Source organism: Pongo abelii, chromosome 7 (genome assembly GCF_028885655.2).
Source record: "Pongo abelii isolate AG06213 chromosome 7, NHGRI_mPonAbe1-v2.0_pri, whole genome shotgun sequence".
NCBI classification, from domain to species: domain Eukaryota; kingdom Metazoa; phylum Chordata; class Mammalia; order Primates; family Hominidae; genus Pongo; species Pongo abelii.
In genome coordinates, this window is record NC_071992.2 from 41,072,760 (window position 1) to 41,300,007 (window position 227,248).

Genomic DNA, 227,248 nt, shown 5'->3' on the forward strand with positions numbered 1-227,248 from the left:
AAGAATCTTCTCTATCTCTTTCACTACATGAAATGAGTATTTATTGCCCTGAGAAGTTTCTGAACAATAGAATGACATCACATGAGTTTTAGCCAATGGCCTGCGGAGAACCAGATTGGAGGAAAAAGCCTGGTTGTGAAGTCCATTTGGGCAGCGTCAGTGGGGAAAAAAATGCAGCTGGCGCTCTTCAAAAATATGAAGAGCTGGCGTTTCATATTGAAAAGCGGCTCACTCTTCCCTTCTTTGGAATATTCACACATCTGGCTAAATAGTTTTGAAAAAATATTAGAAACAGGTTTGGCAAATATGAATATATTTTTAGGTGTGTATATAGATTTTAATTTAGAAAGTATTACATATTCGCTTTTGAAAGGACCTAGGAAGCCCCGAACGGTGGCGGATGCCCGTAATCCCAGCTACTCAGGAAGTTGAGGAGGGAGGATCGCTTGAACCCAGGAGTTCGAGACCAGCCTGGGCAGAATAGTGAGCACCCCCGTCCCAAAAACAAAGCAACTGGGAAGTGTCTGGTGCAGGAGAGCACACGCTGACTGTGAATAAGTGTGTCAGTTCTTAAGGTCCAGCAACGCAAAGCGAAAAGTTAGAGGAGGACTACAAGCGTGATCTCGACAGGGGGCGCTGGGTGGTCAGTGGCTCCAGCAACCACGCGGCTGGGGTGCGCCGGGAAGGGAGCTGGATGTTTTAGCCTCGGGGCGCACGCTGCGGGCCCTTCGTGTTCCGGACGCTAAACACCGAGAGCACCCCGGGCTCCGGGGCCTCCGGAGAACGCTGTCCCATGAACGTGCGGGAAGCGGCCCCCGGCGTCCGCGCGTCCCCGGCAACTCCCGGCGTCCCAACGGCTTCCCGCTGGCAGCCCCGAAGCCGCACTATGTTCCGCCTCTGGTTGCTGCTGGCCTGGCTCTGCGGCCTCCTGGCGTCAAGACCCGGTGAGCCAGCTCAGACCCGGACGCTAGTCCGGGCGCTCGTCACACTGCGGCCCGACTCCCTGCAAAGCCCGGGGCCCTCCCTGCCTGGGTCCCTTTGGTCCTGTCACCCTGGCAATGGGGCCTTTTCCGGGGGATTAGGCGCCCGGTCCGGATGGAGAAGCGACTCAGGGCCCAGCACCAGGGCTCACGCCTGTAATCCCAGGGCTTTGGGAGGCTGAGGCGAGCTGATTGCTTGACCTCGGAGTTGGAGACCAGCCTGGGCAACACAGCAAGACCCCATCTCCACAAACAAATTTTAAAAAATGTTCCGAGGTGGTGGTGCGCACCTGTGGTCCCAGCTACCCGGGAAGCTGAGGGAGGAGGACCACGTGAGTCCAGGAGGTGGAGGCTGCAGTGAGCCAAGATTGCCCCCACTGGACTCCGGCCTGGGCGACAGAGATCCTGTCTTTTTTATAAATTAAAAAAATTGTTTTTGTGTGTGACCGAGTCCCTTCTGTCGCCCAGGCTGGAGTGCAGTGGGCAACAGAGGGAGACTCCAGCTCATAGTTCTCTAGAACTATGAGGAAAATAAATTTCTGTTGTTTAAGCCATGCAGTCTACACTATTTTGTTATGGCAGTGGGAGCTGACTAATATAGTACTTAACAGCAAAATGATTGAAAAACTGTAAAAGTTCATTAGTAAGAGAACTGCTAAATAAACTGTGGTTACCTCCAAACAATGCAAATGGACCACTGTGGAGAGGGAGGAAGTAAGACATGCTATGTACTGACTCTGGCTGACAAGATTCAGAATAGTATGTTATAAGAGAAGGAAAATACGGGCATATCCAAACATTTTACTTGCATGTAAGCATCCCTGGTGATACTGTAAATTTTTGAGAACTCTTCCTACTCTTCTTCCTATCCTGCCATAATTACCTCTGCAGCATAGCAGAGGTGTGGTCAAGGCCAGGGTGTCAGCCTAGTTAGATTGGAGTGAGTGTTCTCTTCCTGGCTTGTAAACAGCTACCTTCTCCCTGCGTACTCACAGGACCTTTTCTTTGTGTATAGGGAAAGACAGGAGGAGCAAATTCTCTGATGTCTCATCTTATAAGGGCATGAATCTCATCATGAGGGTCCCACTCTATGCCTAAAACCCTGCTTACCTCCCAAAGGCCATAACCAAATACTGTCATATTGTGGGTAGGGATCAACATAGAATTTTGTGGGATACATTCAGTTCATAACACGTACAAAATTTTAATGCAGTGGTTGTCAAAGTTTTTGGGTTCAGAACTCCCTTATACATGAACAATTATTGAGATTCTTAAAGAGCTTTTGTTTATGTGGATTTATATCAATGTTTAACATATTAGAAATTAAAATAGAAATGTAAGAATGTGTATTTCATTCATTAAAAATAAAAGTAATGGCCAGGCGCGGTGGCTCACGCCTGTAATCCCAGCACTTTGGGAGGCTGAGGCGGGTGGATCACTTGAGTGAGGTCAGGAGTTCGAGATCAGCCTGGCCAACATGGTGAAACCCCATCGCTACTAAAATACAAAAAAATTAGCTGGGTGTGGTGGTGCGTGCCTGTAATCCCAGCTACTTGGGAAGCTGAGGCAGGACAATTGATTGAACCCAGGAGGCAGGAGTTGCAGTGAGCTGAGATGGCACCATCGCACTCCAGCCTGGGTGACGAGCAAAACTCTGTCCCAAAAAATAAAATAAAATAAAAAATATTAATAAACTTTATTTTTTAGAGCAGGTTTAGGTTCATAGCAAAATTGAGCTGAAAGAGTTCCCATATAGCCCCTGTTCCCAAATATGCACAACTTCTCCCACTATCAACATCTGGCACCATGGGATCCTGACACATTGTTATCATCCAAAGTCCACAGTTTGTTTGCATTAGGGTTCATTCTCCACGTTGCCCATTCTATGGTTTTGACAAATGTACAACGACATGTATCCACCATTGTAGTATTATACAGAATAGTTTCACTGCCCTACAAATCCCGTGTGTTCTGCTTATTTATCCCTCCCTCCCTACTGCGGCTGTCAACAGCTCATCTCCTTAGTCTTCATAGTTTTGCCTTTTCCAGAATGTCATGTATTTGAAATCATATAATATGTAGCCATTTTGGATGGACTTTTTTTTACTTAATAATATGCATTTAAGGTTCTCCCATGCCTTTTCATGGCTTGATAGCTTATTTACTTATTTAATTGTTTTTTTGAGATGGTGTCTTACTCTGTCGCCCAGGCTGGAGTGCAGTGGCAGGATCGTGGCTCACTGCAACCTCCGCCTTCCGGGTTCAAGCAATTTTCCTGCCTCAGCCTCCCAAATAGCTGGGATTACAGGTGCCTGCCACCATGCCCAACTAATTTTTTTGTATTTTTAGTAGAGACGGGGTTTCACTATGTTGACCAGGCTGGTTTCGAACTCCTGACTTCAAGTGATCCACCCACCTTGGCCTCCCAAAGTGCTAGGATTACAGGCATGAGCCACTGCACCCGGCCGCTTATTTATTTTTAGTGCTGAATAACATTCAATTGTCTGGATCTACCACAGTTTATGTATCCATTTACCTACCAAATGACATCTTGGTTGCTTCTAAGCTTTGGCAGTTATGAATAAAGCTGCTATAAACATCTATGTGCAGGTTTTTGTGTGGACATAAGTTTTCAACTCATTTGGGTAAATACCAAGAAATGCTATTGCTGGATCATATGATAAGAGTATATTTAGTTTTTAAAGAAACTGCCAAGCTGTCTTCCAAAGTGGCTGTACCATTTGCATTCACCCCAGCAATGAATGAGAACTTCTGTTATTAATGCTGTCATATTATAAATTATATGCATAACTACAAGTGTAAGAAATCCTGGCTGTCTTTTTTATTATAACTCAGAAGAGAGAATTTAAACTTTCAAATGAAAATGCCAGCTCCAAACTGCTGATGGTCCCATCAGCTGAGGGATCTTGCTCAGCAATTTGGGGATGGCATTTTCACATTAAGCTGTCACTCCTCATGTCCTCCTCCATCCAGCCCCTGGCAGCCACTGATCTGCTTTGGATTTATCTGGCAGCCACTGTCCCTTTGGATTTACCTATTCTGGGTATTTCATATAAATGGAATCATGCAAAATATGACCTTTTTTGTCTGGCTTATTTCACTTGCATAATGTTTTCAAGGTTCATCTCTGTTGTAGAATGCATTAGAACTTCATTCCTTTTTGTGACTGAATAATATTTCATTGTATATATTCACCCGTTTGTTTACCGATTCATCAGTTGATGGACATTTGATTATTTCCAATTTTTGGCTGTTAGGAATAATGCTGCTAGGAACCTTCATGTACCAGTTTTTGTGTGGACATATGTTTTCATTTCTCTTGGATATGTACTTACAAAGGAAACTGTTAGGCCCAATGGTATAGGTATGTCCATTTCCTCTTCTGGACTTTGTTATCCCCCAATAATGAGTTGGCTATTCTGGGTCTTTTACCTCCTCATGTAAACTGTAGAATATGTTGGTTGATATCCACAAAATAGCTTGCTGGGATTTTGATTGGGGTAGTCTTGACATAGAACAAATTGGGAAGAGGCTGGGAATGGTGGCTTACGCTTGTAATCCCAGCACTTTGGGAGGCCAAGGCGGGTGGATCACTTGAGGCCAGGAGTTCCGGACCAGCCTGGCCATGGTGAAACCCCATCTCTACTAAAGAAATACAAAAATTAGCTGGTTGTGGTGGGACATGCCTGTAATCCCAGCTGAAGCAGAATTGCTTGAACCTGGGAGGCGGAGGTTGCAGTGAGCCAGTATCGCACCTCTGCACTCCAGCCTGGGCGACAGAGCAAGACTCTTTCTCAAAAAAAAAAAAAAAAAAAAAGAAAAAAAGAAAGAACCAGTTGGGAAAAGCTGACATCCGATGGAGTAGCAGTGACTACCTACAATGTTTTGTTGAAAATGATTCTGAGGCTTTGCCTAAATTTAATGTAAAAGCTATGATACCTGCTAGATTTTTGAAGTGACATACGCATTTATGTATCAGTCTTTTCCTAAGGTGGGATAGTTGAGGCCAAATTTGGCTTTACATCAGAATAATCTCTGGATATTTCTAAACATATATATTTCTGGATCAAAATCCTGGAACTTTAAAAATAATTATAAACTTGTTAATAATTTTTATTTAGTAATATGTGATTACATTCAAAATGAAGTAAAAGAGGCTACCCTATATGTTACCATCTTTCCTGATTCTCAATTTTACTATACTTTTAAAGAAAACGACTATGTTTATCAGTTTGATGGTACTCTTCTGGACTTTTCTCTAGACACTTAGATATAAATATGTGTAAATATAGACATATATGATCCTTTTTGAAGTAAATTATAAATGATGAAACCATATTGTATAAATTTATGTATGTCATCTATTTTTATATATTTTGGATATTAATCATTTTTTTATATCTTGCACAAGTTTTCTTCAATGTGTTATTGATCTTTTCATTTGTGATATCCTGATTTTTGTACTAAGTTTATCAACACTTTCTTATGGCTTCTGCATTTTGTTTTCCGTATTAAGGCTTCCCTTGGTACAATGATTAAAACAAATAGTTTCCCATACTTTCTTAAAGTTATTTTACAACTTTAGAAAATTTAGCCTTTCAGTCTTTCTAACAGTTTTGTAACTTTGTACATGAAGTCTTGTAATCCACACTGTGGTGCTAGATACGAAACTATATTTGTATTTTTCCAAACGGATAATGAATACTGATATTACATCATTCCCCCATTCATTTGAAATGCCACATTTAGTAGACGTTAAACTATCACCGCCCCCTTGCCCCCGAAGTACACAGGTAGGTCTCAGTTAGAGACCTGTCATGAGACTGAGGATACACTGAAAGGGTTTAAATAAAGAGAGTTTAGCTATGGGACTATTTATAGAGATGTGGGCACCAATAATTAACGATGAAACGCACAGACTAGTAACAGTAGAAAGCCATATCACATGTGTTGAATTGATTGTTTGCAAAGATGGCGATGGCCTTAACACTTCCTCCATCCCTGTGTGTGCTTCCGTTTTGCAACATTTCTTTGTCATTCCTCCCATTGAGAGGTAGAATGTATTTCTTCATTCTCTGAATCTGGTTGGCCTCATTACTTGCTCTGGCCATTTGAATGTGGTAGAAATGAGTTGTGAGACTTCCACGTCTATGCCTCAAGAGGCTTTGCAGCTTCCTCTCTGCTCTCTTGAAGCACTGTCTTGACTGCTACATGAAGAATCCTAGACTAGGACGATAAGAGGATGTGTGAAACGGAGATGACTCAACCTAGGCCATTCAGTCAAAAAACATGAATGGGGTCGTCTTAGTCTCTCCAGGCCTAGGAGAGCTGCCAGATGACTGCAGCAACATGAGTAACACTATGAGTGTCAGTACAGTGGGTACTTCAGGGTGTCCTGTGTCATCACACTGAAGCAGGGCAGTGCCATCTATATCTTGAACTTGCTGCAGATTCTTCTCTTGCGCTGGGTCCAAGTCAATTTTGACAGTTTTACCAGTCACCCGATAAATGATTCAGGCTCTCACACCCCAAAACTGTATGTAGTATCTCTGAATTCAAAAACTCAAAAAGGCCTGCCACTCATTGTGACTCTTTTTTTTTGTGGTGGGCTATGCAAGATGTAGCCACTAGCATCTCACTTGGTACAGGATATCTCAGCATGCTGCAACCACTGGACCCCAAGAAACTTTGGGGTTGTAACTATCCCTGAAACCTCCGTAGGTTCTTCTACCACATTCTGGCATGCATATATCTTACTGAAACATCTAGGGCACTTGCTACTTCTTGCTCACTAAATATATTAGCATGATGTCTTTCACATCATGCAACTTGACCAGCATGATGTTCTAATGGGAAATCAAAACGGTCAGTGTCCCTCTGTGCTACAACAGGACAGTTGACAGCTTGAAGGGAAGGTGGTGAAAAACGTATTATTGTTCTTGTCAGATGAAGGCATTTGTTACCATTGCTGATTGGAATTGAAAATAACATTTGCCAGGTCAATAACTGCATATTAGGTATTAGGAGCCGTGTTGATTTGTTTCAACAAATCAACACATTGGAATCTATATTTTTTTTACTAATCAACTGTAATTTCACATGAACTAACTAATGAGACTTTAATTTCAACGAGCTAGTTCATTTCACAAAAACTATAATTTCATTCACCATTGATGGATCCAGGTCACAATTTATCCCTTGATCTATATAAGTCCCTGTTCTGATCAATGGACCATGCTGGTATTTTGAGTCCTCAGGATTAGTGTCAGTTCAGAGTCAGTAAATAATACTCCCTGAAAGTCTGGCTATTTCCCCTCCCCTGGGCATAGTCATCATGGTAAAAGGACACAGGACACTATGGAAGAGTCTGCAGGGGACGATTCGCAGCACATTCCTGTGGTTGCATGGCAAGGTTCTTCCTAAAGAGGACTCTCACTCCTTAATGAAAAGGCTGTAAGCCTCTGAACTGTGTCAGGTGTAGGAACAAGGGAAGAGGCTGTGAGTCCTCGTGGTGATTGCATCAGTTTCTGCACATCACAAGCTAGAATTTTCTTGACGAGAGTGCTCATCTAGTTCATTCCTAGGGACTCTGTGATCAGTTAGATACTACCAAGGATCTCTGTAGGTGAAAGCATTTTGTTTTTCACTCTGTCCTTGTGGCTTCTTCTGGTAATTGTGCTCACCTGTCTCTGAGAGTCAAATGTTACCATCCATTGTCTGCCACTTCAGAATTCCCTGATTCCCAGTCAAAGCAAGGAATCATGTTTAAAAATTTTTTTCATAAGTTTTATTTCATTTTTTCTTCCAACTTTAATTTTAGGTTTGGAGGTGCATATGCAGGTTTGTTACATGGGTAAATTGTGTGTCACTGGGGTTCTATGTACAAATGATTTCATTACCCAGGTAGTGAGCATAGTATCTGATAAGTAGTTTTTCAGTCCTCTCCCTCCTCCCATCCTCCACCTTCAAGTAAGTTTTGGTTCTATTGTGCCCCTCTTTGCATCCATGTGTACTCAGTGTTTAGCCTCTGCTCATAAGTGAGAATATGTTGTATTTGGTTTTCTGTTCCTGTGTTAATTTGTTTAGGATAGTGGCCTCCAGCGGCAACCATGTGGCTGCAAAGGACGTGATTTCATTTTTTATGGCTGTATAGTATTCCATGGTGTATATATACAACATTTTCTTTATCCAGTCCACCACTGATGGATATCTAGGTTGATTCCATGTCTTTGCTATTGTGAAAAGTGCTGCAATGAATATACGTGTGCATGTGTCTTTATGGTAGAATGATTTATATTCCTTTGGGTATATACTCAGTAATGGGACTGCTGGGTCAAATGGGAGTTCTGTTTTAGGTTCCTTGAGAAATCACACTGCTTTCCACAGTGGTTGAACTAACTTACATTCTTGCCAGCAGTGTATAAGCATTCTCTTTCCTCTGCCACCTTGCCAACACCTATTATTTTTTGACTTTTTAATAAGTCATTCTGATTGGTGTGAGATGATATGTCACTGTTGTTTTGACTTTCATTTTTCTAATGATAAGTTTTTCATATGCTTGTTGGCCACATGTATGTTTTATTTTGAGAAGAGTCTGTTCATGTCATTGGCCCATTTTTTAATGGGGTTGTTTTTTGCTTGTTGAATTGTTTAAGCTCCTTATAGAGTCCAGATATTAGACCTTTGTTGGCATAGTTTGTTGATATTTTCTGCATTCTGCAGGTTGCCTGTTTACCTGGTTGGTAATTTCTTTTGCTGCGCAGAAGCTCTTTAGTTTAATGAAGTCCCACTTCTCAATTTTTGTTTTTGTTGCAATTGCTTTTGGAGTCTTCATCATGAAACCTTTGCCAAGGCAAAGATGTCTAGAATGGCATGTCCTGGGTTTTCTTCTAAGGTATTTATAGTTTTAAGTTTTACATTTAGGTCTTTAATCCATCTTGCATTAATTATTGAATATGGCAAAAGGTTCATTTGCAGTCTTCTGCATACAAGTAGCCAGTTATCCTGGCACCATTTATTGGATAGAGAGTCCTTTCTCCATTGCTTGTTGTTGACTGTCAAAGATCAGATGGTTATAGGTGTGTGGCTTTATTTCTGAGTTTTCTAACCTGTTCCATTGGTCTATGTGTTTGTTTTTGTACCAGTACCATGCTGTTTTGGTTACTGTAGCCTTGTGGTATAGTTTGAAGACAGGTAGTGTGAGGCCTCTTGCTTTCTTCTTTTTGCTTAGGATTGCTTTGGCTCTTTGGGCTCTTTTATGGTTCCATATGAATTTTAGAATAGTTTTTTCTAATTCTGTGAAAAACTGACATTGGTGGTTTGATAGAAATAGCACTGAATCTGTAAATTGCTTTGAGCAGTATGGGCCTTTTAACAATGTTGATTCTTCCTATCCATGAGTATGGAATGTTTTTTCATTTGTTTGTGTCATCTCTGATTTCTTTGAGCAGTGTTTTGCAGTTCTCCTTGTAGGGTCACCTCCATGGTTAGCTGTATTCCTAGGTATTTTGTTCTTTTTGTGGCTATTTTGGATGGGATCCTGTTCTTCATTTGGCTCTCGGCTTGGCTGTTGCTGGTGTATAGAAATGCTAGTGATTTTTGTACATTGATTTTGTATCCTGAAACTTTACTGAAGTTGCTTATCAGATCTAGGAGCCTTTGGGCAGAAACTATAGGGTTTTCTAGGTGTAGAATCATATCGTCTGTGAAGAGAGAGAGTTTGACTTCCTCTCTTCCTATTTGGATGCCTTTTATTTCTTTCTCTTGCCTGATTGCTCTGGCTAGGACTCCTAGTGCTATGTTGAATGGGGGTGGTGAGAGTGGGCATCCTTGTCTTGTTCCAGTTCTTAGAGAAAAGGCTTTCAACTTTTCCCCATTTAGTATGATGTTAGTTGTGGCATTTAATGATTATGGTTACTTTTTTTTTGAGACAGAGTCTTTCTCTGTTGCCCAGGCTGGAGTGCAGTGGTGTGATCTTGGCTCACTATAATCTCTGCCTCCTGGGTTCAAGTGATTCTCCTGCCTCAGCCTTCCGAGTAGCTGGGATTACAAGCATGCGCCACCACGTCCTGCTAATTTTTGTATTTTTAGTAGAGAAGCGGTTTCACCATGTTGGCCAGGCTGAACTCTTGACCTCAGATGATCCGCCTGCCTTGGCCTCGTTAAGTGCTGGAATTACAGGCGCGAGCCACCTTGTCTGGCTGACTATGGTTACTTTTAATCTGAATTTTTCGGTACCTTTATGTCATTGAACAGTTTCTACTTATACTGCTTGTTTTTAGGTTTAAGTCACATTTTTTGGATCACACTGTTAAGCAGATTTTGTTTTTCTTTTTTCTTTTCTTTTTTTTTTTTTTGAGACGGAGTATCGCTTTGGCACCCAGGCTGGAGTGCAGTAGCGTGATCTTGGCTCACTGAAACTTCCACCTCCCAGGTTCAAGCAACTCTCCTGCCTCAGCCTCCGGAGTAGCTGGGACTACAGGCACATGCCACCATGCCCGGCCAATTTTTGTATTTTCAGTAGAGACGGGGTTTCACCATGTTGGCCAGGCTGATCTGGAACTCCTGAACTCGTGAGCCACCTGCCTTGGCCTCCCAAAGTGCTGGGATTACAGGCGTGAGCCACCGTGCCCGGCCCTGTTAAGCAGATTTAAGGAAATCAGTATGCTTATATGATCTTCCTCTTCTTCTGCTACAGTTGCTAAAGTTGTATATATTATGTTTATGTAACCAGAGCTTTTAACATTTGCATCTGTTATATAACTGTGATTCCCACAGTTGTTTTAGTCTTTAGTCTATATTTAAGATTTTTTTTTTTCTCACTGTTAGGCATTTTACCACAACTCTGCTGATATTTTTATTGGGAGAAATGTCTCTGACTTTTGTGGTAGACACATGTGAACTTTTTTTTTTTGAGTTTTGCTTGTAAATATCTATCTTCTGCCTTTATATTTAATGGCCTTTTTGCTGGGTACACATTTATAGGGTCTTCACTGTCTTTTCTTAAAGTTCCTTTTTAGACATTGTTCTTTAGTCTTTTAATATTAAATACTGTGGTAAAAATTCTCAAGCCAGCCTGCTTATCTCCCCTTATACATAACATGATTTTCTTTTTTTTCTTTCTATCATATTTTCAAGGAATTCTTTATCTTGGAAACCCAACAATTGCAGTAGAATATGTTTTAGTTTAAAGTAATGATCAGTTATTCCTGAAATACAGTATACTTGCTAGTCTGTTGTTTTTAATCTTTTATTTCAGGAAAAAGTTTTTGAAGTATGTCTTTGATTTTTTTGATGTGTATTTTCTATTTTCTTCAGGAACCACACATTTTGTGCGAGCTGCATACCTCTTCTCTTCTCCTTTTTTGTTCTTTTATAAGTATCTTGTCTGTTTTTCAAATTAAGTGTTTTCAAGCTTTTTATAGAAGTACACAGTGATGAGCCACCCATACCTGCACAAGTAAACTTTATGAGAGAAACTGAACAGATATTTAGTCAAATTTAAGGCAAGGTTACTAACTTTTTTTTTTTTTTATCTCTTCAGGTTTTCAAAATTCACTGCTACAAATCGTAATTCCAGAGAAAATCCAAACAAATACAAATGACAGTTCAGAAATAGAATATGTAAGAGATATTTTTTCACAACCTAAATGTTTATATGAAATTTCTTATTTTTATTATATAGCTATGAAATATGTCAAGCCCATTTTAATATGAATATAATGTCTCTCGTATTTCTACTGATAGGAATTAAAAGCTTTGATGGTAAAAGCAAATAGGTAAATTAGAATGGTTTGTATTTTTTTTAATGTTTGTCATTTTCTTATGGTAAATTATTTTTAAAAGTTTACATATAGAAGAGAATGTAGAATTAAGTGTTTTATCTGAGTGATATCTAGGACATCAGCACAAAGAGAATAATTTTCTCCAAAATGTCTAAGACAATTTCTTTTAACTAAAGCCTGTTTCTCAATCTCCACCCCTACACCTAGCAATTCTCAGACAAGAAGAAACATTTCATTCTACTATTTTTATTAGAAAGGGAAATACTTTATTTTGTTCATTGATTTATTTAGCAATTATTTCTCTAGACTTGCCATGTGCATACCTATATGTTAGGTGTCTTAGGAGATTTAAAAAAAAGAAATATAATTAAGCAAGCTTTGCTTATAAGTGACCAATCTTTTGATAATATTCTATTTTTAACAGTTTTCTTGAGGTGCAATTTACAACATCACAGAATTCACACATTTTAAGTGTACAACTCAACAATTATTACAGCAGTACATAAATAGAATTGTGCAAACATTACCACAGTCCAGTTGTAGAATGTTGCTATGAATCCTAAAAAGATCCCTCATGCACATTTGTAGTTCTTCTCCAGCCCATGGCAACTGCTGATCTGTTGTCTATCTCTATGTATTTGCCTCTTTAAGGGCATTTTATATAAATGGCAACATGCAATATGTAAGCTTTTGTATTAGACTTTTTTCACTTAGGATTATCCATTTTGTAGCATTTTATCAGGTTATTAATTTTTATATCTTAAATGTGGCTATACCACATTTTGCTTTTCCATTCTCCTTCTCCAGTTGATGGACTTTGGATTGTTTTCTGATATTGAGTATTATGAATAATTCTTTTATGAACATTCATGTATGGACATATATTTTCCCTTGGGTAGATTCTTAGGAGTGAAATTGCTGGGCACATGATAAGTTTGTGTTTAACATTTTTGGAAACTGCTACACTGTTTTCCATAGTGACTGTACCAATTTACATGTCACATCAGCAATTTTTGAGTGTTCCAGTTTTTTCACATACTTGTGAACATTTGACGTTTTCTGTCTTTCAGATTAAAGCTATTGTAGTGGGAGTGTAGTGGTATGTAATTGTGGCTTCAATTTGCATTTCTTTAATGAATAATTATGTTGAGTATTTTTCATGAGCCTAATAGCCATTTATATGCCTTTTTTGTGGAATGCCTACTCAAATTATTCTATTTTAAAATTTAGTTGTTTATTTATTTTTGAGTTCTATGAATTCATCATATATTCTGGACACAAGTTCTCTATTTGGAATTATTTTCTTCCAATTTCTGGCTTGCTTTTTCATTTTTCTCAGTGGTGTTTTTTGAAACACAAACATTTTCAATTTTGATGACATTCAGTTTATCAAATTTTCTTTTTATGGATCTTGTTTTTGGTTTTGTATTTAAGAACTCTGTTATGGACTGAATTGTGGCCCCTCAAAATTCATATGTTGAATCCCTAACTCCTAATGTGACTATATTTGGAGATAGGGCCTTATGGAGGTAATTAAGGTTACATGAGGTCAAGGGCCTTATGGAGGTAATTAAGATTATATGAGGTCATAAGGGTAGGGCTTTAATTAATCTAATAGGACTGATGTACTTATAAGAAGAGGAAATATACTAGGGGTTCATGCATACAAAGTGAAGGTCATGAAAGGATACAACAAGAAGGCAGCTGTCTGCAAGCCAAGAGGAGAGGCCTCACCAGAAATCAGCCCTGTTGGCACCTCGATCTTGGACTTCCAGCCTCCAGAACTGTGAAAAAATACATTTTTGTTGGTTAAGCCATCTTGTCTGTGGCATTTTGTTTGGGTAGCCTGAGCAGAGTAATCCGATTTTGGTATTGTGAAGTGGGGTGCTGCTGTAACAAATACCTAAAAATGTTGAAGTGGATTTGGAACTGAGTGAAGGGTAGAGGCTAGAAGACTGGTGAAGTACATGCTAAGAAGAAGCCTAGATCGCCTTGAAGGGACTGTTGGTATAAATACGGATGCTAAAGTTAATTCTAACGAAGGATCAGAAAGAAAAGACTTGTAGAAAAAGCTTTTATAGTCTTAGGGAATATACATATCATTATAAACAGAATAGAACTGGTAGAAATGTGAACATTAAAGGTGTTTCTGGGCCGGGCATGGTGGCTCACACCTGTAATCCCAGGACTTTGGGAGGCTGAGGTGGGCAGATTACCTGAGGTCAGGAGTTCAAGACCAACCTGGCTAACATGGTGAAACCCTGTCTCTACTAAAAATACAAAAATTAGCTGGACGTGGTGGCAGGCACCTGTAGTCCCAGCTACTCGGGAGGCTGAGGCAGGAGAATTGCTTGAACCCAGGAGGCAGAGGTTGCAGTGAGCCGAGATTGGGCCACTGCACTTTAGCCTGGGTGACAGAGCGAGACTGTGTCTCAAAAAAAAAAAAAGAGTGTTTCTAGTGAGGTCACAGATGGAAATGAGAAATGTTATTGGAGACTGGAGGAAAGGAGATCCTTGTTAAAAAGTGGCAAAGAACTTGGCTGAATTGTGTTCTAGTCTTTGGTAGAAGGTAGAAATTGTGGGGGACAACCTTGGGTATTTAGCTGGGGAGATTTCTAAACCAAATGCTGAAGATGTGGCTTGTTTTGTCATCACTGCTTATAGAAAATACAAAATGCAAGAGAAGAGAGGTAAATGGAAGGAATTATTTAGCAAAAAGGAACAAGAACTTGAAGATTTGAGAAATTTTCAGCCTACTTTGTATTTTTTAAAATGAGAAATGATGTTTTAGAAAGAACACCAAAGGTGTAGCTGGACAATCAGACAATAAAAAGATTCCTCATTATTTAATCTGCCATGTCAACTGAAGCCAGGATCAGAGATGGGATTATATCAGCAGAAACACTGCCAACTGGAACTAAAGGGAACAGAGAAAATTGGATAGAATGAAGGAATGCTGTTTAACTTCTGGGATTCTACAGGATAGGACAATAGAGTTGTCTGGCTTCAAACATGCATCATTCTTCACAAACACCGCATGTTCTCACTCATAAGTAGGAGTTGAACAATGAGAACACATGGACACAGGGAGGGGAACATCACACACCGGGGCCGGTCGGGGGGTGGGGGGCTAGGGGAGGGAGAGCATTAGGAGAAATACCTAATGTAGATGACGGGTTGATGGGTGCAGCAAACCACCATGGCACATGTATACCTGTGTAACAAACCTGCATGTTCTGCACATGTACCCCAGAACTTAAAGTATAATAAAAAAAGAAAAAGAGAAGAATGACCCTGAAAGCAATTCAGAGATCATCAGGGCTGCCACTCCTGCTACAGGCCCAGGAGGCAAGGCTGCATTCTCTGGTTTCAGAGAGTGGGGCCACCTCCTTGGTTTCAGTAGTCTAGAATGTCACTGTTTATTACCCCAGGAACAAGGCTGTCACCCAGAGCTGTGAGGGCAGAGCCGCTTTACAGAGCTGAGGGGATGGGGCCAGTCCCTAGGGCCATGGGAGAGTTGCTCTCCAAGTGGGCCCAGCAGGGTAGAGCATCCTGTCAAAGAAGAGTATTCTTGAACCTTAAGATCTAATGGAATTTGTCTTGCTAGGTTTTGGACTTTGTTGGGATTGTCACCCCTTTTTTTTTTCTGGTTTCTCCTTGTTGGCATGGGAATAGCTATTCTATGCCTGTTCTACTATTGTATTTTGGAAGCACATAACTTGTCTGGTTTCAGAGGTTCACAACTGTAGAGGAATTTTGCCTCAGGATGAATCATAACTTGAATCTCAACCATACCTGATTTAAGTGATATTTAGATGGAATTTTGAACTTGGAATTGATGCTAGAATGAGTTAAGGCTTTGGGGCTTTTCCATGCAAGAAGGAAATGAATTTGGGGGGCACCATAGGGAAGAATGTTATGAATTGAATTGTGTTCCCCGCCAAATCCATATGTTGAAAACCAAACTCCCAGTATGGAGATAGGACCTTTAAGGAGATAGAGTTAAATGTGATCATAGAGGTGTAACCTTAATCTGATTGGACTGGTGTCCTTATAAGAAGAGGAAGAGATACGAGAAGTCCTTGTCTGTCTCCATGCATACACAGACAAAAAGCCATATGAGAACATAGTGAGAAAAGAGCTACCTACATGCCGTAAAGAGAGGCCTCACCAGAAACCAACCTGCTGGCATATTTATCTTGGACTTCTAACATCCAGAACTGTGAGAAAATAACATTTCTGTTTTTGTTTTTGTTTTGAGACAGAGTCTTCCTCTGTTGTCTATGCTGGAGTGCAATGGCGCTATCTTGGCTCACTGCAACCTCTGACTCCCAGGTTCAAGCAATTCTCATGCATCAGCCTCCCAAGTAGCTGGAATTACAGGCATGTGCCACCACGCTTGGCTATTTTTAGGTAGAGATGGGGTTTTGCCATGTTGGCCAGGCTAGTCGTGAACTCCTGACCTCAAGTGGTCTGCCTACCTTGGCTTCCCAAAGTGTTGGGATTACAGGCATGAGCCACCACACCTGGTCCTAAAATTTCTGTTGTTAATGTCACCATGCCTGTAGTATTTTATTATGGCAGCCTAAGCAGACTAATATAAAGTCTTTACCTAACCCAAGCTCACAAAGATTTTCTTCTGTGTTTTCTACTAGCTCATAAGTCTGTGAGCCAATTTGAGTAAACTTTTGTATATGGTGTGAGGTCAGGATGTAAGTTCAGGTTTTTTTGCCTGTGGATCCAACTTTCCCAGCACCGTTTGTAGAAAAGACTATACTTTCCCCACTGAATTGTTTTGATACCTTTGTAGATCAAGTAAATAAAAATGTAAAGGTTTATTTGTGGACTTTTATGTCTTTGCCATTTATCTAGCTGGCTTTCTTTGCACCAAGATCTCATTGCTTTGATTATTGTGCATTTTAGGCCAAGATTTGAAATTGGGTATTGTAAATCCTTCATTCTTTATTCATCTTTTCCAAAATTGCTTTGACTATTCTAAGTCCTTTTTATTTCCATATATATTTTTAGAACAACTAAAAATACCTCTATGATCACATTTAACTCTATCTCCTTAAAGGTCCTGTCTCCACACTGGGGGTTTGGTTTTCAACATATGGATTTGGTGGGGGGGCACAATTCAATCCATAACATTCTTCCCTATGGTTCCCTCCAAATTCATTTCCCATATTGCATGACCATTTTTACAAGAAAGGTTGCTTGGATTTTGATAGAGATTACATTTAATATGTATAGATTAATTTGGGAGAATTGCTCTTTTTACAATATTGAGTGCTCTGATCTATGAACATGTATGATACCTTCATTTATTTAGATCTTTAATTTCTGTCATTAAAGTTTGGTAATTTTCTTTCCTTTTTTTTTTTTTGTTTGAGATGGAGTCTCACTCTGTCTCCCAGGCTAGAGTACAGTGGCGCGATCTTGGCTCACTGCAACCTCTGCCTCCTGCGTTCAAGTGATTCTCCTACCTCAGCCTTCTGGGTAGCTGGGATTATAGGCACATGCCATGACACCCAGCTAATTTTTGTATTTTTAGTAGAGACAGGGTTTTGCCATGTTGGCCAGGCTGGTCTTGATCTCCTGACCTCAGGTGATCCACCTCCGTCAGCCTCCCAGAGTGCTGGGATTATAGGCATGAGTCACTGTGCCTGGCCTTCTTTTTTTTTTCTTTAACATTTATTTTAAGTTCAGGGGTGCATGTGCAGGTTGTGCAGGTTTGTTATATAGGTAAATGTGTGCCATGGTGGGTTGCTGCATGTATCATCCCATCACCTAGGTATAAGCTCAGCATCCATTAGCTATACTTCCTAATGCTCTCCCTCCCCCAGCTCTCTGACAGGGCCCATTGTGTGTTGTTCCCCACTATGTGTCCATATGTGCTCATCATTCAGCTCCCCCTTATAAGTGAGAACAGGCAGTGTTTGGTTTTCTGTTCCTGCATTAGTTTGCTGAGGATAATGGATTCCAACTCTATCCATGTCTCCGCAAAGGACATGATCTTGTTCCTTTTTATGGCTGCATAGTATTCCATGGTATAGATGTACCACATTTTCTTTTTTTTTTTTTTTTTATTTTTGAGACGGAGTCTTGCTCTGTAGACCAGGCTGGAGTGCAGTGATGTGATCGCTGCTCACTGCAAGCTCTGCCTCCCGGGTTCATGCCATTCTCCTGCCTCAGCCTCCCAAGTAGCTGGGACTACAGGTGCCTGCCACCATGCCCAGCTAATTTTTGTATTTTTAGTAGAGGCGGGGTTTCACTGTGTTAGCCAGGATGGTCTTGATCTCCTGACCTCATGATCCACCCGCCTCGGCCTCGCAAAGTGCTGGGATTACAGGCGTGAGCCACTGCGCCCAGCCAATGTAACCACATTTTCTTTATCCAGTCTATTGTTGATGGGCATTTGGGTTGCTTCTATGTCTTTGCTATTATGAATAGTGCTGCAATAAACATACATGTGTATGTATCTTTATAATAGAATAATTTATATTCCTTTGGTTATATACCCAGTAAAGGGATTGCTAGGTCAAATGGTATTTCTGCCTCTAGGTCTTTGAGGAATTGCCACACTGTCTTCCACAATGGTTGAACTAATTTACATTCCCTCCTACAGTGTAAAAGTGTTCTTTTTTCTCTGCAACATCGCCAGTATCTGTTGTTTTATGACTTTTTAATAATCACCATTCTAACTGGTGTAAGATGGTATCTGATTGTGGTTTTGATTTGCATATCTCAAATGAGCAATGATGTTGAGTTTTTTTCATATGTTTGTTGGCCACATGTATGTCTTCTCTTTACAAGAGTCTGTTCACATCCTTTGCCCACTTTTTAATGGAGTTTTTTGTTTTTTTCTTATAAATTTGCTTAAGTTCCTTGTAAACTCTGGATATTCGATGTTTGTCAGATCTTAAGATCTAATGGAATTTGTCTTGCTAGGTTTTGGACTTTGTTGGGATTGTCACTCCTTCCTTTTTTTCTGGTTTCTCCTTGTTGGCATGGGAATAGCTATTCTATGCCTGTCCTACTATTGTATTTTGGAAGCACATAACTTGTCTGGTTTCACAGGTTCACAACTGGAGAGGAATTTTGCCTCAGGATGAATCATAACTTGAATCTCAACCATACCTGATTTAAGTGATATTTAGATGGAATTTCAAACTTGGAATTGATGCAAGAATGAATTCTTCATCCTAGGGGTACTTGATTCTTCATCTGGTAATTTTTAGTGTACAGTGAGTAGATTGCAAAAATTTCTCCCATTTTGTAGGCTGTCTGTTCACTCTGATCATACTTTCTTTTGCCCCGCAGAAGCTTTTTAGTTTAATTAGATCCCATTTGTTAATTTTTGTTGCAATTGCTTTTGGTGTTTTCATCATGAAATCTTTATCCCTAACTTTGTCCTGAATGGTATTGCCTAGATTTTCTTACAGAGTTTTTATTACTTTGGGTTTTACATTTAAGTCTTTAATCCATCTTGAATTACTTTTTGTATAGGATGTAAGGAAAGAGTCCAGTTTAAATTTTTTGCATATGGTTTGCCAGTTCTCTCAGCACCACTTATTAAATAGGAAATCCTTTCCCCATTGCTTGTTTTTGTCAGGTTTGTCAGAGATCAGATGGTTGTAGGCATGCGGTCTTATTTCTGAGTTCTCTATTCTGTTCCATTGGTCAATGTGTCTCTTCTTGTACCAGTAACATGCTGTTTTGGTTACTGTAGCCTTGTAGTAGTTTGAGGTCAGGTAGCATGATGCCTCCAGCTTCGTTCTTCTTGCTCGAGTTCGGGTCTTGGCTATTTGGGCTCTTTGGGCTCTTTTTTGGTTCCATATGAATCTTAAAATAGTTTTTCTAATTCTGTGAAGAATGTCAATGGTAGTTTAATGGAAAGAACATGGAATCTGTAAATTACTTTTGGTAGGCCATAAATTAGTATGACCATTTTCATGATATTGATTCTTCCTATCCATGGGCATGGAATGTTTTTCCAGTTCTTTGTGTCCTCTCTGATTTCTTTGAGGAGTGGTTTGTAGTTCTCCTTGAAGAGGTCCTTCACTTCCCTTGTTAGCTGTATTCCTAGGTATTTTATTCTTTTTGGAGCAGTTGTGAATGGGAGTTAATTGATGACTTGGTTCTCTGCTTGCCTGTTGGTGGTGTATAGGAATGCTAGTGATTTTTGCACATTGATTTTGTATCCTGATACTTTGCTGAAGTTGCTTATTAGCTTAAGAAGCTTTTGGGCTGAGAGGATGGGGTTTTCTAGATATAGGATCATGTCATCTTAAGGACAATTTGACTTCCTCTCTTCCTATTTGAACATCCTTTATTTGTTTCTCTTGCCTGATTGCCCTGGCCGGAACTTCCAGTACTATATTGAATAGGATTGAGATAGCGCATCCTTGTCTTGTGTCAGTTTGCAAGGGAAAAGCTTTCAGCTTTTGCCCATTTAGTATGATACTGACTGTGGGTTTGTCATATATGGCTCTTATTATTTTGAGGTATGTTCTTTCAATACCTAGTTTACTGAGGGTTTTTAACATGAAGCAATATTGAATTTTATCAAAGGCCTTTTCTGCATCTATTGAGATAATCATGTGGTTTTTGTCTTTAGTTCTGTTTATGTGATGAATCACACTCATCAATTTGCATATGTTGAACCAACCTTGCATCCTGGGGATGAAGCCTACTTGATCATGGTGGATAAGCTTTTGGATATGCAGGTGGATTCAGTTTGCCAGTATTTTATTCAGGATTTTTGCACTGATGTTCATCAGGGATATTGGCCTGAAGTTTTCCTTTTTTGTTGTATCTCTGTCAGGTTTTGGTATCAGGATGATACTGGCCTCATAAAATGAGTTAGGGAGGAGTCCCTTTCTTTTCAACTGTTTAGATAGTTTCAGTAGAAATGGTACCAGCTTTTCTTTCTCTTCTTTTTACCTCTGGTAGAATTCAGCTGTGATTCCATCTGATCCTGGGCTTTTTTTGGTTGGCAGGCTATTTATTTCTGCCTCAATTTCAGAACTTGTTATTGGTCTATTCGGGGATTCAGTTTCTTCCTCGTTCAGTCTTGGGAGGGTGTATGTGTCCAGGAGTTTTTCCATTTCTTCTAGATTTTCTAGTTTATGTGCATAGAGGTGTTTATAGTATTCTCTGATGATTGTTTGTATTTCTGTGGGGTCAGTGGTGATATCCCCTGTATTATTTCTGATTGTGTTTGAATCTTCTCTCTTTTTCTTCTTTATTAGTCAGGCTAGTGGTCTATCTATATTATTTTTTTTTTTTTCCAAAAACCAGCTCCTGGATTTATTGATTTTTTGAAGGATTTTTCATATCTCTATCTCCTTCAGTTCTGCTCTGATTTTGGTTATTTCTTGTCTTCTTCTAGCTTTGGGGTTTGTTTGCTCTTAGTTCTCTAGTTCTTTTTGTTGTGATGTTAGGTTGTTAACTTGAGATCTTTCTAGCTTTTTGATGTGGGCATTTAGTGCTATAAATTTCCCTCTTAACATTGTTTTAGCTGCATCCGAGAGATTCTGGTATGCTGCCTCTTTGTTCTCATTAGTTTCAAATAACTTCTTGATTTCTGCTTTAATTTGATTATTTTCACAACAGTTATTCAGGAACAGGTTGTTCAATGTCCATGTACTTGTGTGGTTTTGACTGAATTTCTTAATCTTGAGATTTCTGTAGATATCTATCAGGTCTGCTTGATCCAGAGCTGAGTTCAGGTCCCATATATCTTTGTTAATTTTCTGTTTCGATGATCTGTCTAATATTGACAGTGTGGTGTTAAAGTCTCCCACTGTTATTTTGTGGGAGTCTAAGTCCCTTTGTAGGTCTCTAAGATCTTGCTTTATGAATCTGGTTGTGCGTGTATTGGGTGCATATATGTTTAGGATAGTTAGCTCTTCTTATTGAATTGAACCCTTTACCATTATGTAATGCCCTTCTTTGTCATTTTTTATCTTTGTTGGTTTATAGTCTGTTTTGTCAGAAACTAGGTTTGTAACCTCTGCTCTTTTCTGTTTTCTATTTGCTTGGTAAATTTTCCTCCATCCTTTCATTTTGGGCCTATGTGTCTTTGCACTTGAGATAGTCTCTTAAAGACAGCATACTGATGGGTCTTGGCTCTTTATCCAGCTTGCCAGTCTTTGTCTTTTAATTGGGACATTTAGCCCATTAACATTTAATGTTAGTATTGTTATGTGTGAATTTGATTCTGTCATCATGATGCTAGCTGGTTATTTTACAGACTTGTTTGTGCAGTTGCTGCATAGTGTCACTGGTCTGTGTACTTCAGTGTTTTTGTAGTGGCTGGTAACAGTTTTTCGTTTCCATATTTAGTGCTTCCTTCAGGCATTATTCCAAGATAGGCCTGGTGGTGATGATTTCCCTCAGCATTTGCTTGTCTGGAAAGAATCGTATTTCTCCTTCACTTATGAAGCTTAGTTTGGCCGGATATGAAATTCTAGGTTGGAAATTCTTTTCTATAAGAATGTTGAATATTGGCCTCCAATATCCGTTGACTGGGAATGCCCAGTTCTTCATCCTGGGGGTACTTGGTTCTTCATCTGGTAATTTTTAGAGTACAGGAGGACCTTCACTTCTTTTGGTAAATTTATCATCAAGTATTTTATTATTTTTCATGCTATTGTGAACTGAAATGCTCCTTTAATTTGATTTTTCAGATTGTTTGTTTCTAATATATGGAAATACACATACAAATTGATTTTTGTTTATTAATCATGTGTCTTGCCACCTTGCCTAATTTGTTCATTGGTTCTCGTTTTTTTTTTTTGTCTCTTTTTTTTTCTTGGTGGATTCTTTGGGAGTTTCTACAAACAGGATCATGCCACTGCAAATACAGCATTATCCTGTTTTATGCCTTATTTTCCTTTTCTTTCTAGATGTCTTTAGTTTGTTGAACGGAAATGGTGAGAGGGGACATTTCTGCTTTGTTTCTATCTTGGGAGAAAGTACTCAGTCTTTTAACGTTGAATTTGTTAACTAGTGAGGTTTTTGTAAAGGCCTTTTTCATGTTCAAGAGGTTCCCTTCTATTCCAAATTTGTCAAATTTTATTGTGAACGTTTATTGGGGTTTTTCAAATGTTTTTTCTACATTTATTGTAATGATCATGTGTTTTTCTTCCTTTAGTTTATTGATGTGGTGTACTATATGAATTAATTTTTGGATGTTAAACCATTCTTGCATTTCTGTGATAAATGGTGTATAATTCTTTTTATATGTCACTGGAATTTGTCTGCTAATATTTCAAGAGGGCTATTGGTCTATAGTTTGTTTTTTTGTAATGTCTAGATTTAATTGTTGTATAATTGTATAACCACCATAATTCTGACCTCATAGAATATATTTAGAAATGTTTCTTCTCTATATTTTGAAAGAATTGTGAAGGATTAATATTATTTCTTTAAACATTTGATAGCATTCATCATTGAATTCATCTGCACCTTGGCCTTTCTTTTTGGGAAGATTTATAACTATGAGTGTAATCTTTGTTATAGGTCTATTTGGATTTTATTCAGTTTTGGTAACTTGTTTCTTTTTAGAAATTTATTAATTTTATCTAAGTTATCCAATATGTTGGCATAAAATTGTACATCACATTTCCTTTTTTTTTTTTTCAAGACAGTGTCTCACTCTGTCACCCAGGTTGGAGTGCAGTGGCGCAATCTTGGCTCACTGCAACCTCTGCCTCCCAGTGATTCTCCTGCCTCATCCTCCCGAGTAGCTGGGATTACAGGTGCCTGCCACCATGCTCAGCTAATTTTTGTATTTTTAGTAGAGATGGGGTTTCATCATGTTGACCCAGCTGGTCTTGAACTCCTGACGTCAAGTGATCTGCCTGCCTACATTTTTTTATAATACTTTGAATTTCTAAGGGACAGTAGAGAAGTACCTTTTTATTTCTTATTTTGGTAATTTGTGTCTTTTATATTATTTTTCTTGGTCAGTCTAGTTAAGGGTTTGTCCATTTTGTTGATCTTTTCAAAGAATAATCTTGTTTCATTGATTTTCTTTGTTTTTCTGTTTTCATTTCATTTATTTATGGTTTAATTTTTTTGTTATTTCTGCTTGCTTTTGGTTAGTTTGTTATCATTGTTTAAATGTCTTAAGGTAGAAATTTAAGTTATTGATTTGATACCTTCCTCTTCTCTTCTTTTCTTTTCTTTCTACATAGGTACCTAAAGCCACACATTCCTCTACAAGCATTGCTTTAGCTGGATTCCATAACTTATGCTATGGTATGTTTTTGTTTTCATTCAGTGAAAATATTTTCTAGTTGTCTTTGCAATTTTTTTGATTCATGGGTTATTTAGAAGTGTGTTTTTAAATTTTCAAATTTTTGAGGATTTCCTAGATTTTGTCTCTTATTGATTCTAATTTAATTCAATTGAAGCAAAAAATGTAATTTTGTGACTCCAGTTTTATTTTCTGAGACTTTTTTGTGGCCTAGAATATGGTCAATCATGAAGAATATTAATTATGCACTTGAAAAGAATATGAATTCTGCAGTTGTTGGGTTAGTAGTCAGTTAGCTTGTGTTGGCTAATGGTTTCATTTATCATGCCTATAATCCCGGCACTTTGGGAGACTGTGGCAGGAGGATGTCTTTTTTTTTTTTTTTTGAGATAGAGTCTTGCTCTGTCACCCAGGCTGAAGTGCAGTGGTGTGATCTCGGCTCACTGCAAGCTCCACCTCCTGGGTTCACACCATTCTCCTGCCTCAGCCTCCCGAGTAGCTGGGACTACAGGCGCCTGCCACCATGCCCAGCTAATTTTTTGTATTTTTAGTAGAGAGGGGGTTTCACCGTGTTAGCCAGGATGGTCTTGATCTCCTGACCTCGTGATCTGCCTGCCTCAGCCTCCTAAAGTGCTGGGATTACAGGCGTGAACCACTGTGCCTGGCCAGGAGGATCTCTTGAGGCCAGGAGTTTGAGACCAGCCTGGGCAACATAGTGAGATCTCATCTGGACAAAAAATAAAAAATAAAAAAATAGCCAGCCATGGTGGCACATGCCTGTAGTCCCAGCTACCTGGGAGGCTGAGGTGGGAGTATCACTTGAGTCCAGAAGGTAGAGCCTACAGTGAGCTGAGATTGTGCCACAGCACTCCAGTCTGGGTGACAGAATGAGACTGTCAGTAGTTTCATTCAAAGATTTTTTTGTGCTTGTTGATTTTTTGTCTAGTTGTTTTCTCCAATATTGTGAGTGGAGTATTTAAGTTTCCAAATATTATTATTGAATTGTCTATTTCTCCTTTCAGTTCTGTCAGTTGTTCTTTCATGTATTTTGAGGCTTGGTATTTAATGTGTATGCACTTATAATTTTTATGTCTTTGGGATGCAGTGATGATTTTACTGTTGTGAAACGTCCTTCCTTCTTTCTGATAATATTTCCTGTCTTTAAGCCTATATTGTCTGATATTAGTATAACTTCTTTCTTTGGTTACTATTTATAATATATATATTTCCATTATTTTATTTTCAACCTATTTGTGTATTGAATCTAAGGTGTTTCCCTTGTAGACATCATGTAATTGGAGGGTTTTTGTTTTTTATTTTTTGAGATGGAGTTTCGCTCTTGTTGCCCAGGCTGGAGTGTAGTGGCACGATCTCGGCTCACCTCAACCTCCATCTCCCGGGTTCAAATGATTCTCCTGCCTCAACCTCCTGAGTAGCTGGGATTACAGGCATGCAACACCACGCCTGGCTAATTTTGTATTTTTAGTAGAGACAGGGTTTCTGCATGTTGGTCAGGCTGATCTTGAAATCCCGACCTCAGGTGATCCGCCCGCTTTGGCCTCCCAAAGTGCTGGGATTACAGGCATGAGCCACTGTGCCTGGCCCAGTTGGAGGTTATTTTTGAGATAGATAGATTGTATCAATCTATTTCTGCTTTTTGGTTTGGATTTCTAGATCATTTGCATCAAATATAGGTATTTATATGGTTGAATTTATACTCAATATTTTGCTATTTTTACTACTTATTTTCTTTGTGGTGATCCAGGTATTATAATATATCTTAACTATCATGATTTGCTTTAGATTAATACTTATTTCTGGTAAAATGTAGAAACTTTGCTCCAATATAATGGAATTCTTTCTTCTCTGTACTGTTCTTGTCATATTATTACACCCATATTTTTTAAACCCAACTATATATCATCATAATTATTGCTTATTCACAATGCTATATCTTTTAAAGACATTGAAAGGAGAAATTAGAAAAACTATTAAAGTCTTTTTATGTTAACTCACACATTTACTATTTCTGCTTTTTGAGTTACCATCTGGTGTTATTTCCTATTAGCCTAAATAAATTTCTTCAGTATTTCTTGTAAGACAGGACTTTATTTCACCATTTTAAAAGCAGATTTTACTGGATATAAAATTGTTAGTTGATAGTTTTTTTTTTCTTTCAGCACTTTTTATGTCTTCACTGCCTTCTGGCCTAGATTATTTCAAATGAACAACCTGCCACTAATTGTATTAATGCAGCTTCCTTGTACGTGATGAGTTTTTTTCTTGATATTTTCAAGATTTTCTCTTTTATGTTTGACTTTCAACATATTAAATATGATGTATCTTGGTGTGTATCTTCTTGTATTTTTTTCTACTTGAGGTTGGCTGAAATTTTAGATGTGTAGACTAATGTTTTCCCTCAAATTTTGAATGATTTTGGCCATTATTTGTTCAATTTTTTTTCAGACTATGCTATTGTTTGGATGTTTGTTCTCCCAAACCTCATGTTGAAATTTGACCCCAGTGTTGGAGGTGGGGCCTCATGGGAGGTGTTTGGGTCATGATGTCCCTCATGAATGGCTTGGTGCCATTCTCATGGTAATTAGTGAATTCTTGATCTGTTAGTTTGAGACCTGACGCCTCTCCCTCTCTCTTTCTTCCTCTCTCACCATGTGATCTGCTCCCCTTTGCCTTCCACCATGGATGGAAGCTTCTTGAGACTCACATCAGAAGCAGATATTGTTGTCATGTGCAGAGATGTAATATCTATATGATTTCTTCAAGTATAATCAACATCAGTGATGTCTGTGAGTTTCCCAGTAGATTAGGCTATGTTTGTGACGGGGACTGTAGTGAGGCTTTACTGGGGATGGGGAAACTAGGCAAGCCAGTCCACAGTGGTGGCAGTGGCAGGTCAGGTGGATGGGGCCTTGGGCCCTGGGCCCTGGGCAGTGTGTGACACCAGCAGTGGCAGTAGCAGTAGTGGGCCAGTCCTCAGGCTGTCTGGTGGTGCATGTGAACACCATTAGGGGTGGCAGTAGGCTGGGTCAGCCAGTTCCCAGGCTCCTGCTGGTGCATGTGGGTGGGCACTGGTCCGGGTTGTGGCAGACTAGGCGGGCCATTTTCCAGGCTCCTGGGAGGCATGCATGGGCACTGGTGCTGTTAGCAGGTGGGGCTGGCCAGATATCAGATCCCCGGATAGTGCATGTAGGCACCAGTGGTGTTGGGTAGCCTGAGCTTGCCCTCAGGCCCAAGGACTGCGTTTGGGCGGGCCGGTCCTCAGGCTTACTGAAGGCCCATGCAACTGTGCTGTGTCCATGCTGCTGGGAGTGCGTGAGGTTGCTGTCAGTGCTGGCAGCCCCAGGCAGGTGGCTCTCAGGCTCTGGGGAGTGCATGCTTCATCTCCCTTTGTCTAGGGGGCAGCTTTCCCAATGTGCTACATCGCCCCTTCTCTGGGGTGTAGGACATTGTGTGGGCTAGAGTGCTGGGGACCCAGCTGCCCCACTTGTTACAGCTGGCGTTGCGCTGCTGCTGCCCTCTGGGTGGACATGGGGGGATGTCAGCAGGGCTCCAGGGCTGTGGAAATGGGGCTGTTGGGTCCCAGGGCAGGATGTGATCTTTTGGGGCTGGGCTTTCAACATGGTGCTGTGCTGCCTCTGCTTGGGTATCAAAGGGTGAGTGGGACTCAGTGTGAATTCCCACTCTGAAACAATTCAGTCACCAGGAGTGCAGGTAGGCAGGGCCCGTGAAGGCTCAGGGGCTCTCCTGTGGCTTGTATTGCAGAACATTCATGGTGGGACCCTGGACTGTGGAAGATCTCTCGCTTGCTTCTTCCCTACAATGGGGACTTCCTCCTGGCTCTCAGCCAATACTGGCCAGGCCAGCTGCTTATTTGCTTCTCTTTCCTGCCAGGCCTCAGAGTTTCCCTGTTACTTCCCTGCTGAATTCTAGTTTTCTCTCCTAGATTCTCTGTTTGACATGTGCTTATCTGCTCACTGTTATGGTACCTCTTTGTTGAGGAGGCAAACACAAATTTACCATTATTGTTTAGTAAATTATCTTATGGCCTCCATTAATCAACTCCTCTACACTCTTTAAAGATCTACCTAAACTTCTCTATATAGTCTGCAAATAAAAGGTATTTCGTGATAACTCCCATAGTGAAAGTGCAGGTAAATGAAGTGTTATCTGGGACACTAATAATAATTACTAAGTTTTGGGTTTGAGAAAAATATTCATCCAAGAACTGCTTGCACATCATATCAACCTTAAAAAAAGATAAAGATGGGGCCTGGAGTGGTGGCTCAAGCCTGTAATCCCAGCACTTTGGGAGGCCGAGGTAGGCAGATCACCTGAGGTTGGGAGTTCGAGACCAGCCTGATCAGCATGGAGGAACACCGTCTCTTCTTTTTTATTTTATTTTATTTTATTATTATTATACTTTAAGATTTAGGGTACATGTGCACAATGTGCACGTTAGTTACATATGTATACATGTGCCATGCTGGTGTGCTGCACCCATTAACTCGTCATTTACATTAGGTATATCTCCTAATGCTATCCCTCCCCCCTCCCCCCACCCCACAACAGTCCCCAGAGTGTGATGTTCCCATTCCTGTATCCATGTGTTCTCATTGTTCAATTCCCACTTATGAGAGAATATGCGGTGTTTGGTTTTTTGTTCTTGCGATAGTTTACTGAGAATGATGATTTCCAATTTCATCCATGTCCTTACAAAGGACATGAACTCATCATTTTTTATGGCTGCATAGTATTCCATGGTGTATATGTGCCACATTTTCTTAATCCAGTCTATCATTGTTGGACATTTGGGTTGGTTCCAAGTCTTTGCTATTGTGAATAGTGCCGCAATAAACATACGTGTGCATGTGTCTTTATAGCAGCATGATTTATAGTCCTTTGGGTATATACCCAGTAATGGGATGGCTGGGTCAAATGGTATTTCTAGTTCTAGATCCCTGAGGAATCGCCACACTGACTTCCACAAGGGTTGAACTAGTTTACAGTCCCACCAACAGTGTAAAAGTATTCCTATTTCTCCACATCCTCTCCAGCACCTGTTGTTTCCTGACTTTATTTATTTATTTATTATTATTATTATTAATATTATTATTATACTTTAGGTTTTATGGTACATGTGCGCAATGTGCAGTTAAGTTACATATGTATACATGTGCCATGCTGGTGCGCTGCACCCACTAACTCGTCATCTAGCATTAGGTATATCTCTCAATGCTATCCCTCCCCCCTCCCCCCACCCCACAACAGTCCCCGAAGTGTGATGTTCCCCTTCCTGTGTCCATGTGTTCTCATTGTTCAATTCCCACCTATGAGTGAGAATATGCGGTGTTTGGTTTTTTGTTCTTGCGATAGTTTACTGAGAATGATGATTTCCAATTTCATCCATGTCCCTACAAAGGACATGAACTCATCATTTTTTATGGCTGCATAGTATTCCATGGTGTATGTGTGCCACATTTTCTTAATCCAGTCTATCATTGTTGGACATTTGGGTTGGTTCCAAGTCTTTGCTATTGTGAATAATGCCGCAATAAACATACGTGTGCATGTGTTTTTATAGCAGCATGATTTATAGTCCTTTGGGTATATACCCAGTAATGGGATGGCTGGGTCAAATGGTATTTCTAGTTCTAGATCCCTGAGGAATCACCACACTGACTTCCACAATGGTTGAACTAGTTTACAGTCCCACCAACAGTGAAAAGTGTTCCTATTTCTCCACATCCTCTCCAGCACCTGTTGTTTCCTGACTTTTTAATGATTGCCATTCTAACTGGTGTGAGATGGTATCTCATTGTGGTTTTGATTTGCATTTCTCTGATGGCCAGTGATGGTGAGCATTTTTTCATGTGTTTTTTGGCTGCATAAATGTCTTCTTTTGAGAAGTGTCTCTTCAAGTCCTTTGCCCACTTTTTGATGGAGTTCTTTGTTTTTTTCTTGTAAATTCGTTGGAGTTCATTGTAGATTCTGGATATTAGCCCTTTGTCAGATGAGTAGGTTGCGAAAATTTTCTCCCATTTTGTAGGTTGCCTGTTCACTCTGATGGTAGTTTCCTTTGCTGTGCAGAAGCTGTTTAGTTTAATTAGATCCCATTTGTCAATTTTGGCTTTTGTTGCCATTGCTTTTGGTGTTTTAGACATGAAGTCCTTGCCCATACCTATGTCCCGAATGGTAATGCCTAGGTTTTCTTCTAGGGTTTTTATGGTTTTAGGTCTAACGTTTAAGTCTTTAATCCACCTTGAATTGATTTTTGTATAAGGTGTAAGGAAGGGATCCAGTTTCAGCTTTCTACATATGGCTAGCCAGTTTTCCCAGCACCATTGATTAAATAGGGAATCCTTTCCCCATTTCTTGTTTTTGTCAGGTTTGTCAAAGATCAGATAGTTGTAGATATGTGGCATTATTTCTGAGGGCTCTGTTCTGTTCCATTGATCTATATCTCTGTTTTGGTACCAGTACCATGCTGTTTTGGTTAGTGTAGCCTTGTAGTATAGTTTGAAGTCAGGTAGTGTGATGCCTCCAGCTTTGTTCTTTTGGCTTAGGATTGACTTGGCGATGCAGGCTCTTTTTTGGTTCCATATGAACTTTAAAGTAGTTTTGTCCAATTCTGTGAAGAAAGTCATTGGTAGCTTGATGGGGATGGCATTGAATCTGTAAATTACCTTGGGAAGGATGGCCATTTTCATGATATTAATTCTTCCTACCCATGAGCATGGAATGTTCTTCCATTTGTTTGTATCCTCTTTTATTTCCTTGAGCAGTGGTTTGTAGTTCTCCTTGAAGAGGTCCTTCACATCCCTTGTAAGTTGGATTCCTAGGTATTTTATTCTCTTTGAAGCAGTTGTGAATGGGAGTTCACTCAGGATTTGGCTCTCTGTTTGTCTGTTATTGATGTATAAGAATGCTTGTGATATTTGAACATTGATTTTGTATCCTGAGACTTTGCTGAAGTTACTTATCAGCTTAAGGAGATTTTGGGCTGAGACAATGGGGTTTTCTAGATATACAATCATGTCATCTGCAAACAGGGACAATTTGACTTCCTCTTTTCCTAATTGAACACCCCTGATTTCCTTCTCCTGCCTAATTGCCCTGGCCAGAACTTCCAACACTGTGTTGAATAGGAGTGGTGAGAGAGGGCATCCCTGTCTTGTGGCAGTTTTCAAAGGGAATGCTTCCAGTTTTTGCCCATTCAGTATGATATTGGCTGTGGGTTTGTCATAGATAGCTCTTATTATTTTGAGATACGTCCCATCAATACCTAATTTATTGAGAGTTTTTAGCATGAAGGGTTGTTGAATTTTGTCAAAGGCCTTTTCTGCATCTATTGAGATAATCATGTGGTTTTTGTCTTTGGTTCTGTTTATATGCTGGATTACATTTATTGATTTGCGTGTATTGAACCAGCCTTGCATCCCAGGGATGAAGCCTACTTGATCATGGTGGATAAGCTTTTTGATATGCTGCTGGATTCGGTTTGCCAGTATTTTATTGAGGATTTTTGCATCAATGTTCATCAAGGATATTGGTCTAAAATTCTCTTTTTTTGTTGTGTCTCTGCCAGGCTTTGGTATCAGGATGATGCTGGCCTCATAAAATGAGTTAGGGAGGATTCCCTCTTTTTCTGTTGATTGGAATAGTTTCAGAAGGAATGGTACCAGCTCCTCCTTGTACCTCTGGTAGAATTCGGCTGTGAACCCATCTGGTCCTGGACTTTTTTTGGTTGGTAAGCTATTGAGTATTGCCACAATTTCAGCTCCTGTTATTGGTCTATTCAGAGATTCAACTTCTTCCTGGTTTAGTCTTGGGAGGGTGTATGTGTCAAGGAATTTATCCATTTCTTCTAGATTTTCTAGTTTATTTGCGTAGAGGTGTTTGTAATATTCTCTGATGGTGGTTTGTATTTCTGTGGGATCAGTGGTGATATCCCCTTTATCATTTTTTATTGCATCTATTTGATTCTTCTCTCTCTTTTTCTTTATTAATCTTGCTAGCAGTCTATCAATTTTGTTGATCCTTTCAAAAAACCAGCTCCTGGATTCATTTATTTTTTGAAGGGTTTTTTGTGTCTCTATTTCCTTCAGTTCTGCTCTGATTTTAGTTATTTCTTGCCTTCTGCTAGCTTTTGAATATGTTTGCTCTTGCTTTTCTAGTTCTTTTAATTGTGATGTTAGGTTGTCAATTTTGGATCTTTCCTGCTTTCTCTTGTGGGCATTTAGTGCTATAAATTTCCCTCTACACACTGCTTTGAATGCATCCCAGAGATTCTGGTATGTTGTGTCTTGGTTCTCGTTGGTTTCAAAGAACATCTTTATTTCTGCCTTCATTTCGTGATGTACCCAGTAGTCATTCAGGAGCGGGTTGTTCAGTTTCCATGTAGTTGAGTGGTTTTGAGTGAGATTCTTAATCCTGAGTTCTAGCTTGATTGCACTGTGATCTGAGAGATGGTTTGTTATAATTTCTGTTCTTTTACATTTATTGAGGAGAGCTTTACTTCCAAGTATGTGGTCAATTTTGGAATAGGTGTGGTGTGGTGCTGAAAAAAATGTATATTCTGTTGATTTGGGGTGGAGAGTTCTGTAGATGTCTATTAGGTCCGCTTGGTGCAGAGCTGAGTTCAATTCCTGGGTATCCTTGTTGACTTTCTGTCTCGTTGATCTGTCTAATGTTGACAGTGGGGTGTTAAAGTCTCCCATTATTAATGTGTGGGAGTCTACGTCTCCTTGTAGGTCACTCAGGACTTGCTTTATGAATCTGGGTGCTCCTGTATTGGGTGCATATATATTTAGGATAGTTAGCTCTTCTTGTTGAATTAATCCCTTTACCATTATGTAATGGCCTTCTTTGTCTCTTTTGATCTTTGTTGATTTAAAGTCTGTTGTATCAGAGAGTAGGATTGCAACCCCTGCCTTTTTTTGTTTTCCATTTGCTTGGTAGATCTTCCTCCATCCTTTTATTTTGAGCCTATGTGTGTCTCTGCACGTGAGATGGGTTTCCTGAATACAGCACACTGATGGGTCTTGAGTCTTTATCCAATTTGCCAGTCTGTGTCTTTTGAGTGGAGCATTTAGTCCATTTACATTTAAAGTTAATATTGTTATGTGTGAATTTGATCCTGTCATTATGATGTTAGCTGGTTATTTTGCTCATTAGTTGATGCAGTTTCTTCCTAGTCTCGATGGTCTTTACATTTTGGCATGATTTTGCAGTGGCTGGTACCGGTTGTGCCTTTCCATGTTTAGTGCTTCCCTCAGGAGTTCTTTTAGGGCAGGCCTGGTGGTGACAAAACCTCTCAGCATTTGCTTGTCTGTAAAGTATTTTATTTCTCCTTCACTTATGAAGCTTAGTTTGGCTGGATATGAAATTCTGGGTTGAAAATTCTTTTCTTTAAGAATGTTGAATATTGGCCCCCACTCTCTTCTGGCTTGTAGGGTTTCTGCTGAGAGATCCGCTGTTAGTCTGATGGGCTTCCCTTTGATGGTAACCCGACCTTTCTCTCTGGCTGCCCTTAACATTTTTTCCTTCATTTCAACTTTGGTGAATCTGACAATTATGTGTCTTGGAGTTGCTCTTCTCGAGGAGTATCTTTGTGGTGTTCTCTGTATTTCCTGAATCTGAATGTTGGCCTGCCTTGCTAGATTGGTGAAGTTGTCCTGGATAATATCCTGCAGAATGTTTTCCAACTTGTTTCCATTCTCCCCATGACTTTCAGGTACACCAATCAGACGTAGATTTGGTCTTTTCACATAGTCCCACATTTCTTGGAGGCTTTGCTCATTTCTTTTTATTCTTTTTTCTCTAAACTTCCCTTCTCGCTTCATTTCATCTTTCAGGGCTGATACCCTTTCTTCCATTTGATCACATCGGCTCCTGAGGCTTCTGCATTCTTCACGTAGTTCTCGAGCCTTGGTTTTCAGCTCCATCAGCTCCTTTAAGCACTTGTCTGTATTGGTTATTCTAGTTATACATTCTTCTGAAATTTTTTCAAAGTTTTCAACTTCTTTGCCTTTGGTTTGAATATCCTCCCGTAGCTTGGAGTAATTTGATCGTCTGAAGCCTTCTTCTCTGAGCTCGTCAAAGTCATTCTCCATCCAGCTTTGTTCCGTTGCTGGTGAGGAACTGCATTCCTTTGGAGGAGGAGAGGTACTCTGCTTTTTAGAGTTTCCAGTTTTTCTGCTCTGTTTTTTCCCCATCTTTGTGGTTTTATCTACTTTTGGTCTTTGATGATGGTGATGTACAGATGGGTTTTTGGTGTGGATGTCCTTTCTGTTAGTTTTCCTTCTAACAGACAGGACCCTCAGCTGCAGGTCTGTTAGAGTACCCGGCCAGCCGTGTGAGGTGTCAGTCTGCCCCTGCTGAGGGGTGCCTCCCAGTTAGGCTGCTTGGGGGTCAGGGGTCAGGGACCCACTTGAGGAGGCAGTCTGCCCTTTCTCAGATCTCCAGCTGCGTGCTGGGAGAAGCACTGCTCTCCTCAAAGCTGTCAGACAGGGATATTTATGTCTGCAGAGGTTACTGCGGTCTTTCTGTTTGTCTGTGCCCTGCCCCCAGAGGTGGAGCCTACAGAGGCAGGCAGGCCTCCTTGAGCTGTGGTGGGCTCCACCCAGTTCAAGCTTCCAGGCTGCTTTGTTTACCTAAGCGAGCCTGGGCAATGGCGGGCGCCCTTCCCCCAGCCTCGCTGCCGACTTGCTGTTTGATATCAGACTGCTGTGCTAGCAATCAGCGAGACTCCATGGGCGTAGGAGCCTCTGAGCCAGGTGCGGGCTATACTCTCCTGGGGCACCGTTTCCTAAGCCTGTCGGAAAAGCACAGTATTCGGGTGGGAGTGGCCCGATTTTCCAGGTGCTGTCTGTCACCCCTGGAAAGGGAACTCCCTGACCCCTTGTGCTTCCCGAGTGAGGCAATGCCTCACCCCTGCTTCGGCTGGCGGACGGTGCACTCACCCACTGACCTGTGCCCACTGTCTGGTACTCCCTAGTGAGATGAACACGGTACCTCAGATGGAAATGCAGAAATCACCCGTCTTCTGTGTTGCTCACGCTGGGAGCTGTAGACCTGAGCTGTTCCTATTCGGCCATCTTGGCTCCTCCCCCCCTGAGCCTTTCCTGACTTTTTAATGATTGCCATTCTAACTGGTGTGAGATGGTATCTCATTGTGGTTTTGATTTGCATTTCTCTGATGGCCAGTGTTGGTGAGCATTTTTTCATGTGTTTTTTGGCTGCATAAATGTCTTCTTTTGAGAAGTGTCTGTTCATGTCCTTTGCCCACTTTTTGATGGGGTTGTTTTTTTTTTCTTGTAAATTTGTTTGAGTTCATTGTAGATTCTGGATATTAGCCCTTTGTCAGATGAGTAGGTTGTGAAAATTTTCTCCCATTTCGTAGGTTGCCTATTCACTCTGATGGTAGTTTCTTTTGCTGTGCAGAAGCTGTTTAGTTTAATTAGATCCCATTTGTCAATTTTGGCTTTTGTTGCCATTGCTTTTGGTGTTTTAGACATGGAGTCCTTGCCCATGCCTATGTCCCAAATGATAATGCCTAGGTTTTCTTCTAGGGTTTGTATGGTTTTAGGTCTAATGTTTAAGTCTTTAGTCCATCTTGAATTAATTTTTGTATAAGGTGTAAGGAAGGGATCCAGTTTAAGCTTTCTACATATGGCTAGCCAGTTTTCCCAGCACCATTGATTAAATAGGGAATCCTTTCCCTATTACTTATTTTTCTCGGGTTTGTCAAAGATCAGATAGTTGTAGATATGTGGCATTATTTCTGAGGGCTCTGTTCTGGTCCATTGATCTATATCTCTGTTTTGGTATCAGTACCATGCTGTTTCGGTTACTGTAGCCTTGTAGTATAGTTTGAAGTCAGGTAGCGTGATGCCTCCAACTTTTTTCTTTTTGCTTAGGATTGAGTTGGCGATGCGGGCTCTTTTTTGGTTCCATATGAACTTTAAAGTAGTTTTGTCCAATTCTGTGAAGAAAGTCATTGGTAGCTTGATGGGGATGGCATTGAATCTATAAATTACCTTGGGCAGTATGGCCATTTTCACGATATTGATTCTTCCTACCCATGAGCATGGAATGTTCTTCCATTTGTTTGTATCCTCTTTTATTTCCTTGAGCAGTGGTTTGTAGTTCTCCTTGAAGAGGTCCTTCACGTCCCTTGTAAGTTGGATTCCTAGGTATTTTATTCTCTTTGAAGCAATTGTGAATGGGAGTTCACTCATGATTTGGCTCTCTGGTTGTCTGTTATTAGTGTATAAGAATGCTTGTGATTTTTGTACATTGATTTTGTATCCTGAGACTTTGCTGAAGTTGCTTATCAGCTTAAGGAGATTTTGGGCTGAGACAATGGTGTTTTCTAGATATACAATCATGTCATCTGCAAAGAGGGACAATTTGACTTCCTCTTTTCCTAATTGAATACCCTTTATTTCCTTCTCCTGCCTAAATGCCCTGTCCAGAACTGCCAACACTATGTTGAATAGGAGTGGTGAGAGAGGGCATCCCTGTGTTGTGGCAGTTTTCAAAGGGAATGCTTCCAGTTTTTGCCCATTCAGAATGATATTGGATGTGGGTTTGTCATAGATAACTCTTATTATTTTGAGATATGTCCCATCAATACCTAATTTATTGAGAGTTTTTAGCATGAAGGGTTGTTGAATTTTGTCAAAGGCCTTTCTGCATCTATTGAGGTAATCATGTGGTTTTTGTCTTTGGTTCTGTTTATATGCTGGATTACATTTATTGATTTGCATATATTGAACCAGCCTTGCATCCCAGGGATGAAGCCCACTTAATCATGGTGGATAAGCTTTTTGATGTGCTGCTGGATTCGGTTTGCCAGTATTTTATTGAGGATTTTTGCATCAATGTTCATCAAGGATATTGGTCTAAAATTCTCTTTTTTTGTTGTGTCTCTGCCAGGCTTTGGTATCAGGATGATGCTGGCCTTGTAAAATCAATTAGGGAGGATTCCCTCTGTTTCTATTGATTGGAATAGTTTCAGAAGGCATGGTAACAATTCCTCCTTGTACCTCTGGTAGAATTTGGCTGTGAATCCATCTGGTCCTGTACTCTTTGTGGTTGGTAAGCTATTGATTATTGCCACAATTTCAGCTCCTGTTATTGGTCTATTCAGAGATTCAACTTCTTCCTGGTTTAGTCTTGGGAGGGTGTATGTGTTGAAGAATTTATCCATTTCTTCTAGATCTTCTAGTTTATTTGCATAGAGGGGTTTGTAGTATTCTCTGATGGTAGTTTGTATTTCTGTGGGATCGGTGGTGATATCCCCTTTATCATTTTTTATTGTGTCTATTTGATTCTTCTCTCTTTTCTTCTTTATTAGTCTTGCTATAGGTCTATCAATTTTGTTGATCATTTTAAAAAACCAGCTCCTGGATTCATTAATTTTTTGAAGGGTTTTTGTGTCTCTATTTCCTTCAGTTTTGCTCTGATTTTAGTTATTTCTTGTTTCTGCTAGGTTTTGAATGTGTTTGCTCTTGCTTTTCTAGTTCTTTTAATTGAGATGTTAGGGTGTGAATTTTGGATCTTTCCTGCTTTGTCTTTTGGGCCTTTAGTGCTTTAAATTTTCCTCTACACACTGCTTTGAATGCATCCTAGAGATTCTGGTATGTTGTGTCTTGGTTCTCATTGGTTTCAAAGAACATCTTTATTTTGCCTTCATTTCGTTATGTACCCAGTAGTCATTCAGGTGCAGGTTGTTCAGTTTCCATGTAGTTGAGTGGTTTTGTGTGAGATTCTCAATCCAGAGTTCTAGTTTGATTGCACTGTGGTCTGAGAGACAGTTTGTTATAATTTCTGTTCTTTTACATTTGCTGAGGAGAGCTTTACTTCCAACTATGTGGTCAATTTTGGAATAGGTGTGGTGCAGTGCTGAAAAAAATGTATATTCTGTTGATTTCGGGTGGAGAGTTCTGTAGATGTCTATTAGGTCCGCTTGGTGCAGAGCTGAGTTCAATTCCTGGGTATCCTTGTTAACTTTCTGTCTCGTTGATCTGTCTAATGTTGACAGTGGGGTGTTAAAGTCTCCCATTATTATTGTGTGGGAGTCTATGTGTCTTTGTAGGTCACTCAGGACTTGCTTTATGAATCTGGGTGCTCCTGTATTGGGTGCATATATATTTAGGATAGTTAGCTTTTCTTGTTGAATTGATCCCTTTATCATTATGTAATGGCCTTCTTTGTCTCTTTTGATCTTTGTTGGTTTAGAGTCTGTTTTATCAGAGACTAGGATTGCAACCCCTGCCTTTTTTTGTTTTCCATTTGCTTGGTAGATCTTCCTCCATCCTTTTATTTTGAGCCTATGTGTGTCTCTGCACGTGAGATGGGTTTCCTGAATACGGCACACTGATTGGTCTTGACTCTATCCAATTTGCCAGCCTGTGTCTTTTAATTGGAGCATTTAGTCCATTCACATTTAAAGTTAATATTGTTATGTGTGAATTTGATCCTGTCATTTTGATGTTAGCTGGTTATTTTGCTCATTAGTTGATGTTGTTTCTTCCTAGCCTCGATGGTCTTTACAATTTGGCATGATTTTGCCGTGGCTGGTACCGGTTGTTCGTTTCCATGTTTAGCGCTTCCTTCAGGAGCTGTTTTAGGGCAGGCCTGGTGGTGACAAAATCTCTCAGCATTTGCTTGTCTGTAAAGTATTTTATTTCTCCTTCACTTATGAAGCTTAGTTTGGCTGGATATGAAATTCTGGGTTGAAAATTCTTTTCTTTAAGAATGTTGAATATTGGCCCCCACTCTCTTCTGGCTTGTAGAGTTTCTGCCGAGGGATCCGCTGTTAGTCTGATGGGCTTCCCTTTGATGGTAACCCGACCTTTCTCTCTGGCTGCCCTTAACATTTTTTCCTTCATTTCAACTTTGGTGAATCTGACAATTATGTGTCTTGGAGTTGCTCTTCTCGAGGAGTATCTTTGTGGTGTTCTCTGTATTTCCTGAATCAGAATGTTGGCCTGCCTTGCTAGATTGGGGAAGTTGTCCTGGATAATATCCTGCAGAGTGTTTTCCAACTTGCTTCCATTCTCCCCATTACTTTCAGGTACAGCAATCAGACGTAGATTTGGTCTTTTCACATAGTCCCATACTTCTTGGAGGTTTTGTTCATTTCTTTTTATTCTTTTTTCTGTAGACTTCCCTTCTTGCTTCATTTTATTCATTTCATCTTCCATCACTGATACCCTTTCTTCCAGTTAATTGCATTAGCTCCTGAGGCTTCTGCATTCTTCACGTAGTTCTCGAGCCTTGGCTTTCAGCTCCATCAGCTCATTTAAGCACTTCTCTTTATTGGTTATTCTAGTTATACATTCGTCGAAATGTTTTTCAAATTTTTTAACTTCATTGCCTTTGGTTTGAATTTCCTCCTGTAGTTCGGAGTAGTTTGATCGTCTGAAGCCTTCTTCTCTCAACTCGTCAAAGTCATTCTCAGTCCAGCTTTGTTCCATTGCTGGTGAGGAACTGCGTTCCTTTGGAGGAGTAGAGGCACTCTGCTTTTTAGAGTTTCCAGTTTTTCTGATCTGTTTTTTCCTCATCTTTGTGGTTTTATCTGCTTTTGGTATTTGATGATGGTGATGTACAGATGGGTTTTTGGTGTGGATGTCCTTCTGTTTGTTAGTTTTCCGTCTAACAGTCAGGACCCTCAGCTGCAGGTCTGTTGGAGTTTGCTAGAGGTCCACTCCAGACCCTGTTTGCCTGGGTACCAGCAGCGGTGTCTGCAGAACAGTGGATTTTTGTGAACCTCGAATGCTGCTGTCTGATCGTTCCTCTGGAAGTTTTGTCTCAGAGGAGTACCCGGCCGTGTGAGGTGTCAGTCTGCCCCTACTGGGGGGTTCCTCCCATTTAGGCTGCTCGGGGGTCAGGGGTCAGGGGCCCACTTGAGGAGGCAGTCTGCCCGTTCTCAGATCTCCAGCTGCGTGCTGGGAGAACCACTGCTCTCCTCAAAGTTGTCAGACAGGGACGTTTAAGTCTGCAGAGGTTACTGCTGTCTTTTTGTTTGTCTGTGCTCTGTCCCTAGAGGTGGAGCCTACAGAGGCAGGCAGGCCTCCTTGAGCTGTGGTGGGCTCCACCCAGTGTGAGCTTCCTGGCTGCTTTGTTTACCTAAGCAAGCCTGGGTAATGTGGGGCTCCCCTCCTCCAGCCTTGCTGCTGCCTTGCAGTTTGATCTCAGGCTGCTGTGCTAGCTATCAGGGAGACTCTGTGGGCGTAGGACCCTCCGAGCCAGGTGCGGGATATCATCTGGTATGCCGTTTTTTTAGCCCGTGGGAAAAGCACAGTATTAGAGTGGGAGTGACCCGATTTTCCAGGTGCCGTCTGTCACCCCTTTCTTTGACTAGGAAAGGGAACTCCCTGACCCCTTGCGCTTCCCGAGTGAGGGAATGCCTTGCCCTGCTTTGGTTCGCGCACGGTGTGCTGTACCCACTGTCCTGCGCCCACTGTCTGGCACTCCCTAGTGAGTTGAACCCGGTACCTCAGATGGAAATGCAGAAATCACCCATCTTCTGCATTGCTCACGCTGGGAGCTGTAGACCGGAGCTGTTCCTATTCGGCCATCTTGGCTGCTACCTGAGTCTCTTCTGAAAATACAAGATTAGCCAGGTGTGGTGGCCCATGCCTGTAATCCCAGCTCCTCGGGAGGCTGAGGCAGGAGAATCACTTGAACCCAGGAGGCAGAAGTTGCGGTGAGCTGAGATGACGCCATTGCACTCCAGCCTGAGCGACAAGAGTGAAACTCCATTGCAAAAACAAAAAAAAAAGATAAAGATGCTCAAGCATCTGTGTTCCATTATCAGATTCAGATCAGGCTCACTAAGGAGCTAGTGTCGCCAATGCAAATTTAAAAAGTAGGATGCCCTGCTGTTTCAGGATTAGGGTTGTCTCTTTGGTCCTTCTGCCTTATATTTGCCATACGCCTGTTATGCTTCTTTTCTTTTCTCGATTTAGGTCTGGTTTTTCTTTTTTAAAAGTAAACTTCTGAAAATTTGGAATAATTTTAGATATACAGAAAAATTGCTAAAAGACTACAGAGTTCCCATATATACTGTTCACTCAGTTTCCTGTAATGTTAGCTCTTATATAGCCACATGGATACATTATATTTATTAAATACAGGAAATTAATATTGATACATTATTAGTAAGGAAACTACTTTATTTGGATTTCTGGATTTCAACTAGTTTGTCTTCTACTGTCCAGTTTGTTCCGGCATCCAATCCAGGATACTACCCAGCATGCCCCCTCCCAGGCTCCTTTGCTCTGTTTTTCAGTCTTTCCTTGAATTTCATGACCTCAATAGTTCTGAGGAGGTCAGGTACTTTGTAGAACACCCCTCGATTTGGATTTGTCTGATATTTTCTCATGTTCAGTGAATTTTAGGGAAGATTAACATAGAGATGAGGTGCTCTCCTCATGACATCATATCGTGGGGTACATGATATCAAGTTGAGTTATCACCAATCATGTTGACGATCTGGTTTCATTTCTGACCTGGAAACAACCTGCCTCATTCTTCTTTGATCTGTATGGTACCCTGGTTGCTTCTTATTTTCAGAGATCCTGGAATGCTTATCCTTTTTCTGTGTTTTGATATTTGTGTCCTTTTCATTTCTATATGTTTTAACTAATTTTTTCTCTGTTTCTCTGACTCTTGCTTTTCACGTGTTCCCTTTTGCTGTATAAAATCTCATCACTGAGGTTCACTGACCTACAGATATTCCAACCTATTGTCATTCATGTTCTAACTTGAAAATAGTAGAGATAAAGTCAAAGACAATATTAAATTTTGTTCAGTAATCTTCTGTTTAAAATATAGGGAACAGGCAATACATATTAGGAGGGTTTTTAAGAAAATGGTTAAATAATTTTATGATGGACAGAGTAAGCTTCACTGATGTAGAATATCCCCTTATCCCAATGATGACACCTAAATAGGTATTTTAGTGTAGCACGTGACCTATTCATTCATAAGAGGTAACAGGTTAGTTACAGGTAGATTTTTTTAATCCTATGTAAATCCTTAGACTGGGTTTATTTGTGTGGAAATAGTAAAAATCCATTATAAAATAAGTAAATATTAAATTTTTTGATGTTTTGTTGCAGATTTTAAATCACATGTAGCCTGAGAAATGTAATGAGGATGTTTTAAGCATTGTTTGGAGAGATTAATTGATATAAAACTGTTGTTTTGCTTCTTGTATTAAATTTGTCTTCACTCTCAGTTGTTTTGAATTCTCTAGGAACAAATATCCTATATTATTCCAATAGATGAGAAACTGTACACTGTGCACCTTAAACAAAGGTAAATTTTTATTCTTTAGTTTTGGATTTTATTTTATTTCTATGAAGCTGTTTACTTGCAATAGAAAATGGAGTATGAGAAAAATTCATGGAGTTATTAATTTTTTAATTGTCTTAAGTAAACAGATGCTCTCCTGTGACTTAATTCAACTTTTGGTTTTAATGTCTCAAGTATTCTTTGGTAAATGGGAGTTAGGACAAAAAACAGGGACTTATCTCCTGAAGATTGATTTATGATATTAAGTTGGCAGGACCAGCAGGACCTATATCATCAGGGCAGATGTCACAAAAATAAGTAAATCTGTAGCTGGTTTATATCTGTTAGGGTTTTATCAGAGAAGTGGGATGACCATGAGGAATATGGGATAGGGGTATAGTGTTGCAGAGCTGGCGAATAGTTTATAGAAAATAGTCCTAGCTATATGCCACTCTTCAGAGAATTACTAAATAATTGAAATAATTTTCTATAGGGTTTAATTCTCTGATGCAAACCCAGTTGGGAAAGGCTGGCTTGGAAGTAATTTGTGACATTCAAGAGGACAGCTTCAGCTAAACTAGTAAAACTAGACTACATGGCATTGGAGAGAGGTGGATTATGAGAAACTAGAGGTAGCAATTATAGACTTTTTCAAAAACATCCCTCAGAGAAAAAAGAGGCTTACATGAATATTTTTGAAGAAAGAGAAAAAGTATTTTGGTTGATGGAAAATTTCTTAAGGAGAAGAAAAGAGAGATGAAAGATGTAAACAAGCTGGGTGCGGTGGCTCTCATCTGTAATCCCAGCACTTAGGGATGCTGAGGCAGGTGGATCAAACTCTTGAGGTCAGGAGTTTGAGATCAGCCTGCCCAACATGGTGAAACCCCGTCTCTACTAAAAAATACAAAAATTAGCCAGGCATGGTGGCATGCGCCTGTAATCCCAGCTACTCAGGAGGCTGAGGCAGGAGAATTGCTTGGACCTGGGAGGCAGAGGTTGCAGTGAGCCGAGATGCTGCCACTGCACACCAGCCTGGGTGACAGAGTGAGACACTGTCTCAAAAAAAAAAAAAAGGTGTAAACAAGTTGTTTATTGTGTGTAAGATACTAAATAATTCTCCCAAAGACAAGGTTAACTTACTCTTTTAGGCAGAAGAGAAAAAGAATATGGTGGACGATAATGCAAAGATCTTTGTGAAGAGTATGAAGGAAAGTTAGAGAGCTCATATTGCATTTGAACGTCTTACTAAGACTATAAGCAGTGTTGAGAAACTGAGGGACCAGAGCTTGGGAGAGGGATAGGGCATGTGTATATCGTTTTGAGAAATTAACTGCTTAATGATTATGATAGCCTAATGACCATTAGGAAGCTACTGCAAATAGTTTATATGAAAAATAATGAGAAGCAGAACTATGACTACATAGAGATAGGGAGTTTCCTTTTTTTTTGTGTGAGTGTTTTTTAGTTCTTTTTTTTTTAAATTATACTTTAAGTTCTAGAGTACATGTGCACAACGTGCAGGTTTGTTACCTAGGTATACATGTGCCATGTTGGTTTGCTGCACCCATCAACTTGTCATTTACATTAGGTATTTCTCCTAAAGCTATCCCTCCCCCAGTCCCCCACCCCCCAACAGGCCCTGGTGTGTGATGTCCCCCGCCCTATGTCCATGTGTTCTTATTGTTCAACTCCGACCTATGAGTGAGAACATGCGGTGTTTGGTTTTCTGTCCTTGGGATAGTTTGCTTAGAATGATGGTTTCCAGTTTCATCCATGTCACTGCAAAGGACATAAACTCATCCTTTTTTATGGCTGCATAGTATTCCATGGTGTATATATGCCATATTTTCTTTATTCATTCTAGCATTGATGGACTTTTGGGTTGGTTCCAAGTCTTTACTATTGTGAATAGTGCCACAATAAACATATGTGTGCATGTGTCTTTATAGTAGCATGATTTATAATCCTTTGGGTATATACCAAGTAATGGGATCGCTGGGTCAAATGGTATTTCTACTTCTAGATCCTTGAGGAATCACCACACTGTCTTCCACAATGATTGAACTAATTTACACTCCCACCAACCGTGTAAAAGGGGTTGCTGTTTCTCCATATCCCCTCCAGCATCTGTTGTTTCCTGACTGTTTAAAGATTGCCATTCTAAGTGGCGTGAGATGGTATCTCATTGTGGTTTTGATTTGCATTTCTCTGATGACCAGTGATGATGAGCATTTTTTCATATGTCTGCTGGCTCCATAAATGTCTTATTTTGAGAATTGTCTGTTCACATCCTTTGCCCACTTTTTCATGGGGTTGTTTGCTTTTTTTCTTGTAAATTTGTTTAAGTTATTTGTAGATTCTGGATATTAGCCCTTTGTCAGATGGGTAGATTGCAAAGATTTTCTCCCATTCTGTAGGTTGCCTGTTCACTCTGATAATAGTTTCTTTTGCTGTGCAGAAGCTCTTTAGTTTAGTTAGATTCCATTTGTCTATTTTGACTTTTGTTGCCATTGCTTTTGGTGTTGTAGTTGTGAAGTCTTTGGCCATGCCTCTGTCCTGAATGGTATTGCCTAGGTTTTCTTCTAGGGTTTTTATGGTGTTAGGTCTCACATTTAAGTCTTTAATCCATCTTGAGTTAATTTTTTGTATGGTGTAAGGAAGGGATCGAGTTTCAACTTTCTACATATGGCTAGCCAGCTTTCCCAGCACCATTTATTAAATAGGAATCCTTTCCCCATTTCTTGTTTTTGTCAGGTTTGTCAAAGATCAGATGGTTGTAGATGTCTGGTGTTATTTCTGAGGCCTCTGTTCTGTTCCATTGGTCTATATCTCTGTTTTTGGTACCAGTACCATGCCGTTTTGGTTACTGTGGCCTTGTAGTATAGTTTGAAGTCAGGTAGCGTGACGCCTCCAGCTTTGTTCTTTTCGCTTAGGATTGACTTGGCTATGCGGGCTTGTTTTTGGTTCCATATGAACTTTAAAGTAGTTTTTTCCAATTCTGTGAAGAAAGTCATTGTAGCTTGATGGGGATGGCATTGAATCTATAAATTACCTTGGGCAGTATGGCCATTTTCATGATATTGATTCTTCCTATCTATGAGCGTGGAATGGTCTTCCATTTGTTTGTGTCCTCTTTTATTGCATTGAGCAGTGGTTTGTAGTTCTCCTTGAAGAGGTCCTTCACATCCCTTGTAAGTTGGATTCCTAGGTGTTTTATTCTCTTTGTAGTAGTTGTGAATGGGAGTTCACTCATGATTTGGCTCTCTGTTTGTCTATCATTGGTGTATAGGAATGCTTGTGATTTTTGCACATTGATTTTGTATCCTGAGACTTTGCTGAAGTTACTTATCAGCTTAAGGAGATTTTGGGCTGAGATGATAGGGTTTTCTAAATATACAATCATGTCATCTGCAAACAGGGACAATTTGACTTCCTCATTTCCTAATTGAATATCCTTTATTTCTTTCTCTTGCCTGATTGCCCTGGCCAGAACTTCCAACAGTACGTTGAATAGGAGTGGTGAGAGAGGGCATCCCTGTCTTGTGCGGGTTTTCAAAGGGAATGCTTCTCATTTTTTCCTATTCACTATGATATTGGCTGTGGGTTTGTCATGAACAGCTCTTATTATTTTGAGATACGTTCCATCAATACCTAGTTTATTGAGAGTTTTTAGCATGAAGGGTTGTTGAATTTTGTCAAAGGCCTTTTTTGCATCTATTGAGATCATCATGTCATTTTTATCATTGGTTCTGTTTATGTGATGGATTACGTTTATTGATTTGCATATGTCGAACCAGCCTTGCATCCCAGGGATGAAGCTGAGTTGATCGTGGTGAATAAGCTTTTTGATGTGCTGCTGGATTTGGTTTGCTAGTATTTTATTGAGGATTTTTGCATCGATGTTCATCAGGGATATTGGCCTAAAATTCTCTTTTTTGTTGTGTCTCTACCAGGCTTTGGTATCAGGATGATGCTGGCCTCATAAAATGAGTCAGGGAGGATTCCCTCTTTTTCTATTGATTGAAATAGTTTCAGAAGGAATGGTAACAGCTACTCTTTGTACCTGTGGTAGAATTTGGCTGTGAATCCGCCTGGTCCTGGGCTTTTTTTGGTTGGTAGGCTATTAATTATTGCCTCAATTTCAGAACCTGTTATTGGTCTATTCAGAGATTCAACTTCTTCCTGGTTTAGTCTTGGGAGGGTGCACGTGTCCAGGAATTTATCTATTTCTTCTAGATTTTCTAGTTTATTTGCATAGAATTTATCCATTTCTTCTAGATTTTCTAGTTTATTTGCATAGAGGTGTTTATAGTATTCTCTGATGTTAGTTTGTATTTCTGTGGGATTGGTGGTGATATGCCCTTTATCATTTTTTATTGCATCTATTTGATTCTTCTCTCTTTTCTTCTTTATTACTCTTGCTAGCAGCCTATCAATTTTGTTGATCTTTTCAAAAAACCAGCTCATGGATTCATTAATTTTTTGAAGGGATTTTGTGTCTCCATCTTCATCAGTTCTGCTCTGATCTTAGTTATTTCTTGCCTTCTGCTAGCTTTTGAGTTTCTCTGCTCTTGCTTCTCTAGTTCTTTTAATTGTGATGTTAGGGTGTTGATTTTAGATCTTTCCTGCTTTCTCTTGTGGGTATTTAGTGCTATAAATTTCCCTCTACACACTGCTTTAAATGTGTGCCAGAGATTCTGGTACGTTGTGTCTTTGTTCTCATTGGTTTCAAAGAACATCTTTATTTCTCCCTTCATTTCATTATGAACCCAGTAGTCATTCAGAAGCAGATTGTTCAGTTTTCATGTAGTTATGTGGTTTTGAGTGAGTTTCTTAATCCTGAGTTCTAATTTGATTGCACTGTGGTCTGAGAGACAGTTTGTTGTGATTTCTGTTCTTTTACATTGCTGAGGAGTGTTTTACTACCAATGATGTGGTCAATTTTAGAATAAGTGTGATGTGGTGCTGAGAAGAATGTATATACTGTTGATTTGGGGTGGAGAGTTCTGTAGATGTCTGTTAGGTCCGCTTGGTACAGAGCTGAGTTCAAGTCCTGGATATACTTGTTAACCTTCTGTCTTGTTGATCTGTCTAATATTGACAGTGGGGTGTTAAAGTCTCCCATTATTATTATGTGGGAGTCTAAGTCTCTTGTAGGTCTCTAAGGATTTGCTTTATGAATCTGGGTGCTCCTGTATTGGGTGCATATATATTTAGGATAGTTAGCTCTTCTTGTTGAATTGATCCCTGTACCATTATGTAATGGCCTTCTTTGTCTCTTTTGATCTTTGTTGGTTTAAAGTCTGTTTTATCAGAGACTAGGATTACAACCCCTGCTTTTTCTTTTTTTGTTTTCCATTTGCTTGGTAGATCTTCCTCCATCTCTTTATTTTGAGCCTATGTGCATTTTTAAGTGGCACATGAGATGGATTTCCTGAATACAGCAGACCGATGGGTCTTGACTCTTTAAATCCAATTTGCCAGTCTGTGTCTTTTAATTGGGGCATTTAGTCCATTTACATTTATGGTTAATACTGTTATGTGTGAATTTGATCCTGTCATTATGATGTTAGCTGGTTATTTTTCCCATTAATTGATGCAGTTTCTTCATAGCATTGATGGTGTTTACCATTTGGCATGTTTTTGCAGTGGTTGGTACCAGCTGTTCCTTTCCATGTTTAGTGTTTCCTTCAGGAGCTCTTGTAAGGCAGGCCTGGTGGTGACAAAATCTCTCCGCATTTGCTTGTCTGTAAAGTATTTTATTTCTCCTTCACTTATGAAGCTAAATTTGGCTGGATATGAGATTCTGGGTTGAAAATTCTTTTCTTTACGAATGTTGAATGTTGGCCCCCACTCTCTTCTGGCTTGTAGGGTTTCTGCCGAGAGATCTGCTGTTAGTCTGATGGGCCTCCCTTTGTTGGTAAGCCGACCTTTCTCTCTGGCTGCCCTTAACATTTTTTCCTTCATTTCAACCTTGGTGAATCTGACAATTATGTGTCTTGGGGTGCTCTTCTCAAGGAATATCTTTGTGGTGTTCTCTGTATTTTCTGAATTTGAATGTTGTCCTGCCTTGCTAGGTTAGGGAAGTTCTCCTGGATAATATCCTGAAGAGTGTTTTCTGTCTTGGTTGCATTTTCCCTGTCACTTTCTGGTACACCAATCAAACATATATTTGGTCTTTTCACATAGTCCCTATATTTCTTGGAGGCTTTGTTAGTTTCTTTTCATTCTTTTTTTCTCTAATCTTGTCTTCTCGCTTTATTTCATTAATTTGATCTTTAATCACTGATATCGTTTCTTCCACTTGATTGAATCGGCTATTGAAGCTTGTGCATGCATCTTGAAGCTCTCGTGCCACGGTTTTCAGCTCCATCAGGTCATTTAAGGTCTTCTCTACACTGTTTATTCTAGTTAGCCATTCATCTAACCTTTTTTCAAGATTTTTAGCTTCCTTGTGATGGGTTACAACATGCTCCTTTAGCTTGGAGAAGTTTGTTATTACCGACCTTCTGAAGCCTACTTCTGTCAACTCGTCAAACTCATTCTCTGTCCAATTTTGTTCCCTTGCTGGCGAGGAGCTGTGATTCTTTGGAGGAGAAGAGGCACTCTGTTTTTTTGGAATTTTCAGCTTTTCTGCTCTGGTTTCTCCCCATCTTTGTGGTTTTACCTACCTTTAGTCTTTGATGTTGGTGTCCTACAGATGGGGTTTTGGTGTGGTTGTCCTTTTTGTTGATGTTGATGGTATTCCTTTCTGTTTGTTAGTTCCTTTTAATAGTCAGACCCCTCAGCTGCAGGTCTGTTGTAGTTTGCTGTAGGTCCACTCCAGACCCTGTTTGCCTGGGTATCACCAGTGGAGGCTGCAGAACAGCAAATATTGCTGCCTGATCCTTCCTCTGGAAGCTTCATCCCAGAGGGGCACCTGCTTGTTTGAGGTGTCTGTCGGCCGGCCCCTACTGGGAGGTGTTTCCCAGTCAGGCTACATGGGGGTCAGGGACCCATTTGAGGAGGCAGTCTGTCTACCCTTGGAGCTCAAACGCTGTGCTGAGAGAACTCCTGCTCTCTTCAGAGCTGTCAGACAGGATATTTAAGTCTGCAGAAGGTGTCTGCTGCCTTTTGTTCTACTATGCCATGCCCCCAGAGGTGGAATCTATAAAGGTATTAGGCCTTGCTGAGCTGTGGTGGGGTCTGCCCAGTTCGTGCTTCCTGGCCACTTTGTTTACACTGTAGGCTATTCAAGCCTCAGTAATGGCAGATGACCCTCCCCCCATTAAGCTGCAGTGTTGCAGGTCAATCTCATACTGCTGCACTAGCAGTGAGAAAGGCTCCATGGGCATGGGACCTGCTGAGCCAGGCACGGGAGGGTATCTCCTGGTCTGCTGGTTGCTAAGATTGTGGGAAAAGTGCAGTATTTGGTCAGGAGTGTACTGTTTCTCCAGGTACAGTCTGTCACAGCTTCCCTTGGCTAGGAAAGGTAAATCCCCTGACACCTTGTGCTTCCCGGGTGAGATGACATCCCACCCTGGTTCAGCTTGCCCTCCATGGGCTGCACCCACTGTCCATCCAGTCCCAGTGAGATGAACCAGGTACCTCAGTTGGAAATGCAGAAATCACCGCTCTTCTGTGTTGATCTTGCTAGGAGCTGCAGACCAGAGCTGTTCCTATTTGGCCATCTTGGAAGAAAGCCTCCCTTTTTTTGTTTTTGAGAAATGCTGATGTGGCAGAAAAAAGATGTAGTAACAGATTGACTATAGTGGTGGCAGGGATTTGGTAGGGTAGAGGGAGGATGAGAACAGACCTGAGTCAGGTATTATGGCTCCCTGTTGGAGATGCTGGATATGAAGTGCTCGTGGGATATCCCATGGGGGGAAATGTCCTGATGGCAGTTAATTTAGTTTAGAATGGGGGAGAGAAGTGTCAGTATCCACATTCTTTCATGATGTAAACTCTCTGCAAATTAGGCCTAGAAGAGATATACCTTAACACAATAAAGGTCATATATGACAAAGCCATAGCTAACATCATACTCAGTGGTAAAAAGTTGAAAGTTTTTCATCTAATATCAGGAACAAGATTAAGATGCCTATTTTCTTTCACCTCTTCTATTCAACATAGTATTGGAAGTCCTAGCCAGAGCAATTAGGCAAGAACAATGAATAAAAGGCATCCTAATGGGAAAGAGAGATGTTAAATTGTTCCTGTTGCAGGTGACATGATCTTATATGTAGATTATTTATAGAAGACCCTAAAGACTCCACCAAAATTTGTTAGAACCAATAGACAAGTTCAGTGAAGTTGTGGGATATAAAATCAACATACAAAAATCATAGCATTTCTATAGATTAATAACAAATTTTCCAAAAATGAAATCAAGAAAACAACCCCATGTACAATAGCTACAAAAAATAAAATACTTAGGAGTGAGTTAACCAAGGAGGTGAAAGATCTGTATACCAAGAGCTAGAAAACATGATGAAAGGAATTGAGGAAGACACAAATAAATGGAAAGAACATGAATTGGAAGAGTTAATATTGTTAAAATGTCCATACTGTCCAAAATGATCCACAAATCCAATGCAATCCCTACCAAAATTCCAATGACATTTTTCAGAGAAGTAGTAAAATTCCTATGGCACCCCAAAAGGCCCTGAATAGCCAAAGCACTACTGAACAAAAAGAACAAAGCTGGAGGCATCACACTACCTGACTTCAAATATATTGCAAAACTATAATACTCAAAGCAACCTTTTTATATAAGTAGTAAATTAAACCACAGAAATGAACAAGATAAATCTATACAGGTGGGGGTGAATGTTAAAGGTAAGAAAGAGAAACAGCCTAGAATTGAATGCCATAGAAGCATTTAAGGGATGAAGGAAGGATCCAAATAAAGGGACTTAGAAACGTAGAAAGACAGGAGAACCAGGAGGAAGTGGTATCTATCATTATCGCTGAAGAAGAGATGGTTTCAAGAAGGGGAATGTGGTCCACAGTATGAAGTACTTGAGAATATTTTATTTATTTACTTTTTTGTTTTATTTATTTTAAAATTATTTTTATTCTTTATTTATTTATTTTTGAGACAGGGTCTCTCTCTGTCACCCAGGTTGGAAAGCAGTGGTGCGATCTCAGCTCACTGCAGCCTTGAACTCCTGGCTCAAGTGATCCTGTTGCCTCAGCCTCCCAAGTAGCTGGGACCACGTGAGCATACCACCACACCTGGCTAATTTTGGCATTTTTGGTAGAGATGAGGTTTTGCCTTGTTACCCAGGCTGGTCTCGAACTCCTGAGCCCAAAGCAATCCCTCCACCTTGGCCTCCGTAAGTTTTGGGATTATAGGAGTGAGCCACCCCGCCTGGCTGCTTCAGAGTGTTTTTACTTGATGTAATACTGTCTTTTGGGTTGGACAGTCAGGAGGTCATTAGTAATTTTTGTGAGATCAGTTTGAGTGGAGGCTTTCCAACAGAAGCTAGTGTGGGTGGCCTAATTAAGTGACGGTGGGTTGAAGAGTGAACATGAAGTGAGGAAGCATAACTAAAATAGCATCATGAGTACAGGGATTAATACCAAAGTTGAACTTAGATTGGACATTTCAGTACATATGCTCAGATGAATATGACCTTTATGCAATACTCTTCCACGTCATTATAAAAGTAATACATGTGCATAGTAATAAGGCTTTAGAAAGAATGTAAGAACAGAAAACCCTTGCAATCCAACATCCAGTTTATGTCTATTAAATTTTTTTTTTTTTTTTTTTTGAGACAGAGTCTTGCTATGTCACCCAGGCTGGAGTGCAGTGGTGTGATCTCGGCTCACTGCAACTTCTGCCTCTTGGGTTCAAGGAAGTCTCCCACCTCAGCCTCCTGAGTAGCTAGGATTATAGGCACCTGCCACCACACCCGATTAATTTTTGTATTTTTAGTAGAGACGGGGTTTCACCATGTTGGCCAGGCTGGTCTCAAACTCCTGACCTCAGGTGATCTGCCCACCTTGGCCTCCCAAAGTGTTGGGATTACAGGTGTGAGCCACGACGTCCAGCTGTCTTTTACATTTTAGAATGCTCTTCTTTCAGTCTCTTCTTTTTTTCTTAAAAGGAGTCCATTAAGGTAGGAAAACTATTTTGAGTAAATGTATATTGCTTTAAGTAAACATTAAATATATGTCAAAAGAAAATACTTACTTTACATCAGGTTGACAGACGTTTTCTCTAAAGATTCAGATAGTAAATGTTTTAGACTTTGAAGACTATATGTTCTTTGTCAAAACTAGTTAACCTCTCATCTTATAGCGTGAAAAGAGCCATGACAATATGTGGGTGAATGGGTATGGCTGTGTTTCAATAAACCTTTATTTACAAAACAGAGGGTGGGTCAGATTTTGGCTGAGAGTGTTAAGTTTACTGTGTTTTTACATGTTTCAAAAAGAATAATTAAAAAAATTTCCTCTTTTTTTATATTCAGATATTTTTTAGCAGATAATTTTATGATTTATTTGTACAATCAAGGATCCATGAATGCTCATTCTTCAGATATTCAGGTAAGATTTAAATTCTGTGTTTTACAGTTTTTAAATTTTTTTTACATTAAATAAATGCTTTATTATACAGAAGTCTCTCAGGATTCACAGGGGATATATTTAAGACATTTATTGATTAATGATCAGGGTTTCCTGAAGTTTTGGTAAAGACAAATTAGATTGACTTAGCACCTTACCCACTGCTGAGAACATAGTCACTATTTTTTTTATTTAAGTGATATTTTGTTAAATAAAATATTTATTATTTACTTATATTTTGTTTGTAAGAATATAAATTAACAAGAAAAGTGGACACGAATGTTATGAGACACAAATCACAGATCAAAAACTCTTTGTTTTTTTCTTAACTCTTCCTCATCTCATCCATCATTTATACATCCATAAATCCTATTGACCCTGCCCTTCAAACTAAGTGTCCAGCATCCACCTTCTTCCTCTGCCTTCATCCACTGAGACCACCCATTTCCAAGTAAACATCATCTCTAGTTTGGATCATTGCCATAACTTCCTGAATAATCTCCCTGCTTCCTCACTTTGTCCATCCCTTCATTTTATTTATTTATCCCTTTATTTTATTCATTTATTTTTGTTTTTATTTATTTATTTTGCCCCGGCTAGAGTGCAATGGTGCGATCTCGGCTCACTGAAACCTCCACCTCCTGGGTTCAAGCGATTCTCCTGCCTCAGCCTCCCGAGTATTTGGGATTACAGGCATGCACCACCATGCCCAGCTAATTTTCTGTCTAAACCCTATCAAGAGATAGGGTTTCACCATGTTGGCCAGGCTTGTCTCGATCCCCTGACCTCAGGTGATCCGCCTGCCTTGGCTTCCCACAGTGCTAGGATTACAGGTGTGAGCCACCGCGCCCAGCCTCAGTCAGTTCTCAACATGGTGACCATATTGATCCTGTTAAGACATAGTCAGATTACCCTGCTTCTCTGCTCAGAACCCTCCATGGATGGCCTCCCACCACTTACAGAGTGAAGGCCAGAGTCACCTGGTACCCTTTCACCTCTCTGACCTCATTTCCTGTTATTCTCTACCTCATTCACTTTGATCCAGCATTGTTGTTCTTCAAATATAACAGCTATGTTCTCCTTTCAAAGACCTCATACTTTCTATTTCCTGGTATCCAAATGCTTGTTCTTTCCCAACAGACCCATATGTTTTTCATCCTCATTTCCTTCAGGTCTTTACTCAAAATCACCCTATTAGTCCTTGACTAACCCCTACTTTAAATTGGTCTCCTACTCTTAATACTCTATTTCCTTTATCTTTTTTTTGCCTTTTTCCCATGGCAGTTATCAATACATGATGTATCATATATATTCTATTTATTTACTTTATTTTCTGTCTCCCCAGTGCAATATAATCAACCCGAGGGCAGGGCTTTTGGTCTGTTTTATTTACTGATGTAACACCAGTGCCTAGAAAAGTGCCTAGCACATACTTGGAATATAATAAAAATTTGCTGAAATATTAAATTAGATATGTTGCTTCACTTACATTGGATGGGATCATCATTTTGCTTTATTGCTCCCTTTTCCTTCCCTTAGTTCCATCATAAAGCAGTGTGTTAATAAGAAATCTTAACTTTATTTATAATAAAATTTATAGCACCATCAAATATTGAAAATTATATAATTTTCACATCTGTGACAATGTTTGTGACTCTGTGTGTCTCTAGCTTGATTGTACTGTGCTCAGAGACCAACTCTATACAATTTAATTCCTTTGTAATCTGTTGAGTCCTGCTTTATGGCCTGGAGTATGGTTTCTATTTTGTAGATGTTCCATGAGTGTTTAGAAAGCTTATATTCTAAAGTTTTTAGGTATAGTATTTTGCATATGTTAACTAGGTCATACTAACCACGTTGTCTAAACCTCCTGTAGATTCTGAACTCTTGATCTATCAGTTACTATGAGAAATTAACTTTAAAAAACTTTTTTATAACTGTAGATTTTTAAATTTTTACTATTCTTTCAATTGTGACTTTATATATTTTGAAGCTGTGTTATTAAGTGAATGCCAATTTGGAATACTTGTGTCTTCCCGGCAAATTGAAATGCTTATCATTACCAAATGTCCCTGTTTATCTCTAGAATGTTTCTGGCGTTAAAGTCCACATTTCCTCTCTTAGTGCAAATTCAGAATCATCTTTTGGTTTGTGTTGGCATCTAGCCCTTCAATCTTCCTGTGTCATTGCATTTTTATGACTCTTTTTTAGCATCATATTAATTGAGTTTTTAAAGAAATCCAGATTCATCATCTTTGTCTTTTAATTGAGGATCTAAATTTATGTACTGGAAGATATTTTTACCTAAAACATGAGACAACATTTTGGAAGCAGGGTGTAAAATAGTAATCTCAAGTCATAATCTATTATAAAGTGTAGTTAACATAGTGTAAGTGGCAATTATGGGGAGAATTTTTTTCTGAATTTCACTTTACTTGTACTGATATAAATCACGGAGCCTGTGAAAAATATTCAGAAGATTCTATCAAGTATAGAAGTAGGAAATCACTAGAAAGTTTTATTACTTCCTAAGTAACTACTTTACTTTTTTTCTTTCCTAGACTCAATGCTACTATCAAGGAAATATTGAAGGATATCCAGATTCCATGGTCACACTCAGCATGTGCTCTGGACTAAGGTTGTTTTCTATTGTTGATTACAGAACATCTTAGTTATGATATTTGGCTGCAGTGAATTTGTTCTCTTTGTATTAAGTGTGGGGCTGAAGGAGGATTCCTATGTGGAGATTATTTAATGATATCCCCCTCTGAACATATTTCCAATTCTCTTATTTCTCTTCACTTTCCTCAGTGACCAGAGACATTTCTAACCTTTCCAAAGGTTTAGATTTCCTAGTCTCCTTGCTCTATGTCTTATGTTTCCTTAACCACAGAAAAGACAATTGAACATGTTTGACTACAAGTGTTGTAGGAGCTAAGTTTAGGACAGCTCAGTCACTGTCTTGGAAAACAGGGAAATTAATCACTGTAATGCTGTATACTTGCACACTTAGCAATTGATTAGGTCATTTCTGTTGCTTTTATAACTATAAAAAAGTGAAATGGAGAGCTGGTTTTGTAGATTAGGGTAATCTTTTGTCTTCTCAGAGTCATCTCTAAGACAGGTTTGAGTCAAAATACTGGACTGAAAATGTATTTATGCTACCCACCATATGTTTTAATGTTGGAGATATGAAGATAAAGAAGAGATGCTTTTTCTCAAGGAAATCATCTTCAGACTGAGGAGGCAAATTATATATAAACAAATAATTTTTAATACTCACAAAAATGCTCATTTTTCTAATGATATTATTGTCTTGAGCTCTTCAAGAATTATTGGGTTTCCTCCTTAGGGCTTAGGGAGTTTTCCATTCTGTCAGGAAATTTTCCACCTTCATTTTGTAGTGTAGGGTGCTTGTTTTCACAAACAAATGTTCTTCTTCAGTGCTTCCTACGTAGAACCCTGAAATTTGGATCTGAAATTTGTTTTTTAGGGAGTAGTGACTTGGGCTGTTACCTGTATTCGCAGAAAAATAGTGATACAAGTCATTTACTCTTTAAAATCTTGCTTTTAATTTCTTATTCAGACTATATAAGCAAAAGTAACAAATATTTCATAATTCTGCCAAATTTTATTTTTAAAAGTAAAGTTTCTTATTATATACATTTGTCATATATGCAGTATAATCATTTTTCAGAAGCATAGCAAGCCAGAGAGAAAGTCATCGTGATTTCTGTTTACAATTGCTTTAATTGAGACACTGACTTGGAAAACAATAGAATTACTCAATTACTGTTATGCTGTATACTTGTGTACCTAGCAATTGATTAAGTAACTTCTGCTGCTTTTACAACTATACAAAAACGAAATAGAAAATGGGTTTTGTGGATTTGGGAAATCTTTTGTCTCTTCAGTGTCATCTCTAAGACAGAATTCAGATCAAAATACTGGAATACTGGACTCAAAATATTTTATTTTTTTTCTTTTGGATTTTGTCAGAAATTCATTATATAGATTTGATTAAAAGCACTTAAAATTGTATTCATAATTTCACAGAGGAATACTGCAATTTGAAAACGTTTCTTATGGAATTGAGCCTCTGGAATCTGCAGTTGAATTTCAGCATGTTCTTTACAAATTAAAGAATGAAGACAATGATATTGCAATTTTTATTGACAGAAGGCTGGAAGAACAACCAATGGATGACAACATTTTTAAAAGTGAAAAAGTGAGTTGTATATGTTTTATTACTACTTTTAAAGCAGTTATTACTTCCATTTAATTTATTTAAAAAATAAATTTATGAGCCCACTGTAGAATTGTAGCAAATATCCTTTCCTTGTGAACATCTTATCTTTTTTTTTTTTTTTTTTCTCACTCTCTCACTCAGGTTGGAGTGCAGTGGACTGATCATGGCTTGCTGCAGCCTCTGTCTTCTGGGCACAAGCAATCCTCCCACCTCAATCTCCTGAGTAGCTGGGACCACAGACATGCACCACCACACCAGACTAATTTTTTGTAGAGATAGAGTCTCACCATGTTACCATGCTGGTCTCAAACTCCTAGGTTCAAATGAGCCACCCTCCTCAATCTCCCAAAATGTTGAGATTACAGGCATGAGCCACTGTGCCTGGCTGTTCATCTTTCTGTTACCTAACAATTTCCTTGAAACCGTACTTTTTATGATCCACTTTATTTTTGTTCTTATTTTGCTTGTTACATTCTTATTACTTTCCAAAAATTCCCTCTTGTATATGCAATATAAACTTTAAAAACTCAGTCCCTGCTTTTGTTCCTACATTCCTGGAAGTTACTCAATAAAGTCAATAGTTTTAAAGGTTATATTCATGACAAACGAGTCAGCATTAATTAAATCATAGATATAATTAAAATGTCATAAGCAGAATTGCCAGTTATGGTCATGTAAATTGTTCAGTGAACACACTATGTAACTGCATGTGTTGGTGTTTACACAAGCAATTGTGAAAGAGAAAATTTTTATGCCAAGTAACATTGGCGTAAGTATGCATAGTTTATACAAGAGTATGTGGTAGTATTCATTGTTTCCAGTATATGCTCTCCCTGTTTTCTGTCAGTAAAGAAAAAAACACCAGGCCAGGCATGGTGGCTCACGCCTGTAATCCCAGCACTTTGGGAGCCCAAGGTGGGTGGATCACCTGAGGTCAGGAGTTCAAGACCAGCCTTGCCAACATGGTGAAACCCCGTCTCCACTAAAAATACAAAAATGAGTCAGGCGTGATGGCAGACGCCTGTAATCCCAGCTACTCGGGAGGCTGAGGCTGAAGAATTGCTTGAACTTGGGAGGTGGAGGTTGCAGTGAGCCCAGATCATACCACTGCACTCCAGCCTGGGCGACAGAGCAAGACTCCAGCTCAAAAAAAAAAGAAGAAAAGAAAAAAGAAAAAAACACCAAACCTCAGAATTTAGCTGGGCATATAAACAAAGATTATATTTCTCAACCTCCCTTACCTCTAGGTAGGGCCATGTGACAAAATTATGGCCAGTGACATGCGAGCAAGCGTAATAAGTGTTACTTCTGGCTTGAATATTAAAAGGAGGGGTTTTATCTTCTTTCCCTTTTCTGCTGGATGGAGTGTGGACATACTGACATATCATGGTCCACAAGGATGAGGCTGATGCCATACAGGTAGCAGAGAAACAAGGTAAAATGAGCCTTGCTTTTGAAGAATTTTCAGAATGGAACTACCATACCTCTTCACAAATTTATGTGAGAGAGAAATAGACTCTAAGTTTGCTTAATTCACTATTATTTTCTGTCTCTGTGTAGACGGCAATCCTATATTTTAAATAATACAGGATCCAAATGAGAGTGCAGCACCAGAGTGTTCAATACTAGCAAATATATGTGTATAATTTCAAATAATGTTTGTGAACTAGATGCTGAATTTTTTTTTCTTGCCTTGTAAAATTTCTAATTTACAATGACTGAGATGACCCAGTGTAGCGAACAATGTCAGTGCCCTGCCCAGATCCCCTCAGATTCCTTTCCAGTATATTTTTGTGGGGGTGGTACAAGAGGGTGGGACACCATGTCTTTGTTTATGCCTTTGCTTTGAACATGTGCCACTTGTAACTCTTTTTTTTATGTGGGCTGCCCTTCAGCCAATTGAAACTGCTTTGCCCAGATGGCAAGGTAAACATAAGTACTGGAGATTTACATTTCCCCAGGGTGGTCCTTAGCCAGCACCTCACCAGTGTGGGAAAGGGTGAGCTCGGTTTCTTGTTACAGGTCAGGACAACTCTGTAGCACAACTTACACACCAGATTTTCTCTGTGGGACTGTGTCTGAGAGCACACTCTTGTGTGGATTCCTCCTGATCCTAATCCTGCTTCTCCCACTCGTTAGCTGGTCTCTCCTGGGAGAACTTTCTTAGTAAATTATCTACATATAAATCCTGTTTCAGATTTGTCTTTGGGTTTCCTTTGAAAATCAGGAAGTTTTCACATACTTTTTTTACAATGAAGTGATAATTACTACAATAAAGTTATTTGAGGACATATGTCAGTCAAATTGCATTTGTATGTATCATTTGGAAAGTGGCATGATCTGGAAAGCTGGGAAGCTCTGGATCCCCACAGATATCATCGTTTGTCTGGACAAGTGTTGGAGGAAAGAAAAACAGCCAAGTAAAAGACAAACAGAAAATTCCTCATATATATATATAATTATACTTTAAGTTTTGGGGTACATGTGCAGAACGTGCAGGTTTGTTACATAGGTATACACGTGCCATGGTGGTTTGCTGCACCTATCAACCCGTCATCTACATTAGGTATTTCTCCTAGTGCTATCCCTCCCCTACCCCCCATCTCCCCGACAGGCTCCAGTGTGTGATGTTCCCCTCCCTGTGTCCCTGTGTTCTCATTGTTCATCTCCCACTTATGAATGAGAACATGCGGTGTGTGGTTTTCTGTTCTTGTGTTAGTTTGCTGAGAATGATGGTTTCCAGCTTTATCCGTGTCCCTGCAAAGGATGAACTCATCCTTTTTTATGGCTGCATAGTATTCCATGGTGTATATGTGCCATATTTCTTTATCCAGTCTATCATTGATGGGCATTTGGGTTGGTTCCAAGTCTTTGCTATTGTGAACAGTGCCACAATAAACATATGTGTTCATGTGTCTTTACAGTAGAATGATTTATAATCCTTTGGGTATACACCCAGTAATGGGATTGCTGGGTCAAATGGTATTTTTGGTTCTAGATCCTTGAGGAATTGCCACACTGTCTTTCACAATGGTTGAACTAATTTACGCTCCCACCAACAGTGTAAAAGCGTTCCTATTTCTCCACATCCTTTCTAGCATCTGTTGTTTCCTGACTTTTTAATGATTGCCATTCTAACTGGCATGAGATGGTATCTCACTGTGGTTTTGATTTACATTTCTCTTAATGACCAGGGATGATGAATTTTTTTTTCATATGTTTGTTGGTTGCATAAATGTCTTCTTTTGAGAAGTGTCTGTTCAAACCCTTCACCCACTTTTTGATGGGGTTGTTTTTTTTTCTTGTAAATTTATTTAAGTTCTTTGTAGATTCTGGATATTAGCCCTTTGTCAGATGGGTAGATTGCAAAAATTTTCTCCCATTCTGATTATCTCAATAGATGCAGAAAAGGCCTGTGATAAAATTCAACACTCCTTCATGCTAAAAGCGCTCAATAAACTAGGTATTGATTGAACGTATCTCAAAATAATAAGAGCTATTTATGACAAACCCACAGCCAATATCATACAGAATGGGCAAAAACTGGAAGCATTCTCTCTGAAAACTGGTGCAAGACAAAGATGCCCTCTGGCATCACTCCTATTCAACATAGTATTGGAAATTCCAGCCAGGACAATCAGACAAGAGAAAGAAATAAAGGATATTCAAAGTGGAAGAGAGGAAATCAAATTTTCCTCATATGCTTTCTTAGTTACTGCATGTCATTGTAATTTATGGTAATCTGTGTCAAGAATTTCAATAGCCTGGATGGATGCATAGAGCAAAGTGGCAATAATGGTAGTAACAGAGGCAGTAGAGCTCTACCTTTATGTGACAATAGCATGACATTGAGAGAGGCCAAACATGTGAGGCTTCCTGAACTGAGAGACTCAAGATATAGTTGCTTATACCAGTAAAAGAGTCAATGGATGGATTAATTTCTGAAGTAGTAGGGTTTTCCTTGATGTGCAGAAGCAAGATGACATGATAAATATAAAGAGCAGTGTGGTAGTAGATTCAGGAAAAGAGATGTCTAAGCCATACAGAGCACCAGTTGTGGATCTTGACTCACTGCAACCTCTGCCTCCTGGGCTCAATAAAGACTTAATTTGACATTTGCTAATTGTTTTCTATATGTCTTATATCTTTTTTTGTCTCAATTTCTCTATTACTGCCTTCTTTTGTTTAGTTGATTTTTTTTTCTAGTATGTCATTTTGATTCCCTTCTCCTTTATTTTTCTTTATGTAATTTTGGTTATTTTCTTAGTGGTTACTCTGGATATTACAATAACATCTTAAATTTATAACAATCATAGTTTGAATTAATACCAACTTAGCCTCTATAGTATACAAAACGCTGCTTCTATACAGCTTTGTCTTCTTTTCTATTATCACAAATTATCTAATAACATTAAGCTATGTTAATGATAATACAATGTACAAGCTATTGTATAGTAATACAATAGCTTAATAATTATTGTTTGATACATTTTCTCTTAAGTAATTTGGGGAAAAGTGAGGAATAACAAAACAAAAATATAATAATAGTATCTTTTTTTTTGGAGACAGGGTCTTACTCTGTCATCCAGGCTGGAGTGTGGTGCTGGTGCTGTGATCACAGCTTACTGCATCCTTTACCTCCTAAGCACAGGTGATCCTCCTGCCTCTGCCTTCCAATTAGCTGGGACCACAGGCATGTGCCACCATGCCCAGCTAATTTGTTTATTTGTAGAGACTGGGTCTTCCTTGGTTGCCCAGGCTAGTCTCAAACTCCTGGACTCAAGCAGTCCTCCCATATTTGCCTTCCAGAGTGCCAGGAGTGTAAGTGTGAGCCACTGCACCCAGCTATAATAATATCTTCTATAGTTACCAATGTATTTACCTTTACTGTGTTTTTAATTTCTTTTATTGCTTCTTGTTACTGTTTTGTGTGCTTTCATTTTAAACTGAAGGACTACCTTTGGCATTTCTTGTAGGGCAGTGTATTAGTTTACTACAGCTGCCATAACAATTTACCATGGACTGGGTAGCTTAAACAAGAATATGTATTTTTTCACAATTCTGGAGCCTGGAAGTTTGAGATCAAGGTGTTAACTAAGTTGTGGTTTCTTCTGAGGCCCCTCTGCTTGGCATATAAGTAACCACCCTCTCCCTGTATCTGCACAAGGTCTTCCTTCTGTGTTTGTGTTCTAATTTTCTCTTATAAGGATACCAGTTACATTGCATCAGAGCCCATCCTAATGACCTAATTTTCAATCTAATTACCTCTTTAAAGTCCCTGTCTCCAAATACAGCCTCATTCTGTGACATACTGGGGTTAGATCTTTAACATATGAATTTTACTGGGATACCATTTGGCCTATAATAAGCAGGCAGGTCTACTAGCAATGAGCTTTTTCAGTTTTTATTTATCTGGGAATGTCTTAATTTCTCCTTCATTTTTGAAGGATAGTGTTGTCAGATATAGAATTTTTGTTTGACAGTTTTTTTTTTCCCTCCAGCACTTTAAATGTCATCCCACTGCCTCTGGCCTCCCTGGTTTCTAATGAGAAATTAGATATTACTATTGTTGAAGATCTCTCATTTGTGAGGAATTGCTTTTCTCTTGCTGTTTTCAAGGTTCTCTTTTTATCATTAACTTTGGACACTTTGATTATAATATGTTTTGGTGTGAATTCTTTTGAGTTTATTCTACTTGGAGTTTGTTAAGCTTCTTGGATGTGTAGATTCATATCTTTCATCAAATTGGGGAGGTTTTCACCCATTATTTTTCAAATTTTCTTTCTGCCCCTTTCTTCTCTTCTGCTAGGAACTCTTCTTATATATGTGCTTGATGGTGTCCCCCAGGTCTCTTAGGCTCTGTTCATTTTTCTTCACTCTTTTTTTTTCAGCGTCAGATAACTTTTATTGAGATCCGATCAACTGCACAATCTGTTCCTGGCATTAAGCTCCTTCTTCCTTTGCAATCTGGTCTTTCTTGAGTGGTCCCATGAATGCTTCTTCTCCATGGTTTGGAAGTGGCCATGGCCAAATTTAAAGGTAGTATCAATGAACTTAAGGTCAGTCTTCTCCAGAGCCTGCTGCTTGGTCTGCATCAAGACTTGTGGAGGATGAGCACTTGCTTCTTAGTTCCCACCACACAGCCCTTCGGCATGACAAAGTCATTGGTCACTTCACCATAGTGGACAAAGCCACCCAGAGGGTTGATGCTCTTGTCAGGTCATAGTCAGTGGAGGCATTGATCAATTTGCCATCCTTGATGAAGTAGCCCTGACTGATATTATAGATCTTCTTGTTGATCTCAGTGCAGTGATGGTTTTTGTCCAGTATGTGCCACAGAGAAGGTCATATGGGCAGGATGCCATGCCCCAATATAGGCAACCTTGTACAGCCCTCAATGGGTCTTGTAGGACAGCTTCTTGGTATGCCAATGACTGGTGACCTCTTTGTAGCCTTTGCCCTTGGTCACCCGTTTGATGTCAATCATCTTGTCCTGCCCAAACACTTGTTTCACAGGTACCTGGTCCTCTAGCCTCTCCAGGGACCAGTCCGGTTTCTCAGTCACAGTGCCTCTGTTCACCTGGATCTCCATCAGGTGGGTCTTCTTCAGACATAGAGGAAGCAGGTGCATCTGGGTGTAGATATTGATGTGGATGACTTGGCAGTACTTTTTCATGCTGTTGAAGTTCTTCTTCAGCTGCTTCTTATCATCCTCACCCTGCCATTTCTTGCAGTACTTGGTAAAGGCCTTCTACTTAGCTTTATGCCAGTTCCTATAGAAGTGCCTTTTGCACTCATTGCTAATGTGCTCAACAAAGATGGTCTTGGAAATTCAGAGGCCTTGAGGGGTTTCCATATAGCCCAGGATGCCTACAGCCACCATGGGCAGTGTCTCCACAATGGTCATAGCCTCTACCACTTCCTTCTTTTTCACCTTGGGTCCTAGCCGGCCAGCTTCCCACACGATGTGTCATGCCAGCCTTGTATCCCAGGAAAGCTGTGAGGTGGACCAGTTTAGAAGGGTCATCACTGGGGAAGCTCTTCACCTTGCCATGATGCCTACTGCTGTGTTTCCAAGGCAGCAAGCCCAGGGACCCATGTCTTGGAGCAAAGGATTTCCTGCAAGACATCATGCCATCAAATCCTGCTTTATTCTTTTATTGTACTCCTCAGATTGAATAATCTTGATTGATTTGTTTTGAAGTTTGCTGATTCCTTTTTTCTGTTTGCTGAACTATGTTATTGAATCCTAGTGAATTTTCATGTGTTTTACTTTTTAGCTCCACAATTTCCTTTTTATAATTTCTACATTTTTATGGATACTCTCTATTTGGTGAAGTATCATTCTTCTGGTTTCCCTAGTTTTTTTACATAGTTTTTCATAGCTTTTTGAACATATTTTAAAACAATTAATTTACATTATTTGTCTAGTAAGTACAATGTCTGGGCTTCCAGAGGTACCATTTCTGTTTCTTTATTTTCTGAGAATGGGCCATACTACTTCTTGTTGTTGTTGAAATTTGAACATTTTGAATATTTTGATGTGGTAATACTGGAAATCAGATTCTTCCTTACTCCCCAGCAAGGTGTGTTGTTACTGCTTGTTGTAGGTTGTAGTTGTTGGCTTGTTTACTGACTTTTCTAAAGTAAAGAAATATTTTGTGAACAATATTGTTTAGTAGTCACTTAGTGATTTGATAGAGATTTCTTTAAATTACTGGAGCCAAAAAAGAGAAAAGACTTCCTTGGTTTTTACAGATTGACTCTGGGTTTGGATATACATGCAACACTTATTCCAGATGTTGACAACTCACCCTTGGCCTTGACTCTTGCTTGTACAATGTCTGAAAGCCAGGCAGAGGAGAAAGCTTAGTGTCTTTTCAAGTCTATTCTGAGCACGTGTCCAGCCCTGGACATGTGGATGGCCCTCTAGATTTCCCAGTATATGTCTGAGGTTTTCAAAGCCTTCATTTGTCCACCCATTTCCTTCCCCAGCCTCTTTATTCCTAGACTTTTTAGTGTGCTTGCTGCTTTTCTTGTCCATTTTTCCTTGCTCCAGGTGGCTCCAGCCAGTGTATTTGCCTTGAAATGCTTTTTATAAACACTGCCTTGGAGTCCACTCTAACCCTGTGAAATTTCAGGGTGGAGAAAACAAAGGAAAGCTCTTGAGCAAAACCTTTAGGGAGCCACTGGACAGCTCAAAACATATAACCATAATTATTTGAGAACAAATTTGGTATTTCTTCCTCTGGCATGGGAAAGCCACACCAGGAATATGGGCCTCTATCTTAATGGATGCCAATGAGCTGGATGTGTGAGATGGGATGGTAGGTGGGTCAGTTCAAGGACTGCAATACTCCCTTATAGAAACCCAGCAGCTTTTTCCCCCCTCAAGTATTGTCCTATTTTTTATTTTTATGTTTTTTTTTTCTGGGGCAATTGCATGAATAGGCCATTTGCTCTTATCATCTGGCAGTCTGGCCAGATGTGTACAGGCAGGGATTCCAAGATCAGAAATGGCAGTATGAAAGGCGACTTAGGCTCAAGATTGGCAAAGCAACACTTCTATTGCCTTTATTGGCTCAAGCAAGTTACAAAGCCCAGCCCAGATTGAGAGAGAGGAAAAATGAACTCACCTCTTGATGGGAGGCACTGAAAAGTCGTATTGCAAAGGACACAAATACAGAAAGGAGCGCGGTGGCTCACGCCTGTAATCCCAGCACTTTGGGAGGCCAAGGCAGGCGGATCGCGAGGTCAGGAGATGGAGACCATCCTGGCTAACACAGTGAAACCCCGCCTCTACTAAAAATACAAAAAATTAGCCCGGCGTGGTGGCAGGCGCCTGTAGTCCCAGCTACTCCGGAGGCTGAATCAGGAGAATGGCGTGAACCCAGGAGGCGGAGCTTGCAGTGAACTGAGATCGCGCCATTGCACTCCAGCCTGGGCGACAGAGCGAGACTCCCTCTCAAAAAAAAAAAAAAAAAAAAAAAAAAAAATCCTCAACACACATATAGTTTTTAAAGCAAAAGTTTATTTCTGATATGCAGATGAAGTAGATGGAAATGCTAGGTGTTTTTTCTTAGTTTATAAATTGGAAGTTGTAGATATATTGAGATAGATGTTACAACTTCACGGGCGATCTTCTAACTACTTGAGTACATTGCCATAAAACTTAAAACTTTATTTATTGATTTTAACCAATTTGATAAAGCAGACACCTCTGCATATCTTGTAAGTGCTGTGGTATTAGCTTTAAAGAAGAGTTCAAGTAAAAAAAATTATGAAATTTTTCATGTATTATATGCTGTTTTCCTTTTTTCTAGTCAGAACCAGCTGTTCCAGATTTATTTCCTCTTTATCTAGAAATGCATATTGTGGTGGACAAAACTTTGGTATGTGTTTTTTTTTTGTTTCTTTGCTTTGAAATATTTGATCCAAATGTATGATTATGCCTAGCTAGCTAGACAGAAACCAAAAGATTCCAATGTTCTTACACATGTCATAGAGACAATAGTGGAAAAATGTGCAAACTGAGAAACTCAATAGTCAAAATGATACTAGTTTTATCAGAAATGTTTTATCTGAAATACTTACACAACAGTGCTGCAGAACAAAATGTATTTTTTTCCCTGGCACTTCACATTTCTAGAGTCCCTCTCAATCCGTACTACCATTTAATGGTGATTTTGGTAGAAGTGAAATTCTATTTTAGGGAAGTTTGAAGAGCAGAATGTAGTCTGGAGAACATTCCACCCTAGAATATTTATTGGACAAAAGTGATGATGGTATAACTATCTATTAGAATGACTTTCACCAATGTGTCAAGATGTTTTTTAGCAGTTTTTGGTGGGGCATCCATTCTAGTCCATTGTTTACCTGATGAAAAGAGTACCTCGAGATTCCTAATTTCCATAAACAGTCTGAGGCCTCTGAATTTCAGAACCTTGGGGTGACAACTTAGTTTGCAGTCAACTAGGTATGTTTTTCTTTTAATAGTTGAAAGATTTCAGAAAATAGAGATTAAAAATTACTTTCTAGGTTTTATTCGGATGATATGCCTTTGTTTGTGTATACCTATGGAACACCACAGTGGGTATGACTAATACTCATTACCAATTCTATTCCTAGGGTTTAGAGCTTGTCAGGAAGCCAGAGTTAAGGTCAGGGACCAGGAGGTATTTGGAGAAAGAGATGAAAATAACTTGATTTATTAGAGTACAGGGAAAAGGGCAAACGGAACATTTAAGAGAACATTGAGACATTGAGATAGTTGAGAGAAAATTGAAGTATTTCTGGTAAATATGACTAAGTTTCCAGGGAATATTTTGGATTTTGAAACTCCTTTTGTTTTTGGATTATGTTATATATCTTGAGAGTAGTTTCAAAAGCTTCTCCAAATTGCCAGGTTTTCTTTTTTATTTTATTTTTTATATATATATATATTTTTATTATACTTTAAGTTCTAGGGTACATGTGCACAACGTGCAGGTTTGTCACATATGTATACATGTGCCATGTTGGTGTGCTGCACCCATTAACTCGTCATTTACATTAGATATATCTCCTAATGCTATCCCTCCCCCCTCCCCCAACCCCACAACAGGCCCTGGTGTGTGATGTTCCCCTTCCTGTGTCCAAGTTTTCTCGGTGTTCAATTCCCACCTATGAGTGAGAACATGTGGTGTTTGGTTTTTTTGTCCTTGCGATAGTTTGCTGAGAATGATGGTTTCCAGCTTCATCCATGTCCCTACAAAGGACATGAACTCATCTTTTTTTATGGCTGCATAGTATTCCATGGTGTATATATGCCACATATTCTTAATCCAGACTATCATTGTTGGACATTTGGGTTGGTTCCAAGTCTTTGCTATTGTGAATAGTGCTGCAATAAACATACGTGTGCATGTGTCTTTATAGCAGCATGATTTATATTCCTTTGGGTATATACCCAGTAATGGGATGGCTGGGTCAAATGGTATTTCTAGTTCTTTTACACTGTTGTGGGAATATAAACTAGTTCAACCATTGTGGAAGACAGTGTGACGATTCCAAATTGCCAGGTTTTCAAGTCATATAATGCTGATTAAACATTTCTTCTTTATGTTCTTATACATGTTTACATATTCTTTGGTAAAAAAACCCTTGGTCGGGCGTGGTGCATGCCTGTAATCCCAGTACTTTGGGAAGCTCAGGTGGGTGGATCACCTGAGGTCAGGAGTTCCAGACCAGCCTGGCCAACATTGTGAAACCTTGTCTCTACTAAAAATACAAAAATTGGCCAGGCGTGGTGGTGGACACCTGTAGTCCTCAGTCTACAGGAGACTGAGGCAGGAGAACTGCTTGAACAAGGGAGGTGGAGGGTGCAGTGAGCCGAGATCACACCACTGCCCTCCAGCCTAGGCAACAGAGGAAGACTCCATCTCAAAAACAAACAAACAAACAAACAATCATAGTATTCATATTTTCTTCAGTGACTTTATAATTTGTAAATCCGTAATTATGGCATAGTGAATTCATTGCCATGATTGTAGAAAGCATATGGTTCTACATATACACAGTTTAATAGTGGAGACAGACATGGAAACACAACTGTAAGTTGTTATACTATAAGAGCATCCAAGTGGGTGTTTTAAAATGTAGGTTTTATTATTACTCAGGTATATTGAAGCCAACAGATCAGTAGATGGTTGCTATTGAAAAGACAGGCTGTTACTCAGTTTCCAATGGTAGGGGGCACTCTCCATAATTCAGGGCCCACAAAGGGAAGGAGGGAAGATGTCATTGAAATATTTTAAATAGGGGAGTGACATATTTCTATTTTACCTTAGAATAATCATTTTGGTAATAGTGTAGGGACCAGATTGCTGGTGGGAAAATTGGGGAAGGAGGAATCATTTAAGAGACTATTCTAGTAATCAGGGTGAAAACTTACAAATTAGTGGCATCAAGAATAAAAATAAAGGAACAACTTTAAAAGTTACTGATTGGGTTGAATTAGAAGAACTTGATTTGATTGACTTATTCGTTTACTTAACAAATTCATTGAGCATCATCTAGATAACAGTTGCTGTTCTAGCCATTGGGGATATAGCAGTGAATAAAACAGAACAATTTCCGCTCTCATGGAGCATGTAGTGTAATAAATGTAGGATGTGTTAGATAATAATACCATTCACTAAAGTAGTGAAAATATAAGTGGGAACAGATTTTTGAAGGAAGACGATGAGTTTAGTTTTGAATATATTTATTTTAGTTTTGGATATGAGTTTACTTTGGGATAATTTGAGGATCCTGTGGAACATCCAAGGTGATGTACTATAGAGAGTTTGTCTATGGATATATACAGTTTGACATAGTTGCAATCCAGTTTTTCAGATTTCAAGAGCGATGTATATGTATGTGTACATACACACACACTCATTTGTGTGTGTGCATTTATGTGCAGTTTTATGCAATGGTATTACCTAGGTAGCCTTCCATAACCGTTGCCACAATTGAGATACTCAACAGTACCATCACCACAGCACTCTCCTGTGTGATTCCATTAGAGCCACACTGATCCCCTGCCCGCTTCTGAGCCTTTGGTGTCCGCTAAGCCGTTCTCCTTCTTTGTGATTTCACACACATTGGATAAAGTTATCAAGCAGTCTGTATCCTTTTGAGATTATGCTTTTATGCTGAGCATAATTTTCTTGAGATTTATCCAGGCAGTTCCATATATCAACATTTGTTTCTTTTTATTGCTGAGTTTATGGTAGGAATGTACTACAGTTTATTTAACCATTTAACCGTTGAAGGATATATGAGTTATTTCTAGTTTTTAGCTATTATGAGTAAAGCTGTTATGGATGTTCATGTACAAGTATTTGCGTGAGGATCAGTTTTTTGAGATAAATGCTCAGAAGTGAGATTGCTGGGCCATATAGTAAATCCATTCTTTGTTTTGATTTCAAAGAAGTTGAAGTTACCAAATTATTTTCCAGAGTGGCTGTACCGTTTTACATTCCCATCAGCAATGCATGAGGGATCCAGTTTATATTCAGTTTTTACTTATTAATGTTTTATTTTGAACTGTTGAACCCCAAAGCAGCCTTACACCTCTGACAGTAGATGGAAAAGAATCTTAAAAATACTACATAATAAATTGTACTTAAGTATAAAATTAATTCTGTTTTTCAGTATGATTACTGGGGCTCTGATAGCATGATAGTAACAAATAAAGTCATCGAAATTGTTGGCCTTGCAAATTCAGTAAGTGTTTTCCTTTTCATATTAAAATAATTGTTGTTTTGAAATGATAATTTGCCTAAACTTGGTGTGGTATTCCTGGATAATTAACCCACCCATATAAACTGAGTGTGGGATTGTAAAAACTTTGAATTTCTGGGTTTTTATAATATAACATAAATATTAATTATGCATGTATTTATCTCTTGTGTTTTTAGATGTTCACTCAATTTAAAGTTACTATTGTGCTGTCATCATTGGAGTTATGGTCAGATGAAAATAAGATTTCTACAGTTGGTGAGGCAGATGAATTATTGCAAAAATTTTTAGAATGGAAACAATCTTATCTTAACCTAAGGCCTCATGATATTGCATATCTACTAATGTAAGAATAGTGTTTCGTTATTCCTAGAAAGAAAACAAAGACCTGTGATAATTATGTGGCTTAATATAAGGAATTATTATTCATTTCTGAATATCCATGCTTTGATTATTTAGTATGTGCTTTATTCAGGCTTTATGCTCAATTTCTAGTTGTCAGGCAATAAAAAACATTACTAACATTTATTTCTATGCTAATAAAGCTTTTATAAATGAAGACATTGAGAGTTTCAAGAGGTTAAGCCACCTCAGGACTCTTGGATCTGGTGGTACTACTAAGGTTTGAACCCACAGTTTGTAACTCTAGAGCCAAAACTCTTAACCACTACTTAAAGAGATGGGATTTATCTTGAGAGGTTTACATTCTTATATAAGCTTTGACCAAAGACTCGGTAAATGTGGCTACAAAGACTTTACCCTAATGAATTTTCTGAGTAATTTTAAAATGTTAGTTTTCTAATTATAAATTATAGCTATATATTTATAATTGTATTCATATTAAATTTATTAGCAATAATCAGCAAGTGTCTTTCAATGAAACTATACATGTCTATATATGTATTTAAGTTTGGTATGTCAGTGTTTTCTTTTGCTTGTGTGAGACTAATCTTTCCCTCACATCTCTGCCAGCCATAAATGTTACTGCTCTTTTAATTTTTGGTAGTCTGATGGACATAACTTAATGTCATTGTCATTTTAATTTGCTTTTTTTCTGATGACTGGTGGATTTGAGCATATTTTCAAATGCTTGTTGATCATTTGTATCTGTCCTTCTGTAATTGCCTTTTCTTGTCATTTGACTACTTCCCTATAATTTGTAAGGGTTTTTAAAAAATAATTCCACTATCTTTAATATTTATATTTTCCCCGTAAGTTATTGGGGTACAGGTGATATTTGGTTACATGAGTAAGTTCTTTAGTGGTGATTTGTGAGATTTTGGTGCACCCGTCACCTGAGCAGTATCCACTGCACCATATTTGTAGTCTTTTATCCCTCGCCCCACCTCCCACTCTTCCCCCCAGTCCCCATAGTCCATTGTATCGTTCTTATGCCTTTGCCTCATAGCTTAGCTCCCACATATTGGTGAGAACATACAATGTTTGGTTTTCCATTCTTGAGTTACTTCACTTAGAATAATAGTCTCCAATCTCATCCAGGTCGCTGCAAATGCAGTTAATTCATTCCTTTTTATGGCTGAGTAGTATTCCATCATATATATTTGCCACAGTTTTTTTATCCACTGGTTGATTGATGGGCATTGGGGTTGGTTCCATGATTTTGCAATTGTGAATTGTGCTGCTATAAACATGCGTGTGTAAGCATCTTTTTAAATTAATGACTTCTTTTCCTCTGGGTAGATACCCAGTAGTAGGATTGCTGGATCAAATGGTAGTTCTGCTTTTAGATCTTTAAGGAATCTTCACACTGTTTTCCATAGTGGCTGTACTAGTTTACATTCCCACCAGCAGTGTAGAAATGTTCCATGATCACTGCATCCACACCAACATCTACTGTTTTTTGATTTTTTGATTATGGTCTTTATTGGAGGAATAAGGTGGTTTTGCATTGTGGTTTTGATTTGCATTTCCCTGCTCATTAGTAATGTTGAGCATTTTTTTCATGTGTTTGTTGGCCATTTGTATATCTTCTTTTGAGAATTGTCTATTCATGTCCTTAGCCCACTTTTTGATGGGATTGTTTGTTTTTTTCTTACTGATTTGTTTGAGTTCATTGTAGGTTCTGGATATTAGTCCTTTGTCAGATGTATAGATTGTGAAGATTTTCTCTCACTCTGTGGGTTGTCTGTTTACTGTGCTGACTGTTCCTTTTGCTGTGTGAAAGCTCTTTAGTTTAATTAAGTCCCAACTATTTATCTTTGTTTTTATTGCATTTGCTTTTGAGGTCTTTGTCATGAAATTCTTGCCTAAGCCAATGTCTGGAAAGGGTTTTCCAATGTTATCTTCTACAATTTTTATAGTTTCAGGTCTTAGTTTAAGTCCTTAGGTTAAATCCGTCTTGAGTTGATTTTTGTATAAGGTGAGAGATGAGGATCCAGTTTCATTCTCCTGCATGTGGCTTGCCAATTATCCCAGCACCATTTGTTGAATAGGGTGTCCTCTCCCCACTTTATGTTTTTGTTTGCTTTGCTGAAGATCAATTGGCTGTAAGTATTTGGGTTTATTTCTGGGTTCTCTATTCTGTTCCATTGATCTACGTGCCTATTTTTATACCAGTATCATGCTGTTTTGGTGACTATGGCCTTATAGTATAGTTTCAAATCAGTTAGTATGATGGCTCTGGATTTGTTCTTTTTGCTTAGTCTTGCTTTGGCTATGCGGGCTCTTTTTAGGTTCCATATGAATTTTAGAATTTTTTTTCTAATTCTGTGAAGAATGATGGTGGTATTTTGATGGGGATTGAATTGAATTTTTAGACTGCTTTTGGCAATATGATCATTTTCAGAATATTGATTCTATCCATCCATGAGCATGGGATGTGTTTCAATTTGTTTGTGTCATCTGTGATTTCTTTCAGCATTGTTTTGTAGTTTTCCTTGTAGAGGTCTTTCTACTCCTTGGTTAAGTATATTCCTAAGTATTTTATTTTTTTGCAGCTATTGTGAAAGGGGTTGAGTTCTTGATTTGATTCTCTGCTTGATCACTGTTGGTGTTATAGAAGAACTACTGATTTGTGTACATTAATCTTGTATCCGGAAACTTTGCTGAATTCTTTTATTAGATCTAGGAGCTTTCTGGAGGAGTCTTTAGAATTTTCAAGGTAAATGATCATATCATCAGCAAACAGTGACAGTTTGACTTCCTCTTTACCGATTTGGATGCCTGTAAGGGCTTTTTGAATGCTTAGATACTAACTTATTGTTTGTCTTTATGACAAATACTTTTTCCATATCTATAATTTTTCTATAAACTTTTTTTTCTCCGCTACCTTGCGGCAGACCTTGCTGGACTGAACAAAGGAGGACGAACGCAGGAATAAAGACAAAGAGAAAAGAGTATATTTGCAAGAAGGGGTCGGGGGCTCCTTGCTTTTAGTGAACAGGGGCCCTGAGCTTCTAGAGCGCTTTATATTTATTGAGTAAAGGAGATAGGGAGAAGGGTGTGGTTGTGGTCAGCCACTTTACTTCGTGCAGGCCTGCATGACTGCATTCTTTGAACAGTAGGCTCCAGATGTTCCAGTAGTTACCCTCAAGGAGCACGGCACCAGGGAGTGACTGCCCTCAGCATACCTTCTGGTGGCAGGTACAGATGTGAGTTTGCCCACATTCTGCATTCATGATAAACAGTTTGCTGTTTAATCATATAGCCTCCAGGGGAATGCTGAGTTGGTCATGACCCTCAGGCTTTCGGCTCCCAACACTACATGAAAACTTTTACATTTCACATAGCCAAATTTGTTAATATTTTCTTCTTACTTTTGGATTTCCTGTATAGTGTAGAAGGTCTCTCCCACCCCCAAATTTTAGTCTGCTAGATTTTTCTTTAGGATTAATATTATTACCTTTTATAGAGTATGGAATTCATAGTTAGAACTGGAGCTGAACCTTTGAAGGAGGGAGAGGAAACAAACACTGACAAGGCAAGGTGGTGGATCTTGACAACTGATTTGATGTGGAGTGGGCACGTCAAAAGGTGTCAGTATGAAGTAAAAATTATATTACTGAGCTTGTCAGGAGTATGCGTAGAATTTTAGGGGAAGTCTAAGTTGTAAAGAAAGGGCTTATTAAAGTATCTGTGGGAGGGAGAAAGAGAGTAAACAATACTTAGGTGTTGGAACATAAAACCAATGTTGGGCATTAGGAACAAATACTTGGAAACAAATGCTGGAAGGGTTAGGTATAAACAATATCAGAGAGACAGAATAAAAGTAGTGGAGAGGCAGTGCGATTGTGAAGTGAAGTGCAATTGAGACAGAAGGGGCATTTCAAATTGAGAATTGAATACCAAGCTTCTTAAGCTTCTTTACTCACATCCTGGCTCATTCGTTTTGGTGGGGGCTCTAAATAAGGCAGTAAATGCTTGGAGCATCTATACATTAGTAGTTGAGAATATGGCTCGGATTCAGACTGCCTAAGTTCAGATCCTCCAGTAGGATGTATTAATCGTGCTACCTTGAGAGAGTTACTTATACTTCCCATCTGATACTTGATTTGCTCAATGGGGACAAAAATAATATCTACTTCACTAGTTTGTTTTGAGTATTAAATGGATTAGTTAATGTAAAGTTCTGAGAATAGTGCTGTTATTATATGACAGTTTAAATGGCCCCTTACTCAAGGCTGAAATAATAATGTTTGGGTGTGAAACAATAAAGCACTCCTATTGGAAACTGTTGAACTTTACTACCTGGGAGCAACATATTTTAATCTATACATTGAAACGATTTGTCGCTGTCACTCAACAAAGTATTTTTTATCAGAATATTGGAGCAAAGCCTTTGGTAAACATAGCCAATGTGATGAGAACACTAAAGGCATTAAAAACTTTGATCCATTGGATATGTTTCAGATATCAAGAGTGTTTAATCTAATTAATACTAATACGTCATATTAAATAATATTCCAAATTTGAAACAATTAAGGACATATGGAAAGATCATACCTCAATTTGCTTCAGATTTGGATTTTATGAACTGCAGACTTAAATTATTAGCAGGAATTCTCATTTTTAAATTGTCTGTTAAAATCAATTATAAATGTAAATTTATTTATTTAGTTATATGGATTATCCTGATTATTTGGGAGCAGTGTTTCCTGGAACAATGTGTATTACTCGTTATTCTGCAGGAGTTGCATTGGTATGTAACTATTTAATCTTATTTTTTAAATTAACATGTTTAAAAATTATTTAACGTTATAGTATATATTTTGTACAATTTATGTGCATGTTTACATTTACAGATTGCATTTTTTTCATTACTGTTAAAATTTTTAAGTGTGTAGAAGGAAGAATATTTTGTAGATCAATATCTTGTTGCAATTAATTATGTTTGGGAGTTGGAATAAAAATATCATAAATACACATGCTGTTCTTGATATATAGAATAATCCATTGTGAAAAATTATCTGCAATAAAATTTCTATAACCCAAAATAGATTTTTGCTTGCAGACATAAAATTGGAGAAATATTCTTATAGATAAAATAGATTCAAAATCAAAACAAAAACCAGATTAAGGATTCCTTAAGATGTTTCAGAACTCTGAAAGACAGTAAAATAAACTGTTATGTGTATTTTAAGCATTTATAATACGGATAAATGTGATTTTATATATATAATGGGTAAAAATAAATGCATTATTGAAAAGTTGATGCATCTCTTTGTGCCATTTTCTCACCCTACTCATTTTTAAAAAAACAAGTTTAAGTACTATTTTTTTTAACTTACAAAGTAATTTATGTTAATGATGTCAAATTTGTTAAGTATATATATAGGAACATATAAGAAAATTCATATAATTTTGCATTTTGCCACCAGGTGGAGATAACCACTATTAACATTTTGATTGATATATATATCTTCTTGTTTTCTTAAAAGAGTTTTAAATAAAAAAATTTTTAGAACATGTTTTTAGAAACTTTTATTCATTTTTTTTATTGACACATAATAGTTGTATATAAAGGCAGTGAGCAGAATGGTGCTTGCCAGAGGTTGAGAAGGGTAGGGGGAAGAGGAGATGAAGAGAAGTTGAGTAATGGGTACAAAATTACAGTTAGGTAGGTAGAAGGAATAAGTTCTAGTATATATGTATATTTTTTGACAGAGTCTTGCTTTTGTGCCAGGCTGGAGTGCAGCAGCCCGATCTTGGCTCACTGCAACCTCCGCCTCCAGGGTTCAAGTGATTCTCATGTCTCAGTCTCCCGAGTGGCTGAGATTACAGAGGTGACCCACAACAACCAGCTAACTTTTTTGTATTTTTAGTAAAGAAGGGTTTTCAACATGTTGGCCATGACAGTCTCGAACTCCTGGCCTAAAGTGTTCTGCCTGCCTCGCTGCTGCCTGCCTCACAAGGTGCTGGGATTACAGGCATGAGCCACCGTGCCTAGCCAGTTCTAGTATTCGATAGCACAATAGGGTGACTATAATTAACAATAATTTATAGTATATTTCAAAATAGCTAGAGGACAAGATTTGGATTGTTCTCAAAACAAACAAATGGTATATGTTTGAGGTTATGGATAGCCCAGTTACCCTGATTTGATCATTACACATCACCTGCATGTATATCTTCTACTTTGTGTGTTTCTCTGTTTATCTGTTACTGTAGCTCTTTCTTTCTATATATTTTTTTGCAAAATGTGATTTTGCAGCACCTATTTTTATTTCTAATACGTAAACTTTTTTATTACTGAAATAATGAATGCACATGGTAAATTGTTTAAGCTATAGATATACAAAGCAAAAAATGATAGTAAAACTGTCTACCCCTTCATTTAGTCCTATTTAAGAATTTAATAATTTCCATTTAAGTTCTTCTGTTGGTTAAATTTATTTATTTAAAAATATATATGCCCTTACCTCTATTTTAATTTATAAACTGTAGACAATATTGGTAATATTATATTTGATATGTTGAGTCCACTCTCTCTACTTGTTGCTTATGTTTAAATGTATATATTTAAATATTGGTTCTTATTTTTAATTTTATGTAATATCTATATATATGTTAAACAATGTCCATTGTTTGCTTGCTGTGAACAGTAAGAGGTGTAATGTAGTTGTATGTTTCTTATACCCATTGTCAAGATTTAGATAATTTATAACTAATTCTGTAGGGCTTTTGCACTTTGTCTAGCTAGAGACTGATGTAAGAATTAAATAAATAAACAGCATTTTATAGTATTATAAATATATAAATAATATTAACTATTGAATAAAGAAATAAATATTTCTTATGACAGTAAAGCTTTGATGATCAAAGGAGGATATTTTAGGCATCAGAATCTAATGGAGCACTGAATTTTTTTCTAACTTCTTTTACTTGTTATGGGTGAAACCAACTGCCACAGAAAATGAAATTCCATCTTCCTTTTCTTGGAATCTTTTACTACTTTTCTGGAATAACTCTTGAATTTTTTTTTTAACACAGTGTGTATGAATCGCAAACATTGAGCTATTTTATCAATGAAAGCACTTTTTTTCTTCAGCGTTTAAGTTCTGGGGTACATATGCAGGATGTGTAGGTTTGTTACATAGGTAAATATGTGCCATGGTGGTTTTCTGCACCTATCAACCCATCACCTAAGTATTAAGCCCCACATACATTAGCTGTTTATCCTGGTGCTCTCCCTTCCCCGGCCCCCCGACAGGCCCCAGTGTGTGTTGCTCCCCTCCCTGTGTCCATGTGTTCTTATTGTTCAGCTCCCGCTTATAAGTGAGAACATGCGGTGTTTAGTTTTCTGTTCCTGTGTTAGTTTGCTGAGGATAATGGCTTCCGGTTCCATCCATGTCCCTGCAAAGTCGTTCCTTTTTTCGACTGCATACATAGTATTCCATGGTGTATATGTATCACATTTGTATATGTATCACATTTTCTTCATCCAGTCTATTATTGATGGGCATTTGGGTTGATTCCATGTCTTTGCTATTGTGACTAGTGCTGCAATGAACATACAGGTGCATGTGTTTTTATAATAGCATAATTTATATTCCTTTGGGTATAGACCCAGTAATGGGATTGCTGGGCTAAATGGTGTTTCTGCCTCTAGGTCTTTGAGGAATTGCCACAGTGTCTTCCACGATGGCTGAACTAATTTATATTCCCACCAACAGTATAAACATGTTCCAGGCCGGCCGCGGTGGCTCACGCCTATAATCCCAGCATTCTGGGAGGCCAAGGTGAGCGGATCACGAGGTCAGGAGTTTGAGACCAGCCTGACCAACATGGTGAAACCTTGTCGTTACTAACAATACAAAAATTAGCCGGGCGTGGTGGCAGGCGCTTGTAATCCCAGCTACTCAGGATGCTGAGGCAGGCGAATCGCTTGAACCCGGGAGGCAGAGGTTGCAGTGAGCCGAGATCGTGCCACTGCACTCCAGCCTGGGCAACAAGAGCGAGACTCTGTCTCAAAAACAAACAAACAAACAAACAAACCAAACAAAGCAAACATATTCCTATTTCTCCATAGCTTTGCCAGCATCTGTTGTTTCTTGACTTTTTAATAATCGCCATTCTGACTGGCGTGAAATGGTATCTCATTGTGGTTTTAATTTGCATTTCTTTAATGATCAGTGCTGTTGAGGTTTTTTTTTCATGTTTTTTGCCCACATGAATGTCTTCTTTCGAGAAGTGTCCATGTCCTTTGTCCACTTTTTAATTTTTTTTTCTTGTAAATATGTTTAAGTTCCTTGTAGACTCTGTAGATTAGACCTTTATCAGATGGATAGATTGCAAAAATTTTCTCCCATTCTGTAAGTTGTCTGTTCACTCAGATGATAGTTTCTTTTGCTCTGCAGAAGCTCTTCAGTTTAACTAGATCCCATTTGTCAATTTTTGCTTTTATTATGATTGGTTTTGGCATTTTTGTCATGAAATCTTTTCCCATGCCTCTGTCCTGAATGACATTGTCTAGATTTTCTTCCAAGGTTTTGATAGTTTTGGGTTTTCCATTTCAGTTTTTAATCCATATTGGGTTAATTTTTTTTTTTTTGAGACAGGGTCTCACTCTGTAGCCCAGGCTGGAGTGCAGTGGCACAATCTAGGCTCACTGCAACCTCTGCCTCCAAGGTTCAAGCGATTCTCTTGCTTCAGACTTGCCAGTAGCTGGGATTACAGATGTGCACCGCCACACCTGGCTAATTTTTGTATTTTTAGTAGAGACAAGGTTTCACTGTGTTGGTCAGACTGGTCTCGAACTCCTGTCCTCATGTGATGCACCTGCCCTGGCCTCCCAAAGTGTTGGGGTTACAGGCATGAGCCACCATGCCCAATAAACTTAATTTTTGTATAAGGTGTAAGGGAGAAGTCCAGTTTCAATTTTCTGCATATGGCTAGCTAGTTCTCCCAGGTCCATTTATTAAATAGGGAATCCTTTCCCCATTGCTTGTTTTTGTCAGGTTTGTTGAAGATCAGATGGTTGTAGGTGTGTGGTCTTATTTCTGAGTTCTCTATTCTGTTCTATTGATCTGTATCTCTGTTTTGGTACCAGTACCATGCTGTTTCAGTTACCGTAGGCTTGTAGTATAGTTTGAAGTTGGGTAGCGTGATGCTTCCAGCTTTGTTCTTTTTTCTTAGGATGGTTGTGGCTATTTGAACTCTTTTTTGGTTCCATATGATTTTTAAAATTGTTCTTTTTCTAATTCTGTGAAGAATGTCAATGGTAGTTTAATGGAAATAGCATTGAATCAATCTATAAATTGCTTTGGGCAGTATGGCCATTTTCATGATATTGATTCTTTCTATTTATGAACATGGAATATTTTTCAATTGTTTGTGTCCTCCCTAATTTTCTTGAGCAGTGATTTGTAGTACTCCTTGAAGAGGTCCTTCACTTCCCTTGTTAGCTGTATTCCTAGGTATTTTATTCTCTTTGTAGCAACTGTGAGTGGGAGTTCATTCATGATTTCACTCTCTGCTTTTCTGTTGTTGGTGTAGGAATGCTAGTTATTTTTGCACATTGATTTTGTATCCTGAGACATTGCTGAAGTTGCGTATTAGCTTAAGGAGCTCTTGGGCTGAGAGGATGAGGTTTTCTAGGTATAGGATCATGTCATCTGCAAACAAAGACAATTTGACTTCCTCTCTTTCTATTTGAATTCCCTTTTTTTTAAAAAAAATTTTGCCTTATTGTCCTGGCCAGAACTTCCAATACTATGTTGTATTCAACATAGTATTCCTATTGGAATGGTGAGAGAGGGCATGCTTGTCTTGTGCCAGTTTATAAGGGGAATGCTTCCAGCTTTTGCCCATTCAGTATGACATTGGCTTTGGGTTTTCCATAGATGGTTCTTATTATTTTGAGGTATGTTCATTCTTTCTACCTAGTTTACTGAGAGATTTTAACATGAAAATTTTTTCAAAGGTTTTTTCTGCATCTATTGAGATAATCATGTGGTTTTTGTCTTTAGTTCTGTTTATGTGATGAATCACATTTATTGATTTGTGTGTGTTGAACCAACCTTGCATCCTGGGGACGAAGCCAACTTGATCATAGTGGATAAGCTTTTTGATGTGCAGCTGGATTCAGTTTGCCAGTATTTTATTGAGGATTTTTGCATTGATGTTCATCAGAGGTATTGGCCTGAAGTTTTCTTTTTTTGTTGTATCTCTGCCAGGTTTTGGTATCAGGATGATGCTGGGTTCATAAAATGAATTGGAGAGGAGTCCCTTCTTTTCAATTGTTTGGAATAGTTTCAGTAAAAATGGTACCAGCTCTTCTTTCTACCTCTGGTAGAATGTTAGCTGTAAATTCATCTGGTCCTGGGCTTTTTTTGGTTGGTAGGCTATTCATTAGTTCTGCCTCCATTTCAAAATTCATTATTTGTTTATTCAGGGATTCAATTTCTTCCTGGTTCAGTCTTCGGAGGGTGTTGTGTGTCCAGGAATTTATCCATTTCTTCTAGATTTTCTAGTTTATGTGCATAGAGGCGTTTACAGTATTCTCTGATGGTTGTTTGTATTTCTGTGGGGTCAGTGGTGATATCCCCCTTATCATTTCTGATTGTATCTATTTGATTCTTCTCTCTTTTCTTCTTTACTAGTCTAGCTAGTGGTTTATCTATTATATTAATTTTTTCAAAAAAGCAGCTCGTGGATTCATTGATTTTTTGGAGGTTTTTTTGTGTGTCTCTATCTCCTTCAGTTCTGCTCTGATCTTGGTTATTTCTTGTCTTCTGCTAGCTTTGGGGTTTGGTTGCTCTTGGTTCTCTTGTTCTTTTAGTTGGCATGTTAGGTTGTTGATTTGAGATATTTCTAGCTTTTTGCTGTGGCCATTTAATCCTATGAATTTCTCTCTTAACATGGCTTTACCTGCATCCCATAGATTCCGGTACGTTGTCTCTTTGTTCTCATTAGTTTCAAAGAACTTCTTGATATCTGCCTTAATTTCATTATTTACCCAGGAATCCTTCGGGAGCAGGTTGTTCAATGCCTATGTAGTTGTGTGGTTTTAAGTGAGATTCTGAATTTTGAGTTCTAATTTGATTGTGCTGTGGTTTGAGAGACTGTTTGTTATGATTACAGTTCTTCTGCATTTACTGAGGAGTGTTTTACTTTTGATTATGTGATTGATTTTAGAGTAAGTACCGTGTGGTGATGAGAAGAATGTATATTCTCGTGATTTTGGGTGGAGATTTCTGTAGATATCTATCAGGTCCACTTGATCCAGAGCTGAGTTCAAGTCCTGTATATCTTTGTTAATTTTCTGTCTCAATGATTTGTCTAATATTGTCAGTGGGGTGTTAAAGTCTCCTACTATTATTGTGTGGGAGTCTAAGTCTCTTTGTAGGTCTCTAAGAACCTGCTTTATGAATCTGGGTACTTCTGTATCGGGTGCTTATATATTTAGGATAGTTAGCTCTTCTTATTGAACTGAACCCTTTACCATTATGTAATGCCCTTCTTTGTCTTTTTTGATCTTTGTTGGTTTAAAGTCTGTTTTGTAAGAAACTAGGATTGCAACTCCAACTTTTTTCTGTTTTTCATTTGCTTGATAAATTTTTCTTCATCTCCTCCTTTTTTTTTTTGGAGACAGGAGTCTCACTCTGTTGCCCAGGCTGGAGTGCCATGGCATGATCTCGGCTCACTGCAACCTCTGCCTCCCAGGTTCAAGAGATTCTCTTGCCTCAGCCTCCCAAGTAGCTGGGATTACAGGCACACATCACCATGCTTGGCTAATTTTTTGTGTTTTTGGTAGAGACAGGATTTCACCATGTTGGCCAGGCTGGTCTTGAACTCTTGACCTCAAGTGATCTGCCCACCTTGGCCTCCCAAAGTGCTGGGATTACAGGCTTGTGTGATTGCTCCCAGCCATCCCTTTATTTTGAGCCTATGTGTCTTTGCATGGGAGATGGATATCTTGAAGGCAGTATACCAATGGGTTTTGACTCTTTATTTGTCTTGTCATTTGTGTCTTTTAATTTGGGCATTTAGCCTATTTACATTTAGCCTATTTACATTTAAAGTTAATGTTCTGTGTGAATTTGATCCTGTCATCATGATTCTAGCTGGTTATTTTGCAGACCTTTTTATGTGGTTGCTTCATAGTGTTACTGATCTGTGTACTTCAATGTGTTTTGATAGTGGCTGATAATTGTTTTTCGTTTCCATATTTAGTGCTTCCTTCAGGAGCTCTTATAAGGCAGGCCTGGTGGTGATGTATTCCCTCAGCATTTGCTTGTCTGAAAAGGATCTTATTTCTCTTTTGCTTATGAAGCTTAGTTTGGCTGAATATGAAATTCTGGGTTGAAAATTCTTTTCTATAAGAATGTTGAATATTGGCCCCCAATCTCTTCTGGCTTGCAAGGTTTCCACTGAAAAGTCTGCTGTTATTCTGATGGGCTTCCTTTTGTAGGTGACCTGGCCTTTCCTTCTGACTGCCTTAACATTTTTTTTTTTTTTTATTTTCAGTTTGACCTTGGAGAATCTGATGATTGGGTGTCTTGGGGCTGAACTTCTCATGGAGTATCTTACTGGGGTTCTCTGGATTTCCTGAATTTGAATGTTGGTCTGTCTTGCTAGGTTGAGGAAGTTCTCCTGGATGACATCCTGAAGTATGTTTTCCAACTTGGTTCTGTTCTCCCTGTCTCTTTCAGGTATCTTAATCAGTTGTAGGTTCAGTCTTTTAATATAATCCCATATTTCTCAGAGGTTTTGTTAATTCCTTTTCCTTCTTTTTTCTCTGTTCTTGTCTGAATATCTTATTTCAGAAAGATAGTCTTCAAGCTCTGATATTTTTTCCTCCTCTTGGTCTGTTCTGCTATTGATACTTGTGATTGCATTGTGAATTTCTTGCGTTGTGTTTTTCACCTCCATCAGGTCAGTTATGATCCTTTATAAACTGGCTATTCTGGTTATCTGCTCCTGTATTGTTTTATTATGATTGTTAGCTTCTTTGCATTGGGTTAGAACATTCTCCTTTAGCTCAACAAAGTTTGTTATTACCCACCTTCTGAAGACTACTTCTGTCATTTCAGCCATCTCTGCCTCAGCCCAGTTCTGTGCCCTTGCTGGGAGATATTGGGGTCATTCGGAGGAGCAGAGACATTCTGGCTTTTTGAATTTTCAGTGTTTTTGCATTGATTTTTCTCATCCTTGTGGGCTATCTACCTTTGATCTTTGAGGTTGCTGACCTTTGAATGGGGTTTTTGTGGGGCCTTTTTTGTTGATGTTGTTGTTGTTGCTTTCTGTTTGTTTTTCCTTTTAACAGTCAGGCCACTCTTTCATAGGGCTGCTGCAGTTTTCTGGGGGTTCATTCCAGACCCTAGTTGCCTCAGTCTCTCCCACACCTGGAGGTATCACCAGTGAAGGCTAGAAAACAGCAAAGATGGCAACCTGCTTCTTCCTCTATGAGCTCCATCCCAGGAGGGCACTGACCTTATACTAGCCCATATACTCCTGTAGGTGTTGTCTGTAGGAGGTCTCACCCAGTCAGAAGGAATGGGATCAGGGACCCGCTTAAAGAAGCAGTCTGGCTGTCCCTTCACAGAGCAGATGTGCTGTGTTTGGGGGAGCCCTCCTAGTCTAGACCATCCAAACTCTCTAGAGCCAGCAGGCTGGAAAGGCATAGTTAGCTGAACCACAGAGACTATGGCCATCCCTTCCCCCTGGAAGCTCCATCCTAGGGAGAGATCAGAGTTCTGGTCTGGACTACCTGGTGTCTCCAGAGACAGCAGGCTAGAATGGCCAACTTGAAGCACAGAGATGTGGCCGCTCCTTCCCCAAGGAACTTAGTCTGTCTCAGTCAGTCGCCAGCCTGCTGCTACTGGCTGGCTTGAATTCCAAGCCAGTTGGTCTTAACTTCTGAGGTGCTGTGGAAGTGGGGCCTGCAGAACGACACTACTTGTCTCCCTGGATTCAGCCCCCTTCCTACGGGAATGCATGAATGGATCTCCCGCCTGGCAGGAATTCCTGGGGCTAGGGTATTCAAAACTCCTGGGTGTCCATGTGAGCCCAAATGGCTGCTTCCCTGAGGCTCCACACTCTCTGTGCTTTGGACCCAAGGCCCTGGTGACATGGGCTCATGAGGGGATCTCCTGATCCATGGATTGCAAAGAGCCATGGGAAAAGCACGGTTTTCAAGGTGGGGTTGCACAATCACTCATCACTTCCTTTCCCTTCCCATGGACCCTGGCTTCCCTGGCTCCATGCCACTCCTGGGTGGGCCATCACCCCACCCTGCTTTTCCTTGCTCTCCGTGGGTCAAGCCGTCTGCCTAGTCAGTCCCAGTGTAAGAACCTGCATACCTCAGTTGAAAGTGTAGAATTTGCTTGCCATTTTTATTCCTTTCCATGAGAGCTGGGGACTGTAGCTGCCTCTAATCAGCCATCTTGGCCCTACCCCCTTCAGTGAAAACACTTTTATTTTGTCTTAACATTTGATTGATAATTGGGCTAGGTATAGAATCTTTGTCCTGACATCTTCCTACCTCAGCATTTTGAAGACCAATGTATCATATTTTTGCCAAGTCATTGTGAAGTGAAAAGATGGCAAGGAAATTCAGGGTGTATGTAAAGGAATTTGAACTGATGAGTGAAAGAGAGAAGTTAGTAAGGAAGTTAGGAACAGTGAAAATGTGGTTGGAACCATGAGTGAGATGTGCTGGCTGGTTCATGGATTGTTGGAGTTGAGATGCTAGAGGAGTAATCAGGAAAAAATGCAGATGATCAGTCTGTGAGATACAGTTACTAAGATGATGGAGGGGTGCCAGTTATTGATAAAGATCTGTTGACAAGGGCTAGAGTGTGAAACATAAGAATGAGTGGCTGAGGCAAGGCATAGGATAAAATTGTGGGAGGAGATAAATTCAAGGAAGTGTAAAACACAATTTTTATACTTACACTTTTACAAAGCCACAATAATTTTGAAGAATGACAAAGTTGAGGGACATGTTATAGTTGATATCAAGACATTATAAACACTTAGTAATTAAGACAGAGACAGGAGCAGAGGTAGACAAATAGACGAATAGACCAGAGAGTTCAGAAACAAAAAAATGTATAGGCATATACTAAATTTTTTACAAAGGCAACACTGTAGTGCACTGGTTAGCAGATGGGCTTTTTGATAAAAGAAACTATACTCTGACTGATGCTATTTGAAAGATAAAATATAAATAGATTATAGCTCTATATGTGAAAGTTAAACAATAAAGCTCTGGAAGATAAAAAAAAAAGGAACAAAGATTCATGACTATGTGAGTAAAGAAAGATTGTTTTTTCTTTTATTTCAAATTCATTTATTTTTTAAATTGACATATAAAATTGTCTGCCTTTACCATGCACAACATGATGTTTTGAAGACTATATACATTATAGAATGGTTAAATCTAGCTAACAAATGCATTGCCTCACATACTTATCATTTTTATGGTGAGAATGCTTAACATCCACTCTCTTAGCATTTTTCAAGAATACAATTTATCATCATTAACTGTAGTTACCAAGCGGTACAATAGAACTCCTGAATGTATTCTTCCTATCTATCTTTAAATATCCATTCTTTGACCAACATCTCCCAGAAGAGGATTGTTTTGAATTCTTTGTCAGTCATTTCATAAATCTCTTTTCTTCTGGGTACACTGCAGGAGCTTTATTAGTTTCTTTCTGTGATGTCATATTTTCCTGATTTTTCATAATCCTTGTGTCCCTATGCATTTGAGGAGATGTTCACATCTTCTAGCTTTTGCAGGTGTTCTTTTCTGGTAACAGACCTTTACTTTTACTGTAACCTGGGATTCTGGATGCCATTGGTTACAACCGTGGACAGGCAGACCTTGGTGTTGGGTTCTCTAGTTGGGCTTGGTTGCTTCCCGTACTCTGAGGTCAAATGGTATAGTTGGCTGTGCTCCGTGGTCTAGTGAGACCACTGGCTGGACTCTAACATCAGGTGGGGATACTGGCTGGATTCTGTGATTGTTTCTGGTGGAGCAGGATTGTAGGTTGTCTTCCCTGGCTAGGCAGTATTTTTGTATGTTTGGAATCTGTATCGTGTTTCCTGCAGTATGATGCTGTTGGCTAGTCTCTCTGGCGTGGCACCTCTGTTGGCCAGAATGAAGAGCAACCCCAAAGAATCATGTGCTGATCACTGTGAGCCCCACCACTATTCTTCATCTCCAACTGACCCCAGATGGCTTAGCCCTACCAGCACTCCCAGTGGTTCCTGTGTGATGAGACAGGAGTGAGCCTCTCACAAATGGTCCCAGAATGGTGGGAAAGTTAAATGTCTGCCTCTAATTCACCCCTACCATACCAGAAACCATAGGCCCAGAGTAACTCTGCATGCAGTGCTGCACCAGCCTGGGGCTATTCCCAATATAGTATAGTAAGTCCCCACAGCCTCTGCCAGCTAGTATGCAGCAACTTATCTAGCAATTCCCATCCCATTTTTCCTCATCATCACTCACTCTGTTCTCAGACTCAAGCCTAATGGCTATGGGGGAAATGGCACCAAGTTTTGGCTGCTGCTTTAGGATATTTAAAAAATCATTAGTGACATCCTTCCTACCTCTCTGGATGTTGTTCCTTAGCTGGTGCCACAACTGAATCTTTAGCCAGCCATTACAGTCTTGTATTAAGCCAGTTGCTTCTGTGTTACAGGGCATGCGATAAGTAAATCTCGTAGTAATGAACCCATTTCTATAAATACTAGACCACAAGATGTGACCCTGGTCAGAAACAATAGTGTGTGGTGATGTAGAAGACATTCTTTAAGCACAGGAATGTGGTGCTTTAGAATCACTGCAGACAGGCAAGGAAAATCCATACCTGGGATACACAAGGACAAATCATTGCTCCTTCAATGAATGAGCAGTCCACTGTAATAAACCTATCTCCAATTGACTGGCTAATCCAACAGGGGCATAGTGCTATGGTGGAGGCTCATCACTGGCTTCTGTTGATGGCAGGTAGAGTGCTCTAGCTGTATAGAAAGGCAGATCAGTTTCAGAGGATAATTTACAGTCAATATCTTTCGCTTTTGCACCAGGCAAACAAACAAGTTAAATGATTATGTGACATGTATCATTACTCTTACAATTTCAAACTTTAATGGTGACACTAATATAAGCAGTATGCAATTCCCCAAGGGATGCCATATTACTCTTGATTTATCATCTTGGGAGCAGTTCCAGGCACTTCCTCTTGGCCCTCCCTATCATAATATGTCTCACTCCATTGGTCAGCAGACAATATGTGCTAGTATTTCTATTCCAGCCATAATTCTGGGATTTGGAAAATAATAGTAGGACATATCTGAAGTTCTTTTGGATTTACTGTTAGATGAACTTGAAACAAGTTTCTTCTGACTACCTGACCTCCATAAGCCTGCACTTAGACCAGTAGACTAAGGTGGTATTCAGTTTTTCGGGGTAACTTTAGTTCTGATTCAGAATCCAATAAGCCCCAGAAGTCCTAGCTATTTTCTTTTCCTGTGTGCACAGTTATTCTAGTAGCTACAGGTCCCTCTGTGGAAGGCTTGGGGGAATAGTCAGTTTCATCTGTATGGCAGGTTCCTGACTTAGTTGAGAGTCCCTGAGGTTGTGAATTGGTTTAGTTCTGGGAATCTGCATCACAGCAACTCATGTTAAGTTTTTGCCACCAGACCTAGAATGTCAAGAAAACCTTCAGTATGATGCTCATATATTTTATTTTTAGGGTCCCTGAAATAATTATCATAATCCCTGTAGGTCAAAACAGCTTTGATAATCTGTAAGCCCCTTTAGCTTATGGTGGTAATTGCACCCACCTTGTCTCAGTTAAGCTGTGCTGCATGGCCTGTAACACTCCTGGTCCCAATGTTCCTGTTGGGGTTGGGCGTGGTGGCTTATGCCTATAATCCCAGCACTTTGGGAGGCTGAGGCAGGTGGATCACTTGAGGGTCAGGAGTTCGAGACCAGCCTGGGCAACATGGCGAAACCTGGTCTGTACTAAAAATACAAAAATTAGCCAGGCATAGTGGTGGGTGCCTGTAATCTCAGCTATTCGAGAGGCTGAGACAGGAGAATCACTTGAACCCAGGAGGTGGAGGTTGCAGTGAGCCAAGATCATGCCATTGCACTCCAACCTAGGCAACAAGAGTGAAACTCCATCTCAAAAAAAAAAAATTCCAATTGGTTTCAGAGAACCAAGATCCATTGCACTATGCTACCTTCATCTCCAGTCTACAAAAACAAAACAAAACAAAACACAAAAAACAACAAAAAAAAAAACAGCAGAGATTTTTGACAATATTGGTGTGTCTTTCAGCAAAGCATTTCCAAATGTCTTGAAGGAAATATCCTCTCAGCTCTCTTTGAATGTTTGATCAAGGGTAGTTACCCAACAGGTTTCACACAGTAGATTCATTCAATATTACCATATTCCTGAAGCACAGCACTTTTTCACCATACAGTATGCCAGGGAAGCTCAAGTATTTTGACCTTACTGACAGTAGGCTCCCATTAAGTCTAATTTCAGTTAACATGGCTCCTGCTTTTACTTGGCACATTAAATACAAAATCCCAGGTGAGTCATGAATTACAATAAATTTGTTCCAGTCCAGCCTTCTATTTCACACTGTCTGATCAATCCCTTTCAAAGTACAAATTATCCGCTTCCAGAGCAGTACATTGATACTTCTCCTTCAAGACCATGTTGAGAATTAATTCTTGATTTGGACCTAGAGGCAATGTGGGGTAGTGAGACTAATGTTCCAGCTATCGTCATTAAAACTTTTTTTTTTTTTTTTTTTTTAAATGCAGGGGCTCTCTTGTTGGTGGAGAGAGCTTCCTCTGCTGGCAAGGGAAGTAAAGAGATGTTATTCCAATTGTTCGCCTCCCAAGTTTCAGATTCTAATGCTTTTCCCACCAAATCTGGTAGGTTCCAGCTTGGTCCTCAGCCATGTCAATTCATGACTAAAGATGAGTTACTTCATTGCTGCTGCAGAGGCTTTCTGATTCCGTTTGCATTTTCCATTGCTCATTTGCAGCGTTCCCTTTCTATTCTTCAATATGTGCGTCCTTTAGGGCTGTTATAAGACATTAATTGACTCTAAAATCTTTATTATCCCTATTGTCACCATAGCAATTAAATGTCTTTATCTTCCTCCTCCTGCATCATATCGTACGCCAGCTTTGGTGATAATTTGAGAAATCATGATGTCATTGCATACCATGAATTACCAATGCCCCATTTCTTTTTCGCAAGGAAGTTATCTGTGTTAAATATATAAACAGCCTAATCCAATAGTGCAATCTGAAGAATCTGTTTTCTGTGGCTTCTTTTCATACCAGTCACTGTGTCAGTGAGGTTCCTAGTAGGCAGCAGCGTGAGCACTTAAATTGGGTAATTTGGTTAGTGGCCATTTCATGAGCTGGGGATTGGGGGAGATGATATGGGTTATCCAAAATGACTATTTGAGCTCTTGTAAAAAGTTAGATGAGTTGAAGTTTATGGTCCATATAACCAACAGTGTAATGTAGATTTTCTTTATCAAAACAATTCTTTTATATATTGATAGTAACTACCTAAGAATTATGTTAGGTGTTCAATTGTTAAATTATCACAAAGCTTGGCATACACTCAATATGCTTCTATCTCAGTAAAACTTCATAAGAGCTTCAGCTTCTTACCTGTTCAAGGATCCATATCTCCCTAATTCTTTAGCATTTGATAAAATAATAAAATATTCATAATTAGAAAATTATTTTTATCACCCTTCAGAAAATTATCTTTCCTTAGAATTTTCTTTGTTGTTATTATAGTACCCCAAGGAGATAACTCTGGAGGCATTTTCAGTTATTGTCACCCAGATGCTGGCACTCAGTCTGGGAATATCATATGATGACCCAAAGAAATGTCAATGTTCAGAATCCACCTGTATAATGAATCCAGAAGCTGTGTAAGTTTTAACAAAGTATTTATTTATTGCTTATGTTTATTTCATTTTAAATATTAAGAGTGTGAAAATTTAGTATTTACTTAAAGCACAAATTAGCTATCAATGGACCAAGTTCACCAAGTATAAACATGTAATTTTAAATGTAAAAGTAGTATAAAGTGTAAATTAAAGATAATCAAGGATAACAAATCCAATCTGCAAGATATATTAGCAAAAGAATATGAAAGCACTTAGTAAGGATTTTTTTTTTTTTTTTGAGACGGAGTGTCGCTGTTTCGCCCAGGCCAGACTGCAGTGGCGCTATCTCGGCTCACTGCAAGCTCTGCCTCCTGGGTTCATGCCATTCTCCTGCCTCAGCCTCCCAAGTAGCTGGGACTACAGGCGCCCACCACCGTGCCTGGCTAATTTTTTGTATTTTTAGTAGAGACGGGGTTTCACTGTGTTAGCCAGGATGGTCTCGATCTCCTGATCTCATGATCCGCCTGCCTCGGCCTCCCAAAGTGCTGGGATTACAGGCGTGAGCCACCGCACCCGGCCAGGATCTTTAAAAATATGTCAGCAGAACATAATAAGTGGCCTTTGTTTTAGACAAGATGTTTTTGGTTTTGCTTTTAGAATTGTTTGATTTTATGGAAAAAACCCCTAACATCCAAAAGAGTAAGAAGTCCTAGTTGGAGACCAACATTATATACATATATATATATATTTGTGTGACTTTGGATAAATTACTTGACTTTGCCTAAGTTTACTTTTCTCATCTTTAAATGGGAATAATTATGCCTATTCTTTTATTTCACAGGGTGATGTAAGAATAAAAGACAAAAAGTGAAATAGGAAAGGGTTTTCTAAACTGTAGAATTCTATAAGTGTGTGATTGATTAGCTACAGTGATTTCTAAACTTATTAATCTTCCGCAGATGATATATCAGACAAGAACTACAGCAGGTGTCATTAGCATTTTGTAGTTTTTCTGTTTGCAAATATGGCCTATGATGTGGGTAACCTATCATAGGTTAAAAGGTCAAAGGTCAAAAGTGAAAAATAAGACATTAAATTTTGAAAACATATTATTTTTATGGGTACTCCTAAGCACCTTTTAAGGGTTAACTCTTATGTTCTAAAAACAACTCAAATTCAACATATATACCTACAAAAATAGCCCAAACTCAACATATTTCATATGTATATAAACATGCAATTATATTACAAATTAGGTCTGAAAGGAATGTGTGTATATATATGTATATATACACACACACACATAATCACACATATCCATATATGTATATATATAATTGATATGCATATGTCCATATAGATAGATAAATGGAATCTATCTATCTATCTATCTATCTATCTATCTATCTATCTATCTATCTATCTATCCATCCATCTATCACAACAATATGAGAATAATTATTTTGGGCTCATTGTTCATATGGCCAGCTATTCTCAAGTATGCTGGGACAATATGTTTTGTGTAGGTCACCCAGAGCCTAAGATTAATGATAATAAGATGAATAAATATTTACATTGTACCTACTATGTTCTAGAGACCATTCCTAGCACTTTACATATATTAACTTACTTGATTCTCACAATATCTCTACAGGGCAGTTCCTATTATTCCCATTTTTACAGATGAGAGGCTAAGTAATAAAAAGGATAATTACTCATGGTCAGATGGCTAGTTTGTGGCAGACTTGGGTTTTGAGCCTGTATTAGTAAACTTTTAAGTTCATGTGGTACTTTATGTTTAAAATGTTTTCATATATAATCTCCAATTTCTTACAAATCTCTTGTATATATGAGTAGAGTATTATATTAATTTTTACAAAATCTAATAATAGCACACATGTGTAACTCTTTTGCATATCCACAGTACATCTCACACATTATGTTAATTCTCAAAGAAAGCATGTAATTAATTACATATTTCAATTTAATGTGTTTATTAAAAAGCCCTGGAGTATAAGTAGCTGAAGTGATCTACATTTACTAGATATACAGTTAATTAGTGGACACACTTTAGCAGGTGTCAGTAATACTAGCAGTGATTTATTGTGTACCTATTAAAAGCCAGATAATTGAATTAGACACTTCACTTATTTAATTATACTTAATACTCACAGCCTTACCTATCTATGAGGTAGATAGGCATTATCCCTATTATGCAGATGAAAATACTAAGACTTAGATAATTTAATCACTTTGCCTAAGGCCTCATAAGTCATAGGGTTGGTATTAGTCAACAAATTTATCTAATTTCAAAGCCTTGTTTCATTCTATAGTCTACACTTCCCTCATATAGAAGACTTAATATATTGGCATTTGCTTAAACTAAGTAACAAGAGAATATTCGTATGTATTTGTTCAAAATTCATTTTTATACTTGAGCACTCCTTCCATTATATCTTTTTTTGGGTAAAACTGTGTCTAAATGTATTATTATTATTGACAAAATTCTATTGATACATAATAATTGTATGTATTTATTGGGTACACGTGATATTTTCATATCTGTATACATGTGTGATGATCAAATAAGGGTATTTAGAATATCCGTCCTCTCAAACATTTATCATTTCTTTGTGTTGAAAACATCAAATCTCCTCTTCTAGCTATTTTGAAATATACAATAAATTACCATTAATTAGTCACCCTACTTTGCTATTGAACACTAGAACTTATTCTTTCTATTTAACTGCGTCTACTTATTAACTAACCTCTCTTCATTCCCCTACCCACTCTTCCCAGTCTCTGGAAAGCATCATTCTACTCTATATCTTTTTATTTATTTATTTATTTTTTGAGACAGAGTCTTGCTCTGTCGCCCAGGCTGGAGTGCAGTGGCGCAATCTTGGCTCACTGCAAGCTCCGCCTCCTGAGTTCACGCCATTCTCCTGCCTCAGCCTCCCAAGCAGCTGGAACTATAGGCGCCCGCCACCACGCCTGGCTAATTTTGTTTTTGTATTTTTAGTAGAGCCGGGATTTCACCGTGTTAGCCAGGATGGTCTCGATCTCCTGACCTCGTGATCCGCCTGCCTCAGCCTCCCAAAGTGTCTACTCTATATCTTTATGAGTTAAACTTTTAAAGTCCCGCACATGATTGAGAATTGTGATATTTGCCTTTCTGTGCCTGGCTTTTTTCACTTAACATAATGACCTTCTGTTCCATTCATGTTGTTACAAATGAAAAAGTTTACTTCTTTTCTATGGCTGAATAGTATTCCATTGTGATGTATACCACATTTTCTTTATCCATTTGTCCATTGATTCACACTTAGGTTTATTCCATGTTTTGGCTATTGTGAATAGTGCTGCAATAAACATGAAGGTTCAGGTATCTTTCTAATATACTGATTTCCTTTACTTTGGATAAATACCAAGTACAAAGATTGCTAGTTTGTATTGTAGTTCTAGTTCTAGCTTTTTGAGAAACCTCCACAATACTTCCTATCATGGCTGTATGAATTTACATTCCCATTAACAGTGTATGAGTTGCCTTTTCTCAACATCATCACCAGTATTTGTTAGTTTTTATGTTGTTTGATAATAACCATTCTAACTGGGGTGAGATGATATCTCATGGCGGTGTTGATTTAAAAATTTCCAATGATTACTGATGCTGAATATTTTTTCATGTCAGAAAAGAGAGTGGGTTGGCAATTTGTATGTTTTCCTTTGAGAAATGTCTATTCAAATCCTTTGCCCACTTTTAGGTGGGATTTACTTGTGTGTGTTTTTAAATTTTTATTTTAGGTTCAGGTGTACCTGTGCAGGTTTGTTATATAGGTACACTTGAGTCATGGGGGTTTGTTGTACGGATTATTTTGCCACCCATGTACTAAGCCTAGTACCCAATAGTTGTTTTTTTCTGATCCTCTCCCTCCTCCCACCTTCCACCCTCAAGTAGGACCCAGTGTTTATTGTTCCTCTGTATGTGTCTATGTGTTCTCATCCTTTAGCTCCCAAATATGTGGTATTTAGTTTTCTGTTCCTGTGTTAGTTTGCTAAAGATAATGGCCTCCAGCTCCATCCATTGTCCTGCAAAAAACATGATCTCATTCTTTTTATGGTTACATAGTATTCCATGGTATGCATGCACCACATTGTCTTTATCTAGTCTACCACTGATGAGCATTTAGGTTGACTTCATGTCTTTGCTGTTGTGAATAGTGCTGCAATGAACATATACATGAGTCTTTATGATAGAACGATTTATATTCCTTTGGGTATATATCCAGTAATCACATTGCTGGGTTGAATGATAGTTCTATTTTTAGCTTTTTGAGGAATCAACACACTGTTTTCTACAATGGTTGAACTAATTTACACTCCCACCAACAGTGTATAAGTGTTCCTTTTTCTCCACAACCTCACCAGCATCTGTTATTTTTTGACTTTTTAATAATAACCATTCTGATTGGTATGAGACGGTATCTCATTGTAGTTTTGATGTGCATTTCTCGAATAATCAGTGGTATGGAGCTTTTTTTTCATATGCTTGTTTGCTGCATGTATGTCTTCTTTTAAAAAGTGCCTATTCATGTCCTTTGCCCACTTTTTAATAGGGTTGTTTGTTTTTTTCTTGTAAATTTGTTTAGGTTCCTTATAGATGCTGGATATTAGACCTTTATCAGATACATAGTTTGAAAATATTTTCTCCTGTTCTGTAAGCTGTTTGTTTACACTGTTGATAGTTTCTTTTGCTGTGCAGAAGCTCTTTAGTTTAATCAGATCTCATTGGTCAATTTTTGTTTTTGTTGTAATTGCTTTTGGAGTCTTCATCATGAAATGTTTGCCAGTTCCTATATACAGAATGATTATTGCCTAGGCTGTCTTCCAGGGTTTTTACATTTTGGGCTTTTCATTTAAGTCTTTAATCAATCTTGAGTTGATTTATGTATATGATGTAAAGAAGGAGTTTCAGCAGGAATGGTACCAGGTGTTCTTTGTACATCTGGTAGAATTTGGCTGTGACTCCGTCTGGTCTTGGGTTTTCTCTTTTGGTTAGTTGGCTATTTATTATTGAATCAATTCCAGAACTTGTTTTTGGTGTGTTCAGGGATTTAATTTCTTGCTAGTTCAGTCTTAGGAGATTGTATGTGTCCCAGAATTTATTCATTTCTTCTAGATTTCCTAGCTTGTGTGCATAGAGGTGTTTGTAGTAGTCTCTGATGGTTATTTGCATTCCTGTGGGGTCAGTGTAACATCCCCTTTGTCATTTCTAACCTTTACCATTATGTAATGCCCTTCTTTGTCTTTTTTTATCTTTGTCGGTTTAAAGTCTGTTTTGTCTGAAATTAGGACTGCAACACCTGCTTTTTTCTGTTCTCCATTTGCTTGGTAGATTTTTCTCCATTCTTTTTTGCCTATGGATGTCATTGTATGTGAGATGGTTTTCTTGAAGACAGCATATCATTGGGTCTTATTTCTTTTTCTAGCTTGCCACTCCATGCCTTTTAATTGGGGCATGTAGCCTGTTTACATTAAAGGTAAATATAAATATGTGTGAATTTGATCCTGCCATTGTGTTGTTAGCTGGTTATTTTGCAGACTTGTTTGTGTGGTTGCTTTATAGTGTCACTGTTCTGTGTATTTCAGTGCGTTTTTGTAGTGGCTGTTAATGGTCTTTTCTTTCCACATTTAGTGCTTCTCTCAGGAGCTCTTGTAGGGCACATCTGATAGTGACTAATGCCCTCAGCATTTGCTTGTCTGAAAAGGATCTTTTTTCACGTTTGCTTATGAAGCTTAGTTTGGCCAAATATGAAATTTGTGGTTGGAATTTCTTTTCTTTAAGAACATTGAATATTGGCCCCAGTCTCTTCTGGCTTGTGGGGTTTTTGCTAAGAGGTCCACTGTTAGTCTGATGGGCTTCCCTTTGTAGGTGACCTGTCCTTTCTATCTGGCTGCCTTTAACATTTTTTCTTTCACTTTGACCTTGGAGAATGTGATGACTATGTGTCTTGGGAATAATTTTCTTGTGAAGTATATTGGGGAGGTTCTCTGGATTTTTTATTTTTATTTTTTATTTTTTATATTTTTATTATTATTATACTTTAAGTTTTAGGGTACATGTGCACAATGTGCAGGTTAGTTACATATGTATACATGTGCCACGCTGGTGTGCTGTACCCATTAACTCGTCATTTAGCATTAGGTATATCTCCCAATGCCATGCCTCCCCCCTCCCCCCACCCTACAACAGTCCCCAGAGTGTGATGTTCCCCTTCCTGTGTCCATGTGTTCTCATTGTTCAATTCCCATCTATGAGTGAGAACATGCAGTGTTTGGTTTTTTGTCCTTGCGATAGTTTACTAAGAATGATGATTTCCAAGTTCATCCATGTCCCTACAAAGGACATGAACTCATCATTTTTTATGGCTGCATAGTATTCCATGGTGTATATGTGCCACATTTTCTTAATCCAGTCTATCATTCTTGGACATTTGGGTTGGTTCCAAGTCTTTGCTATTGTGAGTAATGCCGCAATAAACATACGTGTGCATGTGTCTTTATAGCAGCATGATTTATAGTCCTTTGGGTATATAACCAGTAATGGGATGGCTGGGTCAAATGGTATTTCTAGTTCTAGATCCCTGAGGAATCACCACACTGACTTCCACAATGGTTGAACTAGTTTACAGTCCCACCAACAGTGTAAAAGTGTTCCTATTTCTCCACATCCTCTCCAGCACCTGTTGTTTCTTGACTTTTTAATGATTGCCATTCTAACTGGTGTGAGATGGTATCTCACTGTGGTTTTGATTTGCATTTCTCTGACGGCCAGTGATGATGAGCATTTTTTCATGTGTCTGTTGGCTGCACAAATGTCTTCTTTTGAGAAGTGTCTGTTCATATCCTTTGCCCACTTTTTCATAGGGTTGTTTGTTTTTTTCATGTAAATTTGTTTGAGTTCATTGTAGATTCTGGATATTAGCCCTTTGTCAGATGAGTAGATTGCAAAAATTTTCTCCCATTTTGTAGGTTGCCTGTTCACTCTGATGGTAGTTTCTTTTGCTGTGCAGAAGCTCTTGAGTTTAATTAGATCCCATTTGTCAATTTTGGCTTTTGTTGCCATTGCTGTTGGAGTTTTAGACGTGAAGTCCTTGCCCATGCCTATGTCCTGAATGGTAATGCCTAGGTTTTCTTCTAGGGTTTTTATGGTTTTAGGTCTAACGTTTAAGTCTTTAATTCATCTTGAATTAATTTTTGTCTAAGGTGTAAGGAAGGGATCCAGTTTCAGCTTTCTACATATGGCTAGCCAGTTTTCCCAGCACCATTGATTAAATAGGGAATCCTTTCCCCATTGCTTGTTTTTCTCAGGTTTGTCAAAGATCAGATAGTTGTAGATACGCGGCGTTATTTCTGAGGGCTCTGTTCTGTTCCATTGATCTATATCTCTGTTTTGGTACCAGTACCATGCTGTTTTGGTTACTGTAGCCTTGTAGTATAGTTTGAAGTCAGGTAGCGTGATGCCTCCAGCTTTGTTCTTTTGGCTTAGGATTGACTTGGCGATGTGGGCTCTTTTTTGGTTCCATATGAACTTTAAAGTAGTTTTTTCCAATTCTGTGAAGAAAGTCATTGGTAGCTTGATGGGGATGGCATTGAATCTATAAATTACCTTGGGCAGTATGGCCATTTTCACGATATTGATTCTTCCTACCCATGAGCATGGAATGTTCTTCCATTTGTTTGTATCCTCTTTTATTTCACTGAGCAGTGGTTTGTAGTTCTCCTTGAAGAGGTCCTTCACGTCCCTCGTAAGTTGGATTCCTAAGTATTTTATTCTCTTTGAAGCAATTGTGAATGGGAGTTCACTCATGATTTGGCTCTCTGTTTGTCTGTTATTGGTGTATAAGAATGCTTGTGATTTTTGTACATTGATTTTATATCCTGAGACTTTGCTGAAGTTGCTTATCAGCTTAAGGAGATTTTGGGCTGAGACAATGGGGTTTTCTAGATATACAATCATGTCATCTGCCAACAAGGACAGTTTGACTTCCTCTTTTCCTAATTGAATACCCTTTATTTCCATCTCCTGCATGATTGCCCTGGCCAGAACTTCCAACACTATGTTGAATAGGAGCGGTGAGAGAGGGCATCCCTGTGTTGTGGCAGTTTTCAAAGGGAATGCTTCCAGTTTTTGCCCATTCAGTATGATATTGGCTGTGGGTTTGTCATAGATAGCTCTTATTATTTTGAGATACGTCCCATCCATACCTAATTTATTGAGAGTTTTTCGCATGACGTGTTGTTGAATTTTGTCAAAGGCCTTTTCTGCATCTATTGAGATAATCATGTGGTTTTTGTCTTTGGTTCTGTTTATATGCTGGATTACATTTATTGATTTGCGTATATTGAACCAGCCTTGCATCCCAGGGATGAAGCCCACTTGATCATGGTGGATAAGCCTTTTGATGTGCTGCTGGATTTGGTTTGCCAGTATTTTATCGAGGATTTTTGCATTAATGTTCATCAGGGATATTGGTCTAAAATTTTCTTTTTTTGTTGTGTCTCTGCCCGTCTTTGGTATCAGGATGATGCTGGCCTCATAAAATGAGTTAGGGAGGATTCCCTCTTTTTCTATTGATTGGAATAGTTTCAGAAGGAATGGTACCAGTTTCTCCTTGTACCTCTGGTAGAATTCTGCTGTGAATCCATCTGGTCCTGGACTCTGTTTGGTTGGTAAGCTATTGATTATTGCCACAATTTCAGATCCTGTTATTGGTCTTTTCAGAGATTCAACTTCTTCCTGGTTTAATCTTGAGAGAGTATATGTGTCGAGGAATTTATCTATTTCTTCTAGATTTTCTGGTTTATTTGCGTAGAGGTGTTTGTAGTATTCTCTGATGGTAGTTTGTATTTCTGTGGTATCGGTGGTGATATCCCCTTTATCATTTTTTATTGTATCTATTTGATTCTTCTTTCTTTTTTTCTTTATTAGTCTTGCTAGCGGTCTATATAAATTTTGTTGATCCTTTCAAACAACCAGCTCCTGGATTCATTAATTTTTTGAAGGGTTTCTTGTGTCTCTATTTCCATCAGTTCTGCTCTGATTTTAGTTATTTCTTGCCTTCTGCTAGCTTTTGAATGTGTTTGCTCTTGATTTTCTAGTTCTTTTAATTGTGATGTTAGGGCGTGAATTTTGGATCTTTCTTGCTTTCTCTTGTGGGCATTTAGTGCTGTAAATTTCCCTCTACACACTGCTTTAAATGTGTCCCAGAGATTCTGGTATGTTGTGTCTTTGTTCTCGTTGGTTTCAAAGAACATCTTTATTTCTGCCTTCTTTTTGTTATGTACCCAGTAGTCGTTCAGGAGCAGGTTGTTCAGTTTCCATGTAGTTGAGTGGTTTTGAGTGAGTTTCTTAATCCTGAGTTCTAGTTTGATTGCACTGTGGTCTGAGAGACAGTTTGTTTTAATTTCTGTTCTTTTACATTTGCTGAGGAGTGCTTTACTTCCAACTATGTGGTCAGTTTTGGAATAGGTGTGGTGTGATGCTGAAAAAAATGTATATTCTGTTGATTTGGGGTGGAGAGTTCTGTAGATGTCTATTAGGTCCGCTTGGTGCAGAACTGAGTTCAATTCCTGGGTATCCTTGTTAACTTTCTGTCTCGTTGATCTGTCTAATGTTGACAGTGGGGTGTTAAAGTCTCCCATTATTATTGTGTGGGAGTCTAAGTCTCTTTGTAGGTCACTCAGGACTTGCTTTATGAATCTGGGTGCTCCTGTATTGGGTGCATATATATCTAGGATAGTTAGCTCTTCTTGTTGAATTGATCCCTTTACCATTATGTAATGGCCTTCTTTGTCTCTTTTGATCTTTGTTGGTTTAAAGGCTGTTTTATCAGAGACTAGGATTGCAACCCCTGCCTTTTTTTGTTTTCCATTTGCTTGGTAGGTCTTTCTCCATCCTTTTATTTTGAGCCTATGTGTGTCTCTGCACGTGAGATGGGTTTCCTGAATACAGCACACTGATGGGTCTTGACTCTTTATCCAATTTGCCAGTCTGTGTCTTTTAATTGGAGCATTTAGTCCATTTACATTTAAAGTTAATATTGTTATGTGTGAATTTCATCCTGTCATTTTGATGTTAGCTGGTTATTTTCCTCATTAGTTGATGCAGTTTCTTCCTAGTCTCGATGGTCTGTACATTTTGGCATGATTTTGCAGCAGCTGGTGCTGGTTGTTCCTTTCCATGTTTAGGGCTTCCTTCAGGAGCTCTTTTAAGGCAGGCCCGGTGGTGACAAAATCTCCCAGCATTTGTTTGTCTGTAAAGTATTTTATTTCTCCTTCACTTATGAAGCTTGGTTTGGCTGGATATGAAATTCTGGGTTGAAAATTCTTTTCTTTAAGAATGTTGAGGCCAGGTGCGGTGGCTCACATCTGTAATCCCAGCACTCTGGGAGGCCGAGGCGGGCGGATCATGAGGTCAGGAGATCGAGACCATCCTGGCTAACATGGTGAAACCCTGTCTCTACTGAAATACAAAAAATTAGCCGGGCGTGGTGGCGGGTGCCTGTAGACCCAGCTACTCTGGAGGCTGAGGCAGGAGAATGGCATGAACCTGGGAGGCACAGCTTGCAGTGAGTGGAGATCACGCCACTGCACTCCAGCCTGGGTGACAGAGCAAGACTCTGTCTCAAAAAAAAAAAAAAAAAAAAAAAGAATGTTGAATATTGGCCCCCACTCTCTTCTGGCTGGTAGAGTTTCTGCCGAGAGATCCGCTGTTAGTCTGATGGGCTTCCCTTTGTGGGTAACCCGACCTTTCTCTCTGGCTGTCCTTAACATTTTTTCCTTCGTTTCAACTTTGGTGAGTCTGACAATTACGTGTCTTGGAGTTGCTCTTCTCGAGGATTATCTTTGTGGCGTTCTTTGTATTTCCTGAATCGGAATGTTGGCTTGCCTTGCTAGATTGGGTAAATTGTCCTGGATAATATCCTGCAGAGTGTTTTCCAACTTGGTTCCATTCACCCTGTCACTTTCAGGTACACCAATCAGACGTAGATTTGGTCTTTTCATATAGTCCCATATTTGTTGGAGGCTTTGTTCATTTCTTTTTATTCCCTTTTCTCTAAACTTCCCTTCTCACTTCATTTCATTCATTTCATCTTCCATCACTGAAACCCTTTCTTCCAGTTGATCGCATCAGCTCTTAAGGCTTCTGCATTCTTCACGTAGTTCTCGAGCCTTGGCTTTGAGCTCCATCAGCTCCTTTAAGCACTTCTCTGTTTTGGTTATTCTAGTTATACATTCGTCTAAAGTTTTTTCAAAGTTTTCAACTTCTTTGCCTTTGGTTTGAATTTCCTCCTGTAGCTCGGAGTAGTTTGATCGTCTGAAACCTTCTTCTCTCAACTCGTCAAAGTCATTCTGCATCCAACTTTGTTCCGTTGCTGGTGAGGAGCAGATGCGCTTTGGAGGAGCAGATGCGCTTCCGTTCCTTTGGAGGAGGAGATGCGCTCTTCTTTTTAGAGTTTCCAGTTTTTCTGCTCTGTTTTTTCCCCATCTTTGTGGTTTTATCTACTTTTGGTCTTTCATGATGGTAATGTACAGATGGGTTTTTGGTGTGGATGTCCTTTCTGTTTGTTAGTTTTCCTTCTAACAGACAGGACCCTCAGCTGCAGGTCTGTTGGAGTTTGCTAGAGGTCCACTCCAGACCCTGTTTGCCTGTGTATCAGCAGTGGTGTCTGCAGAACAGCAGATTTTCGTGAACCGCAAATGCTACTGTCTGATCATTCCTCTGGAAGTTTTGTCTCAGAGGAGTACCCGGCCATGCGAGGTGTCAGTCTGCCCATACTGGGGGGTGCCTCCCAGTTAGGGTGCTCGGGGTCAGGGGTCAGGGACCTGCTTGAGGAGGCAGTCTGCCCGTTCTCAGATCTCCAGCTGCGTGCTGGGAGAACCACTGCTCTCTTCAAAGCTGTGAGACAGGGACATTTAAGTCTGCAGAGGTTACTGCTGTCTTTTTGTTTGTCTGTGCCCTGCCCCCAGAGGTGGAGCCTACAGAGGCAGGCAGGCCTCCTTGAGCTGTGGTGGGCTCCACCCAATTCGAGCTTCTCAGCTTCTTTGTTTACCTAAGTAAGCCTGGGCAATGGTGAGCGCCCCTCCCCCAGCCTCGCTGCCACGTTGCGGTTTGATCTCAGACTGCTGTGCTAGCAATGAGCGAGACTCCGTGGGCGTAGGACCCTCTGGCCAGGTGCGGGATGTAATCTCCTGGTGCGCTGTTTCCTAAGCCCATTTGAAAAGCACAGTATTCGGGTGGGATTTTCCAGGTGTCATCTGTCACCCCTTTCCTTGACCAGGAAAGGGAACTCCCTGACCCCTTGCTCTTCCAGAGTGAGGCAATGCCTCGCCCTGCTTCGGCTTGTGCATGGTGTGCTGCACCCCTTGTCCTGCACCCACTGTCTGGCACTCCCTAGTGAGATGAACCCGGTACCTCAGATGGAAATGCAGAAATCACCCGTCTTCTGCATCGCTCACGCTGGGAGCTGTAGACCGGAGCTGTTCCTATTCGGCCATCTTGGCTCCTCTCTCCCTCTGGATTGTTTGAATTTGAATGTTGACCTCTCTAGCTAGGATGATATCCTGAAATATGTTTTCCAAGTTGCTTCCATGCTCCCCATATCTTTCAGGGTTGCCAATGAGTTGTAGACTTAGTGTCTTCACATAATCCCATATTTCCTGGAGGTTTTGTTCTTTCCTTTATATTCTGTTTTCTTTATTCTTGTGCGACTGTCTTATTTCAGAAAGCCAGTCTTCAAGCTCCAAGATTATTTCCTTGGCTTGGTCTGTTCTGCTTTTAATAGTTGCTATTGCATTATGAAATTTTTATACTGTGTTTTTCAGCTCTATCAGGTTGGTTATGTTCTTTTCTATCGTGACCATTTTGTCTGTCAGCTCCTGTATCATTTTATTGTGGTTCTTAGGTTACTTGAATTGGGTTCAATGTTCTCCTGAATCTCAATCATCTTCATTCCTATCCATATTCTGAATTCTGTTTCTGTCATTTCAGCCATCTCACCTTGGTTAATAAACCTTGCTGGAGTACTAGTTTGGTGTTTGGAGGAAAGAAGACATTCTGGCTTTTTGAGTTGTCAGAGTTCTTCCACTGGTTCTTTCTCATCTTTGTTGGCTGGTGTTCCTTCAATCCGTGATGTGGTTGTCCTTTGATTTTTTTTTCTTTTATCATATTTGATGACCTTGGGGGTTTGGTTTTGGTATCAGGTGGATTCAGTCAACTGGATTTGTTTTGGAAGATTTTTAGGGGGCCAAGGCTAGGCTCAGGATTCCTGGACTGCATGCTCTAATTCTGTGGGACTAGTATCATGCCCCAGCTTTGTTCTCTGGCTCCTTGAGATTAGGAACCTGCTTCCGTGGAGAAGCCATGGTGCTCCCAGACTGCTGGCCACAACATTCCAATAGGTGATGCCAGTCAAAGTGCTTCCTAGGGCAGTGGCAGCAGGATCCATCTTTATTTGCATGTGCCAACAGCAGTGGCAGTGGCGGCACAGTGGGGTGCATGCTTGTCACTTGCAGGAGGGTGCTAGTGTGTACTGGGATGCTGGCTTCCATACCAGTGTTTGTAGCAGCAATGGTGACAGCATGGCTCAGGGTGGGTTGGGAGGCCCCCAACAGCAACTGTGCATGTATTTGTGCTGGTGGCGGTGTTAGCATGGGGGTGCTGGTGGGTGCAGGACAGTGTGTGCCCTCTGTGCACACTCTTGTGGTCAGCAGTGGCTGCTCAGTGAAGGGGTGGGTTTGCTGTTTTTAATGCCTAGTTTTACACTGGTGTCAGTGTCAGTGCAGTGGTGGGGCTCATGGGCTCTGTGCCTTCCAATGCTCCAGTGGCAATGGTGGTGCAGCAGAGGGAGGGTATGGGGTACAACGATGCTGGCAGCAGTGTCTTGGCAGGGTGAACCTGCACTGACGGGGAAGGGGAGGCAAGGTTCTCCTGCACACATAGACACACACACCAGCAAAGCACTGTAGATGGTGGCCATGGATTAGTGTGTATAGGTAAAGCATCATAGAGAGGCTGCGGTGAAGAGAGGGCACAAGCAAGCTGATATTTGTCTGTGGGGGCTGCTCTGCTGGAGCTCTGCTTGTCAGATGCAGTCCACCAGTGCAGGAGCTATGATGCAGGTCCCTAGGAGGTATCCTCCCTGGGCAACTGAGGCTGTGCTGCAAGCAGTCATGGCCAGGCTGGGTCCGCGAGAGAGGCCACCAGTTAGAGGGGTGCTCAGGTCAGACTGGCCCCATCTCATGGGCAAGACTGCTTTGCAGACTTCAGGTATGACAGTTCCCCTAGGGCTAAAGTCTCGTATGGAAGGAAGTTAAGCCTAGGCAGATGGGTGACCCTGGTCATGCTCTACTAGTGACACTCCTGCACCAAAACTCTGGGCTCTACACTGGTTGGAGTTCTGCCTCTGCCACTTCTGTAAGCAGCTCTCCTGGCCAACTCAAGCATCCATGGTGGTCAGGAGTTCTCCTCCTGCTGGGATTCCAGGGGCCTGTGGTGAGAGCAGGTTGCTTCTTGCCTGTTAAACTCACCCTTTCCCCAGGAGTGTTTTGGGGCCAGGAAGAAGTCCCAGTGCATAGTATCCTCGTGTAGGGTTCCCAGCTTCCTCCCCCTTCAGCCCAGCATCTGTGTCTTCCCTCTGTCTGCTCTTATTGCCTTTTCTGAAGATCTGCTAGGAGCCCACCGGTCTTCCTAATGTCCTAGTCCCTCAGTGGCAGATGTTATTCCTGGCTGCATCTAATTGGCCACCTTGCCACCTCTCCCCTTAAATGCGATTATTTTTTTATTTGCCGTTGAGGTTTTTGAGATCCTTGTATATTCTGGATATTAACCACCTATTGGATGAATAGATTGCAAATATTTTCTTTTATTCTACAGATTGTCTCTTCATTCCGTTGATTGTTTCTTTTGCTGTACAGAAGTTTTTTAGTTTAATAGAGTTCCATTTGTCTATTTTTGTTTTTGTTGCCTGTGCTTTTGAAGTCTTAGCCATAAAATCTGCCTAGAACAATGTCCTGAAATATTTCTGTTTTCTCCTAGCAGTTTTACAGTTTCCAGCCTTACGTTTAAGTCCTTAATCCGTTTTGAGTTGATTTTTGTATGTGGTTAGAGATAGGGCCCTAGTTTCATTCCTCTGCATATGGATATCAGTTATTCCCAGCACACATATATGTTCTTGGTATCTATGAAGAAAATCAGTTGGCTGTAAATAGATGGGTTTATTTCTTGGCTTTCTATTCTGTTTCATTGCTCTGTTTGTCTGTTTTTATACCAATACTTTTCTGAATTTATTCCTACAGACTTACAGTATATTTTGAAGGATCTTTTGTGGTTCCATATTAATTTTAGGATTGTTTTTTCTACTTATGTGAAGAATATTATTGGTATTTTGTTATGGATTTCACTGGATCTGTAGATCGCTTTGGGTGGTATGATCATGATAACAGTATTAATTTCTCTACTCCACATGGGTGGATGTTTTTCCATATGTTTTTGTTCTCTTTAATTTTTTTATATCTCTGTTTCATAGTTTTTGTGTAGAAGTCTTTTACCTCCTTGGTTCAGTTTATTTCTAGGTATTTTATATTTTTCATGGCTATTGTAAACGAGATTGCTTTCTTGATTTATTATTCAGCTAGTTTGTTTCTGGAGAATAGAGAGGCTACTAATTTTTGTATGCTGATTTTGAATCCTGCAATTTTACTGAATTTGTTGATCAGTTCTTAGAGTTTTTTGGTGGAATCTTTGATTTTTCTATATATAAGAGCATGTCACCTACAAAGAGGGAAAATTTGACTTCTACATTTCCAGTTTGGATGCCTTTTATTTCTCTTCCCTAATTCCTCTGGCTAGGATTTTCAGTACTATGTTGGTTAAAAGTGGTGAAAGTGGTATTCCTGTCTTGTTCCAGTTATTGGGAGAAAGGCTTTAAGCTTTTTCCTGTCCAGTAGGGTGTTAGCTGTGGGTTTGTTATATATGGCCCTATTATGTTGAGGTACATTTTTTTCTATAACTTATTGATAGTATTTATCATGAAGGCATGTTGAAATTTATCAAATGCATTTTCTGTGGCTATTGAAATGATTTTGCAGTTTTTGTCCTTCATTCCATTGATGTGATGTATCATATTTACTAATTCATATATGTTAAACCATCCTTGCATCCTGGTATAAATCATACTTGATCATTATATAATATATCTCCTTGATGTGTTGTTGGATTAGGTTTACTAATACGTTGTTGAGAATTTTTGTGTCTATGTTCATTGGGGATATTGGCCTGTAGTTTTATTTTTTTTTGTTGTGTCCTTGTCTGATTTTCCTATCAGGGTAATGCTGGCCTCCCTCAAGACTGAGTTAGCGAGAATTTCCTTTTCTTTGATGTTTTGGAATAATTTGAGAAAAACTGGTGTTAGTTCTTGCTTATATGTTTGATCGAATTTAGCAGTAAAGTCATGTGGTTATGGGCTTTCTTTGTTGGGAGACTTTTGATTATTGATTCAGTCTCATTACTTGTTATTAGATTGTTCAGGTTTTCTTTTCTTCCTTGTTCAATCTTGGTAGGTTGTATGTGTCCAGGAATTTATCTGTCTCCTCTAGGTTTTCCGATTTGTCAGCATAGAGTTGTTCACAATAGATTCTAATGATTTTTTTGTATTTTTGTGGTATCTGTTGTAATGTCTCCTTATCATTATGTATTAATTTATTGAGTCTTTACTAATTTTTTCTTGTTTAGTCTAGATATCTGTATATCAATTTTGTTTACATTTTCCAAAAATTAATTTTTGCTTCTTTAGTTCTTTTCATTATTTAGGTTCTATTTCATTTATTTCTGCTCTGGTCTTTATTTTTTTCTACTAATTTTGGGTTTGATTTTTTCTTGCTTTTCTAGTTCCTGAGGTACATCATTAGGTTATTTGAAATATTTCTACTTTTTTGATGACATTTATTGTCATAGAATTCTGTCTTAGTACTTGTTTTGTGTATGTCACTAGTTTTGATATATTTTGTTTTCATTTTCATTTGTTTCAAGAAATTTGTTGTTTCCTTCTTAATTTATTCATTGACCCAGTGGTTATTCAGGAGCATTTGTTTACCTTTCATGTATTTGTACAGTTTTCAAAATTCCTATTATTATTGATTTTTACTTTTATTTCATATGGTCTAAGAAGGTACTTAATATGTATTCAGTGTTTTAAAATTAATTGAGACTTGTTTTGTGGCCTAACATGTGGACTATCCTGGAGAATGTTCCATGTACTAATGAAAAGAATGTTTAGACTGCAGCTATTAGATGAAATCTTCCGTATATATCTGTTAGGTTTATTTGCTTGATAGTGCTGCAGATTAAATCTGATGTTTCTTTGTTGATGTTCTGCCTAGATGATCTGTCCAATGCTTCAAGAGGGGTGTTGAAGTCAACAACTATTATTGTATTGGGGTCTATTTCTCTGTTTAGTTCTAATAATATTTGTTTTATATATCTGGGTGCTCCAGTGTTTGGTGCATGTATATTTATAATTTTTATATACTCTTGCTGAATTGTTCTCTTTATCATTATATAATGACTTGGTTTCTTTTTATGTGTTTTGTCCTATAATCTATTTTTTTTCTGATGTAAGTATAGCTACTCTTTCGTGCTTTTGGTTTCTGTTTGTGCAGAATTTTCTTTTCCTATTCCTTCGCTTTTGGTCTACATGTCTTTACAATGCGAGTGAGTTTTTGTGGGCAGCATATATATTTTTAAATCCTTTCAGCCAGTCTATATTTTTTAATTTAGAAATTTAAGCCATTTACATTTGAGATTGTTATTAATAAATTAGGACTTACTCCTGTCATTTGTCAATTATTTTCTGATTGTTTGATATATTCTTTCTTTCATTCTTCCTCTTTTTTTCTTTTAGGCAGGGTCTCACTTTGTCACTCAGGCTGGAGTGAAGTGGTGTGATCTTGGCTTACTGCAACCTCTGCCTCCTGAGTTCAAATGATTCTCCTGCCTCAGCCCCTCAAGTAGCTGGGACTACAGGTGTGCACCACCATGCCTGGCTAACTTTTGTACTGTTAGTGGAGATGGGGTTTCACCATGTTGGCCATGCTGGTCTCGAACTCCTGACCTCAGGTGATCCACCCACCTTGGCCTTCCAAAGTGCTGGGATTACAGGCATGAGCCACCATGCTCAGCCTTTCTTCCTGTTTTATTGTATACCTTTACATTAGATTATTTGGGTCGTGATAGCATTTAACATTTTTTTTTCTCTTCTCCTTTTCTTTTCTTATCTATTCCACCAGTGAGTAGTATACTTGTATGTGTTTTCAGGATAGTAGCTATTCTCCTTTTACTTCCTGGTTTAGGAGTCTCTTAAGCATTTCTTATAGGACTAGTCTAGTGGTGACAAATTCTTTGTTTTTTTCTTGTCTGAAAAAGACATTTTATTTCTCTTTCATTTTTGAAGGATAGCTTTTCTGTGTATTCTTGGCTGATAGTTGTTTTCTTGCAGTACTTTGAATATATACTTTCATTCTCTCCTGGCCTATAAGGGTTCTGCTGAGAAATCTACTGTTATTCTCATGGGTATTCCTTTATACATGACTTGACATTTTTCTCTTTCTGCTTTTAGGATTCTCTCTTTGTTTTTCCCTTTTGGTAGTTTGACTATATGTGCCTTGAACAAGACCTTTTTGGGTTGAATATATTTCAAGATCTTTAGTTATCTGTATCTTGATGTCTATATCTCTTGCAAAACTTTGGAGAGTTTCAGCTATTATTCCTTACCTAAGTCATCTATGCCTTTACGTCTCTTCTCCTTCTAGTCCCAAAATGTGAATATTTTGTTCCTGTATGCTGTTTCATGTGTCATGTAGGCTTTCTGTCATATATGTATATAATTTGTCTGATCAGGTCATTTAAAAAGCTCTGTCTTCAAGTTCAGAAATTCTTTCTTCCAATTAATCTGGTCTATTATGGAAACTCTCATTTGTATTTTTAATTTTATTTATTGAAATAATCACTTTCAAGGTTTCTGTTTGATTCTTTTTTATGATATCTATCTCTTTGTTAAATTTCTCATTGAAATTATGAATTGTTTTCCTGATTTCTTTTTTTTAACTTTTTAAAATTATACCTTAAGTTCTAGGGTACATGTGAACAATGTGCAGGTTTGTTACATATGTATACATGTGCCATGTTGGTGTGCTGCACCCATTAACTCGTCATTTACATTAGGTGTATCTCCTAATGCTATCCCCCCGCCACCCCCAACCCATGACAGGCAGCGGTGTGTGATGGTCCCCTTCCTGTGTCCAAGTGTTCTCACTGTTCCATTCCCACCTATGAGTGAGAACATGCGGTGTTTGGTTTTTTGTCCTTGCAATAGTTTGCTGAGAATGATGGTTTCCAGCTTCATCCATGTCCCTACAAAGGACATGGACTCATCATTTTTTATGGCTGCATAGTATTCCATGGTGTATATGTGCCACATTTTCTTAATCCACTCTATCACTGATGGACATTTGGGTTGGTTCCAAGTCTTTGCTATTGTGAATAGTGCCACAATAAACATACATGTGCATGTGTCTTTATAGCAGCATGATTTATAGTCCTTTGGGTATATACCCAGTAATGGGATGGCTGGGTCAAATGGTATTTCTAGTGCTAGGTCCTTAAGGAATCGCCACACTGACTTCCACAATGGTTGAACTAGTTTACAGTCCCACCAACAGTGTAAAAATGTTCCTATTTCCCCACATCCTCTCCAGCACCTGTTGTTTCCTGACTTTTTAATGATTGCCATTCTAACTGGTGTGAGATGAAATCAACTTTTTAAAAATTTCACACGTTAGTGTGATCATGTGGTGTTTGTCTCTGTGTCTGGCTTATTTCACTTAACATAATGTCTTCCTGCTCCATTTATATTGTCAGAAATGATAAGATTCCATTCCTTTTTATGGTGGAATAATATTCCATTTATATATATACCACATTTTAAAAATCAGTTTATCTGTAGATGGGCATTTAGATTAATTTCATGTCTTCGCTATTGTGAATAGTGCTGCAGTAAACAGGGCAGTGCAAATATCTCTGTGAAATTCTGTTTTTTTTTTTTACAGATATATACCTAGTCATGGATTGCTAGATCATATAGTAGTCCTATTTTTAGTTTTTTGAGGAAGATTCATATTGTTTTTCATAATGGTTGTGTAATTTACATTTTCACTAAGAATGTTCAAGATATTGCCTTTATCTTTATCTTTTATAGTGTGTAATTTTTTGTTTTTTTGATAATACCCACTTTTTGATCACAAAGAATGGAACAAACACAACCTAAAAAACTCTATACTTTAACTCCCTTCTCCCCAATTTTGACTTTTTGATCTCAAAATTTACATATTTTTATATTACCTATCTCTTAAAAATTGTTATAGTTATTGTTTTCAATATCTTTGGCTTTTAATCTTTATACCAAAGATATGAATGGTTTACACACCATAGTTACAGTGTTAGAGTGTTCTAAATTTGTTTGTTTACTTTTGTACCTTCACGTTTTCTTGTTGCACATTAGCATCCTTTTCTGTCAGACTGAAAAACTTCTTTTAGCATTTCTTATAGTTTGGTGGTGATGAATTCCCTCCACTTTCATTGGTCTAGAGTTTTGAATCACTCCTTCATTTTTAAGGATAGTTTTCCTGGGTACAATATTCTTGGTTGAAAGTTTTTTCCTTGCATCCCAGGGATGAAGCCCACTTGATCATGGTGGATAAGCTTTTTGATGTGCTGCTGGATTCTGTTTGCCAGTATTTTATTGAGGATTTTTGCATCAATGTTCATCAAGGATATTGGTCTAAAATTCTCTTTTTTTGTTGTGTCTCTGCCAGGCTTTGGTATCAGGATGATGCTGGCCTCATAAAATGAGTTAGGGAGGATTCCCTCTTTTTCTATTGATTGGAATAGTTTCAGAAGGAATGGTACCAGTTCCTCCTTGTAACTCTGGTAGAATTCGGCTGTGAATCCATCTGGTCCTGGAGTCTTTTTGGTTGGTAAGCTATTGATTATTGCCACAATTTCAGAGCCTGTTATTGGTCTATTCAGAGATTCAACTTCTTCCTGGCTTAGTCTTGGGAGAGTATATGTGTCGAGGAATTTATCCATTTCTTCTAGATTTTCTGGTTTATTTGTGTAGAGGTGTTTGTAGTATTCTCTGATGGTAGTTTGTATTTCTGTGGTATCGGTGGTGATATCCCCTTTATCATTTTTTATTGCATCTATTTGATTCTTCTCTCTTTTCTTCTTTATTAGTCTTGCTAGCGGTCTATCAATTTTGTTGATCCTTTCAGAAACCAGCTCCTGGATTCATTAATTTTTTGGAGGGTTTTTTGTGTCTCTATTTCCGTCAGTTCTGCTCTGATTTTAGTTATTTCTTGCCTTCTGCTAGCTTTTGAATGTGTTTGCTCTTGCTTTTCTAGTTTTTTTAATTGTGATGTTAGGGTGTGAATTTTGGATCTTTCCTGCTTTCTCTTGTGGGCATTTAGTGCTATAAATTTCCCTCTACACACTGCTTTAAATGTGTCCCAGAGATTCTGGTATGTTGTGTCTTTGTTCTCGTTGGTTTCAAAGAACATCTTTATTTTTGCCTTCATTTTGTTATGTACCCAGTAGTCATTCAGGAGCAGGTTGTTCAGTTTCCATTTAGTTGAGCAGTTTTGAGTGAGTTTCTTAATCCTGAGTTCTAGTTTGATTGCACTGTGGTCTGAGAGACAGTTTGTTATAATTTCTATTCTTTTACATTTGCTGAGGAGAGCTTTACTTCCAACTATGTGGTCAGTTTTGGAATAGGTGTGGTGTGATGCTGAAAAAAATGTATATTCTGTTGATTTGGGGTGGAGAGTTCTGTAGATGTCTATTAGGTCTGCTTGGTGCAGAACTGAGTTCAATTCCTGGGTATCCTTGTTAACTTTCTGTCTCATTGATCTGTCTAATGTTGACAGTGGGGTGTTAAAGTCTCCCATTATTATTGTGTGGGAGTCTAAGTCTCTTTGTAGGTCACTCAGGACTTGCTTTATGAATCTGGGTGCTCCTGTATTGGGTGCATATATATTTAGGATAGTTAGCTCTTCGTGTTGAATTGATCCCTTTACCATTATGTAATGGCCTTCTTTGTCTCTTTTGATCTTTGTTGGTTTAGAGTCTGTTTTATCAGAGACTAGGATTGCAACCCCTGCCTTTTTTTGTTTTCCATTTGCTTGGTAGATCTTCCTCCATCCTTTTATTTTGAGCCTACGTGTGTCTCTGCATGTGAGATGGGTTTCCTGAATACAGCACACTGATGGGTCCTGACTCTTTATCCAATTTGCCAGTCTGTGTCTTTTAATTGGAGCATTTAGAATCCAGCATAGAAAGAGAACCAAAGACAAAAACCACATGATTATCTCAATAGACGCAGAAAAGGCCTTTGACAAAATTCAACAACCGTTCATGCTAAAAACTCTCAATAAATTAGGTATTGATGGGACTTATCTCAAAATAATAAGAGCCATCTATGACAAACCCACAGCCAATATCATACTGAATGGGCAAAAACTGGAAGCATTCCCTTTGAAAACTCCCACAAGACAGGGATGCTCTCTCTCACCACTCCTATTCAACATAGTGTTGGAAGTTCTGGCCAGGGCAATTAGGTAGGAGAAGGAAATCAAGGGTATTCAATTAGGAAAAGAGGAAGTCAAATTGTCCCTGTTTGCAGACGACATGATTGTATATCTAGAAAACCCCATTGTCTCAGCCCAAAATCTCCTTAAGCTGATAAGCAACTTCAGCGAAGTCTCAGGATACAAAATCAGTGTACCATAATCACAAGCATTCTTATACACCAATAACAGACAAACAGAGAGCCAAATCATGAGTGGACTCCCATTCACAATTGCTTCAAAGAGAATAAAATACCTAGGAATCCCACTTACAAGGGACGTGAAGGACCTCTTCAAGGAGAACTACAAACCACTGCTCAATGAAATAAAAGAGGATACAAACAAATGGAAGAACATTCCATGCTCATGAGTAGGAAGAATCAATATTGTGAAAATGGCCATACTGCCCAAGGTAATTTATAGATTCAGTGCCATCCCCATCAAGCTACCAATGACTTTCTTCACAGAATTGGACAAAACTACTTTAAAGTTCATATGGAATCAAAAAAGAGCCCGCATCGCCAAGTCAATCCTAAGCCAAAAGAACAAAGCCGGAGGCGTCACGCTACCTGACTTCAAACTATACTACAAGGCTACAGTAACCAAAACAGCATGGTAGTTGTACCAAAACAGCATGGTAGTGGTACCAAAACAGAGATATAGATCAATGGAACAGAATAGAGCCCTCAGAAATAACGCCACATGTCTACAACTATCTGATCTTTGACAAACCTGAGAAAAACAAGTAATGGGGAAAGGATTCCCTATTTAATCAATGGTGCTGGGAAAACTGGCTAGCCATATGTAGAAAGCTGAAACTGGATCCCTTCCTTACACCTTATACAAAAATTAATTCAAGATGGATTAAAGACTTAAACGTTAGACCTAAAACCATAAAAACCCTAGAAGAAAACCTAGGCATTACCATTCGGGACATAGGCATGGGCAAGGACTTCATGTCTAAAACACCAAAAGCAATGGCAACAAAAGCCAAAATTGACAAATGGGATCTGATTAAACTCAAGAGCTTCTGCACAGCAAAAGAAACTACCATCAGAGTGAACAGGTAACCTACAAAATGGGAGAAAATTTTTGCAACCTAGTCATCTGACAAAGGGCTAATATCCAGAATCTACAATGAACTCAAAACAAATTTACAAGAAAAAAAGAAACAACCCCATGAAAAAGTGGGTGAAGTATATGAAGAGACACTTCTCAAAAGAAGACATTTATGCAGCCAACAGACATATGAAAAAATGCTCATCATCACTGGCCATCAGAGAAATGCAAATCAAAACCACAATGAGATACCATCTCACACCAGTTAGAATGGCAATCATTAAAAAGTCAGGAAACAACAGGTGCTGGAAAGGATGTGGAGAAATAGGAACACTTTTACACTGTTGGTTGGACTGTAAACTAGTTCAACCATTGTGGAAGTCAGTGTGGCGATTCCTCAGGGATCTAGAACTAGAAATACCATTTGACCCAGCCATCCCATTACTGGGTATGTACCCAAAGGACTATAAATCATGCTGCTATAAATACACATGCACATGTATGTTTATTGTGGCAGTATTCACAATAGCAAAGACTTGGAACCAACCCAAATGTCCAACAATGATAGACTGGAGTAAGAAAATGTGGCACATATACACCATGGAATACTATGCAGCCATAAAAAATGATGAGTCCATATCCTTTGTAGGGACATGGATGAAATTGGAAATCATCATTCTTAGTAAACTATCGCAAGGACAAAAAACCAAACACCGCATGTTCTCACTCATAGGTGGGAATTGAACAATGGGAACACATGGACACAGGAAGGGGAACATCACACTCTGGGGACTGTTGTGGGGTGGGGGGAGTGGGGAGGGATGGCATTGGGAGATATACCTAATGCTAAATGGCGAGTTAATGGGTACAGCACACCAGCATGGCACATGTGTACATATGTAACTAACCTGCACATTGTGCACATGTACCCTAAAACTTAAAGTATAATAATAATAATAATAATAATAATAATAATGAAAGTTTTTTCCTTCAGGACTTGGAATATGTCATTCCACTCCTTCCTGGTCTTTAAGGTTTCCATAGAGAATTCTGCTGCCAGATGTACTGGCACTCCTTCATATGTTATTTGCTTCTTTTATCTTACTACTTTTAGGAGTCTCTCTTGTCCTTGACTTATGAGAGTTTGATTCTTATATGCGTTGAGGTAGTTTTATTTGGGTTGACTCTTCTTGGTGATCTTTGACCTTCTTGTAACTGGATATTTATATTGAGATTTGGACAATTTTCCGTTATTATTTATTTGAATAACCTTTCTGCCCCCTTTCTCTTCCTCTACTCCCTTTGAAGGCCAATGACTCTTACATTTGGTATCTCACTGATCCAAGAAGTGTTATTTGTTCTTTTAAATTCATTTTTTCTTTTTTCTTCTTGACATATTTTCAAATAGCCTGTGTTTGTGCTCATGAATTCTTCCTTTTGTTTGATCACTTCTGCTTTCGAGACCCTCTAATATATTTTTCAGTTTGTCTATTATTGCTCCAGGAATTCTGCTTGATTTTTAAACTTATTTCAATCTCTTTGTTAAGTATCTCTGATAATTAATTTTCTGAATTGTTTCTCTGTGTTTTCTTGATGTTATTTGAGCTTCCTCAAAACATCTATTTTACATTCTCTGTGTAAGAGTTTACATATATTTCTCCAGGTTTGGTCACTGGTGCCTTATTTATTATACTTGATGGGATCATATTTTCCTGAATGTTATTAATGCTTATGGATGTATCTGGGCATTAAAGAATTAAGTATTCATTCTCGTCTTTACAGTCTGGCCTTGTTTGTACTGGTCGTTCATCAGAGGACCTTACAGAAATTCTAAGAGTACTGACTGATGAGTTAAGACCATGGTCACTGCTGCCATTTCAGCACTAGATAGCACCTTAAGCTCAATTATGCTGTGGCTGTCTTGAAGATTCCTATGTATCCAACCCTGATGGACTTGGGGAATATCAGAGACAGTTCTGTGGGTTTCCAAGCCCAAAGTCTCTTGCTCACTTCCTTTTTCTTCCCCTAGCAGAAGAAGTCCCTCTCTATACTGCACTGTCTGGAGTTGCAGGAGAGGTGATACATGCACTTTCATGGCCACTGCAACTGGCAGCATACTGGCTCACACCTGAAGCCCATGGCCTCATAGACCAGCACAGTAATGGTTAGGGTTTGCTCACCTAACACCCACAGTCACTATTACCTGACTGCCGCTGATATTTATTCATGGCCTAAAGCTTCTTTCATCAGCCAGTGGTGAAGCTGGCTGAAGCTTGGCTCTATCCTGCTGGGGTGGTGAGTTTTCTTCTTAGCTGGGGCAGGTCTAGAAGTCTGTGGGCACCAGCCTGGAATCGGGGACCATGGGGTTCAGCCTGGTGCTGTGTTTTATGGTAGTGGGGCTGGTACAGGCTTCTCAGGCAGGCAAAGTCCCATGCACCCTTCCTTCTCCCTCTCCTAAAAAGACAAATTCACTCTCTACGTGCATTGCTTCAGATTGGGGAAGGGATGGTGTAGGCAATGCAAAACTGTCATTTCTATGCTCTTCAATGTGTCTTTTCTTGTTATTATGCCAAAACCAGTTACTGTGATCTTTTACCTCATTCTTTTAGCTCTTGTGAAGGTGTTTTCTTGCATGGATAATTGTTCACTTCAGTGTCCCTACAGAGGGATGATCACTGGAGGGTTCTATTCCATGATCTTACTCTGCCTCCTCTTCCACATCTCATATCTTAAATCCTCACTTTCAAGACAATGTGCACAGACAAATCAGTAATGAAATCTGTTACATAATAGGTACTCAATAAATCTCAGTTTCTTCCTTGCCTTACAGATGTTTACTACATACAAATATAGTAAAAATGGACTTCCTATGGAACTATTCAATGAATTCTCTTTATTATGGTATATGGACATAATAATATATAATTTTGATAAATATACACTTTTTTTCTGAGATCTTCAGGACTAAGCACATTATCATTTGTTTAATAAAATTTTGTGGTTAATTGGGTGCTAATTTTTATTTGAAGTGATGTCTGTCCAAATCTGGGTGCTGATTTTTATTTGGAATAATATCTGCTCAAATCCTTTGCCTATTTTAAAATTGGATTACTGTTTGTGTGTGTTGCTATTGAATTGTACTTAATTTTGTTTTATTAAGAACATGTATTCCAGTGAATAAAATCACATGACATCCTCAAGTATGATTTTGGCCTCTAAGCACTTATTATAAACATTTGTAATAGCCAATTGAATTTAACATTTTGAAATTAATTTATATCATATAGAAATGTGTTTCCAGAAGTATATTGCCAATGACATTATATGGATTCATCTTTAGGCAATCCAATGGTGTGAAGACTTTTAGCAGTTGCAGTTTGAGGAGCTTTCAAAATTTCATTTCAAATGTGGGTGTCAAATGTCTTCAGAATAAGCCACAAATGCAAAAAAAATCTCCGAAACCGGTCTGTGGCAATGGCAGATTGGAGGGAAATGAAATCTGTGATTGTGGTACTGAGGCTGTAAGTATGATAACTAGGAAAATTGATTAATAAATTTATTGTTTTAGTTTATCTTTTTCATAAATGTCATATATCTCAAATGTGAATGAGTAACATGCAGAATGTTGACAGTATGTGAAGTTGGGTTGAAATACATACAAGAAAATGCTGTCTAGATTTTGTAGGTTGAAGAATTTTGAACAAGTTTACAATGTACTGCAAAAAATTATTAGTAATGGGAAACAGGAGAGTCTAGAATAAGCTTTTGAGTTTCAGACTAAATATATAGGGTTCTTTACAAATCTCTGCTTAATCTTTGGACATTTTACAGATGTCTTAATGAAGATTGATTAAGCAGCCCAATGTGTCCTTTAGGTTATTACTTCACAATGGAATCAGTAGTACAGGAATCTGTATCAATATCAATATGAACACTAGATATTTTGATTATTCACTTGATAGGGAAACCCTGAAAATATAATGAATTCAAAAGGCCTAGGTTTTAATGCTTTTATATAATTCAGTATTTGTAGCAGTACTGCAAATGTTATAAATTTCCTTGGTTACAAGGTAGACAGAAATTTATTAGGGTTTGTTACATCCATAGGTCTGAATTACTTGTACCATATCACATTATTTTAATTACTATGTTTTTGTATTATGTTTAACTATTTGGTAGAACAAGTCATCTTTCTTTATTTTTTATTTTAATTAATTTATTTTTTGAGATGGAGTTTTGCTCTTGTTGCCCAGGCTGGAGTGCAATGGAGCAATCTCGGCTCACTTCAACCTCTGCCTCCTGGGTTCAAGCGATTCTCCTGCCTCAGCCTCCCAAGTAGCTGGGATTACAGGTGCCTGCCATCATGCCTGGCTAAGTTTGTATTTTTAGTACAGACAGGGTTTCATCACGTTGGTCAGGCTGGTCTCAAACTCGTGACCTCAAGTAATCCACCTGCCTCAGCCTCCCAAAGTGCTGGGATTGCAGGCATGAGCTACCACACCTGGTTCTTGATTTTTTTTTAAAAATCAATTTTATTGGGGTATAATCCACATACAATAAAATGCACCCATTTTAAGTGTATGGGTTGATGAGTTTCAACAAATGTATGTAACTGTTGGTATAATTAAGAAATATATTTTCATCATCCCCAAAAGCTTATTCATATTTGCAGTCATTTCTACCTCCACCTGTCTCCAGATAATTTCTGATTCTGTTACCTTTGCCTGGTCTAGAAAGTCATATGAATGAAATGAGACAGCACATATTTTTTTGTGTCTGGCTTTTTCCTTTCAATATAGTGTTTTTGAGATGCATCCATTTATTTCATATCACAATAGTTTCTCCCTTTTAATTTTGAGTAATATTTAATTGTGTGGATATACCACAATCTGTTTTAACCATTCACCTGCTAATGGACATTTAAGTTGTTAAACTATTGGTCCATTATTCTTAATTTGTAAAAGTACAACTGCTAGGTCATATGATACGTGTATATTTGTAAGAAATTGCCAAAATATTTTCCAAAATGGTTGTATCTTTTTACACTCCTGTCAGCAGCATATGAAACTTTGAGTTCCTTCATATCTGCGCTAGAATTTGTTATTATCCACTTCTTAAATTTTAGCTATTCCAGTGGTTTTGTAGTGGTTTAAATTTGCATTTTCTTGATTACTTTAGTGATGTTGAGCATGCTCTTACTGGCGATTTTTTAAAAACAAGTATTTTCAATGGACAAATAATAATTCTATATATTTCTGGGATACAGTGCAGTTTGGATATACATTTACTTTCTGTAATGATTAAGTCAAGGTTATTAACAAATCCATCACCTCACATACTTATTTTTTTGTGGAGAAAACATTTAAAATTTACTTTTTAAGCAATTTTTTGATATATGATAGTTGTATATATTTTGGGGGTACATGTTATATTTTGATACCTGTATAGAATGCATAATGATCAAATCAGGGTAATTTGAATATGTACCACCTCATATATTTATATTTTCTTTGTGCTAGGAATATTATAATTCTTCCCTTCTAGCTATTTTGAAGTATACAATAAATTATTAACTATAATTTCCCTACTGTACTATTGAGTGCTAGCACTAATCCCTTCCATTTACCTGTATTTTAGATCCCTTAACCAACTTTTCTTTTCTTTTGTCTATATTATATCTTTTTAAAAAATTTCTAATTTTTGTGGGTAGTAGATGTGTATATTTATATATACATCTATTGCACATACATCTACCATATACTTATAGGTTACATGAGATATTTTGATATAGGCATGCTATGCATAATAATCACATGAAGGTAAATGAGGTATTCATTCCCTCAAACTTTTTTTTTTGTGTTACAGTGTTACAAACAATCCAATTATACTCTTTTACTCATTTAAAAATGTACAACTAGATTATTTTTGACTGCAGACACTTTGTTGTGCTATGAAATGCTAGCTCTTATTCATTCTTTCAAACTAATTTTTCATACCCATTAACCATCCTTACTCCCTTGTCCCCTCCCCACCTGCCCAACTACCCTTCCCAGCCTCTGGTAACCATCCTTTTACTGTCTATCTCCATGAGTTCAATTGTTTTAATTTTTAGCTCCCACAAATAAGTGGGAACATGTAGTGTTTGTCCTTCTCTGCCTGGCTTATTTCACTTAATATAATGACCTCTGGTTCCATCCATGTTGCAAATGACTAAATCTCATCCCTTTTTTATGGGCGAATAGTACTCCATTGTGTACATGTACCACATTTCCTTTATCCATTCATCTGTAGATGGACAGTTAGACTGCTTCCAAATCTTGGCTATTGAGAATAGTGCTGCAGTAAACATGGGCGTGCAGATATCTCTTTGACGTAATGATTTCCTTTCTTTTGGGTACATACCTAGGAGTGGGATTGCTAGATCATATGGTAGCTCTATTTTTAGTTTTCTGAGGAACCTCCAAACTGTTCTACATAGTGATTGTACTAATTTACACTCCCACCAACAGTGTACAAGGATTCCCTTTTCTCCGCATCTTCACTAGCATTTGTTATTGCCTGCCTTTTGTATAAAAGCCATTTTAAATGAGATGAGATGATATCTCATTGTAGTTTTGATTTGCAATTCTCTGATACTCATTGATGTTGAACCCCTTTTCATATACCTGTTTGCCATTTGTATGTCTTCTTTTGAGAAATGTCTATTCAGATATTTTGCCCACCTTTAAATCAGATTATTAGATTTTTTCCTATAGAGTTGTTTGAGCTCCTTATATGTTCTGGATATTAATCCCTTGTTGGATGGGTAGTTTGCAGATATTTCCTCCCATTCTGTGGGTTGTGTCTTCACTTTGTTGATTGCTTTCTTTGCTATGCAGAAGGCTTTTAACTTGATGTGATCCCATTTATTCATGTTTCATTTGGTTTTGTGTGCTTGTAGGGTATTACTCAAGAAATCTTTGTCCAGTCCAATGTCCTGGAGACTTTCTCTAATGTTTTCTTGTAGTAGTTTCATAGTTTGAGGTGTTAGATTTAAGTCTTTAATACATTTTCGTTTGATTTTTGTATATGGTGAGAGAGAGGGGTCTAGTTTCATTGTCATGCTTATGGATATCCAGTTTTCTCAGCATCACTTATTGAAGAGACTGTTCTTTCCCAAGTGTGTGTTCTGGGCACCTTTGTCAAAAATGAGTTCACTGTAGATTAATGGATTTGTTTCTGGGTTCTCTATTCTGTTCCACTGGTCTATGTTTCTGTACCATATCATTTTGATTAGTATACCTCTGTAGTATAATTTGAAATCAGGTAATGCGATTCCTCCAGTTTTGTTCTTTTTGCTCAGGATAGCTTTAGCTATTCTGGGTCTTTTGTGGTTCTATATAAATTTTAGGATTTTTTTTTCTATTTCTGTGAGGAATGTCACTGGTATTTTGATAGAGATTGCATTGAATTTGTAGATTGCTTTGGGTAGTGTGGCTATTTCAACAATATTGGTTCTTCTAATCCATGAACATGGAATATTTTTTCATTTTTGGTGTTCTCAATTTCTTGCATCAATGTTTTATAGTTTTCATTGTAGAGATCTTTCACTTATTTGATTAAACTAATTCCTAGACATTTTATTTCATTTATAGTTATTGTAAATGGGATTACTTTCTTGATTTTCAGATTGTTCACTGTTACCATATAGAAATGTTTTTCTTCTTTTTTGACATAAGTGCGTAGAGCTATAAACATACCTTTTAGTACTGTTTTGCTCTATCCCATAGGTTTTGGTATGTTGTATTTCCATTATCATTTGTTTCAAGAAATTTTAAAATTACCTTGTTAATCTCCTCATTGACCCACTGTGAATTCAGGAGCATATTGTTTAATTTCCATGTATTTGTAATAGTTTCCAAAATTCCTCTTGTTATTGGTTTCTTGTTTTATTGCATTGTGGTCAGAGAAGGTGCTTGATATTATTTAATTTTTTTGAATGCTTGAAGATTTCTTTTGTGACCTAACATATGGTCTGTCTATACTTGAGAATGATTCATGTTCTGAAGAAAAGAATGTGTATTTTTCAGCTGTTGGATGAAATGTTCTGTAAATATCTATTAGATTCATTTGATCTATAGTACAGATTAAGTTTGATGTTTCTTTATTGATTTTATTGATTTTCTGTCTGGAAGGTCTGCTGAGTGCTAAAAGTGGGGTGTCAAAGTCTCCAGCTGTTATTGTATTGGGGTCTAGCTCTCTCTTTAGCTCTAATAATATTTGCTTTATATATCTGGGTGCTCCAGTGTTGGGTGCATATGTATTTACAATTGTTATATACTCTTGCTGAAATGACCCCTTTATCATTATATAATGACCTTCTTTGTCTCTTATAGTTTTTGTCTTGAAATGTGTTTTGTCCGATATGAGTCTAGCTACTCCTGCTCTTTGTTTAGTTTCCGTTGGCAAAGGATCCCTTTCCATCCGTTTATTTTCAGTCTGTGTATGCCTTTATAGGTGAAGTGTGTTTATTGTAAGCAACAGATCATTAATTTCTTTTGTTTTTAAAATTCATTCAGCCATTCTTTGATTTTTGATTGGAGCATTTAGTTGATTTACATTCCATGTTATTATTGATAAATAAGAACTTTCTCCTGTCTCTTTATTATTTGTCTTTCTTCTTCCTTTCCTTTCCCCTTTCTCCTCTTTCCTTTCCTCCCCTTCCCTTTCTGTTTCCTTCATCTTCCTCTTTCCTTCATCTTCATTTTAGTAAAGGTGATTTTCCTCTGGTGATATGATTTAATTTCTTGCTTTTTATCTTCTGTGTATCTGTTATATGTTTTTAGATTTGAGGTTAGCATGAAACTAGCAAATACTATCTTATAGCCCATTATTTTAAGCTGATAGCAATTTAACACTGTGCACAAACAAGCAAAAAGAAGGCTAATAAAAACTGTGATTTTACTTCCTCCCCGATTTTCAACTTTTTGTTTTTTCTATTTATATATATTGTACTGACTATATCTTGAAAAGTTGTAGTTATTATTTTGATTGGTTCATCATCTAGTCTTTCTGCTTAGAATAAGAGTAGTTTTATGCATCCCAGTTAAAGTGTTATAATAATAAAGTGTTATAATAATAACGTGTTTTTCTTTGTAGGTACTCTTACCAGTGAGTTTTGTACCTTCAGATGATTTATTATCACTCGTTAACTTCCTTTTTCTTTCTGGTTAAATAATTCCCTTGTGCATTTCTTGCAGGACAGGTTTGGTGTTGATGAAATCACTCAGCTTTTGTTTCTCTGGGAAAGTCTTTACTTCTCCATTATGTTTAAAGAATATATATATATATATATATATATTTACCAGATATGCTATCTTACGGCAAAAGTTTTTTTTTTTCCAGCACTTTTAAATATGTCATGCCACTCTCTCCTGACCTGTAAGGTTTCTGCTGAAAAGTCTGCTGCCAGACATATTGAATCTCCATTGTATATTATTTGTTCCTTTTCTCTTGCTGCTTTTAGGATCCTTTATCTTCGACCTTTAGGAGTTTGATTGTTAAATGCTTTGAGGTAGTTTTCTTGGGGTTAAATCTGCTTGGTGTTCTATAACCTTCTTGTACTTGGATATTGATATCTTTCTTTAGGTTTGGGTAGTTCTGTTATTATATTTTTGAAAAAAGCTTTCTACCCCCATCTCTTTATCTACCTCCTCTTTAAGGCCAATAACTCCCAGATTGGTCCCTTTGAGGCTATTTTGTAGATCTTGTAGATATGCTTCATTCTTTTTTAGTCTTTTTTTATTTGTCTCCTCTGTGGATTTTCAAATAGCCTTTCTTCAAGCTCACTAATTCTTTCTTCTGCATGGTCAATTCTGCTATTAAGAGACTCTGATGCATTCTTCAGTATGTCAATTGCGTCTTTTAACTGCAGAATTTCTGCTTGATTTTTTAAATAATTTCAATTTACTTTTAAAATTTATCTGATAGAATTTTGAATTCCTTCTCTGTGTTGTCTTGAATGTCTTTGAGTTTCCTCAAAATAGCTATGTTGAATTCCCTGTCTGAAAGGTCACATATCTCTGTTTCTCCAGGATTGATCCTTGATGTCTTATTTAGTTCATTTGGTGAAGTCAGATTTTCTTGGATGGTCTTGATGCTTGTGGATGTTCTTTGGTTTCTGGGCATTGAAGAGTTAGGTATTTATTATAGTCTTTGCCATCTAGGCTTATTTGTAGCCATCCTCCTTGGGAAGGTTTTCCAGAGTATTTGAAAGGACTTAAGTGCTATGATTTAAGCCATATTTGCATTAGGGGTCACCCCAACCTCAGTAATGGTGTGGTTTTTTGCATACTCTTAGAGGTACTGTCTTGGTGGTCTTGGATAATATCCAGAATAATTCTCTGGATTACCAGGCAGAGACACTTGTTTTGTTTCCTTACTTTCTCTCAAACAAATGGAATTTCTCTTTCTTTCTGTGCTGACTGTCTGGAGCTGGGGTTGGAGAGACACCTTCCTGTGGCCACCACCACTTAGATTGTGCTGGATCAGACCTGAAGTCAGCCTGGCACTGGGTCTCACGCAAGGCTTGCTGAAACCACTACCTGACTACTGCCTATGTTCACTCAAGGCCCTGGAGCTCCACGATCAGCAGGTGGCAAAGCCAACCAGGCTTGTGTCCTCCCCTTTAGGGAGCAAGTTCTCACAGCCCCTGGGCAGGTGCAGAGATGCCATCCTGGAGCCAGGGATTGGAGTCAGAAACCTTAGAAATACACCTGGTGTTCTGTTCTACTGTGGCTGATCTGGCATTCCAACCACTTGACACAGTCCCTCCTACTCTTACTTTTTTTTCCCATAGGCTGAGGACCCTCACCCTATGGCCTCTGCCACCACAGGCCCACAGGGAGTAATGCCAGGCCACCACTGATGTTGAGTTTAGGTCCAGTGACTCCTTAGTCAGCTTGTTGTGGGTGTGCAAGGCCTGGGACTCACTCTTCAGGGCAATGGGCTCCCCTCTGTCCCAGGACAGATCCAGAAGTGCTATCTAAGAGAACAGGCCTGGAATCAGGGAACCCAAGAGCCCTCTTGGTGCTCTACCCCACTGTGGTAGAGCGTGTACCTGCAGTCAGCATGACTAAGTTCTACTCAAGGCCTACAGCATACTACCTGGGTATCACTGTTCATTCTTTAGGGCCCAAGGGCTATTTAGTGAGTAGGTGATTGATCCTTCCTGGACTGGGTCCTTCCATTCAAGGCAGCAGGTTCCCTTCTGGCCAGGGTGTGTTTAGAAATGTCTAGGAACTAGGACCTGGAATGGGGACTTCACCACCCTGATCAGTGCCCTATCTTATTGTGGCTGATCTGGTATCCAAGATGCAAGACAAAGTCTTCTTTACTCTTCCCTTTTCTCTCAACCAGAAGGACGGGGTCTTTTTGGAGCTGTGCACTCTGCTGCCTGAGGCTGGGGGAAGGATGGCACAAGTGTTCGCTTAGCTTCCCTGGCTGGTGTCTCTACAGGTCATTTGCCCCTGCAGTCTGGCTTAGAGCCCAGCTCACCACTAGGACTTGTCTAGTTGTTGCAGTCCTTGTGTCATAGATTACTCCTCAAGTTCACTTAGGGCCCAAGAGTACTCCAGCCCATGGTGGTGAGGCTTGCTGGAACTCAAGCTCTGACTGATCAGATGGATGATTCCCCTCTAGCTAGGGCTGGTTTATATGCCCCCTCTACGGATGGGCGTCAGCTGAGTATAGCCTGATTCTGCTTTACACTGTGTCAGGGCAACACTGAATTCAATGCAAAGCCTCATAGTCACTGTGCTCTCCTCCCTGAATCACACATATTCTCCGCACCATGAAGCTGCTGCTGGGGGATAAGGGATGGTTGCTGTTGGCAATTCAAGACATTCTTTCCCACCCTCTTTGGTGCCTCTTTCAGCAACATGAAGTCATTCAAGAGCAAGTTGTTTAGTTTCCATGTAATTGTGTGGTTTTTGAGATATCTTCTTGGTATTGATTTCTATTTTTATTTCACTGTGGCTTGAGTGTATGGTTGGTATAATTTTAATTTTTAAAAAAATTATTTAGACTTGGTTTATGGTTGAGCATGTGGTTGATCTTAGAGTATGTTCTGTGCACTGATAAGAAAAATGTATATTCTGTTGTTGACATGTGAAGTACTTTGTAAGTGTGTATTAGGTCCAGTTGGTCAAGTGTTAAATTACATTCAGGATTTCTTTTTTAGTTTTCTGTCTTGGTGGTCTGTCTAACACTGTCAGTGGGGTATTAAAGTTCTCCACTATTATTGTGTGACTAAGTGTTTTTGTAGGTTTAGAAGTAGTTAGAATCTAGGTTCTACAGTGTTCAGTGCATATGTATTTGGTACCATTAAGTCTTCTTGTTGAATCGAACTCTTTATCATTATGTGATGTCATTATTTATCTTTTACTACTGTTTTTGGTCCAAAGTTTGTGTTATCTACTATAAAAATATTGACTTCTCTCTTTTTTGTTTTCCATTTGCATGATAGATCTTTCTCCAACCCTTTACTATTAGCCTACTGGCTTTTTACATATAAGATGGATCTCTCGAAGACAGCAGATGGATGGGTTTTGTTTTTTTATTCAACTTGCACTTAGAATCCCTTTTACTTATTTCTGCTCGGATCTATATTATTTCTTTTGTTCCACTAATTTTAGGTTTGGTTTCTTCTTGCCTTTCTAGTTCCTTGAGGTGCATCATTAGGTTGCTAATTTGAAATTTTTCTCCTTTTTTGATGTAGGCATTTATCCTTATAAACTACCATCTTAGTACTGCTTTTGCTGTATCTCATAGGTTTTGTTATGCTGTGTTTCTATTTCATTTGTTTCAAACAATTTTTTTGTTTTTATTCTTTATTTCTTCATTGGCTATTGATCATTCAGGAGCATGTTGTTTAATTTCTGTGTGCTTGTGTAGTTTTCTAAGTTCTTGTTATTGATTTCTAGTTTTATTCAGAAAAGATACTTCATATGATTTTAATTTTTTTTTTGAATTTGTTGAGATCTGTTTTTTAGCTTAGCATATGGTCTATTCTGAAGAATGTTTCACTTGCTAATGAAAATAATATGTATTCTATAGCTGTTTGAAGAAATGTTGTGTTAGGTCCATTTGGTTTAGAGTGTGGTTTAACTCTGATGTCTCTGTTGATTTTTTTTTTTTTTTGGTCTGGGTGATCTTTCCATTACTGAGTGAATTGTTGAATTGTCCACATGTTACTATAATTTATTCTTTCTTTCTCTTTATGTCTATTAACGTTTGCTTTATATATTTGGGTTCACCAGTGTTGGGTACACTATATTTAGAATTATTATATTCTCTTGCTAAATGGACTACTTTAGTAGTATATGGGGACCACCTTTGTTTCTTTTTACAGTCTTTGACTTGAAGTCTATTTTATCTAATATAAATATAGCTATTCCTGCTCTTTTGTGTTTCCATGTGCATGTAATATATTTTTCCATGCCTTTATTTTCAGTCTATGTGTCTTCATACATGATGTATTTTTATAGGCAGCATATAGTGAGGGCTTACTTTTTATCCATTCTGACATTCTCCTTGTCTTTTAAGTAGAGAATATAGTCCAGAGGAAGGTAAGTAGGTTACTAGTTACTCTCTTGTGACTGGTAGTAAAAGTCCTACATTAGTGTTTTAAATGTTTAGAGATGTTAAAACCTATAACTATCAGCAGCATTCATATCCTTTTCCAAATTCAAACAGTAAGCCCATCAAAATATAACTCCTAGTAAAGATTTTACTATTGTCATGATGTATTTTTACTTGTACATTTCACTAATTCATAGCAATGTGGACCTGATAGCTGTTGTGATTTTCGAACTTGTGTACTGAAAGACGGAGCAAAATGTTATAAAGGACTGTGCTGCAAAGACTGTCAAGTAAGATTTAAGCTTATGAACATCTTTCAAATATATAACAAATCATGTGCAGGGTACTTTACAACACTTAGATCTACAGCTGTAATTACATCAATTAAGTTACTTTTCAGATAAAGAGAAAGATAATAAATTCAGAATCAGATTTCTGATTTTTATTAACTTTTCTTAGGTGTTCCATATGCCAGTATTTTCACTAAGTTGATGCTGTTTTTTAAAGCCTTGATTTAGAGATATTATACAATTCTTCAATACAGAAGACCTCCATTGAATGGAACAATTATTTATTTGCATGATACAATATTTATATTATTGTAAATAAAAATGTTTTTATGGGTTGTGAATAAGTATCTAGTTATGTGTAATTGAAAGATATAGCAGATTTCCTTAAATGTATAAGGAATGAAACTCACTAGAAGTAACATTTTCCACATGGTACATGTAGCATAACATTTAAACTTTGAACTTATTATTCAAAGATCATTTGACTTAAAGATTATGTTTTAATTTATACAGTGAAGACATTGACTCCTGTTTTCTGTTTTTCTTTTCAGCTCTTCTAAAATATTATTAACAAGTTTCTCATATGAGAATACCTCTGTTGAATTATCTGTAATGCAGTCTACCTTCATGACTGTCCTGGACTGATGCAGTTTTATGTATTCTTTCCTTAGGGTGTTATTATCTGATTGCATTCTTACTTCTGTAATCTTTTTAGTGTCAGCTGGAAGTCATCAATTAAGAATTATGAGATAGATGTTTTATTTGAGATTCTTTTTGTAAATTTCCACAATTCTATGTATGAAAGAGTCTACATATTTCCATGATTTGAGAGAAAGATTATAGTTGGGTTCCTTCCTCTCCAAAGACTCTCATAGTTGAACTGCATTTTTAATAACACTTCTGTTTCCCTCTGCAGTTATTTATGTTTCACATTTGTCATAGAATTTTAAAGTATTCCACACTTACAAACCATGGCTTGAAAAAGTATATTTCATTTAGAAATGGATTAAATTACATTATTTTCACCCAAAAGAAATAAATTTCCTAAGCTTAAAGTGAACATTCTTCTCTTACATTGAGACAACAAATAAAACTTTGACTTTCATCACATCAGATTTTTGTTTTGCATTTTCTTGTACATATGTCTTAGCTCCTATTTTAGTCAATAACATTCCATTTATATTTTTATATTATTAGCATAGTAATTTGTACAAAAAAGTATTAATATACATTAATGGATCGACTAAAGCAAAAATGATTAACACAATTTTGAAGTAAATATTAATAAACAGTAATCCTATTTGTAATGCTTTATTTTTTATTTTCTAATTTCTCTTAGATTTTACAATCAGGCATTGAATGTAGGCCGAAAGCACATCCTGAATGTGACATCGCTGAAAATTGTAATGGAAGCTCACCAGAATGTGGTCCTGACATAACTTTAATCAATGGACTTTCATGCAAAAATAATAAGTTTATTTGTTATGATGGAGACTGCCATGATCTCGATGCACGTTGTGAAAGTGTATTTGGAAAAGGTAATATCTTTTTGTTACATCTCAATAGCCCTTAACATTGTTATTAACATTACCAGGAAAATGGGGAATATTTTCATATATATAAAATGTGGAATGTTTTATATAGTATAAAATGTGGAATATTGTTTATATATATTTTATTATATATATAAGCAGAATGTTTTATATAGTATAAAATGTGGAATATATATATTTTATTATACGTATAACCAAACATATACACACTAATTCTTCTTTTTAATGTTTATATTTTTTCCATCTTTGCTGACGTATAATTGACAAAAATTGTATGTATGTTTTTAGGTGTATGATTTTGTTTTGATATATGTATACATTGTGAAATATTTGCCACAGTTAAGTTGATTAACATGTCCATCATCTCATATAGTTACCATTTTCTTTTTTATCCTTTAAAAGAATTTTTATATCTATCCTTTTTGCAGATTTCAAATATATAATAGAATGTCGTTTACTAAAGCCACATTGTTATACATTACATCTCTTGAACTTATTTATTTTGCATAACTGAAACTTTGTACCCCTTCACTATCATTTTGCCATTTCTCCCCTTACCTCAGCCTCTTGCAACCTTCATTCTACTCTCTGCATTTTTAAGTTTGACAATTTTAGATTGTATATATAAGTGAGATCATGTGTTATTTACCTCTCTGTATCTAGCTTATTTCACTTAGCATAATGGCCTCCAGGTTCATCTGTGTTATTGCAAATGGCAGGATTTTCCTCCTTACTCTGAATAATATTGCATTTTGTGTGTTTGTTTATATGTATATATCTATATAAACACAGACATATATCTATCACAATTTTAATACATTTATCTGTTTACCTAAGCTAAAAGTGAACTTTCTTCTCTTATACTCAGAACAAAAATAAAACTCTGACTTTCATTCCATCAGATTGTGTTATACTTTTTCAATCAAATAGACACTGCTTGTTTCCAAATCTTGGTTATTGTGAATAATGTAGAAATAAACATGGGGGTGCAGATATCTCTTTGCAATATTGATTCATTTCCTTTGAATCTATACTCAGTTGGGATTGGTGAATCATAAGGTAGTTCTACTTTTGATTTCTAAGGACGTTCCATATTGTTTTCCTTAGCAGCTGTACCAACTTATATTCCCACCGACAGTGTATGAGGGTTTCTTTTCTCCACATCTTCACCAACATTTGTTATCTTTTATCTTTTTGACAATAATCATTCTAACAGATGTGAAGTGGTATCTCATTGTGGTTCTGTGATTAGTGATGAGCATCTTTTCATATATGTCTTGATGAATTGTATGTATTCTTTGGAGAAATGTTTATTCAATCTTTTCTCCATTTTTGATCGGGCTTTTTTTTTTGCTACTGAGTTTTATGAGTTACTGATATATTTTGGAAATAAATTCCTCATTATATATATGATCTGCAAATACTTTATCTTATTTTATAAAAGTTGGCTTTTTCACTATGTTGATTTTTTCCTTTGTTGTGCAAAAGATTTTTAGGATGCTGGTCTTCATCCCCTCACAAAAAACAAAAAATAGGCAACTATTTATGAAGGATAATAGTCTTGTGAAGGCTCCAAGGTCCATCTAAGAACCCTGTAGCAGCACAGCAGAGAAAAAATGGGAAAAACTGTAAAGAAGGATTGCTGATTACAGCAGCACATCTGAGATATATGGAGATGGTTATGAACAAAGAAGGGAGGAGGCTATCAGTATTAGCCACTCAGCATGTGCCATTGTCATCTCCAGTGTCCTCTGCAGAGGACAGTGGCATCTTTTATCACTGAGGTAACCAACAGTCATCCCTGCCTCTGGCTCCATGGAAAATGAGATCCAAATGTGCCTTTCCTCCAAGAATCAGCTACTGTTTTATAGCTCTGGGACTTGAGCGACTGCCCCTCCCAACCCTGTGCACACCCCTGACCCTGGAGCTGTGGCTCTTGTCTGCACTGTGTGCACTCACGCCTCAGGCTCAGAGATAGTGCAGCTATGTGTGAGTCTTCACACTGAACCTAGGAACTTTTGTTGCTCTATACCCACATGTGCTTGAGACGCTGACTCCATCTGCTCCACAAACACCTACTCTATTTTGTACATCATTACTTATGTGGAAGCAGGGCTGTCTTCACCCTAGGCACCAGTGTCACTGCTGCCCTGTACCCTTTGGTCTCTTCTTGTGTGTTTGTGATTCAGACCCTGGCTCTGTGGCTACTGCATGGGCACTGTGCATCAGACACCAGTGAGGGAATGCCTCAAACCAGACCTTGTGCCAAATGAAATTGCCCGGGGCCATGACCTCCCTGGTGGGAGAAAAAGAGATTGAGGGCTCCAGGCTCTTTCACCATTGAAAACCCAACAGTCTCACTGCCCCTGCAGATACCACAGCTTTAGCTGCTGAGGACCCCCTGGAATCTTTGTTAATGTTGACCTCAGCTGACAGAAATGCATGGAGGGTACACTGCTGTGTCTTCACCAAAGCCAGAACCATCCAACTCTACCCTTCTAACAGCCTTTTTCCCACCCATAGAGTAAGATTTTTTTTTAATCAGTGAAAGCATTCTGTAAAGTTTCAAAATGGTGACTGCTCCATCAAATTTGAAGATATCAATGCAATGCAATAAGAAACATGACAAACTGGGGAAATTTATCACCATTAAATGACACAATAATTTTCTAATAACTGATCCCAGAGAAATAAAGATCTTCAAATTGCCTGAACAAGATTCAAAATAATTGTTCTAAGGATACTCAGCAAACCTCAGAAGAACACAGAGAAGCAACATATATTTTTATAAAAAATAATCAAATTATTGGGCTGAAGAACACAATGAATAACATTAAAATGCAATAGATAACATCAACAACAGAATTCACAAAGCAAAAGAAAGATCTGTGAACTTGCAAACAGATTACTTGTATATATACAACTAGAGGAGAGATAAAAAAGAATGAAAAGGAATGAAGAAACAAACAGTATGGGATTTTGAAACAGCATCATGAAAGCTAACATTCTCATTATAAGAGGTAAGAAAGGAGAAGAGAGACAAGGACAGAAAGCATATTTAAAATAATAACTGAAAACTTCCAAAATGTTAGGAAAGATATAAATGTGCAGGTACAGGAAGCTCAAAATCCTTCAATCAGGTTTAATCCAAAGAAGATTATACCAAGCTCAAAATTCTTCAATCAGGTTTAATTCAAACAAGACTACACCAAGACATATTATAATAAAACTGCCAATAAATATAATGACATTTTGAAAGAAGCAAGATAAAAAAAAAGATTAAGTAACATAATCCAACATATAAGTTGGATTTTCTCAGCAGATGCTTTGCCAGTGAGGAGAGTGGAATGATATAGTGCTGAAAGAAAAAAAAAATGTCAATCAAGAATACTTTATCTGGTAAAGCTCTTCTTCAGAAATAAAGGAAAGATAAAACTTTCCAAGACAAACAAAAGCTCAAGGAGTTCATTGCCACTAGATCTATCTTACAACAAATGTCAATGGGAGTTCTTCCATGTGAAACAAAAAGACTAATATGTAGTATGGAAATATATAAAAATATAACATTCACTGGTAAGAGTAAGTATATAGTCAAATTCAGAATACCAAATACCGAAATGGCAATGTGTCTCTAGTATAAAGGTTAAAGAAAAAACTACTGAAGTAATTATTACTATAATAATTTGTTAAGGAATATGCAACATAAAAACTTATAAATTGAGATGGATCATCATGGCGGATGGGAGGCAGGACTAGATTACAACTCCGGATGGGACAGTGTGTGGTGGCTCACATTGTGAATTTTAGCTCCAAATCAACTGCAAGAACAAACCAACAATCCTGAGAGGACCCACAGACCCTCTAAAGGAAGTGGACTGCTCCTGCAGGACCTGGGAGATACCTCAAATACTGTGAGTGCCCCAACTGTGGAAGTGGGAAAGGGGGACCCTCCCTTCCTCCTCTCCTGAACACACACCCCCACTGGAGAAACTGAAGGTCTGTTTGAGGGAGAAGTTTCCGACCTTACCTGGAGCTGAGTCAATTTAGAGAGCTGGGCAAAATACAGGGGTAGATGAAGCAGGAGAAAGACCTCGGGAGTTCGCTGGGTCCCCAGGCAGACCATCCCTGCCTGGCACCACAGGGATCTATCTGGAGGACGGCCAGAGGAGCATGGGGTAAAACTTCACAGGGAGAAGGAAACGGACTCAGGGCTGTTGAAGTGGGGCACGGTGAGAGTGAGACAGACCCTTCAGTTTGCATGGGAGCTGGCTGAGGCCTGTGACTGCCAGCTTCCCCCCACTTCCCTGACAACCTGCATGACTCAGCAGAGGCAGCCATAATCCTCCTAGGTATACAACTCCAGTGACCTGGGAATCTCACCCTCACCCCACACAGCAGCCGCAGCAGGACCCGACTAAGGAGAGTCTGAGCTCAGACATGCCTAGCCCTGCCCCCACCTGATGGTCTTCCTTACCCATTCTGGTCACTGAAGACAAAGGGCATGTACTCTTGGGAGTTCTAGGGCCCCACCCACCACTGGTCCCTCTCCATACTACCACAGCTGATGGCTTTCTGGAAAGGACCACCTCCTGGCAGGAGGCCAACCAGCACAAAAATAGGGCATTAAGCCACCAAAGCTAAGAACCCTCATGGAGTCCGTTACACCCTCCGCTGCCTCCACCAGAACAGTCACTGGTATCCATGGCTGAGAGACCCATAGATAGTTCATATTACAGGACTCTGTGCAGACAACCACCAGTACCAGCCTGGAGCTGGGTAGACTCACTGGGTGGCTAGACCCAGAAGAGAGACAACAATCACTGCAGTTCAGCTCATAGGAAGCCACATCCATAGGAAAAGGGGGAGAGTACTATATCAAGGGAACACCCCATGGGACAAAAGAATCTGAACAAAAGCCTTCAGCCCTAGACCTTCCCTCTGACAGAGCCTACCCAAATGAAAAGGAACCAGAAAACCAATCCTGGTAATATGACAAAATAAGGCTCTTTAACATCCCGCCAAAATCACACTAGTTCACGAACTATGGATTAAAACCAAGAAGAAACCCTTGATTTACCTGAAAAAGAAATCAGGAGGTTAGCTATTAAGCTAATCAGGGAGGCAATGGAGAAAGGAGAAGCCTAATGCAAGGAAATCCAAAAAATGATACAAGAAGTGAAGGGAGAATTATTCAAGGAAATAGATAGCTTAAAGAAAAAACAATAAAAAATTCTGGGAATTTTGGACACACTATTAGAAATGCAAAATGCTCTGGAAGGTCTTAGCAATAGAACTGAACAAGTAGAAGAAAGAAATTCAGAGCTCAAAGATATGGTCTTTGAAATAACCTAATCCAACAAAGACAAGGGAAAAAGAATAAGAAAATATGAACAAAGCCTCCAAGAAGTCTGGGATTATGTTAAACGACCAAGCTTAAGAATAATTGGTGCTCCTGAGTAAGAAGAGAATTCTAAAAGCTTGGAAAACGTATTTGGGGGAATAATGGAGGAAAACTTCCCTGGCCTTGCTAGAGACCTAGACATCCAAATACAAGAAGCACAAGGAACACCTGGGAAATTCATAGCAAAAGGATCATTGCCTAGGCACATTGTTATCAGGTTTTCCAAAGTTAAGATGAAGGAAAGAATCTTAACAGCTGTGAGACAGAAGCACCAGGTAACCTATAAAGGAAGACCTATCAGATTATCAGCAGATTTCTCAGCAGAAACTCTACAAGCTAGAAGGGATTGGGGCCCTATCTTCAGCCTCCTCAGACAAAACAATTATCAGCCAAGAATTTTGTATCCAGTGAAACTAAGCATCTTTTTCAGACACACAAATGCTGAGAGAATTCGCCATTACCAAGCCACCACTACAAGAACTGCTAAAAGGAGCCCTAAATCTTGAAACAGATCCTGGAAACATATCAAAACAAAACCTCTTTAAAGAATAAATCACACAGGACCTATAAAACAAAAATACAAGTTAAAAAGCAAAAACAAAAAACCCAAAGCACACAGGCAACAAAGAGGATGATGAATGCAATGGTAACTCACATTTCTTTTTTTTTTATTTTTTATTATACTGTAAGTTTTAGGGTACATGTGCACAATGTACAGGTTAGTTACATATGTATACATGTGCCATGCTGGTGTGCTGCACCCATTAACTCGTCATTTAGCATTAGGTATATCTCCTAATGCTATCCCTCCCCCCCCGATGACCCCACAACAGTCCCCAGAGTGTGATGTTCCCCTTCCTGTGTCTATGTGTTCTCATTGTTTAATTCCCATCTATGAGTGAGAACATGCAGTGTTTGGTTTTTTGTCCATGCAATAGTTTACTGACAATGATGATTTCCAATTTCATCCATGTCCCTACAAAGGACATGAACTCATCATTTTTTATGGCTGCATAGTATTCCATGGTGTATATGTGCCACATTTTCTTAATCCAGTCTATCATTGTTGGACATTTGGGTTGGTTCCAAGTCTTTGCTATTGTGAATAGTGCCGCAATAAACATACGTGTGCATGTGTCTTTATAGCAGCATGATTTATAGTCCTTTAGGTATATACCCAGTAATGGGATGGCTGGGTCAAATGGTATTTCTAGTTGTAGATCCCTGAGGAATCGCCACACTGACTTCCACAATGGTTGAACTAGTTTACAGTCCCACCAACAGTGTAAAAGTGTTCCTATTTCTCCACATCCTCTCCAGCACCTGTTGTTTCCTGACTTTTTAATGATTGCCATTCTAACTGGTGTGAGATGGTATCTCAATGTGGTTTTGATTTGCATTTCTCTGACGGCCAGTGATGATGAGCATTTTTTCATGTGTCTTTTGGCATCATATATGTCTTCTTTTGAGAAATGTCTGTTCATATCCTCTGCCCACTTTTTGATGGGGTTGTTTGTTTTTTCTTGTAAATTTGTTTGAGTTCATTGTAGATTCTGGATATTAGCCCTTTGTCAGATGAGTAGGTTGCGAAAATTTTCTCCCATTTTGTAGGTTGCCTGTTCACTCTGATGGTAGTTTCTTTTGCTGTGCAGAAGCTGTTGAGTTTAATTAGATCCCATTTGTCAATTTTGGCTTTTGTTGCCATTGCTTTTGGTGTTTTAGACATGAAGTCCTTGCCCATGCCTATGTCCTGAATGGTAATGCCTAGGTTTTCTTCTAGGGTTTTTATGGTTTTAGGTCTAACATTTCAGTCTTTAATCCATCTTGAATTGATTTTTGTATAAGGTGTAAGGAAGGGATCCAGTTTCAGCTTTCTACATATGGCTAGCCAGTTTTCCCAGCACCATTTATTAAATAAGGAATCCTTTCCCCATTGCTTATTTTTCTCAGGTTTGTCAAAGATCAGATAGTTGTAGATATGCAGCGTTATTTCTGAGGGCTCTGTTCTGTTCCATTGATCTATGTCTCTATTTTGGTACCAGTACCATGTTGTTTTGGTTACTGGAGCCTTGTAGTATAGTTTGAAGTCAGGTAGCGTGATGCCTCCAGCTTTGTTCTTTTGACTTAGGATTGACTTGGCGATGTGGGCTCTTTTTTGGTTCCATATGAACTTTAAAGTAGTTTTTTCCAATTCTGTGAAGAAAGTCATTGGTAGCTTGATGGGGATGGCATTGAATCTATAAATTACCTTGGGCAGTATGGCCATTTTCACGATATTGATTCTTCCTACCCATGAGCATGGAATGTTCTTCCATTTGTTTGTATCCTCTTTTATTTCCTTGAGCAGTGGTTTGTAGTTCTCCTTGAAGAGGTCCTTCACGTCTCTTGTAAGGTGGATTCCTAGGTATTTTATTCTCTTTGAAGCAATTGTGAATGGGAGTTCACTCATGATTTGGCTCTCTGTTTGTCTGTTATTGATGTATAAGAATGCTTGGATTTTTGTACATTGAATTTGTATCCTGAGACTTTGCTGAAGTTGCTTATCAGCTTAAGGAGATTCTGGGCTGAGACAATGGTGTTTTCTAGATATACAATCATGTCATCTGCAAACAGGGACAATTTGACTTCCTCTTTTCCTAATTGAATACCCTTTATTTCCTTCTCCTGCCCAATTGCCCAAGCCAGAACTTCCAACACTATGTTGAATAGGAGCGGTGAGAGAGGGCATCCCTGTCTTGTGGCAGTTTTCAAAGGGAATGCTTCCAGTTTTTGCCCATTCAGTATGATATTGGCTGTGGGTTTGTCATAGATAGCTCTTATTATTTTGAGATACGTCCCATCCATACCTAATTTATTGACAGTTTTTCGCATGAAGTGTTGTTGAATTTTATCAAAGGCCTTTTCTGCATCTATTGAGATAATCATGTGGTTTTTGTCTTTGGTTCTGTTTATATGCTGGATTACATTTATTGATTTGCGAATATTGAACCAGCTTTGCATCCCAGGGATGAAGCCCACTTGATCATAGTGGATAAGCTTTTTGATGTGCTGCTGGATTCGGTTTGCCAGTATTTTATTGAGGATTTTTGCATAAATGTTCATCAAGGATATTGGTCTAAAATTCTCTTTTTTTGTTGTGTCTCTGCCCAGCTTTGGTATCAGGATGATGCTGGCCTCATAAAATGAGTTAGGGAGGATTCCCTCTTTTTCAATTGATTGGAATAGTTTCAGAAGGAATGGTACCAGTTCCTCCTTGTACCTCTGGTAGAATTCGGCTGTGAATCCATCTGGTCCTGGACTCTTTTTGGTTGGTAAGCTATTGATTATTGCCACAATTTCAGATCCTGTTATTGGTATTCAGATTCAACTTCTTCCTGGTTTAGTCTTGGGAGGGTGTATGTGTCGAGGAATTTATCCATTTCTTCTAGATTTTCTGGTTTATTTGCGTAGAGGCGTTTGTAGTAATCTCTGATGGTAGTTTGTATTTCTGTGGGATCAGTGGTGATATCCCCTTTATCATTTTTTATTGCATCTATTTGATTCTTCTCTCTTTTTTTCTTTATTAGTCTTGCTAGCGGTCTATCAATTTTGTTGATCCTTTCAAAAAACCAGCTCCTGGATTCATTATTTGAAGGGTTTTTTGTGTCTCTATTTCCTTCAATTCTGCTCTGATTTTAGTTATTTCTTGCCTTCTGCTAGCTTTTGAATGTGTTTGCTCTTGCTTTTCTAGTTCTTTTAATTGTGATGTTAGGATGTGAATTTTGGATCTTTCCTGCTTTCTCTTGTGGGCATTTAGTGCTATAAATTTCCCTCTAGACACTGCTTTGAATGTGTCCCAGAGATTCTGATATGTTGTGTCTTTGTTCTCGTTGGTTTCAAAGAATATCTTTATTTTTGCCTTCATTTTGTTATGTACCCAGTAGTCATTCAGGAGCAGGTTGTTCAATTTCCATGTAGTTGAGTGGTTTTGAGTGAGTTTATTAATCCTGAGTTCTAGTTTGATTGCACTGTGGTCTGAGAGACAGTTTGTTATAATTTCTGTTCTTTTACATTTGCTGAGGAGAGCTTTACTTCCAACTATGTGGTCAATTTTGGAATAGGTGTGGTGTGGTGCTGAAAAAAATGTATATTCTATTGATTTGGGGTGGAGAGTTCTGTAGATGTCTATTAGGTCTGCTTGGTGCAGAGCTGAGTTCAATTCCTGGGTATCCTTGTTGACTTTCTGTCTCGTTGATCTGTCTAATGTTGACAGTGGGGGGTTAAAGTCTCCCATTATTAATGTGTGGGAGTCTAATTCTCTTTGTAGGTCACTCAGGACTTGCTTTATGAATCTGGGTGCTCCTGTATTGGGTGCATATATATTTAGGATAGTTAGCTCTTCTTGTTGAATTGATCCCTTTGCCATTATGTAATGGCCTTCTTTGTCTCTTTTGATCTTTGTTGGTTTAAAGTCTGTTTTATCAGAGACTAGGATTGCAACTCCTGCCTTTTTTTCGTTTTTCATTTGCTTTGTAGATCTTCCTCCATCCTTTTATTTTGAGCCTATGTGTGTCTCTGCACCTGAGGTGGGTTTCCTGAATACAGCACACTGATGGGTCTTGACTCTTTATCCAATTTGCCAGTCTGTGTCTTTTAATTGGAGCATTTAGTCCATTTACATTTAAAGTTAATATTGTTATGTTTGAATTTGATCCTGTCATTATGATGTTAGCTGGTTATTTTGCTCATTAGTTGATGCAGTTTCTTCCTAGTCTCGATGGTCTTTACATTTTGGCATGATTTTGCAGTGGCTGGTACCGATTGTGCCTTTCCATGTTTAGCGCTTCCTTCAGGAGCTCTTTTAGGGCAGGCCTGGTGGTGACAAAATCTCTCAGCATTTGCTTGTCTGTAAAGTATTTTATTTCTCCTTCACTTATGAAGCTTAGTTTGGCTGGATATGAAATTCTGGGTTGAAAATTATTTTCTTTAAGAATGTTGAATATTGGCCCCCACTCTCTTCTGGCTTGTAGAGTTTCTGCCGAGAGATCCACTGTTAGTCTGATGGGCTTCCCTTTGTGGGTATCCCGACCTTTCTCTCTGGCTGCCCTTAATATTTTTTCCTTCATTTCAACTTTGGTGAATCTGACAATTATGTGTCTTGGAGTTGCTCTTCTCGAGGAGTATCTTTGTGGCATTCTCTGTATTTCCTGAATCTGAATGTTGGCCTGCCTTGCTAGATTGGGGAAGTTGTCCTGGATAATATCCTGCAGAGTGTTTTCCAACTTGGTTCCATTCTCCCTGTCACTTTCAGGTACAGCAATCAGACGTAGATTTGGTCTTTTCACATAGTCCCATATTTCTTGGAGTCTTTGCTCATTTCTTTTTATTCTTTTTTCTCTAAACTTCCCTTCTCGCTTCATTTCTTTCATTTCATCTTCCATCACTGATACCCTTTCTTCCAGTTGATTGCATCGGCTCCTGAGCCTTCTGCATTCTTCACGTAGTTCTTGAGCCTTGGCTTTGAGCTCCATCAGCTCCTTTAAGCACTTCTCTGTATTGGTTATTCTAGTTATACATTCGTCTAAAGTTTTTTCAAAGTTTTCAACTTCTTTGCCTTTGGTTTGAATTTCCTCCTGTTGCTCAGAGTAGTTTGATCGTCTGAAGCCTTCTCTCAACATCCAGCTTTGTTCCGTTGCTGGTGAGGAACTACGTTCTTTTGGAGGAGGAGAGGTGCTCTGCTTTTTAGAGTTTCCAGTTTTTCTGCTCTGTTTTTTCCCCATCTTTGTGGTTTTATCTACTTTTGGTCTTTGATGATGGTAATGAACTGATGGGTTTTTGGTGTGGCTGTCCTTTCTGTTTGTTAGTTTTCCTTCTAACAGACAGGACCCTCAGCTGCAGGTCTGTTGGAGTTTGCTAGAGTTCCACTCCAGACCCTGTTTGCCTGCGTATCAGCAGCGGTGTCTGCAGAACCAAGGAATTTCGTGATCCACAAATGCTGCTGTCCGGTCGTTCCTCTGGAAGTTTTGTCTCAGAGGAGTACCCGGCCGTGTGAGGTGTCAGTCTGCCCCTACTGGGGGGTGCCTCCAAGTTAGGCTGCTCAGGGGTCAGGGGTCAGGGACCCACTTGAGGAGGCAGTCTGCCCGTTTGCAGATCTCCAGCTGTGTGCTGGGAGAACCACTGCTCTCCTCAAAGCTGTGAGACAGGGACATTTAAGTCTGCAGAGGTTACTGCTGACTTTTTGTCTGTGCCCTGCCCCCAGAGGTGGAGCCTACAGAGGCAGGCAGGCGTCCTTGAGCTGTCTTGGGCTCCACCCAGTGTGAGCTTCCCGGCTGCTTTGTTTACCTAAGCAAGCCTGGGCAATGGCCGGCGCCCATCCCCCAGCCTCGCTGCCACCTTGCAGTTTGATCTCAGACTGCTGTGCTAGCAATCAGCGAGACTCCGTGGGCATAGGACCCTTCGAGCTAGGTGTGGGCTATAATCTCCTGTTGTGCCCTTTCCTAAGCCCGTTGGAAAAGCGCAGTATTCGGGTGGGAGTGGGCTGATTTTCCAGGTGCCGTTTGACACCCCTTTCCTTGACCAGGAAAGGGAACTCCCTGACTCCTTGTGCTTCCCGAGTGAGGCAATGCCTCGCCCTGCTTCGGCTGGCGCACGGTGCGCTGCACCTACTGTCCTGCGCCCACTGTCTGGCACTCCCTAGTTAGATGAACCCGGTACCTCAGATGGAAATGCAGAAATCACCCATCTTCTGCATTGCTTATGCTGGGAGCTGTAGACCAGAGCTGTTCCTATTCGGCCATCTTGGCTCCTCAACCGGTAACTGACATTTCAATCCTAACAGTGAATGTAAATGGCCTAAACGCTCCACTTAAAATATACAGAACTGCAGAATGTATAAAAACTCATCAATCAATTATTTGCTGCCTTTAGGAGACTCACCTAACACTGAAGGACTCATATACACTTAAAGTAAAGGGGTGTAAAAAGGCATTTAATGCAAATGGACACCAAAAGTGAGCAGGGGTAGCTATTCTTATATCAAACAAAACAAACTTTAAAACAACAGCGGTTAAAAGAGACAAAGAGGGACATTATATAATGGTAAAAGGCCTTGTCCAAGCGGGAAATATCACGATCCTAAACATATATGCACCTGTCACTGGAGCTCCCAAATTTATAAAACAATTACTAATAAATCTAAGAAATGAGATAGACAACAACATAATAATAGTGGGGGACTTTAATACTCCACTCACAGCACTAGACAGTCATTGAGACAGAAAGTCAACAAACAAACAATGGATTTAAACTATACCTTGGAACAAATGGACTTAACAGATATATACAGATCATTTCATCCAACAGCTGCAGAATATACATTCTATTCAACAATGCATAGAACTCACTCCAGGATAGACCCAATGATAAGCCATAAAACCAGCCTCAATAAATTTAATAAAATTGAAATTATGTCAAGCACTCTCTCAGACCACAGTTATCTCAGACACCCACATTTATTGCCCTGGTGCCATCCATGCACAACTATCTATGAAAGTGCATCCACTATTTTAATGCACATCAAAGAATTTGATAATAGGCTACTGCACATGAAAGCATTCGATAATAGGGTACTGGGGATCTAATTACACCATTTGGACCGTGGAAGAGCAAATTCTATTGCTTACTAAACTTATTCAATATACTGGATTATAGGGAATATTTAACATATGACTTCACATTTGCAAAGTGCTGCCCTTTTTATTAGTATTTTCATTTCACTTTTGAAAACCAAGACAAGTCTGAGAGAAAGTGATCATCTAATACTAATGGGAGAGAGTGTTTAAGGGAGAAATTAATGATGGGGGTTATTGGTAACTTTAGATGCCATACGTAGACTAATAAAATTGAGTTGGTTGGAGACTATACTTTCAGCAGAATTCATCTGACTGTGACCAAACATATTCCTTACATTATCTTTCTAAACTCAACTGAATTTTCAAATTTCTTTCTCTGGAGAATCTCTCAGTGTTTAACAAGCCCTGCACTGGCATTCCTAACCAGGTATCTCACATTCACTATTGAACTGGTTAAACATTGTGAATACTCTGAACTAGCATTGCCTATCCTCATGGAATCTATACAATCTCCTGTGAAGGGCCAATATCAAAGATGGTGGAAAGGGATAAGATGAGGGGAAAGCAAAAAACCAAAAAAGAACAGCAGAAAGAAAAAAAAAATGTGTATCATAGAAGGTGCAGGTAAATAGGAGAAACTTTCTTGATCTTGAAAGAGAATGGAGAGGGATTAGATGGGAATTAAGAGTGACTAAATAGCCATAATGTTAATTCTCATAACAATTCATTGACATATATATTATTATCTACTTTTGTCAATAAAGCAGATTTAGAGAGGTTCATTTTGGAGAAGGTAACTGTGCTAGGTAGAATCCTAAAGTGACTCCCAAAATTTTTCTGCTGTAGACACACCTTGGATAACTCCCTCCCTTTGAGTTGGGGTAGAACCAGTAAATATATGATTGAATATCAATCCTCTGATTAGCTTATATACTAAAGGTCAAGGAATTTTGAAGATGTAGTTAAGGTCTACAATCAGTCAGTTTTGAGTTAATCAAAAGGGAGGTCGCTCTGAGTGCACCTGAACTAATCATGTGAGCCCTTAAAAACAGGAAACGTCAGAAAGATTCTCTTGTGGGTTTGGAGGAAGAAAGCTGCTGTGTTCTGAGAGTGCCATGTGACTGGGACCTGTGAGGAACTTCTAAGAGCCAAGAGCAATCCCTAGCAGACAGCTAGTAAACCTACCACTGCAAAAAACTGAACTACTAACAACCTGTGACCTCTGAAGGGGATTTAAACCTCAGATGACACTGAAGCCCCAGCCAGTATTTTGATCTCAGCATAGGGAAAATATGCAGAGAAAACCTGTATGCCTTGCTGAACTAACCTACTGAGTCCATGACAATAAATGGGTATTGTTTTAAGCTGCCGAATCTTTTCTAATTTTTTACAGAGAAATAAAAAATCCAATATAATGAAGGAAAAAATAGATAAATACATAGGTTGCTAATTTCGGTCCCTTCAGTTTAGACTACCTGAAGATACAATGAAGTTTTTTCTCATTGGAGAAATTGTATTGATTTTGTTATAGACTTGGTTTTTTATGAGTTCACACTCAGAATCTAGAAGAATGGTATAGTTTTCTTGGTTTATCTCTCTATTGCTTTCTTTCACAGAGCCCTCTTCTAGATGACACTTCTATAACATCTCCCTTCCACCTATATTATCTTTTGTGATGGAAATTGATGAAAATGAAGCAAAAGGAGCAATAACAGTGGGCATTGCCTTTCACTTTACTTTTTACTCTTTCCTTACAGCCTCACTAGGAAAAATGTTTCAATTAGATATTAATGGAGAGACAAAGGGAACATTATATGAAGAAATGGAGGAAGATGAAAAACCAATAAACATTTTAATCCAAATGTATTTCTAACTTTAACAGGTTCAAGAAATGCTCCATTTGCCTGCTATGAAGAAATACAGTCTCAATCAGACAGATTTGGGAACTGTGGTAGGGATAGAAATAACAAATATGTGTTCTGTGGATGGAGGTATGCTCTACAAATATAAATGATACTTTTCTTATATTCTATTAGATTTTTAAAAACTTTGCCCCCTTCTCCTATGTCATTCATTCCAGTGGTTTAAAGTATTACCTGTGTATGGGAGTGAATCTCAAATCAAAATCTCCGGCCCTAACACCTCTCTTGTGCTGCAGGCTAAAATTTCATCTTATTTCTAAACATTTATACCTGAATGACCATTATGTTTCTAAATGCATTCCAAAGTTGAAATTCATAATACCCACTGTACCCTTCCTGCTCATTTTTCCTTTCCATCCCACTTGGTTACTTGCCTAAGAGGAAGACTGCTCAGTGTCTATAAAATGCAGTTCAATTCCTCCTGAATCTGAAGAGCCAGGTTTTTGATATTTTGATCATGAGTTTATTTTTACAAAACATCTCTTAGGAACCTACTATATGCCAGACACTGGGCTAAATCCTAGTTAGCAAATCATACTCATACACTCATGGAATTTGTAGACTCATAAACATACCATGAAGTTTTATGCTTCCTTGACTTGCTTATGCTGTTACTTTTCTTTAGAAATACTTCACTGTTTCTGTTGAAAGCTCACAAATTTTTGAGCTTTGACTCAGGTGGTGTCTCGTCTATGAAGTTTTCCTTAACTGTGAAGTTAGAATGTGTCCTCTAACCTCACAGTTAAGGAAAACTTCATACAGCTTTTAAGAGAATCTTAAACCTCTGTAATGATTTATTTCACTTGTAACATTTTTAATGGAATTTGAATCATATTAGTATCATAAGCCATAGTAAGAGTATTAAAGTCCTTAGAGTGTACGAGTTACAACTTTTTCATCTTTCTTTCCTTCTATGGAGTGATATAAAATGCTGTAGTGAATTGATTGACAGTAAATATATAATCTGCCCAGTAAATAACAGATTGCTAGTATTGTTACCAGAAAGGGGTCTGAATACGGACTCCAAGAGAGGGTTCTTGGATCTTGTGGAAGAGAGAATTTGAGGCAAATCCATACAGTAAAGTGAAAGCAAATTTATTAAGAAAGTAAAGGAGTAAGAGAATGACTACTCAACAGGCAAAGCAGTAGCATGGACTGCTCAGCTGCTTATACTTATTATTACTTCTTCATTATATGCCAAGCAAGAGGTGGATTATTCATGAGTTTTCCAGGAATGGGTGGGCAATTGCCAGAACTGAGGGTTCTTCTCCTTTGTAGACCATATCGGGTAACTTCCTGATGTTGCTGTGGCATTTGTAAACTGTCATGGTGCTGGTGGGGGTATCTTTTAGCATGCTAATGTATTATAATTAGAGTATAGTGAGCAATGAGGATGATCAGAGGTTACTTATTCATCGCCATCTCGGTTTTGGTAAAATTTGACTGGCTTCTTTATCTTATGCTGTTTTATCAGCTTATGACCTGTATCTTATGCCAACCTCCTGTCTCATCCTGTGACTAAGAATGCCGTAACCTCCTGGGAATGCAGCCCAGTAGGTCTTAGCTTTATTTTACCTAGCCTCTATTCAAGATAGAGTCATTCTTGTTCAAATGCCTCTGGCAGTACCTTTGAAAGTTAAGCTAGGATCAATGGATTTATACTTTTTTACTTTTTACTTTAAATGTTACCGTGAAAACATTAACATTTTCTGTAGGTACATTGCCATAAGAGGAAAACCATTCTTTTTTCATCACAGAAAGCAAATCCAAAGCATTCCTAATAAATTCCTAATGTATAATAATCATATATATTTTTTATGTTTTCAGGAATCTTATATGTGGAAGATTAGTTTGTACCTACCCTACTCGAAAGCCTTTCCGTCAAGAAAATGGTGATGTGATTTATGCTTTCGTACGAGATTCTGTATGCATAACTGTAGACTACAAATTGCCTCGAACAGTTCCAGATCCACTGGCTGTCAAAAATGGCTCTCAGTGTGATATTGGGAGGGTAAATTAAAATCTATTTAAAAATATAGTTTTATTCATTGTTTTCATCTTTTTATTTAAGTATCAAATTTTAATTTAGTTCTAGTATTAGGTAATCTTAAATGTTTGGAGGCAAAATGAATAATCTTAAATTAGTCTCCAAATAGTAAGTGGGAAATGGGAAGATCGCACCCCACCACCTCCCACCCCCTGTTAGAATTTCAGTGTTCTGAGCAAGGAAACTCCAAATATTTGGAGCTTTCCTTGGGAGAGAGTCTTGGGAATATATTGTAGTTAAGAACCTCATAGCATGGGAACTTGCTTTTCTTCTGGGAGAAGAAAGAAGAAATCTCACTTAGTGACATATATCTCTTTGTGGCCCCATGAATAACTGCACAACTTAGATCAGGCTGCTTAGATAGAATCAAATATTGTTTAACATTTTGCAAGTTATCTAGCTAGTCTGAGATATCTCAACTGTACATAAAGTAGGGATAATAATAGCATTTACTCTACAGGGTATTGTGAAGATTAAATGAGATAATAGTATAAATGCTTAGCACAATGCCCAGAACATAGTAATAACTAAATGTAGTTTGGCTATTATTGTCGATTGTTATCATTATAATTTGTCATCTTTGAAACCAACCCAAATCTGGAGAAGACAGAGCAAATAAATTTACTTTAACATCTCATTTAGAGGGAATAACACAGCAAAGGTTCCTGCTTAGGCATTGGAAGTAGAACACAACATCCAAATAGCTCAAGCCAGCCAGAGATAAGAACTTAAAGGCATTTCTCCTTCCTGGGGGACTGGGCTCTCAACTTCCCCATGCTTTTCTTAAGTGGACCATTCAGGAATTTGTCTGCAAACCTAAAGCAATCCATACCCTATTCTTCCATATATGTGTATACTGTTAGTTCTTTCTCTCCTTCCCCCCACCCCTCTCTGTCTGACTCTTCATTCCTGTGTCCTATGATCTGGGGATGGAGGACTGCCCTCCTGGTACAGTGTGCTCTCCCTGCCCAGGATCTGTAAATAATAAATCTTTGAATATATAGAATAAATAAATAAATATTTAGAAATTAAAATAAAATCTTATTTAATTCCTGACCAGATCTTTGCTCATAGGGAAATATAAAAAGTGTAAAGTGTAGGCTTTAAAGATAGGTGTTCATAGATTTGAATTCTGACTCTGCCACTTACTTGATAGATGATCTTTAAGAAATAATGTAATAATATTAAGCCTTGGTATCCTTAGATATGAAATGTATATTTTAATAGCCACTTTTAGTGGTTTTATAGTATAAAGTTTACTGTAGGTAAAGTATATAGACTCATTAATATTGATTTATTTTCATGCCTTCGAGTCATAAGTGCCCTCTTGATGGAGGTTTAGGCCAGAGAGCTCAGCAGATATATTTAGGTCATGGAGCAGAAAAGAAAAAACCTAAAAAATGCAACATAACCAATAAATTTTTTGAGATGATTTGATAAGTAATTTAATAAAAATATAATCTTTTTAATAACCCAGACAATTCTTCTCAGAAATAATGTGTAAAAACAAATTTTACCAGGTAGTTTTTAATGATAGTATAAATTATATATGATGAAACATTCTTAGTATTGTTTCTGTAAGTTAGTGTCCTTATTCAGTGGGGAATCTATCTCAATTTCAATTGAGCCAGGCAGACAATAGATACTATATTCCAAAAAGTCTTGTTAGACACATCATCATGGCCAAGGACCAGCGAGAAGACTCAACATATTAAAAGTTTAAAAGGGTTAGACTGTTTGTATTTAGAAGAGGTTTATGATGCCATTTGTTTGAAGAAGGTTATGCTGTGCTTTAATGTTTAACAGGAAATGATTTTCACATATGTCATCTCATTTTAAACTAAAAACAATCTCTAATGTTATTTGCTTTTTCTAAAATAACATTTTTTAAAAAAGTATTATTGTACTCGTGTAAAAACTGCAACTTAAGGAAATTGAGATTGCCATAAATAATGGAGTTGGGAATATATCTTCAGCCCTCTGATTATTATACTTTAAAGTTAGAAGAATTATGTCAGAATTTTTTATACATTGCATAATATAATGATAGACACCTCTGGTACATTTTAACAAAAATTTCTATTATCTTCATTAAATACTTATGAGACTCTAATGATAGTTCATATTTTATGAAAACAATATATGTCATTATTATATGGAGTTAATTTTTTACTATGTAAAACTTTTATATGTACAATTAATACAAGATATTCTTTGAACTGTGTACTCAGGGATAGTCTTGTTAGATTTCATGGTATTATAATGAAAAGTGGTTCTTTGATTATAATTATTTATTTAATAGCCAATCTTATTTTATTGATATCCTCCACTTTTCTGCCCTGAATCATTAAAAAAATTATTTAAAAAAAACTACTTTACATTTTAGTGCCATTTTAGGTTCACAGCAAAAAGTGATTGAAAAATACAAAAAAGTATTCATATACTCTTTATCCCCTACTCCCCCACCAAACCTCTACCACTATGCATAACCCACATCAGCGTGGTACATTTGTAATAATTGATGAGCTTATATTGACATATCATTATCACCCAAAATTCATAGTTTACATTATGGTTACCTGGAAAATCCCCATACTCTTTGAGGCTAAATAACGCATGGGTCAAAGAAAAATTCTCAAGAAAAAATTTAAAATATTTTGAACTAAGTGAAAATGAAAATATAACTTATCAAAACTTGTGGAGGACACAGGGAGAAAAATGGCAAATAGGAGGCAGGAATAACTTGCAGCTCCCACTTGGATGGACAGCGTGTGAAGACTCACATTATGAACTTTTGCTCCAAGAACCACTGCAGGAACATACCGGGAAAACTTAAAGAATTCACAGACCCTTCAAAAGAAGCAGCTTGCCACTGTAAACTTCGCGAAACACCCATAAAACTGTAAATGCCCAATATGTGAGTAGGGGAAAGTCTGGCTCTGGACACACATCCTTACTGGAGAACCTGAAAATCCAGATCACAGGAGAAGAATTTAACCTTACCTAGAGCTGAAATGAATTTAGAGAGCCGAGCAAACCATAAAAGTAGAAGAAGCAGCGGGAAGAGCCGTGTAGGCACTCCTAGTTCTCAGGGAAGCCATTTCTGATTTAATCTCATAGCGGTCCCTGGGGAGGATAGCCAGTGGAATTGGGGAAGGGCCACAAGGATAAGGAGACTTCCAGCTCAACCTTGTAAAAATTTCGATTTAGTGTGAATTTTCCTGGGCAGAATGTGGTGGGGTGAACAAGAAGTGCAAATATGAGCACAGAAGCCATAGCAGGCAGGTAGGAGCAAGGCCTGAGAGCTCTGCTTGCTTTCTCAGTGGGGAGGCTTGTAGCATGGAGCAAGGTCTCAGCCCTGTGCACCAGAGGCCTGGATATACACTGGGCTCTGTTGGCTATTTGGGGAGCATGGTGGGAGTGACACTGGCCTTACTGGCTGCATAGGAGCTGGGTGAGACCTGTCACTGCCGGCTTTCCCCGACTTCCCTGGTGACCTGTATGAAGCAGCAGAGGCAGCCATGATCCCCCTTGGAAGGTAACTCCATTGGCCTGAGAACCACCTCCCCCAATCCACCACAATGGCCATAGCAAGCCCTATCCAAGGAGAGTTCGAGCTCAGACATGCCCAACTCTGCCCTCACCTGATGGTCTTTCTCTACCTGCCCTGGTAGCCGAAGACAAAAATGATAGTAACTCATGGGAGCTCTAGGGCCCACATATCACCTGAAAAACTTGAATACTTACCTGGGTGACCTTAGGGCAAGCTTGTATCCCCCCTATACTACTGCAGCTGATGCTGTCTTGAAAGTGCTATCTCTTGGCTGGAGGCCAGCCAACTCAAGCCATTACAGCAATTCATACAGAACAACCCTGCTCCAAGGAAGGAAAAAACAACAGCTAATTCCACTGCCTACAACATTCTGGCTAACCAGACGTCCTGAGTCTGTCCACATTACAACTTCATTGTTAGCATAACCAGCCTTGGAGAAAACCAGTGCAGTAAACAAAACTAGAACCAAGGGCTCTCACAGAATCCACTTCACTCCCCTGCTACTTCCACCAGAGCAGGTGCTAGTATCAATGGCTGAGAGACCTAAAGATGGACCACATCACAGGATTCTTTGCAAACATTCCCAAGTACCAACCCAAAGCCCAGTAGCTGCACTGGGTGGCTAGACCCAAAAGAGCAGGAACGATCACTGCAGTCGGGCTCTCGGGAAGCCCCATCCCTAAGGGAAGGGATAGAGCACAACATCAAAGGATTACCCTGTGGGACAAAAGAGTCTGAACAGCAGCACTTGATTCCCAGATCTTTCCTCTAACATAGTCTACCCAAATAAGAAGGAACCAGAAAAACAATTCTGGTAATGTGACAAAAACATGGTTCTATAACACTCCCAAAAGATCACACTAGCTTACCAGCAATGGATCCAAACCAAGGAGAAATTTCTGAACTGCCAGAAAAGGAATTCAGGAATTTGATTATTAAGCTACTCAAGGAGGCACCAGAGAAAGGTGAAAAACTACCTAAAGAAATTTTTAAAAGTACAGAATATGGACAAAAAATCTCCAGAGAAATGATATCATAAATAAAAAAAATCACAACTTCTAGAAATAAAAGAGACACTTAGAGAAATGCAAAATACACTGGAAAGTTTCAACAATAGAATTGAACAAGTAGAAGAATTTAAGAGCTTTAAGACAAGCTTTAGAATTAACCCAATCTGACACAGACAAAAAAAAAAAAAAAAAAGAATAAAAAAATGAACAAAGCCTCCATGAAGTTTGGGGTTATGTTAAATAACCAAACCTAAGAATAATTTGTATTCCTGAGGAAGAAGAGAAATCCTAAAGTTTGGAAAACTTATTTGAGGGAATAATCAAGGAGAACTTTCCTGGCCTTGCTAGAGATCTTGACTTCCAAATACAAGCACCTCAAAGAACACCTGGAAAATTTATCACAAGAAGATCATCATCTAGGCACACGGTCATCGGTTATCTAAAGTAAAGATGAAGGAAAGAATCTTAAGAGCTGTGAGGCAAAAGCACCAGGTAACGTATAAAGGAAAACCTATCAGACTAACAGCAGATTTCTCAGCAGAAACTGTACAAGCTAGAAGGGATGGGGATCCTATCTTTAGTCTCTTTAAACAAAACAATTATCAGCTAGGAATTTTGTGTGCAGTGAAACTAAGCTTCATAAATGAGGGAAAGATAAAGTCTTTTTCAGACTAACAAAAGCTGAAAAAATTTGCTACTACCAAGGCAGCGCTACAAAAACTGCTAAAAGGAGTTCTAAATCTTGAAACAAAACCTTGAAATACACCAAAAGAGAACCTCCTTAAAGCATAAATTTCACAGGGTCTCTAAAACAATAACACAATGAAAAAAATAATCAAGATATTCAGGCAACAACCAGCATGATAAATAGAATAGTACCTCACATCTCAATACTAACATTGAAAATAAATGGCCTAAATTCTTCACTTAAAAGATTCAGAATGGCAGAATGGATAATAATTCACCAAACAGGTATCTGCTGTCTTTAAAAGACTCACCTAACACATAAGGATTCACATAAACTTAAGGTAGAGGGGTGGAAAAAGATATTCCATGCAAATGAACATGTAAAGTGAGCAGGAGTACCTATTCTTATATTAGACAAAACAGATTTTAAAGCAAAAACTCTTAAAAAAGACAAAGAGGGGCATTATATAATGATAAAGGGACTAGTCCAACAGGAAAAAAAATCACAATTCTAAATACATATACACCTAACACTAGAGCTCCCAAATTTATAAAACAATTCTTGATAGACCTAAGAAATGAGATAGATGGAAACACAATAATAGTGGGGGATTTCAATACTTCATGACAGCACTGGACAGGTCATCAAGACAGAAAGTCAACAAAGAAACATGGTACTTAAACTATACCCTAGAAGAAATAGACTTAACAGATATTTACAGAACATTCTGCCCCAAAATGCAGAGTATATATTTTTATTCATCAGCACATGGAACATATTCCAAGATTGACCATATGATAGACCACAAAATAAGCCTCAATAAACTTAAGAAAATTGAAATCATATCAAGTACTCTCTCAGACCACAGCACAATAAATTTGGAAATAACTCCAAAAGAAACCCTCAAAACCATCCAAATATGTGGAAATTAAGTAGTCTGCTCCTGAATGATCTTTTGGTAAACAGTGAAATCAATGGAAACTAAAAACTTCTTTGAACTGAATGATAATAGTGACAGAACCCATCCAATCCTCTGGGATACAGCAAAAGCAGTGCTAAAAGGAAAGTTTATAGCATTAAATGCCTACATCAAAAAGTCTGAAAGAGCACAAATAGACAACCTAAGGTCATTGTCATTGTATTAGTCTGCTGTTATGTTGCTCATAAAGACATACCTGAGACTGGGCAATTTACGAAAGAAAGAGGTTTAATGAACTTAAAATTCCGCCTGGCTGGGGAGGCCTCACAATCATGGCAGAAGGTGAAAGGCATGTCTCACATGGAGGCAGACAGGCGAAGAGAGCTTGTGCAGGGAAACTCCCCTTTGTAAAACCATCAGATCTTGTGAGACTTATTCACTGTCATGAGAACAGCACAGGAAAGATCTGCCCTCATGATTCAATTACCTTCCAACACATGGGAATTCAAGATGAGATTTGGGTGGGGATACAGCCTAACCATATCATTTAGCCCAAATCTCATGTCCTCACCTTTCAAAACCAATCATGCCTTCCTAACAGTCCCCCGAAGTCTTAACTCATTTCAACATAAACTCAAAAGTCTATAATCCAAAGTCTATCCAAGACAAGGCAAGTCCCTTCCACCTATGAGCCTATAAAATCAGAAGCAAGTTAGTTACTTCCTAGATACAATAGGGGTATAGGTATTGATAAATACAGCCATTCCAAATGGGAGAAATTGGCCAAAACAAAGGGGCTACAGGTCCCATGCAAGTCTAAAATCCAGCAGGGCAGTGAAATCTTAAAGCTCCAAAATGATCTCCTTTGACTTCATGTCTCACATCCAGGTCATGCTGATGCAAGAGGTGGGCTCCCACAGCCTTGAGCAGCTCTGCCCCTGCAGGGCGTAGCCTCCTGGCTGCTTTCACAGGCCGGCACTGAATGTCTGCAGCTTTTCCAAGCAAACAGTGTAAGCTGTAGGTGGATCTACCATTCTGGGGTCTGGAGGATGGTGGCCCTCTTCTCATAACTACACTAGGCATTGCCTCAGTAGGGACTCTGTGTGGGGGCTCCAACCTCACATTTCCCTTCCATACTGCTCTAGCAGAGGTGCTGCATGAGGGCCCCACTCCTGCAGCAAACTTCTACCTGGACACTCATACATCCTTGAAATCTAGGCAGAGGTTCCCAAATCTTGATTCTTGGCTTCTGTGCATCCACAGCCTCAACACCACATGGAAGCTGCCAAGGCTTGGGCTTCCACCCTCTGAAGCCACAGCCTCAGCTGTACCTTGGTCCCTTTCAGTCACAGCTTGAGTGGCTGGATGCAGGGCACCAAGTCCCTAGACTGCACACAGCAGAGGGACCCTGGCCCTGGCCCACAAAGTCATTTTTTCCCTCTTAAACCTCCAGGCCTGTGACTGGAGAGGCTGCCAGCAAGGCCTCTGACATGCCCTGGAGACAATTTCCCCATTGTCTCGGTGATTAACATTTGGGTCCCCATTACTCATGTAAGTTTCTGTAGCTGGCTTGAATTTCTCTTCAGAAAATGGGATTTTCTTTTCTATTGTGCTATCAGGCTGCAAATTTTCCAAACTTTTGTGATCTGTTTCCCTTTTAAAACTGAATGCTTTTAATAGCACCCAAGTCACCTCTTGAATGCTTTGCTGCTTAGAAATTTCTTCCACCAGATACTCTAAATCATCTCTCTCAAGTTCAAAAATTCCACAAATCTCTAGGGCAGGGACAAAATGCTGCCAGGCTCTGCTAAAACATAATAAGAGCCACATTTGCTCCAGTTCCCAACAAGTTCCTGATCTCCATCTGAGACCACCTTAGCCTGGATTGTATTGTTCATATCATTATCAGCATTTTGGTCCAAACCATTTGACAAGTCTCTAGGATGTTCCAAACTTTCCCACATGTTCCTGTTTTCTTCTGAGCCCTCCAAACTCTTCCATCCTTTGCCTGTTACCCAGTTCCAAAGTCACTTTCACATTTTTGGGTTTCTTTTCAGCAGCACCCCACTTTACTGGTACCAATTTACTGTATTAGTTTTTTTCATGCTGCTGATAAAGACATACCTGAGACTGGGCAATTTACAAAAGAAAGAAGTCTAATGGACTTACAGTTCCACATGGCTGGGAAATCCTCACAATCATGGTGGAAGGTGAAAGGTACATATTAGCAGACAAGAGAAGAGAGCTTGTGCAGTGAATCTCCCTTTTAGAAAACCATCAGATCTCATGAGATTTATTCCCTATCACAAGAACGGCACAGGAAAGACCTGCCTCTATGATTCAATTACCTCCCACTGGTTCCCTCTCACAATATGTGGGAATTCAGAATGAAATTTGGCTGGGAACACAGTCAAACCATAACAGTCATACCTCAAGGAACTAGAGAAACAGGAACACACCAAACCCAAATCCAGCGGAAGAAAATAAGTAACAAAGATCAGAGCAGAAGTTAATAAAATGGAAACAATCAAAGGAAAAATAGATGAAACAAAAGCTGGTTATTTGAAAAGATAAACAAAACGGATAGACCATTAGTGATATTAACCAAGAAAAGAAGAGAAAGGTCTAAATAAGCTCAATTAGAAATGAAATGGGAGATATTACAACCTATAGCATAGAAACACAAAAGATCATTGAAGGCTACTATGAACACCTTTATGAACACAAAATAGATAACCTAGGGGAGATAAATAAATTCCTGGAAATATACAACCCTCCTAAATAAAATCAGGAAGAAATAGAAACTCTGAACAGACTAATAACAAGCAGTGAGATTGAAATGGTAATAAAAACCATTACCAATGAAAAAAAGTCCAGAATTGGATGGATTCGTACCTGAATTCTGTCAGAGATTAATAAAAGAACTGGTACCAATCCTACTGAAAATATTTCAAAAGATAGAGAAAGAGGGAATTTTTCCTAAATTGTTCTATGAAAGCAATATCACCCTAATATCAAAACCAGGAAAGGAAAGAACAAAAAAAGGAAAACTACAGACCAATATCTCTGGTAAACAAAAATGCAAATTTTCTCACCTAAATACTAGCTAACTGAATACAACAGCATATCAAAAAGATATTCCACCATGATCAAGTTGGTATCATACCAGAGATGCAAGTTTAGCATATACAAGTAAATAAATGTAATACAACACATAAGCAGAATTTAAAACAAAAATCATATGATCATTTCAACAGACACAGAAAAAGCATTTGACAAAATCCAACATCCCTTTATGATTAAAACCCTCAGAAAAATTGGCATAGAAGGGACATACCTTAAGGTAATAAAGGCCGTATATGGCAAAGCCACAGACAACTTTGTAGTGAATAGGGAAAAGTTGAAAGCATTTTCCCTGAGAACAGGAAGAAGATAAGGATGCCCATTTTCATCACTTCTATTCAACATAGTACTGGAGGTCCTAGCCAGAGCAATCAAACAAGAGAAAGAAAGAAAGAGAGAGTATTGAAATTGATGATGAGGAAGTCAAACTGTCACTGCTTGCCAATGATATGATCATATACCTTGGAAACCCTAAAGACTCATCTAAAAAGCTCCAAGATTTGATAAATGAATTCAGTAAAGTTTCAGGATACAAAAGTAATGTACACAAATCAGTAGCACTGCTATACACCAACAGTGACCAAGCTGAGAATCAAATCAAGAATTCAACCCCTTTTACAGTAGGTGCAACAAAACCCCCCAATATACTTAGGAATATACCTAACAAAGGAAAACTGTGAAACATTGCTGAAAGAAATTATAGATGACACAAACAAATGAAAACACATACCATGCTCATGGATGGGTAGAATCAATACTGTGGAAATGACCATACTGTCAAAAGCAATATATAAATTCAATATAATTCCCATCAAAATACCATCATCATTCTTCACAGAACTGGAAAAAACCATCCTAAAATTCATGTGGAACTGAAAAAGAGCTGCATGGGCAAACCAAGACTAAGCAAAAAAAACCAAAAAACAAAACAAAGTAAGAAAACCCAAAAAACAAATCTGGAAGCATCACATTACCTGACTTCAAACTATGCTACCAGGCTATAATCACCAGAACAGCATGGTACCACTGTAAAAATAGACACATAGACCAATGGAACAGAATAGAGCTCCCAGAAATAAAGCCAGGTACTTACAGTCAACTGATAACTGATCTTTGACAAAGCAAACAAAAACATAAAGTGGGGAAAGGACACCCTATTCAACAAATGGTGGTGGGATAACTGGCAAGCCACATGTAGAAAAATGAAACTGGATCCTCATCTCTCACCTTATACAAACATCAACTCAAGATGTGTCAAAGACCAGGCAGGGGAACATCACACACCGGGGCCTGTTGTGGGGTGTGGGGAGTGGGCAGGGATGGCATTAGGAGATATACCTAATGTTAAATGATAAGTTAATGGGTGCAGCACACCAACATGGCACATGTATACATATGTAACAAACCTGCACGTTGTGCACATGTGCCCTAAAACTTAAAGAATAATAAAAAAAAGATGTATCAAAGACTTAAATATAACACTTGAAGCCATAAAAATCCTAGAAGATAACATTGGAAAAACCCTTCTAGATATTGTCTTAGGTAAAGAGTTGATGAACAAGAACCCAAAAGCAAATGCAATAAAAACAAAGATAAATAGATGGGACTTAATTAAACTAAAAAGTTTCTGCATAGCAAAAATATAATCAGCAGAGTAAACGGCAACCCACAGTGGCTAAGAAAATGTGGTATATAAATACCATGGACTCCTACTCAGCCTTAAAAAGGAACAAAATAATGACATTTACAGCAACCTGGATGGAGTTGGAGTCCATTATTCTAAGTGAAGTAACTCAGAAATGGAAAACGTAACATCATATGTTCTCACTCACAAGTGGGAGCTAATCTCTGAAGACGCAAAGGCATGAGAATGATACAATAGACTTTGGGGACTTGGGGGGAAGGGTGGGAGGGGGTAAGGAATGAAAGGCTACACACTGGGTACAGTGTGCACTGCTAGGATGATGGCTGCACCAAAATCTCAGAAATCACTACTAAAAATCTTATTCGTGTAACCAAACACCACCTGTTCCCCAAAATCTATTGAAATAAAAATTAAAAAAAGAAGAAGTAGTTAAGGTTAAATGAAACTGCGGCCTTGTTCCAATCTGACTTGCATCCTTATAAAAAATAGATTTGGATACACAAAGAGACACCAGGGGCTTGTGCACGTAGAGCAAAGGCCATGTGAGGACATAGGGAGAAGGCAAGTCTAGAAGAGAGGCCTCAGGAGAAACCAACCCTGCAGACACCTTGATCTTGGACTTCCAGCTTCTAGAACTGTTAGAAAATAAATCACTATTGTTGAAGCCACTTAAGCTATGGTACTTTGTGATGTCAGCCTAAGCAAACAATATAATATCCTTATTTAGATGTTTGCTAAAACTATCTTATTTTTTAAACACTGGGTTTTTTGTTATTGTTTTAATTATTCTGCTTTAGAACTACATGAAGAAACATAGTAGTAATAATATCAATTTAAAATGCAAATAAATCACAAATGTCTTTTCTTGCAAAAAAAAAAACCCTTCGAGAATGCAGCAAAAGCAGTACTTAGAGGAAAATTTGTATCATTGAATGGCTATGCTTTTATATTATATAATGATTTACTGTAATGTTATGATGACTGTACCCCTCTGACATTGGAACTTTTTTTGTATGTGTTTTTCTTTAGGTTTGTGTAAATCGTGAATGTGTAGAATCAAGGATAATTAAGGCTTCAGCACATGTCTGTTCACAACAGTGTTCTGGACATGGAGTAAGTAACCACATGTTTCCCTGAATTACATTTCTTGGACACTTTTTTGCATCACTCATTAATTTACTGACATTTTTTGGGTCACTACCATGTGCCAGACTCTGTTGCATCTAGCTTCAGTTGAGAGCTGAATTAAGTCATTAAATTCAGCAGCCATAATTAGTTACAGAAGACATTTTGAGTGGAATTAAATTGCTAATGACCTAAATATATATTGTTATAATTGGGTACTTTTCAGCGGGTGTTAAATTTTCTGATAAATACATTAACCTGGTTCTCAAAGGAAAGATAATTATGCTGTAATTCCTGTGTCTGTGAATATACAGGGATCATAAAAACTTGTTTTATTTATCTAATTTTAAAAATAGACTTTATTTTTTTAGAGGGGCTTCAGGTTCACAGAAACTTTGGAAAGTAGAAAGTACAGAGATTTTCCATATATCCACTCATCTTACAGAGGCACAATCTTTCCTAATTTTAACATCACACACCAGAGTGGTCTGTTTGTTACAATCGATGACCTACAAGGACATATCATTATCACCCAAAGTCCAGTTTACATTAGGATTCACTGTTAGTGTCTCACATTCTATGGGTTTTGACAAACGTGTGATGATATAGATCCATCATTACGATATACAGAGAGTATTTTCATTACTCTAAAAATTCTCTGTGCTCCATCAGTTCATCCTTCTCTCTCCACTAACCCTTGGCAACCACTGATATTATTAGTTTTCCTAGATTTTTATTTTCCAGAATGTCATTTTATTGGAATCATATAGTATGTAGCCTTTTCAGATTGGTTTCTTTCACTTAGTAATATGCATTTAATGTTTCTCCGCATTTTTCTATGGCTTGATAGCTTATTTCTTTTTAGTGCTAAATAATATTCCATTGTCTGAATGTACCATAGTTATTTATCCACTCAACTACTGAAGAACATCCTGGTTGCTTCCAAGTTTGGTAATTACAAATAAAGCTGCTATAAACATCCTTCTGCAGGTTTTTGTGTGGACATAAATTTTCACCTATTTTGAATAAATACCAAGGATTGTGGTTGCTGTATCATGTCATAAGAGTATGCTTAGTTTTGTTAGAAACTGATAAAACATCTTCGAAAGTGGCTGTACCAGTTTGCATTCCCACCAGCAGTGAATGAGAGTCCCTGTTGCTCCACATCCAAGCCAACATTTTTTGTTTTCAGTGTTTTGGATTTTGGCCATTCTCATAGGTGTGTAGTGGTATTTCATTGCTCTTTTAATTTGCATTTTACTGATGACATATGTGAGGCATATTTCATATACTTATTTTCCATCTATGTATTTTTTTTGGTGAGGGGCCTTTTAAAGTCTTTTGCCCATTTTAAAATCAAGTTGTTTGTTTTCTTGTTGAATTTTAAGTTTTCTCTTCATATTTTGAATAACAGTCACATATCCGATGTGTCTTTTGCAAATATTTTCTTCCATTCTGTGGCTTATATTTTTATTCTCTTGACAGTGCTTTTCACAGAGAATATTTTAATTTTATGAGGCCCAGCTTCTTAATTATTTCTTTCATAGATTGTGCCTTCGGTATTGTATCTAAAAAAGTCTATGCAATACCCAAGGTCATCCAGGTTTTTTTTTTTTTTTTTCTGAGTTATCTTCTAGGAGTTTTTTAGCTTTGCATTTTACATTTAGGCCTATGACCCATTCTGGATTAACTTTTTGAAGGGTGATAGGTTTGTGTCTAGATTCTTTTTTTTTTTTCCCTGCATTTTGATGTCTAGCTAGCACCAATTGTTGAAGTCTTTCTTTTCTCTACTGTATTGCTTTTGCTCCTTTGTCAGAGATCAGTTGACTAGATTTATGTTTGTCAGTTTCTGGGCTCCTTATTCTATTTCATTGATCCATTTGATTATTCTTTCTCCTATATCATATTGCCTTGATTACTACAGACTTGCAGTATGTTGAAGTTGGGTAGTGTTAGTCTTCTGACTTTGTTCTTTTTCTTTCAATGGTAATTTGACTATTCTTGATCTTTTGTGCCTCCATAGAAACTTTAGAATCAGTTTGTTGATTTCCACAAAACACCTTGCTGGGATTTTGACAGGGATTGTGTTCCATCTGTAGATCAAATTAGTAAGAACTGATATCTTGGCAATATTGAGTCTTTCTATCCATGCACATGTAATGTGTTTTCATTTATTTAGTCCTTTTTTATTTCCTTCATCAGTGTTTTGTAGTTTTTTTCATATTGATCTTATATATATTTTGTTAGATTTATACCAAGTACTTCATTTTTTGGGGGGGCTAATGCAAATAGTATCATGTCTTTAATTTCAAGTTTCATTTGTTCATTGCTGGTGTATAGGAAAATTGTTGGCTTTTGTGCATTAACCTTGTATGTTGCAACCATGCTACAATTACTTGTTAGTTCCAAGAGTTCTTCAATTCTTTTTAGATTTTCTAAGTTGATGTTTATGTCATATATGAACAAAGACAGTTTTATTTCTTCCTTCCCAATCAGCATACCTTTTTTTCTTATTTTATTGTATTAGTTAGAACTTCCTGTATGATATTGAAATAGGAGTGGTGAGAGGAGACGTCCTTGCATTGCTCCTTATCTTAGTGGGAAAGTGTCTAATATCTCACCATTAAGTATGATGTCAGCTGTAGGTTTTTTTGTTTGATATTTTGTTAGATGAAAAAATTTCCCTCTATTCCTAGTTTGCTGTTAGTTTACTTTTAAATCACAAATGAGTGTTGGCTTTTTTTGTTGTTGTTGTTTTTTTGAGATGGACTCTCGCTCTGTTGCCCAGGCTGGGGTGCAGTGGCGCAATCTCGGCTCACTGCAAGATCCGCCTCCCAGGTTCACGCCATTCTCCTGCCTCAGCCTCCCGAGTAGGTGGACTACAGGCGCCTGCCACCATGCCCGGCTAATTTGTTTGTATTTTTAGTAGAGACGGGGTTTCATTGTGTTAGCCAGGATGGTCTCGATCTCCTGACCTTGTGATCTGCCCATCTTGGCCTCCCAAAGTGCTGGGATTTTAGGCATGAGCCACCGTGCCCGGCCTGAGTGTTGGCTTTTTAATGTTAAATGCTTTTTCTGTATTTATTGATAGGATAATGTGATTTTTCTTCTTTAGCTTATTGATGTGAGATGAAGTACATCAGCTAATTTTCTAATGTTGAACCAGTTACATGCCTGCAATAAATCTTGGTTGTGGTGTATAATTCTTTTTATGCATTGTTGAATTTGATTTACTAATGTATAGTGAGAGTTTTTTGCATCTTTGCATCTACAGACATTTTTCTGTAGTTTCCATTTCTTGTAATATTTTTCTCTAGTTTTGATATTAGGGTAAGGATGGCCTGATAGAATGAGTGAGGAAGCATCCCCTCTGCTTCTGGCTTCTGAAAGAGATTGTAAGAGATTATAGAAAATTGGTATAATTTCTCCCTTAAGTGTTTGGTAGAATTTAATAGTGAACCCATCTCAGCAAACAATTATCTGTAACATCAATTAAGAATAAGAAAAATAAAAATTTTTAGTTTACTTTCACTTAATTCCTTCTCTAATACCATTCTTTTTATGTAAATAACATTTGCTGACCTTTGTGATTTTCATTCTCTCTGAAGAATCTCTTCTGACATTTATTTCAAAGGCATGTCTACTGGTGATATATACTCTCAATTTTTGCTTGTCTGAGAGTCTTTATTTCATTTCCACTTTTGCAAGATAATTTCAAAGGATTAAATATTTCACTCCTCACTCTTTTTGCTTGTGTGGTTGCTGAAGAGAAGTCTAGTATAATTTTTATCTTTGTGCCTCTATAGATATGGTAATTTCTCCCTCTGGCTTCTTTCCAAATTTGTTCTTTATCTTTGATTTTCTGTAGTTTGAAAGTTATTATGTCTAGGTATAAATTTTTGGCATTTATCCTGATTTTTTTGTGGCATGGGTTGCTTGATCTGTGATTTGTTGTAAGACATTAATTTTGGAAAATTATCAGCTATTATTGCCTCAAATATTTCTTCTATTCCATTCTTTTTTGTCCTCTTGGTATCCTCATTACATGTATGTTATGCATTTTTTTAGTTGTCCCACAGTTCTTGGATATTCTGTTCTGTTTTTTCAACCTTTTTTTTTTTGACTTTTTAGTTTTAGAAGTTTCTATTGAGATATCCTCAAGCTCAGAGATCTTTTCTCATCTCAGCCATAATTATTATATTTACGGGCCCATCAAAAGCATTCTTCATTTCTGTTGCAGTGATTTTGATCTCTAGTACTTCTTTTTGATTCTTTCTTAGAATTTTTATCTCTCTGCCTGCACTGCCCATCTGTTCTTACATGCAGTCTACTTTATCCATTAGAGCTTTCAGCATATGAAGTATAATTGTTTTATTTATTTATTTTAATTTTATTTTTTATTGGCAATAGTTGTACCTGTTGTGGGGGTATAAATGATAATACATTCATATAATTCATAAAAATCAAATCAGTATAATTAAGATATCCATCACTTTACATATTTGTCTTTATGCTAAAACATTTGAATTTATTTTTCTAGCTATTTTTGAAATATACAATAGGTTATTTTAAACTCTGGTCATCCTACTGATCTGTCAAACACTTGGTCTTACTTCTTCTTTCAAACTGGATATTTGTACCTATTAATCAACCTCTCTTCATCCTTTCCTCCCATTACACATTCTGGCCTCTGGTAACCACCCACCTACTCTGTTTCTTCATGAATCCACTTTTTTAGCTTCCACATAAGAGTGAGAACATGTGATATTTATCTTTCTGTGCTTAGCCTATTTCATTTAACATAATGACTTCCAGTTCCATCCATGTTGCTACGAGTGATGGGATTTCATTATTTTTATAGCCTATGTTTTACATTGTGTATGTATCCCACATTTTCTTTATTTATTCATCTATTCATGGACACGTTGATTCTATATTTTGGCTATTGTGAATCATGCTACAATAAACATGGGAGTGCAGATAGCATTTTGAAGTGTTGATTTCCATTCTTTTGGTTATTTACTCAGTAGTAGAATTGCTGGGTCATATAGTAGTTCTATTTTTAGTTTTTTTGAGGAATCTCCACACAATTTTTTATAGTGGCTGTACTAATTTACATTCCCACCTATAGTGTGTGAGGCTTTCCTTTTCTCCACAGCCTCGCCAGCACTGGCTGTTCCATCTTTTTGATAACAAAAAGATGGAGCAAAAAGAATGGTCTTTTTGTTATCCAAAAAATGGCTTTTATAAGCCATTTTAACTGGATTGAGATTATATCTCATAATTTTGATTTGCATCTCTCTCATAATTAGTGATGTTGAACATTTTTTCATATACCTGTTGGCCATTTGTATGTTTTATTTTGAGAAATGTCTATTCAGATCTTTTGCCCACTTTTTTAATCATATGATTTGTGGAGTTTTTTCCTATTGAGTTATTTGAGCTCCTTATATATTCTGATTGTCAGTCCCTTGTCAGATGGATAGTTTGGAAATATTTTTTCTTATTCTGTGGTTGTCTCTTCACTTTGTTGATTGCTTCTTTTGCTGTGTAGAATTAGCTTGGTGTAATCCCATTTGTTTATTTTTGCTTATGTTTCCTGTGCTTTTGAGGTTATATCCAAAAAATAATTACATAATCAATGTCTTAGAACTATTTTCCTACATTTTCTCCTGGTAGTTTTATAGTTTTGGTTCTTAGATTTAAGTCTTGAGTACATTTTGATTTTATTTTTGTACACAGTGAAAGATAATGATCAAGTTTTATTCTTCTGCATATGGTTATGGAATTTTTCCAGCACCATCTATTGAAGAGACTGTTCTTTCTCTGTTGTACATTCTTGGTGCCTTTGTTGAAAATGAATTGGTGTAAATGCATGTATTTGTAGCCGGATTCTTTATTCTGTTCCATTGGTCTATGTGTTTGATTTTATGCCAGTACCATGGTGATTTGATTACTATAGCTCTGTAGTATAACTTGAAGTCAGATAATGTTATGCATTTGGCTTTGTTCTTTTTGCTCAGAATTGCTGACCACATATTAAGTCACCAGACAAGTCTTAACAAATTTAAGAAGACTGACATCACTCCAAGTATCTTTTCTGACCACATTAGATTGAAGCTAGAAGTTAATATTAAAAGAAAGTGGGAAAACTTAAAAAACACATGAAAACTAAATAACACACAATTGAACGACCATTGGGCTAAACAACAAATCAAAAGGGAAATTAGAAAATATCTCAAGACAAACAAAAAATGAAAAAAATAATGGGATGTGGCAAAAACAGTACTAAAGGGAAATTTATAGTGATAAATTCTTACATTAAAAAGAATAAAGATTTCAAATAAACATTCTAACTTTACACCTCAAGAAACTAGAAAAAAATTTAACAAACAAACCCCAAGTTTGCAGTAGGAGGTTATGAAGATTAGAGCACAAATAAGATAGAAAATAGAAAAATAATAGACAAAATCAAGGAAATTAAGAGTTGAGTTTTCGAAAAGATGAAAAAATGGACAAACTCTTAGGTAAAATAGCAAGAAAAAAAAGAAATAAGACTCAAAATCAGAAATGAAGGAGCGGATATTACAACTGATGTCACAGAAATTTTTTAAGAAGATACTGTGGTGTATATTTATACACCAACACTTTGGATAACCTAGAAGAAATTGATAAATTCCTAGGATGATACAACCTGCCAAGACTGAATCAAGAATAAATAGCCTGAACAGAACAACAACAAATAAAGAGATTAAATCAGTAAACAAAACTTTCTAGCGAAGAAAATCTCAGGACTAGGGGGCTTCACAAATGAATTCTGTTAAACATTTACAGAAGAATTAAACAAGAAAATAAAATTGCAGGCTAATATATCTACAAACATGCATGCAAAAATTTACAGCAAGACATTAACAAACTATATTTGCCGCACATTAAAAGAATCATACACTATGACCAAATGGGATTTATTCCTGGGATACAAGGATGGTTCAAAATACAAAGATCAATTAATGTGGTAGGCCACATTAAGAAGATGAAAGATAAATTTACTTTATGACATTATGATGCAGAAAATGCATTTGACAAAATCAAACACCCTTTCATTATAAAAACTCAATACATTAGGAATAGCAGAAAGCCTGTATGTAAAAAGTCCACAGCTAAAATTATACTCAATGGTGAAATAATGAAAGCCTTTACTTTAAGATCTATAACAATGTAAGGATACTCAGTCTCTGCACTTCCATTCAACTTAGTACTGGAATTCCTAGATGAAGCAATGAGGCAAGGAAAAGAAATAAAGGGCATCCAAATGGGAAAGTAGAAATAAAGTAGCTTCTGTTTGCAAATGCCATGATTGTATACATAGGAAACCATAAAGGTTCCATAAAACTAGTAGAAGAAATAATGAATTCAGTAAAGTTGCAGGACACAAAAACAACACTCAAAAATCAGTTACATTTTTATACATCAAAAACAGACAGTCAGGAAAGGAGATTAGTTAAACAATCCCATTTACAACAGCATCAAAAAGAATAAAATACTTAGGTTTAAAACAAACCAAGGAGGTGAAAGACTTGTACGCTGAAAACTATAAAACATGAAAAAAATTAAAGGAGACACAAAAAATTGAAAGATATTCCATGGATTGAAGAAATTAATACTGTTAAACTATCCCTAATAGTCAAAATTATCTACAGATTCAATGCAATCCTTATCAGAATCTCCAAGTTATTTTTCAAAGAAATAGAAAATAAAAAAATTATATAAGATGAAAAAAATCCAGATAATTAGAAGCAGTTTTTAAAAAGAAGAACAAAGTTTTTCAAAATATAGTACAAAGGTACAGTAACCAGAACAGTATGTTATTGTCATAAAATAGAGACATATAAAGCGATGGATGAAAACAGCTCAAAGATAGACTCATATATGCTGGCTCCAGCATGTCACCGGAGGGGTCACATTTTCATTAGAATTTAAGTATGCATTTTTGAAATTGCATGGTGAATTTGTAGGTAAACATTTCAAGGTGTCAAATTTTCTTGATGCAAATATTGAGAGCCTCACTTTATAGTTTTTTTTTTTTTGCTTTGTGTGTGTGTGTGTCTGTGTTTTAGTCTAAGAAACCAAACATTTGATATGTGAGACTGTTGCTCTAAATAAACAAAATTACACTAGATTATGGTACAAAAGTAAGCTTGATGATCACCTTCTCTGAGAAAATATTTTACAACAGTCATTTAATTTTTCAAAATGATCCTAGGTGTGTGATTCCAGAAACAAGTGCCATTGTTCGCCAGGCTATAATCCTCCAAACTGCCAAACACGTTCCAAAGGATTTTCCATATTTCCTGAGGAAGATATGGGCAAGTATCTGTCTCTTTAAATATCCATTTAATAAAATTCTCAAATTGCTTATCTTCACTACAACAAAGTTCGATTTTGCCACTTACAAGGCAACTGATATTTGTAATGAAAAGGTAACCAGAATTCTCTCAAGGAATGGAAACCAAACATGCCATCTTAATCTTGCTCTCTTTTCTTTATAATTAACTAATCAATTAATTTTTTTATTTCAATAGGTTTTTGAGGAACAGGTGGATTTTGGTAACATGGATAAGTTCTTTAGTGGTGATTTCTGAGATTTTGGTGCAGCCATCACCCAAGCAGTGTATACTGTACCCAATGTGTAGTCTTTTATACCTCACCTACTCCCATCCTTCCCCTCAATACCCCAAAGTCCATTGTATCATTCTTATGCCTTTGTGTCCTCATAGCTTAGCTCCCACTTATGAGTGAGAACATATGATATTTGGTTTTCCATTCTCCAAGTGAAGAGTTACTTCACTTAGAATAATGGTCTCAAACTCCATCCAGGTTGCTGTGAATGCTATTATTTTGTTCCTTTTAATGGCTGAGTAGTATTCCATGGTGTATATATATATCACACTTTCTTTATCCACTCACAGATTGATGGGCATTTGGGCTGGTTCCATATTTTTGCAATTGCAAATTGTGCTGCTATAAACATTTGTGTGAGTATCTTTTTATGTAATGACTTTTATATAATGACTTCCTCTGGGTAGATTTCCAATAGTGGGATTGCTGGATCAAATGGTAGATCTACTTTTGGTTCTTCAAGAAATTGCCATTCTGTTTTTCGTAGTGGTTGTGCTTGTTTACTTTCCCACCAACAACGTAAAAGCGCTCCCCTTTAAGCACATCCATGCCAACATCTATTATTTTTTGATTTTTAAATTACGACCATTCTTGCAGGAGTAAGGTGGTATTGCGTTGTGGTTTTGATTTGCATTTCCCTGATCATTAGTGATGTTGAGCATTTTTTCATGTTTGTTGGCCATTTGTATATCTTCTTTTGAGAGTTTCCTGTTTATGTCCTTAGCCCATTTTTTGATGGAATTCCTTTTTTCCTTGCTGATTTGTTTGAGTTCCTTATAGATTGTGGATATTAGTTCTTTGTCAGATGCATAGTTTGTGAAGATTTTCTCCCACTCTGTGGGTTGTCTGTTTACTCTGCTGATTATATCTTTTGCTTCGCAGAAGCTTTTAAATTTAATTAAGTCCCTTCTATTTATCTTTGTTTTTGTTGCATTTGCTTTTGGGTTCTTGCTCATGAACGCTTTGCCTAAGCCAATGTCTAGAATAGTTTTCTGATGTTATATTCTAGAATTTTTATGGTTTCAGGTCTTAAATTTAAGTCTTTGATCCCTCTTGAGTTGATGTTTGTATAAGGTGAGAGATGAGGATCCAGTTTAATTCTTCTACATATGGCTTGCCAGTTATCCCAGTGTCATTTGTTGAATAGGGTGTCCTTTCCCCATTTTATGTTTTTGTTTGCTTTGTTGAAGATCAGTTGGCTGTACGCACTTGGCTTTATTTCTGGATTCCCTATTCCATTCCATTGGTCTGTGTGTCTATTTTTATCAGTACGATGCTGTTTTGGTGACTATAGCCTTATTGTCTATGGCCATACCAGCCTGAATGTGCCCGATCTTGTCTTGCTCTTTTTTCTAACATTAAAATATCATAATTCAAGCTGAATACCTTTTAAAATTTCTCTTTCCTGATACCATTGACTTTATCTTTTAGAATATTTTCAACCTCTCTTCCTCAGCTTTATGACTGATCCTGTGACCTCAGCTCTAAACAAACGACATTTGCTCTGTGTCTAGTACTGTTACTGTGTTTCTGTTATAGAAGAAACGAAATAGAAGACAAGATTTTACTCTGAAGGAGTTTATCATTTAAATCAGAAAAATCCATCAATTTCTGCTTAGGAGATGACAGAAGTGATGCTGGCATATTATTCTGTTTGTGCCCCACAGCTTCCATTTCTGTCATTAATTCATTTATTGAGTTAGCAAATGTTTATTGAAGTCTTAATATATGCCAGGTTCAGGTGCTGGTCTACACACTGGGGATGTACAGTGAGCAAAATGAAGTTCTTCTCCTCATGGAGTTTAGAGAATATGTTTAGGTCTATGTATCCAGTGATAGCAAGGGACAGAATTAGGATTAGGAATCAATTCTTCTAATTTTTATGCCAGTGCCCTTTTAGTAGTATTGCAATGACCCCATTTATAAACATGATCCCCAAGGCCAAAAGCCAACAATCTACCAAAGAAAAGTAGGATATACACAAATACACTGAATTCCTTTGATAATGCACCTTGTAAGAGTGCATTTTTGGATAAGCATGCAATTACACCATCCCATGTTGTATATCATTGAATTTTTTTGTCCCTACTTAGAGGGTTATAGTGAGATTTTGCTGTAGCTGCTGTGAGACTTGAATACTCTTGAACTTTCTAAAACTTGGTTTCCCTGCTTTTAGAATGAAAGGTTGTAGAGATAGCCCCAAGGATTATGATTACAATTCTATAATGATTTTTTCCATGTTCCTTGAATAACAATACAAATTCAGAACATTTTAATGAATGTGTTGCAACTTGAAAGTAAAAGTAGATAGTTTAATTTTTTTATTTTGATTTTTTTTGTATTTCTGTTTTTAGGTTCAATCATGGAAAGAGCATCTGGGAAGACTGAAAACACCTGGCTTCTAGGTTTCCTCATTGCTCTTCCTATTCTCATTGTAACAACTGCAATAGTTTTGGCAAGGAAACAGTTGAAAAAGTGGTTCACCAAGGAAGAGGAATTCCCAAGTAGCGAGTAAATTGCATTTGTGTTCCGAAGTTAAACATTAGTACCATTTGAATCTAGTTATATGTAAGACAATATCACGAGCAGCAGCAATACTTTACATATCACTGGGATTTTGAGTATTACATCAATATGTCATTTAATTTTATGAGGTAGCTGTGAATACTCGTTTTTAAGACACAAAGATTTGGAAGTGTAGTTTACATAGTTTGCCAAAGTCATTGAACTGTTCGTTGAGAGAGGAAGAAGTCAAATGTGTAATATCTGTTCTTTTCTTATCAAAGGGGATAATCTGTATCATCTACAGCAGAAGTATTTATTAAAAATGCAGATTTCTGGGCCTTACTACAGACTAAATATTTTAATTCACATTGCTGGCTCATATAAGAAATAATTTTAAAAATATTCTTTGGGTTAAATTTTCAGAAGGGAAATTTATAATTTAGATTATTACATTTTTATTTTTCAAGACATAATTCAAACACTAAGACAGAGAACAACGTGACAAACATCCTCTTGCCCACCATGGGAAATAAACAGATGTTAATATTTTTCTTGTTTCTCTTATAAAATAAGCCATTGTATTTGCAGCTGCAATTCCTTCTGGTATGATCCGCTTCCCTCCCTGTAGAGGATGTCTACACTGAATGTTTGTGTATCTTACATGTTTTTAATACACATGGCATTATCCATATCCCATAACCTACCTAGTATTGTTTTATGTATAATTTTAAATAGCTATACTTTCTCTGCAGATGCATTTCTTTTTCAATTTTGGTTTGTTTGTTTTGTCTTTTTTTTTCTTTTTTTGTGAGCAGTCTGCTCAGAGGTGTTTTTATTTTATTAGTAATTTGAAACAGAACTTTTGGTTTCATTGAGGTCTCTATTTCTATTGTTTTTTATATTAAGTTTTGCTCTTTTTCCTCCTTTCTGGTCTTTTTACCTTTGCTCTGTTGTGACTCTGGATTTCTTGATTTTAATGCTTTATTAGTTTTCAACCCTTCTTATTTTCTAAAATAAGAAATACCTTAATAGCAAAAACCTTCTCCATATATATCATTTTCTCTATACTCTCCAGTTTTTAAATGATAGTCGACATTCAGTTAAAAAAATTTGAAAAATCTAGCAGGATTTCTTGTTTAAGTAATGAATCAATTGTAGTCTTTAGTTTTCAATTATATGATTTATTTTCATTGTTTTAAAAATAATTTTCTAATTTTATTAGCTTATTTTGAGAAACTTGTCTATGTGATTCTCTTAAATGTTGGAACAAAAAATGAAGTAAATTTTTATAAATGGGTAAGCTTGATATGTGTCCTCCAATGTTTTTAGGACAAACTTTTAAATTGTGTTGTTTCAAATCATTTTTATACATACTGGGTTTTTTTTCCTGTCTGTTGGATACTTTGTCTTCTGTGAGAGGCAAAGTAAAATTTTCAGTGGGTTGTAGCTTTCCCTCTGATTGTTGAAATTTTCGCTTCAGATATTCTGAGGCAGTGACTAAATGCATAATGTTTATTTTAGTTAAGTTTTCTTGGTGTATTTTCCTTTAATCATTACTAATAATATCTTAAATACAATTTTCACTGTTTTAGATTGCTATATCAACTTTCTCTTTAAAAATGACGTTTACCTGGTACATCTTTTTTCGTTTTTTTCTCAATCTGTCTTTGCATTTAGCTGGTGTCTTATAACAGCCTTTATATGAAATGCACTAATGGAGTTTGTTATGCTCATATGCTTAATGCATGATGACTTATGTTTAGGCTGAAATTTGCCATCCTATTTTTTTCCTATTTACCATGTTTTTTGGTATTTTTTTTCTTTTTCTATAATCTATTTTCTTGGTTTCATTTTTCTTTCTTTTTTGAGACGAAGCTTCGCTCTTGTTGCCCAGGCTGGAGTGCAGAGGCGCAATCTTGGCTCACTGCAACCTTAGCTCCACGGGTTCAAGTGATTCTCCTGCCCCAGCCTCCCCAGAAGCTGGTATTACAGGTGTGCACCACCATGCCTGGCTAATTTTTTGTATTTTTAGTAGAGACGGGGTTTCTCCATGTCAGCAGCTGGTCTCGAATGGTTTCATTTTTCTGTTCTTTTTTTTTTTCTTTAACTCTGGACATTTTTGTATTCTGTTTTTGTCTTAGTGATTTTCTTTACATTTTAGTATTTGTAGTTAATGTTATATAATGTCTAAATTTAATCATTACATATAGTCTTCTTGGAAATAACCCAAGGACTTCAGTCATTTAACTCCTTCCATTTTCAATGTTTGTCATTTGACTTTCAAATTTCTCCCAAATAAGTCAGTGTTATTTTTGTTATTATCATCTTTATGTTTAGTCAGTGAATACTAGGATTTTCCAGTATATTTCCCAGTCTTACTCACCATTCCTTTTCTAAAAATTGTTTTGTTTTGAAATAATTTATGGACAAAAAGTTGCAAAAATTGCACAGGGCTCTCATGTACACTTTGCCTAGCTTTTTCCAATGATAACATCTTACATGAACACTGTATTTCCACAGCCAGTATAATGGTATTGGTACAATACTTTTAATACAACTAAAGATCTTATTCAGATTTGCTAGTGTTTGTATGCATTCATTTATGTGTGTGTATAGTATTACCACATTTTATCATGTGATTTGTTTACCAACACCACAATCATAATTCCTGTTGGAATCCTACTTTTTCATTCTAGGTTCAATTATCTTTTTTCCCTTAGATTTATTGTGATATGATTGACAAATAAAAATTGATGATTTGCCTGATATATGTATATGCTGTAAAATGATTATCACGATTACTGTAATTAACACATCCATCACCTCATATAATTACCTCTTTTTGTGTATGTAGTGAGAACACTTAAGATCTACTCCCTTAGCAAATGTCAAGTTTTTTACATATAAGGTCATGTCATCTGAAAACAGAGACAACTTCTTCCTATTCAATTTGGATTTCCTTTTCTTCTTATTTCTTTTCTAATTCCTGTGGCTAGGCCTTCTAGTACTATGTTGAATAGAAATGGCGAGAGGGGCTTCTTGTTTTATTCTTGATCTTAGACCAAAACTTTTATTGATAGCTTTTCACTGTTAAGTTTAATGTAGCTGTGGGCTTGTAATACATGGCTTTTGTTATGTTGCAGTATATTTCTTCTATGATGAACTGTTGCGAGTTTTAATTAAATATGTTGAATTTTGTTTCCTGTATCTGTTGAGTGTATTTTCAGCCATCCTTGCATCACAAATATAAATCCCACTTGATCATGGTGTATGATTCTTAAAATGTTCTGTTAAAGTCAGTTCACTAGTATTTTGTTGAAGATTTTTACATCTATGTTAATCAAGGATATTGGCCTATTATTTTCTTTTCTTATAATGTCCTTGTCTAACTTTGGTATCAGAGTAATACTGGCCTTATAAAATGTGTTTGAAAGTGTTCCCTACTCTTCAGTTTTTTGGAGGAGTCTGAGAAGGATTAGTATTAATTATGTTATAAAAGTTTGGTAGAATTTACCAGTGAAACCATCTGGTTCTGTTTTTTTCTTTGTCGGGAGATTTTTTTTTAATTGCAAGTTTTATTTTTTCATATATTTTTAAATTTTCCAAATAATAATTGTACATATCCATGGGGCACACAGGGATGTTTCAGTATATATAATGTATAGTGATCAGATCAAGGTAATTAGCAGATATATCATTCAAATATTTATCATTTCTTTGTATTGGGAGGAGTCAGTATCCTCCTTCTAGCTATTTGAAACTATATATTATTGTTAACTATAGTCATCCTACAGTGATATAAAGAATTAGAACTTTTTTCTCATATCTCGCTGTAACTTTGTAGACTTTAACAAATCTTTCCTTATCCCTCCGTCCCCCCTAACCTTCACAGCCTCTAGTATCTTCTATTCTACATTTTACTTCTGAGATCAACTTTTTTTTTAGCTTCCACATATGAGTGAGAACATGCGGTGTTTAACTTTCTGTTCCTGGCTTATTTCACTTAACAACATACTTCAGTTCCATCTGTGTTGTGGTGAATGACAGGATTTTATTTTCGTGGCTAAATGATATTCCATTGTGTATCTACACCACATTTTCTTTATCCATCTATTGTTGGAAACAGGTTGATTCCGTATCTTGACTATTATAAATAGTGCTGCAGTAGACATGGTGGTGCAAATGTCTCTTCGATACAATGGTTTCCTTTCCTTTGGATAAATACCCAGTGGTGGGATTTCTCGTTCATATGGTAGTTGCTTTTGTTGTTTTTTGAGGAGCTGCCCTGCTGTTCTGCATAGTGGCTATCCTAGTTTACATTCCCATAAACAGTGTCCCTTTTCTCTGCATTCTTGCCAGCATTTTTTATTTTTTTTTTGTCTTTTTGATAAAAGCCATACTAACTGGTGTGAGAGATTACCTCATTGTGGTTTTGATTTGCATTTCTATGATTATTAGTGATGTTGAACATTTTTTCTCATATTTGTTGGCCATTTGTGTGTCTCCTTTTGAGAAATGTCTGTTCAGTTTATCTGCCCATTTTTAAATCTAATTGTTTGCTTTTTTCCTGTTGAGATATTTGAAATCATTGTATAGTCTTGGTATTAATCCAGCAGTTTTCAAATATATTCTCATGTTCTGTAGGTTGTCTTTTCACTATGCTGTTTCTTTTGCTGTGCAGACACTTTTTAATTTGATATAATCCCATTTGTTTATTTTTGCTTTTGTCACCTGTGCTTTTGAAGTCTTATTTATAAAATCTTTTCCCAGACCAATGTCCTGATCATTTCCCCTATATTTTCTTCTATGAGTTTCATTATTTTGGATTTTATATGTAGGCCTTTGATCCATTATGAGTTGTTGCTTTTTTTTCTGGTATAGACTGAGAGGTAGGGGTCCAGTTTCATTCCTATGCATGTGGATATCCAGTTTTCCCCAGGGCTATTTAATGAAGAGACTGCCCTTTCTCCAATGAATATTCTTGGCACCTTGTCAAAATTCAATTGGCTGTAGATATGTGGATTCACTTCTGGGTACTCTATTCTGTTCCATTAGTCTAAGTGTCTGTTTTCATGCCAGTATCATGCTGTTTTGGCTTCTCAGCTTTGTGGTATATTTTGAGTCTGGTAGTACAATTCTTCCAGCTTTACTCTTTTTTCTCAGGATTGTTTGGCTATTCAGGGCCTTTTGTAGTTGGGAGTTTTTGATTATTCCTGCAATCTTCTACTTCTTATTTGATATGTTCAGATGTTCCCCTCCCTTCCTACCTCCCTCCTTCTCTCCATCCCTCCCTCCCTCTTTCTCTCTTCCCCTTTTTCTCCCTCTCTCTCTTTCACTCCCTCTCTCTACTTCTCTCTTTCTTTCCTTCCATCCTTTCTTTTTCTCTTGCTCTGTCGCCCAGGCTGGAGTGCAGTAGTGTGTTTTAGGCTCACTGCAACCTCCCCTTCCCAGGTTCAAGTGATTCTCGGGCCTCAGCCTCCAGAGTAGCTGGGACAACAGGTGCGCCCCACCATGCCTGGCTATTTTTTTTTAAATTTTTAATACAGATGGGGTTTCACCATGTTGGCTAGGCTGGTCTCAAATTCCTGGCCTCAAGTGATCTGCCCACCTTGGCTTTGCAAAGTGCTGGGATTATAGGTGTGAGGCACCAGGCTTGGTTAGGTGTTCTGTTTACGATTCAGTCTTGATATGTTGTATCTTTCTTGGAATTTATCCATTTCTCCTATTTATTCAGTTTGCATATATTTGCTGTAGGTTCCATTTTATTCTGGAGGAAGTACATTACAGTGATGTTCTACATGTAATAATCTGTTTGATGTTTATTACTGATTTTTTTTGTTTTATGTTCAATATTAATTATAGGTTATATGGGTATGGAACTTTAGGTGAACAGTTATTTTTGTAAGCCTTTTAAGGATATGCCTTTAAATTTTAGCATGTACTGTTTATGGGATGTCTGCTATCAGTCTAATCAATTCATTTTTTATCTTTATACTTAAACTTTATTTTTCTATAAGTTATGAAAATTTTCAGCCCTTATCTCTGCAATAATTGACTTCCCCATTCTGCCTTTTTTTCTCCTTCTGAACTTCCTGTACTTTAGTGTCCCCATTCTAGCCTCCATGGTTGTGGTGGTGGTTGTTCTCTATTTCCTCCTTTTTCTTCATCTTCTTTTCTTCCTTTTCATTGTTTTTCTTTTGCGATTGGAATAGGGCTTTTAAAAACTGGGGTATAATTTACATATCATGAAATTCATTATTTTTTAGTGCATGCAGTGTTAAGAGTTTAGCAAATATATACACATACCACTAGCTCAATAAAATATAGAGCAGTTCTGTCATCCAAAAAATTTTGTCTCACCCCACTCCAGTTCGGGGCACTAGTGGATCTGTTTTCTGTGCCTACAGTTTTGCCCATCAGAACTTTGTATAAATGGATTAATACATTATGCGGTCTTTCCAGTCTGGTTTCTATACCATAGCTAATATATTTGAAATCCAACCATGTTATTATGTGTATCAATAGTTTGCTCTCTTTTAAATATATTGTTTTATTGATATATAGTTGATATACAATAATTTGCACATATTTTCAGTGTATAATTTGATGTTTTGATAATTTGAAAAGTAACACCCATTAAACCATCGACATAATCAAGATGATAAAGGTATCTGTAGCCCTCAAGAAATTTCTTATTTCCCTTTGTAATCCCCTTCCTTAGCCTTTTCCTCCCATTTCCTGTCTATCCCCAGATTACCACTTTGTTTTTCTTTTTCAAATTTTAATTTAGGTTCAGGGGGTACATGTGCATGTTTTTTACAGGGTTAAATTGTGTGTCACTGGGGTTTGGTATATAAATGATTTCATCCCCCAGGTAATGAGCATAATACTTGTAACTGATCTGTGTAAGGTTTTAGTTTCTTCATGGTTCAGTCATGGTAGGTTGTGTGTTTCTATGTATTCGTCTGTTTCTTCTAGGTTTTCTAGTTTGTGTGTATAGAGGTGTTTGTAATTTCTGAAGATTTTTAAAAATTTCTGTGGGGTCAGAGGTAATGTCACTTTGGTCATTTCTTAGTGTGTTTATTTGGATCATCTCTTTTTAAATTAATCTAGCTAGTGGTCTATCAATCTTATTTGTTCCTTAAAAAAGAAGCTTTCAGTTTTATTGATCTTTTCTCTGGATTATTTTGTCTCAGTTTCATTCAGTTCAGTTTGGATTTTGCTATTTATTTTCTTCTAGCTTCGGGGTTGGTTTGCTCTTGTTTTCCTAGGTCTTCTAGGTGTGATGTTAGGTTGTTAACCTGAGATCTTTCTAACTTTTTGATGTATGCATTTAGCACTATAAAGTTTCCTCTTAACACTACTTTAGCTGTGTCCCGGAGTTTCTGTTATGTTATATGTTTGTTTATATTAGTTTCAAAGAATTTTTTTATTTCTGCCTTAATTTCATTATTTACCAAAAAGTCATTCAGGAGCAGGTTAATTTCTACGTGATTGTATGGTTTTGAAATTTCTTGGCATTGATTTCTGTTTTTATTGCACTGTGGTCTGAGAGTGTGTTTGGTATGATTTAAGTTTTTAAGAATTTTTTGAGAAGTGCTTTATGACTGAGCATGTGGTCTTTCTTTGAGTATGTGCTATGTCCTGATGTGAAGAATTTATATTGTGGTGCTGTTGGGTGGAGTATTTTGTAGATGTCTGTTAGGTCTATTTGGTCAAGTGCCGCGTTTAGGTCCCAAATACCTTTGTTAGTTTTCTGCCTCAATGATCTGCATAACACTTGCAGGGGGTGTTAAAGTCTCCCACTGAAATAGTCTCCCACACGATTATTGTGTGGTTCTCAACATCTCTTCGTAGGTCTCTAGGAACCTGTTTTATGAATCCAGGTGTTACACTGTTGGGCCCATATATATTTAGGATCATTAAGTCTTGTTGAATTGAACCCTTTATCACTATGTAATGCTCTTCTTTGTCCTTTTTTATTGTTGTTGGTTTAAAGTTTGTTTTATCTTAAATAAGAAAGCAACTTCTGCTCTTTTTTATACTTTGTTTGCTTGATGGATCTTTCTCCTTCCCTTTACTTTAAGCTTATGAGTGTCACTGCAGGTGAGATGGTCTTTTGAAGACAGCATGTAGTTGGATCTTGCTTCTTTATACACTTTGCCACTCTGTGTCTTTAAGTGGGGCATTTATCCCATTTACATTCAACATTAATATTGTTATGTGCAGATTTGATCCTGTCATCATGTGTTAGCTGGTTGTTATGTAGATTTGATTATATATTTGCTTTATAGTGTCAGGGGGCTATGCGTGTAAGTATAATTTGTGGTGGCAGGTAGCTGGTTGTTATATAGATTTGATTATATATTTGCTTTATAGTGTCAGGGCTATGCATGTAAGTATGATTTTGTGGTGGCAGGTAGCTGGTTGTTATATAGATTTGATTACATATTTGCTTTATAGTGTCGGGGGCCTATGTATGTAAGTATGGTTTTGTGGTGGCAGGTAATGGTCTTCCCTTTCCATGTTTTGCTTTCCCTTAAGGACCTGTTATAAGGTAGGTATGGTGGTAACAAATTCCCTTAGCATTGGCTTGTTTGAAAAAGATTTTATTTTTCCTCTGCTTATAAAGCTTAGTTTGGCTGGATATACAGTTTTTGGTTGAAATTTCTTTTCTTTAAGGATGCTGAATATAGGTCCCCAATCTCTTCTGACTTGTAAGGTTTCTGCAGAAAATTCTGCTGTTAGCCTGTTGGGGTTCCCTTTGTAGGTGACCTGCCCCTTCTCCCAAGCTGCCTTTAAGATTTATTCTTTCACATTGCCTTTGGAGAATCTGATGACTATGTGTCTTGGGGATGGTCATCTTGTATGGTATCTCACAGAGGTTCCCTGAATATCCTGAATTTGCATGTCAACATCTCTAGTGAGGTTGGGAAAATTTTTGTGGAAATATCCTCCAATATGTTTTCCAATTTGCTTGCTTTCTCTTCGTCTCTTTCAGGAATGCCAGCGAGTCCCAGGTCTGGTCACTATGTAATCACATGTTACTCTGATATTTTGTTCATTTAAAAAATTATTTTTCCTTTTTTCTAGTCTGCCTGTGTTGTTTCAAAGAAATGGTCTTCAAGCTCTGAGATTCTTTCCTCAGCATGGTCTATTCTGTTATAATGCTTTCAATTGCTTTATGAAATTCCTGTAGTGAGTTTTTCATTTCCAGAAGTTCAGTTTATTTTTCTCTTAAAATGGCTATGTCATCTTTTAACTCTTGGACCATGTTGCTGTGTTCCTTGGCTTGAGTTTCTACCTTCTGTATGTCGATGAGCTTCCTTGCCATCCAGAATTAGTATTATATGTCTGTCATTATAGCCATTTCAGTCTGGGTTAAGAACAATAGCTGGAGAGCTATTGTGGTTGTTTGGTGTTAAGAAGACACTGTGTCTTTTTGAGTTGTCAGAGTTCTTGCATTGATTCTTTCTCATTTGTATGGGCTGATGTTCCCTTAATCTTTGAAATTGCTGTCTTTTGTATGGAGCTTTCTGCTTTTACATTCTCTGATACCTTAAGGGTTTCACTGTGGTATAAGTTAGGCTTAGGCAATTGGCTTCATTTCTGGATGCTTTCAGGGGGTCAAGGCTCAAATTAGCCTTCCTGGGGTATGTGCTCTATCCCTGGGGGGTTGGGACCCGGCCTGTGTCTTTGTTCTCTGTCCCCTTAATGTTAAACCCCTGCTGCACTGGAGAGGCCAAGGTGATCCCAGTCTGCTGGCAACAACCCTCCAATGGGGGCTGCCAGCAAAAGCACTGGGGTGGGCCAGTGGTGGGTCCATGTATATGTGTATGCAGGCAGGGTAAGTGGGGGTTCCCCCATTTGTGCATGCAGGCAGGGTGGTGAGGGTTCTGTGTGCCCATGCGCACTGGTAAGGGGGTGGAGAGAGGCTGTGCTGGTGGGGAAAGGCTGCAGGCTGGTATCCAAGACTACTACTAATCTGCTTCTGTCACTACAGTTTACAGTTCCTTTTCTAGAATTTTATATAAATGAAATCATATCATATGATTATATGTACTTTGTCTGGATTATTTACATCACCATAATTATTTTGATATTTATACATGCTTTTGTGTGTGTCAATAGTTTGTTCCTTTTTATTGCTGAGAACTACTCAGCTGTATGAATATACCTTAATTTTTTAAAATCTGTTTATCTGTTGATGAATATTTGGGTTATTTCCAGTTTATAGGTGTTATAAATGAAGCTGTTGTGAACCGCTGGAAACAAATGCTCAGTGCCACAAAGAAGAACCAGCACTGAGACAAAGGATCTCTCAGCAAGGCAAATTTACTTCTGCAGAAGGGTGCTTCTCATAGTTCTGGTTGCCATGAGAGCACCCCGAACAGAGGAAAGCAGGGGTTTTTATTTCTAACGCAGCTTGTCCCTGCTACTGTGTCATGCCTTCATTGGCTGGAGTTGGACTGCACAATCTAAGCTGAACCAGGTTGACTAACTTGAAAAGTGCAGGAATGTGGTTACACTGGTGGGAAGGTGGGAAGATCAGTTTCGGCAGGAGTAGCCACTGCAATGGGAGAGGTAATTTACAGAGTGGGTAGCAGATGTGGATTGTGGGCTCTATAGATAAAGACTGGCAGGAAGGTTGTTTACCAGGGCAGGCAGACACAGTGAGTAAAGAAGTCTGGCTTTGAAAGCAGGGTACAAAGGACAAGCAAACTTAAGCAAACTAAATCTTTGAAGAAGAATTTCTTACTGTATTTAACATGAACATTCAGGTACAAGTCTCTATGTGAATATATGCTTTCCTTCTCTTGGTTAATACCCAGGAATAGAATAATTGGGTAATAAAGTAAGTGTATGTTTAAATTCTAAAGAAAGAGCTATGTTTTCCAAAGTGGTTTTGTCATCTTGTATTCTAGCCACCAGTGTATGAGAGTTGTAGTTTCTCCACATTCTTGTCAATATGTGGTCTCATTTTTTTTTTAACTTTACCAATTCTGATATTGTGTAGTGGTATCTTATTATAATTTTAATTTGAATTTCTCTAATGGTTAATCATGTTGACAATTTTTCATATGGTTATTTGCCATCTGTATACCTTCTCTGGAGAAATGTCTATTCAAATTATGGGTTATTTTCCTTTTTATCATATTTTTCAAATCTTTTGATCATTTTTGAGATGGATTTGTTGTATTTCGAATGTTCTGAATATAAGTCCATCATTATATATGTAATCTGCAAACATGTTATCTCAGTGTAAGGCTTGTCTTTTAATACTTTTAGCAATCTTTAGAGAAAATGTTTTAAATGTTTAATAAAACCAGTGTATCAATTTCTTTTTTTATAGATCATAATTTTGGTGCTGTAGCTAAGAAATAATTGCCTAACCCAAGTTCACAGATTTTCTCCTATGATTTCTTCTAAAAGTTTCAAAGTTTTAGGTTTTGCCTTTAGATCTATATCTAATTTGAATTAATTTTTATATATGTTAAGAAGTATGGAAATAGTATATTTTGTACAAAAATTTTTAATTATTCTTACACCATTGATTTTAAACTTTGTTAAGTAGGATCAGAATAGTCACCCATAAAAAGACAGTACCATTCTGAGTAACTCTATACATCTTACTCTGAATTACCATATATTCAACTCAGGTAGTGGGAACTCAAACTATTCCTGTCCTTCTGTGAGCACAAGAAATTATTCCCTTTGTTCATTTTGGATAAATGGTTTTACTCTGGCTCAGGCAGTTCCCTCACTGGCAAGCATTCATCAGTACTCTGCAGAAGATGCAAGCGGCGGGGAAGGGGGTCTTCCGCCAATCTCAGGATTCCTTCTAAGCATTTTATTTTTTTCTGTGGTGTTCTGCCCTGTGAACCCTAGCTGCCTTGCCCTTCCTAGGTCCCCAATTCTATCACCTCAACTCAGAGAGACTACTGGGATTTGCCTCAGTTTCCGTCATTGCATTACAGCCTGAAAACTCTCTCTAGGCAGTAAGAAGAGTCAATCATAGAGCTCACCTTGTTTCCTTCTCTCAAAGTTCAGTGTACTGCACTGTCTAGTAGCCAAAGTGTGAAATCAATTGTTTCATACATTTTGTCTGTATTTTTAGACATTCTGGCAGGAGGGTAAATTTAGTCTTACCCCATCTTGGCCAGAATTAGAAGTATGCTTTTAGTATTTGCAACTTTCACATATTTTTAATCTCTGCATCTCACATTCTGATTAATTTTCTTAGTTTACTCTTTCATTGCTCTAATTTTTCTTTTCTTTCTGTCCTGTTTTAGACTTATGGATTCTATTCCTGCAAAGATCTCTATGAGGAGTCTAAATATTCTCAGATTAAAGTGTTTTTAAAGCAAATCATTTGTAGCTCTTGCTGCGTGAATTCATGTTTTAGTGTAGTGTTGACATTAACTCTTAGTGGTTTGTAATGGTAGACTCGTTTATCTTCAGTGTCTTTGATGTTTCCCATGAGAATTCTGTGTGTGCTGTGTTATAGAGACATATATATAGGTTGTTGTATTAGTCCGTTTTCATACTGCTGTACAGAACTGCCCAAGACTGGGTAATTTATAAAGGAAAGAGGTTTAATTGACTCACAGTTTAGCATGGCTGGGAAGGCCTCAGGGAACCTGCAATCATGGCAGAAGGTAAAGGGGAAGCAAGGCACCTTCTTCACAAGGCAGCAGGAGGGAGAAGTGCTGAGCGGAGGGGGAAGAACCTCTTATAAAACCATCAGATCTCGTGAGAACTCACTCACTATCACGAGAAAGGCATGGGGGAAACCACTACCATGATTCAGTTACTTCCACCTGGTCTCTCTCTTGACACATGGGGATTATGGGGATTACAATTTAACATGAGATTTGGGTGGGGACACGAACCCTCACCATACCAGTTGTTTAATTTTTCCTTTCTTAAAGAAAAAATCTTTTTAAAAATTTGCCATGCATGGTGTTCAAGAATTTGTGGGAGTGTGAACTGGGGTCCTGAAACTGCACTTTTATGATACTTGGGAGTCCTACTTCTCTTCTCGATGCATTTTTCTCTCTATTTATGCATATTTCCCTCTTGTATTCCAAAAGCCACTGGTCAGAAATTTTATTATTCCTATTTCATGGGTGAAATGGCTCCTTCTGGCTCCTGGTTTAGTTAAAGAGTTCACTTACAGCATCTCTGCATCCGAAGGCCTGGGGCTTCAGCTCCTTCTAAGGCAGTGCTACTAAATCTCTGGCCTCAGAGGTAGTCTTTTCTTTAAAAATGAATAAAAAACCAAAAGTTGGATTATGAAGGTCAGAATCAGACATTCAAGGTCAGATCTAGATTCTGTGTTTAGAAGGGATCAGAAAAAGCAAATTTGGGTGTTTTTGACACTCTCCTCATTGCAGGATTTGAAATGTGCCCTTCTTATGGATGAGGTATATGGGTAAATAAAAATGTTATTTATTTGCATCTGTGTTCATTGACCTTTGGACAATATTTTATTTTTTAATAATTAGTCTTATAAGGATATAATACTGATTATAAAATGGACTGATTTTAATTCATGAAGTTGGCAAGTTTTCTAAGTACTAACATGAGACATTTTCATTTTTTTTTTAGATCTAAATCGGAAGGTAGCACACAGACATATGCCAGCCAGTAAGTAGGTTAGAAGGTGTTTTTAAGATATATGTTGAAAATTAAGAATTAATTGATAATTCACAATTTATTTCCAAATTTTTTTTGAACATCAATTGGTAAAGCAATGCACTGAAATCCAGACTGCTAATATATAGTCTAATTTAGTTTCTAATAAATTAGTCCTTTCTTCATTTAGTAAATGTTTACTGGAAGTCTCTTCTGAGGAAACAAGGAATAAAATAGCTGATTCTAAAATGAGATAGGACATGTATAATTAGTAAAGAAAAAGAATATATAGTGCTTAGAAGTTACCCAGCTTGTGTTATACAGCCACGTGCTGTATAATAATGTTTTGGTAAATGATAAACCACATGTATGATGGCGGTTCCATAAGATTATAATGAAGGTGAAAAATTCCTGTAGCCTAGTGATGTCGTAGCCATCACAACATCAGAGAGCGATGCATTACTCACTTGTTTGTGGTGATGCTGGTGTAAGCAAACCTACTGCACAAAGCAACATATACAGAATTCTCATGAGACAATCGATGCTACTTAACCTTACAAAAAAAAAAAAAAAAAAAGCCACTAAAGGTGGTAATGCCAGCAGCCAAAGCAATCTAAAGAAATACAGGTAATTGAAAAACCTCAAAAAAAAATGCTTAGGATCTGCATAGAGGTTAAAAAACAAATAGAATCCATTAAACAAGAAATAAAGGAGCTGAAAAAAGATTTTCTTATTTTTAAATTGTTTAGGGAAATCACTGAGAATACAACATAAACAGAATAATAACATATAAAAGACCAGTTAAGAAACAAAAGAATTCAGAGACAGAAAATTTAGACTGGGGAAGAGTCAATATTTGAAGAAATAAGGTCTTGGGCTTTTACAAAATTGAAGATAGTTAAGTGTCTTGACACTGAAAGAGAACATGGAGTCCAGTTCACAGACTGTTAGAAGATAGCGAGAACTGAAGCTACGGTTAAAAAATATGAATAGGGGCTGTGTGTGTTGGGTCATGCCTGTAATCCCAGCACTTTGGGAGGCTGAGGTGTGAGGAGCACCTGAAAAATTAAAAATTAAAAAATTAGCCAGGCATGGTGGCATGAGCCTGTGGTCCCAGCTACCTGGGAGGCTGAGGTGGGAGGATTGCTTTAGCTTAGGAGTTCAAGACTGCAGTAAGCCATGATAGCCAGTAAGCTCCAGAAAAAGAAAAAAGAAAGAAAGAAAGAAAGAAAAAGAAATAAAAGAAACATAAGTAGGATGAATAGGGACAAAATGCAATTTATTGATGATTAAAAGAACAGAACAATTAGGTCAATATAATTAGCTCTCCCCAACCCATAATTAGTGTAGAAATTTATACATCTAGATTCATGACTTCTGTCACAATCTATAAAATTCCATCCATTTGTTTGTTTACCCAAGCAGTACACTAATTCAGTCATGAGTTGCACAAGGATACATTCTGAGAAATGCACTGTTAGGTGATTGTGTTATTGTGTGAACATCACAGAGTGTACTTACAAAAACCTAGATCATATAGCCTACAATATACCTAGGTTATATCTTATAACCTTATATATATAAGCCTGTACAGCATGTTATGGTATGGAATACTGTAAGCAACTATAACTGATTAAGTATTTACATATTGAAACATAGAAAAGGTACTGTAAAAATATGATATAAAAGATAAAAAATGATATGTCTGTATAGGGCACTTACAATGAATGGAACTTGCAGGACTGGAAGTTGCTCCGGGTGAGTCAGTGAGTGAGTGGTGAGTGAATGTGCAGGCCTAGGGAGTTACTGAGTCCTACTTTGAACTGTATAAACACTGTGCACTTAGGCTACACTGAATTTACTTAAAAATTTATTTCTTCAATAATAAATTCACCTTACGTTTTACTATAACTTTTCAAATTGATACACTTTTTAATTTTATAAAACTTTTTGACTCTTGTAATAACACTTAGCTCAAAAACAAACACATTGTACAAATTTCTTTCTTTATATCTTTATCGGCTTTTTTGTCTTAATTTTGTTTTTCTTTTTAAAATTTTTGGTAAAAACTAAGACACAAACACATTAGCCTTGGCCTATGCAGGGTCAAGACAGCCAATATCACTGTCTTCCATCTCCACATCTTGTCCTGCTGGGAGGTCTTCAGAAGCAATGACATACCCGGAGCTGTCATCGGCCAGGATAACAATGCCACCTTCTGGATACGTCTTGAAGGACCTGCTTGAGGTTGTTTCACAGTTAACTTTTTTTTTCTTTAAATAAGCAAAAGGAGTACACTCTAAAATAATGATAAAAAGGACACTATAGGCCTGGTGCGGTGGCTTACTCCTGTAATCCCAGCACTTTGGGAGGCTGAGGCGGGCAGATCACCTGAGGTCAGGAGTTCGAAACTAGCCTTGCCAACATGGTGAAACTCCGTCTCTACTAAAAATACAAAAATAAATAAATAAATAAATAAAATTAGCCAGGCATGGTGGCACGTGCCTGTAATCCCAGCTACTCAGGAGGCTGAGGCAGGAGAATTGCTGGAGCCCAGGATACAGAGGTTGCAGTGAGACGAGATCTCAACATTGCACTCCAGCCTGGGAGACAGAATGAGATTCCACCTCAAAAAACAAACAAACAAACAAAAGGATAGGATAGTAAACACATAAGCCAAAACCAGTTAGTATTATCATTATCATGTATTTTGTACTGTACATAATTGTATGTGATGTACTTTCATATGACTGGCAGCACTGTAGGTTTAGATACTTCTGAAGTCATTCAGCCTCAGCTCCTGTTTACCCTGTGAGCTCTAAGTTTTATCGTTTTTATTGGCAACAGGAGAAGTCTTTCCTTGCTGTGAGCCTCAGTTGTGTATCAAATGTTTGTTTGTGTGATTTTTTTTTTTTCAGCACTCCTCTATGCGAGGAATGGAAAGGGAAAATTGTTTTGCCAGCTCACTCTGCTAGATTGCCTGGGAGGCAGTATAGGTTTTAATTTACAAAATATTGTCTTTTTTTAAACAATGAATAAAAAACCAAAGGTTGGGGTATGAAGGTGAGAATCAATCAAAGTCAAACCTATGTTCTATGTTTAGAAATAGCTAATCTGTGTTTTTTCTGAACAGATCTGTATTCTATGTTCAGAAAAAGCAAATCTGTGTTTTTTGGATACTCTCCTCATTGCAGGATTTGAAATGTGCCCTTCTTATGGATGAGGTATATGGGTAAATGAAAATGTTATTTATTTGCATCTATGTTCAGTGACCCTTGGACATCATTTTATTTATTAGTAATTAGTCTTTTAAAGAGATAATACTAATTATAAAATGGCCTGATTTTCATTCATGAAGTTGGCAAGTTTTCTTAGTACTAACTTGAGATATTGCTTTCAATTTTTTTTTAGATCCAGCTCAGAAGGCAGCACTCAGACATATGCCAGCCAGTAAGTAGGTTAGAAGATGTTTTTAAGATACATGCTGAAAATTAAGAATTTATTGATAATTCACAATTTATTTCTAAATATTTTTGAACAACGTCAATTGGTAAAGTAATGCACTAAACTCTAGACTGCTAACATACAGTCGAATTTAGTTTCTAATAAATTAGTCATTTCTTTATTTAATAAATGTTTACTGGAGATCTCTTCTGAGGAAACAAGGAATAAAATAGCTGATTCTAAAATGAGATAGGACAAGTATAATTAGTAAAGAAAAAGAATGTATAGTGCCTAGAAGTTACCCAGCTGGTGTTACACAGAGAACCATGTGCTTCATAACAGTGTTTTTGTAAATGAGAAACCACATGTATGATGGTGGTTTCACAAGATTATAATGAAGGTGAAAATTCCTACAGCCTAGTGATGTTGCATTGCTCACTTGTTTGTGGTGATGCTGGGGTAAACAAACCTACTGTGCTTTGCAGAAGACTCCTTGTGGAGGTTATGTTTTACCCTCCGGTGTGATAATTTTTCACATTAACTGTTACACTGGAATTCACGGGAAGCATGGAGTGGTGTCCTTATCCTATACGTGTAAAGAATTAAGGCTCCTTTTCTCTGTGTGATGATTTTTCCATCCAAATTCCTAAGCCGATTTAAGTGCTCAGGGTTCCCGTGCCTCCTGGTGTTCATTTTTCATCTCTACTTCTGAAGCAGTTTCCCTGATGCATCTCTGTGTCTAGTGGCCCCAGCTTTTACTATCCCAATTTCATGGGTGGTAGAGCCTTTCAGGGCTTCCAGGTTTAGCAAAGGAGGTCAGCTTCATCTTTCTAGGAAGTCTCAACTCTTGATAAGCTGATGTGGCTTATGAAACTGACTTATGTACCCCCAAAGTCATTCAGATTTAGTTTGTATTTACCTTTCGCATTTTCAGTTCTCTCTCTCTCTTTTACTATCACTAGAAATGGCCTTTTCTTTCATAAAGTTTTAGTAAATAGTACGTGTTGTTTTTGCACTATTTCTGTATGTGTGGGATAGGAGGGGAAATTACCACACCTCCCCATCAGTTCAGTCTTCTTGACATTAGTGTGGATTTTGAATCACAACCTACAGCAATGTATTTATCAATGGATAGACTCTAAAGGCCAGAATCAGGCATTTAAAATAAAGCATATATTCTGTGCTAGAAAGTGAAAGGAGAAAAACAAATCAGTTTTCTTGTTCCTCTGCTTAGTTGAAGATTTGAAATTTAAACTTTTTATGGACATTGTATATGAATAAATAAAAACTTTACTTGTTTGCATATGCTAATTTAGTAGTCTTTTGAAATTATTCTTCAGTGGTGATTCTTGGAAGAGAAGAATTAACACAGGTTATAAAATGATCCGACATTCATTCATTATGGAGGCACATTTGTGTTTGGTATTAACGTGGAAGCATTACTTTTTTGCTATCTTTTAGAACCAGATCAGGAAGCAGCAGTCAAGCTGATACTAGCAAGTAAGTGAATTAGGAGGCATTTTTTTAATATAATAAGTATATGTTAAAAATTGAGATGAGACTGGCAGCCAAGATGGCTGAATAGGAACAGCTCCGGTCTACAGCTTCCAGCGTGAGCGACGCAGAAGACGGGTGATTTCTGCATTTCCATCTGAGGTACCGGGTTCATCTCACTAGGGAGGGCCAGACAGTGGGCACAGGACAGTGGGTGCAGCGCACCATGCGCGAGCCGAAGCAGGACGAGGCATTGCATCACTCGGGAAGCGCAAGGGGTCAGGGAGTTCCCTTTCCTAGTCAAAGAAAGGGGTGACAGATGGCACCTGGAAAATCGGGTCACTCCCACCCAAATACTGCGCTTTTCTGACGGGCTTAAAAAACGGCACACCAGGAGATTATATCTCGCACCTGCCTAGGAGGGTCCTACGCCCACGGAGTCTTGCTGATTGCTAGCACAGCAGTCTGAGATCAAACTGCAAGGCGGCAGCGAGGCTTGGGGAGGGGCGCCCACCATTGCCCAGGCTTGCTTAGGTAAATAAAGCAGCCGGGAAGCTGGAACTGGGTGGAGCCCACCATAGCTCAAGGAGGCCTGCCTGCCTCTGTAGGCTCCACCTCTAGGGGCAGGGCACAGACAAACAAAAAGACAGCAGTAACCTCTGCAGACTTAAATGTCCCTGTCTGACAGCTTTGAAGAGAGCAGTGGTTCTCCCAGCATGCAGCTGGAGATCTGAGAACGGGCAGACTGCCTCCTCAATTGGGTCCCTGACCCCTGACCCCTGAGCAGCCTAACTGGGAGGCACCCCCCAGTAGGGGCAGACTGACACCTTACACGGCTGGGTACTCCTCTGAGACAAAACTTCCAGAGGAACGATCAGACAGCAGCATTTGCGGTTCATGAAAATCCGCTATTCTGCAGACACCGCTGCTGATACCCAGGAAAACAGGGTCGGGAGTGGACCTCTAGCAAACTCCAACAGACCTGCAGCTGAGGGTCCTGTCTGTTAGAAGGAAAACTAACAAACAGAAAGGACATCCACACCAAAAACCCAGCTGTACATCACCATCATCAAAGACCAAAAGTGGATAAAACCACAAAGATGGGGAAAAAACAGCAGAAAAACTGGAAACTCTAAAAATAAGAGCACCTCTCCTCCTCCAAAGGAATGCAGCTCCTCACTAGCAATGGAACAAAGCTGGATGGAGAATGACTTTGACGAGTTCAGAGAAGAAGGCTTCAGATGATCAAACTACTCCGAGCTATGGGAGGAAATTCAAACCAAAGGTAAAGAGGTTAAAAAGTTTGAAAAAACTTTAGACGAATGTATAACTAGAATAACCAAAACGGAGAAGTGCTTAAAGGAGCTGATGGAGCTGAAAGCCAAGGCTCGAGAACTACGTGAAGAATGCAGAAGCCTCAGGAGCTGATGCGATCAACTGGAAGAAAGGGTTTCAGTGATGGAAGATGAAATGAATGAAATGAAGCGAGAAGGGCAGTTTAGAGAAAAGAGAATAAAAAGAAGCGAACAAAGCCTCCAAGAAATATGGGACTATGTGAAAAGACCAAATCTACGTCTGATTGGTGTACCTGAACGTGACGGGGAGAATGGAACCAAGTTGGAAAACACTCTGCAGGATATTATCCAGGACAACTTCCCCAATCTAGCAAGGCAGGCCAACATTCAGATTCAGGAAATACAGAGAACGCCACAAAGATACTCCTCGAGAAGAGCAACTCCAAGACACATAATTGTCAAATTCACCAAAGTTGAAACGAAGGAAAAAATGTTAAGTTCAGCCAGAGAGAAAGGTCAGGTTACCCACAAAGGGAAGGCCATCAGACTAACAGCGGATCTCTCGGCAGAAACTCTACAAGCCAGAAGAGAGTGGGGGCCAATATTCAACATTCTTAAAGAAAAGAATTTTCAACCCAGAATTTCATATCCAGCTAAACTAAGCTTCATAAGTGAAGGAGAAATAAAATACTTTACAGACAAGCAAATGCTGAGAGATTTTGTCACCACCAGGCCTGCCCTAAAAGAGCTCCTGAAGGAAACACTAAACATGGAAAGGAACAAGCGGTACCAGCCACTGCAAAATCATGCCAAATTATAAAGACCATCGAGACTAGGAAGAAACTGCATCAACTAACAAGCAAAATAACCAGCTAGCATCATAATGACAGGATCAAATTCACACATAACAATATTAACTTTAAAGGTAAATGGACTAAATGCTCCAATTAAAAGACACAGACTGGCAAATTGGATAAAGAGTCAAGACCCATCAGTGTGCTGTATTCAGGAAACCCATCTCACGTGCAGAGACACACATAGGCTCAAAATTAAAGGATGGAGGAAGATCTACCAAGCAAATGGAAAACAAAAAAAGGCAGGGGTTGCAATCCTAGTCTCTGATAAAACAGCCTTTAAACCAACAAAGATCAAAAGGGACAAAGAAGGCCATTACATAATGGTAAAGGGATCAATTCAACAAGAAGAGCTAACTATCCTAAATATATATGCACCCAATACAGGAGCACCCAGATTCATAAAGCAAGTCCTGAGTGACCTACAAAGAGACTTAGACTCCCACACAATAATAATGGGAGACTTTAACACCCCACTGTCAACATTAGACAGATCAACGAGACAGAAAGTTAACAAGGATACCCAGGAATTGAACTCAGTTCTGCACCAAGCAGACCTAATAGACATCTTCAGAACTCTCCACCCCAAATCAACAGAATATACATTTTTTTCAGCACCACACCACACCTATTCCAAAATTGACCACATAGTTGGAAGTAAAGCTCTCCTCAGCAAATGTAAAAGAACAGAAATTAAAACAAACTTGTCTCTCAGACCACAGTGGAATCAAACTAGAACTCAGGATTAAGAAACTTACTCAAAACCGCTCAACTACATGGAAACTGAACAACCTGCTCCTGAATGACTACTGGGTACATAATGAAATGAAGGCAGAAATAAAGATGTTCTTTGAAACCAACGAGAACAAAGACACAACATACCAGAATCTCTGGGACACATTCAAAGCAGTGTCTAGAGGGAAATTTATAGCACTAAATGCCCACAAAAGAAAGCAGGAAAGATCCAAAATTCACATCCTAACATCACAATTAAAAGAACTAGAAAAGCAAGAGCAAACACATTCAAAAGCTAGCAGAAGGCAAAATAACTAAAATCAGAGCAGAACTGAAGGAACTAAAGACACAAAAAACCCTTCAAAAAATTAATGAATCCAGGAGCTGGTTTTTTGAAAGGATCAACAAAATTGAGAGACCGCTAGCAAGACTAATAAAGAAGAAAAAAGAGAAGAATCAAATAGATGCAATAAAAAATGATAAAGGGGATATCACCACTGATCCCATAGAAATACAAACTACCATCAGAGAATACTACAAACACCTCTACACAAATAAACTAGAAAATCTAGAAGAAATGGATAAATTCTTGACACATACGCTCTCCCAAGACTAAACCAGGAAGAACTTGAATCTCTGAGTAGACCAATAACAGGATCTGAAATTGTGGCAATAATCAATAGCTTACCAACCAAAAAGACTCCAGGACCAGACGGATACACAGCCGAATTCTACCAGAGGTACAAGGAGGAACTGGTACCATTCCTTCTAAAACTCTTCCAATCAATAGAAAAAGAGGGAATCCTCCCTAAAACTCATTTTATGAGGCCGGCATCATCCTGATACCAAAGCCGGGCAGAGACACAACCAAAAAAGAGAATTTTAGACCAACATCCTTGATGAACTTTGATGCAAAAATCCTCAGTAAAATACTGGCAAACAGAATCCAGCAGCACATCAAAAAGCTTATCCACCATGATCAAGTGGGCTTCATCCCTGGGATGCAAGGCTGGTTCAATATATGCAAATCAATAAATGTAATCCAGCATATAAACAGAACCAAAGACAAAAACCACATGATTATCTCAATAGATGCAGAAAAGGCCTTTGACAAAATTCAACAACCCTTCATGCTAAAAACTCTCAATAAATTAGGTATTGATGGGACGTATCTCAAAATAATAAGAGCTATCTATGACAAACCCACAGCCAATATCATACTGAATGGGCAAAAACTGGAAGCATTCCCTTTGAAAACTGCCACAAGACAGGGATGCCCTCTCTCACCACTCCTATTCAACATAGTGTTGGAAGTTCTGGCCAGGGCAATTAGGCAGGAGAAGGAGATAAAGGGTATTCAATTAGGAAAAGAGGAGGTCCAATTGTCCCTGTTTGCAGATGACATGATTGTATACCTAGAAAACCCCATTGTCTCAGCCCAAAATCTCCTTAAGCTGATAAGCAACTTCAGCAAAGTCTCAGGATACAAAATCAGTGTACAAAAATCACAAGCATTCTTATACACCAATAACAGACAAACAGAGAGCCAAATCATGAGTGAACTCCCATTCACAATTGCTTCAAAGAGAATAAAATACCTAGGAATCCAACTTACAAGGGACGTGAAGGACCTCTTCAAGGAGAACTACAAACCACTGCTCAATGAAATAAAAGAGGATACAAACAAATGGAAGAACATTCCATGCTCATGGGTAGGAAGAATCAGTATCGTGAAAATGGCCATACTGCCCAAGGTAATTTATAGATTCACTGCCATCCCCATCAAGCTACCAATGACTTTCCTCACAGAATTGGAAAAAACTACTTTAAAGTTCATATGGAACCAAAAAAGAGCCCACATCGCCAAGTCAATCCTAAGCCAAAAGAACAAAGCTGGAGGCATCACACTACCTGACTTCAAACTATACTACAAGCCTACAGTAACCAAAACAGCATGGTACTGGTACCAAAACAGAGATATAGATCAATGGAACAGAACAGAGCCCTCAGAAATAATGCCACATATCTACAACTATCTGATCTTCGACAAACCTGAGAAAAAGAAGCAATAGGGAAAGGATTTCCTATTTAATCAATGGTGCTTGGAAAACTGTCTAGCCATGTGTAGAAAGCTGAAACTGGATCCCTTCCTTACACCTTATACAAAAATTAATTCAAGATGGATTAAAGACTGAAATGTTAGACCTAAAACCATAAAAACCCTAGAAGAAAACCTAGGCATTACTATTCAGGACATAGGCATGGAGAAGGACTTCATGTCTAAAACACCAAAAGCAATGGCAACAAAAGCCAAAATTGACAAATGGGGTCTAATTAAACTCAAGAGCTTCTGCACAGCAAAAGAAACTACCATCAGAGTGAACAGGCAACCTACAAAATGGGAGAAAATTTTCACAACCTACTCATCTGACAAAGGACTAATATCCAGAATCTACAACGAACTCAAACAAATTTACAAGAAAAAAACAACCCCATCAAAAAGTGGGCAAAGGATATGAACAGACACTTCTCTAAAGAAGACATTTATGCAGCCAAAAAACACATGAAAAAATGCTCATCATCACTGGCCATCAGAGAAATGCAAATCAAAACCACAATGAGATACCATCTCACACCAGAATGGCAGTCATTAAAAAGTCAGGAAACAACAGGTGCTGCAGAGGATGTGGAGAAATAGGAACACTTTTACACTGTTGGTGGGACTGTAAACTAGTTCAATCATTGTGGAAGTCAGTGTGGTGATTCCTCAGGGCTCTAGAACTAGAAATTCCATTTGACCCAGCCATCCCATTACTGGGTATATACCCAAAGGACTATAAATCATGCTGCTATAAAGACACATGCACACATATGTTTATTGTGGCACTATTCACAATACCAAAGACTTGGAACCAACCCAAATGTCCAACAATGATAGACTGGATTAAGAAAATGTGGCACATATACACCATGGAATACTATGCAGCCATAAAAAATGATGAGTTCATGTCCTTTGTAGGGACATGGATGAAATTGGAAATCATCATTCTCAGTAAACTATCACAAGGAGAAAAAACCAAACACCGCATATTCGCACTCATAGGTGGGAATTGAACAACGAGAAGACATGGACAGAGGAAGGGGAACATCACACTCTGGGGACTGTTGTGGGGTGAGAGGAGGGGAGAGGGATAGTATAAGGAGATATACCTAATGCTAAATGACGAGTTAATGGGTGCAGCACACCAGCATGGCACATGTATACATATGTAACTAACCTGCACATTGTGCACATGTACCCTAAAACTTAAAGTATAATAATAATAAAATAAAAGAAAAAAAGAAAAAAATTGAGATGACAAATTGATAATTAATAATTACTTGCCAACTATTAACTGAGTAGCCACAATTAGCAAAGTACTATACCTTAAAATGACCTATTTGCTGATCTAGTAACTTGTGAGTATTTGTCTAAATAAGACAATATCTTCTTTCCTGCAGTTTAGTTAATATGTGTTGGGAGTTTATTTTTGAGAAACAAAGGAAAACATTTTTGGTGAAATGTTTAAGGAGCTAATTCATAAAAAGGATCTTTTTGTATTCTTTTTCTTGGAGTACACAAAGGGGAAGTTTACTTTTTTATTTGGAGATGGCAGAACTAGAAACTAATATGTATGCTGATGAATAACTGAGTGAATGCTCGCATAGATTACTTGGGAAGAATTTGTTGAAAAAAAAGCATCACAAAGGAACAAAAATTCCACATCTTTCATTGTTCTCAGTATTACTAGGTCCCCGTCCATTTCCTGAAAGATGGATGTCTTTTTGTAATAATCCAGTAAGTATTTAGTTCCTCACACTCAGCAATTGTGGGTTTTAGGTCCTTCTGCAAATATAAAATGCTTTGAAGTTTTTACTGCTCCTTTTCTGAGTTACAGTTTTTATATACATTTATAGGGGGCTGGTGTTATTCTTTCTAGGTTCCTCCAAGCCCACTGCTGTTCCCAAACACATCTAAATCCACAGAGCAAACTCTCTAAGCTGCACAACAAGATTATATGATTTCTTTTGTTCCAGAAGAAATTTACCTCTTCAATAAGAATGCCTGCGCTGCTCATTTTTAATCTGTCTCATTATTTTTCTTCCTTATAGTGACACTTTGGAGTCATGAATTTATCTTTAAAATTTTGATTTTTATTATCATGTCTGTTCTTATTATTGTGACCAAGGGAGTTACCATATAGGGATCAGGCCCAGCGAGCCTCAGTGACCTTTTTCTCTTATTATATTCTGTCATCTCTGATAATAAAGGCTATGTCTGTCTTGCTCAGCATTGTATAGCTAGCATGTAGCAGAGTGCTTGGCTTGTATTATAAGTGATCAATAAATATTTGTTGAAGGAATGAATGAATGACTACCTTTGATCTTCACACAGAGGCAACCAAACCAACAAAAACACAAACACAAAGGTACATAGACAAATCTATATACATGTGTGCACATGCATGCATGCACACACATTCATATATCCATGATGATGATGTCGCTTCCTCCATTTCTTCTTCGCTCAATATGTCATCTCTCATCCTGAAACCCTGTTAACATAATTCATCTCTCCCAGGGTTATTTACCTCCATTCAGTGACGGGTGATAGCATCACCCATAGGAAAATGTGCATTTCAATAGACATCGTTTAGTTTGGAATGTTAAACCACTGGTCTAGCCTTCTGGCTTAGCGTGCACCAGGGAATCATTTTAGAATAACTATTCATTTGAATTTTGGTAACATCATTTGACATGGTGGCTGTGCTTTAGTGATATAACATCCACCATAGTTTTCATGTCATTTATCTTTGGAGTAATCTTTAACTGGTGGGAAGTCAGTGGAAAGGTTGTTGAAGCCAAAGAAAGCAGAGAGATGGAATGAATTCCAGCGAAGCAGGATATTTCCCTGACCCCTTCAGGGGACTCATGACAGGGGTGCCTCGTTTACTCAGCTCCCTGACTCCTTATCGGAGGGAGCACGTGGGTGAACGAGGTGGAAACTGCTGGAGTGCAGGAGCGCTGGAACCAGCCGGCCATTTCAGCCCTGGCTGGGCGGGATCAAACTCCACTCACTGGGACCCACTGCGTTCTACCACTTGGGAGGGAACATGCAGGTGAGCAGGTGCAGGAGCCACAGCCAGCACTGTGCTCGCCAACAGGGGCGAACTCTGTGCAGGCCCTGCAGCGGCATCCAGGAGGGGTGCCTGTGACTCTGAAAACCCCAGAGGATGTGTTACGGTGCTCTTTTAGCTTGGACGGCTTAAGTGTTAACAGCTCAGTAGGCCCTCTGCCTTTTTGAGTGAGGCGGCTGCTCTCTGCCAGTGACGGCAGAGACAGTGTGACAGCCTTTTGAATCCACACTTGTGGCTCCGAAACTCTTGTCTGGCATCCAGGAAAAATGAGGTTGCATGAATGAATTGAAAGATGATAAATGTGAGGAATTTTATTGAATAATGAAAGTGGCTCTCAGTGGGAAGGGGAGCTGAAAAGGGGATGGGCAGGAAATCTTCCCCTGAAGTCCAGCCACCTCGGGCTGCACTCTTCTCTGAAGTTATGCCATCAAGCTGTCCCTCTGAAGTCTAGCTGCTTCTCTCCGACATCCAGACATAGTCCCTGACGTCCAGCTGCCTCTTGTCTCTGCCAACTGAGTCTGGGGTCTTTATAGGCACAAAATGGGGAGGGGCAGGGCCATGGGTGGTTTAGGAAAAGGCAACATTTGAGCAGGAAAACAGTGATAGAAATCCTCTCTTTGGTTTGTGGTTTCAGGCTTTTCAGCTTGAGGGTGGCGCTTTCGCCAGAGACCCACCCTTGTCTGCCTATAATTTCTCTGCCACCTGTTCCCATCACCAGTATGGGTCACGTTAGTACTACTTTAGTGTAATTATTTTAAAGGTCGAAATTCTTTCAATATTTCCAGTCTTTTCCTAAGCAACAGAAGAATCTTTGACAATTTATCAGCAAACTTTTAACACTACTCTCCCATATTATTGTCATTTGGCTTTTAGCTTCTTCCAGGTTTTTACCTACAGAACCCTACCCTCCATTATTATTATTACTATTATTATAATCATTTTTATATTAAATTAATACCTGCTAAGAGCTGAAAACGTATTTATCAATTGCTTTGCTCTATTTATTGTTGACTCCATTGATTTTTCATTATGGGTTTAGTTTCCTTTTTTCTCAAGTACAACCCTTTTAGTTTTAGTTTAGTGATTCTGTATTATCAACATTTGTGTTAAATGCCTGAACATGCTTTTTTTATCCACACTCAATTTTGAATGATAGCTTAAATGGTTACTCCTAGCTGAGAAGGACTTTTCTGAAAGCGTTTTGTAATATTCTGTTGTTGTAACGTGCCATGTACTGTCATTGATGAGATCTTAGTTGTCAGTATCATTATTTATTTCCCCCTCAATTAATGTGCTTTTTCTAGGTGGCTTCTAAGATTTCCTTTTTGTCTCGAATGTTTTGTTATTTTATGATTATATGTTCTGATAGAATTTGTTTTTATTTATCCAACTCTGGATTCAATATAGTCTTTAGATATCAGGACTTATGAGGTCATTAAATCTAAAAAATTAATTCAGTCATTATGTCTTCAATTATTGACTCTTTCTCATTCTTTCTCTTTTTTCCATTGGAAATGATTATATTTAGGAGGGTCTTCTCATTTTAGACTCCATGTTTCTTCCATCTTTTTTTTTTTTTTGGAGCGGAGTCTCGCTCTGTTGCCCAGGCTGGAATGCAGTGGTGCGAGCTCAGCTCACTGCAACTTCCATCTCCTGGGTTCAAGCAATTCTCTGCCTCAGCCTATCAAGTAGCTGGGATTACAGGCACCTGCCACCACACCTGGCTAATTTTTGTAGTTTTAATAGAGACAGGGTTTCACCATCTTGGCCAGGCTCTTCTTGAACTCTTGACCTTGGGATCCACTCGCCTCGGCCTCCCAAAGTACTGTGATTACAGGCGTGAGCCACTGCGCCCAGCCTAGCATCCATGTTTCTTAACTGGGGTCTTCATGTATTATGCCTTTCTACCTCTCTATCTGACATTGTTTCACTTCCTTATATCAGTTTCCAAATCCTGCATTTTCTTAATAGCTATTTTTTTTTTTTTTGCCTCATTCCTGCCTTGATTTGTGTGGAGATCCTAAATATTTCAATTTTGAAGATTTTTATATTATCTGTTAATCTTGATGTGTGAATTTTTGTTTTGCAATTTAGGTTGATAAGCCCACCCTCAAGGGCAGTGATTGTTCTCATGGGAATTCTGCATGCCCTGAGTTGTAGAGGCATGCATTGGGAGGATGAGAGTATTTCAAGTTTGTCTCTCCTGGGGCATGAATATTGTAACATTTTCCATGCTTGCTCTTTCAGATTTGTGAGTAGTGGAACTGAGCAGCTGAGGTCTGCACTGCGTGGTGCAGGCCTGTGATTTCTGCATCTCTAGATGATCCTTTTCTTTTCATTTGGCTGAGAAAATTTGCTAGTTGTGTTCTGAAGTGCAGTGGTCATAGCTTTTAATATTTCCATTAAAGACTACCAGGCTTGGGAAACTGCTCCATTGCAGCTTTCTAACACGTAAAGATCCACGCCCTCAACTCCTTCCAAGCTAGGGTTATGAAAACCACATCTTTTAGGGTATAATTAATTAGCTTTAGGTCTTGTTCCCTCAGAGCTTCTAATTTCTTTATTTTTTTTTTAATGGTAGAAGGAAAACACTTTGTGACTGTCAATCTTAGTTACGCATCCGTTTTTTGTTTTCTTCAGCTTTTCTCTATGTATCTAATAGAAAGGATAAGGTTTCCTATTTGTCCAGTCTGCCAAACTGGTCAGAAGTAAATGTAAGTTTTAATTTACAAACTGCTGCAATTTATATATTAACAAATACAAAACTAACTTGGAGGCTGAAGAACAGGTTTAGACATTTACAGTTAAATTTACATTAACTTCGAAGTAATTTGAAAAACCTCTGCTATCTTGATACTCTTGATTCTCTACTAGAGAATTTACATTTTGTACTATATGTTGCATTTGGTGTTTGAGTAAAAAAGAATTCTATTTATTTGCATGCCCCAAATATTTAAATAATTAGTTTTGGTGCTATAAAATGGCCTGGTTTTCATTCTCAAAGTAGGCAAACTCTTAGTATTAACTTTTAGATATTGTTTTTAATTTATTTTTATTTTTATTTATTTTTATTTTTTTGTGACGGAGTCTTGCTCTGTCACCCAGACTGGAGTGCAGTGGCGTGATCTCGGCTCACTGCAAGCTCTGCCTCCCGGGTTCACTCCATTCTCCTGCCTCAGCCTCCTGAGTAGCTGGGACTACAGGTGCCCGCCACCATGTCTGGCTAATTTTTTGTATTTTTAGTAGAGACGGGGTTTCATCATGTTAGCCAGGATGGTCTTGGTCTCCTGACCTCGTGATCCACTCACCTCGGCCTCCCAAAGTGCTGGGATTACAGGCGTGAGCCACCGCGCCTGGCCAATTTATTTTTAATAATAGATATTTAATATATATTGTTTTAAATTTGTTTTAAATTTATTTTAGATCCAAATCAGAAGATAGTGCTGAAGCATATACTAGCAGGTAAGCAGGATAGAAAGTGTTACTTATAAATAAGTATGTTGAAAATTCAGAATGAAAAAGTTGATAATTCACAAATAATTGCTCAACATTTTTTGAGCAGCCACAATGGATAAAGTCTACACCAAACCCAACTTATTAATATTTCCCATTCTACAACAAGTATTAATTAATTCCATTAATCTTTTTTCTTTAGTTGACTAAATTTTTGTTGATTGCCTACTCTTGTGGTACATAAGAAATAAGCTAGTGAAATTTAATGAGACAAATATTTATGATTACTTTGTGAAACTAAATCATAAGCTGAACATTTTGCATCCTTTATTCTGGGATACACAAAGGGGAAATAGTACTTTTTCAGGTTGCATTTACACCCACAAAAACTCAATGTGAACAACTGAGTGAATGATTATTTCCACTTAGGAAGAGTTTAGGAGACAGTATTATAAACACACTAAAATTCTACATTTCCCACAGATCCTCAATGTCCCACACCTGTGTTAACAAGGGCTCTCTGAACTCATTTAGAGAAGCTTTTAGTTTCCTACACCCCACAGTTGTGGCTTTGTGATCCTTCTGAAGTTATCAAATATTTACTGCTATGTTCATCATGGTTTCTCCATTGTAGAGTTTTCATTTTCTTGTATGGCTTAGTATTTTTCCTTAAAGTGACCTCTTTGAGTTACATTCAACCCACCGCTATTCCAAAATATCCTTCATACACACAGATTAAATTTTCTAGGCTACACCACAACATTATATGGTTTCTATTTTCCCCAATGAAGGCACCCCATCCATTAGGAAAGCTACAGTATTTCTGTCTCCTTTATCCTTTCTGTTGTTCTTGGATGTCTCCTAACATAAGCACCCTTTTACAGACATCAGTTACTTTCTCTAAGCTATGTTTGAGAAAAAAGCTGATTTTCTTTGTTGTCTCCACTCTCCATCCCTGTCACCAAGGGAGTTGTGATAGAGTGCTCAAACACTGCAATTCTCCCAATCTTCTGCTCACTTAGAAGCATTACTCTCCTTTTAGGCTCTGAAATCACTTGAGGGTCATGTCCATGTTTATTTTCCTTACCTATTTATACGTAGCATCTTGCAGGGTTAATGCTCAATAAATACTTGCTTAACGAATGAGTGGTTACTCTTGAAGTTCACATATGCACATATAATTCTTAGTGGTGTAACTACTCTAATTGTCCCCTTACATTATCTCTCCTCATAAAATATGCCATAATCATATCATAATCATCCTCTTTAAAAGTAATAAATTCAACTAGATTGAGGGATAGACAAAGGCATCATCTATAGGATGATATACACTGGATTGGGGAGTATAATTTGGAATGTTAACCCATTATTCTAACTTTGTGTTTAGCATACCCAGAAAGGTATTCTGTGATTATTCTTTCATTTAAACTTAGTAAGCTAAGCAGACGTAGTTGCTGTCCTTTATTGTTATAGCATTTACTGTATTTTCTTGTATTTCTGTTCCTTTTACATTTATATTTTTAGTATTTTTGTTGCCGTTGGGAAGCCAGTGGGAGATGTTGGTAGAGCCAATTCCTTGGGTAAACACAGTGAAACAATATATTTTTTTTAAGCCAGAAATCTAATGGGTGTACATGTTAGTAGACTCATACATCTATAAATACAGATCTTTTTATTGGTTTGGGAGATAACTGATTATATTAAATAAGAATGTTTCATGGTCAGAGTAGTAGGAAAAATCAACAAACAGTAAGTTTTGAAGATATAAAATAGCAAAGGTAGGGAAAGGACGAGAGAAGTAAAATTATACATTATCACTGAATACTCTCACTCATATTTTATTATCTTCTCTGTGAATTAATCTTCATTAATTTGTCTTCAGTTCATTCTTTTTCTCTCCCATTCTTTTAGTTGGGGGATTAGAAATAAGGAATCTGTGGATATAAAAATGGAAAAGACTGGGTGTGGTGGCTCACATTACAAAATGCTGTAATCCCAGCATTTTGGGAAGCCAAGGTGGGAGGATTGCTTGAGGTCAGGAGTTCAAGACCAGCCTGGGCAGCAAAGCGAAATCCCATTTCTACAAAGAAATATAAAAAATTGGCTGGGCATGTTGGTGCATGCTTGTAGCCTTAGATATTTGGGAGGCTGAGGCAGGAGGACATTTGAGCCCCCAGGAGGTTGAGGCTGCAGTGAGCCACAATCATATTCCTGCCCTCTAACCTGGGTCACAAAGTGAAACTCCATCTCTAAAAAAAAGAAAAATGGAAAAGAGGTAGAAATTTGGCAAATATTTCTTTTTTAGTACAACTTTGAAGGGAAAGAGGAAGAAATTGCCATAACAGATAAATACAACATAACTTTGACAGGTTGTATTATATCAGCCTAAAAATGTTATTTCCTTATTTCCTTAGATCCAAATCACAGGAAAGTACCCAAACACAAAGCAGTAGGTAAGTATATTAGAAGGTGTTTCTTAAAATGAATACACGTATGAAATTAAAATAAAATTCATAATCCACTATTAATTCCTAAGTATGGATTGGGTAGATGAATTGGTAAAGTACTGCACCAATAAATAACCTATCTTTCTTTTATTCTTTTTTTTTTGTTTTTAAGACAGTCTTGCTCTGTCGACCAGGCTGGAGTGCAATTGTGTGATCTCAGCTCACTGCAACCTCAGCCTCCTGTGTTCAAGCGATTCTCCTGCCTCAGCCTCCTAAGTAGCTGGGATTACAGGCATGTGCCACCATGCCCGCCTAATTTTTGTATTTTTAATAGAGACAGGGTTTCGCCATGTTGGCCAGGCTGGTCTTGAACTCCTAACCTCAGGTGATCTGCCCCCCTCAGCCTCCCAAAGTCCTGGGATTACAGGCGTGAACCATCATGTCCAGGCTAAATGACCTAGCTTCAAATGACCAATCTTTACTAATCTTGTTACTAATGAGTATTTAAATAACTTAGTCTGTGTTTTTTTTTCAGTTTAGTAAAGTCCTCTTAAGTTTATTGAGAACTTGCTTTTGTTGTTAGGATAGAATTAAAGAGTTGTACCTAACAAGATGTAAGATCTGTAAATTTGTTTATAAAACAAATCTGTAATCAGGACCATTTTATTGATTAGGCAGCATAGCCTACAATGCTTCAGGTCTATGAATTTTCAAAGACCAAAAGGCCAAAATACTGTTACACATGCACACACACACACACACACACACACACACACACATATTGGCTGCAAGGTATGAAAAAGGAAAATTAATGTGAACTTAAATTTCTAAAAAAGTAAAGACATTAACTTAATTGTTAAATTCATAAACATTTCATTTTATATGAAAAAATTTTAATTTTTTCATTTGTAAGTACTTCTGATTAAATATGATGATTCCTCAGAAATCAAAGAAAAGCATAAAGTAAATAAGTGGCTCATGGTCAAATAATTTCACAGGCAAAATTGTAAAGATCCTTTCAATAATTCTTTTTCTCGTGCCACATGAATTTTCCACTTGGCAGTACCCCAGTTGCTTGTACAGTGGGAGGGAGTTTGCTGTCTGTACTTTGAGCACGAGTGTTTTGTTCTCTTCCACAGTAACTAGTGATTCCTTCAGAAGGCAACGGATAACATCGAGAGTCTCGCTAAGAAATGAAAATTCTGTCTGTCCTTCCGTGGTCACAGCTGAAAGAAACAATAAATTGAGTGTGGATCAATTTGCATGCCAGAGTGTTCCTTTTTTTTCTTCCCTTTCCCTTACCCCCAGGGACTGCAGTTTTGCAGCTGCAGGGCCCTTAATTGAAAACAGTCTTCCAAATTCATCTCAGCTGTCCCCATCCCTACCTGACTCCGCGTGAGCTCTTCCCATTGTCTTCTCTGCAGCTCTTCCACGACTCCTGCCCCTGTGCCCCCTGCCCCATGCCACCCCCTCTGATGTACTGCCTGGGGCCCCAGATACATCACCTACTCAGTCTTGCCCATGACAGGATCTGGGCAGTGTACTGTGTTCCTCCTTCTGGTCCTTCTCATGGGATTTGGCTGATTGCACACAGGTCCAATATATCCAGATATTTGCCCTCGTCATCCTCCCCATGACCCCAGCCTGGGTTTCTGAGGAAGGACTGTTTGTTTCAGGGGTTGGAACTTCCCATCCAGGCCTTTCCCTCTACCCCCAACCTTTCTCTTGTCCCTTGGCCAAGTGACCCACAGGGTCAAGCCCAGAAGACGCAGATGCAGCTTCTGAAGGACCCTTAGGCATGGGTCTTAAAGGCAAATATGATTCCCTTATTAGAGTTTGGTATGAGGCTTGATAAAACGAATTAGAGAAAGGTTCTCTCATTTTCCATTTTCTGAAATAATCTGAAAAACTTGTTTAGATTTTCAGTTAAATGTTTGTCAAAATTCACCAGTGAAGCTTTCTGGGACTGGAGATTTTTTTTTGGTGGGGGAATGATTTTAAATTACAGATTCAATTTATTAAATAGAGAACTATTCAAATTTTCCATTTATTCTCGTGATAGGTTTTTTCAGGCACTGTATTTTTAAAAAAAGTTTATCCATTTTATTTAATGATTAGACTTGTGGCCTAATGGTGTTCATAATATTCTTTTTTATGTCTATAGGATCTATAGTTATGTCCCTCCTTTCATTCCTTGTAATAGTAAGGTTTTTTTTCTCTCATCAGTCTTGTGAAGAGTTTATCTAGTTAATTAATTTAAGAATCTCTCCAGAACTGCTCTTGATTTTGTTTTTTTTCTCTATTACATCTCTGTTTTCTATTTCATTGATTACACATTTTATTAATTTGCTTTTCTTCTACCTTCTTCAGGTGAAAGTTTAGATCAATGATTTTAAATCTTCTTTTCTAATGCATTTAAAGGTATAAGTTTGTCCTATGTACATTTTTAGCTGCATTCCACATATTTTATGTTGTGTCCTCATTATAGTTCAGGTCAAATTATTTTCAAATTTTTATTTTGATTTCTCTTTTGAGTTATAGGTTATGTAGAAGCCCGTTTAAATCCAAATACTGGTATTTTTTTAGCTCATTTTTTCCTTATTGTTTTCTCAATGGTGACCAGAGAATATATTTATATAATCTCAATTTTTTAAAATTATTTTCTTGAGTTGGTTTAGCCTATGATATATTTTGTTGAATGTTCTGTGTATACTAAATAAGTACATGTGTATTTTGCAGTTGCTGAGTATATAAATGTTAATTAAGTCATTTGTTGACAGTGTTCTTGAAATCTTGTTTTTTCCTCTTGTTCTATCAATTCTGGAGAGAGATGTGTTGAAAGTGCCAACTATTGTTTTTTATTATTGTTGTTATGTTACTTATTTTAGACATGTTAATTGTATTTCATGTATTTTGGAGTTATATTTTAGTGCATGCATCTTTAGGACTATTATGTTTTCCTAATGAATTGGCTGTTTATCATTATGCAATTCTCATTGTTGTCTCTAGTAATACTCTTAATTTCGAATTCTGATTTTGTGATAGTAGTATTGCCATGCAGCTTTTTTTTTTATTGGCAGCTTTTTAAAGTTAGTCTTTGCACGGGGTATCTTTTTCATTCTTTTACTTTCATTGCATATTTTCTTATATTTAAGGTGTATCTGATATACAGAGTACGCAGTTGGTTCTTGTATTTTTTAAAAAATCCAGTCTGACAATGTTTTTAAATTGGTGTGCTTAAAAGCATTCATATCTGTTTATTTTTGTTTTTAATTGACACATAATAATTGTACATATTTATGGCATAAGTTTGACGTTTCAATATGTATGGACATTTCATAAAAAATAAAATGAGTGTATTTAGCATATTTATCTCCTCATACATTTATCATTTCTTTGCAGTGAGAACATTCAAAATCCTCTCATCTAGCTGTTTGGAAATGCAATTGGTCCTCCATATCTACAGGTTCCACATCCATGAATTTCCAGGTTTCTGTGTTTTGCTGTAAATGACAGATTTCTTTTTTATGGCTGAGTAGTATTCCATTATGTATATATATGACATTTTCTCTATCCTTCCATCCATTGATAAACACTTAGGTTTACTCTATATCTTGGCTATCTTGAATAGTGTTTCAATAAACACTATTCAAGGAGTGCAGGTGTCTCTTCTTCATTGACTCATTGGTTGTTCGGGAGCATTTTGATTAATTTGCATGTATTTGTAAAGTTTCCTAGTTTTACACCATCATGGTCAGAAAACATTGCTTGACATGATTTCAGTTGTAAATTTGTTAAGACTTGTTTTGTGGCCTAATATATTATCTAACCTGGAGAATGTTTTATGTGGTGATAAGAATGTGTATTCCGCAGCTATTGGAGGGAATATTCTGTAAATGTGTGTTAGGTCCAGAGTTGATCTGTTGGTCTAGAGTTACAGTTTAAATTCAGTGTTTCTTTGTTGACTTTCTGTTTGGATGATCTGTCCTTTGACATAAGTAGGATTTCAAAATCCTTTACTGTTAATGTATTGCAGTCAATTTCTCCCCTTAATTAATATTTGCTTTATATATTTTGGTGCTCCAATTTTATGTGCTTATATATTTGTGGTTGTATATCTTCTTGCTGAATTGACCTCTTTATTATGTAATGACCTTCTGTGTGTCCTTTTTTATGGTTTTAAATTCCAGTTCTATTTTATCTAAGTATAGCTACTCCTTCTCTGTTTTGGTTTCCATTTGCATGGAATATCTTTCTCCATCCCTTCACTTTCGGTTGTTTGTGTCCTTATCAGTGAAGTGAGTCTCTTGTAGGCAGCATATAGTTGCATATCCTTTTTTAATCTATTCAGCCATTCTGTGTCTTTAATTGGAGAATGTAATCCATTTACATTCAAGGTAAGGTCCTACTATTGCCGTTTTGTCAATTTTTTCAAATGGTTTTATAGTTCCTTCCTTCCTTCCTCTCTTACAGTCTTCCTTTGTGATTGAATGATTTTCTCTAAGAGAATGTTTTGATTTCATGCTTTTTTTTGTGTGTGTATTTACTTTGTGGTTACCAGGAGGCTGAACAAAAAATCTTGGAGATATAATAAGTTATTTCAAGCTGAAAACAACTTAACTTTGATTTAAATAAAATGAAGACTGTATATTTTAACCCTACCCCCCTTACATGACATTCTGAATTTCTGATTTCCCAGTTTACATCTTTTTATATTGCATGTCCCTTAACAAATTATTATAATTATTTTTGATAGTTTTGACTTTTATACTAAACGTATAAGTGTGATTTACAATCCATCATTACAGTATTAGAGTATTCTGAACTTGACTGTGTACTTATTTTACCAGTGAGTTTTATACTTTCATATGTTTTTGTGTTACTATTAGTGTCCTTTTCTTTTGACTTGAAGAACTCCCTATGTGTTTCTTGTAAGGCATATCTAGTGATGATACATACCCTCAGCTTCTTTTTGTCTGGGAAAATCTTTCACCTTCATTTCTGAAGAAAAGCTTTGCAGTATAAAGCATTAGTTGACATTTTGTTTTTTTCTTCAGCACTTTGAATATATTATTCAATTCTCTCCTGGCTCGTTTCTGCTGAGAAATCTGCTGATAGTTGTGTTGGAACTTCTTTGTATTTAATCTGGTTTTTATCTCTTGATGTTCTAGAGTTTTTCTTCATCTTTGATTTTTGATAGCTTAATTATTATATGTCTTGATGAATTCCTTTTTGGTTTGAATTTGATTGAGATGTCTGTGCTTCTTGCATCTGGGTACTGGTATCTTCTCTAGATTAGGGAAGTTTTCAGCCATTTTTCTTTATATATGCATTCTGGCCCCTTTTCTCTTTATTCTCTTTCTGCAACTCCTATTGTGCAAAATCTTGGTCCCATATGTCCGTATACTTTCTTTATTCTTTTTCCCATTTGAATGGATAATTTCAAAAGCTCTGCCTTCCAGCTCACTGATTCTTTCTTCTACTTGATCAATTCTGCTATTAAAGATTTGTTTTAAGTTTTTCAGCTCAGTGCTTCTATTCTCTATCTCTAGGATTTCTATCTTTTTTTTGGTTTTTATTTATTTGTCAATATTGCTTTTTCCACGTTATTGTTTTCCAAATTTCATTTAATTCTTCTCTATATATATTCCTGTAGTTCACCAAACTTCTTTATGAGTGTTACTATGAACTGGCATTCATTTAATAGCTGTCCATATTTTTGGGGGTTGCCATTGGAGCTTTATTAGTTTCTTTTAAAGGTGTTATGATTCCATGATTTTTTTGTACTTCTCTTATCCTTACATTGTTGCCTGTACCTTTGAGGAGAGATTCATATCTTCTGGCCTTACATGTGTTCTTTGCCAGGTATAGAGCTCCACTAATTATCTAGTCTGTGGTTCTGAAAGGGCTAGCTGGTGGTGACACCAGAGAGGTAAGACTTGTTGTGGGTTTTCAAGTTGCCTGGGCTGCTGCCGTTGCTCCAATATCAGAGGTGGCTACTATCTGAGCTCCAGTGACTGGTGAGACCACTGGCTGGGCTCTGCTATTAGGCAGAGCTGCTGGTCAAGTACTCTGATGGCTTCTGATCAGGCTGGTCACAAGATGTATTCCCTGGCTGGGCAATTTTGCTATTTGCTATCTGTATTTGGACAGGGCTGCAGGTGTGTTCTGAGGTTAGGTGGTGTTGCTGCTCTGGAGAGGAAGGATCTGAGGCTATGGTCCCTAATAATGTGTGATTGGGGATATGCTTCCCTCTTTGGCTGGAGCTGTGGGATGAACCTTTAGCTGAGTTGAGTGGCTGTTTGACCTCAAGCAGGACTAGCTCCTACATTTCTCCAAATGCATACATACAGGTGGGAGTCTCCCTGCATGGGTGATGTCTTTGGGAGGACTTTTTGGCTTTGTGGAGCCACTGCATGCCTTCCTGCATCAAGCTGTTATATCCTCTATGCTTCTCTGAGAACCACGGAGGTGGAAATATCCCTGCTGAGGCAGGGTCTTTGGGTAGGCTTTTTGGTTGTGTGAAGCCACTGCTTGCCTTCCTGGTTAAAGCCAGTGTAGCTCTTTTGCTTGCCTGAGGTCCCTGGAGGTGGGAGTCTTCCTGCCTTGGTGTGGTTATTGGGCAAGCTGTTTGGCTGTGTGGAGCCACTGCTTACCTTCGTAGGTCAAAGTGGTGTAACCTCTTTATTTTTCTGAGATCTGCAAAAGTGTGAGTCTGTTGGATTGGGTGGGATAATTGCTCTGGCTTTTTGGCTGTGTGGAGCTACTGCCTGCCTTCCTGGGCCAAGCCAGTGTAGTCTTTTTGCTTCAGAGATCCATGGCAGTGGCAGTCTCTCTGCCTTGGTGGGGCTATTGGGTTGGGTGCTGAGGCTGGGCAGGGAAACAACCAGTCTAGGAGCTGAAGCTAGACTGTGCTTCCTTCCATGCCTCTAAAGGTGACTAACTCAGTTTTGGACATGTGCTATGGGACTGGCTGATATCTGATGGAGCACCGCAGTTGGCAGGAATGCAGAGGTACCGCCAGGATCCGTGTGCTGGTTGCTTTCTTTTTTTCTAACTGACTCCCAGGCATTCAAGTCATGTCATTTCCTTTAGTGTTCTCTCTGAAGTGAGTCCCAAGTGGGTGTTTTGAGAAGTGTCTTGGTATGCTAGAGAAGCTGGATGTCTGCCTCCTATTCTCTTTTTTCTCCTGTAGAAACTGTGAGCTTAGGGAAACCCTCTCTGTCTGGTGCTATGCCAATTTGGGGGGCGAAATGAGAGCATAGTCAGAGTGAGACTGTTCCTCTTACCCTTCTAATTCAGACTTTGTTCAGTTTTACATATCATGCAGGTGTCTCCAGCTTGTTTTCAGGTGTTGGGGTTTTCCAATCTGTGGATGTTGCTGGTTAAATTTTGTTGTGGGGCTAGTGGGTAGTGGAGCTCAAGACTTCTTACTTCACCAACCATCTTGCTGACATCATTCCTAGCATTTATATTTAAATTAATTTCTGATATTATTGATTTTAAGTCTACCAGTTTCTATTTTTCTATTTCTCTCATCTTTTTTGTTCTTTTGCTTTTTCCTTCTGTATTTATTTCAGGTTAATTGAGCGCTAATCTGATTTTTTTCTGTTCTATGGGCTTTGTAGCTCATTATTAATAATATTTGGTGTTTACTCAGAGATTACAGTATGGATTCTTAATGTATCAAAGTCTACCTTGAATTAATATTATACTACTTAACAAACAACAGAAGAATTTTATATCAGTATGATTCCTATTACTCCCTTCTACCCTTTGTATTATTACATTTAATTGTATGTGTGTTATAAATTCTGACATATTGCTATTATTTTTACTTGAAACAGTCAGTAGTGCTTTGAAAAAGCTTAAATAGTCTTTTACATTTACTCCATGTTTATTCTTTCTGGTTTTGTAGATTTCTTCTTGTAGCTTTGTGCTTCCATCTGGAATCACTTTCCTCACCCTGAATAACTTTCTTTGGTATTCTGTGCAGTGTATTTTGGATGGTGGCAAATTCTGTACACTTTTATTCTGTTAGAAAAAATTTTATTTACTTTCATCTTGGTAAGATACAGTTATTATGATTTGTAATCCAATCTTGCACCACTTTTATTTTAAAGATAGATAAGAGGTTTATAAAAAGAACAACTTACTCAAACCCATGTTTTTCCTATTATTGCCTGTGGCCTTATGGATTAAGACAAGTGCCTCTAGAAGGGGAAACTGTAGGACAGGAAGTCCACATCTGCACGTTTTCAGGAAAATCCTCTACCTGACACTCAAATGGCAACATTCCTTTCATTGATAGTATTTCACACCATTTTTATTTTGCTTTCTTGCTCCCTCTTGTGCCTTCCCATGGCCTGTAAGGCCCAGCCTGTCTGTCTCCTGCCTGTCTCCTAGTCTTCTTTCTGTTCCATAAAAACCAGCCACACTGGCCTCCTTAACAAGCCAGTTTTATGCCCATCTGAGGCCTTTTCCACTTGCTGTTTCTTCACTGTGGAATGTTCTTCACCAGTTCCTGTCATGCCTGTCTTCCTCTCATAATCCACATCCCACTCAAATGTTTCCTCCTAGAGGTGAGCACTCAACTATAGTGCCCTCATCTGTCACTCCCCATTGTGCATAGAATTCTAAATTGGCATTTTTTTCCTTTGGCACTTCATATTTATTTCTTCTTGGTTTCATTATTTCTGCTTAGAATGAGTTATTATTCTTGTTTTTGTATGTTGGATTGTAATATACCTTCCATCACACCCTTTCAGGTGCTTTTAAGATGTTTCCCTTTGTTGTGGCATCTGAAAATTTGATCATGATATGCTTATGTGTGGTTTTCTTTGAATTTATCCGTCTTTGTGTTTACCTAACTTCTTTGATCTGTTGCTTAATGTCTCTCCACAATTATGGAACATTCTCAGCCATTAAGAATCTTTCTTTTGCCTCATTCTCCTTAAGTAACTAAAATTATACAACTTCTTGTTCATTTAGTATTGTTTTGTGTGTCTCTGAAGTCTTGCTCTGTTTTATTTTTCATTAATTTTTCCCTTTGCTGCTTAGTTTGAATAAGTTTTGTTGATCTGTCTCAAGTTCACTGATTATGAATTTATGTATTTAACTGTAAATTGACAACTTATAATTGTGTATATTTATGGGATACAGAGTAATGTTATGACTCATGAATACAACATGCAATAAATAAATCCAATTAACATGTCCATCACCAGGCTGAGGCTGGAGAATGGTGTGAACCCAGGAGGTGGAGCTTGCCGTGAGCCAAGATCACACCACTGCACTACAGCCTGGGCGACAGTGCGAGACTCTGTCTCGAAAAAAAAACAAAAACAAAAACAAAAAAAGTCCATCACCTTAAATATTTATCTTTTTTTGTAGTTAGAATGTTTGAACTTTATTCTCTTAGAAATTTTTTAAATGTACAACACACTATTGTTACAATTCCCATACTGTGCGATAGGTCTCAAAAAAATCCTTATTCCTTTTGTGTAACTGAGATTTTATATACTTTGACATCATATCCCCATTTCCCCACCCCCAGCCTCTGTAACCACCATTCTACTCCCTGCTTCTATGAGTTTGATTGTTTTAGATTCCACATATAAGTGAGAACATGCAATATTTGTCTCTCTGTGCCTTCATTATTTCCCTTAGCATAATACTCTCCAATTCCACCCATATTGTCACAAATGACAGAATTCTTCTTTTTTAGGGCTGAATAGCATTCATTGTAGCACATGTTATTCATTTATTTGTTAATAAACACTTAGGTTGACTCTGTAACTTGGCTATTGTGAACAGTGCTGCAGTGAACGAGTGCAGACATCTTGTCAACTACCCGATTTCAAATCTTTTGGATAAATACCCAGAAGTGGGATTGCTAGATCATACGGTAATTTGATTTTTACTATATTGAAGTAACTCCATGCAGTTTTTCATAAGTCTGTACATGTTTACATTTTCACCAGACAAGTGTCTTGAGTAGGTGTATGTGCCTAGGAATTTATCCATTTGGGTTCTCTATTCTGTTCCATTGGTCTATGTGTTTATGTGTCTGTTTTTACTCCAGTAACATGCTGTTTTGGTTACTATAGCTCTGTAGCATAGACTGAAGTCAGGTAATGTGATTCTTCCAGTTTTGTTCTTTTTACTTAGAATAGCTTTGGCTATTCTGGGTCCTTTGTTGTTCCATATAAATTTTAGGATTTTTTTCAATTTCTGTGAAGAATGTCATAGGTATATTGATAGGAATTGCATTTAATCTGTAGATTGCTTTGGGTAGTATGGACATGTTAACAATATTTATTTTCCCAGTTCATGAACGTGGAATATCTTTCAATTTTTTGGTGTACTCTTCATTTTCCTTCATCAGTGTTTATAGTTTTCATTATAGAGATCTTTCACTTCTTTGGTTAATTCCCAGGCATTTAATTTTATTTGTGGCTATTGTAAATGGTATTACTCTTTCTGTTTCTTTTTCACATTGTTCACTGTTGGCATATAAAAATGCTACTGATTTTTGTATGTTGATTTTGTATACTGCAAGTTTACTTAGTTTATCAGTTCTAATAGTTTTTTGTGGAGTCTAGGTTTTTCCAAATGTAAGATCACATCATATGCAAGCGAGGATATTTTGATTTCTTCCTTTCCAGTTTGGATGCCCACTATTTCTTTTTCATGTCTGATTGCTCTAGCTAGGACTCTCAGAACTATGTTGAATAACAGTGGTGACAGCAGCATCTTTGTCATGTTCCAGATCTTAGAGAAAAGGCTTTCAGTTTTTCCCATTCAGTTTCCCACTAGCTGTGGGTCTGTTGTCTACGGCTTTTATTATGTTGAGTTATGTTCCTTCTATACTCAATGTTCTAACGTTTTCTATCATGAGGTGATGTTGAATTTTATCAAATGCTTTTTCAGTATCAATTGAAATACATGATTTTTATCCGTCATTCTGTTGATATGATGTATCACATTGATTGACTTGCATATATTGAACCATCCTTGCATCCCAGGGATAAATCTTAATTATAATAAGTGATATTTTAAATATATTGTTGAATTCGATTTGCTAGTAATTTGTCAAGGATTTTCCTATCAATATTCATCAGAGGTATTTTCTTGTTTTTTTTTTTTTTTAGCGTGTCTCTGTCTGGTTTTGGTATCAGGATAATACTGGCCTTGTAGAACGCATTTGGAAGTCTTCCTTTGTCTTCTATTTTCTGAATAGTTTGAGTAGGATTGGTATTAATTTTTTTTACATGTTTGGAAGAGTTCAGCAGTAAAGCTATTGGGTCCTGGGCTTTTCTTTACTGGGAGACATTTTACTATGGGATTAATCCCATTATTTGTTTGGTCTGTTCAGAGTTTGAATTTCTTCATGGTTCAGTCATAGTAGGTTGCATGTTTCTAGGAATTTGTCCATTTTTTTCTAGATTTTCTAATTTATTGGCATATAGTTACTCATAGTGGGCACTAAGGATCCTTAGAATTTCTGAGCTATCAGTTGTAACATCTTTTTTTAATCTCTGATTTTATGTACTTAGATCTCCCATTTTTTAAAATTGTCTAGCTAAAGGTTTGTCAATTTTGTGTAACTTTTCAAAAAACCAACTTTTTGTTTCTTTGATCTTTTGTATTGTCTTTTTTTCATTTCATTTATTTTTGCTCTGATTTTTATGTTTATTTTCTTCTGCTAATTTTGGATTTGGTTTGTTCTTCCTTTTCCAGTGCTTTAAGATGCATTGCTAGATTGTTTATTTGAAATTTTTCTTCCTTTTTGATGTATGCACTTGTAGCTATAAACTTCCCACTTAGTACTGCTTTTGCTGTATATCATAGGTTTTGGTATGTTGTATTTCAATTATTTGTTTTAAGAAATTTTTCAATTTCCTTTTTAATCTCTTCATAGACCCACTGGTGACTCGGGAGCATATTGTCTAATTTTCATGTATTTTTATAGTTTCCAAAATTCCTCTCATTATTAGTTTCTAGTTTTATTCCATTGAGGTCAGAGAAGATACTTGATATTATTTCAATTTTTTGAATGTTCTGTGGGCTAACATATGGTCTTTCCTTGAGAATAATCCATGTGCTGAGGAAAAGAATGTGTATTCTGCAGCTCTTGGTTTGAATGATCTGTAAATATCTATTAGATCCATTTGGTCTATAATGCAGATTTAGTCTTATTTTTTTGTTGTTGTTGATTTTCTGTTTGGAAGATCTGTCCATTGCTGAAATTGAGGTGTTGAAGTCTCCAGCTATTATTGTATTGGGGCCTATCTCTCTCTTTAGCTCTAATAAAATTTGCTCTCTATATCTTGGTGCTCCAGCATTGGATGCATATATATTTAAAATTGTTGTATCCTCTTGAAGAATTGGCCCCTTTGTCATTATATAGTGACCTTCTTGGTCTTTTCTTACACATTTTGTCTTAAAGTCTATTTTGCTGAATATCAGCGTAGTGACTTCTGCTCTTTTTTGGTTTCCATTGGCATGGAATATCTTTTCCATACCTTTATTTTTGGTCTAGGTGTGTCTTTATAGGTGAAGTGTATATCTTGTAGGCAATAGATCATTCAGCCTTGGTTTTTAATCCACTCAGTTACTGTATGTCTTTTGAGAGTTTAGTTCATTTACATTTAATGTTATTATTGATAAGTAAGGACCTACTCCTGCCATTTTGTTGTTTTCTGGCTGTTTTGTGGTCTTCTCTTCCTTCTTTCCTTCCTTCCTGTTTTCCTTTCAGTGAAGGTGATTCTTTCTGGTGACATGATTTAGTCTTTTGCTTTTTAATTTTTTCTGTACTCATATGTTTTTTGCCTTGAGGTGACCACAAGGCTTGCCAATGCTATCTTGTAACCCATTATTTTAATCTGATAATGACTTAACACTGTTTGCATAAACAAGAAAACAAACAAGCAAAGACTCTACACCTTAACTTTGTTCCCCCGTTTTTTAACTTTTTGTTGTTTCTATTTATATCTTACCATACTGTCTATATCTTGAAAAGTTATAGTTCTCATTTTCAATTGGTTTATTTTTTAGTCTATTTAAGATAAGTTTACACACCACAGTTTCAGTGTTCTAATATCCTCTCTTTTTTTTGCCCGCTTACTATTACCAGTGAGTTTTGTTTCTTCACATGATTTCTTATTGTTCATTAACATCCTTTTCTTTCTGATTGAAGTACTATTCCTTTATCCTTTCTATTAGGACAGTTCTGGTGTTATTAAAATTTCTCAGATTCTGTTTGCCTGGAAAAGTCTTTATTTCTTTTTTACATTTGAAGGATATTTTCATTGGATATACATTCTAGGGTAAAAGCTTTTTTCTTTTGGTACTTTAAATACATCATGCCACTCTCTCCTGTCATGGAAGGTTTCTACTGAGAAGTCTGCTATCAGGTATATTGGAGCTCCATTATATGTCATTTGTTTCTTTCCTTTTGCTGCTTTTAGAATCCTTTCTTTATCTTAAACCCTTGGGAGTTTAAGGGATTATAAAATGCCTTGAGGCAGTTTCCTTTGACTTAAATCTGCTCGTTGTTGTCTAATCTTCTCATACTTGGATATTGACATTGTTCTCTAGGTTTGGGAAGTTCTCGATTATCCCTTTGAATAAACTTTCTACCCCTATCTCTTTCTCTACCTCCTCTTTAAGGCCAATAACTCTTAGATTTGCTTTTTTGAGGCTATTTTCTATAATAGATCCTGTAGGCCTGCTTCTTTTTTAAATTCTTTTTCTTTTGCCTCCTCTGACTGTGTATTTTCAAATAGCTTGTCTTCAAACTCACTGATTCTTTTTTTGGCTTGATCAGTTTTGACTAAAAGACTAAAGGATGCATTCTTCAATAGGCCAATTGCATTTTTCAGCTCCAGAATTTCTGCTTGATTCTTTTTAATTATTTGAATCTCTTTGTTATAATAAATTTGTCTGATGGAACTCTGAATTCCTTCTCTGTGTTCTCTTGAATTTCTTTGAGTTTCTTCAAATAGCTATTTTGAGTTCTCTGTATAAAAGGTCACATATCTCTGTTTCTCCAGGATTTGTTCCTGTTGCCTTATTTAGTTCATTTGGGGAGGTCATGTTTTCCTGGATGGTCTTGATACTTGCAGATGTTCATCTGTGTTTGGGCATTGAAGAGTTAGTTATTTATTGTAGGCTACTCAGTCTGGGCTTGTTTGTACCATTCATTCTTGGGAGAGTTTTCCAGATATTCTAAAGAACTTGGGTATTGTAATCTAAGCTGTACTTGCTTCAGAGACCCATTAATGCTGTAGTTCTTGCAGACTTGTAGAGGTACCACCTTGATGGTTTTGGACAAGATTGAGAAAATTCTCTGGAATAAAAGGCAGAGACTTTTGTTGCTTCCTTTAATTTCTCCCAAATAAAGTATCTCTTTCTGTTCTGAGCCAGCTGGAGCTAGGGGTGGAGCATTCCTTTAGACATCACCAGTACCACTGTACTGTGTCAGACCTGAAGCCAGCACAGCACTCAGCCTCATCCAATGTTTTCAGTAACTACTCCCTGGCTTCCACCTATGTTTGCTCAATGCCCTGGGACTCTACAATCAGCAAGTGCCATAGCCAGCCAGATCTTTGTCCTTCCCTTCAGGGTGGTGAGTTTCCCTAGACTCCAGGCAAGTTCAGAGGTGCTGTTTTAGGGCCAGGGACTAGAGTCAAAAACCTTACAAGTCCCCCTGGTGTTCTATTGCACTGTGACTGAACTGAGACTCAAATCACAAGACACAGTCCTTCCAACTCTTCTCTCCCCTTTCCAAAGGCAGAGGAGCCTCATTCCATGGCTACCCCACCACAGGCCCACAGGGAGTACTGCCAGAATACCGCCAGTGTTTCCTTAAGGTCCAAGGGCTCTCCCGTCAGCTTGTGGTGAATGCTACCTGGCCTGGGATTTATCCTTCAAGGCAGTACCCCCTGACTGCCTCAGGGCAGGTCCAAAAATGGTATCCAAGATGCAAGTCCTGGAACTGGGGACTCCAGGAGCCCACCAGATGCTTTACCTGCTGTGTTCGAGCTGGTACCTAAGGTGCGTGACAAAGTCCTTTTTACTTTTCCCTCCACATTTCTCAAGCAGACAAAATCTCATCCTATAGTCACCACAGCTGGCAATGTGCTGAGTTTCACCTGAAGCCAGGAGGTCTCAGAGGTTCACCCAAGGCCTTCAATGTAGTACCTGGTATCACTGCTGATTATTCAGGGTCCAAAGGCTCTTCAGTTAGAAGGTGATGAATCCTGCCAGAACTGGATCCTTCCCTTAAGGTAGGAGGTTCCCTTAGGGTCCAGGGTGTCTCTAGAAATGTCATCAGGAGCCATGACCTCGAAAGGGGGCCTCATGACTTTGACCAGTGTCTTATCCTGCTATGGCTGAACTGGTATCCAAGATTCAAGACAAAGCCCTCCCAACTATTTTCTTTCTTCTCCTAAAGTGGAGGGAGGGTGTCTCTTTTGGAGCCATGAGCTGTGAGATATCCCATACAGTAGTCCATGTGGGAAGAATCTGAGGTTGGCCTTCTTTTAACAGCCAGGAAGAAACTGAAGGCTCTTGCAAAACAGAATGTTTCCAGCAATGCCAGAATAAGTGGGTAGTGGATACTTTCCCAGTCAAACTTTGAGATAACTGCAGTCCTAGCTGGCACCTTGATTCCTGCCTATGAGAGACTGTAAATTGGAGGATCCAGTTGAGTGGTATATTACTTCCTGATTTACAAAAATTAAGATAATAACTGTTAATGTTTTCAGATACTAGTATTAGGGTAATGTGTTAAACAGTGATAAAGAACTACTTCAGCCAGGCATGGTGGCTCACACTTGTATTCCTAGCACTTTGGGAGGCCAAGGCAGGTGGATCACCTGAGGCCAGAAGTTTGAGACCAGCCTGGCCAACATGGTGAAACCCCATCTCTACTAAAAATAGAAAAATTAGCCAGGCATGGTGGTGGGCGCCTGTAATCCCAGCTACTCAGAGGGCTGAGTCAGGAGAATCGCTTGAAACTGGGAGGTGGAGATTGCAGTGAGCCAAGATCATGCCACTGCACTCCAGCCTAGGCACAGAGTGAGACTCTGTCTCAAAAAAAAAAAAAAAAAAAAAAAAAACAACCAACTTTACTGTACAATATTTATATGAAAATATTACTTTTAAAATTAGAAAACAATGCTTTTGACATAGAAGAGACAATGTGATTTTAAAGATAATACTCTATAGTAAAATCCATTTGTTTTAATCCACTTGGGCTGCTATAACAAAATGTCACCAGCTGGGAAATTTGTACATATTAACAAAATACATTTATTTCTCATAGTTCTGGAAGCTGAGAAATCCAACAAGATCAAGGTGCTGGTTGGTGAGGGCCCAGTCTCTGTTTTTTCCAATGGCACCTTGTTGCTCCATCTTCTGGAGAGGAGGAATGCTGCGTCCATACATGGTGGAAGGGACAGAAGGGGCAAAAAGGGACCACACTCCCTCTGTCAAGACCTTTTATTAGGGTATTAATCCATTAATGAGAGGGGCACCTTCATGACCTAAATGCCTCTCAAAAGCCCCCACCTTTAAACACTGTTGCATTGGGGATTAAGTTTTCAACACATGGATTTCGGGGGACACATTCAGACTGTAGCATTCTGCTCTTAGCCCCCAAAATGTATGTTCTTATCACTTGCAAAATACATTTATTCCATCTCAATAGCTCCGAAAGTGTTTTTTTTTTTTTTTTTTTTTTTGGTGATGGTGTCTCGCTCTGTCACCCAGGCTGGAGTGCAGTGGTGCGATCTCGGCTCACTGCAACTTCTGCCTCCCAGGTTCAAGCGATTCTCCTGTCTCAGCCTCCCTAGTAGCTGGGACTAGAGGCATGCACCACCACACCCAGCTAATTTTTTATTTTTAGTAGAGACAGGGTTTCACCATGTTGTCCAGGCTGGTCTTGAATTCTTGATCTTAGGCGATCTGCCTGCCTCAGCCTCCCAAAGTGCTGGGATTACAGGCATGAGCCACCGTGCCGGCCCAAAAGTTTTAACTCTTTGAGGTATCAACTCAAAAGTTTAAGGTTCAGAGTCTCATCTTAATCAGAAATGAGTAAGACTCAAGGCATGATTCAGCCTGAGGAAAATTTACCTGCAGCTGTGAGCCTGTTTAAATGAAACAAGTTACCTGCCTTCAAAATACAATAGTAGGACAGGCATAGGATAGACATTCCCATTCCAAAAGAGAGAAATAGGCAAGAAGAAAGTGGTAGCAAGTCCCAAGTAAGTCCAAAGCTCAAGTACAATACAAATACAAGTCCAAAGGACACACAATAAAATCTTAAGGCTTGAGAATAATCTTTTTGACTCCATTTCCTGCCTTGTGGATACACTGGTGTGGGGGGTTGGGCCTCCAAGGACTTGGGAAGTCCCATCTCTCTGACTTTGCTGGGTGCAGCCCATGTTTCAGCTCTCACACACTGAAGGTGCATTCCTGCAGCTTCCCAGGCTGATGCTGTACACTGGTGACTCTACAGTGCTGGAGTCCTGAGGGTGACCCAGTCCCCACAGCTACACTAGACATTGCTTAGTGGGGGCTCTCTAGAGTGGCCTCATACCCATTGCTCCATTAGACATTGCCCTAGCAGAGACCCTCTGCAGTGGACCTAACTCCATGGCTCTGCTAGGTATTGCCCTAGTAGGGACTTTATTCAGCACCCCTGGCTCTGTGACAGTTCTCTGCCTGGGCCCCAAGGATCTCTGAGGCATCCTTTGAAATACAGGTGCAGACAGCCATGCTCCCACAGCTCACACACGCTGTGCACCTACAGAATTAGCACCATGTGGAGGCTGCCAGATTTTACTATGTGCATCCTCCAGAAAAGTGGTTCAAGCTCCACCTGGGCCCATTTGTGCCATAGCTGAGGTGGTCATGGAGCACTGCGCCAGAATGCAGGGAGGGAGATTTGAGGTGGCCCTGGGTATCCAGCCCTGAGGTCCCATGGGTGTCCTAGGCTTCTCCCTTAAAACCATCCTGCCTTCAAAACCCTGGCACTCTGGGCCTGTGATGAGAAAAGCAGCATCAAAGATCTCCAAAATGCTTTTAGAGTCATTTATGAATTTCTACGGGAATTTTCCACTGTCTCAATGGATAGCATCTTGCTTCCTTCTATCCTTGCTAATCTCCTTATCAAGCATTTCATTTGGCCATACCCTTGGTATTTTCTCCCAAATAAGCCTTTTTAATTCTTTATATGGCCAGGCTGAGAATTTTCCAAATCTTTATGTCCTGCTTCCCTGTTGATTAGATATTTCACCTTTAACTCATTTTTCTCCTCTGGCATTTTACTACAACCGACCAGAAGAAGACACATAGCACCTTCAATACTTTGCTGCTTTGTGATTTCTTCCAGCACAAATCCTAGTTTATCACTCTCCAGCTTTGCCTTCCACAAAGTCCTAGGTTACAGACACAATTCAGCCAAATTCTTTGCCACTTTAGAGCAAGGATGGCCTTTCCTCTAGTTTCTAATACCTTGTTTCTCATTTCCATCTGAGACCTCATCAGAATAGTCTTTACTATCCTTATTTCTACCAGCAATTTGTTTATGACAATTTAAGTACTATCTATGAAGAACGAGATTTTTTCCTACCTCTCTTCTCTTTCAGACTCTCACTAGAATGTTTTTAATGCTCCATTTACAAATTTTCTAGCTTATATATTTTTCACTTCAAAACTGTTCTAACCTCTACCCGTTACCCAGTTTCAAAGCTGCTCCCCCAGTTTTAGGCACTTGTTATACAACACCCCACTTATCTGGTACCAATTTCTCTTAGTCCCTTAGTGCTTTTATAACAAAATATCAGATACTGGGTAATTTATAAAGAACAGAAATTAATTTTTTTCACAGTTCTCGAGGCTGGGAATTTCAAGATCAAGACTGGAAGGTTTGGGTGTCTGGTGAGGGCTGTTCTCTGCTCCCAAGATGATGCTTTGTTGCTGCAGCTTCTGAGTGGGAGAAATACTGTGTCCTCATTTAGCAGAAGTGATGAAAGGAGTGATAAAAGGAGCAAACTGTTTCTATTACAAGCCCTTTTATAATGGCATTAACCCATTCTTGAGGGCTGCCCTCATGACCTAAACAGCTCCAAAAGGTCTCCCCCTCTCCAAGATTATTGCATTGGGAATTGAGTCTCCAACATGTGAATTGGGGGAGGACACATACAGGTCACAGTGATATAGGAGTTAAGAAGAAATTATTAGGCAGGCAGATCACAAGGTCAGGTGATCGAGACCATCCTGGCTAACACGGTGAAACCCCATCTCTACTAAAAAATACAAAAAATGAGCCGGGCATGGTGGTGGGCGCCTGTAGTCCCAGCTACTTGGGAGGCTGGGGCAGGAGAATGGCGTGAACCTGGGAGGTGGAGCTTGCAGTGAGCCGAGATCGCGCCACTGCACTCCAGCCTGGGCGACAGAGCGAGACTCCGTCAGAAAAAAAAAAAAAAAGAAAAAAGAAAAAGAAAAAGAAGAAGAAATTATTTAGGCAAATAGTAACGGTAAGGAAGTCCTCAGTAAGATTTTCCTTTTAACGAATAGCAGCTCCAGATCATTTTCTTTTCTAACAAAGAGCAGCCTGTAAAATCGAAATGCAAAAAATAAAAAGGAAAGCTAAAAGCTTGCACAGGCGGATGCTGTCAGATGTGCCAATAGGAAAGGGGCTTCCCCGGGGACTAGGCATGTTCAAAATGGTGGCTCCATCTTCCGCTTTCCTTGTTGGCCACGTGCACAGTAAGGAGCAGGCAACATAGCACTGGCCAAGTAGAGACTCCATTTGCATAATAAAAGATTAGGGTGGGGTGGCTAGCTTCCCAGTGCATTATGTAAACATCACACCTGGTCCAACCAATCTTTGGGCCCTATGTAAATCAGACACACCACCTCAATCCTGTTTATAAAGCCCTGTGCATTCCGAAGCGGATGGGAAGTCCCATTCCGGCTTCCCCCTCTCTCTTATAAGAGAGAGCTGTTCTCTTTTCTCTTTCTTTTGCCTGGTAAACCTCCACTCCTAAACCTGCTTCTTGTGTCTGCATACTCAATTTCCTTGGTCCAAGATGGTGAACCTCAGGTATTTACCCCAGACAACAATGCCACTTCAGTAAGACAATTAAAAATTTAAAACAAACAAACTTCAAAGGATAAAACCAGATCTGATGTGATATATCTTTAGAAACCATTTCCAACATATTTAATAGAAGTCATGTTGTCATTCATTGGGAATTTGGATGCCATTAAGATGTTTCTTATATTTAAGAATGTCAAAACTGTTTCTTATTTATTGGAAAAATAAACAATAACTCACCTATAGATAATGTACACCTTTCTATAAAGCATGTGGTTATATTTCAGACTCAGATTTACAGCTGTATGGACTTGGAAGTTAGTTTTTGAAATCATATCTTGCAGAAGCAAAATCAAATATATTACGTATTTATCTAGAGAAAAACCTATGTTAACATAATGGTTATACATCCACAAATTGATGTTATATAACATTGTAAAAAATGGATATTTATGTGTCCATCAATGATAGACTGGATTAAGAAAATATGGCACATATACATCATGGAATACTATGCGGCCATAAAAAAGGATGAGTTCATGTCCTTTGCGGGGACGTGGATAAAGCTGGAAACTATCATTCTCAGCAAACTATCACAAGGACAGAAAACCAAACACTGCATGTTCTCACTCATAGGTGGGAATTGAACGATGAGAACACTTGGATACAGGGTGGGGAACATCACACACCAGGGCCTGTCGGGGGGTGGGGGACTGGGAGAAGGATAGCATTAGGAGAAATACCAAATGTAAATGACGAGTTGATGGGTGCAGCAAACCAACATGGCACATGTATACCTATGTATCAAACCTGCACGTTGTGCACATGTACCCTAGAACTTAAAGTATAATAATAATAAAAAAAGAAATTAAAAAAACCTGGGATATTTATGAAATTCTGCATTTTTTCAAGTTGTATTAGCAACCAAAGCAGTTGACCTCTGGGAATTGAATAATTGAGAACTGCTCAAAGGACCTCAACTATACAAGTATTTATAAAATATGTACAATAATACTTCAAATGTACCTAGCTCATGTTTTTGAGGACTTTTAATTTTTTTTACCTGAATTCTTCCAGAATAGAATAGAAATAAATCTTCACACTCCATTAGAAAACATTCCTGGTATGGTAATTTTGTCTCAGTCTCTCAGATTGTGGTTTTACAATCTATTATTCAATGATCATTTATTATTAAATATTCAGCTAATGGATATGCCACAGAAAATTTGTAGTAAAGTCAGTGTATTTTAATCTATTTAATAAAAATATTCCATGGCTTTAATTTAAATGTATATCTGAAAATCTAGAATACATTTCTTTCTTAAAGTGATAACTGTAACAGCATGCAATGATCTTCCTTATATGTATCCAGTTTTGTTTTAAAATGAAACCGCCATTCATTAAGCACATGAGTTAGTTTTTAAGAAAGATAAGAAAATAATGGATTGTCAATCTATTTTCCTTAATTTCAGTGAAGTATTTATCATTTGTAGGATTTACTCTCAGGAGGACTATATTCTTTGCAATTGGTAAAGACTGCCATGAATAACTTCTTAGACACATACATGAAGGTATTTGCTTATGGTTTCCAGATATCTGGATATTTGATGAGCCTCATAATTTCATAATATCCAAGAACTTTTCTTTTTTTCATAAGTTCAAGAAAGGGCCAAGAGTCTCACGGGCTTCTTATGTGTTGCTGGATGCTCAGGAGGAGGCTGTGAGGCCGAAGGCATCCTTTCCATTCAGTTTCCTGCTGGTGTCTCTCATTTCAGAAATGCTTTCTGTAAGAATATGTCCAATCCTATCTTTAAGTGATGAAAATCTAAGGTAAGCTTTTCAGATCCCAGTCTTTTATGTTTCTATCAGTTTTCTAATTTTTTCTCTCTGTAAGTTAATGGTGATAGAAGATTTCGTTTATGGGAGCTGAATATTTAACTAATGTATTGTAGAAGTAGCTTCTTCACAACATGTAATGGAGTCAAACATATTTGGTATAAATTTTAACTTCTTTGAAGAAATCCTGAAATACCCAATTGGATTTTAGGGTGGATTTTCCTATTTTTGCAAAAAACAAAAATAGTAAACAAAAAACAAAACCCCAAAAAACAAACAAAAAAAGACAACAACAAAACCACTTTGGCATTTGGATACGGACTGTATTGAACCTGTAGATAGTTTTTGGTGGTACTGTCACCTTAACAATATTAAATCTTCCAATCTGTGAATATGAGATGTTTCCATGTATTTATGTTTTCTTTGTTTGCTGATGTGTTGTTCTCTGTGGACACAGATGAAGAGAGATTTCACACCCAACATTATAACCAGCTAGTGCTGGTCTACAATACATTTCAGCTAGAATGACAGCTATTTGCATGCTGTAGGTTAACTCCAGGAGGAATTAAAGAGAGGAATTTTATTTTTTCCAGCCACTACATTTGCAAGTCTCTGTCTCCAATTTATTGGCCTAGCCATGCAGGTTCACTTTCCTGAATCCAGATGAACTGCCTAGACCCTTTGTCTAGCCCTGCCAACCTCAGGCATACATATACCTTCTCCAAAGATAGACAACAGGTGCAAAAATGTGTTTTCTGAACAGGCATTGTGGAATCATGGATAATTAGCTGCTGAAGAATTTGCTTTCTGCATAAACCAAATTAGAATTAGCTAAAGTGATAACACACTTTCTGCTTTATAGATATAACATAAAGAGTGACCCATTGCAATCTACCTGTCAGTGATAGTATGGGTCAATAATTTTAGGAAACAGAGGATGCCTGGAGCAAGAACTAATTTGTAGCTAACTTCACACTCATGAGCTACTTGAAGGTGTTCTCAAGCTGCCATAGGAATCATCTTGGCTGGGCCCCACAAAAGGCAATATTCTTTTCTTCATGTGCATTTGATTCACTCCTTTTCATCATTGTTTTCAGTGTGTTTGTTGTGTCAGAGAGCCTATAGGTTTTGTCTGCCCATCAACAGTATTGTTCAAGGCCAATATATTCTAGAAATGTGGTGGGCATCCATATAGGAAATTAGTTTTTCAATTCTATTAGAAATGTCAGAAACTTGAATGTATAGGAATTAGACCAGCTCAATGCTGATCAAATTTCTCCAACCATTAGAATGCCAGACAGGTTAGCTAAACTATTTGGCACAGACAAGTAACAGAGATTATAAGGAGCAGCCTGATGGGACTTTAGCATCTGGGTACATTTCATGAGTACTGTCTTCAGTTCTGCCTACTGACTAGGCTCCTTCACCTTTCTCTTTAAATCTATACCAACAGACTGTGTTCTATGTGCTTGCCATCCTTACACATTTGGACGTGAGGGTGATGGAGCTAGCCATAAATCATATAGCAGCTTTAAGGTCCTAGAAAAGCATTTCATAAGAGGTGAGGTTCCAGGATACCAGCGATTTCTTGTATGGAGAGATAAACCTCATGCATCATTTCAACGTCACTCTCATTTCCCTGTATAACTTTAGGGGTTTCCAGGTTGCACGTGACCTAATTCAGGTTAGGCATCTTGGGTTGTGGAAAGACTCGGTGAAATTTGTTTGCCACTCTAGCAACACCTAGCAACAGAAATTCAAAGTTTGTATACATTATGGCAGGTTCGGGGGGACTGTACCTTTTTACCACCTAAAAGACCTGTTAAAACACTATACCACCTCATCCTCAAAGAATGACACCTGAAGAATCATATCTAAACCTGGTTGATAAGGACCCGAAGGACTAGAAGACATTATTGCAGGCAGAGTTCTAAAGATGTTCCTTCAAAATTCCTGTTGCCTATTTATTCAATCAAACACAAAACTAGGTATTTCTGTGAGGGAACTTTGTAAATGTAATTAAGGTTGATAATCAGTAGACATTAAGATAGGGACATTATCTTGAGTAAATGCTGTAATTCTAAGGTAACCACTAAAAGAAAAATTTAAAAACTACATAGCTGTCATGTCAATAAAGTAGGAAAATAATAATGATCAATCCAAAAGAAGGCAAGAAAGGAGAGGAAAAATAGGACAGGGCAAATGGAAAGTTAACGGTAATTACGATCCAACTATATCAATAATTCCTTAATATTAAATTGACTAAACGGTTCACTTAATATATAGTGATTATCAATATAATTGAAAACATATAAACTCAATTACATGCTTATTCTTTAAAATTGGTGAAATATTATAAAACCTAGGACATGATCATTTTGTAAATATTTTGTGGGTGGTTGGGAAGAATGTGTATTCTCTATGTTGATCTAGAATTGTACAAATATTTACTAGATTGTGCTTATTTGA

General features: G+C 38.0%; 1 protein-coding gene and 1 pseudogene across 29 annotated transcripts; one reads left to right on the plus strand and one right to left on the minus strand.

Annotated features, from left to right (window-relative positions):
- Positions 1-638: 638 nt before the first annotated feature.
- ADAM32 (ADAM metallopeptidase domain 32) lies at positions 639-204,088 on the plus strand. Of its 29 annotated transcripts, none has more exons than XM_054561463.2 (27): positions 639-944; positions 11,545-11,624; positions 42,346-42,407; positions 52,844-52,919; positions 55,499-55,575; positions 56,994-57,165; positions 66,510-66,578; positions 70,366-70,437; positions 70,632-70,798; positions 75,529-75,610; positions 89,708-89,821; positions 90,710-90,846; positions 117,944-118,124; positions 128,421-128,513; positions 129,853-130,051; positions 144,960-145,068; positions 146,827-147,010; positions 159,014-159,097; positions 167,373-167,475; positions 170,143-170,299; positions 183,905-183,943; positions 187,343-187,381; positions 188,837-188,875; positions 200,354-200,392; positions 202,798-202,836; positions 203,003-203,215; positions 203,970-204,088. In XM_054561463.2, the coding sequence occupies exons 1-26, from the start codon at positions 794-796 to the stop codon at positions 203,199-203,201; spliced, it is 2,763 nt and encodes a 920-aa protein (XP_054417438.1). In that variant the 5' UTR covers positions 639-793; the 3' UTR covers positions 203,202-203,215; positions 203,970-204,088. The 29 variants fall into 29 exon arrangements, 27 of the variants coding, with proteins under 27 accessions (XP_054417438.1, XP_054417441.1, XP_054417455.1 ...); XM_054561470.2 differs by lacking the exon at positions 639-944 and adding an exon at positions 23,992-24,055; XM_054561466.2 differs by lacking the exon at positions 128,421-128,513.
- Positions 63,130-66,147, minus strand: LOC100431776 (large ribosomal subunit protein uL3-like; annotated as a pseudogene).
- Positions 204,089-227,248: the final 23,160 nt, after the last annotated feature.

Coding starts and splice junctions, on each gene's coding strand:
- ADAM32 (XM_054561463.2), top strand. CDS start 794: ATGAACGTGCGGGAAGCGGCCCCCGGCGTCCGCGCGTCCCCGGCAACT. Junction 75,611..89,707: donor ATTCTGCAGGAGTTGCATTG/GTATGTAACTAT, acceptor TTTTAAATGCAG/GGGCTCTCTTGTTGGTGGAG. Junction 89,822..90,709: donor TGCTTTTCCCACCAAATCTG/GTAGGTTCCAGC, acceptor TTGTTATTATAG/TACCCCAAGGAGATAACTCT.